We start from the raw sequence: 288,358 nt of genomic DNA, 5'->3' as shown, positions 1-288,358 counted from the left end.
TGGGCTCTTCAAGAAGTCTTTCTCAGGACTGATCATGTCTATTTATTTGAAGGCATTATGGTTCTGTTGTTTGTGTTGGAAGCTCTGGTTCCCATTGGCAGGTCCTCCGTGATTTCAGGAGAGAAAATATTTATAAAAACCACCCACAAGTCGGGTGTGGTGGCCCACGCTTGTAATCCCAGCATTTGGGAGGCTGAGACTGGAGGATTGTGGTTCGTGGACAGCCTCAACTACTTAGAGAGGCCCTCTGCAACTTAGTGAGACCCTGTTTTAAAATAAAGAATAAAAATAGGGCAGGGGGGCTGGGTGTGGTGGCACACCCTTGTAATCCCCACGCTTGGGAGGCAGAGACAGGAGGATTGCATAGGTTTGAAGCCAGCTGCACTGGCTTAAGAGACCCTGTTTCCAAATAAAAATATAAAAAAATAGGTCTGGGAGTGTAGACTGGAGGTAGAAGGGCTTCCAGGAAGCCCAGTACCACCAAAAAAATAAAAAAAATAAAAAATAGGGCAGGGGGTATAGCTTGGAAGTCAAATGACCCTGGATTCCATCCCTAGGCCTGCAAAAACAAAACAAAACAAAACATACACACACAAACACACACACACAAAAACAAAACAAACAAACAAAAAAAAAACCCCACACACCCAGGCATGCTGGCTCATGCCTATAATTCCAGTACTTGGGAGGCTGAGATAGGAGGATCACAGGTTGGAGGACAGTGTGCAGTAGTTTAGCCAGATTCCTTTTTAAAATAAAAATAATGTAATAGGGCTGGGGGTATAGCCTGGTGGTAGAATATAAGAGTGAGCTCCTGGAGGTCAGAGTTGTGTTTTGACCATAAAAATACAAATAAGTGGTTTCCAAGTATGTGTTAGATGCCATCTTATTGAATAAGCTTAAAGACAAAATGCTAGCTGGTTAGCGTGTGTGTGTGTGTGTGTGTGTGTGTGTGTGTGTGTGTGTGTGTTACTGGGGATTGAAACCAGGGTTATTCTGCCTCCAAGCTATACCACAAGCTCTATTTTATTTTTTATTTAGAAAGAGAACTCACTAAGTTGCAGAGGATCTCACTAAGATGCTGAGGCTGGCTGCAAACTTGCCATCCTCCTGTCTCAGCCTTCCAAGTACTGGGATTAAAAGTATGTGGCACCATGCCCAGCTCTTTTTTTTGGTACTGGGGATTGAACCCAGAGACATTCTACCTTCAACCTACAGCCCCAGCTCTCTTTTATTTTTTATTTGGAAACAGGGTCTTACTAAGTTGCTGAGGCTAATCCACCTGTCTTAGCCTTCCAAGTACTAGGATTATAGGCATGTACCACCATACCCAGCCAGCTGGTTATCTTAATGCAGCCTGCTATCACAAAACACCAGAAATTGGTAGCTTATAAACAACAGAAATTCATTTTTCACAGTTCTGGAGGTTAGAAGTCTAAGCAAGGTTCCAGCAGATTTAGTGTCTGGTGAGAGCTGAATCCTCCTGCATAACAGATGGCTTGCTGTGTCCTTGCTTGACTTAAGGGACAAGGAAATTCTCTAGAGCCTTTTCATAGGCAAACTAACCCTATTCATGAGGGATCCACCCTCAGGATCTAATAGGTTCCCAAATACCCCACCTCCAAACCTCATCATCACAAAGGTTAGGGTGAGCCCTTCCTTCCTCCCTTTCCTTCCTTCCTTCCTTCCTTCCTTCCTTCCTTCCTTCCTTCCTTCCTTCCTTCCTCCCTTCCTCCCTCCCTCCCTTTCTTCTTTTGTTTCTTCTTTTTGTGGTTCTAGGGATTGAATTTAGGGACTTTCTACCTCTGAGATACACCCCATCCCTATTTTATTTTTTATTTTGAAAAGGGTCTCCCTAAGTTGCTGAGGCTGGCCTGAAACCTGCAATCCTTTAGTCTCAGCCTCCCAAATACTGGGATTACAGTCATGCGCCACCATGCCCAGTGTAGGAGTTAGGATTCCTACTTATCAATTTTGAAGGTACATAAACAGTCTATTGTATGAATTTTCTCGTTTCTATGAAGATTAATACACAAGATAAACCATGCACTGTATGTATTTATAATAAAATCACTCTTTGTTATCTGTTGTGGAAGGAAAAGATGATGATTTAGGAAACCCTGACATACAGTGACAGAAGATTTTGGACCAATCTCTGAGACTCAGGTTCTCTATGTCTGAAGTGATAATAAATATTTTGTGTATGGTGGTGGGGATGGATCCTAGGGCCTCATACATGCTAAGCCAAGTGCTCTACCACTGAGCTACACCCCAACCTGAAGTGATAATGTTTGTTAAAAGAATCATACAGTGTTGCTGGGGGCATCTAAGGAGACATAAATGCAAAAGAACTTGATAAACTCCTGAGTGATGTTCAAATATTCAAAACTAGAAAACAGCTGGGAGTGGTGGTACATGCCTGTAATCTCAGTACTTGGGAGGCTGAGACAGGAAGCTCACAGGTTTGAGGTCAGCCTCAGCAACATATTGAGGCTTTCAGCAACTTAGGGAGACCCTACTTCCAAATAAAAAATAAAATAGGGCTGGGGGTTGTATCTTGGAGGTAGAATGCTCCGGGGTTCAATATTCTGTGCCACAAAACAAAACATAAAACTAGAAAACATTAAATGATTACACATTTAAAATGCACTCTTTTATTCCATTTATGTAAGATATATTCTTATAATAAAAAATAAACAAAAGTTAAAAAGTGGGGGAAGCAATCAATTATAGGAGTTAAGAGGTTTTAGATTAAAAATGATACCTCTGAGAGTTGGATGACATGGTGGGTTAGATTGTTACCTCCAAAAAGCTATGCACAAGAATGTGGGTTCAGCGACATGCCATCCCAGCCACTTGGAGGGGGGTTGAGAAAAGAGGATTGCTTGAGCCTAGTAGTTTAGGACCAGCCCGGATAACTTAGTGAAATCTCTATGTATCTTACCCCATCCCCCTTTCTCAGTATTAGGTATTAAATCCAGTGGCAATTTACCACTGACCTACACCTCCAGCCCTTTTTATTTATTTTTTATTGAGACAGTGTCTCACTAAGTTGCTCAGACTGTCCTGGAATTTGCGATTCTCCTGCCTCAGCCTCCTGAGTCACAGGGCTTACAGGTGAGTACTACCACACCAGGCAGGTATCTTTTTTTTTTAAGTAACAGATTAGGGCCTGGCAGATATAGCTCAGTGGTAGAGCTCATGCTTAGCCTGCACAAAGTTCTGGTTTTGATCCTCAGGATGATTTTTTTTATTTTTGGTACTGGGGATGGAACCCAGGGGTATTCTACCTTCGAGCTACACCCCCAGCCCTATTTTTTATTCTTTATTTTTTGAAACAGGGCCTCACTGAGTTGTAAAGGGCCTCACTAAGTAGCTGAGGCTAGCTTCAAACCTGCATGATCCTCCTGTCTCAGCCTCCCAAATGCTGGGATTACAAGCGTGGTGTGCCACCACACCCGGCTGATTTTTTTTTTTATATGTGTAAGTTCTAACCTCCTAGACTTGTGAATATGAGAAAAAGAGTCTTTGCAGATAAAATTATGAATCTTAAGATTAAATAATCCTAGATTAATTTGGGGGGCCCTAAAATCAATGACAAGTGACCTTATAAGAAGAGGAAATGGAGTATGCCCTTAATCCCAGATACTCAGGAGGCTGAACCTGGAGGATCTGAATTTTGAAGTGAGCCTGGGCAATCTAGTGAGACCCTGTCTGAAAGTGAAAAGTAAAACAGGATTGAGCATGTAGCTCAGGGGTAGAGTGCTACTGGGCTCAATACACAGTACTGCAATAGCAATAGTAATAATAATAATAATAATAATAATAATAATAAGAAACATAAAAGATAAATATAGGGGAAGACCATGTGGAAAACAGGGGCAGAAATTAGAGGGACATGTCTATAAGCCAGGGAATGCAGGCAGCTACCAGAAACTAGAATAGGTCAGAAAGGACTCTTCTTTAGGGCCTCAGAGGGATCAGGGCCTGCCAACACCTTGATTTCTGATTTCTAACTGCCAAACTGGGAGAAATTAGTTTCTGTTGTTTAAGCCACCAAATTGTGGTAATTTGTTACAGCACACCTTGGTAACTAGTCCCAATGCCTGACAACTATTAAGAAAGCCCAACAAACTTCATTCTGCCAGAGCAGAAGCAGCACATTGAAAAACAAGGACAGATATGGCTGGCAATATTTGATATATAGCTTTTCTGAGGGAAAAGTTGATTTTCTACCCTTTTAAGGGGTCCATCCACTTGAAACAGTGAGGCAAACCTCATAAACAGCTTTAATAAGAGTACTTGGGAATCTGAGGCAGGAGGATCATAGGTTTGAGGATTAGCCTCAAACATAGTGAGACTCTCAGCGAACTAGGGAGTCTCTGTTTCCAAACAACAATAACAAAATGGGCGGGGCGGGTGTAACTCGGAGGTGGAGCATCCCTGGGTTTAATCCCCTGCCCCACACTTTTAATAAAAACAAATTAGGAAAAGGATGAGGGGGAATGACAGCAATTAACACAGATTCAAGTTGGGTATGGTGAGATTACACCTATAATCTCAGCACTCCAGTGCCTGAGAAAGGAGGATTGCAGTTCGTGGCCAGTCTCAGCAACTCAGTGAGACCATATTTTAAAAGAAAAAAAAAAGGACTGAGGGTGTATTTCAGAGGTAGAATGTCCCTGGGTTCAATCCCCAGTAACACACACACACACACACACTCCAGTTTCAGTCACTTAAGCTGCCACATTTTGTATTAGGAAAAAGACTTTGGCATGGAATTAAGTAAGTAAGGACTACTTCAGTAAAGGGAGAATAAAAATATGTTAAAAAAAGATTAAGAATGGAAAATTAAGGGTAAAGAAAAAGTCCTAATTGATTATTATTATTTTTTTGCTATCTTTGGTTCAGACTTCATCTGTTATTTTTTACTTCATATTTAGTTATGTTTAAAGATTTAATAAGAGATTCTTATCAAGTAAAGTTGGAAAAAAATAATTGTTCAATTTGGGCGAGTCTAAGCAAAGGAAGTCCTTGGCTATTTGCACAACCTTAATGTCATACTTGGCACCTACAGCTCAACCCATTGGAGCCCAAATAGTAATATGGATTTTCCATGTCCTAAGACTGACACTTTTTTACAGCAGGATTTTTACAAGAAGTTCTGGCTCAAGACAGAAATCACCTTAACTGCTTTTTTCCTTCCTATTATGCCAAACTCTAGGCCCTCTTAATCTTCTCTGCTTACTTGGTACATTTCTTTTTACTTTCAGTACTTGGGATTGAACCCAGGGACATTTTACCTATGAGTTACACCCTTAGCCCTGTTTTAATTTTTTATCTTGAAATAGGATCTTACTATGTTGCTGAGGCTGTCCTTAAACCTGCAATCCTCCTGTCTTAGCCTCCCAAGTACTAAGATTTATAAACATGCATATCAAACCTAGCTTGCTTGTTACATTTTTATCATTGTTTTAGGGTTAATTAAAAACCCAAGATGGATGTGGTGGCTTATTTTCACTGAGCCCCTCCTCCTTTTTTTTTCTTCTTTTGTGGGTCTGGAGATGGAACCCAGGGGCATTCGACTTCCGAGCTACACCCCCTGCCATAGTTTTTATTCTTTAATTTGAAACAGGGTCTCACTGAGTTGCACAGGGCCTCACTAAGTAGCTGAGGCTGTCCTTGAACCATGATCCTCCTGTCCTCGGCCTCCTGAATGCTAGGATTACAAGTGTGCGCCACCACGCCTGGCTCCAATTCCTCCTTTTTAAAATTTTATTTTGGTACTAGGGATTGAACCCAGGAATATTCTATCTCTTAGCCATACCCTTGACTATTTGTATTTTTTATTTTAAAACAGGGTCTCACTAAGTTGCTGGGGGTCTTGCTAATTTGCAGAGACAGGTCCTAAACCTGTGATCCTCCTGTCTCAGTCTCCCAAGTACTAGGATAACAGGTATGCACAGCCACATTCAACTGAGCCCCACCTTCTAAAGATTGCACCATCTTCCAATAGTGCCATGCACTTTGGGCCAAGCCTCAACACATGAGCCTTTGAGGATATTTAAGATCCTAATCATTATAAGCACCAGCTACAAATGGATACTAGTATGTTTATAAACACCATTTGATTTGCATGATGATCCTGGGAGGATTTATTATTATCCCAATATTATATTAAGAAAACCAAGTAACCAAGTAACAGTGCGATGAGTGGAAATCACATAGACGTGTATTTGGTTCCAAAAATAGCTGTGTGATTTTAGAAGCAACTCATAGGTAAAATGGGGTAATACTCCATTTTTTTTTTTTGGGCTCTGCACAGCCTTTTCTTTCCTTTCCTTTCCTTTTTTTGTGCTGGGAATTGAACCCAAGGGCATTCTACTTCCAAGCTATACCCCAAGCCCTTTTATTTTTTGTTTTGAAACAGGGTCTCACTAGGTTGCTGAGAGTCTCTAAGTTGCGGAGGCTGGTCTTCAACCTGTGATCCTCTTGTCTTAGCCTCCTCCCAAGTACTGAGATTACAGGTGTGCACCACCATGCCCATCTTTAGCCTTTCATTTTTTCTTTTTATGTTTGAAATTGATATGTGTCTTATAATTGCTCATGTCTCATAAAGGATTTTTTGTCCTGTAAAGTTATTCTTATTTTAGTGATTTATCTTACTATTTTTTATAGTACTGGGGATGGAACCCTTCTATCTCCGGGCTACACTCCCAGACCTAATTTTTTATATTTTATTTGGAAACAGGGTCTCTTAAGCCAGCGTGGCTGGCTTCGAACCTGCACGATCCTCCTGTCTCCGCCTCTCAAGCGTGAGGATTACAAGCGTGTGCCACCATGCCCAGCTATCTTACTATTTTTAAGTGAGGAATTTCATAGTACTTATCCTCCAAGATTCTTATAAAGCTTAAAAATTACATATGATGGTGTGTGCCCACAATCCCAGCTACTCAGGAGGTTGAAGCAGGAGGATCATGGAGTTCAAGATCAGCCTCAGCAACTTAGCAAGACCCTGTCTCAAAATAAATTTTCAAAAGGTCTGGGAATGTAGCTCAGTGGTAAAACATCTCTTAGTTCAGTCACCAGTAATGAAAAAAGAAAAATAAGGTTATATATGTAAAGTGCTTGGAACAAAGTCAGAGCTCAAGAAATGGTGGTGATTATTGTTACCTTTCAGTAACTTGGCCAGAGGCTACATTACTAGTAAGTGGCAAAGCCTAGATTGGAAAAAGAGTCTGTAACTCCTGGTAAGGAGTTCCTTCTCTTCTAGTCCCAAATTCTAGCCTCCCATAGTGAGGGCAGTGATGATTGGGATATGGTTTGCGTGTGATCCCAAGGCTTCTAAAACTATGAGCCCAGATAAACCTCTTTTCTTTATAATTAACCCAGCTTGCAGTCTAGACCCCCCAGACCTTTTTTATTTTATTTTGAAACAGGATCTTGCTAAGTTGCTTAGGTTGGCCTTTAATCTGTGACCCTCCTGTCTCAGCCTCCCCAGTACTGGGATTATAGGTATATGCCACGGTTTTTGGCATCTGGGTTTTATTTTGTGCTTTTTCTTTTCTCCCTGAAGGATTTGACAGGTCACCACTGTACTAGGGATTGATGTTGATGCTCCCCTACCCATTAAAAGTGACTCTGAACTGGTAAGGAGAATGGTGCCAAGAATTTTAACCCACATTTACACATAGTAGATAGTTATTGTTGTTGTTGTTTGCCTTCCCAATACCCATTCTTTCATTCAGTGAACTCCGTTCTTCCTCAGTCTTTATGATTTGTTGGAGTAGGACTCATTCTAGTGGTGGTTGAGAAACCCAAGACCCAACAGTCAGCACGTCATCCCTTCGGCCACTATATTTGGTTCAGAGATGAGCAAATAACTTACTTTTGCTTAATCTAGTTTGAGTTTTAACTTTCTACCTTTTCAATTGAAAGAGTCTATCTTCAGTAGCATAATGGGAAATCAAGATCAGTTGGTGATTGGGAACACCTCTAATAGCCACAGGCCAACATTGGAAAGTAAACCCTTAATGAGGCGTTGATGAGAGTAGTTTGTCAGAGTCCCCTGACACCATCAAGGAACAGGCGTGCTCTGATGCACCAGCCCAGGTATAAAATCAGCCAAGCAGATATTTTCATTAGCTGTGAGCTTATCATGGTTCCGAAAATCAATAACCTTTATTTAAACCGTACAATTCCCTCTTCTTGAATCCAGTGTTCATCAACCAATCATTTGGACTTAATTTAGCCTTTCTTTGCTGGGAAGGGAGTACAGAGAAAAGGGAAAACCCGTGCTCTGGGAGGCATTTAGTCTGGTAAGTGTAAATGAATAAACTTATGGTTTGGTTTGTAAGTCAGCCTCCTGCAAATGCAATTCTCATGAGTCAGTCTCACTACAACTCAACCTTGGACAATTTAAAACACTTGAATTTTGATACCTACTTGCAAAATTGAAAATCAAACTCCAAACAGAAATGACTAATGACAAGTAAAACGTGCCTTAAAGATTCCTTAAGCTGGGTGTGATGACACACGCCTATAATCCCAGTACCTGGGAGGTGGAGACAGAAAGATTGCAGGTTCATGGGCAGCCTCAGCAATTTAGTGAGCCTCTCAGCAACAAAGTCAGACCCTGTTTCAAAATAAGATATAAAAATGGCTAGAGGAGTAGCTCAGAGGTAAAAATGACCCAGGGTCCAATTCCCCAGAAACACACACACACACACACTTTTCTTGGAGTCATTTCTAAATGAAACTTGTCTTTAATCTTAACATAGCAGAAATGTATATGATGATCAGCACTGATTTTTTTTTTCAGTGTGGCAAAGTTCTGTAATCCATGAGTTATTTATCTCAGGGTAACCACTATAGCTACAAGTGTCACCAGTAAGTCTTTTTGGGGCAAATGGAATAAAGTCTTAAATGAGGTGTTTGCTCCCTTTTTCTTGCGGGAGAAAGTTGGTGTTTGGTCTTTGTAATGTATTTCAGTCATTGAGGACCCTGATGCAACACGTGGGTGATCACTGAGGGATTTGAGTGTCGATTAACTCACTTTTCCAAGTCCTTGAACATCAAACTTTTTGATCCTTTTTTCTCTCCCTGCAGTGTTGGGGATGGAACCCAGAACCTCACACATGCTAGGCAAGGGCTTTGCTGCCAACCCACATCCCCAGCCTTCTTTTTTATTATTTATTTGGATCCCAGCTTTGGTAAGATATTGTAAGATGTTACTTTTTTTTTTGCGGGTCTGGGGGTGGAACCCAGGGGCATTCGACCTCCGAGCTACACCCCTGCCCTATTTTTTATTCTTTATTTTGAAATCGGGTCTCACTGAGTTGCAGAGGGCCTCACTAAGTAGCTGAGGTTGTCCGCGAACCGCGATCCTCCAGTCTCAGCCTCCCGAATGCTGGGATTACAAGCGTGCGCCACCACGCCCGGCTGTAAGATGTTACTTTATAAAGTGATTTGGTCTTTCAGAAAATTTACATCCATGACTACCCCAGAAAGGCATTGGATTCCAGAAAAAAGGGGTGGAAAGTTGAACATCTAATTTATTTTACAGTATGGCTTATTGCAAAATTTTTAGGAAAAAGAATGCCATTTAAAGAATATCACTCTTCATTTAGGAGATTTGATATTCTACATGAACTGGAAATAACAAATTATTAGTAGACCTGCTAGAATTTTTGCTTATTTAGTGCAACAAATGCTGAATATCTTCTATGCACATGGCATGGGTTAAGTAGATGTTCTTCCTTGCACAAGGTACACGCAAGACACTGCCAAAGGAATTTCATCATCATTTCATAAGCTAGATAAAGGTACTTACCATAAAGGTTGTAATATGTTTTAAATGTCAGAGCAGCAACTGAACAATTAGAAGAGTTGAGGCACATTTTGTTATTAATTTGTCACTCTTACATGACATTAACTTCCTTCCTCCAAATTGCTCATTTGACATTTTTCTAATCCAGGCTGTGTGAAGAGCTTTGCAATGGCCATTGTCTCATTTTTCCCCCCTTTTTTTTTTACCGTAATTTATAAAGAAAACCTATGAATAAAGCATGAAAACCTTCTTGTAAAACAAATTTCAAATGATGAAAAAAAAGTGCTCTCTGTGGTTCCTACCTGATCTTGCTCCTCTCATAGTTACACTGGCAACTGTTTAATGAATTCATACCACGTCCATTTTCTATGCATTTATGAAAAAATTGTGTGTACTTGAGATGCTGAAACAGAAGGTTTGCAGGTTTGACTCTAGCACATGGTAACTTAGTGAGGACCTGTTCCAAAAATAAATAAATAAATAAAGCCAGTCGTGGTGGTACATGCTTATACGACTGATACCTGGGCGGCTGAGACATGAGAATGGCATATTCACAGCCAGCCTCAGCTACTTAATGAGGCCCTCCACAATTTAGTGAGACCCTGTTTTAAAATAAAGAATAAAAAATGGGACTAGTAGTGTAGCTCAGAGGTAGAAAGCCCCTGGTTCTATCCCTAGTGCCCCCCACACAAAAAGTTGTGTGCATATTTCAACGTTTGGTTTTGGTGTTTATCAATTAGTCTGCATACTGCTTCACAACTTTCCTCTCTTACTTAAATGGGATTTCCTATATCATGTCGATTTATTCATCAGCCATTCAACAATTATTTATTGAACATTATTGTGGACTTCATTATTGTTTAAAGCAAATATCAACACTCCTTCCCCTGGATCTCCAGAGGAGAAGTATGCTTCCCTGCCCCAGTGATGTGGCTTTTGCTCATTGCTTAGGCCAATGGAATGTGAAGGTGTCAGATCCTAATAGGAGCTTATAGAAGCACTCCAAATTCTTCTAGTCTTCCCAGGCTACTCTGAAAGAATAGCATGCTCTCTGTCTTCCTTAGCTAGGCCCCTGGCATTAGAAGAAACATGGAGCAGACCTGACCCCAACCCACAACCTGAAGCAGAGCTGCTACAGTTGGCTTTAGGACCAGGAGCAAGAAAAGTTTGTTGTATATGACAGTGAGATTTTGTAACTTACCCTGGCCACAGAAAAGCTGACTGGTATAAATACCACCTATTTTTCTAGGCATTGTTCTAGATGCTAGGGAATGCAATAAAAAAATCTGCTCATGTGGCCGGGCGTGGTGGCGCATGCTTGTAATCCCTGTGCTTGGGAGGCTGAGACAGGAGGATCGCTACTGAGTAAGGCTCTCAGCAACTTAGTGAGACCCTGTTTCCAAATAAAATACAAAATAGGTCTGGGAGTATAGCCCAAAGGTAGAAAGCCCCTGGGTTCCACTCCCAGTACCACACACACAAAAAAAACTTAATGCCCCAGCCAGTTGTGGTTGCACACACCTATAATTATAGCTACTCGGAGGCTGAGGCAGGAGGATCACAGGTTCAAGGCCATCCAGGGCAACTTAGTGAGACACTGTCTCAAAATAAAATAAAAAAGGCCTAGAGATGTAGCCCAGTGGTACAGTACTTGCCTAACACATGCGAGGCCCTGGGTTCCAACTCTAGTACTAAAAAAATAAGAGAGGAATAATGCAGGTAAAGTATCCAGGACCTAATTCAAGATGCTCCCATGCTTTGCTTGCTGCTTCCCTTCATTATAATTTGTACCTTGATTCTTTCCGGAGTCTGTTGGTTCATCTCATCTGCCTCTGGCTTTTGGAATATGCCCCGCTTGTCTTTGTAGTCACACAGTATGTAGGAAAGTGCTTACTAAATACTGGAGCGAATACCACTTTGAGACAAAATCTTTTAGTTTGTTGTTGGAATGAAGAATTTCTATGTTGCATCCCACAACACATACGTTTACCACATAAACAAGGGAGTCCAGAATGTCTCCTCTTTAAGGAGTCTCAATAGCAACTGTAACTGGAGAGAGTTCTGATGGTATTCCGGTTGGCCTTGTTTTTCTCTGTGAGCACCAGACAGAAAACCAAACTGCAAACACAGGTGTGCGTGGGGTGTTTGGACTAAGGTAATAGCTAAGGAACTCCAAAGCAAACCGTGCACATTGGCATTCCTATAACTAAAGTTTCTTTATTCTCTTAAAAATCTTCTTAAATATAATTTTTCTTTCTTTTTTTTTTTTTTGGTACTGGAGTTTGAACCCAGGAACATTCTACCTCCAAGCTACACCTCTAGCTCTTTTTTATTTTTTTTTGTTTTGAAATAGGGTCTTGTAGCTGGGTGTGGTGGTACATGCCTATAATTCCAGTACTTGAGAGACTAAACTAGGCATATTGTAAGTTCCAGGCCAGCCTCAGCAATTTAGCTAGGCTTTTAGCAACTTAGTGATATCCTGTTACAAAATAAAATGGGGGGGAGTGTAGCTCAAGATAGAAGCTCCTGGGTTCAATTTCCAGTATCTCCCCACACACAAAGAAACAGGGTCTTGCTAGGTTGGTGAGAGTCTTGCTAAATTCCCGAGATTGGCCTTAAATCTGTGATCCTTCTGTCTCTGCTTGAATGAAGATGATTTACATATCCATCACCTCAAATATTTAAAGAGTCTTTTGATTTAATTTTATGACCATTGATGAACATTCTAAAATAATCTTAAAGGTTAGTACAGTAGCAGGAAGTGACAACCTTTAGCTGAGTGTGGTGATGCACACCTGTAATCCCAGTACTTGGGAGGCTGAGACAGGAGGATGGCAGATTTGAGGCCAGCTTCATCAACTTAGTGAGATGCTTAGCAGCTTAGTAAAACCCTGTTTAAAAAGTACAGGGGAGCTGGGCATGGTGGCGCACGCTTGTAATCTCTGCGCTTGGGAGGCAGAGACAGGAGGATCCCGCAGGTTCGAAGCCAGCCTCTCTGGTTTAAGAGACCCTGTTTCCAAATTTTAAAAAAAATAGGTCTGGGAGTGTAGCCCAGAGGTAGAAGGGCTTCTAGGAACCACAGTACCACCAAATAATAAATAAATAAATAAATAAATAAATAATAAAATAAAAAGTACAAGGGGCCAGGCGTGGTGGTACACGCTTGTAATCCCACATTTGGGAGGCTGAGACAGGAGGATCACGGTTCACAGACAGCCCCAGCTACTTAGTGGGGCCTTCTGCCACTTAGTGAGACCTTGTTTCAAAATAAAGAATAAAAAATAGGTCTGGGAGCTGGGTGTGGTGGCGCTCACTTGTAATCCCAGCATTTGGGAGGCTGAGACAGTAGGATCGTGGTTTGAGGACAGCCTCAGCTACTTAGGCTCTTTGCAACTCAGTGAGACCCTGTTTCAAAATAAAGAATAAAAATATAGGGCTCGGGATATAGCTCAAAGGTAGAATGCCCCTGGTTTCCATTCCCAGTACTGCAAAAAGAAAAAAAAAAGTACAGAGGGCTGGGGGTGTAGCTCAGAGGTAGAATGCCCCTGGGTTTAATCTCCAGGACCAAAAAAAGTAACTAACTTAGTACAGTACTTTAGCATATGTTCAAGACATGTTTCTTTTCTCTTAGGTGCTATGAGCAGAAGGTTCTCAACCATTAGCCCTTTAATAATCTCTATCAACTGTAGAGAGCCACCTTACTCCCATCACACCATCCTGAGGACTATCCACATATAATGATTGTTTGAAGCAAGGGGGATATAGAATGTCCCCCAGAAAAGTTCACGTGTTGTTAATACAGGAATGTTCACATGTGAAATAAATGAACCAGTGCTTTGACCTCATCATTGGATAAATCCTTTGATGGATTAGTAATTTGAGTTGGTTCACTGAGTGGTGACTATAGGCAGGTAGGGTGTGTCTGGAAAAGGTTGGTTGCTGGGAGTATGGCTTTAGGGATTATATTTGTCCCTAGTCCCTTCTCTATATCTGCTTTGCTTTCTGGCTGCCCTGAGTAACTTTTCTCCTTTATGCTTGACCACCATAATGTGTTTGCCTTGAAGACAGCCAACCATGGACTGAACCCTGAAAATGTAAGTCAAAATAAACTTTTCTTCCTCTATGTTATTCTTGTTGGGTATTTCAGTTACAGTGATGAAAAGCTGGCTAACACAGCTATGAAGGACTACCTAACTTGAGACTCCTTTGAAGTGAAATCTAATTCTAGAATTCCTTGTAGAGTAGGCAAAAGCTTTCTCTGCATCTGCATCACAGCTCACCTCCCTCTGCCCACTCCTGCTTCATTTTTGTTTCTTTCACAGTTATTGATCCCAAGGACTCTCCTTAATAAACATCCTACACATTAATTCAGTCTCAGAGTCTTCTTCCTGGAGAAATCAGCCATGTGGGCCATTAATGCCATTTAAAAAATTTGGTGCTAGGTGTGGTGGCACACGCCTGTAATCCCAGTACTTGGAAGGCTGAGACAGGAGGATCATAGGTTCAAGGTCATCCCCAGCAACTTACAGCGAGGCCCTCAATAATTTAGTGAGACCCTGTTTCAAAAAATAAAATAAAATAAGGGAGTTTATGTCAGAAGTAGAATGCCCTTGAGTTCAATACCACAAAAAGATGGTGAATCTCCATAGAGTTTTCAAAATATCCCATACCAAATGCTTTGGCACTACTCTATTACTGTGTGTTCTTCATGCCAGATTGGGAACTCCTTCAGGACTCAGCCTTCAAACCTGAGATTCAACTCATGTTTGATAATGAATGACTGGATGAAAGGATGATAACATTCATTAAAAGCACCAATATGTAAGTATGTCCTTCTATTGGCTAAAATGTTACAAAATAGATCTATTATAATATCATGTGTTTGTTGAGACATTTAAACTTGTAATATATAAGTCTCTCTCTCTTTCTTTCTTTTTTTTTGGTGGTAGTGGGGTTCCTGGAAATCCTACCTCTGTGCTACACTCCCAGACCTATTTATATATATATTTTTATTTGGAAACAGGGTCTCTTAAGCCAGCAAGGCCGGCTTTGAAACTGCGGGATCCTCCTGTCTCCGCCTCCCAAGCGTGGGGATTACAAGCGTGCGCCACCACGCTTTATATAGGTCTCTTGAGTTCTAGGAATCTTCTTTATTTGGCTGGGAAGCTGTTTTGTCAAATGAACAATGTTTGTGCCACTTGGTCTGAGCTGCTATTTCCCAACAGGTAGGTTGGGACACTCCGGTGGGTCATGAAGATATTCTGAATGTGTCAAAACCTTTGGTTTCCTCATTTTCTGTTATCAATTTCTGAGTGGTAGAGGGGATTAGTGGTAACTGTGGTAGAGAGAAAGGTGGGACCACACAAGCAAGTGGAAGTGTGGGTAACTACAGAGCTGGATGGGCAAAAGGCTAGTTTGGATGGAGTGGAGGGCGGGAGGCTGCACACCCCCCCCCCAAGGCTTGTCTCTGTATCCTGTTTGTGCTAGGCTGGTGAGCATAGAGATTGCAAATAACTGAAAATGATGTTGCAACAGAAGCCTTATAATGTGGGATCAACTGCCATTGCCAAGTCAGGATGAACGGAGGGTGGAAAATGAAGCTAAGTATAAGCTGAAGATGTGGGCCATTCAGAGAGGCATTTACTAGATAAAAGGGAAAATTGGTTCTGATTAAGTGGGAGTTTTCCCCTACCCACCAAGCAAGCAATGTGGATACCAGCTGAGTTCTTTTTAATTCCATTTATAACAAGGGCTTAAACTCTTTGCTATTGCCTGCAACTATCCAATGGGCAGGATGTCATTGCTTCCATTTGGGATCTGTCTCATTTTCACTGAGATAACTTGGATTCCAGGAACAAGAGAGTGATTGATAAATATCTTGTGATGAATTGAAACTCCCCTTTCCCCCTCCCCGGGCAACCCCAACTTTCTTATTGCTGACAAGCCACACCTGACAAATCTTGAAATAATGGTTAACTGGACCACACCTGAACAAAATCACCTGCTTTGGCAGCTGTGCAAACCCCTCAGCCCCTCAACCCAACAAGAATAACATAGAGGAAGAAAAGTTTATTTTGACTTACATTTTCAGGGTTCAGTCCATGGTTGGCTGTCTTCAAGGCAAACACATTATGGTGGTCAAGCATAAAGGAGAAAAGTTACTCAGGGCAGCCAGAAAGCAAAGCAGATATAGAGAAGGGACTAGGGACAAATATAATCCCTAAAGCCATACTCCCAGCAACCAACCTTTTCCAGACACACCCTACCTGCCTATAGTCACCACTCAGTGAACCAACTCAAATTACTAATCCATCAAAGGATTTATCCAATGATGAGGTCAAAGCACTGGTTCATTTATTTCACATGTGAACATTCCTGTATTAACAACACGTGAACTTTTCTGGGGGACATTCTATATCCCCCTTGCTTTCTATGAAACCTCAGAGTTATTGTCAGTACCTTCCAGACAGCACTGAGATGCTTGATCTCACTTTGCCTTCCCAATATGGCCATATTGATTAAAGTTCCTTTCTTGCTCTTTATGATTACTTTTTCCATTTTTTGTTTGGGGCAAGTAGCTGGACCTGATTTGTTGGGACCTCTCAGGACTCTGGTAACATATTCAATGTGTTTAATGCAATCTACCCAGAGATAGTGATAGATCCCATGGGTCGAGAGCTCAGTCCCCAAAGTCTGCTCTCCACTTCAGATACTGGTTACAAGTCTGAGCTTCCCAAAATTCTGATCTACTGGTGCTATGGTCAGACTTAGGATATACCCTAAATGCTGGGAGTGGTGGCACACGCTTGTAATCCCAGCATTCAGGAGGCTGAGACAAGGGATCGTGGTTCGCAGACAGCCTCAGCTACTTAGTGAGGTCCTCTGCAACTCAGTGAGACCCTGTTTCAAATAAAGAATAAAAAATAGGGCTGGTAGTGTAGCTTAGAGGTAGAATGTCCCTGGGTTCCATCCCCAGTACCACCAAAAAAAAAAAAAGGATATCCCCTGAAGAGTTCATTTATTAATGCTCAAGGTTAATACAGTTAAGTCATGAAAGTTGAAATCTCATCAGTGGTAACCTAGGCCGGTGGAATGTGGCTGGAGAAGGAGGGCCCCTGGGGATGGGTCCTTAGGGACTGTGCTTCTGTCTTTGAATCCCTTTGCTTCCTTGCTCTCTCTTGCTTCTTGCTTCTAGCCTCCCTGATGTGAGAGCAGAGCTTCACTCTTTCTCTGTCTTTCTCTCTCTCTGCTTCTGGCTGCCATGCCCTGAGTTCAAGACCCTGGGTTCACATGGACTTAACCTGGAATCTCCACGAAACTGTGAGAAAATTAATCTTTCTGCCTGTAAGTTGTGTAGTCAGGTCTTTTGGATTATAACAGAATGTTGACTGAAACAACTGGCTATAAATTGGAGTTCCTATGATTTCTTCCTTGGGTTTGAATAATTTACTAGAGTGGCTCACAGGACTCAGGAAAACACATTTATTGGTTCATTATAAAGGATATAACAGAAGGCTATAGATGAAGAGATGCATAGTGTAAGGGATGAGAGGAGTCCTAAGCACAGGAGCTTGCATTCTCTTGGAGCTGAGGTGTGCAATCCTTCAGCCAAGTGGATGTGTTTTTGTTTACTTTCCTGGAAGGCTTCCCAGAAGCTTTCTTCACCCAGTCCCTTTGGAATGTTTTCTAGAATCTTCATTATATATACATGTTTGATTAAATCATTGGAAATTCACCTTTGGTCCCCACCATTCCCTGAAGTTTGGGAATGAGGCTTAAAGTTTCAACTCTCTAATCCTGACGTGGTCATTTTGGTGACCAACCCTATCCTGAGGCTCCCCAGCAGTATCTAGTCACTGGCCAACATTAGCATAAAAAAGACACTTTTAGCTAGATGTGGTTGCACAAGCCTGGAATCCTGGCACTTGAGAGGCTGATAGGAAGATTGTAGGTTGGAGACCAGTCTCAGCAACTTAGTGAGATTCTGTTTCCAAATAAGAAATAAAATAGTGCTGGGGGTGTAGGTCAGGGGAAGAAGGCCTCTGGATTCAATCCCCAGTGCCAGAATAGACACTTTCACCTTGCAGATTCCAAGGATTTTAGGAGTTGCATGCCATAAAACAAGAAGACCAAATATCTACAAATATCTATTTCACAATATCATAATATGTTTGTAAAAAGAAGACTCATTAATTGGAACTCTTGTGGTTGTAAAAGATAGATGCATACCTTTACTACCTTTGGCAAAAAGGGTGATTTAATGACTCAAGTAGAAAACTACAAAGGCAGATGTACAACTGATTTCTAGGAGAACAGGGACAGACACTAGTCCTACACTAGAATGGAGAATGCAAGCTTTTCTGTGTCACTTGTCCTTTGTCACACAGGCTTTTGTACAAGACTGAACCACAGATAACAGCAGGTGCTACTCTCATCTTCCCAGATTCCATTTACCTGATTCATAAAACAAATACTTTTGGGGTACTTATTATAGGCCAGGCACTGTTCCAGATGTTGGGAATACAGGGGGAGCAAAACAAGAAAAACCATTTGTATTCTAGGGGAGGGAATTCAGACAGTGAACAAAAGTAAAGAGGAACCTTTCACACTCGGAGGAGAAGTGACAAGTGCTGTAAAAATCAGGCAGAGTAGGAGGACAGGAGTGCTGGGGGTGGGGGTTGCAATTTAGATAGAGGAGTCAGGGAAGACTTTACTAGAAAAGATGACATTTGAGCATAGGCTGGAAGGAAGGGGTAAAGCCTGCAGTTTATGATTCCAGGGGTAAGACTTGCCAATAACTAAGGGAAGAGCATCAAAAGGTAAGGGAACTACAGAAAAAATGACATGCAATAGGCATGTTCGAGTCTAATGGTTTAGATTTAGAATGTCCCCACCCTCAGCCTTCATAAAAACAAGGTAGCAGTGTTGGAAGCAAGACTTGGTTGCTAAGTAGGGGTCCCTGGGGGTGTGGCCTTGGGGGTTATATAAGTTCCTGCTCTGTTTCCAACTTCCATGATGTGAGAGTGAAGTCTGAAGCTGTCCCTTTTTCTGCTTCCCACTACCATGCTCTGAGCTCGGCAGACACAAGCTGGCATGAAATCTCCAAAAACTGTGAGCAAATAAATCTTTTCTTTAAGTTGTGTGGCCAGGTTTTTAAAATCACAGCAGGGAGAATGTCCACTGGGACAGAGGGGGACACAGGGGACACACACAGAGGTCTGACACTGCTTAAGAGTGAGAAGGCAAGCAGGAGTTGAGACCAGAGAGCTGAGGGAATGCAGGGAGACCTCTGGGGTCCTGGTAGAGACTTGGACTATGAAATGGGCAACAACAAGAAAGTTTTGTGTGGAGAAATAATACTTGATTTTTTAAAGTATGCTTTTATTGATGAGGTATAACCATACATCTTATTGAGGTTTAGTGTGGTGGAAATATACATGCACATAACACCCAGTGTGTTTCCTTCCTGATCCCACCTTGCTCCCTCCACCTCCTCTTTCATACTACTGCAAATGGTATCAATAGCTTCACCTATGTACACAGGATTGTTTGAACTGTTTCCTTCATCAAGTCTCCCCTTTCCACTCCCCACTCCATTTCCAAATCCCCTTCCACTATTCTACTGGTCTCTCTCCTCATTTGTCTGGTCTCATTTATCTCCCAGTTTTTCTTAATTTCCACATAAGAGATAAAACATATAACCCTTGACTAGCTAATCTCACTTAGCATAATATTCTCTAGTTCTGTCTGTTTTCCTGCAAATGACATAGTTTCATGCTTCTTTATGGCTGAATAGAATTCCATTGTGTAGCCAAGTGTGGTGGCGCATGCTTGTAATCCCAGCATTTGGGAGGCTGAGACAGGAGGCTTATGGTTCGAGGACAGCCTCAGCTACTTAGTGAGGCCCTTTGCAACTCAGTGAGACCCTGTTTCAAAATAAAGAATAAAAATAGGACTGGGGGTGTAGCTCAGAGGTAGAATGCTCCTGGGTTCCACCCCCAGTACCCCCCCACACACAAAAGAATTCATTGTGTATATATACCATACCATAGTTTTATAATGCATTCACTTTTCGATGCACAGTGAGGCTGGTTCCATAATTTGGCTATTGTGACTTATGCTGCTATAAACATGGATATACGTATGCATCAATACAATGAATGTTATGGTTGTAAATGAGGTGTCCCTTTTTCTTTATTCAACTAAAGTTTGTTGAACAGAAAAATTAAAACTAATATGCAGCCTGGTGCAGCTTTAACAAGTCTTTATAACAAAATCAGTAGAAAATAGAAAGAGAAAAGAAGAAAAAGCAGCATGCTGGCATACACACTGGAGAGATGGAAAATGGAACTCTGACCCTCTCCTCCATTTCTAGCCTTTAAATAAATTTTATATTGGTATCTTCTTATCATTCTGACCAAGGCAATGGACTAGTAACTTATTTCTTAGGCAGGTGGTGCCTCTTTGTCTCTGGACAGTGCACTTACTAAGTGTAGAGACCAATAATCCACCTTGTTTCTACCTCTATGGTATGGGGCTGTATTGGTTGCTCATCCACTATGGGTGCTTTAAAGTAGCACATGGAGTTTACCTTTCCTATACCCAGGCCAGGTCACAAAGGAGAGGAGGTAAACAGAGGCACTGATGGCCTCTGTGTATTCTTAGGGCTAAAGGCTTCAATTGTCTTTAAGGCTTTGACTATAGGTTAATCATTAGAATGAAGGGCAAAGAGAGAGAGGAACTGCATTGTAACAGCTGCCACCCCTCCCTGCCTGAGTGCCTGCACAGCACCCAGGCTCTGACAGCTTTTTACATTTTGGAATTTAATACCAAAGCAATTTTTCAGTACCAGCACAATTCTACCTTCAGTTCTTTTGGAAAGATACTCAAGAGTGGCAGAGCTGAGTCATATGTTGGTTCCATTCCCAGTCATCTGAAGAAACTTCAAACTGATCTCTACAGAGGATGTACTAGTTTGCAATCTCACCAACAGTGTATAAGAGTCCTTATTTCCCCACATCCTCACCAGTATTTATTATTGTTTGTATTCTTTTTTTTTCAGTACCAGGGATGGAACCTAGGGGCATTCTACCTCCAAGTCATACCCCCAGCCCTATTATTTTAGTCCTTTTAAAATTTTTTTGAAACAGGGTCTCATTGAGTTGTGAAGGGCCTAGCTAAGTGGCTGAGGCTATCCGTGGACCAAGATCCTCTGGTCTCCACTTCCTGAATGCTGGGATTACAAGGGTGTGCCACCAGGCTGGCTTGTTTGTAGTCTTTTTTTTTTGTTTTTTCTTTTTTTATTGGTGCACTGTATTCATACATCATAGTAGGATACATACTTTTGTAGACATACAAGCACACTTTTCCCAGTCAGCCCCCACCCGATCCCCACCCCATTCTCTCCCTATCCCTCCCTCCCATGCTTGGCTTAGTAGTTGACATCTAGTATTATGGCAATTTATCTAAAATTAAAAATGATAATCTCACATAACAGTTTCATTTGTCTGATACCAAGCTTTTGATGACTTAAAGATAACATTTCAATATTTCTTTTTACCTTCTTTCTTACCAGAGAATATTTTTTTCTATTTTTTTAGGTGAAACTATCATATATTTATATATTTATTTTTCAGAAAAAAACTCCATCCTACTATGGAATATGGACTCTAGATACCCAAAACGATCTTGAAAAAGAACAAAGCTAGAAGATATATATTTTCTGATTTCAAACCATATAAAGCTACAATAATTGAAACAGTATACTACTGTTCTAAAGGCAGATATATAAACCATTGGAGTTAAATAAAAGCCTAGAGCTAAATTCTTCCCTATATTGTCAAGTTATTTTTGACAAGGTTTCCACGAACATTTGGTGGTGGAAATAATAATCTTTTAACTAAATATTGTTAAAAAATAATAATTACATGGAAAAGAATAAAATTGGACCCTTACCTAATCCCATATACAAATATTAACTCAAAATAAATAATAGACCTAAATATAAATCTTTTTTTTTTTTTTTTTTTTTAAATTTTATTTTATTGGTGCACTGTATTCATACATCATAGTGGGATACAAACTTTTGTAGACATACATGCACACATCGCCCAGTCAGCCCCCACCCGATCCCCACCCCATTCTCTCCCCATCCCTCCTTCCCATGCTTGGCTTAGTGGTTGACATCTAGTATTATAGCAATTTATCCAAAATTAAAAATGGTAATCTCACATAACAGTTTCATTTGTCTGATACCAAGCGTTTGATGACTTAAAGATAGCATTTCAATATTTCTTTTTGCTTTCTTTCTTACTAGAGCATATTTTTTTCTGTTTTTTTTAGGTGAAACTATCATATATTTATATATTTATTTTTCAGAAAAAAAAATCTATCCTAATATGGAATATGAATTCTAGATACCCAAAACGATCTTGAAAAAGAACAAAGCTAGCAGATATATATTTTCTGATTTCAAACCATATAAAGCTACAATAATTGAAACAGTGTAGTACTGTTCTAAAGGCAGATATATAGACCATTGGAGTTAAATACAAGCCTAGAGCTAAATTCTTCCCTATATTGTCAAGTTATTTTTGACAAGGTTTCCACGAACATTTGGTGGTGGAAATAATAATCTTTTAACTAAATATTGTTGAAAAATAATAATTACATGGAAAAGAATAAAATTGGACCTTTACCTAATCCCATATACAAGTATTAACTCAAAATAGATAAAAGACCTAAATATAAATCTTAAGACTATAAACTTTTAGGAGAAAATCTGGGTCATAAAACCTCACAACATTGAAATTGGCAGTGATTTCTTGGATATGATTTCAATGGCACAGGCAACAGAAGAATATACAAACTCCCTAAAAAATAAAAGAAAATATTGTATATCCAAAGACAATGTAAACAGAGTTAAAAGTTACTAATAGAATTGGATAAAATATTTCCAAATGCTATATCTGAAGGTATATTAATATTCCAACTAGAAATCCTAAAAATTAACAACAATAAAGGCAAACAATACAACTTAGAGATAGGTAAAAGACTAACATAAATAATGAATCTCCACAGATAACCAATCTTAGTTGTCTGTTGGATGGAAACTCTTGTTTCTCTGGTTCTGGTGAGTGTTACCTATTTCTTCTTTGTAGTTAATCTCTTTGAGTATTTTCTCTAGCGCTGGTTTTGAAGACATAAATTCCTTCAGTTTCTGTTTGTCATGGAAGCTTCTTATTTCTCCATCTAATTTGATAGAAAGTTTTGCTGGATAGGAAATTTTTGGCTGGAAGTTGTTTTCTTTCAGAGTTTGGAATATGTTACTCCAAGCCCTTCTGGCTCTCATGACTTGGTTTGGGAAGTCTGGAGTGATTCTAATTGGTTTGCCTCTGAATGTCAGTTGGCCCTTTGTTTTTGTTGCCTTTAAGATTCTCTGCTTGGCTTCCACATTGGTCATTTTGACAATTATGTGGCGTGGGGATCCTCTTCTCCGATCCTGTCTAAAGGGAGTTCTATAAGTTTCCTGGATCTGTGTATCAACCTGTTGCTCTATATTTGGAAAATTTTCTGCTATTACTTCCTTGAAGAGATTGTTGATCCCTTTGGTATCACTTTCTTTTCCCTCCTCTATTCCAATTATTCTTAGGTTAGCTCTCTTAAGATGGGCCCATATTTCTTCAATGTCAGATTCCTGCTGTTGGATATTTTTTTCTAGATTAGAAACTATGCATTCATTTTTGGATTGCTCATCTTCTAAGAGCGAGATTCTGTTCCCCATGTGGTCTAATCGGTTGTTTGTGCTTTGAATTGAGGCCTTTACTTCATTAATTGCATCCTTTATCTCTTTTTGGCTCTCTCTGAGTTCTTTTCGAAGCACCTCTATTATTTCTACAGTTATTTTCCTGATTTGATCTTCTAGAAATCTCTGATTTTCTGTTTTATCAGGTTCTGATGTTGTGGGGTTGTGCACATTCATTACTCCAGTGTTATTCCTCTTTCCCATGATTTCGGAGGTTTGTGCCTTCTCTGGGTTCTTCCCTTGGGTCACTATGGCTTCACTTAAGGTGCTCTGGATCTCGAGTCTGTATTATCTCAGACCCCACTACTTCTTTACTGGGTTGTATCACAGAGTCTCCGACCCAGAGAGTCGATAGAGGCTGCTTTAAACTATGGGGGGTGCCAGGTTGCACGTTCTCCTATGGTGTGATATCTCTGCCACCGCCACTCCCTCACTGGGTCAAGTCCCAGGAGGCCCAATACTGCGATTTCTCCTCTGTGGCCCGCAATTTGACTCACTGTTCTTGAGTACGCAGATGTAGCTGTACTGGACTCGGTGAATTCACTGCTGCTGCCGCCGCCGGTGGCAATATGGCGCCTCTGCCACGCCCTCGGCCATGAGGCTGGCGTGTTTTTTCTTTTCTGGTTTTGATTTCCACTCTGAATCCCTGCAGCGTGTGCTGAGCTCAGCCACTGGGAGCTTTAAATGCTGTCTGCGCCGAAAGATCCCGCCTGGCTGTTCCGCAGCGGCTCTCCTGGCTTGCTGTAGCCGTCCGTTGAGTTCGCCGCTGCCGCCGGCAGTATGGTGCTGCTGCCGCGTCCTCGGGCGCGTGTCCTAAATATAAATCTTAAGACTATAAACTTTTAGGAGAAAATCTGGGTCATAAAACCTCACAACACTGAAATTGGCAGTGATTTCTTGGTTATGATTTCAATGGCACAGGCAACAGAGGAGTATACAGACTCCCTAAAAAAATTGTATATCCAAAGACAATGTAAACAGAGTTAACAGTTACTAATAGAATGGGATAAAATATTTCCAATTGCTATATCTGAAGGTATATTAATATTCCAACTAGAAATCCTAAAAATTAACAACAATAAAGGCAAACAATACCATTTAGAGATAGGTAAAAGACTAACATAAATAATGAATCTCCACAGATAACCAATCTTAATTGTCTGTTCGATGGAAACTCTTGTTTCTCTGGTTCTGATGTGTGTTACCTATTTCTTCTTTGTAGTTAATCTCTTTGAGTATTTTCTTTAGTGCTGGTTTTGAAGACATAAATTCCTTCAGTTTCTGTTTGTCATGGAAACTTCTTATTTCTCCATCTAATTTGATAGAAAGTTTTGCTGGGTAGGAAATTTTTGGCTGGAAGTTGTTTTCTTTCAGAGTTTGGAATATGTTACTCCAAGCCCTTCTGGCTCTCATGACTTGGTTTGGGAAGTCTGGAGTGATTCTAATTGGTTTACCTCTGAATGTCACTTGGCCCTTTGTTTTTGTTGCCTTTAAGATTCTCTGCTTGGCTTCCACATTGGTCATTTTGACAATTATGTGGCGTGGGGATCCTCTTCTCCGATCCTGTCTAAAGGGAGTTCTATAAGTTTCCTGGATCTGTGTATCAACCTCTTGCTCTATGTTTGGAAAATTTTCTGCTATTACTTCCTTGAAGAGATTGTTGATCCCTTTGATTTCACTTTCTTTTCCCTCCTCTCTTTCAATTATTCTTAGGTTAGCTCTCTTAAAATGGGCCCATATTTCTTCAATGTCAGATTCCTGCTGTCGGATATTTTTTTCTAGATTAGAAACTATGCGTTCATTTTTGGAATGATCATCTTCTAAGAGCGAGATTCTGTTCTCCATGTGTTCTAATCGGTTGTTTGTGCTTTGAATTGAGGCCTTTACTTCCATTAATTGCATCCTTTATCTCTTTTTGGCTCTCTCTGAGTTCTTTTCAAAGCACCTCTATTATTTCTACAGTTATTTTCCTGATTTGATCTTCTAGAAATCTCTGATTTTTTGTTTTATCGGGTTCTGATGTTGTGGGGTTGTGGGCATTCATTGCTCCAGTATTATTCCTCTTTCCCATGATTTCCGATGTTTGTGCCTTCTCTGGGTTCTTCCCTTGGGTCACTATGACTTCACTTAAGGTGCTCTGGATCTCGAGTCAGTAGTATCTCGGACCCCACTACTCCTTTACTGGGTTGTATCACAGAGTCTCCGACCCAGAGAGTCGATAGAGGCTGCTTTAGACTGTGGGGGGTGCCAGGTTGCACGTTCTCCTATGGTGTGATATCTCTGCCACCGCCCCTCCCCCACTGGGTCAAGTCCCAGGGAGTACAGTACTGGGATTTCTCCTCTGTGGCCCGCAATTTGACTCACTGTTCTTGAGTACGCAGATGTAGCTGTACTGGCCTCGCTGAATTCGGTGCTGCCGCCGCTGGTGGCAATATAGCGCCGCTGCTACACCCTCGGCTATGGGGCTGGCGTTTTTCTTCTTGATTTTGATTTCTACTCTGAATCTCTGCAGCATGTGCTGAGCTCGGCCACTGGGAGCTTTAGATGCTCTCTGCGCGGAGAAATCCCCCCTAGCTGTTCCGCAGTGGCTCACCTCGGCTTGCTGTAGCCGTCCGTGAATTCGCCGCTGCCGCCGGCAGTATGGCGCTGCTGTCGCGTCTGCCGCGTCCTCGGGCGCAAGGCCGGTGTATCTCCTCTGTGGCTCTGTTCTCAGTCCGCTTTCTCTCTGGAGCCTGGTGATTTTTTGTTTCACTGGTGATGGTGTTTTCTGGCTATGAATGGCGCTGATTTTGTGGTAATGGAGATTTGTTGTTAGCGGGGCTCTTAAGCCCCGCTTTTCTCGGTCGCCATCTTCCCGGAAGTCCTCTCAGACCCCCAGCCGCTGCCTCACTAAGGCCTGACGCAGAGGGCAGGCCCTCGGATCTGGCAGCCTCGTCCTCAGTATCTCCGCAATTGTTAACTTGGCTGAGGCTGGCAGGCCAGAGCTCTGGAGTTTTTTTTGTTTGTAGTCTTGATGTTTGCCATTCTAACTGAAGTTAAATGGAATTTCTGAGCCGGGTGTGGTGGCACATGCTTGTAATCCCAGCATTGGGGGAGGCTGAGATAGGAGGATTGAAGGCTCAAGGCCAGCCTCAGCTACTACTTAGTGAGGCTCTCTGCAACTTAGTGAGACTCTGTTTCAAAATAAAGAATAAAAAATAGGGAAGGGGGTATATCTCGGAGGTTGAACACCCCTGGGCTCCATCCCTAGACCTGCAAAAAAAAATGTAATCTCTGTAGTTTTGATTTGCATTTACTTGATTGCTAATGATGATGAACATATTTTAATATATTTATTGGCCATTCATATTTAACATTTGATTTGTGTTTGCCTCTAGTTTCTGTGCTGAGAATAAACTGTAGGGAGGTGAGGCTGCAAGAAGTGAGACCAGTTAAGGACCTACTATAATAATCCATATTTGATATAATGATAAATTGGACTGGGGTGGGCCATAGGATTGCTCTCTGAGACAAACTCTCTTACTAAGTTTCAACTAGAAGGGATGGCATGGTTTAGGTCTGAAATGTTTTCTAAAAGCTCAGGTATTGAAGGCTCAGTCCCCAATGTAGCAATTACAGAGATGGGAATTTGGGAAAGTTATTGGGTCATTATGGGTCTGACATCATCAGTGGATTAATCCATTTGCTGGATTCATAAGTTGAATGCACTACTGGGAGGAGGTGTAGTCAGGTGAGGTATGGATGGAGGAAGTAGGTCACTGAGGGTATGCTCTTGGAACTGTATCTTTTCCCTGACGACTTCTTCTTCTTCTTCTTCTTCTTCTTCTTCTTCTTCTTCTTCTTCTTCTTCTTCTTCTTCTTCTTCTTCTTCTTCTTCTTCTTCTCTCTCTTCACAAAACTGAACAGCTTTCTTCTACCAGGCCCTTCTACTATGATGTTTCTGCAAGGAGCCAACCAATCATGAACTGAACCTCTGAAACCATGAACCAAAATAAATTTTTCCTCCTCTAAATAATTCTTTCCTCCTCCTCCAAGTTGTCAGTGTCAGGAATTTTGGTCACACAGCGGAGTAGAGTCTCTGAGGTAATATTGGTCATAAGTCTAACTTGTTGCCATACTGGGAGCACTTGGGTCCAGTGGTAGAGGGGACAAGCAGTTTACCATTAATGAGGGGAGCTGTTTCTAGAAGAAGGGAGGAGCGAGTGGCAGGTCATAATCACTGTCTATTTTGGGTGTTGTTTACTTGAGACTGTCTTATAATTCCAGAAGTGTTCTCCTGCCACTGCCTCTGTTTGGATAGATCTGGAAAAAGTCTTTCACGTATAACTCACATGATAGATTCCACTGCATCCACAGACTAGTCTGCTAAAGCCTGAGATACGGCTTTTGTGAAGAAATGAGCTGAGAATGGATTTTGTCCTGACACAATGTCTTATACAGTCTTTCTTACAAGAGTGTTCTTTGCTGAAGTATAGCTTATTCCATTTATTTCCCATCACAATAAATGACTTGAATGGTTCCATATACATTCAGCCAGTTTTTCCCCCCAAAATGGTTCCATATACATTCAGCCAGTTTTTCCCCCAAAAAACTACCTATTTAGAATGCTGTGCCGGTTCATTGGAAAGAGAATGTATGACGGACATGGCAATATTTGTGTCATCTTAGCTTTGAAGTGACTATTGAAATGGCTGGATAGATAAAGACTTAGGAGCTTTAAAAGTAAATAGACTCTTCCAACATTGCTGTTACAATCACAATGAAAGAGTCTAAGTTCAGAAATTGTCTCTCTTTCTCTCTTCTGGCAATCTTTTATGGTAAATCACTCCACAGTGAATGGTCCCTCAACAGTAGACTCTTCAATCTCCTTTTGTTGTCGTAAAGTATACTATGATAATATCTGCACTTTTTCATCCTCCCCCACAATAAAACATAACTTTTTGGCATTAAGGATTAAATTCAGGAGTGTTCTACCTCTGAACTACACCCCCAAGCCTATTTTATTTTTCATTTTGAGATAAGGTCTTGCTAAGTTGTTGAGGGTCTCAAAAAGTTGCTGAGGCCAGGCTTGAACCTGAGATCCTTCTGTCTCAGCTTCCAGGTACTGGGGACTTCTGAAAATTTTTTAAAACATTTTTTAAAGCAGCTTCACAAGACGAGTTTTACTTTTTGCAAAAAAAGGGATCCTACCACTAGTAAGTCAGGTATGCAGGAACAACATTGAAGAAACTTGCTGAGTATTTTATTTCCAGTGTGAGGGGTTTCTGTGCTGTGCTTCCATTGGTGGGAACACAGCCTCACAATTGTTATCCATTTGGCTGAAGGGGATGCCAGAGGAAGGGATGGCACTCACAATTTCCAGGAAATGCTATCTTTACAAAAGTACAAGCATACATAAAGTTACACAGTGGCAGGTTTACAATGTGGAGCCCAAGTCAAACTATTCCATTGGCAGTAAATATCTAATTATTTCTCATAATTTCCCTGTCTATTATACATTTTTATTATTTAAACTTTATTAACATATGGTGACTTTTGCTCTAGAAGGTATTTGACAAGAAATTATTTTGGTAATCTATGGGGGATTGTTTGGTTAGAACTGTATCTGTTTAACTATTTCCTGTATGGCATCTAGGGTGTGGATATCAACTCTTGGTTGATTATTATGTATATATTGTCCATCTAATGACCCACTAGAGGGTGCCTCACTTGGGGTTTAAAATGCCTGCTTGAAAGGAATTGCCAGTTGTACTAGAGTGCAAATTTCACTCTCACTGGCAGGTAGGGTCTCGAGTAACAGCCCTCCACAGTGCCACCAAATGTTTGCTCAGGCAGCTGCTAAAGCAGACTGATTGTCTAGCTCCTCAAAGGCCCAGCATTTACTGCAGCCAGTAACATTGCCCAAAAACATTGATAGTCTCTCCCACCTTGAGAGGCATGAAGTATAGTAAGTATTTGAGACTGGAGGCTGCACAGTTTTGAGGGATCTTGCTTTGGACCCTGAGTCACTAGGAACAGGAGAGATAGAGTCTTTTTTTTTTATTGGTGCACTGTATTCATACATCATAGTGGGATACAAACTTTTGTAGACATACATGTACACATCGCCCAGTCAGCCCCCACCTGATCCCCACCCCATTCCCTCCCCATACCTCCTTCCCATGCTTGGCTTAGTGGTTGACATCTAGTATTATAGCAATTTATCCAAATTTTTTTCTTTCTTTTTTTTTATTGGTGCACTGTATTCATACATCATAGTGGGATACAAACTTTTGTAGACATACATGCACACATCGCCCAGTCAGCCCCCACCCGATCCCCACCCCATTCTCTCCCCATCCCTCCTTCCCATGCTTGGCTTAGTGGTTGACATCTAGTATTATAGCAATTTATCCAAAATTAAAAATGGTAATCTCACATAACAGTTTCATTTGTCTGATACCAAGCGTTTGATGATTTAAAGATAGCATTTCAATATTTCTTTTTGCTTTCTTTCTTACTAGAGCATATTTTTTTCTGTTTTTTTTAGGTGAAACTATCATATATTTATATATTTATTTTTCAGAAAAAAAAATCTATCCTAATATGGAATATGAATTCTAGATACCCAAAACGATCTTGAAAAAGAACAAAGCTAGCAGATATATATTTTCTGATTTCAAACCATATAAAGCTACAATAATTGAAACAGTGTAGTACTGTTCTAAAGGCAGATATATAGACCATTGGAGTTAAATACAAGCCTAGAGCTAAATTCTTCCCTATATTGTCAAGTTATTTTTGACAAGGTTTCCACGAACATTTGGTGGTGGAAATAATAATCTTTTAACTAAATATTGTTGAAAAATAATAATTACATGGAAAAGAATAAAATTGGACCTTTACCTAATCCCATATACAAGTATTAACTCAAAATAGATAAAAGACCTAAATATAAATCTTAAGACTATAAACTTTTAGGAGAAAATCTGGGTCATAAAACCTCACAACATTGAAATTGGCAGTGATTTCTTGGATATGATTTCAATGGCACAGGCAACAGAAGAATATACAAACTCCCTAAAAAATAAAAGAAAATATTGTATATCCAAAGACAATGTAAACAGAGTTAAAAGTTACTAATAGAATTGGATAAAATATTTCCAAATGCTATATCTGAAGGTATATTAATATTCCAACTAGAAATCCTAAAAATTAACAACAATAAAGGCAAACAATACAACTTAGAGATAGGTAAAAGACTAACATAAATAATGAATCTCCACAGATAACCAATCTTAGTTGTCTGTTGGATGGAAACTCTTGTTTCTCTGGTTCTGGTGAGTGTTACCTATTTCTTCTTTGTAGTTAATCTCTTTGAGTATTTTCTCTAGCGCTGGTTTTGAAGACATAAATTCCTTCAGTTTCTGTTTGTCATGGAAGCTTCTTATTTCTCCATCTAATTTGATAGAAAGTTTTGCTGGATAGGAAATTTTTGGCTGGAAGTTGTTTTCTTTCAGAGTTTGGAATATGTTACTCCAAGCCCTTCTGGCTCTCATGACTTGGTTTGGGAAGTCTGGAGTGATTCTAATTGGTTTGCCTCTGAATGTCAGTTGGCCCTTTGTTTTTGTTGCCTTTAAGATTCTCTGCTTGGCTTCCACATTGGTCATTTTGACAATTATGTGGCGTGGGGATCCTCTTCTCCGATCCTGTCTAAAGGGAGTTCTATAAGTTTCCTGGATCTGTGTATCAACCTGTTGCTCTATATTTGGAAAATTTTCTGCTATTACTTCCTTGAAGAGATTGTTGATCCCTTTGGTATCACTTTCTTTTCCCTCCTCTATTCCAATTATTCTTAGGTTAGCTCTCTTAAGATGGGCCCATATTTCTTCAATGTCAGATTCCTGCTGTTGGATATTTTTTTCTAGATTAGAAACTATGCATTCATTTTTGGATTGCTCATCTTCTAAGAGCGAGATTCTGTTCCCCATGTGGTCTAATCGGTTGTTTGTGCTTTGAATTGAGGCCTTTACTTCATTAATTGCATCCTTTATCTCTTTTTGGCTCTCTCTGAGTTCTTTTCGAAGCACCTCTATTATTTCTACAGTTATTTTCCTGATTTGATCTTCTAGAAATCTCTGATTTTCTGTTTTATCAGGTTCTGATGTTGTGGGGTTGTGCACATTCATTACTCCAGTGTTATTCCTCTTTCCCATGATTTCGGAGGTTTGTGCCTTCTCTGGGTTCTTCCCTTGGGTCACTATGGCTTCACTTAAGGTGCTCTGGATCTCGAGTCTGTATTATCTCAGACCCCACTACTTCTTTACTGGGTTGTATCACAGAGTCTCCGACCCAGAGAGTCGATAGAGGCTGCTTTAAACTATGGGGGGTGCCAGGTTGCACGTTCTCCTATGGTGTGATATCTCTGCCACCGCCACTCCCTCACTGGGTCAAGTCCCAGGAGGCCCAATACTGCGATTTCTCCTCTGTGGCCCGCAATTTGACTCACTGTTCTTGAGTACGCAGATGTAGCTGTACTGGACTCGGTGAATTCACTGCTGCTGCCGCCGCCGGTGGCAATATGGCGCCTCTGCCACGCCCTCGGCCATGAGGCTGGCGTGTTTTTTCTTTTCTGGTTTTGATTTCCACTCTGAATCCCTGCAGCGTGTGCTGAGCTCAGCCACTGGGAGCTTTAAATGCTGTCTGCGCCGAAAGATCCCGCCTGGCTGTTCCGCAGCGGCTCTCCTGGCTTGCTGTAGCCGTCCGTTGAGTTCGCCGCTGCCGCCGGCAGTATGGTGCTGCTGCCGCGTCCTCGGGCGCGTGTCCTAAATATAAATCTTAAGACTATAAACTTTTAGGAGAAAATCTGGGTCATAAAACCTCACAACACTGAAATTGGCAGTGATTTCTTGGTTATGATTTCAATGGCACAGGCAACAGAGGAGTATACAGACTCCCTAAAAAAATTGTATATCCAAAGACAATGTAAACAGAGTTAACAGTTACTAATAGAATGGGATAAAATATTTCCAATTGCTATATCTGAAGGTATATTAATATTCCAACTAGAAATCCTAAAAATTAACAACAATAAAGGCAAACAATACCATTTAGAGATAGGTAAAAGACTAACATAAATAATGAATCTCCACAGATAACCAATCTTAATTGTCTGTTCGATGGAAACTCTTGTTTCTCTGGTTCTGATGTGTGTTACCTATTTCTTCTTTGTAGTTAATCTCTTTGAGTATTTTCTTTAGTGCTGGTTTTGAAGACATAAATTCCTTCAGTTTCTGTTTGTCATGGAAACTTCTTATTTCTCCATCTAATTTGATAGAAAGTTTTGCTGGGTAGGAAATTTTTGGCTGGAAGTTGTTTTCTTTCAGAGTTTGGAATATGTTACTCCAAGCCCTTCTGGCTCTCATGACTTGGTTTGGGAAGTCTGGAGTGATTCTAATTGGTTTACCTCTGAATGTCACTTGGCCCTTTGTTTTTGTTGCCTTTAAGATTCTCTGCTTGGCTTCCACATTGGTCATTTTGACAATTATGTGGCGTGGGGATCCTCTTCTCCGATCCTGTCTAAAGGGAGTTCTATAAGTTTCCTGGATCTGTGTATCAACCTCTTGCTCTATGTTTGGAAAATTTTCTGCTATTACTTCCTTGAAGAGATTGTTGATCCCTTTGATTTCACTTTCTTTTCCCTCCTCTCTTTCAATTATTCTTAGGTTAGCTCTCTTAAAATGGGCCCATATTTCTTCAATGTCAGATTCCTGCTGTCGGATATTTTTTTCTAGATTAGAAACTATGCGTTCATTTTTGGAATGATCATCTTCTAAGAGCGAGATTCTGTTCTCCATGTGTTCTAATCGGTTGTTTGTGCTTTGAATTGAGGCCTTTACTTCCATTAATTGCATCCTTTATCTCTTTTTGGCTCTCTCTGAGTTCTTTTCAAAGCACCTCTATTATTTCTACAGTTATTTTCCTGATTTGATCTTCTAGAAATCTCTGATTTTTTGTTTTATCGGGTTCTGATGTTGTGGGGTTGTGGGCATTCATTGCTCCAGTATTATTCCTCTTTCCCATGATTTCCGATGTTTGTGCCTTCTCTGGGTTCTTCCCTTGGGTCACTATGACTTCACTTAAGGTGCTCTGGATCTCGAGTCAGTAGTATCTCGGACCCCACTACTCCTTTACTGGGTTGTATCACAGAGTCTCCGACCCAGAGAGTCGATAGAGGCTGCTTTAGACTGTGGGGGGTGCCAGGTTGCACGTTCTCCTATGGTGTGATATCTCTGCCACCGCCCCTCCCCCACTGGGTCAAGTCCCAGGGAGTACAGTACTGGGATTTCTCCTCTGTGGCCCGCAATTTGACTCACTGTTCTTGAGTACGCAGATGTAGCTGTACTGGCCTCGCTGAATTCGGTGCTGCCGCCGCTGGTGGCAATATAGCGCCGCTGCTACACCCTCGGCTATGGGGCTGGCGTTTTTCTTCTTGATTTTGATTTCTACTCTGAATCTCTGCAGCATGTGCTGAGCTCGGCCACTGGGAGCTTTAGATGCTCTCTGCGCGGAGAAATCCCCCCTAGCTGTTCCGCAGTGGCTCACCTCGGCTTGCTGTAGCCGTCCGTGAATTCGCCGCTGCCGCCGGCAGTATGGCGCTGCTGTCGCGTCTGCCGCGTCCTCGGGCGCAAGGCCGGTGTATCTCCTCTGTGGCTCTGTTCTCAGTCCGCTTTCTCTCTGGAGCCTGGTGATTTTTTGTTTCACTGGTGATGGTGTTTTCTGGCTATGAATGGCGCTGATTTTGTGGTAATGGAGATTTGTTGTTAGCGGGGCTCTTAAGCCCCGCTTTTCTCGGTCGCCATCTTCCCGGAAGTCCTCTCAGACCCCCAGCCGCTGCCTCACTAAGGCCTGACGCAGAGGGCAGGCCCTCGGATCTGGCAGCCTCGTCCTCAGTATCTCCGCAATTGTTAACTTGGCTGAGGCTGGCAGGCCAGAGCTCTGGAGTTTTTTTTGTTTGTAGTCTTGATGTTTGCCATTCTAACTGAAGTTAAATGGAATTTCTGAGCCGGGTGTGGTGGCACATGCTTGTAATCCCAGCATTGGGGGAGGCTGAGATAGGAGGATTGAAGGCTCAAGGCCAGCCTCAGCTACTACTTAGTGAGGCTCTCTGCAACTTAGTGAGACTCTGTTTCAAAATAAAGAATAAAAAATAGGGAAGGGGGTATATCTCGGAGGTTGAACACCCCTGGGCTCCATCCCTAGACCTGCAAAAAAAAATGTAATCTCTGTAGTTTTGATTTGCATTTACTTGATTGCTAATGATGATGAACATATTTTAATATATTTATTGGCCATTCATATTTAACATTTGATTTGTGTTTGCCTCTAGTTTCTGTGCTGAGAATAAACTGTAGGGAGGTGAGGCTGCAAGAAGTGAGACCAGTTAAGGACCTACTATAATAATCCATATTTGATATAATGATAAATTGGACTGGGGTGGGCCATAGGATTGCTCTCTGAGACAAACTCTCTTACTAAGTTTCAACTAGAAGGGATGGCATGGTTTAGGTCTGAAATGTTTTCTAAAAGCTCAGGTATTGAAGGCTCAGTCCCCAATGTAGCAATTACAGAGATGGGAATTTGGGAAAGTTATTGGGTCATTATGGGTCTGACATCATCAGTGGATTAATCCATTTGCTGGATTCATAAGTTGAATGCACTACTGGGAGGAGGTGTAGTCAGGTGAGGTATGGATGGAGGAAGTAGGTCACTGAGGGTATGCTCTTGGAACTGTATCTTTTCCCTGACGACTTCTTCTTCTTCTTCTTCTTCTTCTTCTTCTTCTTCTTCTTCTTCTTCTTCTTCTTCTTCTTCTTCTTCTTCTTCTTCTTCTTCTTCTTCTCTCTCTTCACAAAACTGAACAGCTTTCTTCTACCAGGCCCTTCTACTATGATGTTTCTGCAAGGAGCCAACCAATCATGAACTGAACCTCTGAAACCATGAACCAAAATAAATTTTTCCTCCTCTAAATAATTCTTTCCTCCTCCTCCAAGTTGTCAGTGTCAGGAATTTTGGTCACACAGCGGAGTAGAGTCTCTGAGGTAATATTGGTCATAAGTCTAACTTGTTGCCATACTGGGAGCACTTGGGTCCAGTGGTAGAGGGGACAAGCAGTTTACCATTAATGAGGGGAGCTGTTTCTAGAAGAAGGGAGGAGCGAGTGGCAGGTCATAATCACTGTCTATTTTGGGTGTTGTTTACTTGAGACTGTCTTATAATTCCAGAAGTGTTCTCCTGCCACTGCCTCTGTTTGGATAGATCTGGAAAAAGTCTTTCACGTATAACTCACATGATAGATTCCACTGCATCCACAGACTAGTCTGCTAAAGCCTGAGATACGGCTTTTGTGAAGAAATGAGCTGAGAATGGATTTTGTCCTGACACAATGTCTTATACAGTCTTTCTTACAAGAGTGTTCTTTGCTGAAGTATAGCTTATTCCATTTATTTCCCATCACAATAAATGACTTGAATGGTTCCATATACATTCAGCCAGTTTTTCCCCCCAAAATGGTTCCATATACATTCAGCCAGTTTTTCCCCCAAAAAACTACCTATTTAGAATGCTGTGCCGGTTCATTGGAAAGAGAATGTATGACGGACATGGCAATATTTGTGTCATCTTAGCTTTGAAGTGACTATTGAAATGGCTGGATAGATAAAGACTTAGGAGCTTTAAAAGTAAATAGACTCTTCCAACATTGCTGTTACAATCACAATGAAAGAGTCTAAGTTCAGAAATTGTCTCTCTTTCTCTCTTCTGGCAATCTTTTATGGTAAATCACTCCACAGTGAATGGTCCCTCAACAGTAGACTCTTCAATCTCCTTTTGTTGTCGTAAAGTATACTATGATAATATCTGCACTTTTTCATCCTCCCCCACAATAAAACATAACTTTTTGGCATTAAGGATTAAATTCAGGAGTGTTCTACCTCTGAACTACACCCCCAAGCCTATTTTATTTTTCATTTTGAGATAAGGTCTTGCTAAGTTGTTGAGGGTCTCAAAAAGTTGCTGAGGCCAGGCTTGAACCTGAGATCCTTCTGTCTCAGCTCCCAGGTACTGGGGACTTCTGAAAATTTTTTAAAACATTTTTTAAAGCAGCTTCACAAGACGAGTTTTACTTTTTGCAAAAAAAGGGATCCTACCACTAGTAAGTCAGGTATGCAGGAACAACATTGAAGAAACTTGCTGAGTATTTTATTTCCAGTGTGAGGGGTTTCTGTGCTGTGCTTCCATTGGTGGGAACACAGCCTCACAATTGTTATCCATTTGGCTGAAGGGGATGCCAGAGGAAGGGATGGCACTCACAATTTCCAGGAAATGCTATCTTTACAAAAGTACAAGCATACATAAAGTTACACAGTGGCAGGTTTACAATGTGGAGCCCAAGTCAAACTATTCCATTGGCAGTAAATATCTAATTATTTCTCATAATTTCCCTGTCTATTATACATTTTTATTATTTAAACTTTATTAACATATGGTGACTTTTGCTCTAGAAGGTATTTGACAAGAAATTATTTTGGTAATCTATGGGGGATTGTTTGGTTAGAACTGTATCTGTTTAACTATTTCCTGTATGGCATCTAGGGTGTGGATATCAACTCTTGGTTGATTATTATGTATATATTGTCCATCTAATGACCCACTAGAGGGTGCCTCACTTGGGGTTTAAAATGCCTGCTTGAAAGGAATTGCCAGTTGTACTAGAGTGCAAATTTCACTCTCACTGGCAGGTAGGGTCTCGAGTAACAGCCCTCCACAGTGCCACCAAATGTTTGCTCAGGCAGCTGCTAAAGCAGACTGATTGTCTAGCTCCTCAAAGGCCCAGCATTTACTGCAGCCAGTAACATTGCCCAAAAACATTGATAGTCTCTCCCACCTTGAGAGGCATGAAGTATAGTAAGTATTTGAGACTGGAGGCTGCACAGTTTTGAGGGATCTTGCTTTGGACCCTGAGTCACTAGGAACAGGAGAGATAGAGTCTTTTTTTTTTATTGGTGCACTGTATTCATACATCATAGTGGGATACAAACTTTTGTAGACATACATGTACACATCGCCCAGTCAGCCCCCACCTGATCCCCACCCCATTCCCTCCCCATACCTCCTTCCCATGCTTGGCTTAGTGGTTGACATCTAGTATTATAGCAATTTATCCAAATTTTTTTCTTTCTTTTTTTTTATTGGTGCACTGTATTCATACATCATAGTGGGATACAAACTTTTGTAGACATACATGCACACATCGCCCAGTCAGCCCCCACCCGATCCCCACCCCATTCTCTCCCCATCCCTCCTTCCCATGCTTGGCTTAGTGGTTGACATCTAGTATTATAGCAATTTATCCAAAATTAAAAATGATAATCTCACATAACAGTTTCATTTGTCTGATACCAAGCTTTTGATGACTTAAAGATAACATTTCAATATTTCTTTTTGCTTTCTTTCTTACCAGAGAATATTTTTTTCTATTTTTTAGGTGAAACTATCATATATTTATATATTTATTTTTCAGAAAAAAAATCTATCCTACTATGGAATATGGACTCTAGATACCCAAAACGATCTTGAAAAAGAACAAAGCTAGAAGATATATATTTTCTGATTTCAAACCATATAAAGCTACAATAATTGAAACAGTATAGTACTGTTCTAAAGGCAGATATATAAACCATTGGAGTTAAATAAAAGCCTAGAGCTAAATTCTTCCCTATATTGTCAAGTTATTTTTCACAAGGTTTCCACGAACATTTGGTGGTGGAAATAATAATCTTTTAACTAAATATTGTTGAAAAATAATAATTACATGGAAAAGAATAAAATTGGACCTTTACCTAATCCCATATACAAGTATTAACTCAAAATAGATAAAAGACCTAAATATAAATCTTAAGACTATAAACTTTTAGGAGAAAATCTGGGTCATAAAACCTCACAACACTGAAATTGGCAGTGATTTCTTGGATATGATTTCAATGGCACAGGCAACGGAAGAGTATACAAACTCCCTAAAAAATAAAAAGAATATATTGTATATCCAAAGACAATGTAAACAGAGTTAAAAGTTACTAATAGAATGGGATAAAATATTTCCAAATGCTATATCTGAAGGTATATTAATATTCCAACGAGAAATCCTAAAAATTAACAACAATAAAGGCAAACAATACCATTTAGAGATAGGTAAAAGACTAACATAAATAATGAATCTCCACAGATAACCAGTCTTAGTTGTCTGTTGGATGGAAACTCTTGCTTCTCTGGTTCTGGTGTGTGTTACCTATTTCTTCTTTGTAGTTAATCTCTTTGAGTATTTTCTCTAGTGCTGGTTTCGAAGACATAAATTCCTTCAGTTTCTGTTTGTCATGGAAGCTTCTTATTTCTCCATCTAATTTGATAGAAAGTTTTGCTGGGTAGGAAATTTTTGGCTGGAAGTTGTTTTCTTTCAGAGTTTGGAATATGTTACTCCAAGCCCTTCTGGCTCTCATGACTTGGTTTGGGAAGTCTGGAGTAATTCTAATTGGTTTGCCTATGAATGTCACTTGGTCCTTTGTTTTTGTTGCCTTTAAGATTCTCTGCTTGGCTTCCACAGTGGTCATTTTGACAATTATGTGGCATGGGGATCCTCTTCTCCGATCCTGTCTAAAGGGAGTTCTATAAGTTTCCTGGACCTGTGTATCAACCTCTTGCTCTATGTTTGGAAAATTTTCTGCTATTACTTCCTTGAAGAGATTGTTGATCCCTTTGGTTTCACTTTCTTTTCCCTCCTCTATTCCAATTATTCTTAGCTTAGCTCTCTTAAAATGGGCCCATATTTCTTCAATGTCAGATTCCTGCTGTCGGATATTCTTTTCTAGATTAGAAACTATGAGTTCATTTTTGGAATGATCATCTTCTAAGGGTGAGATTCTGTTCTCCATGTGGTCTAATCAGTTGTTTGTGCTTTGAATTGAGGCCTTTACTTCATTAATTGCATCCTTTATCTCTTTTTGTCTCTCTCTGAATTCTTTTTGAAGCACCTCTATTATTTCTACAGTTATTTTCCTGATTTGATCTTCTAGAAATCTCTGATTTTCTGTTTTATCAGGTTCTGATGTTGTGGGGTTGTGGACATTCATTGCTCCAGTGTTATTCCTCTTTCCCATGATTTCGGAAGTTTGTGCCTTCTCTGGGTTCTTCGCTTGGGTCACTATGACTTCACTTAAGGTGCTCTGGATCTCGAGTCTGTGGTATCTCAGACCCCACTACTCCTTTACTGGGTTGTATCACAGAGTCTCCAACCCAGGGAGTCGATAGAGGCTGCTTTAGACTGTGGGGGGGTGCCAGGTTGCACGTTCTCCTATGGTGTGATATCTCTGCCACCGCCACTCCCCCACTGGGTCAAGTCCCAGGGAGTACAGTACTGGGATTTCTCCTCTGTGGCCCACAATTTGACTCACTGTTCTTGAGTACGCAGATGTAGCTGTACTGGACTTGGTGAATTCGCTGCTGCTGCCGCCGGTGGCAATATGGCGCCGCTGTTACGCCTTCGGCCGTGAGGCTGGCGTATTTCTTTTTGGTTTTGATTTCCACTCTGAGTCCCTGCAGCGTGTGCTGAGCTCAGCCACTGGGAGCTTTAGATGCTCCCTGCGCCGAAAATTCCCGCCTGGCTGTTCCGCAGTGGCTCACCTCAGCTTGCTGTAGCTGTCCGGTGAATTCGCCACTGCCGCCGGCAGTAAAGCGCTGCTGCCGCATCCTCAGGCATGAGACCGGTGTATCTCCTCTGTGGCTCTGAGCTCTGTTCTCAGCCCGCTTTCTCTCTGGAGCCTGGTGATTTTTTTGTTTCTCTTGTGATGGTGTTTTCTGGCTATGAAAGGCGGTGATTTTGTGGTAATGGAGATTAGTTGGTAGTGGGGCTCTTAAGCCCCACTTTTCTCGATCGCCATCTTCTTGGAAGTTGAGATAGAGTCTTAACAAGACTTAATGCCCCTTGATAATTGTATTGAAAGAGGGCTATCATACATCTTATGCCCATTGGATCTGAGGTCCATCTGAGTGGATATTTTTTGGTCCATCTGCGTGAATATTTTTTTTTCTTTTAACAATTTTTTATTGAACATAAATAGTATACATTTAAACTATATTTGGTGCCCTCTCCCCCACCCCCATTTTCCCTTTCCTCCTCCCACCAATGGTTGTCCAGCTTAACCATGTCTTATTCATAATTTTAAACATGTTCAGGTATAGAGCCTCATTAATCAGGATCAGCCTTCCTCCTCTCCTATCTTTCCATTCAAACTTAGCTAGTATTTCCCCTCTAATATCTGGAGTCCCACTGGTATCCTTTGTGTTTCCTAGTTTGGGCATATTAGAGGAAACATATGTATCTTCTCCTTCTGTGCTTGGCTGATCTCACTTAACATAATGTTCTCCAGGGCTTTCCTTCTTCTTGCAAATGATATAATTTTGTTCTTCTTTATGGCTGAATAGAATTCCATTGTGTGTATTTCCCACAGTTTTGCTATCCATTCATCTGTTGCGTGGATATTTTTTAAATTTAAAAAATATTTTTTAGTTGAGTATGGTGGCACATGCCTGTGATCCCAGTACTTGGGAGACCTAGACAGGAGGATAACAGGTTCAAGACCAGCCTCAGAAAATCATAGAGACCCTGTTTCAAAATAAAATAGGCCTGGGGATGTAGCTCAGAGGTAGAATGTCCCTAGGTTCAATCCCCAGTACCAAAAATAATATTTAGATGATACATGAAAGCAAAACTTGTGTATATTAATGGGGCACTGTGTGATATTTTGATACATGTACACATTGTGTAATGTTGGAATCAGATTAAGCACATCTAGCTCTTCAAACATCTCTCATTTCTTCACAGTGAAAACATTCAATATCTTTTCTTGTATTTTTGAGACAAACAATAGATTAGTATTATCTATAGGCATGTTACTCTACATACCAGAGCTTGCTCCTATCCAGCTATAACTTAGAATCCATTGACCAACCACTTGCCATCCCTCTCTCCCCCCAGCTCTCCCCAGTCTCTAGTAGCCACCATTCTATTCTCAACTTCTAGGAGATAAACATTTTTAGGTCCCACATGTGCATGAGATCATGCAGTACTTGTGTCCCTGTGCACGGCTTATTTCACTTAATATAATAATCTCTAGTTCCAGCCATGTTGTTGCAAATGACAGGATTTCATTGATTTTATGGCTGAATGGTATTCCATAATGCTTATATACCTCATTTTCTTTATCCATTCTTCAGTTGATAGGCACTTAGGTTGATTCCCTATCTTGGCAACTGTGACTAGTACAGCAATAAAGGGACTGCAGATATATTTTGACATACTGGTTTTATTTCTTTTGGGCATATACCTGTAAGATTTTATTTCTTTTGGGCATACCCCTATAAGTGTTTTCTAGATCATATGGTAGTTCCATATTTTGTGTGTGTGATGCTGGGAATTGAACCCAAGTGCATTCTACCTATGAGCTCTACCCCCAGCCCTATTTTATTTTGAAACAGGGTCTCACTAGGTTGCTGAGGGACTCATCTAAGTTGCTGAGGCTAGTCTCAAACTTGTGACCCTTCCGTCTCAGTCTTCTAAGCACTGGGATTACAGGCATGCACCAACATGCCTGGCCCTATTTTTAATTTTTTTGAGGTACTTATACACTATTTTCCATATGGCTTTACTAATTTGCATTTGTACCAACAGTGTGCAAGGATTCCCTTTTCTCCCAATCTTGCCAACCATTTATTAGAACTTGTATTCTATTTACCACTCTTGGTTGAGATTGAATTTAATATTATCTTGTATCCTGGAAAAAGAAGATGCCTATTTCTCTCTTCTTTTTTTTACTAGCTTACCTGTGGCCTTTCTAGAATGAGATGCTTAGGCATTTTCTGTATAGTATACTCTCTGAGTACTATGAGGCACACCCAGATGGAATAATTTTTCTCAGATAGAAACATTTCTTGGTAAGACTTGTGACCCTTCTGTGTGATTCATTGCTGATTCTATAGTCTGTGCCTTTTTTTTTTTTTGGTACTGGGAACTGAACCCACGGATATTCTACCTCTGAACCATACTCTAGCTCAGCTTTTACCCTATAAATTTTTAATCAGTTTGTCAAATCCCACAGACACACAAAATCTATTAATAATTGTTTAGCTGGGTATGGTGGCACAAGCCTTGTAATCCCAGTATTTGGGAAGCTGAGACAAGAGAATGGCAGGTTTGAGGCCAGCCTCAGCAATTTAATAAGACATTGCTTCAAAATGAAATAGGATTGGGGGTATAGTTCAGGAGTAGAATGCTCCTGTGTTCAATCCCCAGTAAAAACACAGACACACACAGGCACACAGACACATAGACACAGACACAGACACACACACACACACACACACACAAATTGTTTTTTAGTTTTCTATGAAAATATCTTTATCTTATTTTATTGTGATGCTGAGGATGGAACTTAGGTTTTTATACATGCTAGGCAAGCAGCCTACCACTGAATTGTACCTCCAGTCCATGTCTTTATTTTATAAGTGGTCACTATTTTACTGAAATTCAAAATTAAGAGATATTTAGTTGAATTTACTAAACACTATGGCAGGTTGAATGATGTGACATATCCAAAAACTATGTTTACGTCTGAATCCCTAGGACTTACTAATATGATCCTATTTGAAAACAGGGTCTTTGTAGATATAATTAAGTTAAAGATCTTTTGTTATATTTGGTTTGACTTGGTGGTGCTGGGGATGGAACCCAGGGCAATTCACATGCTAGGCAAAAGTTTCTGCCACTGAGCCTCACTCCAGCCTAAATTAAGTACCTCAAAATGAGCGTATCCTGGATTATCCATGTGGGCCCTAAATCCATTGTCCATTGTCATTATAAGAGATACAAGGCCGGGCGTGGTGGCACACACTTGTAATTCCCCGCGCTTGGGAGGCGGAGACAGGAGGATCGCGCAGGTTCGAAGCCAGCCGCGCTGGCGTAAGAGACCCTGTTTCAAAAATATAAAATAGGTCTGGGAGTGTAGCCTGGAGGTAGAAGGGCTTCCAGGAACCCCAGTACCACCAAGAGAGAGAGAGAGAGAGAGAGAGAGAGAGAGAGAGAGAGAGAGAGAGAGAGAGAGAGAGATATGCAAAAGGAGAAACACAGAGCCAGGCACAATGAAGCATGCCTGTAATCCCAGCTACTTGAGAGGCTGAGGCAGAAGGGTAAAAAGACTAGCCAAGGCAATTTAGGGATACTTGACCTATAATTAAATAAATAAATAAATAAATATGGCATGATGACACATGCCTGTAGTCCAAGTACTTGGAAGACTGAGATAAGAGGATCACAGGTTCAAGGCTAGTCTCAGCAACTGAGTGAGACCTTGACTCAAAAATTAAAAAAAAAATTTAAGAGGGCTGGGAGTATAGCTCAGAGATAGAATTCAATGCCAGGTTCAATGCCCGGCACCAAACAACCAATAAATAAATAAATAAAATATAAATAAAGAGAACTAGGAATGTAGCTCAATGGTAATATACCCTTGAGTTCAAATCTCAATGCTATAAAAACAAACAACAAATAAAATAGAGGTGAGATACAAAGAAAAATTGTCCATGGAAGTGGAAATTTGAGTGATGTGTCCACAAGCCAAGGGCCACAAGAAGCTGCAGAAGGCAAATAATTAATTCTCTCCTAGAGCCTGCAAAGGAACTGTAACTGCTGACACTTTGATTTCAAACTTTTCTGGTCTTCAGAACTATGAGAGAATAACTGTCTGTTCTTTTTTTAATTAATTTTGGTCCTGGGGATCAAACCCAGTAGCATTCTATCTCCAAGCTACAGCTCTAGCCCTTTCAATTATTTATTTATTTTTTAACACATAAAAGTATTTTAATATTTTTCATAGAGCTCCATGTCTTAAATATGTATCTTTCAGTTGCCAGCCAATGAAATACGACCTGTCCAAATTTTGAGTACACTTTCCACATATAACCATTTAGTTTCATTTCATTTTTTATTTTGAAACATAGGCTCACTAATTTGCTGAGGCTAGCCTTGAACCAGTGATCTTCCTGTTACACCTTCCCAAGTACTGATATTATAGGCATAGGCCAGTGATCCTGGCTAGATTTCTATTGTTTTAAGTCATCCAGTTTGTAAACAACTACCACAGCCATATGAAACTATGACAGGGCTCATTTTTCTCTAAGGTCTTCTATATTGTTAGATTCCCTAGGAAGCAGTGTGCCAGGGGCATATTATCACCAACATAAACATAAATAATCATGAATGTCTTCACTGAATTGAAGCTAGGGACTAAGCTATTGAATTTTTAAATAATGACAGCTTCCCCCTTTTCCAACCATTATAACCTAGAAACGTTACAAATTATTTTTCTCACTTTATGTCACCAGACAAGATTTCTAGTGTGATGTTGAAAAGAGGTGCTAATAGTCCTTATTTTGTTCTTGATTTGATTTTAAAAGTAATATACTCATTTTTCAGATTTAGGTATTAGTCTAGTCTTCTTTGGTAAATGACTTTTATTGGGTTATCTTTTATTCCTAGATTGTTGGGCAATTTTATTCCAAATAGGCATTGAATTGCATTGAATATCTTTACTGCACTTGTTAAGATGATTTTTTTCCTGTCTTTGTCAGTGAATAAAAATAATGTATTCTCTAAGATTTAACTTTGCCTTGCTTGAATAAGAACAGCTTAGTTGTGATGTGTATCTGTTCTGTTTATTGCTAGATTATGTTTTCATACATTTTGTTTAGGGTTTCTATATCTGAGTTTGTGAGTGAAGTCATCCTGTAGCATTCCATTTTGTTATGGTTTGGATTTAAAATGTTCCTGTAAGGAGGTAAAAGACCTCTACAAATAAAGTTGTAAAACATTGAAAAAAGAAATCAAAGAAAACCTTAGGAAATATAAAGATCTTTCATGCTCTTAGATAGGCAGAATAAATATAATCAAAATGACCATTCTTCCAAAAGTGATCTACAGATTCAATGCAATACACACTAAGTTACTAACATCATTCCTCACAGACATAAAAAAAATCAGTCCTTAAATTCATTTGGAACAACAACAACAACAACAACAACAACAACAACAAACAGAATAGCTAAAGGAGTTCTCAGCAACAAAAACCATGCAGGAGGTTCTATACTATAAAGCCATAGTTATAAAAACAGCATGGTACTGGCACAAAAACAGACATATAAACCAATGGAGCAGAATAGAAGTCTCAAAAACAAATTCACATACTTACAGCCATTTGATTTTTTACAAAGGGGCCAAAAACACACACTGAAAAAAAGATAACCTCAACAAATGGTGTTGGAAAAACTGGTTAACCATATGCAGAAAAATGGAAATAAACCCCACTTTCTCACCCTGCACAAGAGTCAATTCAAGAAGGATCAGACTTGGAAATCAGACCACAGATATCGAAGCTCCTTGAAAAAGGCATAGGTCCAACACTTCAAAACACAGGCACAGGTAAAAACTTTCTCAACAAGACCCCAAAGGCATAAAAGATTAAAAGAAGGATCAATACGTGGGATTGCATTAGACTGAAGAGCTTCTGTGCAGTGAAGGAAACTATCAAGAATGTCAACAGAGAGCTGACAGAATGGGAGAAAATTTTTGTCAATTTCTCCTCCAATAGAGGACTAATGCCTAGAATGTACAGAGAAATAAATAGACACTTCAAAAAAGAAGAAATTCAAATGGCCAATAAATGTATGAAAAAATGTTCAATATCATTAGCAATCATAGAGATGCAAATCAAAACTACCCTGAGATTTCACCTAACCCCAGTTAGAATGGCAATCATTAAAAACACAAACAGCAACAAATGCTGGAAAGGATGAGGAGAAGTGGGAACTCTAATACATTGTGGTGGGATTGCAAATTAGTGCAACCTCTTTGGAAAACAGTATGGAGGATCCTCAGAAGAATGGGCACAAGCCTACCATATGATCTAGCAATACCACTGCTGGGTATCTACCCAAAAGAATGAAAACCAAACTACCAAACCAATGCATGCATATATATGTTTATAGCTGCACAATTCATCTTGTATCCCATTAAGATGTATGAACACAATGCACCAATAAAAAATTTTAAAAAAGAATGCTGACTGCAACATATTCTTGCACTTTTTTTCCTCTGCAGTGCTGGGGATGGAACCTAAGGCCTGGAGCATGCTGTACCACTGAGTTAAATCCTCAACCTCATTTTTGCATTATTTTTGTGGTACTGGGGATGGAACACAGGGGCATTCTACCTCCAAGCTGTACTCCCAACCCTATTTTTTATTCTTTATTTTGAAACAGGGTCTCACTGAGTTGCAAAGGACCTCACTAAGTAGCTCAGCCTGGATGCAAACTCGGATCCTCCTGTCTCAGCCTTCCAAATGTTGGGATTACAAGGGTGCAACCACCACGCCTAACTTCATTTAGCATTCTTAATGCTATAATGCAAAACAACTGACCACTACAATTTAAGGAAGGAAAATTTATTTGCTCAGTCTGGTTTCAGGGGTCGAGTCTATGTCAGGCCTGTTTACATCTGGGAAGTTCTTGCATATGGTCCAAAGTCTTCATTCTGCATGGTCTCCTCTTCCAGGGCCATGTCCTCTGAGACTCACTTGCCTTGAAGCAGGCCTGCTGCATTGAAGAGCCCCTGGCACTGGCTAGACTGCTTGTCCTCACTAGTCTGTCCTCATCGCCTGGCTCCAGCTCTGAGTCAAAGCCAAAGGCAGGGGTGCTATATTCAGGAACTCCATAATTAAGTTTCAACATAGAGTCCTGGTGCTCCCTGGAATCTGCAGGACCCTCTCTAGCCTCCTCAAACTTTCTGGGGGCAACAGGATATGTGGTCAGTGTATTTGTGCCACAGCTCAGGTTGAACTTCTAGCATTTATTTATCTATTTATTATTTATTTAGTGGTACTAGGGATTAAGCCACACCAGCTTTCTTTCTTTCTTTCTTTCTTTCTTTCTTTCTTTCTTTCTTTCTTTCTTTCTTTCTTTACTTTGCAGTACTGAGGATGGAACTCAGGAGCATTCTATTCTATCTCTGAGCTGCACCCCCAGCCCTATTTCTTATTCTTTATTTTGAAACAGGGTCTCACTGAGTTGCAAAGGGCCTCACAAAGTAGCTGAGGCTGTCCTTGAACCACTATCCTCCTGTCTTAGCCTCCCGAACTCTGGGATTACAAGCATGCACCAACACGCCTGGCTCCTACTTTATTTTTTATTTGGAAACAGGGTCTCACTAAGTGGCAGAATACCACTAAATTCCTGAGGCTAGCTGAGAACCTAAGCTTCCCAAGTACTGAGATTACAAGTGTGTGCCACCACACCCAATTTAGCATGTATTTTATTTTATCTGAGGTACTAGGGATTGAATCCAGCAGTGTTCTACCTCTGAGCTATGCCTTCAGCCCTATTTTATTTTATTTTATTTTTTGCAGTACTAGGGATGAAACCCAGGGGAATTCTACTTCTGAGCCACTCCCCCAACCCTATTTTTTATTCTTTATTTTGAAACTGGGTCTCACTGAGTTGCAAAGGACCTCACTTCACTAAGTAGCTGAGGCTATCCGAGAACCTTGATCCTCCGGTCTCAGCCTCCCGAATGCTGGGATTACAAGCATGTGATACCATGCCCGGCTATGTTTTATTTTGAAACAAGGTCTTGTTAAGTTGTCATGCTGGCCTTGAACCTGCAGTCCTCCTGCCTCACCCTCCTAAGTACTGGCATTACAGATATGTGCCATGTGCTTGGCTAAGCTTCTTGCATTTATTGATGTATGATGCAGGAGCCCAGCTATTCTTCTCATCTATCTGTACATACATACCACCTTATGCCTGAGATCCTGTCCATGGCTTCTGTCTTCTGCCCACTCTGAAAGCAGATCCTGTTAGAAATGGTTAACTGGAATTCAGAAATAGTATAGTAATCTCCCTCAATGGAAGGGGGGGGGGCTTGGTGGCTTCAGCAATTGGATCCCTGGGTTAGATTCTCTTGTGGTAGATGTCTTTTCTTTCAGTTTGGGGAGCTGATCTTTTTTTGCATGTAGGGTGCTGGGGATTGATCTGAATTTGTGAGGTGACCAGCTTTGGCTTATGTCAGGCAAACTTGATATAGTTCTCTTGATCATACTTGTTGACTGTCCCATTCAGGGTCCACCATTGATCCAGACATCTCCCAGACACTTTCTCAGTCTTAGAGTTATTGCTATCTCAGTCTACCTGAGAACCATTCTAGGCCTCCAGGAGAGTGGCAAGGACCCAGGCCTGCTCCTCAGAGGTGCTAACAAAAGTGCCAGTGACTTTTGTTTTTCTCCATGACATCTACCACCTCCCCAGTCTAGAGGCTCAGCTCTGAGTTCTCTTGCTTCTGTAGTTGGACACAACATGTACTGTACCCAGATCATGGGCTCAGCATTGCTGCCAGCACCTGATTTCCTCTTGGAACTGCCACAGCCACCCTCCTTCCCAAAGGACGCAACAACAGATAGACATGGTTAGGGGCTTGCATTGGTCAGCTTTGCTTTAAAGTGACAGGTGCCTGAGAAAAACAATTTAGAGGAGGAAAGATTTAGTTTCCTCCATAGTTTCAGAGAATCCAGTCCAAGATCACCTGGCTCCATTACTCTGAGTTTGAAGTGAGGTAGCATTATGGCAGATGGGTGTAGCAGAGGAAAGCTGCTCAGCTCACAGCAGCGGGTGGCACCAATTGATATGGCTATATTATTTTTTGTCTCTGGCCTGTTAATAGGGTGGTGATTTACATCCATTGATTTTTCAAAAACAGATCCAGCCTTGCATCTCTGGAATATAAATGCCCTTTGTTCATGAGATTTACTTTTTTTGCAGGTTGCTTAATTCTATTTGCTAATATTTTGTTAAGTATTTTTGTGCCTGGAAGTCATAAGAGTTATTAGTCTTCAGTTTTCCTTTGTGGTGGTTTTGGATTTTTTTCTTATAATACTGGCCTCATACAATTACTCAGGAAATGTTCTCTCCTCTCTTTTGTAAAATATTTGATCAATTTGGTATTCTTTTTTAGATGTTTAGCAGAATTGTCCTGGAATTTATGTTTGATAGAATTCATGTGGGCCTGAGGATTACTTTCTTGGGAAGTTTTAAAGTTACACACTTAATTTCTGTAATAGTTTTCCAAATTATCTATTACATATTGGGTTAGTTATAGTAATTTGTGTTTTAAGGAATTGGTCCATTTCATCTAATTTATTGAATTTATGTGTATAAAGTCATTCATGGTATTCTCTTATGATGTTTTTAATGCCTGCAGAGTCTGTGGTCAAATGCTGTTTCATTTTCACTATTAGTAATTTGTGCTTTCTCTTTTTTGTTCTTTGTAAGTTTTGTTAGGGACTTGACAATTTCATTACTCTTTTCAAAGAACCAGCTCCCTGCTTTTTTATTTTTTTCTATTGTTTTGTTTTCAGTTTCACTAATTTCTGCCTTTATTTCTATTGTGTCTTCTGTGTCTATGGGGTTTATTTTTCTCTTCTTTATGTAGGTTTTATTTGTTTTGTTTTAGGGGTGATGGAAATAGAACCCAGGGACTTCTGCATACTAGGCAAGTGTTCTACCATTGAGCCACATATGTAATTCTTACATAGTATTTAAAGGAGACTCTCCAATTTATCCTCCTCCTCCACCTTGAGAATTGAACCCAACGGGTTCTCTACCACTGAACTGCATCCCCAGAAATTTTTTAAAATTTTATTTTGAACCAGGAGTGGTGGCGCACACTTGTAATCCCAGAATTTGGGAGGCTGAGACAGGAGGAGGATCTGGGTTCATGGCCAGCCTCAACTACTTAGAGAGGCCATTTACAACTCAGTGAGACTCTGTTTCAAAGTAAAGAATAAAAAATAGGGCTGGGAGTATAGCTCAGAGGTAGAATGCCCCTGGGTTCCATCCCTAGTACCACACAAACAAATTATTTTGAAACAGGGTTTTGCTAAATTGCCCAAATGGTCTCAAACTTGTGATCCTTTTGTTTCAGCCTCCTGAGCAACCAGAGCAGTAAGGATTGTAGGCATGTGCCACTATATTGGGCCCTTACCTCTTTTTTATTTATAATGTAATTTTTTTTCTTATTAGAACTAGTTTAGTTTTGCTCTCGCTCATTGCACTGAAGATTTAACCTAGGGGTATTCTACCTCAGAGTTACATCCACTCCCAGCCCTTTTTGTTTTTTGGTTTGGAAACAGGGTCTCACTAGGTTGATGAAAACCTCACTATGTTGTGGGGAGCCATTAAGGTCTTCCCCTTATCTTTACTAAAAGAACACTTCTGACCATCCTTCCGCTCAGAGTCAACAAGGTTTGGGGTCATGGAGGTTTCAAAGTAATTAAGAATTTCTCAGAACTAATGATGCTATTGTTCTGTCTGAGCTAAGATTAGGTTTGTGTTGTTTGTGTTGCACCAGGGTATTGTTTGACCTGCTTGGACCTTTGACTTGTTTTTCTCATCCGGGGTAACCTGAAGCTAAAAACTATAAATACCACAAGAGAATAACCCTGATGATCAGCCAGTAGAGATATCGACCCTGGAGTGGACTGGCGATCCTTCCATGTTAGAAATAAATATTATTTGAATTAAATTCTTAGAGTTATATTCTTTCATCCTCACTCCTTTCTTCGGAACCTGTACTTTTGCTGGCTGGCTCTGGCACTATGATGTTGAAGCTGGCTTCAAACCTGTGATTCTCCTCTCTCAGTCTTCAAGTACTGGGATTACGAGTATGTGCCAGCATGCTCAGCTCAGCATCTCACAATGATATGTTATATTTTTATTTTAATCTAATTAAGTATATTTTAAAATTTTTTTAAGACTTTCTTTGACCAGTATATTGTTTAGATGTATGCTGAGGCAGAAGGATTTCAAGTTTGAGCCCAGCTTGGGCAATTTAGTGGGGCTTTGTCTCAAAATAAAAGAAAAGAAAAATTGTTTGGGGGTGTAGATCAGTTATAGAGCACCCCTGGGTTCAATACTCAGTATACTATGTAAAAAAAAAAGAAATATGTCCTTTTATTTTTAGGTGCTTGGATATTTTCCTTTTGTCTTTGTCTTATTGTTTTCTGGTTTGATTATTTTGTGGTCAGAGAATACACACTCTATGATTTCAGTTCTTTTAAATTTGCAGAAGTTTGTTTTATGGCCCAGGACATGAACTATCTTGTTCTATGTCCCATGAACACTTTAAAGGAAAGTGTATGCTGCTATTATTGGGTGTAATGTCCTATAAATGTTGATTAGATTGATGATTGGTTGATGGCATGTGTATTCTTATAAATCCTTGGTAATTGTCTCCCTAGAAGTTTTATCAACTCTTTATGAAAGAGCATTAAAGTCTCCAACTATAATAGTGGATTTTTCTATTTTTTATTTCAGATGTCTTAGCTTTTGCTTCATGTGTTTTGTAGCTCTGTTGGTTTGTGCATAGATATTTAGGATTATTCTGTCTCTCTGATAGATTTATCTTTGATCATTATGTAAAATTCCTCTCTGCCTACAGTAATTTTCTTTGCTCTGCAGACTGCTTTATCTGATATTAATACAGCAAATTCTGCATTTCTTTTAATTAATGTTTGCATGGTATATATTTTTCATTCTTTTACTTACAATCTACGTGTTGTATTTAAAATGAATTTTATAGTTGGCTCATGTTTTAATCTATTTTTATTCCAATGAGTATAATCAGACCATTTACATTTAATGTAAGCAATGATGGTAAGACTTAAGTTTTCCATGTTAATTTTCCCTACTTGTTTCCAGAGGTATTTTTGTGTACTTTACCTGTATTTCTGTGAGTTACTTGTACATATTTTGGAATTCTTTTATCCATGATATTTTTGAAAATTCTTTAATGACTTCATAAAATTTGTAAATAATCACCTTCATTATAACAAATTCATATAATACATGAAGTAATAACTGAAAATAACTTATTCTTCTGAGGGGGTACAAAATGAAATAAGGCTTTTTTAAACTACAATATCTGCAAGATTAAAAAGAATAAGAATAACAAGGTGGTGGTAGCTGCAGAAAATCCAATTTTTATTGGTGTTGGGGCTCAGAAAACAATACCCCAAAGACTGAAGCTTTGACATGCCAAGAGACCTTAGAAGTTGCCTCAGACTGAAGATTCCTCTACTTTTGTCTTCCTTCACCTCTCACAGGAGAGGCTGCCTCCAGATTTTCTTACCTATATTAAGACCAGAACCTCTCTCCCTAGAAGGGAACACAATTGCCTACCATCCTGAAAAATCTTATTATCTATGGCAGAAAAGAAGACCGTAGAATGAAACAACACCTGGATGTACTTTATTACAACATAATATCTGTCCCTTGAGCTCATTCAAATTCTAAAAAGAATTTTCCTACAAGCTAATTTCTGCTCCCAGGTGCATTCATTCCCCTAATAATTATTTACAATGTCTCAAAATTATCTACAGTGCCCAGTCTCACCCTTCCCTATAGAAAGTTCATAAGCTTATGAATCTTGTTGGGCTAGTGGGCAATTATGTGATTCCCTCTATGCTTGTACTAAATGAGTATGTCTCTTCTCCTATTTAATGTGTATATTGTCAAACTGAAGCCATCTAATGGGTTAACTTGTCCTTTTCAAATTGCCCTTTGCAAACATGCTTTTGTTTACTTTAGCCTGCATTCTAAAAAAGCTATACCTAAATGATGAAGATAATAGCTGCTAGAGTTAGCTATCCCGGGAGAAAGAAACAAGAAATATTGGTCATGAGACCTCCTAATCAGTAATCTTTCTTTAGATTTACATAACCGAGTACATCTGGTGACCTTTAGATAACATCAAAATGTACATCAAAGAAATGGACCACTGCTGGATTAATGATTACTCTTGTGTAATGATTACTCTAGCCACCCCTCCATGGCTAAAAATACATTTCTGTAAATGTCCTAAGTAAACACTGTGCTTACAGGTTTTAGCTAAGATAGTCTTTAGGATATTAGCCCTTGTGTTAGTCACCTTTATGTTGCTGTGGCCAAAATACCTCACATAAACAACCAAAAAGAGGAAAGCTTATTTTGGCTCATGGTTTCAGTCCATGGTCAGCCAGCTCCATTGTTCTGTGCTTGAGGTAGGGGAGAAAATTGTGGCAGAAACAAGCTGCTCAGCTCATGGCATTGGGAAAGAAAGAGAAAGAGGGGCTGAGGACAAGATAAACCCCTTAAAGACACACCCCATTGGCTCACTTCCTCCAACTAGATCCTTCCTCCCAATAATTCTTTCAGATTATTAATCCATCAAATGGATTAATTCATTGATGAAGGGAAAACCCTCATGAGCCAATCATATCCTAAATGCTCCACTTCTGGAGATTGCTGCTTTGCGGACCAAGTGTTTAAGTACATGAGCCTTTTGGGTCATTCCAGATCCAAACCATAATGTCCCCCATCTTCCAATAAGCTATCATGGCATAATAAAGTTATTTCTAAACCAGGTGTGGTTGTTTTGGTCTGGCATAATGGTGTATGTATGTAATCTCAGTACTTGGGAGCCTGAGATAGGAGGTTTGCAGGTTTGTAGCCAACCTCAGCAACTTAGCAAGGACCTCCATAATTTAGTGAGACCTTGTTTCAAAATAAGAAATGAAATAGGGCAGGAGGTATAGCTCAGAGGTAGAATGCCCCTGGGTTCAGTCCCTAGCACCATGTTTCAATATTACAAGTTCTGAGTCTTTTGAATTTCCATTTTAGTTCTTAGATCACCTTGCTAATTTCTATAAAGTGTCTGGTTGGAATTTTGATGGCCATGACACTGAATTTGTAAAACACTTTGGAGAGTATAATGATCTTAGCAATATTAAATCTTCTGATCCATGAGCACAGATTATCATTCTATTTATTTAGGTCTTCTTTAATAATTTCTTTCACTGATGTTTTGTAGTTTTCAGTGTGCAAGTCTTGTACTTCTTTTGTTAAATTTATTCCTGAGTATTTTACTCTTTCTGATGTAATTGTGTAAGATGCTATCTTAAATCATAAAGATGAGGACCATATCCTAGGAATGGGAAACCAGATTTGGGAAGGAGGCAAAGCACCCTACAGAAACAAGTACCCAAATTTCTCTATGCTATGTTACCCACTTTCATAAATAACAGAAAAATAAACTTCTCTCTCCTACAGATGTGTGCTGTCTTGAGTTATCTGTCACTCACAGAGGAGCTAATCTTAATCAATCTAAGCTGTGGTGACATTTATTCATTTATCCAGCAAAGGACTCAGAATAGCCAAAGAAATATTTAGAAAGAAGATAGTTAAAGGATATAAGCTTCCTGTGCACATGTGTGTGTCTCTCCGTCTCTGTGTGTGCGTGTGTGCGTGTGCATGTGCACGCATTATTGGGCACTGAACCTAGAGTCTCATGCATGTTAGCAGTTACTAGACTGATTAGAGATTTATTTACATATTCCTCCCTTTCACCCTATTCATATTCTTTTTTTCCCCTGATACTGGGGATTGAACCCAGGGGCATTTTGCTTCAGAGCTATGCCCTCAGTCCTTTTTTATTTTTTATTTTGAAATGGGGTATTGCTAAGTTGATGAGGGGATTGTTAAATTGCTAAGGCTGGCCTCAAACCTGTGTTCTACCTGTCTTAGCCTTCCAGGTACTGCTGTGCACCATCATGCCTGGCTACCCTATACATATTCTTTAGAAAAATTATTGTGGGGCTGGGAGTGTAGCTCAATGGTAGAGCCCTTGCCCAGCATGCACAAGGCCCTAGGTTCTATTTTGAGCACCACAACAAAATTCTTATAAACAATACTGTGACCTCCACCTACATTGTTTAAAGCATTTCAAATCATGGGCTGTGTCCAAGTCGTCATAGAAACATTTTTGCCATTGACTCTTAAAGCAAAACACCCTCTGCCTATGAATACATTCCTCTTGGGCAATTTATTATGTCCTCCACATTTGTGTCAACATAATCCACACCTGGCAAAGACTGATTCAGAATAAAGGAATGCACCTTGGTGCCTATTTAGTCAGGTTTTCTGTCACTGTGACCACAAAACCTGTGAAACACAACTTAGAGTAAGAAGGGTTTATTTTAGGGCTCAAGATTTCAGAGGTCAGTCCATGCTTGGCTGACTCATGGCAGCGACAACTCGGTGGCAGGGCTTTAGGGCATGGTAGAGGAAGAATAGCAGCCCTCAGCTCATGCCTACCAGAAAGCAGGGAGAGGAAGTGGCCAGGAACACATATAGTCCTCAAGGCCATCCCCCCAGGAATCCATCCCCTCCAGTTTGTCCTGCTTCTAAACTTGGCTGCATTGTCTAATACATGAGCTTCTTTGGGGGACATTTAATATCCAAACTGTAACAATGCCCAAGAGAAAAATTACAATCTCTATGCAAATGTGTTTAAAGAATTCCAGCCTAGAGAATGATTATACTGAAAGGAGGAAAATTAGAAATAAATTAAGACATTTGTAAATTCTGCAACAAATACCATTTTGTGAATGGGAAGTTTGACACTAGACATTCTAATTAGGCAAGCCTGGTTATTTTCTATGATGAATCTTGGGACTTAAAATGAGAGAGGATATAATGAAAACTTGTAATAACATGGTTAAGTTATGCAGTGGATGTCACTCATCCTGTATCTATGTTAATATGGGAAAGATTCCACTTTATGCAGGGAGGAATACACATATTCCCTCTGGAGCATTTAGAGCAAAGTCCATATGCTTCACTGGGGAAGTTTCTCCTTCCTTCCTTCCTTCCTTCCTTCCTTCCTTCCTTCCTTCCTCCTTTTATTTGAAAAAAAAATCTGATTTTTTGGTGTGGTACTGGGGATGGAATCCAGGGGCATTTTAACTCTGAGATATACCCCCAGCTCTATTTTTTTTATTCTTTATTTTTGAAGCAGAGTCTTCAGTGAGTTGCAAACGGCCTTCCTAAGTAGCTAAGGCTGTCTGCGAACCCAGGTCCTCCTGTATCAGCCTCCCAAACGCTGGGATTACAAGCATGCGCCACCATGCCCAGCTTCCTCCCTTCCTTTTTTTGTGCTACTGGGAACCATAGTTCCCTACATTTTGTGAACCACAACCCCATCCTTAACTTTATATTTTATTTTGAAACAGGGTCTCACTAATTCCTCTTGTCTCAGCCTCCCAAGTACTGAGATTCCAAGTATGTACATGGCTAGCTTCTATTTCTGAACTGGTTTTTGACCCTCAATAAACAATGCAGGGTTCATTTTATATGTATCTGACCTTTCTTTTTTAAAATTTAATTTTCTTAGCCAGGAGCAGTTGCACACACCTGTAATTTTAGTACTTGAGAGGCTGATTTAGGATGATAGATTTTAGGCCAGTGAGCAGTAACTCAGAGAGACCCTTTCAAAATAAAAAATAAAATGGGTTAGGGGTTTAGCTCAAAGGTAGACTGTCCCTGAGTTCAATTCCACACACACACACACACTCACACACACACACAACCAGGTACCTTGCACCACTATTTATTATAGTATTTATAGCAGTCTCTAACTTACTGATCATCATACAGCTCCTTCTTCAAAATTGCTGAAACCATAAAAAGCATCAGAATGTACTCATACCACACCACAAATATTAATTTTTATTCCTGTGCAGTTAGAATTTCAAACGATTTTTGATGACAGTTGCTATCTGAAATAATTAATCTATCCATTCTTTACACATAGCTACTTGTAAGAAACCTGTTCTTTAAATAGACAAGTTATCAATAGGTGCGACCTCGAAATGCCTGGAGAGCTCATCGCAGGATGCCTCCCTCTTTGGATCTGTGATCTTTCAGATGCCACTCTCCTCATCCAGAAACACATTGTTCACTTGCAAAAAGCCCTTGGGCTTAACCTGACATTTACTATGTATAGCGCATGCATTTCATGTTTATTTCTCATGTATTTCCTCTGGTGAAACGCTAATATGCAATCTACAACATCCAAATAAATGATTTGACATATTTTATACAACACATGTTCAAGTAATTAATTTTCTCATGGAAATGTCATACCATTTAACTCATAGTTATGAGCCAAATATTTGTGCAGTAGTTTGTAATGAATATATGCATAATCACAGATTGCCCTATTTTCTTGGTACTGAAATGTAATTTAAAGGGACAGAATCAGGGTGCAGTAGACTTCACATTATTTAATGCTGGATGCATAGTAGGCTGTCAATAAATGCTTATAGAATAATTGACCAGTATAGCCAAATCTTATGAATTCAAGTTCTTTTTTTTTTCTGTGTGTGGTACTAGGGATTGAACCTAGGGGCATTCTACCCCCAGCTCTACTTTAATGTTTATTTTGAACAGGACATTCTACTTTTGAGCTATAATCCCAGCCCTTTTTATTTTTTTTAATTTTGAAATAAGATTTCACTAAGCTGATGAGAGTCTTGCTAAATTGCTGAGACTGGCATCAAACCTGCTATCCTCCTGTCTCAGTCTCCCATATGTTGGGATTACAGGGGTGAGCCACCAGGCCTGGCTTCTCAGTTAGTCTAATTAACTGTGTGTGGTATATTTTGAGACTTCTTGGTTTCTAAGCAATACAACAAAAATTATTTTGTATAAATGAGAGAAAAAGATGATATAAAAGCCTATTTATATGAATCAAGTGGAGAACACCTGTATCAGTCAGGTTATTTCCAGCAGCAGGTAACAGACATTAGGTTCAAACTGGCTGAGAAATAAGAAAATCCATTATCACACCGGAGGTGATGTGAGCTCCAGGCATTGTGTATGCAAATGGTATCTACTCCAGCACCACCATTCTTCACAGAGGAATAGAGCCAATCAATCATGGAAAAGTATTCCTATATCTAGACAAAAATTAGGACTCACTGTTTCCTAAAGATCAGTGAATTAAGAGAATTAGGAGCGGATGGGAGAATGTAGTCAATTTGTTCCAACTTTTTTATTATTTTTAAAATTCATTTTCCCAGTTGGGTGTGATGGTGCACACTTATAATCTCAGTACTTGGAAGACTGAGACAGGAGGATAACAGGTTCGCTGCCAGCCTCAGCAACTTGTGAGGCCCTCTGCAACTTAGTGAGACCATGTTTCAAAAACAAAGAATAAAACAGGGCCAGGGGTATATTTTGGAGGTAGATGCTCCTGGGCTCCATCCCAGCACCACCCACACACACACACACACACACACACACACACACACACACACACACACACACATTCACTTTTCCTTTGATTGGCATCTGTTAAAACCCTCATTAAACCATTATGAAGGCTTAGGTATGGCTGCCCTGGGTTCCATCCTCAGTGCTTCTCTCCCCCCCCCCTCCGCGACAGAGAGAGAGAGAGAGAGAGAGAGAGAGAGAGAGAGAGAACGAACACTACCTTTTACCTGCTACCTAGTCTATTTCATTTTTGTGTGTGTGGTATTGGGGATGGAACCCAGAGGAATTGTACCTCTGAGCTATACCCCTAGCTCTATTTTTTAGTATTTTTAGTTTTTGAAACAGGGTTTCACTTAGATGTGAAGGGCCTTGCTAAGTAGCTAAGGCTGTCCGTGAACCGCAATCCTCCTCTGGTTTCCGCCTCCTGAATGCTGGCATGCACCACCACACCTGGCCTTCTATTTCGATTTCAAGAATGATCTCTATCTTCTTCATATCATGTTTACAATTTTTGTACTAGGAAATGAACCCAGGGGTGTTCTATCTTTTAACAACTCCTCCAGCACTTTATAATTTCTGTTTGGAAACAGGGTCTTGCTAATTTGCAAAAGCTGGCCTTGAACTTGTGATCCTCCTGTTTCAGCCTCCCAAGTACTGGGATTATTGGTATGTGCCACTGCGCCCCGCTATATAATCTCCTTAAAAAATCTAAATATCACCAAAACAAAACCTTTATAATTTCCTGCAGGTTTTGCACTTTCTTCAGCTAAATTTGATCTGGAGGGATAAAATTTCTGTCATCCCCATCAATGCTTACTGAAAATAACAGGGGTTAACCAGTTGCATCTCAGAGAGTTCTCATCTCTTCCACAGTTATTTTAAATTTTCTTTAATTACCTGGATGAACTACTTGGATAAGAAATCCTTTTGCCCACAGCTTGGATATCATGTTGACGACATCTGCTTTAAAAGGCAAAGTGGTGGGTCTGCCACTAAAGGACTCTGGCCACTTGGACAGAGGGAAAGAAAACCAAAGAAAAGGTTGACTGAACCAGACAGAAGGACTTTGGAAAAACAATCAGGCTCAATGGATCTGCTCCCTCTCTGTACAACCCAACATGAGTTTCTGGGAGGTCATAATATACACATAGGTACAACACATAGTTTTTCAAAAGCATTAGTACCTTTTCAAAATCTTGCTTTCCATAAACTTAAATACCAAACAATAAGGGAAAGTGTAAAATCTCTCATATGGACAGAAAGGAAATGCTATTGTCTTTTTAAATTTATTTTTCAATTCCTTTGTCTTCTTTCATACATGTGCTGTCTAAAATTTTCTATGAAAAATTTGGCCATTCTTGGGTTCAAATTTGTTTTCTACCTTTTCCACATTTAAGGATCACTCCACATTATTAGTCTTTTGAAAAATATTTTATCTTTTTATTTATTTAATTTTTTTGTTCATTAAAATTTTATTAAAAATGATTTTGATACACATTAATTGTACATATGAATGGGGTTCAGTGTGATATTCCCAGACATGAATATGGTATATACTGGTCAAATTCAACCACCCTTTTTCACCCCCACCACAGCACCCACCCCAATTGCTAATAATCACCATTGTACTGAAAAATATTATGAGATAGCCATGTCATAAGCCATGCTATGTAAGTACCCCAATTAATATAACTATCTTCCTCTTTTCATTCTTTCAAAGTGCAGATATGATTTACCGGCTGTGAAGTGCACAGATTGAAGCCAAATAATTCGATGGCTTTTGATAAATGCAAACACACTATCATCAAGATGAAGGTATTTCCATCACCCTATAATGTACACTCAAGCCTACTTCCATTCAGTCCTCCGTCTCCCTGCAACCACTGTTCAGATTTCTATCACTGCAGCTTTGTTTTGCCCATGCCTGAGCTTCATAGAAGTGTAGTAATAGAATATATTCACTTTTATATCTGGCTCCTTTTTTACTCAGCACTTATTTTGAGACTCACCCATGATGCTGTGTTTATCACAAGTTCATGCTTTTTCATCAATGGTAATATTCCATCAAAACGATGTATAGCAACTTGTCTATTTGCCAGTTGATAGACATTTCAGTTATTTCCAATTTGGGTCTATACAAAACATTTTTTTCTTCACATTTTAGAGGGGTTGAGACATGGTAAAAATGAATGATGGGTTAGTGGTTTCCTCCCTCCCTCCCTCCCTCCCTCTACTAGGGCTCTGCCACTGAGCCTTGGCACCTATATTCTCTTTTCCTTTTTTTTTTAATTGTGTGTTTGCTTGTTGTTGGGGATGGAACCTAGGGCTTTGCACATGCCAGGCACACATTCTACCACTGAGTCATAACCTCAGCCTCTGTGTCTTTGTGTGTGTGTGTAGCACTGGGAATTGATCCTGGGACATTCTAACTCTGAGCTACACTACAGCCTAGTTTTATTTTTTTATTTGGAAATAGCATCTTGCTAAGTTGCTGAGAGGCTCACTAAGTTGCCGAGGTTAGCTTTATACCTGCTATCTTCCTGTCTCAGCCTCCTGAGTACTAGGATTACAGACATACACCACCAAAACCCAGTTTCTGTTTCTATTCTTAAAAAGGAAAATAAAGAGGACTGAGGTGGCAGCTCAGTGACAGAGTGCTTGTCTAACATATGTGAGGCCCTGGGTTTGATTTCCAGCACCATAAAAAGAGAAGATACAAAAAAACAGTTGAAAGACTGGTAGTGGAGAGGAAGTAGGAGGAAAACAATACCAAGGAGGCTCTTGAGTAAGACTATCCAAGGGGCAAATTAATTCAGAAAGAAGAAAGAAAAGGGGGAAGTATTAAAATTGGACAAGGATAAGAAGAAGCAATAAACAAGCAAGCAGGAAGCAAACAGAAACGAAAAAGGAAAAGCCTAGAGAAATTAGAAGAAGTAAAAATTTAGAACCATGTAACTTCTGTTTTTAATCATGTTCTTCAAGGACTCTTGGAGTGAAGACAAACAAACTTTTGAGTCTCTTCCATGTGAACTCCAGCCCCTTGCATATTACTAATGCTTTAATGTTTCCCATTAACGTTCGGATGGGCAACATTCTCTCCTGCCCCTGCCAGAGCAGAAGACTTGTTCAAAGTGGCTTTGATCAGACAGTCTGGAAGGGAAGCCAGGAGGCTTTTTAATTTTAAAAATAAGTGCCGCTTTGTCTCCCATGCTTCCTTAATTGAGGCAGAGGCTGAATCTAGGACATGGCTTGGTGGGAGATTGGCTAAGACACAGTCACGAGGAGCCCAGCTTCAGAGCTAGAGCGGGATGGTATGCATTGGAAAGGCAGAATGGCAACACGCCTGTGTGTGTGTGTGTGTGTGTGTGTGTGTGTGTGTGTGTGTGTGTGTGTGCAGTTACATGGAAATCTTCTCAAGTGTCAGGACAGTCAAATTAAGATGTCTGGGTAGGTTAGAAGAGAGATAAATAACTGAAGCCACATTCGCTGTATTTGATTCTGTGGATATACATTTTGTTTTGTTTTTGCTACTAGGGACTGAAACCAGGGGTGTTTTACCTCTGAGCTACACCCCAGACTTTTAAAATTTTTATTTGAAACAGAGTCTCACTAAGTTGTACAGGCTGGTCTCAAACTTGAGATCCTCGTGTGTCAGCCTCCCAGGTACTGGGATTACAGGCATGTGCCACCACAACAAGTCTTGTATTTACCGTGATGTTGCCACTTGTGTGTGTGTGTGTGTGTGTGTGTGTGTGTGTGTGTGTGTGTTACTAGGGATGGAAACCAAGGATATTCTACCTCTGAGCTACATGTGTTCTCAGCTTGATTTTTATTATTTTATTTTGAAACAGGGCCTCACTAAGTTGCTAAGGCTGGCCACAAATCTGCAATCCTTCTGTCTCAGTCTCCCAAATACTGGAATTACTAGCATGTGTCACCATGCCCAGCCTATCTTGCCACTATTTTAACAAAAATATTTTCTTCAGAAGCGAGAAAAGAAACACAAAAATAATGATAAGGAGTTGGAGCAAAGAAAGATGAAGAAATATGTAGGGTAGATAGGAAGACATCAGTCATGGAGTTTTATAGTATTTTATCCACTCCTCATTCCTGACAATAGATGGCAATTGAGTATGATGGTTAAAATTGTGCACGGAGCTCAGTGAAGTGGCAATTGCCTATAACCGCAGTACTTGGGAGGCTGAGGCAGGAGGACCACAGGTCCGAAGTCAGCCTCAGCAACTTTGTGAGATCCTGTTCCAAAATAAAAAATAAAATCAGGCTGGGGGTGTGGCTCAGAGATAGAGTGTCCCTGGCTTTAATCTCCAGCACCACACATGCACACACAAAAAGTGTATAAGGAGAGAGGAGAATGGGGTATGGCTGCAATCTATAGCTATTAAGAGGTGTTAACATGGAGGAAGATTTATTTGGCCTATAAATCTGAAGAGACAAGTTCTAGATATGGCTCTATCCTCAGAATCATAAAAACTACAGGAACATAACCATGATAAAAATAGTGAGACATTCAATTAAGAAAATACTTATTGGTAAAGAATAATAAATCAGGTACAGTGGTGCACATATATAATCCCAGCTACTCGGGAGGCTGAGGCAGGAGGATTTGCAGACTCAAGGCCAGTCTGTGGAACTTAGCGAGAAGACCCGATTTCAAAATAAAAAACAAAAAGGAATAGGGGTGTATCTTAATGGCAGAGTGCCCAGTAAAGAAAAACAGGGATAATAAATTGATGTGAGATGTATTGGAATATAAAATAAAATTTTATACACACACACACACACACACACACACACACACACTTGGAGGAGTAAAAGTGCTATGCAAAATTCAAGCATCATTATTATTCATCCCTTAAGGGAGATGGTGGTAACTTTTCCATTAAAATATACTAGGGCAGTAATAGGGGTAACTTGATCCTTCACTGGCTGGGGATCTCAAAAGACAAGCCCTAATTCATTTGGGGACCAGATGAGATTATGGTGCATGCCCGGGTCTCCTGGGGCCATGACTTATTCTGCCTTGCTTCCCCAAATTTCTAGATTACTACTTTGATTCGATGGGCTTTGCTGCTCCCCTGATGTAAATGGTCGCTTCATTTGAAAAATCCCAAGTGATGTGTACAGCTGAGAGCCATCTGTTTGGTTTTAGGTGATGGGTTAGGTCACACATTAACTCTTCAAGAAACCTGGTGAATTTTCATCTATTAAATGTTATAGCATATGCCTTGCAGCAACCAGGCTGCAATGGGGGGCATTTCTGCTTCATATATTTGGGAGAAGTTGGAACTGTGTATGTGAATGTCAAAGAGGATTCTCTTTGGGAAACCCTCTTCATATAGGGTTTATAATGGAAAACCATTTTCATATAGAAAGTAGGATTTTCTGTTCCAATTTTCAACCTGAAGGAGAGTCGAGAGACTTTGCAGTAATTATTTCATCCCATTTTTAGTTGATCCTATGTTCAGGCTCTTTACACCTGTTATTTTGTGTTTTTTTCTTTTTTGGTTTTGGGTATGGTGGATTCAACTCAGATATTCTGCTGCTGACCTACATCCTCAGCCATCACTATTATCATTACTACTACTACTACTACTACTACTACTACTACTACAGATTGAACTCAGGGCATTTTACCTCTGGGCTATGCTTCCAGACCTATCTTATACTTTATTTGGAAACAGGGTCTCACTAAGTTGCCGAGAGCCTCACTCAGTAGCTGAGGCTGGCTTCGAACCTGCGCGATCCTCCTGTCTCCGCCTCCCAAGCGCGGGGATTACAAGCGTGCGCCACCACGCTGGGCTTATATTTTTGGTTTTGAAACAGGATCTTGCTAGTTTGTTGAGTCTCATTACGTTGCTGAGGCTGGCCTTGAACTTGTGATTCTCCTGTACTGGGATTATAGGCATGTGCCACCACAACTGTGTCCCTTTCATTAATTTGAAAAAGGATCTTGCCAAATTGCCAAGGCTGGCATCCAATTTAGAATTCTCCTCCCTCAGCCTTCCAGGATTATAGGCAAGGAAGATGGTGCACCTGCTTCTGTCCCTCATTGGTTGAAGGCTGCTGAGTTGGTAAGTGGGGGCACTAGTTCCCTGGCATGACAAAGCTGGTATGGTTGCATAACACTCTGCAAGGCTTTCCTAGGTCTCTTAGCAATTAACACAGTGCCATTAAAATCTTAACTATGCCAGGCGTGGGGGTGGATGCCTGTAACCCCAGTACTTGGGAGGCTAAGATAGGAGGATTGCAGGTTTGAGGCCAGTCTCAGAAATTGAGCAAGCCCCTCTGCAACTTAATGAGACCCTGTTTCAAAATTTAAAACAATAAAATAGGGCTAGGGGTAGCATGTGCGAGGCCCTGGGTTTAATCTTCAGCAACTAAAAATAAAATCTTATCTTCAGCACTATGATCTAAATTCTAGTTTCAAGTTTTTTTCTTAGTCTTTCTAGCTTTGAGCGCATGAGTAATTCAGAGGCTACAGGCATAGAAGAAGCCCATGGGGGATTTGATATCCCAAATCATGCTGAATATTTTATTGAGAGGGTGAAACTTTAAAATAAAATTTTGAAAGTAGTTCTCCTTTACATAGAAGCTCAAACTTACAGGCTGATCAGATATTACTCTTAGTTTGGCCAATTCTTCTATTTTGGAAACAGAAAATTTGCCCTAAAAGGAACCAAAGAATTAACAGGGCCCATTGACAGGATGAGAGGGCCTGTCAGCAACTGTCAGAGCTGCTTTTCTTTTTGCCAGAGCTGATGATTGAACAAAGGAGCAAGCATTCTACCATTGAGTGACACCCCTCGGCCCTATTTATTTTATTTTGAGGCACGATCTCACTAAGTTGCCCGTGCTGGCCTTGAACTTCTGATCCTCCTGCCTCAGCCTCCTGAATAGCTAGGATTACAGCAGTGCACCACTGTGCTTTGCTCAGAGCCACCTCTGGAACACATACATGAGGATGCTTCCAGAGAAAACAGATTGTTCCTACATTTTTTGGACTGTTTGGGAAAAAAATCTAAGGGTTCTAGTATTTGAGTATGCCAATCTAAATGTACCATTTGGGGGGGCTGGTAATGTAGCTCAGTGGTAGAGTGTTTGCCTAGCATGGACAAGGCCCTGGCTTCCATCCCTAGCCCTGAAAAGAAAAACAAAAGAAATAAATGTACTATTTCCTATGGGTCACAGTGTATAGGTCATCAAAATGAGAAGTTTAGACACACCACTCTATTGGTCAGCTTTTTCATCACTGTGAATAAAATACCTGAGAAGAACAACTCAGAGGAAGAAAGGTTTATTTGGATCATGGTTTTAAGGTTCAGTCCATTATCAGATGGCTCCAAGGCAGAAGCATCATGGTGGCAGAGGAAGTCTGCTTAGGTTACGTGGGAAGCAGGGGAAGAGAGAGAAAATGACTAGGAACAGATATAGGCTCCAAGGCCACAGCCTTGCTTATCTATCTCTTCTAGTCATACCCAACTTGACTTCTGTTACCATATAGCAAGTCCACTCAAATTATTAATATGTCAATGGATTTAAAGACTGATGAGGTTAGAAACATGATTCTATTAGTTCACCTCTGAGTATTTTGGCATTGTTCACACATGAGCTTTTCTGATGGTCATTCCATATCCAAACTAGAACATCCACTAAGAGAACTTATTTTCTTGCTAATAACAATCCAAATTTTTAATCAAATAGGGCAAGGATCTTGGGGTGTAGCTCAGTAGTAGAGTGCTTGCCTAGAATGTGTGAGGCTTTGAGTTCAATCCCCAGAGCCACAATAAAAAATTAAAAATTAAAAATATAGATCATACAAATTGAAACAAACTTCTCTGAGACTTAATTGTAAACGGCATCTTGATGATTTCTTAAATTATTCTGGGACATTTGAAAAAAGTATTAAGTAATTTACTCATGGAACAAAGTCAACTTTTGGTCTGAAAACTGCACGAGATTTACAAAAGCAGGAAGGAGTTGAGGCCCTAGGATTTTTTTGTGTGTGATGCCTGGGATTGAATTTAGGGGCATTCTACCTCCAAGATATACCCTAAGCTCAAATTTTTATTTTTTTATTTTGAAACAGGGTCTCACTAAGTTGCGGAGGGCCTCACTAAGTAGCTGAGGCTGGCTGCAAACCCAGATCCTCCTGTCTTAGTCTCCCACCTAGGATATTTTTTAAGTATGAAAAATGATGTTTCTTTTTATACCATGTATATCTTATATTTACAATGTTATATAACAAGGACCATACTTTATGCATTGTCCCATAGTATGTTATATTTACTGAACAATATGTGGTAGATCTTTCTGTATCCATTATGACATTTTAATGGCTGCATAATATTCACATCAGATGTGTTTATGTAATCTCTCCTTTTGAAAGCCATTGAGGTTGTGTTATTTTCCCTCTGTGCTAAGTAATCTGCCGTAATTGAGGAACTACTATGTACCAGACACTGCTATAAGATTATATATATATAACTGATTTTGACCTTAAAATAAGACTTAGGGAGTAAATACTTTAATTACTTCATTATTGATAGGAAAACTCTTGCCTAGGAGTGTCCAGGTAGTAAGTAGCCACACCATCTAGATTGGTTACCAAACTCAATAGCATTTCCAAATTTTCCTCCTGTGTTTACCTCTACCATTTGCCTAGAAAACCCAGTTTTAGCTTCCCCCAGATTTTGCAGGTAAGAGAAGCCAATGAGACAGGAGCAGAAGCCTGCTGGGAGTTTCTTCCTATTTCTTGTAACCCAGGCTAAACCATTCCTACCTTATATATTCTAGTAGCAGAGCAAAAACTTGGGTTAAACCATCTGAGTCTAGAGCCCATGTTTTAATTTCAGCACTACTATCTATGTTGGTATGTGTAGATAAGCTGGGTCAAACATCTCTGTGCACCTATATCATTTCCCTTTCTGTTTTATATTTTAAATTTTATTTAAAAAATAAATTGTAGCTGAGCATAATCCCCACACTTGGGAGGCGGAGACAGGAAGATCATGCAGGTTCAAAGCCAGTCTCTCTGGCTTAAGAGACCCTGTTTCCAAATAAAATATAAAATAGATCTAGGAGTGTAGTCCAGAGATAGAAGGGTTCCATCCCCAGTACCACCAAAAATAAATAAATAAAATAAATTGTATTGTAGCCATACATCTAAATTGATTCAAGATGGTAGAGGGATACATGCACACATCACCCAATTAGCCCTTACCCAATTCCCATCCCATTCCCTCCCCCTTTCTCCTCATATTTGGCTTACTGATTGACTTTGATATGTTTGTGAACGTACATCACGTACCTTAGGGTATTTCCCTCTTCCCCATTGCATCCCCCTCAGTTAGGTCACCTAATTTGCTCATCTATAATTTTTTCTTCTTCATCTGGAGTTCCTCCTATGACCCATTTTCTCCCTAGCTTCCATGTATTAGGGAGAGCATCCAATTTCTTACTTTTTGTGACTGACTAATCTCACTTAGCATAATATTCTCCAGTTTCATCCATTTTCCTGTAAATGATGTAATTTTGTTCTTTATAGCTAAGTAAAATTCCATTGTGTACATATCCAATAATTTCATAATCCATTCATATGTTGATGGACATCTTGGCTGATTCCATAGTTTGGCTGTGGTAAATTGTGTGGCTATGAACAAAAATATGCATGCATTAGTTTGGCTTTCATTCCATTGGGTAGATACCCAGAAGTGGTACTGCTGGATCATATGGTAGGGACTAATAATCTAGAATATACAGAGAACTCAAGAAACTCAGCACTAAGAAAATGAATAATGCAATCAAAAAACGGGCAACTGAACTAAATTGACACTTCACAAAAGAAGAAATTCAAATGGCCAATAAATGTATGAAAAAATGTTCAACATCATTAGAAATCAGAGATATAAAAATCAAAATTACCCTGAGATTTCACCTAACTCCAACTAGAATGGCCATCATTAAAAACCCAACAACAAATGCTGGCGAGGACGTGGAGAAATGGGAATTCTTAATACTTTGTTGGTGGGATTGCAAATTAGTGCAACCACTCTGCTGTTTTATTAAGGAGGAGAAGTTTTCAGGCTTATATGCCAGACTCTTTCTTGTGTCTAAAATCCAATATTACAGGGAGCTGGAAGTGTGGTTCAGTAGTATGGAGCTTGCCTAGCATGCAGGAGGCCCTGTGTTCCATCCCTAGCACCTCAAACTAAAACATCCAATAGTACAGATAGATGAAGAAGGGAGGAGACTCAGCAGCCACACACATGAGAATGAGTGAAGTCACAGTATAGTTGACATTCCTTGGGCTAACTGTAGAATGCCAAAAATAATAAGGTGTATTTAGGAAATTTTTATGTCTCCATAGAAGTGGGGTGTTCAGTTCTGAGAACACAAATAAGAACACACATATACTGATGTATATGAAATAACATTTACACAAAATAATACTGTCCTAGCAGAGGCCCTCTGAGAAGCAGACACCAAGCCAACATTAAATGGAAAGACTTTTCTCAAGGGAAATTACTAGAGGACAAATGGGGAGGGCAGAGAGAGCCTAAAAGCTGTGACATCAGTGTGACCTTCAGAGAACAAAGAGGGTTGGTGGCAGCATCCTCTAAGGTCATGCTTGTGTGGAAGGTTCACCAAGGCTTCAGGTGATCCTAAACACCAAAGTCAGCTGTCAGAGAAATCCTATTTCTGAAAGGAACCAGTTTGCCTCAAAACTGCACCAACTTCAGTCACTGGCTGGGAGGAGCCAAGGAGGTATTAGCACCTGTGTGATTCCCTGGATAGATTTTGCCATTCTAGGGGTGGAAACCAGGGCCTCCTGCAACCTAGGTAAGTACTGTACCACTGAGCAATACCCTCAACCCAAGGATGGATTTTGAAACCTAGTAGCTTGGGCTCTTGATCCATTATGCTCCCAGAGGCTGGATGTCAGAGGGGCACATTCTTTGTCTTATCTGTTATAAGTACATATGCATAATTACATTTGTATGAAGTTCTAAAACAGGCAAAGATTTTCTATGGCTGAAGCAAAGCAGAGCAGTGGTTTCTTCTGGGAGTGGGACTGGGGCTGTCAGGCAGCTAGATGTAAATGAGCACGTCAGGGCACAGTTGGGATGGATCTGACAGGGAAGTTGGACCAGACCTCATGAAAGGAAAAATGAAAAGTCCCTGCCCAACTTCAAGTTAGAGAAACACAGCAATGCCAGGACTTAAAGGCATGTGTGCCCACCCCCAAACTCGCCCAAAGTAGCCTCTGGCAAGTACTATGTCATTATGATACCCTTTACATTGCTGTATTAGGGCTCACTTTCCCTTTGGTTTTGCTTGGGCCTCACTGGGAAGGGCCTCACCGGGAAAGTTTCCAACATGGAGAATTTGGCACACGCTCATTAAGCTATGGCTCAAAAGTGGACAAGTGGCTACCAAAAATGCAAATACATGATGAGGGGGGTGTCCAGGTGGAATGTAAGACTTACCACGTACAAGTCTCTATGCTGTTTACCACTTCCAGAAATGAGCTGCTCCAGACACCTCTCTGAAATGAAACTCTTCCCTTACCACAACTTTCTCTTAAACTGTTCACTCACTTAGCTAAATAAATCTCTTATGCTTCTCCTATCCATTCCCCATCTGAAATCTTTCTTAAGGAGAGAAGGAATAGAGAAAAATCACCACTGAACAATAGGGTAGGGACCAATTGGGGAAGAGAATAAAGAGGGTAGGGATTAACTGGGGAAGGGTATAAAGAAACTTTCCAGGATTGGGGCTGTAGCTCAATGGTGCAGCTCTTGCCTAGTATGTACCAAACTTGCTTTTTTTGCAGTACAAGAGATGGCACCCAGGGCCTTACACAAGATAGACAAACTCTCTACCACTAAGCTACATCCCCAGCTCTTCTTTAATTTTGTATTTGTATAGTATGTTGGGGGGTATTGAGGATTGAACCCAGGGGCATTCTTCCTTTGACTTACACCTCCAGCTCTTTTTATATATTTTTGTTTTGAAACAGAGTCTTACTAGGCTGCTGAGTGTCTCCTTATGTAGCTGAGGCTGTCCTCCAACTTCAATCCTCCTTTCTCAGCCTCCCAAGTACTGGGATTATAGACATGCACCACCATGCCCAGCTTTATATTGTATTTTGAAACAGGGTCTCACTAAATTGCCCAGGGTGATCTTGAACTTACAATTCTCTTGCTTTAGCCTCCTGAGTCACTAGTATTATAGGCATACTTGCCCCCCTTTTTTTATAACTTGATAGCAATTACACAGCAATAAGTATTGATTAAAACACAATGAATAGACTCCAAAGTTTGGTACATTCCATAATATGTAAATTTTATATCAAAGTAAAAACCTATAAATAGGCATTAAACTCCAGTGCAAGTTGAAGTTCTTGGGGAGAATCCTCTGATATACTTTGAAATAATAAAACAATAAGTTGGAACGTCCCATCCATTAGGACAGTTACTTACTATCTTAACAAAAAGAAAACCAGAACACAAAATAACAGGTAGTGGTGAGGATGTGGAGTAATCAGAACTCTTGAACACTGTTGGTTGGAGTATAAAATGATACAGTCACTATGGAAAATAGTACGATGTTTCCTCAAAAATTAAAAGTATAATTACTGTAATATATATCAATCCCAGGTCTGGACATAGATCTAGAGTCAATTCTATCTCCTCAATTAATTGGTAGGGTTTCTGTCTCTTGCCTGTCCCCAGATGATACAATTGTCCTATTTTAAATTGCAATACAAATTATAAACATCTATACATGATGCATTCCATTCCTCTAGTTAATTATCCTTCTCTCACAAGAATGTAGGCTTCATTAGGGCAAGGATTTTGCTCACTGCTGTTTCATCAGGACCTAGATTAATGCCTGATATATTGTTGAAATGCAATACGTCTTATTGAATGTATCCATAATGGGTATGAAAAATAAGGTTTGCGTGATTCACAGTTATAACAAAGGGAATAAATCACCCTTTTCCTTCCCAGTGCACTGAGAATGGGGTTCAAGGTAAATGAATCTTTCCAACTGCTCATAAAAGCTCTGACCACTTCCTTATGTAATCAAGAGAGCAGCCACAAAGATGAGCCACCGAGGACTCATCGGCGGGTTGGGGTACACCTATTTCTTTGTCCCTCTCACCATCTGGGAGCAAAGTATGAATGGTGAAGGAAGCTGAAGTTTAAGGAAAGCACTAATGCTATTGTGGGAGAAAGAGGCTTGCAAATCAAATCAGGGCAATTAAAAGTAAGGAGGAAAAAATAGATTCAGTGTGTTGCATTTAAAACTAATGTGGTGGTGGTGATATGAGTGTGTGTGTGTGTGTGTGTGTGAGAGAGAGAGAGAGAGAGAGAGAGAGAGAGAGAGAGAGAGAGAGAGAGAATGAGAATATCATCACTTCACCAACTCCCTGTTAGATAATCAGTGCCTAGGGATGGCCACACTTAGTCAGAGCAGGGCTCGTAGTTACTTTTTTTTTTTTTTTCGGTAATGGGGATGGAACCCAGGGGCATTATACACTGAGCTCTGCCCCCAGCCCTATTTTTTATTCTTTATTTTGAAACAGGGTCTCACTAAGTTGTAGAGGGTTTCACTAAGTAGCTGAGGCTGGCCGCCAACCACAATCCTCTTGTCTCAGCCCCGCCTCTCAAATACTAGAAACACAGCATGCGCCACCAAGCTCAGCTCTGCAGTTACTTTGGAGTATTTCATCCATGAGGAAGGAGCATCCTAGAAAACCAATCCTTTCTAAACATATGCCACATGAATATGACCCTTGGAAGTAAGGGGGCTAATGTATTGGGGTTAGACACAACTTAGTATAATTTTAATATAGATTCCCATTCTAAAAGGAAAGGACAATCAATTACATCATTTCTACATTCATCTAAATGCCTTAACTATGATGAGGGCTTTCTTTAAGGAGTGTCAGCCAAACATGGTGGTACATACCTATAATCCTAGTACTTGGGTGGCTGAGATAGGAGAATCCAGGTTTGTGGCCAGCCTCAGAAACTTAGGGAGACCCTGTTTCAAAATAAAAAAGGGATGGGCATGTGGCTCAGAGGTAGAATGTCTCTGGGTTCAATTCCCAGTACCAAAATAAAATAAGAAATAAAATGGGCACTTCTTGAAGAATATAGGAACTGTAAACTTTAAAGGAACATTTTTCTTTCAAGGGGATTGTGGCCAGCTTCACTCATTCCAGTGGGGAGTGAGTTAGCTCAGAGCATTAATTTACTAATTAGAAGAGCCAAAGCAATGGTTCTCATGAGAGGAGGGCATGGAACAAACTACACACATCACTTCTCCCCCTCTCCCTATGCCCCAAGATCTGATGGGAATGAGCATGTCAGAGTGGCCCAAAGGGAATGGGCACCAGTGGTTTTGACAAGTTTCCCAAGTAACATAGAAAGTCAGCTCTCTCTCACTCAATAGATAATAACTGAGCAAAAGAAATATCCAGCGTTAATTATGAAAACTTAAAATATATGATTTTTATTTTACTTGCAGGACTCTATTATAGAAATACTGGGATAATCTTTCAGAGACAAATGAACAACAATAATAATTATAGAACCTTGTAATTTCAATGATAATAATAATGATAATAACAACTTTTAAGTCCATCAGTAGAAGATTTAACCAATGTATGGTTTAGCTATGCTGTGAAATTCTGTGACTTGTTTAGAAGGATGAGGCCAGTCATGTAATAATATTGAATGATCTCCAAGGTATACAGTTGGCTGGAAAAAGCAAGTTGTAAAACAATATGTATAATTTGATATATTTGTAAAACAAAAATTCAAATTATGTATCTGTAAGTTTAATTATTGTTATGCTTAGTTATAGAATGTCCTCTGAAGAGCTCATGTATTAATGTTCAGAGTTGATGTAATTAACTCAGGAGGGTTATAATCTTATTAGTAGACAAATCCACTGAAATAGATTCACTGGGTGGTAACCTAGGCAGGTAGGATGTGGCTGGAGAAGGTGGGTCCCTGGAGATTTCCTTAGAAACTGTGCTTACAGGGCATGGTGGCGCACGTTTGTAATCCCAGCATTCGGGAGGCTGAGAAAGGAGGATCGCGGTTCACGAACAGCCTCAGCTACTTAGTGAGGCCCTTCGCAACTTAGTGGGACCCTGTTTAAAAATAAAGGTTAAAAAATAGTGCAGGGGTGTAGCTCGGAGGTCGAATGCCCCTGGGTTCCATCCCTAGACCCGCAAAAAAAAAAAAAAAGAAAAGAAAAGAAACTCTGCTTTTGTCTTTGAATCCTTTACCTGTTTGTTCCCTGGCTTTCTGCCTCCGTGATGTGAGAGCTATGCCCATGCTCTCCCTTTCTCTGCTTCCTGCTGGCATGTCCTGAGCTCCATAGACCTGGCCTGACATGGACCGAACCCTGAAACCTCCAAGAGTTGTGAGAAAATAAATCTTCCTCTTAGTTATGTGTGGTCAGACTTATTGAATCACAACAGTGACGATGCTATCTGAAGCAATTATATAAAAAAATTCCGGAAAGCAATATACAAATTCCTAATATTGGTTACTTACAAAGATGGGAATAGAATGGGATGAACCTTTCAGTATCTATTTATTAATTTATTTTTGGTACTAGAGGCTAGATATGGGGGCATCCTACCTCTGAGCTACAGTGCCAGCCCTATTTCATTTATTTATTTATTTATTTATTTGTTTGTTTATTTATTTATTTATTTTCTCCTGCTACTGGGGGTGGAACTCAGGGGCTTTTCTACCTCTGGGCTATACTCCCCAACCTATTTTATACTTTATTTGAAAACAGGGTTTCACTAAGTTGCTGAAAGCCTCACTCAGTAGCTGAGGCTGGTTTCGAACCTGTGCGATCCTCCTGTCTCAGCCTCCCAAGTGCGGGGATTACAAGCGTGCGCCACCATGCCTGGCTTCATTTTTTATTTTGTAATAGTGTTTTGCTCAGTCACTGAGGGTCTAGCTAAGTTGCAGAGACTAATTTTGAACCTGTGATTCTCCTGTCTCAGTTTCCCAAAGTACTTGAATTACAGGTGCATGCCACCATACCTGGCTTCAATTTTTAAAGTGAACTTTGGCATTAAATTTTTTTTACCACTGCCAGGCGTGGTGGCACACACTTGTAATCCCTGCACTTGGGAGGCGAAGACAGGAGGATCGCGCAGGTTCGAAGCCAGCCACGCTGGCTTAAGAGACCCTGTTTCCAAAATAAAAATACAAAATAGGTCTGGGAGTGTAGCCCAGAGAAGGGTTTCCAGGAACCCCAGTACCACCAAAATAAATAAATAAATAAAACCTTTTTACCACTAATATTTATTCGTGAATATTTTTGCCCAGTGGAAAAAATGATTATAAAGAAAATAAATTCTCAAAAAAGTTTTCCTTGCCTCATAAAGTCCTTAGTATCTTCTTTATCAAAGCCTCTTCAGTTGTGTTAAAAGACAAAATTGTGCCAAGTGTGGTAGGGCATGTCTTTAATCCCAGTAATTGGGAGGCTGCAACTGGAGGATCACAGGTTCGAGGACAGCTTCAGCAAGTAGCGAGACTCTCATCAACCTAGTAAGACCCCTGTTTAAAAATAAAAATAAAATAGGGCTGTGGGTGTAGCTTGGAGGTAGAATCCCCTTGGGTTCAATCCTCAGTACCAAGAATGAAAAAAAATGGGCTGGGAATATATCTCTGTAGTATAGTATGTGCTTAGCATATGCAAGGCCCTGTGTTAGATCCCTAGCACCACCAAAATAAATTTTTTTAGTTCATCAGACTCTAGCTGTTCCATTTTATTTTAATATCAAATGACAGTAGAGCCAGACTTTGAACCAACATTCTTCAAGAATTTCTTTTTTTTATTGGTGCACTATAGTCTCGCATCACAATGTGGATCATGTTGTCAAGACATATGTTTTCTCTAATATGCTCTAGCTAAGGAGTATTTGGATACCAGAGGGACTACAGATAATGGAGAAAAAAACCTCAGCAAATCCAGGAAGGAAGGGAAGGAAAAAGGCTGAGTTTCACTAATGGAAAGGCTACATGCCACTATGTGTATACATGTGAATATAACATTCTTAACCTGGACACTCAGTATCAGGAGAGAGGGAAGTGGGAAAGAGAGGGAGAGAGAGGGCACCAAGTACTGTGTGAAAGGAAAATCTTAATTGTCTTTTATTTGTGACTCTAGAATTTGCCAATAGTCCTGACAAAAATGGTTTAGAATGACCCACCCTGTAATGTCACATTTATAGCCAGAGAGAAGGAAGTGATATATAGATGAAACAAATAATATATAAAGACTACTGGATTTGTGATAGCGAGGTGTTTGCCTTATTTGAATGTGCTTTGGACAGATGGCCTTCTGTGATTGGCTAAAGCTCAGCTGCTGTGATTGGCTAAGACTCCACTGTTACATGGGCAAATTCCTAAGGAAGGTGTTCGGTTTGTGCATGTATTAAGTTAGGTTGAAACTCCTTTTGTAAAGACTCTCAAAAGAGATTTTCTGCTGGGCATGGTGACACACGCTTGTAATCCCAGAGCTTGGGAGACTAAGACAGGAGGATCACACAGGTTTGAAGCCAGCCTCAGCTACTTAGTGAGGCTCTCAGCAACTTAGCGAGACCCTGTTTCCAAATAAAATATAAAATAGGTCTGGGAGTATAGCCCAGAGGTAGAAAAGCCCCTGGGTTCTACCCCCAGTACCACCAAATAAATAAATAAATAAATAAATAAATAAATAAATAAATAAAGGGATAGGGTTGAAGGTTGGAGTTAGAATGCTTCTGGTTTGAATCCCTAATACCACAAAACCTAAAAAAAAAGCTTATTGGTTAATATGTTTATTTTTAGTTACTGTTTTGTAAGGGTTAAAGCAGAGGGGACTTCTTTATTAGGCTGACTCAGGTACGACTCCTATATTTGGGGGCTTGACCAAGAAACCAGTCTGTTTTGAAATCAGTTTCCTTATAGTTTTACTTTGTGATATTTTGCATGAGTGACTCCATTTCAATTCAGCGCAGTCTACTGGCACCTAGTTCAGGGCTAAGCCCACAGCAGTAGGTTCCTATAATTTTGTCTTCACTTTTACTAGTTCCTCTCATTCACACCTATACCCCATCCACATTCCTGCCATGAATATCATTTGCCCTGTGAGTAAGGAGAAGCAAACAAAAGTGAAATATGTTCTATAGGGAGAGGATAAAGGAAGACATCATAAAGCTCTTACCTGGTAACAGGTCACTCTTGACTAGCCAATATGGTCTACCAGAGGAGCCTGAGAGGAAGCATTTTACAAGCTGATCATGGTGGTCTCTCTTTTGAATACAGCTTAAAACGTAGACTTGAATTGGGAATAAGTGATTCTACCCTTAGGTTAGGCCCTCATAAATCTCCATCTTTACAATTGAACTCAATGTCTTCTATTCTTACTCCCTTCAGTCTGTCCCTGGAGATTTTTTTCTAACACAAACCCCATCACATCTCTTTCTTGTTTAAGTTCTTTAAATATTAAACACTGCTTACATGATAACATAAAAACTCACAAGCATGATTTCAAAGTTCCTTCATGATCTGCACTCTGACAATCACTTTTGTATGTCTGTCTGTGGTCCTGGAGATTAAGCCCAAAAGCATTCTACCTTCAAATTATACACACAACTCTCTTTAACATTTTTTGTTTCTGAACAGGATTTCGCTAAGTTGCTGAGGAAGATCTTACTAAATTGCTGAGGCTGGCTGTGAACCTGCGATCCTCCTGTCTTAGCCTTCCAAGTACTGGGATTACAAGCGTATGCCACCACATCTGGCTTGGAGATGTAGTGGCACATGCTTTATTTATTTGTATGCCCAATACCTATTAGGCGGATGATAGACATCAAATACATGTTTAGTCTATGAATAAGAAAAAATAAATACAAAATAAACTGAAAAAAATTGGGGGGGCTAAGGGTGTGAAGACATATGCAGGAGGGTCATTATTTAAAATAATCTTTGGACGCCCGGCATAGTGGCTCACGCTGGCAATCCCCATGCTTGGGAGGCAGAGACAGGAGGATCACGCAGGTTCGAAGCCAGCTGCGCTGCTTTAAGAGACCCTGTTTCCAAATAAAAATATAAAATAGGTCTGGGAGTGTAGCCCAGAGGTAGAAGGGTTTCCAGGAACCCTAGTACCATCAATCATCATCATCATCATCATCATCATCATCATCATCATCATCATTGTCTTGGTCAGTGTTCTCACTGCTAAAAGACCTGACCACACAACTTGGAAGAAGGAAGGTTTATTTGCTCACGGTTTCTTGGAGATTCCGGGCTCAGTTGATGTGAGGCCAGGGTCTGCAGCTCAGGGCATGGAGGCAGGAAGTGGAGAGAGAGAGAGAGAGCATATAATGTCTGTTCTTCAGAGTACACAAGCCAGTAGAGAGAGCAAGGGGAGGAGAGAACCTGATATAATGCCCAAGGCCACACACTCTCCAGGAACCCCTCCTTAGCAACCAAGCCCCACCTCCAACATTGTTGCCCTGTTTCAGTGAGGCCTACAGGAACATTTATAAATCCAAACCATTTGAATGTCCAAGGATTAAATCTTTGGAAGGTAATTGAGCCGCAAGATATGGGCACTGGATGACAGAAGAATTCTCAAAAAGTAAGTCTTAAGTTGAGTAAAATGTGATTATCATCAATCTCAACTATTTCCTTGCCTTGGAAACTGACTTTGCTTTATATAGTCCTGTGTGTCCCTGATACATCAACTACCCAGCAAAAAAGAAAGGGAAAAATCAGATCCATAAGCAAACTCAGCACTAAAAATATAGCTGCTGTTCCACACTACAGATGAGGTGTAGACTTTAAAGAAAATGTGACTGAAGTGAAGAGGAAATGCTGCTCCGAGGTGTACATTTTGTTCCTTCACTGACTACCTGTATAGAGAAAACTGGTGTTAAGAGCAACTGAAGCAAATTATAATGGCTTGGGAAGTACTTTAAAATTGAACATTGATAGTAGGCCACAACACTTCCTTGGAATTACTCATCTGGATAAGGGCTTCAGAATGTATTAGTCATAAAGGAAAGATTCCAGAAAGACTCCTGCAACTCACAATGTTTAGGTTTATTCAGTTATGATGACTGTTTTCAAGTGCACACACACATGTGTGCATGCACACGTGTTGAAGTACATGCGTGCATGCACACATGCACATACACACACATGCACACAGCTACCTCAAAGCCCAAATATGTGTTAATTTATTCTACTAATAGGTGTTGCTTTAGCTCTTAAGAGGGCAGAATAATGACACAAAGCATGAGGAGAGTGTGACAGTTCAGACATAGACTGTCCCCTGAAAGAGCTCATGTGTTGGCAATGCAAAGATGGTCAGGGGTGAAATAATTGAATCAGGTGGGGTTTAATAAATCCGTTGATGGATTCATAATTTGAATGCATTTACTGGGCAGTAATGTACATGGGTGGGTGTGGCTGGAGCAGGCAAGTCACTGGGGCGTGGCCTTGAAGAGGAGCATCCCTTTGTGCATCCTGCTACCTCCTCTATTTATGCCTCAGATGGAGCTAGGCCTACCAACTGAAACTGTAAACTCCAGTGCATCTTTTTTCCTCTGAGTTTTGTGTTTAGGATATTTATATATATATATATATATTTATTTATTTATTTATTTACCTACTTATATTTATTTTTGCAATACTGGGGATGGAACTCAGGGGCATTCTACCTCTGAGCTGCAAATTTTTATTCTTTATTTGGAAAGTTTACTGAGTTGTAAAAGTCCTCACTAAATAGTAGCTGAGGCTGTCCTTGAACCGTGATCCTCCTGTCTCAGCCTCCCAAGTCCTGGGATTACAAGTGTGCGCCACCACGCCCAGCTGTGTGTCAGATATTTAGATCACAATGACGAAAATGCTGACAGAAACGGAAAAAACAACCACGGGAAAAATACTACTCTCATTGCAGAGAAGAGTTAATGTAGAATGTCTTACTGCTTTTTGCTAGAAAGGCTGGCTACAAGGTTGGCTCTTGGCTGGTGTCTGGGAGAATCCTCACTTCTATTTCCTTCCTTCCTTCTTCACTTCTTTCCCTTTACCCTTTCCCTTTTTCCTTTTTTTCCTCTCCTTTTTGGTGCTGGGGATGGAATCCAGGGCCTTGCATGTACTAAGCACCTGCTGAACTGCTGATCAACTCCCCTGCCAGTCTCTCAGCATTTCTTGAGCGAATAGGTGTGGCTTCTTATGCCTAAACTGTTTATGCAAACAGTGTGAATTATGCTGAACACCCGCTTTCCTGCTGGGGAGTCTGAAATTTGGGTGTGTGTCAGGCAGGGGGTGCCTATATGACCAGCCCCTAGTAAAAGTCTCTAATGAGCTTCCCTGGTAGAGGACATCTCATACTTGTCACACCTCATTGCTGGGGGATTTCAGTGTATCCTTTGTGATTCCACTGGGTCAAGACTCTTGGAAGCCTGAGCCTGGTCTCTCCTGGACTTCACTGCACATGTCTTTTCCTTTGCTGATTTAGTTTTGTGTTCTTTCACTGTAATAAATCATAGTCATGAGTACAACTGCATGGTAGGTCCAATGAATTATCTTAGCAAATCATGGAACCCAGGGGTTATCTGGGGGATTCTTACCAGATTGGGATGTTTTTAAGACTTTAAAATTATTCTTACTTAATGTTTTCAGACACTCTTTCAACATATATTTCTCTTAATGTGCTGCAAATGTATAGTCAAGGCAGAGCCTGTATTTTGTTTTGAAAAAGTCTCTGGTAGAGCCTACCATGTACAAAGTCCTGGATTCAATCCCCAGCACCAAAGAAAAAGGCCCAGAATACCTCATTGTTACATATGTAGTTCTATAAAAACAGTTATTCACAGTTGAAAATTTCCCTCAAATAAACCAGCCTAATCGGTAAAAATGTCAAGTATCTAAATATTGTCACTAATTTAGTGAAAAAGTCTCTCTTGAACTTTGAGGCTCAGGACTATGTCTAACCTTCTACAATTACAGATCATAACTCAGTGTGTGATAAAAAGTAGCTATTCAGAAATAGTTGTTTACAAGCCAGGCGTGGTGGCGCACGCTTGTAATCCCAGCATTTGGGAGGCAGAAACCAGAGGATCACAGTTCACAGACAGCCTCAGCTACTTAGTGAAGCCCTCTGCAACTCAGTGACACCCTGTTTCAAAATAAAGAATACAAAATTGGGCAGGGGATATAGCTCAGAGGTCAAATGCTTCTGGGTTTCATCCCCAGACCTGCAAAAAAAAAAATGGTTGTTTACTACAGGGGAAGAAAAATATTTCCTCAGCCCTCTTAGGGTCCCTGCCTATGCCTGAAAATTAAACTGACAAATATAGATTAACAGGAGAAAATCATATACATTTCTTTAATATACAGTTTACATGATACGGGAAATGAGGACCTGAAGAAATGGTGAAATCTGAGAGAGCTGGGTTTTGTTGTGTTTGTTCATGTGTTTTGTTTTGGTACTGAGGGTTGAACCCAGGAGCATTCTGCCTCTGAGCTGTACCCCCAGCCCTATTTCATCTTTTATTTTGAAACAAGATCTTGCTAAATTGTTGAGGTTGGCCTTGAACCTGCAATTCTCCTGTCTCTGCCCCCCAAGTATTGGGATTTCAGGTGTGTGCCACTGTACCGGGGTTGAGAGTTTTTATATTAGGTTGGATGAAGTGTGGAAACTGATGGAAAAACATGACAAAAGGGTATGAACTAAGAGTAGTAAGGTTGGGGACTCTTGGAAAGGCCATTCATTCAGATTCCTTTTGGGAGATAAAGATGCTTTTATCCTCTGGTCTAGGGAGGGCACTTTGTACCTGAGGGCCTTAAGACCTGCTGCAGAAGAAGCTTGCTCCTTCCTCAATCTTCTGTTCTTCAAATTCCTTCAGCTTACTCATTGTGCCAAAGTGCCATATTATTGGTTAATGTGTTCTGAACTGTTATCACACAATGTTAAATGAATAATTAGGTATATAAATCAATATGAATTATTATATATGCCTGATGTATATACATACATACACACATTATTGGTATTGAACCCAGGACCTCACACATGCAAGATAAGAACTCTGCCACTGAGCCACTGACTTATATCCCCAACATATCTTTTTTTTAAAAAACTGTGGGACCCTCTCCCCACATTTTAAAAAGTTTTTGGATAGGGTCTTGCTAAGTTGCTCGTGCTGGCCTCAAACTTGTGTTCCCTCTACTTCAACCTCCTGAGCATCTGGGAGAGTAGATCTGGCACCACTGTATCCAGCGACTAGGGATCTATTTAATTCATAGGTTAAACATAATTATGTTTGGAAGGCTTAATTGTGATATTCTGTGATATAACATGAATTTTGACTTTTTCACCATATTACTCTTGATTATTCACCATCCTTATCATCATGGAGAGTTTTTGTTATTATTTTTCATATTTTAGATATTATTACTACTATAAAAATTACAAGTCCTGATATTTTGGAAGTTGAAAGTTGGAAATCACTATCCTCACTCTCACTGTGAAGCAGACATGATATATTTCATCTTTCTCGAAGCTGACTGAGCGTGATCATAGAGAAAGTGGCAAAGGGCTAACAGTTGGACAACTTTAAAACAAACCAAATAACAAGAAGGCAACATCAGCCGGCATTCTGATCTCAGCAATGACACCTGCTTACTAACTACACTGGTCTTTTCTTCTTTAGCAACCTGCAGGGTCTGCAGCTCTTGCCTTCCTGTTTTTGTTTGTACTTTTGGTGGTGCTAAGAATGAACTGAGAGTCACATACATTCTAAGCATAAGCTCTACTGAGCTACACCCTGAGCCATCCTGTTTCTTGAGACTGTCTTCCCTTGCTTTCTTTTCTTTTCTTTTTTTTTTTTTTTCTTTTGTGGTACTGGGGATGGAACACAGGGACATTCGACCTCTGAGCTACACCCTCAGCCCTATTATTTTTATTCTTTATTTTGAAACAGGGTCTCACTGAGTTGCAAAGGGCCTCACTAATTAGCTGAGGATGTCCGCGAACCACAGTCCTCCTGTCTCAGCCTCTCAAATGCTGGGGTTACAAGCATGCGCCACCACGCCCGGCTTCCCTTGCTTTCCAAGACGCTGCACTGTTAGCTACCTCCCAGTTCTTCTGCACCTTCTCTATATTTTCACCCGACTTTCCTTCTACCTTTCACCCCTTACATGTGTTCATTCACTTTTATGCTATACATGGCCCTCTCTTCTTTCTATTCCTTCCCAGTTGATCGTTAACCATCACCAAGCATTTACTATTTCACTAAATTCTCAAATTATTATTATCCCCATTTTAAAGATGGGGATCTGAGGCACAAAGACATTCAGTAAGCAGTCCAAGATCACATAGCTCAGAGATCAGGGGCTGAGCTGGGCATGGTGATGCCCATCTGCAATTCCAGTTTTTGAGTGGTTGAGACAGGAGGATTGCAGGTTTGAGAGCCTCAGAAACTTAACAAGACTGTTTTAAAATAAAAAATAAAATTGGTCTGGGGGGTATAGCTTAGACGAAGAACGTCTCTGGTTCAACACCTAGTATGACAAAAGGGGAGGGGGCTGGGATAGATATTCAGACAGCCTGGATGTGGAGTCCAGACTCTTTACTGCTCTATCACTCTTTCTAGAAAGCATCTATAAAACTGGACCCTTTGATTCAGAATCTGGAAACAGTTGCAGTAGAGTACTGAGTCTGAAAGAATCGAGAATCGTCTGGTTCCTCATGAATTACTCAAAGAGATCTGTTATGGTCTGAATTTGGAATGTCTCCTAAAGGCTTATGTTTTTAAAGGCTTGATCCCCAATGCAGCAATGTCCAGGGATGAAATTTTGGGGAAGTGGTGAGTTCATGAGACTCTGATTTCATCAGTGGATTTATCTATTGATGGTTGAATGGACTACTGGGAGTCCTTGGAAAATTGGGAGGTGGGGCCTACTTGATGGAGTTGGTCACTGAGGGTATGGCCTGGAAGGTATAGCTTGTCCCTAGCCCATTCTTCAATCTCTCTTTCTGCTTCCAGGCAACCATGAGGTAAGCAGCTTTGCTTGGCCACATGCTTACCACACACTGGAATCAATGGAACTAAGTAACCACAAACAGAAACTTCTGCAACTGTGAGCTAAAATCAATCTTTCCTCTCTAAGATGGTTTTCTTGGGTATTATGTCACAGAGATGGACAGCTAACACAAGATCTTAAAATCAATTCACTCAAAACAGAAACCACTTACTCTGAGTTTGTGAGACCAGGCAACTGAACGAAATCACAGTAACACTGATCTCAGATGTGTGTCCCTCATGACTTGCCTGTCTCTGCTATCTTTGTGTTACTATTGGTGTTGTCATCAAAGAAATATGAGTTATCTTTGGGCTTTTCTCATTCATTTTCCAAATACAATCTGTTTTCTAGGTCTGAAAATCCCTTTTCAAAGACCAAAAAGTTTGTTTTTGGTCTTTCACATTCACTCCAAATATTCCTTGTTATTCATCTATTGTGATTATCTCCCAACCTGTCCACCTGGCTTATCTTCTTCTACCACCTATCCGTTAGATTTCTACTGGCTAATAAATAATATCCTCACTTGTTAGCCTTGCTTATAAGCATTTCTTCAGTCTGGTGCCAAATCACATTCTCAGTGTTATCCCCTACCAGCCCAACTGTTCTGTTAATTCTTGAATAACTTTGAGGATTTTTGCTCATATCTTTCTTTTTTTGTGTGGTACTAGGTATTGAGCCCAGGGACATTCTACATCTGAGCTATATCTCCAGCCTTTTGTTTTGTTTTTGTTTTGAAATAGGGTCTCACTATGAGGACAGCTGAGGCTGTCTTTGAACTTGCTATCCTTCGGTCTTGGCCTCTCAAGTACTGGGATTATAGGTGTGCACCACCATTACTGGCTATATTTTCCCTTTTGTTGGGAAATTTTCTTCCCGCTATTTCCACCTTTTGGAAATCCACTTGTCCTTATTGGACATCTACTTATCCATTCACCAATCCCCACTGAAACCATTCATCAATTCATTCTTTTTTTATTCATCAAATATTTAATGTCAGACACTGCTCATTTATCCAAGAAGTAGTCTAGCCTTCCAGATACCCATAGGGACGACAGTTAATACAGAGTACAACAACAATACACATGTGTACATGATAATAAGAGAGGGGACAGATCATGTAACTCTTGATGGGGACAGAGGGTGAGGGATAATGACAGAGGCTTGAGTGCTCTGACTGTATCAGTCCAAGGTGACTTCTCAACTCTTCATTTATCCTTGGTGTGACATAAACCTCACAACCACTGTGCAATGCATAGTGCTAGGCATTGTCATCTTTTGTGAAAAATATTTAAGGGATGAATGAATACATTTCTACTAGACTCTTAAGTCTCAGGAAAATAGAGGCTCTCTGACTTTCTATACTGTTAGGTGCTTACTCAGTAATCCTTCAATTAGGTGCATCTGTTGAATTCCATTGATTATAATCAACCTTTGCAGATGGGCACATCTAAATGCAGAAGAAAGTTTATTTCAGGATTTAAGAAATCCTTGCATCACTTTAAAGGAGCTTATTAAATTCTAAAAAGACCCAATTTAAAAGCCTTTTTATTGAACCGGAGTGAAAGTAATGAAAACCAATTTTGCAGAGTTAAAAAAAAAACAGTGAGACTCTTAATAATAATTGTTTTTGAACTCCCCATTGCTTAACTCAATACATTTTGTTTCTGAGTGAAAACTTTCCTGTCCTCTTGGGACTCGCTAACCAATCCCAAAGTTGCACAATAATTGAAATTGCTAACTGATCTGCCAAATGCAGATCATTTGTCTGGAAGTTTGAATCACTTTTAAATGCTCACTAATATTGCTTGTGGTGCAGAAATGTTCACGAATGGTTCAGAAAATTCCTGCCAACTTACTTCAGTTTTGTTCTTGAGTTAAAGTATTATTAAATTTCATGTTTTATTAGCTATAGCATGTCTAGTCTAATTCCGTTCTTATGAAATTATTTCAGAATGTGTGGGTTGTTATATTCTTGTAAGCTTTGATTGGATCTGTTGACACTGGCCGGTTCCACATGGTAGAACTCTGGGGGATTTGTAGCTTGCTTCTTTGAACTGTGATGTCTTTCTTGATTAAAAAATTGAGTATTTCTCACTTTTATAAAATCAATATTGTTATTTGATTTTAAAAGTTCACAGTGTGCTTCAGACAACATATCCCTATTGACCTTTTACTACATGCTAAGATGCAACAATGAATAACATGGGGTCTCCTCCCTTCAGGAATTTTTAGCTCAGTTGGAAAGAACAATATATACATGAACAAAACATGAATGCTGGCAGTATTCACAGGGAACTTTGGGAACAGACTAAGCATCCTCCTGGAATAGAGAGCCCTGGAATGACAAGGACAACAAATAGTAGCTGGCCAGGAGGCTAGGGGCAGGAAAGCAGTGGATACTGCAAAGGCCTAGAGACAAGAAACTGGTTTGTGTCGCTCACTGCAATCCTCACTGGGATTTCTGGTGAATAACATTCTGGGTACAGTTGATATGGAAAGACACTTGAGAGATGTCCAAAGGTCAGCTCAAGACGGTCATCCTTAGGGCTGAACATGTAGCCCAGGGGTAGAGTACTTACCTAACCTATTGGAGGCCCCAGGATGGATTCCAAACATCTTCAAGAGAAAATAGAAAGTCTTCCTTGCTATGCCAAGCTTCTCTCTTGCTGCTCTAAACCACTAATGCCATACTAGGGAGCTTAGTAGGAAGTGAGGCACCATGGAAGAAAGGGTTGTATACAGACGCCATGGTAACTGTTATTCACTGGGCAGGTACTTTTAAGGTCAGTCTCCTGTACTTATGGGAGGGGTGGAGGAGCTTTTACCCCTTTAAATGACTCAATGTAACTTCAAAGTTAAGCTTTTTGTTTGTTTTAGAAAAGGGCCTTCAGAGAAAATGATAAGGAACCAGCCCAAATTGAGGAGTCACTCTGACTCATTGTCTTTAGGTGACCCAGAGTAAACTTTTCTCATTATAATACTAAATTCTCTATCCAGAGACTTTCACATCCTCATTATTTTGAATATGTGATCTATGTTCTCAAACTGAGCATGTTCAAAAATGTGGTTACCCCTACATGTGATGACAAGCCTTTCCTATATGAATATGTATAAGCTTCCCCAGGAAAAGATCTTTACTTTCTTTGTTTGGGGATAACACTGCTCTGGAATTGTGTTCAGTGCTCTCCTTACTTGCTACCAGTGATAAAGCTCTCTCCACTCTTATTTCCCTGTCGTGTTTATTGGCTTTGCACTCACCAAGGAGTGAAAACATTGCACTTGATTACAGGACTAGGTCAGTTTGCAATTGAGGTAAATTACACAGATGGCACTCAGGGTATGGATGCGAGGCTGGGTGGAAGCTGAGGCCAGTTAGGAGGTTTTGCAATGAGCTATAGAAAAGATGAGAATGGATTCAAACAAAGTAGTGAAAACAGGATAGAGAAATTGGTGGGGTTTTGAAATATACAGGTTGAACATCCTTACTCTGAAAATCTGAAATCCTCCCAAATCTGAATTTTTTTAAATTTTTTATTGGTGCACTGTATTCATAGATCATAGTGGGATACAAAAAAACTTTTGTAGACATACATGCACACATCGCCAGTCAGCCCTCACCCGATCCCCACCCCGTTCCCTCCCTATCCCTCCTTCCCATGCTTGGCTTAGTGGTTGACATCTAGTATTATAGCAATTTATCCAAAATTAACGAAGATAATCTCACATAACAGTTTCACCAAATCTGAAAATTTTTGAGGACCAACAGGACATATAGAAAATTCCATACCTGACTCCTGTGAATGGTTTTAGTTGAAACATAGGCACACTACAAGTTCTGTATAAAATTGTCTTTAGGCCCTGTACATAATGAATATGTGAAACACAAATTAATTTATTTTGATTTGGTCTAATCCACAAGATATCTCACTATGTATATGTAAATATTCCAAAATCTGAAAAACATCCAAAATCGGAAACACTTCAGATCCCAAGCATTTTGGGTAAGAGATATTCAACCTGCATTTAGGGAGTGGAACTACCAGGACTTGGTGTTTGGTTGCTTTTGATGGACACCTAGGTTGGTTTTCATAATATGGCTACAGTGAATTGTGCTGCTATAAACACAGATATTCATGTACTACTATAGTATTCTGATTTTAATAGTTTTGGAAAAATAGCAAGGAGTGGTATAGCTGAATCATATGGCAGTTCCATTCCTGGTCTTTTGAGGAATCTTCAAACTCATCTCCAAAGTGGTTGTACTAATTTACGTCCCATCAACAGTATATAAGAGTTTCTTTCTTTCTTCCCTTCTTTCTTTCTTCCTTTCTTTCTTTCTTTCTTTCTTTCTTTCTCTTTCTTTCTTCTTCTTTGCAGTACTGGGGATTAAGCCAAGGGACATTCAACCTCTGAGCTACACCCTTAGTCCTATTTTTTATTCTTTATTTGGAAACAGGGTCTCACTAAGTCGTTGAGGCTGACCACAAACCTATGATCCTCCTGTCTCAGCCTCCCAAGTACTGGGATTACAAGTGTGTGCCACCACGCCTGGCAAGAGTTCCTATTGGTTTATAATCTGCCATTTTATTGCGAGTATAGTCCATGGAGAAGCCCAGCCTTTCTTGGACCCAGGTCTTTCTCTTGACCTTGAAGGCTATAGACATCAGGAATCTCCTAGTTAGTGAGGTTGAGAGACAATCTAACCTAGGGTAGGATGGCCACCCATATCTCTGCCTGCTCACTACTCTGCTGAATCATCCACAGTTTGCGGCCTTGAGAGTTTCCTTACTTCCTTTGAACTCAGCTGTATACTTAAGGATGGCTGCAGTGCTGGGGATTAAACCCAGGGCCTCAGACATGCTAGGCAAGTTCTCTACCACTGAGCTACAGAGCTACAAGCACTTTTTTATATTTCTTTTTGAGGTGAGGTTTTACTAAGTTGCCCAGTCTGGCCTCTTATTGTTTTGTTTTTAATTAGGGAGGCGTGTGTTTGGCAGTGGGAGAAATTAAAGCACACCTACTGCTTGAAGCTGACAGAAATGGGAAAAGAGATCTTGTTGTGTGCATTTAAATACATCACATGTATACCGCAGTTTTTCTTAGCTCACATCTGTCTTACTGTGTTACTTTATTACCTTGCATTGGATTCCTTTTCATTAAGTCCTTCTAAAGCAGAAAATACTCCTTAGGGATTTTCCCAGTCCTTGTCATAGTATTCATTCAGCTGTTTTCAGGTTCTAATTTTCCAATGTTTTATTATTTAGGATTTTAGCATCTGTGCTCAGAAGTTGGAGTAACCAATAGTTTTTATTTCTTATTCTCTTCTCCCTTTCCTTTCTTCTTCCCTTTATCTTTTTCTTCATTGCTTTCTTTTTTGTTGTGCTGGGGATGGAACACAGGGCCTCATACATGCTAAGCAAGTGCTGTACTAGTGAACTACATACACTCTAGAGCCCCTTCTGTCTTTCTTAGTGCTCTTTTGTCTGTCTATATAAGGGTTATGCTACTTAGCATCGCAAAGAGTGGTAACAAAACAAAATAAAAACATCATGTTGTGGGGGACTGTTTCACTTATCAATTTGGGATGATTTTAAAGACACGCAGCTAAAGAAGTAAAGTAAGGCATACTTAATGTGTTGTCCTTTGTTTAATTTAAAATTTTCAACCACATGGATGTATATAATACATTCAAATAAATTTAAAAATAAAAATCATGTTGTACACCATCAATGTATACAATTTTTGCTAATGAAAAAGAGAAAGAGCCGGGTGTGGTGGCGCACGCTTGTAATCCCCGCGCTTGGGAGGCGGAGACAGGGGGATCATGCTGGCTCGGAGCCGGCCTCGCTGGCTTAAGAGATCCTGTTTCCAAATTTTAAAAAATATATAAAATGGGTCTGGGAGTGTAGGCCAGAGGTAGAAGGGCTTCCAGGAACCCCAGTACCACCAAAAAAAAAAAAAGAGAGAAAGACGTTAAATCCCATTGAATTGCACACTTTAAATGAGTGACTTTTATAGTATATTAATTACATATTTTAGTAAGGCTGTTAACAAAAATTGACCTTTTTTGTTGTTGTTACTCAGGATTGAATCCAGGGGCATTCTACATCTGAGCTATACTCACAGCCCTATTTTATTCTTTTTATTTTGAAACAAGGACTAAGTAAGTTGCGGAGGGCCTTACTAAGTAGTTGAGGCTGGCTTTGAATCTGCAATCCTCCTATCTCAGCCTCCAAGTACTGGGATTACAGGCATGCGCTATCATGCCCAGTCTGTTTTTCATTTGATTTACAGTTCTATACGTTTTTTTGAGACTCTGTTGCTCAGGCTGGCCTTGGACTCCTGGGCTCACGTGATGCTCTCACCTCAGCCTCCTGAGAAGCTGTATCTGTAGGCATGTGCCACAGTGCCTGGCCAGTTCAGTCAATTTTAATACATGTAGATTTGTAGCTACCTCTTCCATAATCAGCATGTAGAACAATTGGCATGCCTCAAGGGTTTGGGGGCACATATGTCTTTTATTTCTGCAGGGTAAATACCCAGGAGCAAAATATATGTCATATGATAAATACATGTTTAACTTTGTTTACAGATAGTGGCTTATTGCTACATGTATTTAAGTTTTCATTGTTTGTTTTTGTGGCTGAAATTCATTTTTTGGATCTGACTTGTTTTTCCTTTAATTCAAGTCAACCGTTCTGAAAATTCTGTATGCATTACAGCTTTGAAGGTTGCTTTCTCTGTGTTCTAATTTCTCTTTCTGGAACTCTATTACGTATATGTTAGATTTTTTCATGCTTTTCTATATGCCTCTTTATTTTTTGTTCATATTTTCCAGCTCTTGATCTCTTTGTGTTGCAAAGTGGGAAATTTGAGACATGTCTTTCAAGTTACCAACTCTCTCTTCAAATGTATCTAATTCACTACATTTTAGCAGTTGTATTTGTCATTTTTGAGTCATAGTTCAACTGTTCCTTATTTTTTGGTGATATAGTGTTCTTTTCTCTAATTACTATCTCTTTATTTTAAAAACACACACACTATATGTGTGTATATGTGTGTGTCTTTCTATGTGTGTGTTACTGGAGATTGGACCTAGAGGCATTCTACCTCTGAGCTCTATTCCCAGCACTATTTTTTATTTATTTTTTTATTGATTGATTGATTTTGTGGTGCTGGGGATGAAACCCAGAGGCTTTTCTACCTCCAGGCTATCCTCCCAGACCCGTTTTATATTTTATTTGGAAACAGGGTCTCACTAAGTTGCTGAGAGCCTCACTCAGTAGCTGAGGCTGGCTTCGAACCTGCGCGATCCTCCTGTCTCAGCCTCCCAAGCGCGGGGATTACAAGTATGTGCCACCATGCCCAGCTCCAGCTCTCTTTTATTTTTTATTTGAAGACAGGGTCTTGCCAAGTTGCTGAGGCTGACCTTGAACCTGTAATTCTCCTGACTTAGCCTTCCAAGAGTTACTGAGATTATAGACGTGTGACACCACTCCTGGCTACCTTAAAAATATTTTTAACATTTATTTGGCAGTCTATTTCTTTCTTTTCTTTTTCTTTTCTTTCTTTCTTTTTTTTTTGGTGGTATTGGGGTTCCTGGAAGCCCTTCTACCTCCGGGCTACACTCCCAGACCTATTTTTTATATTTTCATTTGGAAACAGGGTCTCTTAAGCCAGAGAGGCTGGCTCCGAACCAGCACGATCCTCCTGTCTCCACCTCCCAAGCGCGGGGATTACAAGCGTGCGCCACCACGCCCGGCTTGGCAGTCTATTTCTGATTTGGTTCTCATATTTGCTCTCTTTCCTTGCTTTCTCACTGCTATGGTTCTTTCACTGGAGAAAGGAAAGAAGGAAGGAAGGAAGGAAGGAATTTAAGCAGTATCTCACTAAATTGCTGAGGGCTTCACTAGGTCACACAAGTTTAGACTTCCTTGAACACTATATTGAACATGTGGAACTAGATGTCACCTAAATTGTTAGATGAACAATTTAGAACAGAGAAAGTGAAAGATTGCCAAATTTTTCCTAGAACATGATTATTAAACAATTTCACATATATTTTATTTAACATTAAAATGTGATGCTTATTTTACTTAATATTGTCTATAACCAATATTAACATCTTGGTGCATATACCTATGAGTAACAATTTGTGCATATTTTATGTAATATTTTGCATAATAACTATTAACATTTTGGTACATATTTTATTTAATACCATACACAAAGCTTTTCAAGATTATTTAACCATATGTGCTATTGACATATTTTCATGATAGTGATAAAAATCTATCATTTTTTAAAATTGGTTTTATTAAACATTGATTGAACACAAAAGAATATTCATGAAGTCTGTGTAAGGGCATGGTGGTGCACGCTTGTAATCCCCGCGCTTGGGAGGCTGAGACAGGAGGATCACACAGGTTTGAAGCCAGCCTCAGCTACTGAGTGAGGCTCTCAGCAACTTAGTGAGACCCTGTTTCCAAATAAAATAGAAAATCAGTCTGGGAGTATAGCCCAGAAGTAGAAAAGCTCCTGGGTTCCACCCACAGTACCACAAAAATTTTTAAAAAATAAAAAGAATTTTCATGCAGTGGATACCCATTTTCATCACACCTGTTTAAGAAAGAGAACATTAGGCCGGATATGGTATCACATTGCTGCAATCCCAGTGACTCAGGATATTTGAGACAGGAAGATTGCAAATTCAAGCCCAGCCTGGGCAACTTAGCAAGACTCAAAATAAAAAAAATAAAAGAAAGGGTTAGGGATGTAAGTCAGTGTTAGAGCACCTCTGGGTTGAATCCCCAGGCAGAGGAGGGGGAAGAAATAAAGAAAGAAATAGAACATCATTACCTTCAAATTTTTATTTCTTTCCCTCTCAACTATAACCTTTATCATTTATTTTTGTCATCTTCTTGCTTTTCTTTAGATTTTGCATATATGCTTGTATAACTGAACAATATGTTGTTTGCTTTTGTGTGTTTTTGAAATTTATATAAATGTATCATTTTATATTTCTTTCCCCCTCTCTATTTCCCTTTTGATATGTGTCACTGGTATGATGTCAAAGAGAATTGATATCTTCATGTTTTAGAATCTACTAACCCATGAATATAATGTATATCTCTGTTTATATCTTTAATGCCTTTCAGTATAGTTTATCACTTCCTTGCAAAATGTCTTGCCCATCCTTTCCTAGATTTATTCCTAGATACAAATTATTTTTTATGTTATGCTAAATAGTCTTTTTAAAAGTTAGTTTTCTAGTTGTTTACTGTTGCCAGAGATAAATGTTATTGATTTTTGACTATACAGAACTCTTTATTTCAAGTCTAGAAAAAGAAAAACAACACATTTATTTATTTTTAAAATAAATAACAGCCATAGTAAAATTCTATAAGTTTGGTTGGAAAAGATAAAAACAAACTTCAGGATAGTGTTATTTGGAGAGGCAGAGGGAACAGAATCAAGGAGAGGCATAAAGAGGGCATTAGTAATATGCATAATGTTTTATTTCTTTTGGAAGAAAATATGGCAGCATATTAAGATTTGTTAAGACTGCACAGCAGGTGGATGAGCGATTGTTTTATTATTCTTTGTGTTTTTTGAAATTGGTTGTAATTTTTAAAATAAAATACCCAATGTTAACTATGTGCTCATGATAAATCAGTTTTATGATAGATGGCCTCAGAACCCATTAATTCTAAACTGGATATTGCAAAGTGAGGGCTGTGTACAGAATGCAAAATCTAGATGTAATTGCATTTTGTTCCCTGTGATTTATTATTTATATATTTATTTTGGCACTGAGGATTTGTAATGGCTTGGATTTAGAATGTACCCTAGCCCTCCTGGAAACAAGATAACAATGTTGGAAGCCAGGCTTGATCGCTGAAGAGAGGTCCCTGGTGGTGTGGCCTTGAGGACTATATATCCTTCCTCCTCCTCATGCTCACTCTGTCTGCTTCAGACCTCTACAATGTGAGAGCAGAACTCTGTTCTCTCTCTCTCTCTCTCTCTCTCTCTGCTTCCTGTTGCCATTCCTTGAGCTGCAGACTTGGGCCTCACTGAACCCAGAATCTCCAAAAAACTGAGCAAATAAATCTTTCTTCCTCTAATTTGTGTGGTCATAATTTTGCATTATAGTAGTGCGAATGTTGACGGAGACAGGATTGAACTTAGAGGCATTCTGTCTCCAAGCCAACCCCATTATCCCTATTTTTTTTTTATTTTGAAACAGGATCTTGTTAAGTTTTTGAGGAATTGGATAAGTTGCTGAGGCTATCCTTGAACCTGCGATCCTCCTGTCTCAGACTCTTAAATGCTGGGATTACAGGTGTGTACCACCACAGCCAGCCTGATCTGTTTTTAGTTGATTATTTTTTTAGAGAAAAGCAGTGTTAGATTTTTCAAATGTTTTTTCTGTGTGTATTGAGATGAACATTTTTTTGTCATTTATTCTATCAATATGGTATCAGTAAGGTATATTATATCACTTGCTTTTCAAATGCTAAGCAAACTTTATATTCTTGGAATAAATGCCACTTGGTCTCTGTATATCTTTTCTATGTGTTGATAGATTTTGCTAGTATTTCATTGAGGATTTCTGCTGTTTTTTATTGATAAGAGATGTTGGTCTGGAGTTTTGTTTTCTTGTAATGCCTTTGGTTTTAGTGCCTTCTATGTTTAGGAAGGTTTGTGAAATAGAGGGACTAATTCTTAAGTATTTGAAAATCAGATATAACCCAAGAGAACACAAAATAATGAAGACTGGCAGCTCTCTGAGAAGAATGGGGCAGTGATATTTCTGAGACCTAAGGACAAGGGAGAATTGACAGGCAAGGTTTCACCAAAGCAGAAAAAGAAATTTGCACAGAAATACTGTCAAAGGCTCTCCCTCCTGCTGCCCAGGGCTCTTGTATCTTGTGGAAAAGCTCTAGATTGCAGGATGACCTCATTCCTCAAAAGAAATTCTCCAACTGCGCAAATATTTTCTTGCTCCTAGGCTAGTTTGAGCCTGCTCAGAAGCAGTAGTTTTGTGGGCCTCCCCTGCACTTTCTTCATCCATGGGTGTGTAGCGCAGGCTCTGAACATCAATAACAATGCTTGCCAGCGCAAGTCTTGACATGCCCCAAGGTGTCTTCAGTTATTTCTGGGGGTGTCTTGCAACTCTCAGAACTAGTTGACTTTAAATTTATTTTCAAAAAGAGCTATATACCATTTCAGATATTCCTTTGTGGTAGATGCATTAGCAGAGGCACGAATGGGAAGATTTGTGTCATGGAAGGAGAAAAGGCAAGAAGCTACAAGTTCCAATTTACAAAAGACTGAGTATCTTGGGTCTCAGGTGTTTGGAATTGTATCTCTTATCTAGAGGAGTGCTTACTTTGCACATGCAAGGCCATGGATATGGTCCCCAGCATGGGGTAGAGATTGTTACTCTCTCTATTTTTTCCCCCCATACTGGGGATGGAACCCAGGGGCATTGTACCTCCAAGCTACACCCCTAGCCCTATTTTTGACTCTTTTTAGTTTTGAAACAGGGTCTCACTGAGTTGCAAAGGGCTTCAATAAGTAGCTGAGTCTGGCCACAAACTGCAATCTTCCGGTCTCTGCCTCCTGAATGCTGGGATTACAAGCGTGCACCCACTATGCCCAGTGGTTGTTACTCTATTCTAATTGCTGATTATTATTTTATGGAAAAGGTCCTGTCACATTAGAATAGGTGCTTGATAAATATTGGTTAAATAAAAAGCACTGTGCATATGGCAGAGAAGAGAGCAGGTAGGGAGTATCCAACAAGGTACAAAAGTGTTAATATGAATATGTCCCAAAGAAGTGTCAGGTGCAAACACACAGATGGCTGTGTGTTGCAGCCTTAATATCTAGATTTTTTTCAGACAGTCCTAATTTAAGATGTTTTCTTCCATTAATCATTTCAGAAAATTATTCTCATTAGAACTTTTTTCATTTGAAAAATGTCCTCATCGTGGAAAGCAAAGACACTGTATGTGTAGAGTGTGGCTGTCATTAAGTGGTGGTCAGTGCATATGAGCGATGGCATATTAAGGAAAACACTACTCCTGGAATCCAAAGGTGACAGTCCTAGCTCTATGATTGCTCCCAAGGTCGGATCGCCAAAAACATTTATGTATGTATGTATGTATGTATGTATGTATGTATTCATTTATTTATTGGGTAATGGGGATTGAACTCAAGGATGCTCTACCATTGAGCTACACTCCTAGTCCTTTTTATTTTATTTTTAAATAGGATCTCACTAAGTTGCCCAGGCTGGCCTCAAACTTGTGATCCTCCTGCTTTACTCTCCTGAGTAGCTGGGGTTATAGATATGTACCACTGTGCCCAGTAATCATAAACATTTATAAACACATAAGGAAATAATAATACACCCTGAAAGAAAGTTAGTCAACACAAGAAAGAAGACAAGTGATTCTCAATGAATTTAAGACATTAGACTAGCTGTCTAAGAGCTGGGAGTGGTGGCGAATGCCTATGGTCCCAGTACTTGGGAGGCTAAGACAGGAGGATTGCAGGTTGAAGACAAGTCTCAGCAAATTAAGGGAGACCTCCAGCAATTTATCTGTTTTAAAATAAAAAAGGGTTAGGGTATAAATCAAGGGTATAATACCCCTGGGTACAATCACTAGTACAAAAAATAAGTTGGTTAAGCATCAATAGTTGGCTCTCCATATCTGTGGATTCAATCAAATGTGGATTAAAAATATTTACCGGGCATGGTGGTACATGCTTGTAATCCCTGAGCTTGGGAGGCTGAGACAGGAGTATCACATGTTCACCACCAGCCTCAGCTACTTAATGAGGCCCTCTGCAACTTAGTGAGACCCTGTTTCAAAATAAAGAATAAAATAGGGCTAGGGATGTATCTCAGAAGTAGAATGCCCCAGGGTTCAATCCCTAGTGTTGTAAAATAGAAATTTTAATTAACATATAATAATTGTACATACTTATGGTGTACATTGTGACATTTCAATATATTTACAAAATGTGTAATTATTATATCAGGTTAATTGGCACATCCATTACCTAAGACATTATTTCTTTCTTTTGGGAACATTCAGAATTCTCTGTACTAGGGTTTTTTTGGTGTGTGTATGTGTATGTGTGTGTGTATGTATGTGTGTGTGTGTGTGTGTGTGTGTATGTGTGTATGGCATTAAGAATTGAAGCTAGGGGGACAATAGAACTGAACTACATCCACACCTATTTTTATTTTTTTTTAATTTTGAGATAGGCTCTTGCTAAGTTGCTGAGGCTGGTCTCAAACATGTGATCCTCCTGCATCAGCCTCCCAAGCTGGGATGACAGGTGTAAACCAGTTTACTACCTTTTTTGAAATATATAATTAATTGTTGTCAAACATACTTATCCTACTTAATCTATTATTAAGCATTATAACAGAAGCCAGACATCATACATAGTGCACTCCTATAATTCCAGTATGTAGAAGACTAAGACAGGAGATACATAGGTTCAAGAACACCTCGGCAACTTAGTGAGCCCCTTCACAAGTTAGTGAGATCTTGTTTCAAAACAAAAAATTAAACAAAGGATTGGGGTGTAGCTCAAAATTAGAATGTCCCTAGGTTCAATCCCCAGCACCAATATAAAAATAAATAAATTTCTTGATTCGGTTATTTGTTTTGCTAGTATAGAGTCTTTTGAGCTCTTTGTATATTCTGGAAAAAACAAGTTATATTTAAAAGAAAGATCATATGGAGGGGAAAGATCATAAAGATTTAAAAACAAACAAGTTTTCTAGAAACATGCGTATTGAAATTAAAATTTCAATGTATCAACTATATTCACTTTAAATATTATATTAACATTATAATATTATTTGGTAATGAGGATGTAGAAGGAAATAGGCAGATAGGGAAGAGGCCTCGGTAGAAAAAACTTAATTTCCTGAGGGTCGAGGAATATCAGCTCTTCCAAGGTTCAAAGATAAGAACGACCAAAGCTTCACAAAACCATCTGTTTACTAATCAGCAAACCCAGGAGACATCACTGGAGCAAGTCTGACACTCCTACTGAAAGGAGACCCTTCAAAGGACATGCAAATACCCTATGCAAATTTTGAGAGCTGCTTCCCAGAATTCCAAACTCCAAGCACTGGAGGACATGAAGACATATATAAATCCCTAGAGCAGTCACCAAGACAGTTACCCACTCTGGGAACCCCTCCCCGTCGGGGAGCTTCTCTCTCTCGCAGGTCACGTTAGCTTTGAGAGAAGGTCGAGTACAATTGAAGACACGTGGCCCAGGATACACTTGGGCAGTGACCTGAAGGCCTCCACTGGACATCAAGGCTGACTAGGGCCCCTAGGGGTGACCTGCACTTCCTTTCTGGCAGATTGTGTGGACTCTCAGAGAAAGCAGCTTGCAACTGAAGGCATTTGGCTTGGGCTCAAGTATTGTCCTGAAGGCAGCTGCTGGACTTCAGAGTTCCAACAGCCACTTTAGGGGTGTTTGGCCACTTTTCCCTATTCCCTGTTGCTTCCAATAAACCTTTTACTCCTCTTCCTACAGTCTGCAGGTGAACCCAGTAAGGAAAGGCTGGGTTTCTTCTCAAGAAACCCCCTGTTTCAGTAAGATTGAGGATATCCATGCCCTGTCTCTTAAAAAAAAGTTTTAAGTACAAAGGTAAACACTAGGACAAAAGTACAAGTCTTCCTAAATACCCAAATAAATTGATAAATTATAATAGTAAGGAAAACATCAGAAAGAAGAAACAGTAAATATATATAATGCATGATGGCTACAACTTAAATATCAGTCTTTTTAATAAATGTGAATGAGTTTAACTCACCTACTAAAAGAAAAATATCTTCAGTGTGGTTCAGAAGGCAAGTGGTATATAGAAAATACATCTAATCAAAGTAATTCCAACTGGCTAAAAACAAAGGCATGGGCAAAGATATACCAGGCATATGTAAATAAGTGGGAGGCTGAGAATGTAGCTCAGCTGTATAGCACTTGCTTAGCATGTTCAATTCCAACCCAAGCACTGCAAACTAAGTAACTAAATAAATATGGCAGTAGATATTTGAAAAAATAAGTAGGGAGGGTGATCCTGATTTCAGGCAAAGTAGAATTTATTTATTTTTATTTTTTTAATTGGTGCACTGTATTCATACATCATAGTGGGATACAAACTTTTGTAGACATACATGCACACATCGCCCAGTCAGCCCCCACCCGATCCCCACCCCATTCTCTCCCCATCCCTCCTTCCCATGCTTGGCTTAGTGGTTGACATCTAGTATTATAGCAATTTATCCAAAATTAAAAATGATAATCTCACATAACAGTTTCATTTGTCTGATACCAAGCTTTTGATGACTTAAAGATAACATTTTAATATTTCTTTTTGCTTTCTTTCTTACCAGAGAATATTTTTTTTCTATTTTTTTAGGTGAAACTATCATATATTTATATATTTATTTTTCAGAAAAAAAATCTATCCTAATATGGAATATGGATTCTAGATACCCAAAACGATCTTGAAAAAGAACAAAGCTAGAAGATATATATTTTCTGATTTCAAACCATATAAAGCTACAATAATTGAAACAGTGTAGTACTGTTCTAAAGGCAGATATATAAACCATTGGAGTTAAATACAAGCCTAGAGCTAAATTCTTCCCTATATTGTCAAGTTATTTTTGACAAGGTTTCCACGAACATTTGGTGGTGGAAATAATAATCTTTTAACTAAATATTGTTGAAAAATAATAATTACATGGAAAAGAATAAAATTGGACCCTTACCTAATCCCATATACAAATATTAACTCAAAATAGATAAAAGACCTAAATATAAATCTTAAGACTATAAACTTTTAGAAGAAAATCTGGGCCATAAAACCTCACAACACTGAAATTGGCAGTGATTTCTTGGATATGATTTCAATGGCACAGGCAACAGAAGGGTATACAAACTCCCTAAAAAATAAAAAAAAATTGTATACCCAAAGACAATGTAAACAGAGTTAAAAGTTACTAATTAGAATGGGATAAAATATTTCCAAATGCTATATCTGAAGGTATATTAATATTCCAACTAGACATTCTAAAAATTAACAACAATAAAGGCAAACAATACAATTTAGAGATAGGTAAAAGACTAACATAAATAATGAATCTCCACAGATAACCAATCTTAGTTGTCTGTTGGATGGAAAATCTTGTTTCTCTGGTTCTGGTGTGTGTTACCTATTTCTTCTTTGTAGTTAATCTCTTTGAGTATTTTCTCTAGCGCTGGTTTTGAAGACATAAATTCCTTCAGTTTCTGTTTGTCATGGAAGCTTCTTATTTTTTCATCTAATTTGATAGAAAGTTTTGCTGGGCAGGAAATTTTTGGCTGGAAGTTGTTTTCTTTCAAAATTGGGAATATGTTACTCCAAGCCCTTCTGGCTCTCATGACTTGGTTTGGGAAGTCTGGAGTGATTCTAATTGGTTTGCCTCTGAATGCCACTTGGCCCTTTGTTTTTGTTGCCTTTAAGATTCTCTGCTTGGCTTCCACATTGGTCATTTTGACAATTATGTGGCGTGGGGATCCTCTTCTCCGATCCTGTCTAAAGGGAGTTCTATAAGTTTCCTGGATCTGTGTATCGACCTCTTGCTCTATGTTTGGAAAATTTTCTGCTATTACTTCCTTGAAGAGATTGTTGATCCCTTTGGTTTCACTTTCTTTTCCCTCCTCTATTCCAATTATTCTTAGGTTAGCTCTTTTAAAATGGGCCCATATTTCTTCAATGTCAGATTCCTGCTGTCGGATATTTTTTCCTAGATTAGAAACTATGCGTTCATTTTTGGAATGATCATCTTCTAAGAGCGAGATTCTGTTCTCCATGCGGTCTAATCGGTTGTTTGTGCATTGAATTGTGGCCTTTACTTCATTAATTGCATCCTTTATCTCTTTTTGGCTCTCTCTGAGTTCTTTTTGAAGCACCTCTATTATTTCTACAGTTATTTTCCTGATTTGATCTTCTAGAAATCTCTGATTTTCTGTTTTATCGGGTTCTGATGTTGTGGGGTTGTGGGCATTCATTGCTCCAGTGCTATTCCTCTTTCCCATGATTTCGGAAGTTTGTGCCTTCTCTGAGTTCTTCCCTTGGGTCACTATGACTTCGCTTAAGGTGCTCTGGATCTCGAGTCTGTGGTATCTCAGACCCCACTACTCCTTTTTTGGGTTGTATCACAGAGTCTCCGACCCAGGGAGTCGATAGAGGCTGCTTTAGGCTATGGGGGTGCCAGGTTGCACGTTCTCCTATGGTGTGATATCTCTGCCACTGCCACTCCCCCACTGGGTCAAGTCCCAGGGAGTACAGTACTGGGATTTCTCCTCTGTGGCCCGCAATTTGACTCACTGTTCTTGAGTATGCAGATGTAGCTGTACTGGACTCGGTGAATTCGCTGCTGTTGCCCCCAGTGGCAATATGGCGCCGTGGTTGCGCTCTCGGCCGTGAGGCTGGCGTATTTTTTCTTCTCTGGTTTTGAGCTCCGCTCTGAGTCCCTGCAGCGTGTGCTGAGCCCAGCCACTGGGAGCTTTAGATGCTCCGTGCACCGAAAGATCCCGCCTGGCTGTTCCGCAGCGGCTCACCTCGGCTTGCTGTGGCTGTCCGGTGAATTTGCCGCTGCTGCCGGCAGTATGGCGGTGCTGCCGCGTCCTCGGGCGTGAGGCCGGTTTATCTCCTCTCTGGCTCTGAGCTCTGTTCTCAGTCCGCTTTCTCTCTGGAGCCTGGTGATTTTTTTGTTTCTCTGGTGATGGTGTTTTCTGGCTATGAAAGGCGCTGATTTTGTGGTAATGGAGATTGGTTGTTAGCAGGGCTCTTAAGTCCCGCTTTTCTCGGTCGCCATCTTCCTGGAAGTCCAAAGTAGAATTTAGATCACCAAATTGCTAACTGTAACAGAAAAGGATATCCTAATGTTAAAAGTCAATTTCATTGTATGGGCATAAAAATTATGAAAATCTGTGTACCACATATCTGTTTTGTGGTGCTAGGGATGAGATCCAAGACCTGATGGATGCTAGGCAAGCACTGTACCACTGAAGTATACCCCCACTCACTCCAACTGTCTTTAAAGATCAGAAAGTAAGATGGACATGGTGGCATATGCCTGTAATCCCAGTAATGGGTAGACTGAGACAATAGAATTGCAAGACTGAGACCAGCCTCAACAATTTAGCCAGAACCTGATTCAAAACAACAACAACAAAGGGCTGGGGGTAGAATGCCCTTGGGTTCAATCCGCAGAGAATAACAACAATGCAGAAACTACAGTTGCAAGGAGATAAAAAATACAGCTAGTAGGAGACTGAGTGCAGAGCAGATCAGGTACCAAAATATAGGTAAGGGTATAGAAAAAAATAAACAACATAATGAATAAAATATATGTTATTGATCTACACTGAACTTTAAAACCTAAAAAAGAATACATCTTCCTTCTCGGCTGCACATGGAATAGTTATAAAAATTGATCAAATATTAGATCACAAAGAAAGCTTAATGTCTGCAACTTACTCTACAATGGGAACAACTATATATATGGGGGAAATGATAAAACAAATGTGGTAAAGGATAAAACAACTGAGGAATCTGATAAAGGATGAGAGTCATTTGTACTGTTCTTTAAATTTTCTATTAGCTCAAAATTATTCCAATTTAGAAAGTAACCAAAAAAGAATATTTAAAAGTGCATATGAGAATATTTAGGATGATACCTTTGCTCTTTTGAAGGTAGTATGAATACACAAACCATAATGGAAACAAAGCTGGGTGTGGTGGCATATGCCTGTAATCCCAGTACTTGTGAGGCTGATATAAGAGGATCACGGGTTTGAGGCCTACCTCAGCAACTTTATGAGACCCTGTTTTCAAAATAAAAAATAAAATAGGGCTGGAGATGTTGTAGCTTAGAGGTTGAATACCCCTGAGTTCAATCCTCAGTAAAATGAAAATTTTATGTACAATAAAGAACTCTATAGCTGGGCATGGTGCTGCATGCTTGTAATCCCACGATTTGGGAGGGGAGGATCATAGGTTCAAAGCCAGACTTGGCAATGTAGCAAGACTCTCAGAAACCTAGTGACACCTTGTTTCCAAATAAGAATAAAATGAGCTGGGGTGTAGCTTGGAAGTAGAATGCTTCCCGGTTATATTCCCTAGTAGAAAACAAATAACAAAATAAATCCTCTATAATTAAAGATAAACTATGGACAATACTTACTCTACCTAAAATTTATATAAAATATATAAGTCTGGTGTAGTAACGCACAATTGTAAACCTTGCAAGGCTGAGACAGGAGGATTGCAGGTTAGAGGCCACTCTCAGCAATTCAGTGAAACCCTGTTTCAAAATAAAAAATAAAATAGGACTGGAAATGGTGTGGCTCAGAGATAGAATATCCTGAGTTCAATCTCTAGTATTTCTCCCCCCCAAAAAAGGATGATATATTTGGGTAGAGTAAAATGACACATTTATATACAATAAAGAACTCAGTAAGTAGAATTAAAAGACAAACCATAGGCAAGAAAATATTTGCTATGCCTAAAATTAATATCAATAATATTCAATAATATATGCATAGATTTTCAAGAATATATATATATATATATATATATATATATATACTGGAAGAATATATACATATATGTGTGTATACATATATATATGTGTGTGTATACACACACACACACACACACACACATACACACACACACATGAAGAAGGTGACGGAGCTCTCATTTCCCAGAGATGGCAAAATCTTGTCTCTGTCACAGTAAACCAAGTTCTGAAAGACTAAACAGGGTTATCCAGACAAAAGCAGAATGAAGAATGTTCTAGAAGCCAGTGTTATTTGCAAAATCTCCAAGGGGAGAAACAGCAAAGTCTGTACACTGCCAGAGATTTCCCAGAGTCAAAGAGGCGAGGGCGTTGGTAGGTGTCCCCTAGACACCTTGGCTCTTCAAACCAAGTGAAGGAGTCTTATGGCCTAAAGGTTGCTTGGAAAGCTCTATTTGTGAAGTAGAAGTGTAACTGTTAGTTGCCTTATGAATTACAAAATGGGCGACTCTGGAGGCAAGATCAATCAGATTTCTTTTTCTTTACAAGAAAGAATAGCGGGCAAGAAATAATGCGGCCTCAACAGAAACAGAGGAGGGAGGGCATGAGAGTTAGCAGCCATGTCTAGCCAGTAGGACTCAGGGAACTGTAGGTCGGGGGGAGAGGAATTGAAGAGGTTCCTCCTGGCCAGGGCATCTTGGGTGTATGATGGAATGACAGGGGTTTTGTTTTGTGCCATCCTAACCCTCTCTTGGCCACTGCTGATCGGACCTTACAAACATTCAGTTCAAATAGAAAACTATAAAGAGGCAGGCCCAAAGGAGTCCACTGGAGTGAGTTTTCTTATGGGATGTGTGTATTTTTTGCTTTATCTCGGATGTCTTTTCCTTGCAAAGTAAACACCGATGCTAAAGCGACAAAGAAAAACATCCACTTGCGTGTCAGCTCAGGGGTTTCTGAGGGTCATACTACTTTCTGTACATTTTTGTGCATTCCGACTAATTCTAATAACCCAATGGCAAAAAAAAGTGACAATAATTGAAGGAGCTGAAATACACGAAAAGCTTTGAGCTCTGTTTTTCAAAAGGGCTTAAACTAGAAAACCGCGGAGGCAGGGAATGGTATGGTCGTGGGTCTTTGTCAGCCATAAGGCCCAGATCACTCAGACCCTGCCGTTAGTGAGGGTGGGCGGGGGAGGGAGGGCGCGCGGAATCCGCCCCGCCCCCGAGGCCCAGGCCACGCCCCCGGCTCGCTCTAACTCCGCCTCCCTCCGTGACGCTGCCTCCGGTCTCCTGGTAACAAGGTAGAGGTGGGAGTCAAACAACGCGGCGGCAGGAGCAGCTGCCTGTCTGCCTCTTCCATTGGACCCTAGACTGGGACGCTGAAAGCCATGGCCCTGCCAGTGCTGCCGGGCAACAGTTTTAACCGCAATGTGAGTAGCCAGGCATTCCCAGGGCAGAGGTCCCAACCAGAGCCTGGGGTTCAGGTCACCTCCCCCGGACTCTCTGGGGAGGCCTCCTGACGCTGCTTATTGGATCGGTTAGGTGCAACAGAAATCAAACTTTAGGAGCTCCTTTCCCCTCTCTGTCCAACTGTATCCGATACTCTTCCTACTTAAATGCCTTCTAGTAGAGGACCCTCAAAGTGGCAGAACCCTCAAAGGGGGCAGGTGAGAGTGCTGATAAAGATAACAATAGGTGTTTAATGTGGGCAGGCCCTGTGCTTTAATCTTATTACACACTACTGGATGCTCCTGCCTTTTAAATTATATGCCATTTTCGTTCTCGTTTTACAGTTGAGAAAACAGAGTCACACAGTTACAGTCTCAGTGGTGAAGATGATTTTCTTTTAGGCAAATTATCTCCCCAGCCCAGGGGCCCAATCGTTAGCCTCAGTATTCTGTGTGAAAGAGATAAATGTAGTTCGGTTATTAAATTCAAGAAATCTGAGCCGGGCGTGGTGGCGCACACTTGTCATCCCAGCTTTGGGAGGCTGAGACAGGAGGATAGTGGTTTGAGGACAGCCTCAGCTACTTAGTGAGGCCCTTTGCAGCTCAGTGAGACCCTGTTTCAAAATAAAGAATAAAAATAGGGCTGGGGGTGTGGCTTGGAGGTAGAATGTCCCTGGGTTCCATCCCCAGTACTGCAAAAGTAAATAAATAAATAAATAAATAAATAAATAAATAAATAAATAAATTCAAGAAATCCGGTACAATCAAGAGGACTAGGTGACAGGTAGGGATTCCTTCAACATATAAAGTTTAATAACAAACTTTACGAAAGAGGGGAAGATGAAGTTACAAAAGGATACAACACACAAAACTCATGACTATTGGCAATAAATAGTACCTTTGGCAATAAATAACTTTTGGCAATAAATACTACCTTATTTAAACAACAGCAGGAAGATGATTCAGGCTTATGTTTGCATGGAGTTACTGCTCTTGTGTTTACCAGTTGTGTCTGTGGGAGAAGGTAAGTAATACATTGATGGGAGGGAATTAGATGGAGCCTCTCAAGGTGAGTTGTGTAAAACCTCTGATAAGTTTAGGAAGCAGGCAGCAGATCAAACTATTTTACTTACCCTGGTGTGGTGGCCATTCCTATAATCCTATTACTTGAGAGGCTGAAACAGGAGGATCGCAAGTTGGAGGCCAACCTTAGCAACATAGCGAGGCCCTCAGCAACTTAGTGAGAACCTGCTTCAAAAAAAAAAAAAAAGGCTGGGGGTGTGGCTCAGAGGTAGAATATCCCTGGGTTTAATCCGTAGTATCAAAAAAAATTTTGACTTTATGAATTGTGAACATTGTCTGTATCTAAGCTATTGGCCCTAAAGCACCAGTTTCATTTCTAGCTTTGTGCTACTAGATTCATATTCTGACTGCACACACATGGGTTGGTTAGTCTAACCTTGAATGCTGGATTGTGCTTTTCTTGGCTCAAAGTTTGAGGCTAGCCTCCCAAATATGCATTATCTCTTGGTTAGATTGAGCCAGACACACAAAGAAAAAAAGCTCCCAAGAGGAATAGCACGAGAGAAGATTCCAGAAGTAAAGAAGCATGATGTGTAAAAGTAATTTTAATAAAAAATGAAAGCAGAGCCTACAGATTTTGGCCCAGCAACACTTCTGATTTATTATTATTATTATTATTATTGTTATTATTATTATTATTATTATTATTACTACTACTACAGAAGTATGGCAGTTTTCCCATGCAATGGTTAAGGGTGAAGAGGAAAAACAGTGGTTGGATGAGATATTTTAAAATCTGTAACATTGTATTAAGTGTACTTTTTTTTTAAAACGTTTTTTATCATGAAGAACAACACTGTAGGAGTCAGGGAAAAATTACAAAATGAACAAGAAACAATATTACCAGCACTCCAAAACCAGCCCACCTTGACTAGGATTGCTAGATTTAGCAAGTAAAAATACATGTCCTGAATATTACAGGGAACCTGTACTATAGTAATATTACATGGAACCTGTAGTATAGTAATCCTAAAGGATTATTTGTTGTGTATCTGAAATTCCAATTTAACTGAAAATCTTGTATTTTATGTGGCAATTCTCGCTCTGACCCTTTCTGTTTATTTTTTCCCTACTCTCCAAATGTAACCACTGTCTGGCTTCTATCTTTATATTTATATTTTGCTTTTTTTCATAGAAAGGTCTGCTGTTTATTCATTAGTGATAGGCTTTTTAGTCCAACATTATGTTAGTGAGGATTGATTACAAATCTGGGGCTGGCCATAGAGGTAGTTTATAAATTTATTATCTCTTTGTTTTTTTTTTTTTTTTGTGTGTGTGTGTTGGACATAGAACCCGAGAGGCTTTCTACTTCTTAGCTATACTCCCAGTCCTTTTTATTTTAATTTTTTTTTGAAACAGGGTCTCACTAGGTTTCTGAGAGTCCATGTTGCTGAGGTTTTCCTCAAATTTGAGATTCTCCTGTCCTAGCCTCCCAAGTGCTAGGACTACACGTGTACTCTACCATACTTGGCTTTGTACATTTTCATTATTCTGTAGCATTCCAATGTATGAATAGGATGATGTGACATATATATATGATATATATATCATATACATGTAGATTTTACATGTACATATGTATATATATACACACACACACAAGCACACACCATGTTTACTCTTACTAGATAACTGGCTTATTATTATTATTATTATTATTATTATTATTATTATTTTTAGTGGTACTGGGTTCCTGGAAGCCCTTCTACCTCTGGGCTACACTCCCAGACCTATTTTTACATTTTTATTTGGAAACAGGGTCTCCTAAGGCAGCGCGCGCGGCTGGCTTTGAACCTGCGCGATCCTCCTGTCTCTGCCTCCCAAGCGCGGGGATTACAAGCGTGTGCCACCACATCCGGCTAACTGGCTTATTTTAAGTTTGTACAAATAGCTGTGACTCTTCTTGTTCATGTCTTTTCGTATGATTGCTCAATGATAGGTATTCATATGTTCAGCTTTAGCAGACTGTCAAGTGATTGTCCTAATTCAAATTCCTACTAGCATTTTATTTATTTATAAATTTATTTATTATTTTACTTTTTTTGGGGGGGGGAACTGGGGATTGAACCCAGAGCGCCACACCTGCAAAGCAGATGCTTTGCCACTGAGCTACCTCCCGCCCCCTTATTATTTTACTTTCTAAACTTGATATTGTCAGTCTTTTAGCTATCTTGGTCAGTTAGTGCAGTGCAACTCTTTGTAGTTTTTGTGGGCACGTCCCTGACTCCTAATGAAGTTGAGCACTTTTTATATACTTATCTGTTTTTCTACTACTGAGCTACTACAGCCCCAGCTCATTAGTGGTGTTTCTAACAATTTTTTAGGTTACTTCTTTTGCATTTCATCTCCTATTTTATTTTGTTTCCTATTTATATTTTTTGTGGTACTGGGGATTGAACCCAGGGGCATTCTATCTCTGAGATATACCCCCAGTACTATTTTCTTTTACTCTGAAACAGGGTCTCACTAAATTGCTGAGGGCTTCACTAAATTGCTAAAGCTAGCCTCAAACCTACTATTGTCCTGTTTTAGCCTCCCAAATGCTGGGATTACAGGTGTGCATCACCATACCTAGCACCAAAAATAAAAATAAAAATAAAAATAAAAAAAATAAAAGAGCCGGGCGTGGTAACGCTTGTGGTGCTGGGGATGGAACCCAGGGCCTTGGACATGCTAGACAAGTGCTCTAAGACTGAGCCACATCTCCAGCCTCTATTATCTAATTTATAATGAAGCAAATGCTCCCTTAAGAATGAAACATTATTTGAATTCACAACAATAAAATAAAATTGGAATTTAATGAATTATGATCAACATTCAAAAACATAGAAAGAAGCCGGGCATGGTGGCGCAGGTTTGTAATCCCAGCATTTGGGAGGCTGAGACTGGAGGATTGCGGTTCAAGGACAGCCTCAGCTACTACTTAGTGAGGCCCTTTGCAACTCAGTGAGACCCTGTTTCAAAATAAAGAATAAAAAATAGGGCAGGGGGTATATTCAAAATAAAGAATAAAAAATAGGGCAGGAGGTCGAATGCCCCTGGGTTCCATCCCCAGACCCGAAAAAAAAAAATTGAATAGAATAGAATAAAATAAAAATCAAAGGGTATTGTGCTTGGGAAGAGTAAGTATTGTTTCACGACCTTCTGCTTCCTTCCTGTATGTGCGTGTGCACTTTTGCATGTGGGTGTATGTGAACTGGGCTGCACTAAAATATAGCTGTTTTTGTGGTTGCAGTGTTTGAAAAAAGCTCCTCAGAGCCACCTCCACCAATTCTTGCCTCAGTGTTTTAAATTCAGATCTTCAGCTTTTTCCCATCTCCGTTGCAGTACCGGGGATTAAACTCAGGGCCTCACACCTGTGAGGCAAGCACCCAACCACCGGGCTATACCCCCAGCCCTTTTTACTTTCTATTTCAAGATGGGTCTCTTTGTTGCTCAGGCCAGCTTCAAACTTGCAATCCTCCTGTCTCGGCCTTCTGTGTAACTGGGATTAAAATCATACTCTACTGCTCAGATCTTCACTTCCTTTCAAGGCCAGATCTAGTCTCTACACTTTAAGAATTGCCGACAAAGCCTAAGCAGTTTTTCTCCATCTTTTTTTTTTTTTAAATAAAAAAGGGTTTTGAAATAAAGTTCACATAACCAAATAAACCATTAACCACATAAAAGTATGCAACTCAACGATGCTTAGTACATTCACTGTGTTGTGTAACTAAAACTTTTAACTAGGGCCAGGACATTTTCATCACTTTAAATCTCAATCCTTTTGCTCCCGGAGAAACCTTTCAAATGATTTTCAGGTTTCAGGGAACACCTACATAGAAATTATACCTACGAGGCTGGGGGATGCAGCTCAGTGGTAGAGTGTTTACCTAGCATTTGTGAGGTCCTGGGTTTCATCCTCAGGCACACGTATTGTGTGTGTGTGTGTGTGTGTGTGTGTGTGTGTGTGTGTATCTCAAATATGTATATGTGTGTTTGTATATGTATATATTTATAGCTCATGGTACATTAGTATGATCAGTTCTAATTCCTGTTGTTAATAGTAATTGTGCTGACTGCCTTGGCACATACCTATAATTCCAGTACTTGGGAAACTGAGACAGAAGGATTACAGGTTGGAGGCTAGCACATGGTAACTTAGTGAGATCCTGTTTAAAAAAAAAAAAAGGCTGAGGATAGAATGCCCCTGGATTCAGTCCCCATTACCACACACACACATTAGTCATTGTCTTTTTTGAGTAAAGAACTATAGTTTTCTGTGGATTTTTTTATTTCATATGACTTATTCACCTGCTCTTTCTCATCCCCACAGAATTCATCAACTCTAAAGCAAGTAGGAGTGTAGTAGAGGCAACTTCAGATTGTGTTTTCTTACTGTAACATTTTCTACTTTATTTTTTTCCTTTTTACCTTACCCAGCTAGACTTAAAAGTCCTGTCATAGTTTGTGTTACAGGATTGCTGGTGAGAAATGATATGTGGTATATGGGTTGAGAAAGAGCAATTTTCTCTCCTACTTATTTTGTGGTCCAAGGGATTGAACCCAGGGGAAGTTTACTCCTGAGCTACACCACAGCCCTATTTTACTTTTTAGTTTAAAACAGGGTCTCAATAAGTTGCTGAGAGCCTTAGTGAGTTGCTGAGGTTGTCCTTAAAGCTGCAATCCTCGTGCCTCAGCCTCCCAAGTACTGGGATCACGGGCATGCATCACCACACCTGGCTTCCTCCTCTACTTAGAACAATTACTTCTGCCAGATTTGTTGAAAAACAAACAGGTCATTAAACTCAATTTACCCATTTGTGATGGTCAATCTGGATTGTCAACTGGACCAAGAGACATCTAGGATTAAGAGATTTCGGGTGTGTTGATGAGATGATTGGTATGTTGGCCAGCTGATTGAGGGGGAGGCCCTGCCCTGAACATCATTGTCCAATAGGCTGGGGCCCGGGGTGGAACAAAGGATCAGAGGAGGAGGAAGCTGGTGAAGATAAGCTTCCTGGGTGGAGTTGCATCTGCTCTCACCTGGGATATTGGCCTTCAGTTCCTTTGCTCTTCCAACTGGACTCTCCCAGTGATTCTCCGGGGACTTTCCTAGCCTTTCTGTCTAGGAAGATCTAGGGAGCTCCTGTTCTGAGAGGAGCCTCCAGCTCTCTGCGTGCGAACAGCCACTTGGGGATGGACCACCTTGGAGTATAAGCCAAATGATAAGTTCTCTTTTATAATATACACATTTTGTGAATTCTGTTACTCTAGAGAACCTCAAGTAGAATTCCTAGCTTTCCTTTTCATAGACAAAAATCGAATCTGCACAATATGTTTCTGGTAAATATTCTAAGATTATTATTTCTGTTTTAGTCTGAGGTGGGGTTTACTTTTTCAAAAAGTAGATTCAGTTCATGTAATTTAAATAAAGCTTGCAAATTCGTTTAGTTAAGCTGTTTACAACATGAAAATACATAGGCCAGGTGTGGTGTGCGTAGCTATAATTCCAGCCACTTAGGAGGCTGAGGCAGTAGAATTGCAAGTTCAAGGACAGGCTGGGCTACTTGGACTCTGTCTCAAAATAAAAAATATAAAGATTTAGGAATGTAGCTTAGTGGTAGAGTGCCCCTGGGTTTAATCCCCAGTACCGCAAAAAGAAAGTTGTGTTGGCATTGTTAAATAGTAAAGCTATTAAAAACATATGACAAAACAATGCCAATAAAAATACCTCAACAGTTTTATACAGGACTTAAACATTAAGGTTTTAACTTAGATATGATCAGGCTCGTACATAAACAGGAACAAAATTCTAATATTGACTTCTTTATAGACAATATAATATGCCTAAGAGTGTTATTTAAAAAATCTAAAAGAGCCGGGCATGATGGCACCTTCCTGTAATCCACCAGTACTTAAGAGGTTGAAACAGGAGGATTGCAGGTTTGACACCAGCCTTAGCAATTTAGTGAGGCTGTCAGCAACCTAGACCCGTTTCCAAATAAAAATGAATAAAAAGGGCTGGAGGTATAGCTCAGAGGTAAAATGCCTTTGGGTTCAATCCTAAGCACCACACACATACACACACACACACACACAAAAAAAAAAAAACCCCAGAAGAATAAAAATTTACTTTTCAATATGAAACTTATGCTTGTATTTTACCACATAAATACTCAATTCTGGATCAGACTTGAGATAAGTATACATCAATTTTATTTTCAGTTGAACAAGGAAAGCTTTGATTACACATGTAAATTAAAAACTGTAGCAAAATGGTCATTACTTTCCTATGAATGGCAGGATACTTGACTTCCACATAAAATCAGAACTAGCTTTATGGTAGATGTATGCTTAACTTTATAAGAAATTCTCCAGCTGTCTTCTACTTCATATTCTCACTAGCAGTGAGTGAGGGTTCCTATTCTGAATTGTGAGCAATTGGTATTATCATTTTTTTATTTTAGCCATTTTAATAGATGTGTCTCCTCCTCCTCGTTATGGTGAAATATGATTTAAAGAAGTTTATTAAAAAGATAGAAATACAGAAGACAGGTAAAGCCCCATCCAGAAAATGGCACAGGGGGGCAATTCCAGTGAATTTACCAAAAGACCCAGCATGCTGAGTGTTCTTATCCCCAGCCAAGTCTGCAGCAGGTCCTCTGATATGTAGATATGTTGCCCTATCTCTAGCTCAGCGGGATTTGCCCCCTTTGAGGCGGGGGTGGGGGGGTGGGGGGTGGACAGCTCTGTCTTGGCATAGACCCCACACCTTTTGTTACACTCCCAAGATGTGTTAAGTTGCTTCTTGGGGATCTGGGATTTCCTCCCATCCTTGAGGCAGTTTGTCTTTCTTTAGAAATGTAAAGAACCCTTTTCTCTGGCTCCTGGCTTTCTTTGCTACCAAAGATATATTTTCAAAATTGGAAATCTCTCCCAATACTGGTACGTTAATACATTTCGAAACCTCTTCCCAATACTAGTACACTTCTCCTTCTCTCTCTCTCTCTCTACCTTTCTCTCTTTTTCTCTGCCTCTCCCTGAGGATTGAACCCAGAAACATTGTACCTCAGAACTACACCTCCAGCCCTTTTTGTTTATTTTGAAACAACATCTCACTAAGTTGTTGAGGTTGGCCTCAAACCTACCATCCTCCTGTCTCAGTTTCAGAAATACTAGGATTACAGGAGTGCACCACCAAACCTGGCTGTGTATCTCATATTGATTTGAATTTTGTTTCTCCAATGGCTATAATATTCAACATGTTTTCATGGATTTCTCTGCCACTTGATAAAATATTGTTTATGTCTTTTACTTGTTTTTAATTGGGCTGTTTCCTTACTGTTCTGTTTTGAAAGTTTTAAAAAATATATTTTGTATATGAGTCCATTGTTGGATATGTGGGCTGCAAATATTTCTTCCCAAATCGGTGGGTCAAATTCCCATTTTCTTAAAGCAATACTAGAAAATGTGTATGCATTTTTAAAGATAAAATACAGCATGAGTTCAAATGGTTGTTTCCAATGCAAATTAAGGATTATAGGATTTTTATTTAACATCTTTGATTTTATATTTATCTCTTATTTACATTGAAAATGTTGATTCGCAAGGATTTTAGCATAATTACTTACTTGCTTTAATGCCACAAATATATCTGTATAATAGTTTTTGACTAATGACATAATTATTATTAGCAATTTGAGTTTTTAGGAGAGTTTAAGATTTCTTTGTAGCTTTTCTGTTTTTAGGGTATATTTTACTAGGAATGAACCGTCAAATTATTTATTTCTTTTAACTGATTGTTGGGGGTATAGTTAAGTCATCAATCCCATACCCATTAGCTTCATTCACTTTGTTGTGCTTTTGATTCTTAATGAAGATTTTTTTATTCAAAGTCAAATTTACAAAGTAAGATACTTCAGAGATATTTAGCTTTTTATCCCTGTCCTTGCAACCTGTTTCTCTTCCTCTATAAGTAACTTTTAAAAACCATTTAGCTTTGGGTTATCCTTCTTCTCTGTTATTTGTTTGTTTATTTACAGTACTGGGGATGGAACCCAGGGACATTGTATCTCTGAGCTACACCCCCAGCCCTATTTTTGTTAGTCTTTTTAGTTTTTTTCTTTTAATTTTTTTATTGGTGCACTATATTCATACAACATATTGGGGTAAAAAACTTGTGTGTGCAAACATGTACCCATCGCTTATTTAACCACTACCCAATTCCCACCCCATTCCCTCCCCGTCCCTCCCTCCCTTGCTTGGCTTAGTGATTGACTTCGATATGTTTAAGTACATTGTGTGTTTTAGAGATTTTCCTCTTCCCCCCTCCTTTCTCCTCCTTTAGGTTGTCTTGTTTGTCTTTTTAGTTTTGAAACAGGGACTCACTGAGTTGTGGAGGGCCTTGCTAAGTAGCTGAGGCTGTCCATGAACTGCGATCCTATGGTCTGTGTCTCCCGAATGCTGAATGCTGGGATTACAAGTATGTGCCACCATGCCTGGCTCTTTGTTTTTTATTTTATTTTATTTATTTATTTATTTATTTATTTATTTATTTATTTATTTATTTATGCAGGTCTGGTGATGGAACCCAGGGGCATTCGACCTCTGAGCTACAACCCCTGCCCTATTTTTTATTCTTTATTTTGAAACAGGGTCTCACTAAGTTGCGGAGGGCCTCACTAAGTAGCTGAGGCTGCCCGGGGAACAGCGATCCTCCTGTCTCAGCCTCCGGAATGCTGGGATTACAAGTGTGCACTACCACACCCGGCTCTCTTTCTGTTTTTTAAGTAGCAAATTCTTAGATATGTTTATGTGCTTGACCTTTGTGAACATGAACAAAATGGTATTTTACATCTTCCCTTTTCATTCTTTTTTTTTTTTTGTGGTACTGAGGGTGGAACCCAGGGTCTTTCTACCTCTGGGCTATACTCCCAGACCTACTTTATATTTTATTTGGAAACAGAGTCTCACTAAGTTGCCGAGAGCCTCATTTAGTAGCTGAGGTCGGATGGCTTTGAACCTGTGCGATCCTCCTGTCTCAGCCTCCCAAGTGCTGGGATTACAAGCGTGTGTGCGCTACCACGCCCGGCCACTTCCTTTATTGTTTTAATAGTATATCGTGTAGATCACTTCATAGAAACATATAGGGCTGTTTTCCTCATTCCTCTTCACAGCTACAGGGCTACTTACCATTGTGTGGACTTAAAATAGTTTATTCAATCCATCCCTTTTTGATGTAGAGTTAATATTTCTGGTCTTTTTCTGTTACAAATAGTGCTGCAATAAATTGCCAAAGTTATGCTTCAAAAGACTTCATCAAGAAAGTGAAAAGGGAGTCAGCCCATTGTGTGGGAGAAAATATTTGCAAAGCATGTATCTTATCAGGGACATAGATTGGGAGAATGCTCAGAACTCAACAGTAAAAACATGATAATCTAATTTTAAAAAATGGAGCTTGATGTGGTGGCTCAGACCAGCAATCCCAGCAATTTGGGAGGCTGAGGCAGGAGGATTATGAATTTGGGGCCAGTCTAGGCAACTTACTGAGATCCTGTCTCAAGATAAAAAGTAAAGATGGCTGGGGGTGTAACTCAGTGGTAGAGTAACCCTGTGTTCAATCCCTAGTACCAGGAAAAAAGGGACAAAGGGTCTGAATAGACAGTCTCCAAGGAAATTCTATAAGAGACCAGTAAGTACATAAAGATGCTCAGTATCTTTATTCATTATAGACATTCTATTCATTATAGAATTCAAACCACAGTGACATATCATTTTATACTCATCGGATGACTGTATCCAAAAAGCAGATAATAAGTGTTGGCAAAGATGTAGAAAAATTAGAACCCTGCTGCATTAATGGTAGGAATGTAAAATGCTGCTGCTTTTGAAAACAGCCTGGCAGTTCCTGAAATGGTTAAGCATAGGGTATGACACAGCACTTCTTGATATATATACCTCAGAGAAAACAAATGCTTATACAAAAATGTATAGTTCACATTCATAGTTAAATGTTTCTCATGCTAGGGATTGAACTCAGGTCCTTGTGCATGCTAACAATGCAGCCTACCACTGAGCTATACTGAAAACCCAGAATTCTTCATAATAGCCTCCAAATGGAAACAACCCAAATGTCTGTCAACTGATGAATGGATAAACAAAATGTGGTCTATTCATAAAAGAGAATGTTATTCAGCCATTTAAAAAATGAAGTATGGATACATGTTACAGAATGGTTGAACCTCAAAAATATCATGTTAAAAACAATATGAAATAGACCACATACTGTATGATCCCATTTGTATGAAATGTACAGACTAGGCAAATCTATAGGGAAAGAAAGTAGATTGGTGGTTGGTTGTCTAGGACTGTGTGGGGGAAGGGAAGAAATGAGGAATGACTGCTAATGAGTATGGGATTTCTTTTCAATGAAAATGTTTTAAGATTATGGTGATGATTGCATTACTCTGTACTAAACTCTATAAATTGTACATTTTTAATGGGTAAATTTATTCAGTTCCAATCATCACAACTCATAAACATGTTCAGGATAAGCAAGAAGGAGAGGGAGAAAAAATAGCCTTTCTTATATAGGAAAATACAATGTTTCCCAGTAACCTCTCCAAATAGGTTCCTTTCTTCCATTCACTGTGTGCAACGATTGAGTAAGATGGCTATCCTTTGCTACAAAGGATTCTGGGAAGTTGTCTTGATTTGTCACTCTGTTTTTGGAGGTATGAAAGGGAATATGGCCTGCTTTATTGGCTCTTGTGAGCCACAGACTCAATACTTGTGAGTCTAGATGCTCTTTCTGACTTTAGTATTTCTTTTTAAATTTTTGTGTGTTAAAATTGCAAATAGCATGAATATTATTGTAAAAACTTCAACAATATTGTTTTTTCTAAATTTTCTTTTACATAATGGAAAACAAGCCTAATACTCCACTAAACCCTGCATGTTCACGGTTGGTCCTTTGACTATATTTTGTACTTTTTCACTCAATTGTTAGTTTATTTGGCCCCTTCCCTGACAGCATCCTTATGCTGCTTCCTCCTCCCACCTAGACCCTTTGTCTTCCCTCAAAACTTGTTTCTATTCCCCCCGCCCCCATCATTAAAACACTACCCTGATAATCAGCAAAAACCATCTGTTGATCCATTTTCCATTATTTTAATTGGATATCCAAGACTGGGTCATTGATAAAGAAAAGGAAATAAATTAGAGCCGTAGACAGTGGTGGTGCATGCGTATAATACCAGTACTTGAGAGGCTGAGACAGGAGGATCACAGGTTTGTGGCCAGCCTCAGCAAATTAGGGAGGCCCTATTTCAAAATAAAAAATAAAATAGGGCCGGGTGTGGAACTTAGAGGTAGAATGCCTCTAGAGTCAATCTTCTGTACTATAATATAAATAAATAAATATAGACAAATTGATTTTTAATGGTTCTGGAGTCGGGGAAGTCTGAGAGCATGCTTCTGGTAACCTGCCCAGCATCTGACAAGCATTACATTGGCAGAGCGAGACAACAAGTGGGCTAGGTCTTCCTCTTCTTATAAGGCCACTAATGTTGTCATGGGGCACCACCCTCATGACCTCATCTAATCCTAATTGCCTCCCAAAGCCCCACCTCCAAATACCAGCAACTCATGATTTTGGAGATTAAATTTCCAACACATAAACTTTTCAGTGACACATTCAAATCATAACATCCTATCTCCAGCTGCATAACTCCGTATTGTCTATACCGTTTATTTACTGCCTTATTTCCTGTGTTGTGTTTTGCGTTCTTTGCACAAGATTATGGCAGTCCTCAGCTGAATGAGCAACTGTGATTGATTGATCTGAGGGTCGCTGTCGATGTGCTCAGTGCCCTCCTTATGCAGGGCAGACCCTGAATAGGGAATTATCCATCTTCCCTCTCTTCCTGTGGCCATGGTGGTTGAATGCTAGATGGGGACAAATGCAGCTTTGGAGTAGCATGTCTGGAATTAGTGCTTCACTGCTGTCTTATCCTGCTGCTATGGAACAAAACAGGTCTTATTTTAGCAACAGTGAATATAAAGAAGAAAGATAGTCATTTGCTCTTGTGGTTTAAGCAAGATATACGGCTCTCAGGATGCTTGGCTCATACCAGGAAGCCAGGGCAGCATAAAATCCCTGTGAAAGTTGTGATTCAATGTTTCTCTGTGGCCTGTTGTGCCATGCTGAGGGTCATTTCTCTTTTCCTTGTTGACATCCTATTTGGCTTATTCTGGAGGCAGCAGATTTTTCTATATACATTCTTCAGTCAGGACTCTTTAGGAGGTCAGGCTTTCAACCATAGAATTCCAGAAATGTTAATAGCACAAATGCAAAGGAATTTTATTAGCTATTTTTCTGGAGTTTATTTTGGTCTACAGTGACTGAAAAGACATAGCCAAATTCTTAAAGGAAGGATGCTTTTCCAAAGCAAAGGGACACAAGAGGTGGGCCTTTTTGCTTCCTCTTTACCCGGGCCGTAGGATGCTCGACCTGGCAGCTTCACCGTGACACAGTGACCCACCTGACCAGTTGGAGGCCAACTTCTTTGCGCTTCTAATGATATGTTTGGTATGCTAAAGGAGAACATGGTAGAAAAACTTATATTTTAGGGGGAGGTCAGGAAATCACATGGTATAAACTTAGTTTAGACTACCCTTCTCTGTTTACTCTTCAGTAACTGAAATGGGTTGCTCCACCAGATGGAAAAAAAATGATTGTTTAACCATTTATTCATGTATTTATTTTTCTGATAGTGGGGATTGAACCCAGAGGCATTCTACCTCCAAGTTATAATCCCCTTTTTAATTTTTTTTTTTTGGTGGTACTGGGGTTCCTGGAAGCCCTTCTACCTCCGGGCTACACTCCCAGATCTATTTTTACATTTTATATTTGGAAACAGTCTCCTAAGCCAGCGCGCGTGGCTGGCTTCGAACCTGCGTGAACCTCCTATCTCTGCCTCCCAAGCACGGGGATTACAAGCGTGCGCCACCACGCCCAGCTCCCCCCTTTTAATTTTTAAAAAATTAAAACAGGGTCTCTCTATGTTGCTAAGGGTTTCACTAAGGTGCTGAGGCTAGCTTTAAATCTGCGATCCTCCTGTCTCAGTTTTCCAAGTTCTGGTAGTGGCATGCAGTGCCACACCCAGTGTTATTCTACTATTTACAAAAATATTTCTATATTATTTGTTTTATAATTTAGTCATTTATAACTCAGCTACACTTATGTTCACATCTAATACTTTATTAAAAAAAAACTTTGTGGCCCCTTTTCCAATGACTAAGGAAAGTATACCTTTTCCTCTTTTGTTAATTGCAATATTTGTTGAGCTAATTGCAAATTCACATAATAAATAATACAGAGAGCCTTTGTATACTTTACTAAGTTCCTCCAACAATAACATCTTGCAGAATTATAGTGTTATGTCAAAACCAGCATTTGGCATTAATAAAATCTACCAATCTTATTCATGTTTTCCCAGTTTTATTAATACTTGTGTATGTGCTCACATGTATGCGCCCATGCATTTCTTTTGTGTGCGTGTGTGGTGCTGGGGATTGAACCTAGGGGTGTTTTACCTGTGAGCTACACCCCTGTGGGGAGCCATTAAGGTTTTCCCCTAAAAGAATACTTCTGACTGTCCCTTGCCCAGAGCCAATAAGGTTTGGGGTCATGGAAAGTTCAAGGTCTGAGAGAAGCTCAGGTGGAATTGATTGACTTGACCGTTACGCGTACAGGTGGTGACAGCAGGAGAGTTGATTGACTTGACCGTTACGCACACAGGTGGTGATGGCACGAGGGATTGATTGACCTGGAGCTGTATAAATAGGACGAGAGTGATAAACCTGGGATCAGTCAGTAGAGATATCAACCCGGGAGTGTACTGCGATCCTTCCATGATAGAATTAAATATTCTTTGAATAAAATTCTTTTTTTTTTTTTTGCGGATCTGGGGATGGAACTGAGGGGCATTCTACCTCGGAGCTACACCCCCTGCCCTATTTTTTATTCTTTATTTTGAAACTGGGTCTCACTGAGTTGCAGAACCTCACTAAGTAGCTGAGGCTGTCTGCGAACCGCGATCCTCCGGGTCTCAGCCTCCCGAATGCTGGGATTACAAGCGTGCGCCACCATGCTCGGCTTGAATAAAATTCTTGGAATTGAATTCTTTTCATCCTCACTCCTCTCTTCAGAACCCGTACTTTTGCCGGCTGGCTCTGGCACACCCACAGCCCCATTTTATTTTTTATTTTGAAATAGGGTCTTACTAAGTTGCTGAGGGCCTTCTAAGTTGCTGAGGCTGGCATGGTGACAGAAAAATCTGATCAAAACACCCACTTTGTTTTTCCCTGTCAAGGTTCTTCTTTGTCCTCCTTAAGTTTTCCAATGTATAAAGATAATTACCCTTTAGACCAAATGAAAATCTTATTCTGTTAAAATAATTAAGGGCTGGAGGTGTAGTTTGGTAGTAGAGTGCTTGCCTAGCATGTACATGGCCCTAGGTTTGATTCCTAGAACTCTGAAAAGAAAGCTAAGAAAAAGGACAGGTTTTAGAAGTTGCATTGTAATAGTTTGTACAAACAAGTAGTGGATTATCTGGCCAGTAGAAGCTTAAGCAAGCTTAAGCAAGCAGAAATCTTTTTTTTTTTTTTTTTTTTTTACCACGTAGTATGTCTAGATGTAGTTGGCTGCTGGTATATTCTCCGAGGCTCAACATCATCTCAGCATTTCTGCAATTGACTTTACCTTTCTGCACATAATCCTATCATGGCTGCTGAAGCTCCAGGCATCATAAATACCTCTCAAGGCAGGAAGTGAATGGGTGGCAGCATCACTCACATCTGTCCCTTGGCTCAAGAGAGCAAACTACTTTTCTTTCTTTTTTATTTCAGTACTGGGGATGGAAACCAGGGGCATTCTACTTCCGAGATACACCTCCGGTCCTTATTTTTTAGTTTTTATATATTTTTTGAAACAGGGTCTCACTGAGTTTTGAAGGGCCTCGCTAAGTAGTAGAGGCTGTCCATGAACCATGTAATCCTGAATGCTGGGAGTACAAGTGTGTGCCACCATGCCCGGCAAGAGCAAACTACTTTTCTAGAATTGTAAAACTGAATTTTTTTTTCTTGAGGTTTTAAGTGGAGACTGACAAGTAAAAAAAATTTGGGAATGCATGTACTAACCCACTGTAGCAAGTGAGTGAGGCTTTTTTTTTTTTAACTGGCTTTAGGGGAAGGCTTTAGAATTTGCTTTATTGATTGATGCCTTACGTTGACCTATTGACAGAAAATCAGAGTTCTGAGGAAGTTGCTGCACGTTTTTCTAAATCTTATTTAAATTTTATTTTCTACTTTACTAATTGAAATACATTGTTAAATGTATAAAATTAGTCTTACTGCTTCATGGAGCTGATGGCTAAGAATCAGAAGCATAACACTTTTCCAAGGTCATTTGAGAGAGAAGAAAATTCACTTAAAATTTTTGAGGTTTTCTCTGAAATGCTTCTTTATTCATATGTTCGAGCTTATTTTTAGAATGATTTAACTTTATTAATAAGTTATGATAGTGTTCACGCTCCTATGGCCATGAGCTCTAACATTCCTCTTTACCCGAGGCGGTGTTCTTGTTATTTTCTCTTGGCATCCACCATCCACAGTATCTGCTGAGTGACGACTTCTCTATAAAAACACAGAAAAGAAGACAAGATAAAATGAATTTCTAAAATAAATACGACATGAAGAGAGAAAAAACTCACACTTTTCATAGAACAGAAAGTAGTTCAAGAACCAGATCAGGCAGGCATATCTAAGAATGATAGTTTTAGATAATTCTATATCAAATTTTCTATTAGCCTAAAAAAGTAATTTAAAAGAAAAGTAATAAAAATAATAATTAAATAATAAATAATTAAAAATTAAAAATAATAAAAAGTAATTTAAAAGAAAAGTAATTAGAAAAATACATGCTGATAATGCTTATTCACCTTCTGATTTGGGTAGTGTTGGGGATTAAACCCAGAGCCTCACACATGCCAGTCAAGTGCTCTACCATGAACCACCCCCACCTCCTGAAATACTAGGTATTAACTGGCTTTCTTCAGGCCTCACATTTCCAGTAACTGCTGGTTGCTGTCGATGGATTTCTCTAGCACTCTCTTCTAATATCTGCCCTGCTTTTAAAGGGATTGAGTCTAGATCAAATTACCTGACCTATTTCTTCCCTTCCAGGCCAGGGGAGTCATTTTTGCTATTATGCTTGTCAAAAGCAAAAATAACACTTTCAACTCTGATAACTTAAACAAGGGATACCTATTACTTCTCTCCAAGAAGGCTCAGAGAATGTAAGGCCTAATGTGTAAGAGCTCAGGCATTGAGTTGCATCCTGCATTCACCACTAGATGAATGAACCTGGGCAAATTACTTAAACTCTCGGTGCTTCAAAATCTTCATCTATAAAATGTGTATAATGATGGAGCATATAAAAGATTTTTCTCTGAGAATTAGAGTTCAGTGCTTCTAAAGTGCATAGAACAGAGCTCCTATTCTTAGCTATTATGATTGCAGAAATGATGTTTGAATCTGCAAAGATAGGCTTCTAGTTCATGGTGCTCCTAGTGAGCTGTCAGGTGGATGCCAAACTCTGTGCTCTTCCTATTTTTTTTTTCATGTGATTGTCAAACATCTGGGCTTTGGAGCACAGCCTAGAAAGAAACAAGAGATTCTGATGCACTGGGGCTCTGAAAGACAGATTAAAAATGGATCAACAGTTTCTGACACTAATAACTATAGCCTGCTTGTTCATTTGAGTTCATGGTTTCTGTAGGGTCTCTGACAATGTACTGATTATTCATCAATCCAAGCATGTGATAAAATTGATATTCCACCCGGCATGGTGGCGCATGCTTGTAATCCCTGCACTTGGGAGGCGGAGACAGGAGGATCACGCAGGTTCGAAGCCAGAGCTGGCTTAAGAGACCCTGTTTCCAAATTTTAAAAAAGTATAAAAATGGGTCTGGGAGTGTAGCCCAGAGGTAGAAGGGTTTCCAGGAACCCCAGTACCATAAAAAAAATGGTATTCCAATTTTTATCAACTAGGAAGGATTAGTGGTATTATTTTTAAAAAATTACGTGTGTGTGTGTGTGTGTGTGTGTGTGTGTGTGTGTGTGTGTGTGTATGTGTTGGGTGGTATCAGGGATTGAACCCAAGGGCTATCTCGGAGTTACATCTCCAGTCTATTTTATTTTGAAACAGAGTCTCACTAAGTTACTGAGGATCCAAGTTGCTCAGACTGGTCCCAAACCTGCAATCCTCCTATCTCAGTCTTCTTAGTACTGGGATTACAGGTGTGCATGACCAGGCCCCGCCCAGTTATTAATTTGATGTGATGCAGTGAGTCAGATTTAGCTGATGCCTTTCCAAAATAGTGTCATAAATGGGATGGGAATCAGGGAGTTGAGATACTAAAGATCACTGATCTGGGGATAGTATGTTTTTGGATATATTATTTGCTGCAACATTTGTTTAATTTTTTTGGACTGAGACTGAGCACCAGTTCAGTCATGAGATTAAAAGGCAGGTTGCCATTCACTGTTAAGAGGTTATAGTGGAACAACCAATCTCTATTACCACAAAATCAGTGCCTTTCATAGTCAGAAAACACCATCAGCAGAGAAACAAAAAATGTAATTACAAGGGACAGAGAAAAAGAGGTCTGGAAAAACAAGACACCAGAAAGAAATCAGACTGCAGTGCTGCAGCCGGAGCCACGGCACGAAGCGGCAGGCGCCATTTTCCCTTGCAGCACCAGGCTCCAGAGAGGAGGGGAACTCAGAACGGAGCTCAGAACCAGAGAGGAGATAAACCGGCCTCACACCCGAGGACACGGCAGGAACGGGGTGGGGATCGGGTAGGGGCTAACTGGGTGATGTGTGCATGTATGTCTACAAAAGTATTTTCTTTATACCATTATGATGTATGAATACAGTGCACCAATAAAAAATAATAAATAAATAAATAAAAGAGGTTATAGTGTCAAACCTCAAGCTTATGGGTTTGTATGTGTATTTCATACCAAACATCCACAAGTAGTTCATTTCTAAGGTATACAATTCTGAATTCTAATAGTACAAAATTGGATTTTTGTGCTATGCTAATTAGAATAAAATAGGAATTGGCATTACTGGACTTTTTTTAAGTATGTTTTGTTGTTTTCAGTTTGAATGTGTGAATTCACAATATAAAATCTACATGTTTTGGAAATATTTCAGTAATAATTGCTTTTATCTAAGGTGATCCCCCCCCCATTCTTAGTACTGGCATTTGAACCCAGGGGCATCTACCTCTGAACTACATCCCCATCCCTATTTTATTTTTATTTTGAAGCAGGATTTTTTTGATTAAAAAAAAGTTCATTTAGCCAGGCGTGGTGGTGCACGCTTGTAATCCCAGCATTCGGAGGCTGAGACCTGGAGGATCGCGGTTCGTGGACAGCCTCAGCTACTTAGTGAGGCCCTCTGCAACTCAGTGAGACCCGGTTTCAAAATAATAAAAAATAGGGCAGGGGTTGTAGCTCGGAGGTCAAATGCCCCTGGGTTCCATCCCCAGAACCGCCAAAAAAAAAAAAAAAGTTCATTTACCAGTTTTGACAGTCTAGAAAAAAAGAAAGCCTATCTATAATACTTAATGGCACAGATATCATGTTTTAAGTAGAAAACACAAGAATAAAAAAGTAATCATCACTGAAAATAATTTGTTTAGAGTCTTGCTACATTGCCAAAACTCTTGCTATGTTGCTGTGATCCTCCTTTCTCAGCCTCCCAAATACTGGGATTACAGGTGTGCATCACCATGCCCCGTCTAAAACTATTCTTTGTGTGTGTGTTGTACTGGGGATTAAACCTAGGAGTGTTCTAACTCTGAGCTACACTCCCAGCCCAAATTTATTTTTTTATTTGGAAACAGAACCTTACTAAATTGAAGAGGGCCTCACTAAGTAGCTGAGGCTGGCCACAAACCTGTGTTCCTCCTATCTCAGCCTCCCAAGGACTGGGATTATAAGTGTGTGCCACTATGCGTGGCAAAACTATTATTTTTAAGGATTGGGTCTGACTGATTTATTTAGTAAGAGAACTAGAAATATCTCATAAGCATGTCGCTACTACTATTTGTGTAAAGAATTTGCTCATCACTTTAGCATGGACTTTATTGAACTGCATTTTGAATTTTAGAGATTTGGGGTTTTCCTCAACTTTTGGCTGATTTTAATGTTTAAATTCAAAAAGTTCTGTTATACATCATATGACATACAAAAGTGTACTAGTAAGAGTTCATAGGAGGGGTGTGTGTGTGTGTGTGTGTGTGTGTGTGTGTGTGTGGTTGAAGTAGGTCGCCTGTCCTCAAAGCAACAGGCATAGTTTCTTTACCCTTGCTTCTTCTAACCCCTTACCTTTTCCTTGCTGCTGTGGGGGTGACCAGGATAGGAAAGGCTAGCTTTGTTGAGGGTTCTCCAAGCTAAATCCACTGTTTTATCCTCTAGAAATAGCAGAAATGAGCCTCATCCCTCATGAGATGTAACTTAAGTATGTGATTTTTGCCACTTAAGGCTGTCTCTGAATAGATTTCCATATTAACTTTTGAAGCTATTTCATACTACTGTAGGAGATCCTCTGAATCTGAGTCTGGTCCTTTTCTTACATGCCCCAGCAGCATTTTCTTTTATTTTTCCAGACAAATCTAGTACATACTTCAAGGCTGATTTTAAGAGTCAAATTCTGCATGAATTTTGTTATGGTTTGGATTTGAAATGTCCCCCCAAAGACTCATATGTTAAAAGCATGTCCCCAATGCAGACGTGTTCTAAGGCAGGGTATGGCTGGTGGTGGGTCCCTAGGGGCATGGCCTTGGGGACTGTATTGGTCCCTCGCTCCCTCCCCTTTCTCTCTCCTCCCATTGCTATATAATGATGTGATAGTTGCATCCCTTCACCATGCTTCCTGTTGCATGGTGCCAGCAACTGTGGACAAAAGCCTCCCAAACTGTGAGCACCATAACCCTTTCTTCCTCTAAGTTGGCCTTGTCAGGTATTTTGGTCACAGCAATGGGAAAAGCTGAAGGCAAATTTGTCTTTGGCTTCTACCACTCCACACTTGTAATCCTTTTTGAAGTGCTGTAACTGTAATCTATATGCATAAGTTTTGCTCTTTGCTATAATTGGTTGCCAAAAATAAATCTTAAATGCAGAAAGTAAAGTTCACGAATTATTGACTGTATCCCTATTAGGCATTGTATTAGATACTGAATGAGAAGACATTGTGTGGCTCTGTATTCACAAAACTAATAGGAACAGTGTTAAAAGTGACTGTTGACCAAGGAATGAAAATCAGATAAGTTGTGCACGGTCATGAAACAAATATTAATATGACCAATAATGTCATCAAAGTGGAGATAAATCTATAAAGTTAATCAAATGTAGAAAATTAAATTCTAAGTCATATAAAATTTTCACTTTATATTATTGATGAAAATATTATTTAAAATCTATTTGTAGAAGAGACAATATTAGCACTCAGGCTAGTTATTTAGGGAATAAACTTGGTCCTTTTTACTGGAGCTCTAACTCTGTTCTTACAGCCAATACCAAGACTTTACCCTTGAGAGAATAATAAATGCTAACAGGCAGTTATAATTTTAGTTATTCTCTCATTGAATCCTAACCACTATCTCGTGAAACAGGTGTTATTATTCTTACTTTAGAGATGACAAAAATTAGAGGCCTCTAGAGATATAGAGTGACTGCTCCAGGATCACATGGTCCATAAGTGGCAAAGCTGGAATGTTAACACTAGGCCTCCAATTTTCCTGTTCTTTTTGTGGCCAAGTTTATGCTTCCACTCCCTGGGTTTTCTATTTCCCAGAATTCTAAATGTTTACATTAGATTTAAATAGATCTAAGCCAGGCAACACAGGCAAGGAAAGATCAGGTGGCTAAAATTATTTGAAAATAAACTGCAGTTTATATTCTATTCATTCAGTAGATATTCATTGAGTGCCTAGAGCGTGCCAGGCCATGAAGTACTTATTCTCAGGAAATAAAAGTCTAGTGTCCAATATAAACACATAAATAGAGAACTAAATATAAAATGCAAAGCATAATGATAGCCACATAGGAATTATGGACATACTGCTGAAGGCTCATTTCTTGAATGGATTAAGAAGAACCCTTATGAGTGTTTTTGTTTCTGTCTGCACCACTGTTACTCTTTCAAGGGCCTCATCTGTTATTTATCTTAAAATATTCATTATGTTCTGTGTCCTAGGTATTGTATACCTAGTAATACAGATAGGAGATAGTAGGCAAGTATAGAAATGATTAAAGGCAGGGTGACCTTCAGGGATTTATTAGAAGATCTATGTAGGGACAGAATGTTCTACCTCTAGCAGCCCAGGAAGACTTCAAGAGGAGATGACATTCAGACAATCTTTTTATTTATTTCTTAACATTTTTCTGAGCTTGGGTTATTTTAAGCAATTTATAAATACTAGAAACTTGAGTTTTGATTTGCAATACCTTACCCAGACTATTCAAAAAGCCATATGGTTCATAAGATATTTCTGTCCCTCTGACTCTGCCAAAAACTTTCTGATCAAGGTCATGATCATCTCCCTATTGCCAAGTCAGGGGTCAACTCTGAAGTCTCATCTTCATTTGACTTATTGGTAGCCTTTGACCCAGTTAAGCATGCCTTCTTCTATCACATGCTTTCTTAACAGTTTCTGTGACATGAGGCTCTCCTGTTTTATTCCAGTCTCACTAGCTACTCCTTTTTCACCCCCTTTGCTAATTCTATACACCTCCCTGATTTCTTAACACCGGGGGATTTTACTGTTAAGTCTTGGCTGCCTTTCCACACTATAATCATTCAATCTAGTACTATAACCCTAAATACTAACCATCAGGTGATATATGTCAAGGTTTTATATCTAGTCTTGACCTTTTTACTGAGCTTCAGACTCATATATCCACCCACTAGTCAACATTTCTATTTGCTTGTCTCAGTGGTATCTCAATCTCAGCATGTGCAAAATAGAATTCTGACCTCTCATCTGGCTTCTCTTCCACTGTATCATATCGCAGTGTATAAGACTCCATCTTTTGAGTTGCTCAGAGCAGTATATTTGGAACTATTGACAACCCATCTCTTTTCCTGTACTCTACATCCGATCTATCAGTAATCCTTCTGGTTCTACCTTCAAAGCAAATGCAGGATTTGATCACTTTCACTATTTCTACATCCCATTACTCCAACTTGGGCCACCATCATTTCATGCCTGGACTATTGCAGTATACACTATTCTTTGTACTGTGTTCATATTGATCCTGTTTGTCTGTCTGTCTGTCTCTGTCTCTGTGTGTGTGTGTGTGTGTGTGTGTGTGTGTGTGTGTGTGTGTATGTTGGGGAGGAGAGTACTAAAGATTGAGCCCAGGGCAATCTACCTGTGAACTACACTCCCACCTCTATTTTATTTTTATTTTGAGACAAGGTCTCACTAAGTTGTGAGGGTCTTGCTAAGTTGCTGAGGCTGGCCTTAGACCTGTGATCTTCCTGTCTCAGCCTCGAAAGTACTGGGATTATAGTCATGCACTACCATGGCCAGGTCAGAGTGATGCTTTATATTCTCTGCTCAAAACAAAATCCAGTTTCCTTTAATCCTCTACAGCTCTGGCCCATTTACTCTTTTCACCCATGTCTTAAATTATAGATACCTAGACTTGTCTAAAGCTAGAATAGTATGTTGTCCTGCAAGATAAGGCCAAACAGGTAGCATGACAGTCCAGTGTGAAGGAGAAAATGAAGGGAGAAAGGACTCTCATGGAGTGCAGACTTCTGTTTCATGAAATATGAAGGTGGAGGATGGGAAGGGAGAGAAGACAGCAATGGAAGCAGGACTCAGGGAGGAAGGAGGCTTTTCATCTCTAGGAAGTCAAAGACTTGAGTCTCTACATATGTCTAGGGAAAGAAGCTCATGGGAGAGAGGGGTTAAGGGTCTTAATCACAGGAAAGAGATACAGCAAACCAGTACTGCGAGCAGTCAGGAGGTCAGGTGAGTATGGAGATCGTAAATTGACTGCAGTCATTTTTGATGGCCTAGCCATATGATTTTCCACCATTTCTCCTCATCTTTTAGCCAGAGACTTCTCAGCATCTTCAGTCCACCCACTTTGGCCCTTTGGCCATGATTGCCGGTCTGGAAGTCCCTGAACGTTCTCTTTTGCTCCTGGGCTCCTGAACACTGTTGAGGGACCTGGCACAGGTTCTGAGGGTCACATTGTTTTCTAGATGGTTATTTTTCTCCCCATCCCAATTTGTACCCTTTTCCTAGATGCTTAAATTTATCTACTGTGGAATTTGTTCCCGGGACCATGGGTTGCCAAATTTTGGTAGCATACATACCACATTTAGACTTTTAAAAGCCTTTCTTTTTTACCACCCAAGAGATCCATTATATATATATTTGATATATATCTGTAAATTGAATCATTTTTAAAAATCCTAAAATGTATTCAGCTTTCTTTTTTTCAGTACTAGGGATTGAACCCAGGGATGTACTACCTCTGAGCTATGCCCCAGCCCTTTTTAGTATTTCTTGTCTTGAAACAGGGTCTTGCTAAGTAGCTGAGGCTGGCCTTGAACCTGTGATCTTCCTGTCTCAGCCTCACAAGTACTGGAATTACAGGTATGGGCCATCATACTTGGCTCCCAAAATGTACGTCAAAGAGAAACTTTATTTTATTTATTTATTTAATTTTACAGTACTGGGGATGGTACCTGGGGGCATTCTACCTTCGAGCTATACCCCCAGCCCTATTTCTTTTGTGGTACTGGGGTTCCTGGAAACCCTTCTACCTCCAGGCTATACTCCCAGACCTATTTTATATTTTTATTTGGGAATAGGGTCTCTTAAGCCAGTGAGGCTGGCTTCGAACCTGGGCGATCCTCCTGTCTCTGCCTCCCAAGCACAGGGATTACAAGCATGCGCCACGATGCCCGGCTGCAGCCCTATTTTTTATTCTTTATTTTGAAACAGGGTCTCACTGAGTTACAGAGGGCCTCACTAAGTAGCTGAGTCTATCCACGAACTGCAATCCTCCTGTCTCAGCCTCCTGAATGCTGGGATTACAAGCGTGCGCCACCACACCCAACTACAGAGAAACTTCATATCTCTACCATGGTAACCATATCCTTTGATCTAAGTGGAAGATCATGGTAAGAAAAAAGACTGAAACCAAAACAGTGTCTTTAGATTTGATGTCTAGAAAAAGCTGTGAGTGTAAAGCTTGCTTTCTTTTTTATAGATGAGCTTTTGGGAGATCAAAAATTAAGTCAACTTACTGTTGTCAAAACAGACTTAGTGTTGCCTTAATCAAAAGGGAGAGGACAGAGAAGAATGAACTTTGAAGTCCTTGTGTTATCACTTGGGGTAGCATACTAGACATAGGGGCCCATATATTTCTGTGAAGCAGGGATTTGTTTAGTGCTAGAGATGAAATCAGGGGCTTGCACATGCTATATTAGGTAAGTATGCTATCACTTAGCCACGCCCCCAGCATTGTTTGCAGGGATTTTGAACTCTAGTGTGTATGCTATGATTCAGTCATCTTCCTTAAGATCCTCAGGTTAATATGTGGCAGTCACCTCTTTACAAGTCTTTTGCCTTTAGACTATCCCTCTTTGAATCTCACTCTCCCTTCCCCCACTACACTCTTAGATATGGTATCTTCAGATGTGCTGCCTCATCCTCTCCCTGTGCTTTTTGGGAAACTTTAATGGCTTCTTGTTGCCTGTTTGATGCAGGCCACAATTTCTAACTTGGCAATCATGTGATGTATCACTCAAGTTTTATGGGCTTCCTGCATCTGCAGCAATGTTTAGATAGTAAGGGGATATGTGAAAAGGAAGAAGTACATATAATAATCTGAATTTAAAAAAAAATTGTCACCTAAGCCAGGTGCCAGTGGTTCATGCACTTAATCCCAATTACTTGGGAGGCTGAGGCAGGAGGATTGCTTGAGTTTAGGAGTTTGGGAACAGCTTAGGCAACATAGCAAGACCCTGTCTCAAAAAAAGAAATGAACATGATGTATGTATATGACAGAAGGCTGTGGTCAGCAAGGGCCTCATGATTCTGCCTATCCCTGGGCTTGGTCATTATATAGCTCATTCATGGTGTATGAATCTCATGCTAGCCATTTAAAAAATGTGATAAAATACACACAATATTTACATTTTTAACCACTTAAAGTATACAGTTTAATGACATTTAGTTTACTAGCAGTGCTGGACAATTATCACCACTGTTTTAGGAAAATTTTCATTACTTCAACCCAGTAAGCAGGATTTACCTGTTTTGGATAGTTCATGTAAGTGAAGTCAGACAATATGCCACCTTTTAGATCTGGCTGTTTTCACTTAGCCTAATGTTTTTAAGGTTTATCCATATTATGACATGGTTCAGTTCCGGGGTTCAAGTAGCTGAGTGAGGCCCTCAGCCAATGAGAAGGGCTTTTTGGATGTCATGATGGAAACTGGGATCCATGAAGGAGACTTAATAATTTGTGAAGAAATCTCTTTCAGGGACAGGAGTTGGACTGTGACTGACTAATCTCTATTTCCTAGAAATAGGACCTGGCTTAGTAAATATTCTGGCGGCACAATAAAAGAGACCATTAAGGTTCTTAAATGTGAGGCTTTCCATAATACAGATCTTATCATCTAGTCTGCTCTTATCTTCCTTCCAAACTTGAACTTGTCCTTTTTGAACTTGCCCATTTATAGCTCCTCACGTGAGGTGCTGTAGTTCATCTGACATGCAGCCTCACAACCCAGAAGAGAACACCCTTGCCTCTCCTCTCCTGTTCTCACAGTATCTAGTTATCCACATCACCTCAACAATACCATCTCAGCCTCTACCTTCAAAAAGAAACTCATTAGCCAGGCATCTTGGTGCATTCCTGCGATCTTAGTGGCTCAGGAGGCTGAGGCAGGAGGATCACAAGTTCAAGGCCAGCCTCAGCAACTTAACAAGACCCTCAGCAGCTTAGTGAGACCCCTTTACAAAATTAAAACTAAAAAGTGCTACGGTGCAGCTCAGTGGTACAGTGCCCCTAGGTTCAATCCCCACGACACCCCACCACACATACAAAGAAGAAGAAACCTACAATCTAGCTGGTGAAACAAGATTTTAATAGAAAAAAAAACGAGAAAATATAGCTACCATTTTGAACCACTTAATATAAGCTGGACCTTTTACATATATATATGTGTGTGTGTGTGTGTGTGTGTGTGTGTGTGTGTGTGTAATTCATATATATAATCTTATATGTATAATATATCGACTTATCTGCTTATATCTACTATAATGTGTGAGTGTAATTAGGTACTATTGTGTAACCTTGATTGTGATAGTCTTTCTTTCTGCCTAGTTTCCTCATTGGCAAAATGGTAGTGATAATGCTGATCAAATCATTTTGTGAAATGAGTTTATGTATATGTATGCAATATATAATACCTTTAGTAAAATGTCTAGCTCATATTAAGTGGTAGCTGTACTGTTTTCTATCTTGAAATCTTGCTTTATCTGCAAGATTATGGGTTTCTTCTTGAAGAAAGGGGATAAGTCTTATGCTTATTTTAACTATTATATCTGGCACAAAGCTAGTAGTATATATTAAATGCTTAAGAAACATTTGTTGCTTTGAGGCAAGTATGTGATTACTCAAAATTACTTGCTTTAGAACAGGGAGCATTGTTATAAAATTCTATATTATTACACAATTTGTTTTGACAAACCCAAATTTGCTTTGCTCTCTAGTGATTTGGGACTGACTGCTGGGAACCTGATTGTGTGTGTTGGGTGGTGGAGAGATGGTGAAGATATTGGCTGTTGATTTAGGCTACAGCTCACCATCCTAATCACTGCTTCTTCCTTTCCTCCCTGCCTTAGAGCTGGGCTCTTGCTCCCCTGGACAGAGTTTCTCAGGTCTGTCTCTATTCATCCATGCTGCTTTCACTACAAAAGGAAGTGAGATCTTTTACACTCTCTTGTCCAACTGCCTTGCTAAGGCATCATATGTTACAAGAAGCTCTTGCCCTGGCTATGTACAATCCCAGCAAACTGTTAAGGCAGCAAGTTTAGGATAGTGGTTATTTATTCTTGGCTAGAGAGGCAGGAGTGTGAACTCAGAGGGGGGCTTCAGTTGTACTGAAAAGTTTCTTTTATATGTAGGATTGTGTGGCATATAGATATTCATTCTATGATACCATATATGATTCTATTACATATCATATTATGGATACTATATAATCTTGAATTTGCTGCTTACCATTTCTGTGCATGTATTATACATAAGTAATATATTCTGAGTATGTTTAAAAATATACATGTAGAATTATCAAATTTGATGGGCCCTTCTACTATCTATCCTTTTAAAGCTTGATGGTTTATGAGACTTGTTTTTATCGACACTTGCAATTTTAGAACTCTGTTTTAGCATTCCATATTATATGAAAATACAATTGGGATATCTTTCCTTCTACCTGCAGGTGTTCAGATTGTCCGCTGGTTTGTCACTCTTGTAAATACTGCTGTAACAGATAATCATCTATGTTCCTTGTGCTCAGGGACAAGAGACTTCTAAGAGTGGACTTGCTAGGCCATGAGACCTAGCAAACCTTCCACTTTGCTAGGAATTGCCATCCCTTTGAGTGGTTGTCCTATGTGACTCCCCCACCCACAGTGCATGAGAGGTGATGTTAGCCCATGTCCTCACCAACCCTTGGTGGCCTCTCCTCCCTGTCCACATCACCAGAAAATGTGGAAAGCAAGGTTTTGCAATTAGAAAAATCTCAGCTCTAAGAAATTTCCTGTTACATTTGTTTTAATGAGGACAAGATTTTGTTTTCTGTTTTGATGAAAATAATGTTTAGATTTCTGTTAAAAAACAGTTACATTTTTACCCAAAAGTAGAATTTTTCTTTCTTTCCTTCTGTTTGCATTATTGGCAAATACGTAGGAAAGACCAAATTAGCAAGCTAATGCTCTAAATGCTCACTTGTGGTAATTGTTATTCTGAAATGTTTTAAATAGCATGGCACATTAGGTTTATTCTTATTACTTTTCAAAGTTTTGAATTTGTTAAAATGAATTGAATTTAAAATGTGACACAACTTTATGGATACGGATTGATTATAATTAGGTGCCACTCCAAATGCATTTTGTGATGGGAAAAATAAATGATGGGGAAATGTGTTTACACATTACAAAACAAGAAGTGTCAAATAGTAACTTTAGCCATTTTATGTTGTCTCTTGTGCTCAAAGGCGGGAAAGGAGAAGTACCATAAATCTCAACATTGGGGCTTTTGCAACAATGTAAGGATGCTGGTGAGTGAAGAGAAACCTGGAATAGGTGGAGAACTGCTCATCGGACAAAAGATAAAGCCTAAATATAGTGTGTTTCCTAAAGGAGAAGGAACTGATGCACCATCGTGGGTAGCTTTTGATAAACAGGTAAGTCACATGACATTGGGAGAAATTTGATATTAACATTTTACATGTCAATTTGAGAAAATAAGAGTCTTTAGTATAAGTGTTAAGGCTAGTTTTTTTTTTGTTTTGTTTTTGCTCTGATAATGCTTACTATTGCTTTTATTTTTAGAGTTTATCCCCCTTGAGATTTTTTTTTTTTTTTGTGTGTGTGTGGTACCGGGGATGGAACCAGGGGCTTTCTACCTCTGAGCTACTCTCCTAGATCTATTTTTGTATCTTATTTGGAAACAGGGTCTCACTAAGTTGCTGAGAGCTTCACTAAGTAGCTGAAGCAGGCTTTGAACCTGTGCGATTCTCCTATCTCAGCCCCCCCCACCCAGTACTGGGATTACAAGTGTGTGCCACCATGCCCGACTGAGAAATTTTTAATTGATATATAAAATTATATATAGTTGGGCCTTTGTATCTGCAGGTTCCACATCTGTGGATGCAATTAACCTGTGATTGAAAATATTGGAGAAAAAAACTATTGAATATGTGCAGAGACTTTTTTCAAATCATTCTGTAAACACTACAGTATAACAATGATTTACATAGCATTTGCATTGTATTTGATATTATGAATAATGGAGAGATAATTTAAAGTATATGGGAGAATATATGAAGGTTCTATGGAGACACTGTGCCATTTTATATGAAGGACTGGAGTATCCTTGGATTTTGGTATCCATGGAGATCCTAGAACAAATCTCCCATTGATAACTGAGGGATGACAATATACTTAAGGAGTATAACATGTTGTTTTGAAATATGTATACATAGTGAATTGGAAAAATCAAGCTATGTAGCATCTACATTACTTAACATATTTATTTTTATGTGGATCACACTGAATTGGCATACATTTAGACAGTGCTTGGTGGCCTAGCCCTTAACCCCCGCTTCCTCTTTCCCCCTTTCAACAATGAGTGGCCAGGTTGACCATGCTACATTCGTACTTTTACACATATTCAACACGTTTTGTGGTGAGAGTACTTAAAATCTATTTTCTTAGCAATTTGTAAGTATATAGTATATTGTCATTATTACAGTCATCATGCTTTACAATGGATCTCTTGAACTTTTTCTTCCTGTCTAACTGAAATTTGAATTATTTGACCAAGGGTATTTCTTGGCTAGCCCTAGCAAAAGGACAAGTTATAAGAACAAAAACACTCTAAACAAAAAATATTATTTATTTACTGTTTTAGACCAGGTGCATTGTTTGCAGGATCTCAAATATAATCTTTCCTGGCTAATAGTTATCACTTTCTTTCATCTCCTTCTCTAGACAGGATAATGTGACCTTCTGTAGACACTAAGATTCTGGTTAGATTGTCACTTTTGCTTAGTGAGTGTCTCAGTCAACATTCTCACTTGTATAATCCAAAATGCTGACCACACAACTTAGAGGAAGATTTATTTATTTATTTGCTCATGATTTGTGTGTGTGGTACTAGGGATGAAACCCATAAGCATTATACCTCTGTGATACACCCCTAACCCCATTTCATTATTTTTATTTTGAAACAGGGTCTCATAAGTTGTGGAGAGCCTCACTAAATTGCTGAGGCTGGCAGTGAAACTGCGATCTTCCTGTCTCAGCCTTCCAAATACCAGGATTACAAGCATGTGCCAGCACACCTGGCTTTCTCACAGTTTTCTTAGGAGCTTTCAGATTTAGTCCATGTGAGGTCAGGGTTTGGAGCTTTAGGGCATACAATGGGAAGGAGAGGAGAGGAGAGAGCGGAGAGAGGAGAGGGAAGGAGGGAGAGGGAGGGAGGGAGGGAGAGAGAGAAAAAGAACACTTCACTCTCATATCGTGGAGTCTGGGAGTAGAGAGCAAACAGGGGGAAGAGGAAGAATTTAAAATCCCCAAGGCCACACTCAAAGGGGTCCCCTCCTTAGCAACCAAACCCCATTTCCAACACTGCTACCTTGTTTATATGAGAGCTAGGAAAACATTCTAAATCCAAAGCATTATACTCTATCCCTGGCCTCCTAGACATTATAGCCACCTCACAATGCAAGATGCATTTAATTAATCTCTAAGAGTTTTATAATCTTAACAATTTTAGCATCACTCAAAGGTAGGTCCAAAGTTCAAAGTCTTCTCTGACACTCAAGGTGAACTCTTGGCTATGAGCTCCTGCAAAACAAAAAACAAAAAACAAAAGAAGTTCTATAAATTCAATGTACAGTGGCACAATCTAAACATTTCCATTCCAAAAGGGAAGAATAGGGCTATAAAGGAAGAAATGGGACCAAAACAATATTTAAATCCAACAGATAAAGCATTTAATCCTGAAATATCATTTCTATCATCTAGGACACATGGTGGTGAGATTTGATCTCCAAGGGGCCTCAGCGGCCCTGCCCCTGTTGCCTGGTTGATTACAATGGGCAGAATACTAGCTTTTTCAGCCTGGTTCCATGGCTCATAGTTTGCAGCCTTTCCTCATGGTTCCACATTTCTGGTATTTATAAATTGCAGGTTTGTTTTTCTTGGAACCTTGGCTTCACCATGACATCTTTACAGATTGCCTGGTGAGCCTGCTTTTAGTGATTCCAGCCCTGCACATGTTACCTGGCTTCCCAGGCCTTCCTTTGAAGTCTGGGGAGAAGCATCCATGACCCCTTTTTCCAGCATTACATGAGTGCCCAAATTGACTTCCAGCAAGAAAAGTAGTAATGCTTTCTTCAATCAGAACAGCCGTGTCTGCCTCCATCATGACCTTGACTGAGCCAGTCCCCATCATGGGCAGTACTGAGCCCACCTCCATCAAGGCCACAGGGAGGGAATCTTGCGTGCCTTTATTCAAAATGGCTGCCCTTATTTCCATGGTTATAAACTGTCTTGACCTCATTCCTTTCTTTTTATGCAAATTTTCAACTGCCCTGACTGTATTTCTTTCATTGTCTTTAATAAAATTAGATGACCTACCTTAAGCCATCTTACTTTTTTCACAGCACCATCTCTCTGAGCCCCATCTTTACTTGTGCCTTTCTGGGCAAACTGAAAAGCTATAAAGTCTCTCTGCTTTGATTTTTTTCTCTCAAAGTTTGGTGTACAATTCTCTAAACTCAAACATCAATATTCATAATGTATTTTGGATACTTTGCTGTTTTGAGATTTCCTCTGCCAGTTTAATAAGCCTGTTGTCTTTAAATTTGGCCTCACACAAAGTTCCCGGACACGGGCAAAATGTCAATAAATTCTTTGCCAGAATGTAATGTGTGCCCTTTACCCCATTTTCCTATGAATTCCTCTTTGCCCTCCATAATCTTCTGAGCATAGTCTCTACCATCTACCAGTCTAGCTACATTCTGGCCTTTCCAGCTTCCTTTTACAAAGCAGTTCCAAAGACTCATAAAACACATTCTCAGACTTAGATATAGCAGTGACCTCACTTGTCTGATACCAATTTCTGTCTTGATCAACATTCTCACTGATATAATAAAAAATGACTGGCCACAACTTAGAGGAAGGAAGATTTATTTGCTCTTTTTTTTTTTTTGAGATTCCTGGTTCAGTCAATGTGAGGCCAGTGTCTGAAGCTCAGGGCATGCCAGTGGGAGGTAGAGAGAGGGTAAAGCTCTGCTCTCACATCATGGAAACTGGAAGCGGAGAGCAATCAGGGGAGGTAGAAATGGTATATCTCTGTCATGTGTGATAGGTTACATCAATTAGAGCACACATTTTTTGAAGCTCAGTTCTGATGCTTATAGAAATCTGACATACCATGGAAGACTCCTTTTCTGGGAAAACTACTTTAAACAGGGGCAAATATTACTCTTTTGTTGGGTCGTTTCCAGTACCTGGCTCAGTGTTGGATGCAGAGCTCAAAAACAGTTTCTGAGCTGACTGACTTGGGCTGATTGTGCATAGTATGCATAGTTTTCTGTTATTCTTCATATTATAGGATATTTAATTTGCAAGGGCCAGAGAAAATATTCAGTTTTTATTGCTTGTGTCATAAAGAGGATATTGTCAATGTTTTTAAACTAATCCACTGCTGAATAAATAATGTAGGCCATTCTCTTGTATTTGAAGTTGAAAATCATTATATTTCATGTATTTCTCAGTATTTAATATGTGCCTTTCCAGACTATTTTCAGCCCTTTAATTACTTATAAAATTATGTAGAATATTTCATGAAGTCAGAATAATTTTAGCCTCAGACTACTTGAGAAAATGAAGAGCTTGCTCATTTCAGATCTAACCAAATGCAACATAATTCTTTTGGTTATTTTGTTGGTCAACTCCAATTAAATATTCATTGAGCTTTAAATGAGACCCTAAGACTATGAAATATTTACATGTACTGATGAGATTGTGAACTATATACAGACTAGATCCCAGTTAATACCGAGAGCAAATTATAAAGTGCTTTCTCCATTAGTGGTTCAACAATACAAGTAAATACCTGTTAATATTTTTTCTTAAAAATGAGACACTTGCAACTTGTTGCCAGTTTCTCCAGTAGCTCTTAATTCTAGCAATACATCTTGGGTTATACTCTCAAACACAAAGTAAAAACAAGGGCAATTTTTTGAAGATTGTATTAAAATTAATATTTATAGTAGATTCTTGTGGTGCCCACCCAGCTCCATGTTAGAGGTGTTGCTTCTACCTCTCAGTCATCACAAATACTTTGACAAGCAGCTCAAACCTGTAGCCTTCTCTAGAGACATGCTCTTGGATGACTGGAATTGCAGATCACAGAGACACCTGGGAATTTACACTGGCCTCTCTCCCCCACAAGCAAGCAGTCAATGACTGAACGACTCAAGGGTACAAAGCCCAACTTCCTTGCCTCAGGATAGAGCAATTCTGCGCTGTGATTGTGTGCTTCATACCCCCCTGGTGCATCAGACCGAGTCTTAACATGATGTGAGAATGCACCCTTCGTTGGCTCAGTCCCTTTTCTGTGCTGCTTCCCGCTCTCTCTCCCTTATAGGTTTCTCCCCAGAGTGTGCCATCAATAAACTGCATACACCTATATTCCTGCTTTAGGCTCCACTTCTGTGGAACCTGACCTAGGATAACATTTCCAGTTTTTACCTATAATTGTAAAAGTGACCATCAGAATGTCATATCCAAGCAGACCAATTACATCTCCTGCAGAGAAAATGGTATTTGCAATTACCAAAAAGAGCCTTTGTTACTTTGCAGGGCATCCATGGTAAACACTTCTGGCTATTTATCCTTCATTCATTTACCTTTCATTTTTACAGATAGAACCTCACTTTTATTAAGGCTGGAAATGTGCCTATTTAAAAGTGTTCATCTCCCCAGGCTTCTTATAGCTAGGACTGGCCATGGGACTCAATTCTGACCAGTGATGTATTTATTACTGTTTATCAAGTATGCTTCTAGGATAGTGATTGCTTTTCAAATAAAAAGGTTAGACTCAGCTAGTACTATTTTCCTGCCCCTTATCCTCCTTTTATTTTCTCTTCTAGAACTGGGACAGAATTGTTTGGGTCTGGCAGCCATCTTGTGAATATAGCAGAGAAAAATGGAACATAGGTCCTTATTGGCATCATATAGCTACCATTTCAGGCCAGGGCTGCCTTTCTCTGGATTTGTTATACTCGAAAAATCAACCCCATTTTTCAAGGTTCTCAATATAGAGAGGCATTTGGAATTGCATGGAGGTGTTCTGGGTTGATACAATGTTAGCATTTAAGGAGTGCCCCAAAATTTAGCAATCAAGCAAATATTTTTGGTGTAATACCTTGAGAAATAAAAATTAATGCCAAAAATTCATATCAAACAAAATATTAACATTTTCAATAAAAATAAGATTAATAACTATGCTATGTGAGCCATACTGGAATCTGAGACAAAAGGAAAGATCAGTTATATAGATTCTATTTTATTTAACATTTTAATATTTTGGTATTTCATTCATCATGCTTTTCTTGCATTAAGTTTGGTATTTTAATCAGCATCACTCTGAGGCCAGCCCTTACCGGGAGGTGCTGCTGTCATTGAGTACCTTGTAGGGGCCAGATGTGTATCACATATCTTGCAATGTGAGGAAGGTAACCCCACACAGGGAATAACCACTCTATGTATAATGCCAATAATGCTCCTACTGAGAAACACAGTCCTACTTGCTTTGTTAGAACCCTTGGCATGGGGTGGTGGGGGAGATTCATATAACAAAGCTAAAATCATTTTGCCTGATACTGAACCAAATTCTGAAAATACTAGTAATTCATTTAAATAAAAGAAGGCCGTGGTAGACTAAGACATGGACAAAACAACTCCATTATCAGGTTGGAACATGGAGCACAAACATTGTCCAAGCCACAAAATGTATCATACCAATTATTTCTAGTCAACATACCAGTACCTCCATGAGGAAGAAGCGGAGATAGATGATTGTCCTCACTGTATAAATGAGGAATCATATGTTCACAAGGAGAAGTGGAGCAGGGGCCAAGGTCTGAGGTTGGTATCGAAGGCACTTGTTCTGGTCATGGTTTGCCGTTGACTGACTGTGGTTGTGGCTTAGTCACATTATTTCTCTGAGCCTCAGTTTCCTTGACTTGATGTAACACAGATCTTGGTTAGCCGATCTCTAATACCATTTTGCCATTTTGTTAAATTTATTCTAGAACTGAGTCCAGAGTCTGGATCTCTTGGCCTGTGTCTCTTTCTAGTTACACCAGGCACCCACTATTTTATTAACAATTGAAATTTGGCATTTATCTATTTATGATGTGCTGTAGTTGCTATCATATGTGATCCTATGGTTAGCTGCTTTTATAAGAAGTTGCAATATTTAGAAGTGCACAAATGACTGAATGTTTTTATATGACTTATTTGGATGTTAAGTACCATTTATATAAACTCTACAATTATGCTATCATTCCTTTTCATTTGCCAATGGCTGCTAGTTAGTATAATTTGTTTGCTGTTTCACAAATGATTCTATTATGGTGAGTGCCAGGATAAAGGTTGATCTAATGGGAGTATGCATGCATTTAAAATATTATTTCAGTTTTTCCATCTATTGTAAACATAATAATTATAATCAAAACTACTGGCCACAGAATTATAATTTTAAAAACTTTGCATTAATTGACATTGAGTTTTAGTAAGCTAATTATGTAGTACTGTATGAATCTTTATGTTTTAAATAGTATAAATATGATTTGGTCTCTTGGGTCACCTTGATTTTTTTTTTTTAGTTTAACAAGTTGGTTTATTATATATACACACGCATATATATATATGTATATATATGACTATATATATTAGCATTGAGGGAAAGTACACATCCTGATCAACCATGGATGTCTACAGAAGTAGATGTTAGAAAAGACTTAGGATTTGGGCTTGTGTTAGGTAATCTGGAGGAAGACTTAAGGAAGTAGGCTTTGTTCTGGATTGGGTGCTATCAGGAAGCAGGGATACTTCAATGATTGGATATCTTTATAAAAAATATCATTTATAAATAGAGAAGATAATAGTGAGGTTATCATTGGAATTGGGAGAAAAGCAGCCCTTACTTCTATGAGAAAGGAGAGGGATAATATATTTGGTGCGTTGTAGCTCCAACAGCATTCATTTTCTTTCTGTGCTCATATGTGATTTGGGAGGGGGTTTGGTTTTGTCTATCCATTACAGACATAGAGTGACCTTGTCTTACATTGGTGATCTCTGAAATTGTTCTTGTTCAACAATAGCTATGGGTGCCAGACCACTAGAAACAGCAAGGTTAGCTGACAATGCCAGGCTGGGTCCTGGGTATCAGGAGCTGTTTTTCTCTTTCTTACTCAATAAGAGCCAAACTTTTTCATTTTTCTGTCAGAGCATTTAGAGGTGATCACGTATATTAAAATTTCACAAGACTAACAAAGGATGATATTTAAAGGCATATTCTTATCTGGGCATGGTGGGGCACTCTTGTAATTTCAGCATTCAGGAGGCTGAGACCAGAGGATCATAGTTTGCAGATAGCCTCAGCTACTTAGTGAGGCCCCCTGCAACTTAGTGAGACCCTGTTTCATACTAAATAGTAAAAAATAGGGCAGGGGGTGTAGCTCAGAGGTTGAATGCCCCTGGGTTCCAAAAAAACAAAAACAAAAAGATAAATGCATATTTTTGAAGTTTTACCTATAGTCAGGAATTTTATAAAATATAATCAGAGTATACAAAAATAAAATAGCTTTAAACTTATATTTTTGTGTTACTGGGGATTGAACCCAGAGGCAGTCTACCTCCAGGCTTTTCCCCCATCATATTTTATTTTGAAATGATCTCACTAAGTTTCTCAGAGCCTTGCTATATTGCTGAGGCTGGCCTTAAACCTGAAATCCTTCTGTCTCAGCCTCCCAAGTACTGGGATTACAGTTATATCCCACCACCTCTTCATCCAGCTTAAAATTTTTTTTAAAGTAGAAAATGTGTCAGATATTATAGCTTCTTTAACCCATACTCCAACTTTCAATTGGAAACTTTTCCATATGTTTATATAACTTTCAGATTATCTGACTCTTGTTTAAACCATTTAGTAAATGAAACCAATATGTTTTATTATTATCATATTTTAAATACAATGTATTGTCAGTTTAGTCCCATGTTTTATTTTTTGTGGTACTGGAGATGGAACCCAGGGCAGTTCTACCTCTAAGCCACACACCAACCCTATTTTATTTTTTAGTTTGAAACAGGGTCTCACTAGATCGCTGAGAGTCTCACTAGGTTGTTGAGGCTATCCTCCAACCTGTAATCGTTCTGCTGTCTTGAGATAATCCCATGTTTTATATCACAAAAATTTTCCAAGTCTTTAGCTATTTAGTTTTAGAGAAGAAATAAAAAGGCTTGCCTGAAATCAAGCATGTCATGCCACAAATTATTATTTTTTGTGGTATTGGGGATGGAACCCAGGGGCATTGTACCTCCAAGCTACACCCCCAACCATATTTCTTATTCTTTATTTTTGAAACAGGGTCTGAGTTGCGAAGGGACTTGCTAAGTAGCTGAGGCTGTCTGAGAACCATGATCCTCTGGTCTCAGCCTCCTAAATGCTGGGATTACAAGCGTGCCACCCCCACACCCAGCCTCCTGCCCCCAATTCTCAACTATGCATTCTGCATTTATCACTGAGAGTAAAATACAAAAGTATAGTCTTTAAATTTATGTTAAAGTAATGAAGTTTTCATTATACGATGTGAGCTCCTTTAATCTTCTTTTAAAATTCAAAAGGCATTTAATTAAAAAAATCCCCAAATCTGGAATGAATGTTTTTGGAATAAAAAGAATGAGATCAGAAATGAGTCTTTTACTAAGAAGGGCAAGTTTATCCTTCCCCCCCCTTTCTGAAGCTTAGAATTTAGCTATTAGATGAAATTTTAAGGCCCTCACTTGTAGGCCTAAACTTTTAAAAATTTCAGCAGTCCTATGGCTTATTCTTATTAGTCCACACTTAAAATAGTCTTTTTGAGCTTAAACTTTAGTAGATACCAGTGCACTTCTGCTTTAATGGCTGTAATTTAAGAAGATTTTACAATATCAAAGTGCTGTCAAGGATGTGGAACAACTAGAACCTTCAAACATTCTTATTAGGAATGTACAATGGTATCATCATATGGCAGATTCTTAAGTAGTTAAACATATACTTACAACATGGCCCACTAATTCCCCTCCTACCTTAGAGAAATTAAAAAACATGTTCACACAAAAAGTTATATGTGAATTTTTATAGCAACATTATTAATATTAGCTCAAACCAGGGAACAATCCAAATGTCCATTCATGGATAATGGATAAACAAAATGTGGCATAGCTACACAATGGAAACTATTCAGCAATGAAAAGAAAACTGTTGATGTGTGTTAAAACATGGCTGAACCTCAAAAACATTAGTGAAATTAAGGAAAGAAATTAAATGAAAGAAACCAGACACAGAAGACTCCATATTGTATGATTTCCATTTCTATGAAATCCTTAAAAGGGCAAATATATAAGGAAAAGCAGATTGGTAGATGCCTGGGACTGGCAGTGGGAGAGAGAATTTATTTTTGTACTGAGAAATCAACCATGGGGTGCTCTACATTTGAGTACACCCCCAGTCCTTTTTATTTTTTTTGTTTTGAAACGGCGTCTTACTAAATTTCTCAGGCTGGACTCAAATTTTGTTCCTGCCTCAGCTTCCCATGTAGCTCTGATTACAGGTGTGTGCCACTGTGGTTGGCTAGGCTAGGGAGCTTTTAAAGGGCAACAGAAATGTTCTAAACTAGATTGTGATCATTATACAACTCTATTAATTTACAGAAAGTCATTGAACTGTATATATCAAAGGGGTAAATTTTATAGTATGTTAATTATAGCATAATATACTAGTTTGTAGTATTTTACCACAGCTAAATACTACAGACTGGGTGGCTTGAACAAGAAATTTATTTTCTTGTTGGGCATGGTGGTGCATGTCTATAATCCCAGTACTTGGGAGGCTGAGACAGAAGGATCACAAGTTTGAGATTAGCATGCTGTGACTTAGCAAGGCCTTGTTTCAAAATAATAAATAAAAAATAGTGCTTGGGGCGGGGACTCAGTGTTAGAATGGCCCTGGCTTCAACACTGAGTACCACAAATAAATAACATAAATTTATTTTCTCATAGTTCGGGAGATTGGAAGTCTAAGATCAAGGTGCCTTACTGGCAGGGTTGGTTTCTTCCGAAGCCTCTCTTCTTGGCTGGCAGATGACTATCCTCTTGTTGTCTCTTCACATTGTCATTCTCTATGCATGATTATTTTTCTTTTATTTTAAACATAAATCATTGCTACTTCTAACATTTTAGCTCATAAATTAGGGTCTAATACTCACTATTTGATTTTTTTTTTGCACAAGGGATGGAACCTAGAGGCATTCTAAGTCCAAGCTACACATCCAACCCGATTTTATTCCTTATTTTGAAACAGGGTCTCACTAGGTTGCTGAGAGCCTGCTATTCTCCTGTCTCAGACTCCTAAGTACTGGGATTACAAGCATGCACCACCACACCTGGCCTCACTATTAGACTTTTTTTTTTGTGGTACTAGGGGTGGAACCCAGGGGCTTTCTACCTCTGGGCTACACTCCCAGACCTATTTTATATTTTATTTGGAAACAGGGTCTCACTAAGTTGCTGAGAGCCTCACTAAGTAGCTGAGGTTAGTTGGCTTTGAACCTGTGCGATCCTCCTGTCTCAGCCTCCCAAGCGCAGGGATTACAAGCGTGCACCACCATGCCTGGCTTCACTATTTGAATTTTAAAGTTAAATTTTAGGCGAATTCATATTTTGTTCTAAATTCTTGATCGTAGAAGTCATGGTTATTTATATACTCTCCCCTTCTTACTTCAACCCAGCTGCATTTTTTTCTTTGAAATATTGTAAGAGATTATTTACCCTCCTTGGTTTTGTATTTGGAGGGTTCTGCCCTAGATAAGCTCACCTCTTTGTAATATTGATGGGTTGGTGAAAATATAGATACTAATTATAAAATCTAAATATTTTCTTTTAAAAAAAATTGGAAGTGATTTTAGATTCACAAGAAGTCACAAAAATAGTACAGAGAGTTCTTACGCACACTTTCTTCACCTTTCCCTGACAATAACATCTTATATAACTATAGTACATTATCAAAACCAGGAAATCAATATCAGGATAATATTAGTGAAGCTGCAAACTCTGTTTGAATTTTATGAGTTTTTACATGTGTTCATTTTCCCCTTATATTATAGTTGTCTGGAATTTTGCCACTTATATAGGTTCCTGTAACAACCACTGCAATCAGGATATAGAATAACTGTATTCCTTTAGGACTTTACTATTCAGTTCTTCATTTTCATCAGTGTCTTTGAGATAAACTTTATTTTAATTTTTAATTTTAATTTTTTTTGTGGTACTGGGGGTGGAACCCAGAGGCTTTCTAATTCCAGGCTATATTCCCAGCCCCATTTTATATTTTATTTTTGAAACAGGGTCTCATTAAGTTGCTGAAAGCCTCACTAAGTAGCTGAGGCTGGCTTCGAACCTGCGCGATCCTCCTGTCTCAGCCTCCCAAGCGCGGGGATTACAAGCGTGCGCCACCACGCCCGGCTATTTTAATTTTTTAAAAATAAACTTTATTAAAGTATAAGACATGTGTGGTGGCACATGCCTCTGATCCCAGTAGTTGGAAAGCTGAGAAAAGAGGATCACAGGTTTGAGATCAGCCTTAGCAAATTAATGAGACCTTTTAAAAATAAAAATAAAATAGGGGTGGGGCTATGCCACAGAGGTAGAATATCCCTGGTTTGATCTCCAATAGCACAAAATAAATAAAATATAAATGACATACAATAAAATGCACTCATTTTAGCACAAATTACAACAAATATATACATCTCTGACTACCACTCAGGAAACCATATATAGCATCTCTATTAACGCAGAAAACTCTTTTGTGTACTCTTCATTCAGTCCTCCACCATTGTTGTGATGTCTCTAACTAAAGCTTAATTTTGCCTGTTCTTGCATTTCATATAAATGTGACCTTGTCTTGTGTCTTCTTGTCTGGTTTACTGTTTAGAATTCAAGATTTGAGGCACAACTTTATTAATATGTACATAAACCGAGTACAGTGAATTTATATAATAGTGTACCATGGACAGTTTCTGAGTATTTGTACAGTTGTTTTTAGAACTCTAGATTAATATTACTTTAAAATGTTTTTTTTTCAAATAAATCACTCTTCTAATCAGAGGTTTTAAAGATATCAATATGTCAAAATTTCCTATATCCTTCTACTTATTTTAATTCTTTTTTGAAACTGTCAGTGATTTCTTGGATATGATTCCAAATGCACAAGCACCAAAAGAATAAACAAACTTCATAAAATAGAAAAATATTGTATTGTTTGCTTTTATTGTTGCTAATTTTTAGGATTTATATTTGGAATATTAATATACCTTCAGATATAGCATTTGGAAATATTTTAACCCATCCTATCAGTAACTTTTAATTCTACTTATTTTAATTCTGTTCCTCTGTTTAAATACCTATTCTGACTAGGATAGTTGGAACTGTCCTGTGCTATTTGGGGCAGTAATAGTTCTTATGATAAAAAGAATTCTCCAGGGACACATGTCACTTTTGTAAACATTTTATCAAAAGTCAAGGTAATTAGGGAGCAAAATTGTTTATTTTAGGACAGTAGGAATGGGGAAATGGCTGGCAGGGGGATGATGTCCATGTTATTCAAAGGTAAGCAGAAATGCTTATCTGCTTGAGAAGCTGAGACAGGAGGATCATGGGGTCGAGGCCAGCCTCAGCAACTTAGTGAGGCCCTCATAAACTTAGCGAGATTACATTTCAACATAAAAGAATAAAATAGGGCTAGGGGTGTAGCTCAGAGGTAGAATGCCCCTGTATCCCCCCCCCACAAAATGCCTACTTGTTTGTTCCATTTCTTTTATTCCATCGCTCTCAATCTCCTTGTCTCTTCTCCCTCTACTCCTTGAACTTTTTTCCTGTTTATTTTTCTCTTTTATTGGCCTTTTGAGTCTCTTCATCCTCATTCTGTTTAAATTCATCACTTCTTTCTGTCTTCCACTATGAGCACCTATTTTTACTTTTTTCCATTCCCTATCCTGTCTTCTTGCTTTTAGCTTTATGGTTGCTGACTCATCATCAATTTGATTACCAAGGGTGTGCATATATGAATGTGTCACTTTGAATCTCACTGATTATATAATTAAAGTGCAACAATAAAAGTATAAAATTTAAGTCTTTTCCTTCCCCTTTACCATTATGGTTGGAACTGTAATGTCTATGCCTCCCTAAATGGAGCAGTAATTGAAATGAACTCTGTGTAAAGTCGCTTGGGTATCCTTTGAGAAAATATGGTATTCCTGGAATAGCCTCTTAATGGGAATCTAATTGTAGCAGAAAGAATGACTTTTCATTCAATAAGACTGGTATTTAGAACCTAGATTTACCATGGATTACCTGTTTCATTTTGACCATGTTTTAAGCCTCTGGTAGTCTCAGTTCCCTCATTTGTTAAGTGGGAATAATAAAACCCACCTTAGACTTACCAGGAGTATCAAATGGACCATGCATGGCAAGGACCCAGTCATAGCAGAGCCATGAAGAATTAATGAATTCTAAGCCTTTTCCTCAGGCTTGTCTTAATTCCTTATATGGGGCAGGGAGGGCAGTGTACCTAGGGGAACTGAAGCATACGCTGGGAATATCCCAGGTATCACTTGTGCAGCAGGCTTCTTGCAATTTCCTGTCATACATTCTAGCATATTCCAGAATAACTTTGGAGGTGCTGCCACTGAGACCAATGTGTTCTAAAAGGCAGCTATTAAGCTATCAATGTGTACTTGTTAAGGTTTAGAATTGGAATGTGTCCCCAAAGGCTCATGTGTTGGAAGACATATCCCTGGTGTTTGTGAGGGCATGGCTGAAGATGCTGGGTCCTTGTGAAATGGGGGTGTCTCCTCTTTTAGGATTCTTGTCCAGTGGATTTCAATGGATGAAGTCCAAGGACTATCAAAGGCTATACAAATATTAAAGTTTATTTTAAGTCAGAGACAGAAAACTAAGCATTTCCCCCCACAAGGAGGACAGTCCTAGAAAGATAGTAACCACTGAAGTTCTTGAGAAGTAGACTTTTAAATCTTACTGAGGTTTCCCATCTGTTCTTTTATGATTGGTCAGAATTGAGATTTGGGGAACCAGTGACTTTTGCACAATTTTGATCCTTTATTGGAATTATCTTGTGGGCTGGTGGGCAGTGAACTCCTGGCAGCCACTGGTCTCTCACCTCCCTGCTCCCATTGCCCCAGCTGTTTCTGGGTCCTCTACCCTGCTTCAATTAGGGACAGGGCTTTGGGGACTATACATGTCTCTAGACCCCTCTGTTTGCTCTGTGCTTCTGGCTACCATGACGTGAGAGCAACAGTGCTGGTTAACCATGGACATTTAAAATGAGCCCCTATAGCTGGGCGTGGTGGCGCACGCTTGTAATCCCCACGCTTGGGAGGCAGAGACAGGAGGATCGCGCAGGTTCGAAGCCAGCCAGGAGCGCTGGCTTAGGAGACCCTGTTTCCAAATAAAAATGTAAAAATAGGTCTGGGAGTGTAGCCCGGAGGTAGAAGGGCTTCTAGGAACCCCAGTACCACCAAATAAATAAATAAAAATAAATAAAATGAGCCCCTATAAACCTTCCTTTAAGTTTTGCTTATCAGGTATCTTGATCACAGCAGCAAAACTAAAACTAAAACAGTACTATTAATGTTTGTACTAGAGTAGTTTTTAAAGTCTTCTAAAAGCCAGGCATGGTGGCATGTCTGTAATCTTAGTACTTGGCTAAAACAGGCTGATTGCAGGTTTAAGATCAGCCTCAGGCCAGGTGTGGTGGCACATGCTTATAATCCCAGCATTTGGGAGGCTGAGACAGGAGGATCGTGGTTCATGGACAGCCTCAGCTACTTAGTGAGGTCCTTTGCAACTCAGTGAGAGCCTGTTTCAAAATAAAGAATAAAACTAGGGCTGAGGGGGTAGCTCGAAGGTAGAATGCCTCTGGGTTCCATCCTTAATACTGAAAAAAAAATCAGCCTTAGCAACTTAATGAGACCCTGTTTCAAAAAAAAATTAAAAAGGGTGGGGTTATTATAGCATAGAGGTAGAATGCCCCTGGGTTTAATGCCCAGTGCCAAATAAATAACTTCTATTACTTAACTAAGGGATTTTGTTATCATTCTTTCCATTTTAACAATTCACTTAATGTTATTTTAGGAGGAAAGCTGATACATAATTGTCTATTAAATTATTATTTTACTTTTCCATTAGTTTGTATTAATAGAAGCCAGTAAAAGACTAAAAATTGAGTTTACATTCCTATATTCAGAACTTGTATTCAGATTTTATACCATGATTATCTAGGTTCAATAAACTTCCTATATGTACTTTTATGTTTAATTAAAATTCTATTTCCTTTGCAATCGGTTCTTTCCTTCTTAAAGTATGGCTTAAAATATGTCTGTCTTGTGGGTATTTTATTCCATCTCTGGTTCTACTTGTTGATTTGTTTACCTAGAATTTCAGGGCACTTATATTGGCATTTATGAGATATTTTCAATTCTGGTCTTTTTGGTCTTTGCAGTCAGCTTTATTAATTGAAGTTTTGGTTCTTACTGATATATTACAAGGCTATTGCTAACATGTGTTTCTAGGTTTTTCCTTTTGCCACACCTTTTCTGAACAAATATTTGCCTTTTCTTGCTTCGCTTTTCTCCCCTTCTCTATCCCCTAAGGATTCTTTCAACTTTTACAGTCAGATTATTAGGCTTAGGAGATGTAGGAAATGAAGAAAGGGGAAAAGAGAGAGGAGACAAATCACAGTCAGGGTGATAAAATGAGACGTGTGAGGACTGAAAGAGGAAAGGCCTTTGGGGGAAAGTGTAATTGTGCAGCATAAATTGGATCACATTTAGATCCCCCCCCCCCAGAATTCTAAAGGTGAGACAGCCTTTTCAATTTCTACTAGTTACTGGGCCTTTTCATTGAATATACTATGATACTAAGACTGAACCACAGAGGATTATTATTGAGTTACATCTAAGTATTAAAAGTAAATTAGGTATGTGTATGTTTAAACAAATAAGAGAACCACCATTATCCCCTCCCTGTTACTAATCAGTTGACCTAAATCCTCTCCCCTCCTGAAAATTTCATGACCTTTCCAAGGTCATTGCTGCTATCTTAGTTCATCATCTTTCACTTACAAGTGGACTCTTTAATGCCATCACTGCCTTCAGTCTGGTCTTCCCACCCTTTTGGTGCTGAACATTTTAACTCCAAGCCATACCCTCAGCCCTTTTTATTTTGAAATAGTTACACTATGTTTCAGAAGGTCTTGATAGTTGCTAAGGCTGGCCTCAGACACTGGATCCTCCTGTCTTAGCCTCCCAAGTACTGGGATTACAGGCATATGCCACCACGCCCAGCCAATTCCCTTTCCTTCTTCCCACACATTCCCTTTCCCTCTTCCCACACTGCTAGTTAACTTTCTAAAATATTTAGAATCCTTAGACCCTTCGCATGGCCTAGGGACCACCGACCTTTTGATTCTTCCACTTTTCTAGTCTCTTCTCCTCTGCTACCCATCCCACTCAGCCCTTAGCTGCACAGAATGATTCAAAGTACACCATACACCAAACACTCCCATGGTCCCATAACTTCGCACATGCTGTTCCCTCTGAAAATAACCTTCCCCACTCATGCATTTCTTCGCTATTTCTGACACTGCAGACCCATTTCAGATGTCATTTGCACTGCGATGCCTTTTTCTTGAGGATTCCAGATGGTTTGACATCCCCCCTTTTGGAGCACTTTCATGAATCCCTATTACCCTTCTGTGTCCTCTACTGAGAAATAGTGAATAGAGATTTTATGGTAGTTTAGGGAATGTGGGTAAGTTTATGGCCTCTGAACTTAGGCAGCTTGATTTCTAATACCAGCTGTCCCAGTCCCTTACCATGAGACACTGGATAAATTACTTAACCTCCAAAATTTGATTTCTAGAAAACAAAGATCACAGCATTACCAACATTATAGGAGGAATAATGAGATAGTATAAAAGCACTTAACACACAGCCTGATCCAATTTAAGTACTTAATCAGTGCTATTTTTATTTAGCTTTGAATTCCTGGAGTCTAGCACAGTGTCTGACACATAGCAGGCATTCCACAATATATAATGAGTGGATTTTAAATATCATTTTTAGTCAGGTGTGGTGTAATCCCAGGGTTTGGGAGGCTGAGATAGGATTGAGGGTTCGAGGTCATCATGCAGCAACTTAATGAGACCCTGTTTCAAAATAAAAAGTAAAATGTTAGGGGTTTAGCTCAGAGGTAGAATGCTCCTGGGTTTTATCCGCAATAACACAGAACATTTTTTTTTATAAAAGTAGTTTTTCTTAAAGGCTTTTAGCTTTATCTCTATTGCATTTTAATTAATGGAGGCATCATACCCTGCTATGCTTCTTGCATATAGTCTTATCCCTTTTAGATGACTGTTCAATCCTTCTAACTAGAGACTGTTACTGAGTCTTGTATCCACCACTCAGAGCTTTTAACTTAGTAGGTATTCTGTAATTTTTTTGTTTGTATTGTTTTAGTAAGAGTTTTTGAGCATCAAATATCCATTTGTGACTTCTGTTTATGCATTTGTGGGCAGTGAATGACGTACTTCAGGACCTATAGAATAATGTACTGGAGGGTCCAGTTATTGGCTAGTTACTAGAAGGATAAATTCTTTAAGTTGGAGAACATAAAGGGCACTGTATTGAAGCATTTTTCTTCTTTTGGGTGGAACCCAGCCTTTTAAAAGTCACAATATTTCAGCTGGGTGTGGTGGCACACACTCGTAATCCCCGCGCTTGGGAGGCTGAGACAGGAGGATTGCACAGGTTCGAAGCCAGCCTCAGCTACTTAGTGAGGCTCTCGGCAACTTAGTGAGACCCTGTTTCCAAATAAAATATAAAATGGGTCTGGAAGTATAGCCCGGAGGTAGAAAGCCTCTGGGTTCCACCTCCAGTACCATCGATAAATAAATAAATAAATAAGTCATAATATTTCAAAATGATGACAGTGGGTTTGCCTTGGTTATCCTATCAGTCCCTTTGGGTGTGTGTTATGTGTGTGTGTTTTTCTGTCTGTGTATTATAAGGAAAAATGCTATAAAAGAAAGGAATAGTTATGTATACATATAAATAAAATCTATCTTTCTGTATGGTAGGATCTGGTTTTCTATCTTCCATATTGAATATGTTAGTTTTTGGAACTCTATGATTAGCAGTGTGATTTCTCTTGGATAGGGTCAACCTCTTCTTTTAGTCCTAGGAAGTCTGATTTTAAACAGTGGGTCTCAACATCTTAGTAATATCAAATGTTTCTTATTGCCTTGCTGAATAGACTCCATAAGGATATAACGACTCTATTTTAGATATGGTTCTGACAGTATTTTAAGCTTCCAGCTTTGCATCCTACACTGATTTATATATTATTCAGTATTTTTATACATTCATCTTCTCTCCAAAGCTGTTATATATACATAATTTTCTTAATGCTTTAAATAGTGCTGCAGTATCCTGTGGTTAGCAAGTATGGATTTTCTAATTTTTGTTGAAAGGCTAACCAGTGAACAAAGATTATAAGTGATTTGCACCAGCTATATCTATATAGTTAGTGATAACACTCTAAGAATATTCTAGCATTTTAGCCACTTTTCTCTCCCTTTATATGCATCCTAAAATCCTATCTTAAGAGGCACACAAGCCAAAAATAATCTCATGAATGCTTATGCTGCCCATACAGGTGTATTTCAACATAAATCATAGATTTAGTCATGAAAATTTGAACATAAATCATAGATTTGTGTTTTTATAATACAAATATCAATTGGAAATCATCGTTCTATAGTCTTTTTGTCACTCATTTATTTAACATACCTTTACTGACCATCTTTTAGTTCAACAAGCTTAACGAGATTCAGGTTTGTATAATTTAAGATATGTCTATTTAAACACAGTCTCCATAGGAACATAAATTTATCAAAAAATGAAGTTGAGAGGAGCATTGGTATTTAGATGTACTCCCACCTCCACAATCTCAACCGAAATGGCTGAAAAAAGTAATACATGAAGAAACTATATTAATTCTGGGCCAGAGAGGGGTTTCATTTTCATGTTGCAAGCTTTGAAGAATTCCCACGTGACACAGTGTAGATGGGGTTGCACTGAAGGAATATACCAAAACTAACTTGCAATTTCACTTCCCAAGAAAGCGAAAAGAATTGAACTGGAGGTTAGGACAACCTGCTGGGGCTTTTTACCTTGTTTACTTTCGCAACTGTTGATAGCCTGAGTCCTACTAGGCCAGGCATGGTGGCACACACCTGTAATCACAGTACTTGGGAGACTGAAACAGGAGGATCAAGGTTTGAAGCCAGTCTCAGCAATTTAATGAGGTCCTGTTTCCAAACAAAAATAATCAATTAAAAAAGGGCTGCCAGGTGTGGTGGTGCATGCTTATAATTCCAGCATCTGGGAAGCTGAGTCTGGAGGATTGTGGTTCGCAGCCATCCTCAGCTACTTAGGCCCTTTGCAACTCAGTGAGACCCTGTTTCAAAATAAAGAATAAAAAATATGGCTAGGGATGTAGCTAGGAGGTAGAATGCCCCTGCCTTCCATCCCCAGTACCCCTCCATATTCTCTCCCTCTCCTTCCCTCCTTTCTTTCTCTCCCTCCCTCCCTCTCTTTCCTTCCCTCCTCTCTCCTACTAGTAGCCCCAGGAAGTCTCACTGAGGTCAAGCATTGGTGCTTTCCTGACCCAGTAGGCAATGGCACACAAAGGACTGGACACTGTTCTCAAAGCAGAGTTCAGGCAAATTTATGAAATGTTTATATGGAAAGAAAGGTGTTTTGCCCGATGGGAGCTATATACATGGCCCCAGCTCCCTTCCTACTTCTTTTAACATGCTATTATAAATTTATATCAACTATTAAAGAAGAATCTAAGAACATTAGGATAAATGGTAAAAGGAGTTAAAGAGAACCCACTCACCCTAGTTAAGGAAAGTTAGCCTAGATAGACTGTTCTTTGTCCCAAAATGAACAAAGAACCCCAACATAAGGATTTTGAATAGACTCTGCCACATAGAGAACATAGTATTAAAGAGGCAAAGGAAGAAAAAATACTTATGTTAAAAGTGTGTTTTCTCTAGGAAATGAATATGTTCGATAACAATGTGCTTTGTATTTCTGTTGAATAAAAGGAAGTATGTAATACAAAGTGAGTAGTGAAAGCAAACCCTGTAAAGTGAGAGCTGGGAGAAAAAAAAACAGAATAAGAGATTATATTTTAAATATTGCTGAATGAGACTAAGGCAAAAAGGCAAAGAGCTTACTGAAGAAGGACGAAATGTGAGGGAACTAAAAATGCATGTGGAGAAAATATTAAAGCTTAGAAGAATAGGATGAGTGAGAAGAAAGGCAAATGAGAAAAGCTTCCGAGATGCATAAGGAAACATCATATGCAAGAGTCACAAGATAATGAAAGGTTGAGCAGAGCATAGAGTGCGTTCAGACAATTGTCCCTATAGTAACAGGCTATACTTAAGAACAGAAGAATTGATTAAGCATACTATAAAGAAACAATAAGAACAAAACCAACTCTCTTTATTACAGAAAGATGCAGATTTAGGTGGCTATGGTGACACACGCGTGTAATTCTAGCTATTAAGGAGGCTGAGGCAGGAGATAGAAAGTTGGAAACCAGCCTGAAAACTTAAGGAAATACCTGTATAAAAAAAAAAAAAGCCGGGCGTGGTGGCCCACGCTTGTAATCCCCGCGCTTGGGAGGTGGAGACAGGAGGATCGCGCAGGTTCGAAGCCAGTCGAGCTGGCTTAAGCGACCCTGTTTCCAAAAATAAAATAGGTCTGGGAGTGTAGCCCGGGGGTATAAGGGCTTCCAGGAACCCCAGAACCACCAAAAAAAAAAAAAAGAAAAAAAAAAAAGAAAGGGCTACTGATGTAGATCAGTGGAGAACACTGCTGGGTTTAACCCTAGTACTGAAAAAAAAAGCAAAAACAAAATTATGTAAATCTGTAGGTTGAGTACTTATTTTACTAGAGAAATAAAAACAACAAAATCATACCAATAATTAGACTTACCCTGGCAAATTTTACATTAATTTCAAGGGTAAATCAAATTATCTCATCCTGATAGGAAAAGTACATCCACCAAAGTGGAAGCTGCAATATTAAATACCAGAAGACAGTGTAGACTGTGCAGCATTATGTATAACTCTTAGTGGGAAATGTTTGTGACCGAGAAGTTCTAGATTCAGCCAATCTGTTATTCGTTAATGAAAGCTGCAGAAAGATTACCTGAGTTACATAATTTATCATAAAGACACCATACATGTTTTTCCTGAGAAAGCTCGTTGAAGGTCTACCCCAGCCACTTAAGAAATAAAGCACATGAAATAATCTAATCATGTCTCAGTCATGAAATAAAAAAGATAGTGGAGCCAGATGTGGATTACAAATTTGTAATCCCAATTCTTGGGAGGCTGAGACTGGAGGATTGTAGGTTCAAGGATAGCCTCAGCAATTTAGTGAGGCTCTCAGCAACCTAGTGAGATGCTGTTTCCAAATAAGAAATAAAGTTTGTTTGGGAATGTAGTTCTGAGGTAGAATGCCTCTGGGTTCAATCCGTAGTAGCACACACACAAAAAGAAGGATTAGTAGTGAGTAGAATGACATAAATAAGTAATTATGTAATATAAATAAAGCTCAAGACAATATAAACATTTTAAGTATTTATTTAAAGATGAAAGCTTAACAATAATAAAATGGATCTCCAATGCAAGATAGGGGTAGAAAAAAAACACATGTTACTCTATTCAGGTGAATTTAGTCGATATTAATTTCTAGAATTAATTGACATTTTAAAAATTTAAAATGACAATGAATACAATTAAAGCATAACTCAACCAGGAGGAAAAGAACCAAGCTTGTCTGTATATCATCTTCTATGATCCGTGAATGTTCTTTAACTCTGCTTAATAAACATGCACAATTCATATTTTAACCACATTTTTACAAAAGACAGTAAATGAGAACATTTACATTTTATATTGCTTTGTGGTAAGACATTTTAGTATATTATTCTTTAGTTAATATGAGTATATATTACTTTTAGGATCAGAAAACCATATGACTTATTTAAAAGAATATGCAATTTAAGCTGAGCATGGTGGTACATGCTTGTAATTTTAGTACTTGGGAGGCTGAGACAGGGGGATTGCAGGTTTGAGAACAGCTTGAGCAACACAGCAAGACTGTCAACAATCAAGCAAGACCCTGTTTCAAAATAAAGAATAAAAATGGCTGGGGGGTACTCTCAGAGGTAGAATGCCCCTGGGTTCAACCTTCAGTACCACAAAAAAGAAAATAAAATATGCAATTTAATATAGCTATATGATCACAATTATGTAAAGGAAAGATACTACCATCTGTGGGCTCTAGGTAATAGAAATGTCACTTCTTTATATTTTATTTTTGTAGTGCATGTATATTCGTTTTTATTGAAAGAAAAAGAAACTTTATCAAAACTAAAATTCCTCCTGGATGCAGTGGTGTACACTTGTATTCCTAGCTGTTCAGGAGGTTTGGGTAGGAGGATTCTAAGTTTGAGGCCAGCCTTCCAAACTTAGACTCTCTCAAAATAAAATAAAAAGGACATGGAATATGTCTCACTGGTAGAGTGCCTCTGGGTTCAATTCCCAGTACCATGCAAAAAGAAAAATCCTATGTATACAGCAGAGTTATAATTACAGATATGATTATGGTATTGTGTGGTTTGTTCTTTTTCTCCAATTAAAAATAAACTAAGTACTTAAGACATTAGAAAAAGGACAATAAATGAGCATCAGAGACCAGAAATAAAAAAATTAATAAACTAAGAAGCCCAATTTTATAGATCAGTAAACAGAATAGATCTGAATAAGCAGTATAAGCCTTGAATGTTTAAAACACAGAGTAGAATTTGCAAACCTCTAGCTTGTTTGCTCAGGAAAACAAAAGTACAGAAAATAATGTATTTAAATCACAAATTCAGAAGTAAAATATACAGTTTATGTTAATTATGAAGTGAAGTGCATACTGTAGTAAATATCAATTAGTAAAATTGACTCAAGGAATACAATACTGGAATTGGCCAGTAACTATGGAAATATTAGAGCAAATTGCCAAAGAGCTACTCCAAATGTTAAAGTGATTGTCTCTAAGTGGTAGAATTATAGGCTATTTTTCCTTCCCTCTTTGTTCTCTTTAGGAGTCTCAAAATTCTACAATAAGCAGGTGTGAAATTTGAAGTTAGATATGAATAAAAAAACAAATATCAAAACCAAAATTTCTCTGTCTCTGAAAACAAAGTTTGCTCCTTTTGAGCTTTAATGCAGAAATAGCTGCCTTTCTTTTTTTAGTGGTAATGGGGATTGAACACAGAGGCATTCTACCTCTGAGCTATACCCCCAGCCCTATTTTATGTATTATTATTGTTGTTGTTTATTTTTTAAATAGGGTCTCATGAAGTTGTGGAGGGCCTCATTAAGTTGCTGAGGCTAGCTGCAAATCTGCGATGTTCCTGTATCAGCCTCCCAAGTATTGGTATTAAAGGCATGAGACATCACATCCAGTTGAAATAGATGCCTTTCTTAAAGAGAAAAAAAAATGTTTACTGCTGGGGATTGAACCCAGGGCCTCTCCTATGCTAAGAATGCACGCAGGCATGCATTCTAACATTGAGCTACATTCTTAGCTCTGCCTTTCTAAAACTTAAGTGAAGCAAAATACTGATGTACCCTGAAAGGACTGCCAAGATTCAGGGAGCCTGTTAAAGAGTCTGAGAGGTCCTGTGACTCTGCACTAATGGCCTAGGGACTATTGATGGCAAATTAAATTTCTAGATCACCGTCCACCTTCATGGTGCTGATACCTCCAGAACAGAAGAATAGACACACTAAGTGCTATACAGATAGATGCTAAATAATATTTTTGAGGTTTAATGGAATATCACTTAAGCAGAAAACTATTTACGAAGTGTCTCAAATCCCACACATTTAGATTACAAGATTTGTTTATTAGTAACATGAATAGGCGAAGTGGTCTTTACCCCATTCACAGAATAAGTAAGTGAAGATTGAGTTTTGATTTAGACCACTTAGGACTACATTATTCACTCCCATTCCTAAAGAACTAGCATTAAATTTTGCTGTGGCACTCTCCTCCGTGTTAGAAACATCACAAAGTATGGTACATTACAACTGCCATAAGAAGAGAGAAAAACAGGCTAGAAAAGTACTTTTCCCATATAAAAAGATCATATTTTAGAAAGAAAAAGTACCTTAATTATAATGTGTGTAGATCCTGTTTATCTTGTTAAGTGTGTGTGTGTGTGTGTGTGTGTGTAGTGCTGGAGATTAAAACCCCAGGGGCTTGTGCATGCTAGGTGAGGACTATACGACTAAGCTACCCAGCCTTAAATGCAGTTGTTCATTCACACTTATCTTTGAAATGCCCACTTGGGAGGCAGTTAAATGGCATTTTGTTCTCTTAGACAGAGGAAAAGGTAAATGAAACAGCATACTGGAATGTGAGTAGAGAGATAAACAGAATGTGTTAAGCACAGGTAGCTAGGAGTGTGCGACTAAGATGGCATTTCCTAAGCTGGTGTTCACAAGGAACTGGAGCTTGTTGAGTTGTACCTCATATTAATCTATCAGTAACTGAGAAACATATTCTTGGATACTCATGGTGCATACTACTATATCAAAGGACATGTGAAATCCTAAAAAGAAAAGCTTGTATAACTGTACAAATCAGTATTTTCCAAAAATATGTGTCCAAGCAAACCCTGTTTTCTACAATTCTTTAAAACAAGCTCAGGGCCTCTATGGGTTGAGGAACACACTTTGAACAAAGCCTATTTAAAGTGTACGTTAGATAGAAAAAAAGCTTCTTAGCTCAAAGTACTGGCTTAGTGTTTCAAGGCTTTTTCTTAAAAATATAATCAAATCACACCTTTCACATAGTGTTAACTTCTTTTGTTCTTCTAAAGGAAAATGAAACAATACAGCTATTTTATATACTTAAACTTTCTTCTCAAAAGACTGGATTCTCAACAAAGGAAACCCATAAGATTAAGACAGTCTGAGCCAACAGGTTTTTCTTCCTCCTAGACTAGTGGTCAGGGAGGGCTTCTCTGTAGAAGTGACTTTTGAATTGAGAATCAGATGAGGAACTAGCTTATATTTCTGGATTCAGATAAATGAGTGCAAAGGAAACTACAGAAGTCTGGAATATTCTGAGTCTATTTTCATCGATTCAATTTTCAAGGGTAAAAGAGATTTTCCATTTTTAAAATTGCATGCATGCCTCATCCAATAGTGGGATTCCTGGATTTAGGTGTGTGCTTTGGCTTTCAAAGTTAAATTTCATAGCTCAAATATTTTCCTTAAAATGTGAATTCATTTTAATTTCTCTGGTAGCATTGCTATTTACCAAGTGGGTGGCTGAATCCCTTCTGTTTCTTTAATGTTGATGCTTTTGAAGCTCTTCTGAAGAACCATATTTCTAAGTGTATACATTTGGGCTTTGTTAAGAATCAGAGCAATTTAAATGAATAGCTACTATTATTTTACTGCTTATGTGAAAAGCATTAAAATTACCTAAGTGTTGGGAATTTCGATTCAAGATGCATCTCCTTAGTGGTTAAGCCTCAACTGTATTAGCTGGGCATGGTGGCCCATAATTCTGGTACCTGGGAAGCTGAGATGAGGACTGCATGTTTGAGGACAGTCTCAATAAATAGTGAGACTCTCATCAACTTAAGATCCTGTTTGAGAACAAAAATCAAATGGGGCTTGGGATGTAGCTCAGAGGTAGAATACTCCCAGGATCAATCCCTAGTACTATAAAAAATGACTCAATGTTATTTGGCTCTCATCGTTCTAATTGCCTCCACAAACTTTTTGGCATGTAATGACTATTAACAATCTAGATTTTATCTAAATAATACCATTTTAGAAGAAATGCTAGTTTAGTTTATCTTTAAAAATAAATGCAAAAATGTCAAGGTAACCAGTCACTTAAAAACAAACTAAACAGAGTATAGAATTCTTATAACAACATACATTTTAGAAATAAATGAAACACCTAAATCACTTTTAAAATTCAACATTACTTTTTTAAAAGATAAGCCAAGAGGTTGACTATTCACCCACTGCTTTAAAACACAGGCTGCAGAGAACTCTTTCCTTTGCTGGCTACTATCATTTTGTCTTGAAGGAAAAACTTTACCATCAGGGGCAGTTCCTCTTAAACCCTCCTCCCATCCCAATGAACCGTGACCTATCAGCCAGAAGCAAAAGTCTTATGAAGGGTTACTGTCTTATTTTCTGTTCCAATGGACTCTCCAAAAACATCCTTAACTTGGGACACAGTCAGAGTTCAAATCCAGCCGGGTGTGGTGGCGCACGCTTGTAATCCCTGCGCTTTGGAGGCGGAGACAGGAGGATCGTGCAGGTTCGAAGCCAGCCGCGCTGGTGTTAAAAGACCCTGTTTCAAAAATATCAAATAGGTCTGGGAGTGTAGCCCGGAGGTAGAAGGGCTTCCAGGAACCCCAGTACCACCAAAAAAAAAAAAAAAAAAAAAAAAAAAGAAAGAAAAAAGAAAAAAAAAGAAAAAAAAAAAGAAAGAGTTCAAATCCAGTCTATGTTTTCTCAGGCTGCTTGTCTTCCTCTTTTAGAAGACTCCTGATTGTGCCATTTCTACTTAAAGACTGTAGATGCGAGTGGTATTCTCACGCAAGGTGGCTAAGATGTGGGAAACTGGCTCTTCTTTGATTCTGGCAATCTCTCGCACTGTATGCAGGGCCATCCCTGGGTGGGAGAACTGGCAGATGCTTTTGGAAACCCTGCGAGGGAGGAAGTAGGGAGCATCGGTTTCGACGAGAATTCTTTCCAGTGGGATCTTTTTCAGAGCTTCTCGGGCTTCACAGGCAGAAGAGTAAGTCAGGACAGCGGTGAAGCCTACTGACATGTTGGGAAAATACTTCAGCATGGGCTCAATGACTGAGTAATGGCCAGTGAAGCAATGCCTATGAATTTTGTAGTCGGGGGGCACAAACTTTTTCATGATGCTCAGCAGATCTTCATCAGCCTCTCGGCAGTGGATCACCAAGGGCATCTTGAGAGACACTGCCAGCTGTAGTTGTCTTTCAAATATCTTGAACTGCTCTGAGACGGGTGTGGTGCACTTGTAAGAGTAATCCAAGCCCATTTCTCCAAATGCTATAGCCTTGGGGTGCCGTAAGGCATGCAAGAGAGTTCTTTCTTGATGCTCATTGTAGTAACGTGCAAAGTGAGGGTGACAGCCAAAGGCCCCCCAAACCAAATCTTCTCTCAATATCTCCTTCCACATATCATCTCTTAGGGTACGAGGATCACAGAAATCAGAGATGCAGCCCTGAAACTCCAGAGGGAAGGAATTGCTATACATTTTTCTGAACATGGTGAATGACCCTTTGAAAGCCAATTTGGAAAAGAGCATGTCCAAGTGACAGTGGGTATCAATGAAACCCTCCTTTGGGCTTGGCTGCCAGAGGGTCTTTGGCTGGGAGCCAGATGCATATGCTTTACAAGAACGTGACAGATTATCTTCGTAGTAGGCTTTCCCCCATCTGCCTGCTTGGGCATTTCTGGAGAGGTAAAATGAATGAGAATTCTGGGATCTTTCTTCTTCTGTCACTTGCATGCTTTGGGGCATTTTTTGGGTGCCCTTTGCATGGTAGGAATAATCATGACCCCCAAAGCTATGGTTGCCCCTCCCAGCCTGGAATGTGGTAGTGGTACTGCTCATGTCCATGGATGGAAAAGCAGAACATTTGATATCGCTTGTCCAACTGCTGGTGTAGTCATTCCAAGGACTGTAGTACAAATTAAGCCTGTGCATGCCGTAATCATTCTGGAAGGATGAAAGCTCTGAAGCTACTGGTTGACTCAGTGAGAATGGCTCTTCCTGGGAGAATCTGACTATTGAGACTTCATCGACATCTGACCAGTCGCTCCCTGAAAAGGAGGCGTGCTCGGCTGCCACCTTACCGGCTTTAGGATTTTGCATTACTGAGTTGAAGTTATCAACAAATTCTAAAGGAGGAGGGCTATTTCCACAAGTGGCTGCCCTTCCATCAGCAAGTGGCTTCTGACTGGGTTTCTTGCGAGGATTTGCAGTTACTTTCCTCTCGCTGAAACTGCTCATCTTTGGAGCTGACTCTTTCTTTTTGGGGGGTTCAAAGAAGGTAACCTTCCGGGATGGTTTTCCTGCAGCATTAGTAGGCTCTACTATGCCTGGTTTTGTATTAATAGCAACTTCCTCCTTTTCCTTGGGCATCCATCTTTCCTGGATCCTGGGGATAGGCTTTCGGTACATCACCGAAGAGATTCTGTCTTGAATTCTACCCCTCCCTTTCTGGAACCTGTTTGATTCCTTAGTTTTATTTTGATCTTCAACTCCAGCCTCAGATTCAGAGTTCACGGCATTACGGGAACTATGTTTGGAATTAAGGCTGTGGGTATCTTTCAGAGAAGCCATTTTTTCTCCAAACAGGCTAGCGGAAGGCAAAGCAGATCGCGCTAACCAAAGAACCCCCGCACACACTGAATCAAGCAGTCTTTTGAGGTATTTCTACCCACACCTGAGCAGCCTGGGGGTTCTTGGCTGTAGGAACCCCAGGAAAACCTCCACGAACAGTCTAAGTCCGAGGCAAGGGTGGGTGTTCTGTGGCCGTAGGAACACAAGAAAATCTCCACAAACAGTCCCAAGTCCGAGGTGGGAGGGTTCTGTGGCTGTGAGCCCCAGAAAAACCTCAATGCTCAGTCCAAGTCTCGGGGGGGGGGGGGTTCTGGTGGTGCGAGCCCCGGGAAAAGTCCAGAAACAGTCTATCAAGTCCTCTTTCTGGCCTTTGAGGCCCTTGGAGCCCCGGAGGGTCCCTCCGCCGCCCACCACCGAGTTCCCTGGGGCAGGTGCGTCTGCTACGGTATCCTACCTAAGCGCCGATCTTGCGGTACTGAAGAGCGTCAGCTTTCCGCCGGTTTTCAAAAGTTCGTCACCCTTTGCGTCCCAGAGCAGTCGCAGTTCTTTCACTGTTGATTTCGAAGCACTTTGGAGAAGTCAAAGCGATCGGGAAGTCACGGAAGGCGCGGGACCCGACTTTGCGTCCGATCCCGCCGCTCGCTTCCGAGACTGCGGAATACGTTCGATTTTTCAGCCAGGATATCCTGTTTGGTGAAAGTACTTCCGGGGCACCCAAAAGGTTACCACTTGGTCAAGCCGACAAAAAACTTTCCGATGTGGCTACAGGTCACTTTCAGGACCACAGATAGGGTGCTCCTGGTTCGAGGGACGCCCGAGGACAAGCCGGACCCAGTTTAGAGGCAAATTGGGCAGCGGCCCAGCCCCCACCCCCTGACCTTTGGCCTGAGGTCGGCCTCAGGGGCGGGCCCTCTTCGCGCCACTTCCGGTATTTCTGGCGCCACCATCCTTGTCGCCGGTCTAATCCCTTCGCCACGTGGGCCGCCGCCATTGCTGTCACCATTTTGTACGTTTTTTCCCTTTTATTCCACTGTGTCCAAAAAGCATAGTTGTGGTTTTTGAAGCCTGTTTTATGCATGCATTTAAAGCCATAATTGTTGGTATACAACCAATTTTAGCCCTGTGTTATTTTCACTGAACGGTACTGTGCATTTTAAGTATTTCTCGTATTGCCGCAGAGTTCGCAAAAGCATCTTATTGATGCCTTCTTAAAGGTACAGGGACTCAATACCTAGAGGTGCCATAATTCGTGAAACCTTTCCGTTTTTGTGGACTTCAGGCTTCATTCTAGTTTTCTTTCTGTTAGAATAAAAAAGTAATTGCCGCAAAGAACATCTTTGCACGTTTAAGTTTTACCAGTTTGGTTTCTTTGGGCTACATGCCCAGAAATGGAGTTCCTGAGAGGAAATGTAAGAATTTATAAATGGTTTCTCATAGCACCACATTGCCCCAGAACAGCAGTAATTTAAAATTCCCCTCAAAGATAGATGAAGCGTTGCGAGACTCTAGCCCCCGTTACCTCTCGAGCCCAGGAGCTGGAGGTCAGCATGAGCAATATAGCGGGCACTTCATCTCAAAAACAAACAAGCAGAACCAAAAAAAAAAAAAAGCCAGGATAGTGGCACAGACCTCTAATACTAGTACTTGAGAGGCTAAGACAGGAGGATCGCAGATTTGAGTTATTTAGCAAGTTAGCGAGACACTCGGCAACCTAGTGAGACCTGTTTCAAAACCAAAATTATTATTATTATTTTTTGGGTGGTATGGTGGTACTGGGGTTCCTGGAAACCCTTCTGACTCGGGCTATACTCCCAGACCTATTTTTTATACTTTTTCATATGGAAACAGGGTCTCTTAAGCCAGCGTGGCTGGCTTCGAACCTGCGCGATCCTCCTGTCTCCGCCTCCCAAGCGTGGTGATTACAAGCATGCGCCACCACCCCCCGGCCAAACCAAAAATTTAAAAAGCTGGTGATATAGCTTGGGGGTAGAAAAGAAAGCCATCGGTGATATAGTCCACTTACTAGGCAAAACACACAAACCTAATGTTTCAGTACAATTTTAATTTGTACTTATATAATAATTTTAGAATTAACTTTTTTTTTAGTTGATCCACTTGTGAATATTGTTTATGCTCTTTTCTCTTCTAGAGCCTTTAAAATTTAATTTAAAAAGCTTTATAAGGGCCGAGCATGGTGGCATATGCCTATAATTACAGTACTTGGGAGGCTGAGACAGGAGAATTGCAGGTTCCAGGCTAGCCTCAGCAACTTAGCAAGACCTTGTTTCAAAGTAAAAAAATAGCCAGGCGAGGTGGTACACGCTTGTAATCCCAGCATTCGGGAGGCTGAGACCTGAGGATCGCGGTTCACAGACAGCCTCAGCTACTTAGGCCCTCCCCAACTCAGTGAGACCCGGTTTCAAAATAAAGAATAAAAAATAAGGCAGAGGGTGTAGCTCAGAGGTAGGATGCACCTGGGTTCCATCCCCAGACCGTCAAAAAAAAAAAAAAAGTAAAAAAAGAAAAATAGGACTGGGCATGTAGCTCAAAGATTAAATGTCCCTTGGTTCAATCCTCAGTACCAAAAAAATTAAGTTTTATAAATTAGCTGGTACAGTGACGTATGCGTGTAATTCCAGTGTCCCACGGAGGCTAAGTTGGGAAGCTGGTAAGTTCAAGATCAGCCTGGGAAACTTGGCAAGACCTTATCGCAAAGTGAAAAGGGCTGGAAATGTGTGGCAGAATATCCTCTGGATTCAGTTTTCAGTACGAAAAAAAAATGATATATTTATAAAACTTTTGTTTCCTACTTTTCTTGTTAGTATTTTTTAATGGTTCTGGGGATAGAACCCAGAGACATTCTACCTCTGAGCTCCACCCCAGTCCTAGTTTATTTTTTATTTTAAAATAGAGTCTCACTGAGCCGGGCGTGGTGGCTCACACTTGTAGTCCTAGCATTCAGGAGGCTGAGACTGGAGGATTGCAGTTCGAGGACAGCCTCAGCTACTTAGTGAGATGCTCTGCAACTCAGTGAGAACCGGTTTCAAAATAAAGAATAAAAAAATTGGGCAGGGGATGTAGCTTGGAGGTCGAATGCCCCTGGGTTCCATCCCCAGACCCACACAAAAAAATTTAAAATAGAGTCTTACTACACTGCTGAAACTGGCCTCAAACCTGTCATTCTCCTGTCTCAGCCTCTCAGATACTGAAATTAACATAACCATCATGCCAGCACATTAGCATGTTTTTATTTATATTTTAGTGTGTTGAAGTTATAGTTTGTTTTTATGATCAAAATTTCATTTTCTTCTTTTATGATTTTTCTCTTTCTCCTAAACCAGAGATAGAGACCACCCCCCTCTTCCATTTGGGGCTTTCACCACTATTCTTTAGGGAGGAATTGATTCCTTATATTAAAGTTTATAACCCATCTGGTAATTGTTTTGAGTTATAATTTAGGTGAGGAATACAGACATGCTTTTCCAAGTGAATACTTTTTGCTTACGGATCCGTGACTACTCTTTCGTTACATGTTAAATTCTTCTATTTAATAGTCTATTTACAGACCGTCTATTGTTTTCTACCTATTACCATGTCTCTTATTACTCTTGTATTGCACCATTTTAGTAATTGAAGCATTATATTATGGTATAAAATCTGGGAGAATCAGATTTATGTCATTGCCTTTAGGTTTTGTAATTACCATTAATAGGCTGTCTGGATTTTATCAGATGGACTTTGAATTATTTCAAGTCCCTTCAAAATAACAATGAAATATCAACTTGAAATACATTTGGTCTGTTTATTGAGGATACACTTCATTTATTTTTAGTTGGGTTCCTTTTTATCTTCTCGTAAATATTTGGAGTTTGATCTGCGTCACAGAATGTTGAAGGAGAAAACTACTTTTCAGTGTTTTGTAATTTGTATTCTATTGTGAACACACACACCCCCATTATGTTTTTAACTGGTTGTTGCTAGTACCTAAGAATTTTTATTGAGTAGTGGTGACACTAAATCTTTTTACTTATTCTTATTTTTCAGCATTTGCCTATGCCATTATTTTATCTTGCCCTAATGATGATTTTCGTCTCCTACTTGCTAATATTTTTACTGTAACTTTTGACATTGTCCAGCTTCTGAGAGCAATATTAAATAATGATGCTGGTAGAAGCATTTCTGTTCTGTTCTTGATTATGGTACACACACAGTTTAATTAAATATAATGTTGGATGTTTAGACTGTTGTTTTAAAGCAGATGCTTTGTAATCGTGTTAAGAAATTACCCTTGCATTTTAAAATGTATGTGATAGGAAATGGTATGAGATCATGATACTTACTCTTATTTCCTACTTTGGAAATATCTTTGAATCTATGAGGAAAATGCTGATTTTTTTTTTGGAGGTGGCTTATAACTGTTACAGACTACTAATTTTCTTTGCTTGTATTTTAGTTAGGCTTTTTCTTTCTTTTTTTTTTTTTGGTGGTACTGGGGGTGGAACCCAGAGGCTTTCTACCTCCGGGCTATACTCCCAGACCTATTTTCTATTTTATTTGGAAACAGAGTCTCACTGAGTTGCTGAGAGCCTCACTAAGTAGCTGAGGCTGGCTTCGAACCGGTGCTATCCTCCTGTCTCAGCCTCCCAAGCGCGGGGATTAAAAGCATGTGCTACCACGTCCAGCTAGTTAGGTTCCTTCTTCTGTAAATCTTAAGTGACGAAATGGTTCTGTAGCAGTTGTTCTCAGCCTTGACTTACACATGATAATCAGTGGGGAGCTTTAAAAAATCACTGAGGCCTAAGCCTGCCCCGAGAGATTCTAAGTTCATTGCATGTGTTTGGCGGGTGGTGATGGTGTATGTGGTGTAGCCCAAGCATCACGATCTTCAAAAGCTCTATATGTGAGTCTAATCTGTGGCCCACGTGAGAAGAAAATGATTGGTGTATGGTTTGCTAGTTTTTTTTTTTAATGGTATGTCTATCAGGTGTTGGAATTCACCTTTGCAATTTTCCATCTTTTTTGGTATCCTAGGGTAATTATATAATGTGATATTCTAGTAAATTATCAAGCATTTGTCGGTGCAGTTCTTTGGCAGATTTTCATATCTTACTTTGTTATTAGCATATTCATTGTGTTTTTGATAAGTTACTATAAAATAACTTATTTAATGGTGAATTGAAAATTCCTTTTCACTCAGGCAAGGTGGCACTTGCCAGTAATCTCAGTACTTGGGAGACTGAGACAGGAGGATCTCAGGTGGGAAACCAGCCTCAGCAACTCAGTGAGACTTGCATCAATTTAATGAGACCTTGCTTCCAAATCAAAGATAAAATGGAGTTGGGAGTGTAGCTCAGCGTAGAATGCCCCTTGGTTCAATCGTCAGTACCCCAAAACAAATATATAAAATTTATTTGTACATGCTTATATAATTTATTATATGATAACCTGTTATATAATTTGTTACATGTCTGTCATGAACTGTCTCTGATTTGACTTATCCTTTCTTGATTAGCTTTGCTAGAACCTTATCTATTTTATTTACTTAAAAACCTTTCAGATTTACTTGCTGTCATTTTTCTTCTTTCAAATTAATCTTTTTCTGCCTTTATCCTTCATTTCTGTTGTTTTTTATAACAGTTTTTTTGCTCTTTCAAAAGTTTTCTTTTGAATTGTCGCTCACTTTGTCAACTCTGGCTATACTTCAAAATTACTTGGGAAAAATGAGTGAGAAAAAGCAGTATCTTTTCTTCCTCCATGGCAAGGTTCATGGCTGAGACCTTTGTAATGAAAAAAAAAAACAGACTAACAAGAGAAAAACATAAAATTTACTTTAAAAAGTTTATATGACATAGGAGCCTTCAAAAAGACCCAAGGAAATGGGAAAACTATTTTTATGGACAGGGAGGCACCGGTCACATGAGGGTCTTCAGGAAAGGAGGGAGGGAAAAGGTCAGAGTAATCTTCCTAGATTGTGTGGCCTACTTCAGGTGAGAAGTTCAGGAAACTTCCTATTTGGGCTGATTTTTCAAATGCCAAAGTGCTGTATTCTGAGGTAGTATGTCCTGAATCCCATCAGTAGCTTTTAAAATATACAAATACCTGCCTTTCCTCAAAAATTCTGATTTAATGTATTTAGTTTGGGGTCTGGTCTTTTTTTTTTTTTGGTGGTGGTACTGGGGTTCCTGGAAGCCCTTCTACCTCCGGGCTACACTCCTAGACCTATTTTTTTTACATTTTTATTTGGAAACAGGGTCTCCTACGCCAGCGTGCCCGGCTGGCTTCGAACCTGCGCGATCCTCCTGTCTCTGCCTCCCAAGCGCGGGGATTACGAGCGTGCGCCACCACGCCTGGCGGGTCTGGGCTTTTTAAAAAATAATTTCTAATGTGTAGCAAAGGCTATGAGACATCATTATCAATTTATCATCTCTATAAAACTCAAAATTCTTTTGTATAATAGCATAGGTTGATCAATTTATTGCCGGATTACAGGTTTGCTTATATCCTAAAGGTTTATATGGCTTTAAGTTTTATTAGATTTTATACTTACCTTTTTTTTTGCAGTACTAGGGATAGAACCCAGGGACATTCTACCTCTGAGCTACACCCGCAGACCTATTTTTATTCTTTATTTTGAAACAGGGTCTCACTGAGTTGCAAAGGACCTCACTAAGTAGCTGAGGCTGTCCTAGAACCAAGATCCTCCTATCTCAGCCTCCCAAATGCTGGAATTACAAGCGTGCACCACCATACCTGGCTTATACTTGCCTTTTTTTATTTTAAATTTATCTTCATCGCAGTAATTATCAGAAATGACAGTTTTTGTTTGTGATTAAACTAAATTATACATTTCTAATTATATTTGTAATCAGTTACTATAACATTGTTTTCATTTTAATTTTCTTATAATCTTTGTGAGTTAATGTATGTTAAATTCTGTCAAACCACCGTTGTCATATACAAAGATACCATCTTCTATATGTAATATAGAATTTATTATCATTTCTTTTCTTGATTCTAAGACTATCGTGAGGAAAATTAATGATTTTACAGCTCCTGTTTTTCAGGAAAAATAAACATTGCATTAAATGTAAATTTTTGTTGCCTACTAATCTTTGAGAATATGTTAATATTTACTATTACAAACATTTTCTAAAGGTGTTTCATAATTTAAGTCTAAGCCTTTTTCACAGAATAGAGCCTTAACATTTTATTTATGTGATTTTTGCAGTGCTGGCATTGAACCCAGGGCTTTGTGCATGCTAAGCAAGCACTCTACCAGTGAGCTATGACCCCAGCTCTTGCTTTTTTCTCTTCTCTTCTCTTTTGTTCTCTCTTTTGTTTTCTCTTCTCTTTCCCCTCCCTCCCTTCCTGCTTCCCTTTCTTTCCTAGGCTGATCTTGAACTCCTGGACTCAAGCAGTCCTGCCTCAGCCCCACACGTAGCTTACAGGCATGTGCCTTTGTGCTCTGCTTTCTGAACATTTCAAACTTAGAGCTGTGATGTTGACCTCTTTCTAAAATGTCAAGCCTTATTGAACATTACTGGTATTTCTTAATCTTCTTTCTTCTTTTAGAAATTCAGCTGTGAGTTTTTGACAGTTAAGATATTTGATTTCTGAGTCATAGTCTTTATGACTCATGCATTGGTCACAACAACCTCCCCATCTTTAAAAATCGTTAAGAATGGCCGGGCATGGTGGTGCACGCTTGTAATCCCCGCGCTGGAGACAGGAGGATTGCGCAGGTTTGAAGCCAGCCTTGCTGGCTTAGGAGACCCTGTTTCCAAATAAAAATATAAAAAAATAGGTCCGGGAGTATAGCCCAGAGGTAGAAGGGTTTCCAGGAACCCCAGTACCCCCCCCACAACACACACACAGAAAAAATTGTAAGACTTATTCTGAGGATTTAGGTTCTTGCTTTAGGTTTAGGATTGTATCACCTTGCTTACAACAGAAAAGCTTCCAGTTATTTTCTTTTAGCACTGCACCAGACAATATAATTTTGATAACATTTTAAGTGAAAATTAGGAATTGAAATTAACGTTAAAACCCAGCTGTTTGGGATATGGATTGTGAAGCAGATAAGTGATTTGATGTGAAAATTGAATTAACATTTTTCAAAGCTACATCTGTACATACCTTAAGTAATAATTACTCCACCATCAATATTCACTCTTGATGGCTTTCAATCTCCTTTGGCTTTAAGTGTAAGAAGATCCTGAATTGAGTAATATAAACATTTAAAATTCTTTTATAATAAGGGAATCATGTACCTGTTATTTAAAGCTGATTTATTTCATATTTTATATTCTCAAATGCCTTGGGATTGTCAAGTTGTGACACAGGGAATGAGGCAAGCAAGCCAAGTAAAAAGCAAGAGGGTGCCTTTATTCTGCCTTCCTAGGTCAAGTTCTCTGGTCCAAAGGTGGGGCCAGTGAAGTGCACACCTAGGGTCTGCAAGGTTGAAACTTTTTTTTTTTTTGGTGGTACTGGGGTTCCTGGAAGCCCTTCTACCTCCAGGCTACACACCCAGACCTATTTCTATATTTTTATTTGGAAACAGGGTCTCTAAAACCAGAGACGCTGGCTTCGAACCTGCGCGATCCTCCTGTCTCTGCCTCCCAAGCGCGGAGATTTACAAGCGTGCGCCGCCACGCCCGGCAAGGTTGAAACTTTTTATGGGGCTGTTTTTTGAGAACGGGGAGAGCAAGGAGTTGGGGGCTTTCTGAGCAGATAGGTTGTTGTTTCTTAAGCAGTGGTCTGTATCGAAGTTCTGGGAACTTGGTGACACCTGTATCGGGAAGCAGGTGACGCATGTGTTTGTGGTTGTCTGCATCAGCCAGGGCAGTTAGGCCACCGTTGTTTTACTGCAGTTACATGCATCAGCCAACTGGAACTTTCGGGGGTGGGGGCTGCCAACGGTCTGACTTAACAGGGATCAGGCAGGTAATTTATCTAATAAATGCTGTAGGGCCTGAGGGGAATTGAAGATTACACATCTTACCTAATTATATTTTGGTTCCAAGAAAAGTGCAGCCAATTCCATCCTTTAGGACCTTATCTCTTCTCTGCTTGACTTAAATAAGACCTTTTATCATAATTATGTTTCTGTAAATTTTTATTTCTAGCAGTTTTTATTTTAGGTTCTTTTTCTGGTCTCTAATACATCAAGTTCCATTGCAATTAGGTCATGTATCTTTGTGAGATCACTTTGAATCTTTTCGGTGTCTCTCTCCTCACATTCTGCTTTGCCACATTTCACAATTTCCACTCCCTTTTTCTTTTTTATCTTTTCATCTTCACCATTCTTTGATTTGCTCTGTAGTTTTCATGTTGGAGTTTGGCAGCTCTGTATTCTCATGGGACCAATGTTTCTCTCTTCTAGACATATTGAAGTCCAGTCTAAAACAATCTTTTTTTCTCTTTGTTTTCATTTGGCATATTTTCTTATCTATTAATGCATCATTTGATTGGTAAATCTTTTCATGATTACATAAATACATGACAGTTGTCAACTGACCCATGCTGCTTTAGTCATTCACAAATGTATGCCATAAGTGGTCAACGCATAGGAGTGGGTAAGATCTAAGAAGATTCTCTTCACATTTTCTTGCCTGATTAGAAATAAAAAAGTATCATATTGAATACTAACTATGTTCTGAACTCATTGAAGCTTCAAGTCTCTTTTTAAGTGTTCCAACCTCTTCTCATTTCTTTTTATTGAGATATAATTTACCTAGGTGCTGATGTAATTTACAAAATGCCCAAACAACTTGGTGTTTGACCTTGTTTTTGTAATTATGGTAAAAATCACATAACATAAAATTAACCATTGGCCATTTTAAAGTGTGTAATTCATTGACATTTAGTCCATTCACAATGTTCCCAAATATCTGCATCACTCCAGAGCAGAATCCCTTTTACTCATCCGGTAGCATCTTACCTGAAATGCTCACTCAGTACAAATGTAACACCCTTCTAGCATCGGGGTTTTGCTCAACTATTTGGAGCCAGGCCAGATGAGTTTCCCAGAAAAGCCTCTGAACATAGGAATATTTTAGAATGAAGTCAGAGGTGCCATTTCAAAGGTTATAGCTCTTATTCTCACCAAATTCTTAGAACCTATTCCTGTAAGGACAATATTGGAAACTGATATATACATTTTAACACAATAATTTCACTAATAAGACTTATTTCTAACATCATTTATGACCATTAACCCAGATCCTTGTGTTGATCAAGCATTCGTTAGCTTCTTCTAAAGCGTGTGGGGTGTGTGTGTGTGTGTTTTCGGTACTGGGATGGAACCCAGGGACATTCTACTTCGGAGCTATACCCCCAGATCTATGTTTTTATTTTTTATTTGGAAACAGGGTCTCACTAAGTTTTGAAGGGCCTCACTAAGTAATTGAGGCTGGCCTCGAACCTGCGATCCTCCCGTCTCAGCCTTACAAGTGTGTGCCACCACACTCAGCTTTAAAGTGTGGGCATTTGACAGAAAATTTCTAAACACTCCTGGAATGTATATTTTTAATGAGGATAACTGACCACCCTGATGGTAGATTGACATGCTAGTGTTCTTGGGGAATAACCCGGGAGTTACCTTATATGCACAATTAATTTTTCTAACTTCAGTTATAAAAATGATCAAAAGTAAGATGTAAAGAGATTATTTGAATGTAGCTCTCAGGGAATCTGTGCCTTAGGTCAGGTTTGAAATGGTTTGTGAATATACTGTTCCTACAATTGTCCTCAATTACCATGTCTCCTCAGTGTGTGAGCAGGTCCCCCTATTGGGAGTAATTCTAAAGGTTAAAGATACATATTCATACCACCTGGCATTTAAACATAAAAGACTATTTCAACTGGAATTTATGAAGAGGCAGACAGTCATCAGCTTCAACATGGGAGAAAAGGACTGTGTTTTACTTGCCGCGGAGGCACAGTTTTCCAAAGTGATTACGGAATTTTCAAGAATATTTTGACTGTCTCTGATTTTTCTCATAAACACTTTAGGCTCACCTGTACTCCATGTAGTGTAGGATGGATCTGGGTCTAGCCCTAAACTAGGTCCTTTAAGGTTTCTGGAAAGCGTAAATCTCCATGCTTTGGAAGAATTTAAGATCTGCCTATTCAAATTGCTGCAAGGCAGAGTCAAGATAATTTGATTCTAGAACCCACAGTAGCTTTCTGTTATTATTTTGTGTGTGTGTTTATGTGGTACTGGAGATTGAACCCAGGGATGTTCTACTTCTGAGCTACACCACCAGCCCTATTTTCATTTTGAAACAGGATCTCACTAAGTGGTGGAGGGCCTTACTAAGTTGTTGAGACTGGCCGTGAACCTGCGATCCTCCTGTCTCAGGCTCCCAAATTGCAAGCATGTATTGCCATTCCTAGCTGCTTTGTGTTACTCTTAATGGGAAAATGACAAAACTTAGTTGGGTGTGGTTTCGCATGCTTGTAATCCCAGTGCTTAGGAGGCCGAGACAGGAGGATCACAGGTTCGAGGCCAACCTCAGCTACTTAAGCCCTCCACAATTTAGTGAGACACTATTTCAAAAATAAACATTTAAAAATAGGGCTATGGGTGTTGCCCAGAGGTAGAATGCCCCTAGATTCTATCCCCAGTACTGCAAAAAAGTTAAAAAACTTATATTCATCGTGTGACTATGAATATTTTGTCTCTTTAATACAAATATTTAGAATCCCATTGTGAATTTTCAAAGACAGTTTATAGTTCAGTTCAGTTTATGGTAGAGTTGAATGTTGGATTTATTACTTAGATATCATTTCTTTGTTCTAACAAGATAGTGATGAAAGTGTAAAATAATCTTTACGTATTCTAACCTAGATTGTATCCATTCTCATAGCTGATATGTAGAATGTCTTCCTGGAAAAATCCCCTCAACTTTATTCTTTACATTAACAGAGTATACAGGAGATAGCTTTATTGATTTTGTTTGCTGACTTTTTCATGGTTTCTAATTGTGATTCCAACAGGTGTTATCTTTCAATGCATATGTAGAAGATGAAGTTTCTGATAAAAGACAAGAAAACTATAGAATACGGTACTATAAGATCTACTTTTACCTTGAAGATGATACAATTCAAGTCAATGAACCGGAGGTGAAAAACAGCGGACTGCCTCAAGGTATCTATACCAGCATTTTTATTTTTTCATTCCAACTTCTGCCTTTATCAGTGGTCTTTTTGGGCTTTTAAGAAGGCTCCATGCTAATATTTAGGTATCTGGCTTGTTGGCAGTGGTGAATATAAACATGGTATTAGTATGTAGTGATAGTGACTTATCAGCCGTCTATTCCTCACACCCCATTTCTCTTCACTGTGGCGTACCATATCCTTTCAGGTGTTGCTCTAGCATAAGCAAACTTGCCTGTGTCTTTGACTTTGTCCTAATACTCTTTATTTTCCTTGCCATGGCTGTATCCCTTTCTGCTCTCTCAGGGGAGAAGAGATGCTGTTCTTTGCTGCCACTTCCAGATTGGTATTCTTTCTTAAACTTAGTGCTATTTGTTCCAATCACCTTCTCTTCCTCAAAACTGTTGGCTAATACAATTTATGGTAGTTCTAATAATGCAGCTTTAGAGTCGTTTTTCCAGTGGCCACATCACAAAATTAATTCTCATCTGCAGCTGAAGTACAGATAAGGAAATTATCTTCTCTCACTTCAGTCTCCACTTGTTTTCCTTTCCCTATTTTCTCATATTTAACTATTAACCTTGCTCTTCATTCACCTAGCAAAATATATTCTGAACTTGTCAGTATCTTTGTTTCATGGGCCAAATCAAAATGAATAAATAACATGATAGATTAACATAATTTAAAATGCACAGCAAGTATTGAGGATGTATCTCAGTGGTCAAGTACTCGCCTAGCATATGCAGGTTCCTTAGTTCAATTCCCAGCACTGCAGTAACAACATCGCACAGCACAAGAAGCAGGGGGAGAGACAGAATAGGTTTACACACTTTGGACCATGTTCAGGTAGGTAGGAATAACTACATTCTCTGAGTCTTGGAATAGGCAACAATTCATTCTCTCTGTGTCTGTCTGTCTGTCTGTCTCTCTCTCTCTCTCTCTCTCCCCCCTCTCTCTCTTGTTTCTCTCCCATTTCTCTCTCCCCCCTTTACCATCCTTGTCTGTGAATAATGTGGTTTAGAGACCAGAATTAAGGGTCATGCAAGGAAAACCACAAACAGAAGGGACTCTGAGCCAGGGTACACCAAAGCACTATTGGAGAGAGGCAGGGATGAGTGTGCTTGGCCACGGCTTTTGCTTGCTAGTAAGCCTACTAAATGGCCATGGTCTTTGCTCCTGTTTCTTGAACAGAGGGTCTGTGGGACCAAAATGCGTGTCACCAGTGAATGAGTGGCCGAATTAAGGCCTCATGAATATTTGAGTACTCATGAATATTTATCATTTCTTGTATATTTAGTGTGCTGTGAATATTCAGAGTCCAGGTGCCTCATATATATTTAATAGCTACTGAAAATTAGTTATTTCTTGGTCCTTCCATCCATTCTTATATTTAACACACATATCCTGTTTACCTACCTTCTTATCATTTAACACACCTTAATCCTTTCTGCCTCTGTCGAAAAAGTTTTTGCTTACTATTTATTTAGACCTGATGCCTTCATCGTGATACACTACAGTGAGTTTAAGGGGGAGAAACAGGAATTTAGGAGGAATTTATTTTTGTGTCTTAAGAAAAAGTTTGTCATTCAGCCTCAGTGTGCAAAGGGCTTCCTCAATGCTTATGAGACTGAGATTTTCCTAACAGTGAGGCTTCATTGTGTCTGGTGTTTGGGATGATGAATTTGGAGCCATTAAGCATTTCCAACAAGTGTTTGTTGAACACCTACTCTGTGTCAGGCACTGTGCTGAGCTTGGGGAAACTGGGTATGAGGATAAGACCATAGAGTTTGTAGAGCAGCAGGTTGGAGACGAAATGGAGTACAATGACTAATTCAGGAGTTTTGTTTTGGCTAGACATACTGAGTATCTAAACCAGTACAGTGATGGTAGAAGAAGAAAGCAGGGAAAGGATTTGAGAGCTGTTTGGTTGGCAGAGTTGATAGGTCTTGACTGGTGATTAAATACAGAAAGTGACAAAATTGGCACTGCTATTGTCAGCTTTTACTGAAAAGGACTGGGGGGGGGGGTTGCTTTATTTATTTATTTATTTATTTATTTTGCATTTCTGGGGATGGAATCCAGGGCTTTGTACATGCTATGTAAGTACTCTTTTAGAGAGCTACAGCTACATCCCCATTTAAACTTCCACATTGTCTCAGAGGTCTCTGCTCAATGAGATGGTGATACCTTTGTAAAGCCCAGAAGCGCAGAGCAAGGAGCAAAACTGGAGTCTGTTTCTATGATGTGTATTTTTTGGGGTGGGGGGAAAACGGGGCCTTCAAGGAGTGTTGGCGCATCCTCCTTCAGAGTATGCTGATGCCCACCCACCAGGCAGATGGAATTCTGGGATGTGTTTTCAGAAAAAAAGTTAAAACTAGAAAACTGAATTGGGAATCGGGGATGCCCAAATTGTGGCCAGAACAAGTTTGTTCTACTGTATTAAGATCCACAGTTGAGGCGGTGCAAGGGAGTTTGATTTAGTGTTGCTGCTAGATTTTGTAAGGTAGGGAGAAGGTGAGGGTCGATATAAGGAGGCAATGCGAGTGCTGGTTTTTATGTTCCAACTCATACACTATCCACTTAATGACTTACTAGGAAATCTTTTAGGAATTACAGAAATGCCTTAGTTTAAGGTTAAGAGTATGATATTTATTTATTTATTTATTTATTTATTTATTTAATTTTGTGTGTGTGTGTGTGTGTGTGTTACTGGGGTTCCTGGAAACCCTTCTCCCTCCGGGCTACACTCCCAGTCCTATTTTTATATTTTTATTTGGAAACAGGGTCTCTTAAGCCAGCACGGCTGGCTTCGAACCTGCGCGATCCTCCTGTCTTCACCTCCCAAGTGCGGGGATTACAAGTGTGCGCCACCACGCCCGGCTATTTTTATTTTTTTTAAAGATATAAGCAGATTTAGGCTCTTTGAGGTATTTTTTGGGGGGGATACTTTATTTAATTCTATTTTAAAAATGTGAAACAGGGTCAGGGTCTTGCTAAGTTTCTGGGGCTGGTCTCGAACTTGTGATCCTCTTGTCACTGCCTCCCAAGTACTGGGATTATAGGCCTGTGTCACCATACCTGGCTGAGGTAATATTTAACGCATATAAAGTAGATTTTTTGTTTTGTTTTGTGCTACTAGGGTTTGAACCCATTCTTCCTCCAAGCTATACCTCTAGCCCTATTTTATTTTTAGTTTTTGAAACAGGGTCTTGCTAGGTTGCTGAAAGTCTTGTTACATTACTGAGGCTGTCCACAAACTTGTTATCCTCTTGTCTCAACTTCCCAGGTACTGGGATTATAGGCATGCATCACCATGCATGGCTGTAAAGCAGATTTATTTATTTATTTATTTATTTATTTATTTATTTATTTATTTATTTTTGCGGTACTGGGGATGGAACCCAGGGACATTATACCTCCGAGCGACACCCCTAGCCCTATTTTTTATTCTTTATTTGGGGACAGGGTCTCAATAAGTTGCTGAGAGCCTCACCAAGTAGCTGAGGCTGGCTTCGAACTTGTGAAATCCTCCTCTCTCAGCCTCCCAAATGTTGGGATTACAAGCATGAGCCACCACTGCTTGTAAAGCAGTTTTTAAAGACTGGCAAGCCAGGCGTGGTGGCGCACACTTGTAATCCCTGCGCTTGGCAGGCGGAGACAGGAGGATCGCGCAGGTTCAAATCCAGCCGTGCTGGCTTAAGAGACCCTGTTTCCAAAAATAAAATAGGTCTGGGAGTGTAGCCCGAAGGTAAAAGGGCTTTCAGGAACCCCAGTACCACCACCAAAAAAAAAAAAAAAAAAAGACTGGCAAGAATATATTAGAAACATTTTAAATAGTTAAGAACAGAAAAAGAAAATGTACAACTTTTTAATTCTGTTAGCATCTGTTTTTCCTTAAGTATATTTGGTTAGGTGAATGACAGTATTGCTTTAACAAAAATATTTTCTTACAGGTGTTCATTTAAACATTGCTCTGTTATTCCTTAACCAAACTTTGCTTCTTTTCTGATTACTTTCCTTACATTGATGTCACATTTGTCCACATGATGGACTGGAGATAAGAAGACATCTCAATCCTGCATTAGCAAATGGATTGTTTTTATTACCATTAACTTTTAAGTGAAAGCTCATATTCCTGTAGCTCACTGGCCACTGGCCAGTGCATCTTGGTTTTATTAAACTATCCAAGAAGAAATATGAAACACAACCTCTTGGAGGATTTTGGAAAAGATCTTAAGACTTTTCAGTTCTGTCAGCCTCTTGATAGCGGATCTCACAAAGGTAGATTTCAAAGTCAAGCTGAAAATAGTCATCATGCAGCACTTGAAAATCATTGTGCTATAAGGAGAAGGATTGTTACTCGTAAAGATTCTGGAAATGAACCCTGAGTACAAGACTATTTTAAAGTATTTTTGGAATTAGAATTTCTGGCTGGCTTACTGTGGTTAGAACATTTTCCTGTATGAAGACAAAGCTTGGGGTTGTGGACAGAATACACAGCAACCACACCGTGCAGCGACATTGAGTTTGTCAGCAGAGTGGAGAAACCTGGAGGGGTGTAGCAAATCCTGTCTAAAGCAAACATGGATTACCGCTCTGTCATCAAGCTTTATTTAGAGAGAAACAAGTCTCTCTTGAAATATGTAATATGATTATTCTCGTTAAGGAAAGTCTGTTTGGACAGAGGATAGTTTGAAAAATTATTTAAACACCTTCAGGCTTTCCTAAATTAAGTGATTGGTAAAAAGAAAACATGTGATGACTCAGTGTTTCAGATTTTGGTAGAATGGGTAGTGTTTCTTTCACTTGTGTCTTCTTTGGGAGGTACTGGGGACTGAACCCAGGAACATTCTGCCTTTGAGCTATACCCCTAGCCCTGTTTTTAAAAGTTCTTTATTTTGAAACAGGGTCTCATTAATTTGCAGAGGGCCTCACTAAGTAGCTGAGTTTGGCCTCGAACCTGTGATCCTCCTATCTCGGCCTCCCAAGTACGGGGATTCCAGGCATGCGCCACCATACCTGGCTCATTTGTGTCTTGAGTGTTCTGTGTCTGCCTTCCAAGCGCCTGTGGGTCCTGGGAAGTGGCTGGGGGTCAAGTTTAGATACTGTTCCCTGGCAGGGTTCCTGTCACTTCATAGGGGTTTCATACTTTACCAGTGAACTGGGAAGCCAGATGCACTTGATTTTTGTAGACCTGACCATTCAGAAATTGGTGAAATTGGATGAATTATATCCTCACCCCAATTTTAATTGTCTCTACCATCATATGATTCTTTTAAGGTGATGGGAGTTTAGAATAAGCCAGAAACAAAAGAGACATCCATTAGCATGGTGCCAAAATAGGCATTCAGTTACATGTAGCTGCTACTTATAACAACATATTTTTAATATTCACGGGTTCTTGTTGGCAAAGAAATTTGTGTGTGTTATGAATCAAGTAAGTCACTGTTGCAATTCAAAGCTTGCTTTCATTTCTTGCCAGGACATCACTCTCTTTTGGGTTAGATATGTTGTTTTTATAGAATGTGTTGCTTTTCTGCTGGAATATAGTTAAAACAGTTTTACATCAGGCCCAAAAAGTCAAAGGTAAACTCAATAGTTTTACCCTTAATTGTCTAACAATAATTATCAGTCAAATACTACCATCTCCAAAGTAATCTATGCTGAGAAAAAGATAATGATTAGAAACACACCATGATTTCTTTCTTTCTTTCTTTCTTTCTTTTTTTTTTTGGTGGTACTGAGGTTCCTGGAAACCCTTTTTCCTCCGGGTAACACTCCCAGACCTATTTTTTTATACTTTTATTTGGAAACAGGGTCTCTGAAGCCAGAGAGGCTGGCTTCGAACCTGCGCAATCCTCTTATCTCCGCCTCCCAAGCACGGGGATTACAAGCGTGCACCACCACGCCCGGCTACATACCATGATTTCTTTTTTTTTTTTTGTGGTATTGGGGTTCCTGGAAACCCTTCTACCTCCAGGCTACACTCCCAGACCTATTTTTACATTTTTATTTGGAAACAGGGTCTCCTAAGCCAGCCGGCTGGCTTCGAACGTGCGCGATCCTCCTGTCTCTGCCTCCCAAGCGCGGGGATTACAAGCGTGCGCCACCACGCCCGGCTGGAATCTTAACTTTTAGAAGGTGAATTCCAAAAAAAACTAAATTATTGGTACAAGCCAAATATAAGGCAAGTCCCAACTGAATGACATGAAAATACTTTGAATATTAATGAATATATGGATACTTTGATCTAAACCACAGGGAAATGTTAGAAAGTTAGGACTTGCAGAGTAGAGTCAGATGGCAGGCCTTTGACACAGGAAGAGAGATGTGAAACATGAAGATGAGGACAAGCTAGGAAATAAGCACTTGATGCCTGGATGTGTGTCCCAATTGTCTTTATGGGGCCATTATAAAGATGAACATCTGTAAACTTAAAGGGCAAATATTGTGCTTTAGTTGTTTCCCATTATGTAGCATTATTTTTTATTTATCTACCTTTATGACCTCAGCTGCTCTTTAATGTGTGCCAGAGACATGGCATTCTGCCCATTTCTTTGATATTCCAGAATAAACTCCCACTTGTGAAGTTTCTGCCATTTATCATAGATGACTATAAACACACAAATCCCAGTAAACAGAAATTTTTCTCCCCAAAGGACACAGTTGAGAGATCCCAGGAATATGTATCAAAAGCTCTTATGTGAAACTACACATTTCAAATGGCCCATATTGGATTTTTTTTCTCCCAGTTATATGCCTTTAATTTTTTCTTTTCTTTTTCTTTTTCTTTTTCTTGTTGGTACTGGGGTTCCTGGAAGCCCTTCTACCTCTGGGCTACACTCCCAGACACCTATTTTTATATTTTTATTGGAAACAGGGTCTCTTAAGACAGTGCGGCTGGCTTCAAACCTGCGCAATCCCCCTGTCTCCACCTCCCAAGTGCGGGGATTACAAGCGTGTGCCACCATGCCCAGCTAATTTTTTTCTTTAAAAAAATTTTTTATTGGTGCATTATAATCATACATCTTAATGGGGTACAAGATGGTGGAGGCATACATGCACACATCACCCAATTAGTGGATTTCTGATTAACACAAGATTGTGATGTTGGATTTCTAATGTGCCTTAATTGGTGCATTATAGCCTCATATTATAATGTAAATCATGTCAACGGCATACATGCACACAGCACTTGGTGCCCCAGCACCCCGACATATCACCCCATCCCAATACAGAGTACTGAGATTGACAGTGGTATATTCACATATATACACATAGTTGATGGTAGTATTTCCAGGAATGAACCTCTGTCTTCCTCCTTCCCTTCCCTTAAACTCCCTCCCTGGCTCCAATGAGGTTTCTCCTCCATTATCTGGAGTCCCTCCTATATCCCAATTATTCCCTAGCTTGTGAATTTTAGAGAAAACATATGAGTGATGTTGGGTTTCTGGTTAACAGAATTTTCTTGTTTAGTGTTAGACCTGCTTTTCTTTCATGGATGGTCAGAACTCTTTTTTTATTCCTTTGGAACTGGAGTTTAAATACAGGGCATTCTACCTCTAAGCTAGACCCCCAGCCCTTTTTATTTATTTTTTTGAAAGAGAGTCTTGCTGGGTTGTTGAAGGTCTTGCTAAGTTGCTGAGGTTGGCCTCCAACCTGCAAACCTCTTGTCTCAATCTCCCAAGTACAGGGGTGACAAGGTCTATACCACCATGCCCAGCCAAGACTCTTGTGTTACCACAAAGAATCTCCCTGTCTTCTTCTGATATGCATTAAGTGAATGGAGTTTGGGGGACTGAGATATAAAGGTTGACAGGAGGGACAGGTAATGCTGTGGTGCTGGTGCTATGGAAGGGTTGCTCTGGACAAGTGGCCTTCTCTGGAAATTTGCTCTAAGAACAGAGGTATAGGGCATTCCTTTGAAAGAATAGCTTTGTCATCAATCTCTTTTTTTGTTGTGGCTGGCAGCTCTTCTGTCCATTTTTACCCTGTTTTTCCTATGGCTCTCCCTTCTTTCCTTCACGTAAATAATTTGTGGCTTCAGTACAGTAAGATACAGTTTGGTGAAAACTATAGAAATGAATGATATTTAATTAGGGTCTGAAATCCTGAGTTCAGAATCTCTTTCTGCCCTTTGTGTGGGGACATAATGTTGAACATGGCACTTAAAGCCCTGCAAGCAGTCTCATCTTTGGTTTTTCTCATTCATAAACTGAATATTCATATGTCATGTATTAGCTGTATCATGAGATTAGTGAGGATTAAATGAGAAAATGTAAATGAAAGTTTATCCTATGGCTATGATGATGATTGTAATAATTATTATTTAAATACCCAGTGGGTGGGCCAATTCTTCATACCTAGAAAAATATAGGATTCCTATTCAGAGTGTTACTGAACAAAACCAGCATTAACTTGTTTACTTGAATTTTTATAATGAAATAAAAATGCAATGGATGGAATTTTTGAAGGAGCTTCTGACTGTTAAGCATATCTTATATATTTTAAAAACTCCTGCATCTGCTGCCTTTCAATTCTCGGTGCTCTCTTCAAATTTAAACTGGTTACTTTAAGATGTATATAATGGTTCCTGAAAATACCTGAAATGCCCATCCTTTAACAGTTGTTTAAGTATGCAATTTGTTCTAAATGTCTAATCTTGAATGATTAAATAATTTTCATACTGTTTTCAGTGACATGAATTAAAGGCTAATTGAAGTATAATTTTGCAGTAAAATTATATCATCTTTTATGTAGTACATTTAAAAATATTCTAGGCCAGTTCTAATTTTACAGTTTTATTATTTTAATTTAATGTACCAAGTAATTAAAAATTGCTACAAAAAAAGAAGATGAAATGATTTTAGTTAATTTCCCCTCAACAGAGTGAAAAGATGATAAGTGGAGTAATGGAATAGAGCCCAACACAGTTCCTGGCACATAAAGATAATAATTAAATGTTCTTTAATGAATACAGAGTGAATAATTTCTAAGTTTTTCTAGACTTTGGAAAAGGCACCATTTTTAGTACCATATAAAATACAAAGAAGATATGTTGACATCTTTATATTAAAATACTTCCATACAGAGGTTACACAAGCCAAGTGTTATTGAATCATTACATTCTCAGATTGCTTTGATTCCCTTTTCTCTTTGCTCTTGGGCTTGGTTCTCAGGCCTAAGTCATTTATAATTGTTGAGAGTCAATTCTTCATGGTTATCTCACATTTCTGGACAAGTGGCTAACAGAAGCATTGATTTTCTTGGTTCTGGACTGTTTTATTCAAGGACATTTATATGTACAAACAGCTTTGGAAGATATAGTCTGTCCCTCTAGAACAAAGTACAGGTTTGCTTCTAGCCTCAAAAGAGAAAAGTAAAGGGTGTGGTAGTGCATGCTTATAATCCCAGCATTTGAGAGGCAGAGACCAGCGGATTACGGTTCACAAGACAGCCTCAGCTACTTAGCAAGGCCCTTCACAACTCAGTGAGACCCTGCTTCAGAAATTAAAAGATCAAATGTAGGGCTGGGGATGTAGATTGGAGGTACAATGCCCCTGGGTTCCATCCCCAGTGAGAGAGGGGGGGGGGAGGAGGAGGAGGAGGAGGAGGAGGAGGAGGAGGAGGAGGAGGAGAAAAAGGAGCCTTGAGGAGGAGGAGGAGGAGGAGAAGGAGAAGGAGGAGGAAGAGGAGGAAGAGAAGGAGAAGAGAGGAGAGGAAAGGACAGGAAAGGAGAGGAAGAGGAGGAGAGGAGAGGAGAGGAAGGGGGAGAGGGAGGGAGGGAGGGAGGGAGGGAGGGAGGGAGAGAGAGAGAGAGAGAGAGAGAGAGAGAGAGAGAGAGAGAGAGAGAGAGAGAGAGATGAATGAATCTCCATCCAGAACAAAGGGTAAACATGCTCACTGTTCAGTCTAAGGCTGCTAATTGCTCACTGTAGAAGATTTGTGTTCCCTAAACTCTGGGTTCCTTTCCTGCTGTGTAATCCACTGCATGTGCATCTCTGGTTCTTTCTATGTCCTCTAGTGTACATTAGGACTTAGGAAGCTGGTGTAAAAAATGCAGATAGTCTGTTGCCACCATTACTGCTCTTCAGTAATAAACTGCCCTTTGTCTTTAACCAGAAGCACATAAGCATCAGAAAGTTAGAAGGAAAAGATGGAAAGAGATAGAGAACCTTTTTACCAGAACACTGGCTGAAACTATGAAGCCTCTAGTGACTCTGAGTTAATGTGGGGACATTTGGGTCAAGGTGAACAGAAGCTGTAGAGAGAAAAGGAAGAATAGGTTGGTAGCGGAAAAAAGATTCCATGAAGCTTCAAGCAGCCTAAACTCATCATGCTTATTGAAGCAGTAAATCACAGTGTTGGCACCAACTGTAATAAAGCTTTTTAGCCTCCCCCCCCCATTTTTGAACTAACAGTATGCCTTTTAAGAGCACCTCGCTTTGGGGCCTAGTGCCTTCTTTAGTTACTTATATTGTGTGCTAGTGGCTAAAAATGAGGCTATTTGTTCTATGAAAAGACAATAGCAGCAGTTGCATTTTGGGTCACTCAGCTAATGTACCCCTTCTTCGTTCCCCACATGCACACCAGTCTTTATAGTGTATTAAAATACTTCCTTGCCGGGCATGGTGACACACGCTTGTAATCCCCGCGCTTGGGAGGCGAAGACAGGAGGATTGCACAGGTTTGAAGCCATCTGTGCTGGCTTAAGACACTCTGTTTCCAAATAAAAATATAAAATATGTCTGCGAGTGTAACCCGGAGGTAGAAGGTTTCCAGGAACCCCAATACCACCCAGAAGTCTCATCTTCTTCTGTTGTTAGAAAAGCATTCATGGTTGTTGGTTTTTTTTTTTTTTTTTTTTTTTTTGGTGGTGGTACTGGGGTTCCTGGAAGCCCGTCTATCTCCGGGCTACACTCCCAGACCAGACCTATTTTATTTTTGGAAACAGGGTCTCCTAAGCCAGCGCACGCGGCTGGCTTCGAACCTGCGCGATCCTCCTGTCTCTGCCTCCCAAGCGCGGGGATTACAAGCATGCGCCACCACGCCCGGCTTCATGGTTGTTAATACAATATATAGTAACTTGTTAGCTGCATGATTAAGTAGTTGTATTTTACTTCATGCCACAGGGACTTTTATCCGGCGTCATCGGATTCCTCTTCCACCTCCTGATGATGATCAGTTTTATACTGTGTATCATTTCAACATCAATATTGACATCATCTTCTATGGCCGAACATTCAAGATTTATGAATGTGATGCATTCACGAAAAATTTTTTGAAGAAAATAGGAGTGAAATTAAATCCTCCCGGACAGTGTCCAGAAGATCCTTACATGAAAATGAGGAAGGAGGTAAGAAGTTGATGTATCCATGCGTTCTTGTCTTAAAAATAAGTATCCTCTTGTAGGTTCTATGAAGTAGGTTGCAGCTGTGAAAGAGCTTCTGGGGCCATAATTACTCAAGTTGTCCCATTCTCCCTTAGGTTGGAGGGAAGGCTGAGTTTTGGCTCCAGAACAGGAATGATCTCATAACTACTCCTTCCCCCATACCCAGTTCTTCCTGTAGAGGTTCCCAGCCAGTAGGAACATTCAGTAAGCTGCGTAGATGGGACAGTTTCTAGGAGCCCATGATTGGTTTTGTGGTCACTGACAGTGTAAGTTGGGCCCACACTTTCTTGGCTTGCCTTTTCCAGTTTTAGTTGCCTAAGTCTGGCTTGACACTCTTTTATTTCTATATTACTGATTTAGTGAGCCAAGCCTTGGGCATATCTCTTTTCTTCTTCTCAGGACTCCCAGTATTTTATGGTGGCATTGGATGCTAAGATGTTCTTAAATAATGAAGAGGGCCATGAATCTGATGTTTCCCTATTATGAAAGGATACTTCTTTTCAAAGTCTGATCCCACTTACTATGGAGAATAAAGACTCAGTATTTTTGTTGCTGTTATTTTTGTGCAGTTTTAAAAAAGGATCCTTTGACCCCAAATTTTGTTTCCTAGAAGAATCTGAATACCTAAAAGGGAAAGTGTTGTGTGGAAGGTCACTATCTAGGCAATATTCTTTCTGGGTCTGGAATGTAAATCTCTTGACTCTTACCTTGATTTTTATTATTTTTTTAACTTTTTTTTAAATTGGTGCACTGTATTCATACATCATAATGGGATAAAAAAAAAACTTTTGTAGACATACATGCACACATCGCCCAATTAGCCCCTACCCGATTCCCACCCCGTTCCCTCCCCATCCCTCCTTCCCATGCTTGGCTTAGTGGTTGACATCTAGTATTATAGCAATTTATCCAAAATTAACAATGATAATCTCACAGAACAGTTTCATTTGTCTGATACCAAGCTTTTGATGACTTAAAGATAACATTTCAATATTTCTTTTTACTTTCTTTCTTACCAGAGAATATTTTTTTAGGTGAAACTGTCATACATTTATTTACTTATTTTTCAGAAAAAAATCTATCCTAATATGGAATATGGACTCTAGATACCCAAAATGATCTCAAAAAAGAACAAAGAAGATGTATATTTTCTGATTTAAAACCATATAAAGCTACAATAATTGAAACAGTGTAGTACTGTTCTAAAGGCAGATATATAAACCATTGGAGTTAAATAAAAGCCTAGAGATAAATTCTTCCATATATTGTCAAGTTATTTTAGACAAGGTTTCCACAAACATTTGGTGGAGGAAATAATAATCTTTTGACTAAATATTGTTGAAAAATAATAATTACATGAAAAAGAATAAAATTAGACCCTTACCTAACACCATATACAAATATTAACTCAAAATAGATAAAAGACCTAAATATAAATCTTAAGACTATAAACTTTTAGAAGAAAATCTGGGTCATTAAACCTCACAATATTGAAATTGGTAGTTATTTCTTGGATATGATTTCAATGGCACAGGAAACAGAAGGTTACCCTAAAAATTCCCTAAAAATTAAAATTCCCTAAAAATTAAAAATATATTGTATATCTAAATTAAAAATATATTGTATATCCAAAGACAATGTAAACAGAGTTAAAAGTTACTGATAGAATGGGATAAAATATTTCCAAATGCTATATCTGAAGGTATATTAATATTCCAATTAGAAATCCTAAAAATTAGCAACAACAAAAGCAAACAGTACAATTTAGAGATAGGTAAAAGACTAACATAAATAATGAATCTCCAAAGATAACCAATCTTAGTTGTCTGTTGGATGAAAAATCTTTTTTCTCTGGTTCTGGTGTGTGTTACCTACTTCTTCTTTGTAGTTAATCTCTTTGAGTATTTTCTCTAGCGCTGGTTTTGAAGACATAAATTCCTTCAGTTTCTGTTTGTCATGGAAGCTTCTTATTTCTCCATCTAATTTGATAGAAAGTTTTGCTGGGTAGGAAATTTTTGGCTGGAAGTTGTTTTCTTTTAGAGTTTGGAATATGTTACTCCAAGCCCTTCTGGCTCTCATGACTTGGTTTGGGAAGTCTGGAGTGATTCTAATTGGTTTGCCTCTGAATGTCACTTGGCCCTTTGTTTTTGTTGCCTTTAAGATTCTCTGCTTGGCTTCCACATTGGTCATTTTGACAATTATGTGGCGTGGGGATCCTCTTCTCCGATCCTCTCTAAAGGGGGTGCTATAAGTTTCCTGGACCTGTGTATCGACCTCTTGCTCTATGTTTGGAAAATTTTCTGCTATTACTTCCTTGAAGAGATTGCTGATCCCTTTGGTATCACCTTCTTTTCCCTCCTCTATTCCAATTATTCTTAGGTTAGCTCTCTTAAAATGGGCCCATATTTCTTCAATGTCAGATTCCTGCCGTTGGATATTTTTTTCTAAATTAGAAACTATGCGTTCATTTTTGGAGTGATCATCTTCTAAGAGCAAAATTCTATTCTCCATGTGGTCTAATCAGTTGTTTGTAATTTGAATTGAGGCCTTTACTTCATTAATTACATCCTTTATCTCTTTTTGGCTCTCTCTGAATTCTTTTCAAAACAGCTCTTTCTACAGTTATTTTCCTGATTTGATCTTCTAGAAATCTCTGAATTTCTGTTTTATCGGGTTCTGATGTTGTGGTGTTGTGGGCATTCATTGCTCCATTGTTATTCCTCTCTCCCATGATTTCAGAAGTTTGTGCCTTCTCTGGGTTCTTCCCTTGGGTCACTAAGACTTCACTTAAGGTGCTCTGGATCTCAGTCCCCACTACTCCTTTACTGGGTTGTATCGCAGAGTCTCAGACCCTGGGAGTCAATCGAGGCTTCTTTAGACCACGGGGGGTGCCAGGTTGGGCGTTCTCCTATGGTGTGATATCTCTGCCACCACCACTCCCCCACTGGGTCAAGTCCCTGGGAGTCAGTACTGGGATTTCTCCTCTGTGGCCCGCAATTTGACCCACTGTTGTTGAGTGCGCAGATGGAGCTGTAGTGGACTCGGTGAATTCGCTGCTGTTGCCGCCGGTGGCAATATGGTGCCGCTGCCACGCCCTTGGCCATGAGGCTGGCATATTTCTTCTCTGGTTTTGAGCTCTGCTCTGAGTCCCTGCAGGGTGTGCTGAGTCCAGCCACTGGGATCTTTAGATGCTCCCTGTGCTGAAAAAGCTACCGAATCCCGCCTGGCTGTTCCACAGTGGCTCACCTCGGCTCGCTGTCCGCCCCTCCTCTCTGGAGCCTGGTGGGCTGTTGAGTGCATTGGTCTGGTGCCATTCGGTGAATTCGCCACTGCTGCCGGCAGTAAGGCGCTGCTGCTGTGTCCTCGGCCGTGAGGCTGGCGTGTCTTCTCTCTGGCTCTGAGCTCCGTTCTGAGTCCCCTCCTCTCTGGGGCCTGGTGCTGCAAGGAAAGATGGCGCCCGCCGCTCCGCGCCGTGGCTCCGGCCATAGCACTGCGATCTGGTTTCTTTCTGGTGTCTTGTTTTTCCAGCCCTCTTTTTCTCTGTCCCTTGTAATTACATTTTTTGTTTCTCTCCTGATGGTGTTTTCTGACTATGAAAGGCGCTGTTTTTGTAGTAATAGAGATTGGTTGTTAGCAGGGCTCGTAAGCCCCGCTTTTCTCCGTCGCCATCTTCCCGGAAGTCTGATTTTTATTACTGACACTTATTTTCCTTTTGTTTTTTATTAACATATGACAATACTTCCAAAATATGCAGACATTAAGTATACTGTTCAATGAATCTCAACAAATGCATATACCCTTATACCTATACTTAAATCAAGATGTTGAACATTTCCCTTTTCCCCAGAAAGTCTTCATATGTGCTTTTCTAATTGGTTCCTCTCCCCACACAGGGACAATTACTTTGCTCATTTCTATTCCCATAGATTGCTTTCATCTGGTTTTTATTGTTTTAAAAGCTTATAATCCATTTCCTTGCAGAAAGATAACATAAATTTAGAATAAAATTTTTTTTTATTCTACTTTGATCTCTTATTAAAAGCTCTATTTAGGATCATTCATCTCTACCTGCCTACTTGCCCCAATTGAATTGTCCTTTAACATTGTAGGCATACAACCCTACTGAGAAATATATACGTAGTATTGATCCTGGAATATTCAACGTAAAATGCCTACATATTGGTATACAAAGAAAATTTTTTTGACTTGGGTTAATTTTAATATTTCCAAATGCCCTAGACAAAAGGGTTGAAATAAGTACAGACTCTTTAGAAGCACCAGAGAGAATCTGAAGGAAATGGATCCATATTAATTACCACCCCTTGCAAATGGGTGTGTTCATTCACTATGAGTTGGCATTACATGATTGTGATTGTGAAGGATGATATATTATTTGAAATTGCAAAAAGCATTGTGGAATTTCATAGGTTTATAAAGAAAAAAGAAGTTTTGTGCCAGGAATTGAGAATAAATACCAAGAACAGCCAAGAAATGTTTTAAGTAATTTCCTTTCAGATCAGAGAATCACTTTAGCATTTATTCCCTGAGGGAGAAAACTCTTCAATAAATAAAGAAACCTTTGGAAAATTAGGAGTTTAATAAGAGGCTTTTATATTGACTTTTATGCATTTAGTTCTTTAGTGTTTGCTGCCTTGAAATGTAAAATTAAACAATTTAACTTAAATTGAATAGGATCCCAATGGCATATAATAAATACTGTATTTCTTAGAGATTTTAGAATGCCAAAGAAACATTTTTAAATCTACAAAAATGGGGTACCATAATTTGGCTTAAATATTAAGGATAAGGCTAAAGAAATTCAGGAAAGCCATTATGTCTCCCCTCCCCCCTTGTCTTGGGGTAAGACTATACTAAGACTGCCCTGAATAGATAGAAGAGATTTAAGAATTTACAAAAAGTTTGTATGATCCAATTTGGGACAGCACTCCCCTTGCCAATTAGTACTTCTTCATATAACAAACTTATTTGGGTACATCAGATGGAATAGCTGCAGTTTTGCTCCAAGACAGGGCTGAGAACATGCAAATGGAGGGAAGAGCTGCCCAAGAAGACTATAGTTACCCTCTTTCTGGGGTAGAGGACAGCTGAGATAGGAGTTGATGTGGGCTGGAAGTTTTCCATTTGCTCTGCTCTCATTCCCATTGGCTTTTTTTTTTTTACTTTTTTTTACTGGTGCACTGTATTCATACATCATAATGGGATAAAAAAAAAAACTTTTGTAGACATACATGCACACATCGCCCAATTGGCCCCTACCTGATTCCCACCCCATTCCCTCCTCATCCCTCCTTCCCATGCTTGGCTTAGTGGTTGACATCTAGTATTATAGCAATTTATCCAAAATTAACAATGATAATCTCACAGAACAGTTTCATTTGTCTGATACCAAGCTTTTGATGACTTAAAGATAACATTTCAGTATTTCTTTTTGCTTTGTATCCTTGATATCTAAAGCCTTTTTGAGCAAAATGAAACTGAATATTTCTTCCTTTTTACCTTCACAAAAGTCAGGATGAGTAAGAAGCATAAACATATAAATGTCCAGTGAAAAGATGAATTTTGAGATATAATTAACATAGAGCCAAATGTTCAGTCTTAAAGTATACAGGATAATGATTGATGAAAATGTATTTCTTTGAGTAAACAACATAAACATCAAAATGTAGACTATTTTGAATTGGTGGTGTAACTTAGTGCCTAGCATGTGCTGAGGCCATGGATTGCATCCCCAGCACTGCAAATTTTTAAGAAAAGATGGATGTAGAATATTTGTTACTACAGAAAGTTCTGTTGTCCCCCTTTCTGATCAAGACTCCTATCCAGAGGCAAGTACTATACTGATTTCTGTCACCATAGATTAGTTTTGTCTATTCTGAAACAAAAGTTTAAGTCTTTGAGAAAAGTCAGTTTTCAAAAATACTGCAGAAGTATAGTTAATATATTACAATAATGTTTAGTAAGATATGAAAAGCTTCATAATACTTGCTTAACTATATTCTTAAGGCTAAAACTGGTTATAAGCCGGGTGTGGTGGCGCACACTTGTAATCCCCACGCTTGGGAGGCTGAGACAGGAGGATCATACAGGTTCAAAGCCAGCCTTAGCTACTTAGTGAGGCTCTCAGCAACTTAGTGAGACCCTGTTTCCAAATAAAAGTATAAAATAGGTCTGGGAGTATAGCCTGGAGGTAGAAAAGCCCCTGGGTTCCACCTCCAGTACCACAAAATAAATAAATAAATAAATAAATAAATCTGGTTATAGATGCATATTTATGTATGTCATAGTTGAAATCTTTAAAAAGATCACAGGCTAGTCTTAAGAAAATTTATATCAATGTATTGCTTGCATCCCAGATGTGTTTATGCAAAACCTGCAACTATTTCTAACTGACGTTTTCTCCACTTGCAGAAACTGGAATTTGTACAGCCCTTTCGTCCCTATGAATCCTTTGACACTCTGAAACAGTTCCTCCAATATGATGGCAAGGTGTTGCGTTTCTTCTGCCTATGGGATGACTCAGATTCCTTGTTTGGGGACCGTAGAGATCTCATCCTGCATTACTTCTTGTCTGATGATACTATTGAAATCAAAGAAGTATTGCCACACAACTCAGGCCGCGATGCTATGTCGTTGTTCCTTCGGAGGAGTAAACTACCCAAGGTGAGCAGTGATAGCAGAATCACTTTCTGAGTTTGTTTATGAGCCAAGAGATGGAAGTGATTGTTTGGAATGTTGTGTGTTATGACACTGTGATGACAGCTACCATATACTAGTGCAAATATTTAGAAAATTTTCATTTTGTACCCTCAATTAATATACATCTATGAAAGTCATACAGAGAATCTGGCAAATTAGTTGGAATACTCTGTACTAGCACAAGTAAACAACAAAAGTCAAATGTAAAAGAAAGTACCTATTCAACATTGAGTTCATTCTAATGAAAGCAAGGGGCCCATTGTAAAAGAATTGCTCATGCTCTCAGATGAGGCACTGGTATATGGACCCTGCAGCCTACTGAGGAAAGCCTATAGTGTTGGGCTGTGTTGTGAATATGCATACACGTGTATCTGCACATGCTTGTACATGTGCACATAAACACACACACAAGTATATACATAGAAGTGACTCTTCTGAGTGTAGGGACTAGTTACCAACTAGCCATGGTCTGGTAGCAGGAAAACCTTTTGCAATTTACTTAAAATTGAAAAGAGTTGTCAGACAGATTTATGCAAATAGTCATTTGAAAGCTAATGTAACTTGGGTGCAGCAAGAATGGCAGAGACAGATCTGATTGGAATTATGGATCAGCCTCTTTATAGCTATGTGACTTTGGACAAGTTACTTAACCTCTCTGAGCATCTCTAAAAAGCAGTTAATAATGCTTCCTCTTGAGATAATCATAAGGATTGAATGAGATAAATAGTACAAAAATATTTAAGGACCAGTTAACACGTATAGGGACAGATAAAAACCATAAATGTGAGCTGGGCATGGTGGCTCACATCCATAATCCCAGTACTTGAAAGGCTGAGATAGGAGGATCACATGTTTGAGGCCAGCCTTGGCAATTTAATGAAACCCTGTTTCAAAATAAAAAATAAAAAGAGCTGAAGTGGGGATGTAGCTCATAGGTAGAATGCCCCTGGGTTCAATCTCCACTATCAAACAAACTAACAAACCACATAAAGGTATATTTTTTCACAGCTGTAAATTATATTTATAATTTGTTTTTTATTTCTAATTTGGATGAAGTATATTTACTTAATTCTTAGTAATCTTGAAAAGGTTCTGTAACATCCATTTCTTTTTCTCTTTTTTGTGAATGAGGATTGAACTCAGGAGGATTCTACCCTGTGGTAGGTACTGGTGAGGTTTGGCTCAGGGACAGGTAATAAACTGAATAGTTCTCACTGGAGAACTGAAGGGATGGCTACTTGTAGGGTGGGAGGTGTTGGGAGAATGATAGGGCTTTCTCTGGGCTATGAAGGATATGTGGAGTATAGGCCAGCCCACAGGGGTTATGGCAGCTGAGGGACAGGTGGAGGGACTGTGTGTCTTTCTGTGGATGGTAGAGAAGAACCATATAATGCACATTTCCCACATGTGTTTCTTCACTGCACCATCTCTGTGTTTTGAGGTCATCTATCTTGTTTTGATTTTGTCTTTCAGTATGGACCACCTGGAATCTATCAACCAGGCCAGATAACAGATCAAACAGTTCTCAATGTGTATGGTAGCATGTCAGAGAAGCAAGTGGATGGCTTCCTTTTGGATAAATTTAAGGCAAGGACCCTCATGCTTTATTACTGTTTTCATTGTGACTACCCTGGAACCTGAACAGTGGGGCCATTATTCTTCCCATATAAGATTGTGAAATGAAATCAATAAATATATACTAGCATCTAGCAGTAATAAGCCTAAGTACATATACTAATATATGTACTGCGTTGCTATTTGCAGGTGCTGCAGTGTTAAAATAATGCTTTAGAATATTCACAGACTGGTTACTTTTTATTTGATTTTAAAAGTTTAGTTTTTTAAAATTTCTTCTTTTCTTTGAGAAGGGGTACCTAGTTCTTTAGAAGGTCCATAATGCCAGTGCTATGTTCTTCTGTTTTTATTAGCTAGGAAAACTGAAGCAAGAGTTTTATAAAGACAGTGACCTGTCTGTAGGATCCGCCATCAATGTGTGGGGAAGGAAAGTGCTCCTCTGCGACTGTGATGAGTTTACAAAGTCTTATTATAAGAGTAAATATGGAATTGGTAAGTGAGACTTATGCCAAGTAGAAAGTATTTTAAAACTTTGACCCTTCCCTAGTTAGGATTTGATCTTTGAGTTTTAAATACTAATCTCATAATTGCTCCCATTCATTGTGTACTTGCTATATTTGAAGCCATTGTTGTCTCATATGTTCCTAACAATAATCCTCTATGGGTAGGCTCTTATCCCCATTTTAGAAATGAAGAAAACAAGGCTTGAAGGGGCATATTTGTCCAAGGTCATGCAGCACGCAGAGTGAGCCAAGATTTAGTCTTCTCTGCCTGATGCCAGGGGCTTCTGTTTTCCTATATAGTCCTCTGCCTCACTAGGATATGGAATAAATGTTTAGATTGGACACTTGAAGTAGAAATCTCTTCACTTAGTTCTTGCTTGCTACAATAGAAATACTTGAGTCCTGTAGAGAATTCTCTTGTGCCGATTTGCTCCTTCCTAGTGAAGCTCAGCCAGGTTTCCAGCTTCTCTCTTTATAGCTAGCAATTCCATTTCAGTTAAGGTAGTTCAGAATGAAAACTAGTGATTTACTAAGCACCTACTACTTGTGGGCCACTGCAATGGACTCAAGAGATACAGTTGTACAAGAAGCTTCTAGGCTTGAAGGGAAACTAGGACCTGCAGTAGAATACTACAGTGTTATGAGAGTCCTAGAATCAGGCAGAGGAGGTGATGTGAGCCCTCAAGCCTAAATCTTCATTTGTTAAACTCACAATTTTGGTCTTCTGAGGACCTGCCAGCCAGCCCTGTCTGCCCCTTTCTTAGGCTTTCTACCTAGTCTCCAGATACCTGTTGCTGTTAGGAATTGGTAAGAGTTGACGATCTCCCAGATTGGGGTTTAAAGCTGGGTGGTGGTAGTTAGTCCTATACAAGTATTCCCTCAGTATCTTCAGGGTTTGGTCCCTCGTGAAATTTGAGGATGCTTAAGTCCCTTACATGAAATGGCTATCATGTTTTCTTAGAATGTACATACATCTTCCCATATACTTTATTTTAAAAATAATTTTTGAGACCAGGTCTTTCTTCCCAGGCTTCCCTAGGTACCTGGGATTAAAGGTGCATGCCACAATACCTGGCTACTTTAAATCACCTTTAGATTACTTATAATACCTAATACAATGTAATAAATGCTATGCAAATTTAAAAAGCTTGTTCATATTCAATACAGACACAGTCTTGTTCCTGGATATTTTCAGTCCATGATGGTTGAATTTAGGAATGTAGAATCCACAGATTTGGAGAGATGATTGTACTCTCTGAACCTTGGACCATTCATACATATACACTTTCCTGAGGAGTGAGATAGAAGCCAGAAGCAACTATAACTTCTTAAAAGACCAGATGCTTCATTAGACTCTGAGACAGGAGGATTACAGGTTGGAGGCCAGCTTCAGCAGTTTGTCAAGACCCTTAGCAGCTTAACAAGGTGTTTCAAAATAAAAAGTAAAAGATCATCGGGGGTATAGCGAGCATGGAGGTAGAATGTCCCTGGGTTCAATCCCCAGTGCCCCCCTCAAAAAAAAAAAGACTAGTTGCTTTGTCTTGAGAATGAGATTAGGCCCACTTTATATGTCATGGTGTCCCCATTGTGTAGCATTCCTGGCCTCCTGGGAATCTTTATATTGTAAGAGAAGGGATACAAAGCACAAAGGGGTTAGAATAAAAAAGACTCTCGGTTTCACTCTTAGGTTCATTAAGGGAATTTGTTCCGTTGCATCTGCATGTGACATTAGTCAAAATATGTGGGCCAAATTGGTGGGCTGTTTTATTTTCTAAAATTGGTTTTTAGTGGACGCAGTTGAGCATACTAGCTGAGGATACTGTGGACAAGAGGCAGCCAGGAATGTGCAGCTGGCATCTGCTGTAGAGAAGCTGCTAGTGGCCCTTAGATCACTGGGAAGAAGAATTTGGCCTTTAATAAATCTAGATTTCTGTTTAGAATCAGTAAGTCTTTGATGCAGAACTAAAATTTAGTAATGGATCACTGAAAACCATAACGTGCAGAGGAAGATTACCTTCATATGAAGAATGGGTGAAAGATTAAAGACCACCTTAATATAAAAGGATATGGTAAAGATTCCAAAACATCATAGAATTCCTTAAACATAGGGCCTAACATTTGGTTGTTTATCAGCTTGGTTTTGAGAATATTAAGTTTGTATGTGGGAAAGTGAATGTCATACTGGAGAGACTTGATTACATTGCTCCTGTCTTAGCAGTCTTAGCAGCTTCTATAGTGAATTTCCTTCCTAAAGCTGTATGAATATCCTGGTGTGCTCCAAATTAAGCTGGCCTGGGGAAATGTATCCGCTTTGAATACCCTGTAGTCCATTTCACTTGAGTCTTAGTGCTCATTTATTTTATGTCTACCTCTTTTTTTCACTCTGTAGACTTAGTGTTTTATGTTAAAAAAGTAGTCTGTGCCTTTAAAGCTAATGTAACACAAGCATTATGTATTTAAACAGAAAATTATGCAAATGTAAAATTATGATACATTTCATAGTCACACTGACTTTTTATATTTCTCATAACATATGTTAAAATATCCCGTTTAACAGACACTATTATTATACAACAGTTTTTGAGTTAACAGTGTACTTAATGTAATTAATGACTAGAAATTGTGTCTATAATGGACTGAGGGAGAGTGAGTGGATCAATATTCTCCTAATCTTTACATTTGCTTTTTCTGATGTTTTGGTAAGGTTAAATTAATATACTCAATGTTACTTATATATGGTTATTTTTGACATTTAAAATATTTGTATCAGCAAACTTTATTTTTCTTCATGAGTGGCTGTGACATATTGGTAAAAATATTTGTAAGGATGAAAAAACTCAGTCACATGCTTTAACAGTTGACATAAACATTAAACAAATTAAATGAAGACTTTATTCAGTATTATTGTAATGATGATAGGGTATAGGGGATTAAATTTGTTTATAATTAATCTGGGCCTTGGCATTTGTAGGATTGACCAAATTTTATATTGTATATTTTGGTATCCTTGAAGCCCAAATCAGGACAGAGTGCCATCAATAATTGTGGTCCCATTTCCTCCCTTGTCAGTTATTGTCATCAGTAGAACACTGGGGTGTCTCCATTGTACAGCACACAGTATATAGCTGACAAGTGCTAACAACACAGCTAGGTACTGCTATAGCAGGAAGCCAGTGGAGATTTCTAAGACATTCTTCAACCTGGATGCTTTAGAACCTTCTCCTACCTAGTGGCATCCCAAGTTATTTTTGGTAATAGAAAATGACACACAAAGAGAAGTTAGCCATTAGTCCCAAGAAGGTGCATGGATAAACTTTCTGCTTATGTGAACAGAAGGCTTGGTAGATTTGGAGAGAGATGTGAATCCCAGTCTGACTCTTAAAATGATTTTTTGATTTAAGGATTCCAAAGAGAATGTTGTTCCATAGATTTCTTGCACATCATAATCTATTATAACCCCTCCATTAGGCAGGTTGGACTTCCTGGTCAAGGAGGATTGATTACCAGGCTGGGCAAGTTAGTGAGATCCTGACTTAAAATTAAGAAAAGACATGGGGATGTAGCTCAGTGGTAGAGTGCTCGCCTAGCATGTGTGAGGCCCTGGGCTTGATCCCCAGCACTGCAGGGAGAGAAAAAAAAGAAAAAGAATGCCAAATTATTAAGACAACATTTGGCCAGTGCACTGGGCTGGAGCCTCTGCAAAGGAAGAAGCTTAAAGATTAAACTTCATTAGCTTCAGGTAAATGCATCTCTGCTTGTATTCAATACCTAGGTGAAATTATTTCAGTGAAACATTTATTTTAGGTTCAAGTAATTGGTGAGTGACACAACATTAGAGCTATTAAAGTCTTAGGAACCTCTAATCCTCAACCATCTTTGCTTTATAGGGGAGGTTAAAAAAAGCCAGATTGTTAGGTCCATCCATGCCATCTGGTGAGATGAGATCATAATCCAGTTCTATCCCAACTTCTTCAACTTAAGATGATGTTCAACCATATCAAATAGGGAGTGAAGCAGGCAAAATAGGACCAGGTTTGTCTAAGTAGTCCAAGAAGTTTGTCTCTTTTTTTTACCTCCCCAATAAAGCAAAGATGGTTGAGGATTAGAGGTTCCTAAGACTTTAATAGCTCTAATGTTGTGTCAGTCACCAATTACTTGAACCTAAAATAAATGTTTCACTGAAATAATTTCACCTAGGTATTGAATACAAGCAGAGATGAATTTATCTGAAGCTAATGAAGTTTAATCTTTAAGCTTCTTCCTTCGCAGAGGCTCCAGCCCAGTGCACTGGCCAAATGTTGTCTTAATAATTTGGCATTCTTTTTCTTTTTTTTCTCTCTCCCTGCAGTGCTGGGGATCAAACCCAGGGCCTCACACATGCTAGGCGAGTACTCTACCACTGAGCTACATCCCCATGTCTTTTCTTAATTTTAAGTCAGGATCTCACTAACTTGCCCAGCCTGGCAATCCTCTTTGCCCCAGCCTCTTGAGTAGCTGGGACTACTGACTTGCGTTACCATACCCAGCTGGCATTTTTTTTTTATCTTAAGAGCTTCCAAATTATATAGCTGTAGGCCTCCCAGAGCCTGGGATCTATGGATTATTAGAATATAAGAGATAAACTTTGAGATAATTGAAGACTTTTCTCCATAGTGCTTCCAACTGAGATGGTGAGTAGAAAATCACCATGAAGGAACATTAAGACCCCGTTTTATGCATCATCTCTCTGAAATTTGTTGGATTATAGTCAATCATGGGAAAGCATTCAATCCATATATTTTACAAGTAATTTAGAATTAGAGGAATCAGAACATTTCAAAGACAGGTATTTCTCAGGATCTAGAAGAGCACCAGTTACAGAAGACATTTGTGAAGATGCTTTGTAGAAAGTATATAATTTTTCACTTATTCAACAAAAATATTTTTGAATACCGGAAACATGCAGGCTACTAGAATGATGACAAACTCAGGACAGCTAACTTGTCATTCAGGTGTGAGCCCACAGCTTTGTGAATGTAAGTGAATTACCCAGAGAAATATGGTTTGAAATTCTTGAGCCAGGGTTTCCAAAAAGATGTATGTGGTGTTGTAAATGTCAGAGGTGATGGAGTGGAACAATTCTCGGTTTTTATACACTAGATGGCACTGTGGGTGCAGAGGAAAGCTCTAAATTGGTTCTTTTGTTACTTAAATTGGTTGCAAAATTATGTAGTTGAGAAAACAACAGTGTGTTATAAAAACCTGTAGTGGAAGAGAAGATGTAGAATACATTCTTAATTACTCTGTGATTCAGTACATGTCCTCTTGATTAGACTGCTCAGATTAGCATGTATAGTTGTATGTATATGTTCTCTTTTGTAGGAAACTGCTCATGCCCCACTTTTCTAATAATCACACAAAGCTTTTGTGCCTTGAGATGAGGGTACCAAAGTGATGTGTTTGACATAATAGTGAGCAGTGATAGAGTCTACTATAATTCTATCTAATTCTAAGATTTCAACTTTCTTCTTTATTACCAAGATTCTTTTTAACCACTAGAAACATAGCAACAGGGAAGGCTCACAAGTGTCTTCCACACTGGTGGGCTGGCTGCCCCCTTTTCATTGAGCCAGAGTGGAAGTATTTGATGGCATTCTCTTTGTCAACATGTCTGCTATGTAGTTTCTGTTAGGAAGGAACAATACTATTTGGGGGATTTGCTTGGGGGAATTTCACACAATGCCTCCTAGGAAATCTAAGGAAAGGTGAAAGCTGAAAATGTTTTCAAATCATAGTTAGAAATGGCTTTAAGCCATAAAATCCACCGTAATTTTTAGAGTTAGGTTATGTTGGACAACAAATTAGTGCACATTATTTTCTTATGGTGGTATATGTTTAAATTTGTACTTTTCAATCTATTAGAACTTTGACAATGGGAAAGGAAGTCTTTGTTTATGCAGAACTCTTTTCAAACACCCATGACATCCATCAAGCTTGAAGAAGAAGTAAAGAGTGGCTTGTGGTTTGGTTTGGTTTGGTTTTAGGAAAGATTCTCATTCTTTCTCTCTCTCTCTCTCTCTCTCTCTCTCTCTCTCTCTCTCTCTCTGTGTGTGTGTGTGTGTGTGTGTGTGTGTGTGTGTGTTTTACTGGGGATGGAGCCCAGGGCATTCTACCTGTGAGCTACAAACCAGCCCTATTCTTTATTCTTTATTTTGAAACAGGGTCTCACTGAGTTGCAAAGGGCCTCACTCGGTAGCTGAGGCTGTACATGAACTGTGATCCTCCTGTCTCAACTTCCCAAATGCTGGGATTAAAAGTGTGCACCACCACACCTGGCTAGATCGTGTCATCTTCTTTGCAACTTGTGTGGGACAAACACAGTGACTTGGGTAGATCAGGACAATTTGTTATTTATTCTTGAAAACACAGTTACTTCTCAGAGATTACAAATGAGAAGAAATGCCTCTCAAATGAGTACCTAAGAGCTTCGAAGCTATTACAGAAATGTGCCCAGGTCTCTCTCTACCACTTCTTCCTCATAGATGGTGTGTGAATGAATAAAATCAATAGTATTTACCCTAAAGTAGGCAATTGGATTTTTTTTTTTTTTGGTGGTACTGGGGTTCCTGGAAGCCCTTCTACCTCTGGGCTACACTCCCAGACCTATTTTAACATTTTTATTTGGAAACAGGGTCTCCTAAGCCAGCGCGCGCGGCTGGCTTCGAACCTGCGTGATCCTCCTGTCTCTGCCTCCCAAGCACGGGGATTACAAGCGTGCGCCACCACGCCCGGCGGCAATTGATATATATTTTTAAAGGTTTTTTTTTTCTACATTATTTAGTACAACTTCACTCTTTTCTTGGGCAGTAACAGGAATAATCTGGAGCAGTGATTCATGAGAAGAATGAAGTTTTATTTTTGTGTTTGTTTTTGAACTTAGTAAAGTGTTCTAGAGTTGAGTTGAAGGCAAAGGAAGGTGCTGAAAAAGTGGGTTTAGGAAAAGGAGCTGATGGACAGGGAAGGAGAAAGGTGAAATAGTCAAAAGTCAGTCCTATTTGGAAAAGAATTTTATTAGAGAGTGTTGATTGAAGATAGGAGAGGGCTAAATTACAGGTTAAAATATGGAATGGGCCGCATAAAGTTTCAAGTTTAAATTTTCATATCATTGGAAAAATCAGAAAAAGAACAAAAAAATTCAGAAATGGGGATGTGATGACAAAAGATAAATGTTTACTTATTTGACACAGATTATTTTTTTCCTTTTGAACTAATGGCAGTTACTAAGTGCATTTTGTGGTTTTTGTAAACATGATTAAAACTTACTCTTACAGGATTTTGCCATGTTTTGTTTGAAAGAGTTTAAAATAGTCTATAAAGATCTCCATGTTCATCTTGAAATCATAACAAACCTTTCAAAACAGCCATAATCAAAGCAAAAGAAAATATTGATGTTTTTTGCCTTTGTTTTGTTATAGAGAAATTTACTTCCATTTCATGCAAGGCTCCTTCTCCTCCAAAGATAGAAAGGAAATTTCCACCTTACACTGGCTTTGGGTCTGAAGAGGATTCTCTTCGTTCCTGCATAGGCCTCATTCCCACACCTCACCGGAAGAACTTCAAGAAGTTCATGGAAGAAGACAGGTGCTTGGGGAAGAATGATTTTAGTCCTATCTTTTCAAATGTGTTCTGGATTTATTACATAGTCCTTATGATGAAACAGGTGTCATGAAACTTATCTGATTTTATATTTAGGGAAATGTTGTATCTTTTTAGTGAAATTGATCAACATGCCAGTGTTGCTAGGTTCTTACTTGAACACTTATTTTAACGTGTCATGTGGAGGATTCATATTATCCTCAATCTATGTTGCCTTTTCCTATGTACCAATCTGTCTGCCTGCCTGCCTGTCTGTCTCTCTCTTTCCTAAATATAATGTCTACAAAATGATACAGAGGGTGGGTCAGCAAACTTAAGGGTCAGATAGTAAATAATTTTACTTTGTGAGTCATATGATCTCTGTCACAACCATTCAGATGTGATGTGAAAGTAGCCATAGATAGAATGTAAACGTATGTGTGACTGTGTTCCAACAAAGCCATTTTTATGGATACTAAAATTTAAGTTTCATATAATTTTACATATCACAAACTATTCTTCTTTTGATTTTCTCAACTCTTTAAGAATTTGAAAGCTATTCTTAGCTCAAAGACCATGTAAATATAGGTGGCCATCTGGGTCTAGGCAGTGAACTGTGGTTTGCCAACCCCTGCTATAGAGATTTTAATGATCTCTAAGTGTTATACAAAATGTTATTTTGGCCATTAATGTCATTGTTTTGACTTGAAAGGGTTGGTTAAGTTTGGTAACATTTGATTGCCCATGTGGCTAAATATAATTTCAGAGATGGATTTTCAAAGGTATTCTTAACACACAAGAGATGGAATCTACCTGAGTCATGCATATAGAATGTAGGCACTGCCCATGGCTCTTTTTTGCTTTTGGAGGGAGTATAGCTTAGAGAAAGAAGTCAGGGAAAAAGTGATGGGAAAATACTGTAGATGCTTAAATAGAATGCAGACTAAAAATTGCAGTTTTGTGTGAAGACAGTAATGGGTTGGGAGATCCTGCAGAGAAAAACGATAAAGGGAACATGTACTAAGACTAGAAGAAGGAGAAGATAAAGACAGCATCCTGAATTTGGTCAATTTGAGTGGAGTCATATGTTGCTAAATTTTTTTTTATGGTACTGGAAATTGAACCCAGGGGTGTTCTACCTCCAAGCTATACCCTCCACTCTTTTTATTTTTTGTTTTGAAACAGGCTATTGGTACATTATCAGAGTCTCACAAAGTCTTGAGCTTGCTATCTTCCTGTGTCAGCTTCCCAACTAAGTACTAGGATTATAGGTATGCCCTACCACACCCACTTTTTGTCAAACCTTTAAATGAAAGAAAACAATAGTTGTGCTATATCTATAAAAATGGTTGAAATCTCTTATTGGGAATTTCACATAATGTTGGAAAGTCTGTCTTTGCTATGACATGATGTCCTTTATTTTTCAAGAAATAATCTTTTATTTTTAAATACTTTAAATTTTAAACTTAATGCTACTCAAAGTGTGGTCCTCATACTTGTTATAGATGCTAATTCATGTGTGTGTGTGTGTGTGTGTGTGTGTGTGTGTGTGTGTGTGTGTGTTGCTAGGGATTGAATCCAGGGACTTTTATTTATGAGCTACCCCCAGTTCTATTTAATCTAATTATTGGAAACCGTCTCATAAGTTGCTTAGAGCCTTGCTAAGTTGCTGATGCTGACTTCAAACCCATGATCCTCCTGTTTTAGCATCCCAAATATTGTTATTACATGCATGCACCACCATATCTGGCTTAGAAAAGCTAATTCTTTTGTCTCTCTCCAGACCAACTGAGACATAGAATTCTGGGGAGGGGGCAGCACAGTGTTTTCACAACCCTGTCTTCCTGCCAGAGGATTGGGAGGCACATAAGTTTTTGAGAACCACTGATTTTCATCACACAAGGGACACTGACTTACTCTTCATTCTTTATTATTGATAATAGTGTTTATAGTGAGGTACCAGCAAAGGATTTTAGTGGACAGTTTTCCCTGACTGCTGTTTTTAAGGACAGCCACCCAAAGGAGATGGGCAAGAAAAATGTCCCTATTGTAAAAAGAGATGGAAGTTTTCTTATAAGTAAACAAGGTGAAATATTATCTAGGGTGTTACTTCTGGAACCCAGGGGAAAGTAGTTCTTTGAGGGTAGTTGACTTAGTATCTTTTTTTGTCTATACTGTGTAAACTTGCCCACAGAACCTTGACTGCAGATGGTATTGTTTGTTCATGCCATGCTATAGTGGCTAGAGGATGGTGTTAGAGGCACACCTGACTCTAATTTCATTTCTTTCTGTCCACTGTTCGTTCTGTGCCAGGAATACATTTCCATCAAGCTCCTCCCACACAGTGACCTTGTTTCCATAGTAACTGGCACATTCTGCTAGAGAGTCATATATGTATTTGAATGGCCCAAGATTTCAAAACTATAAGAACCTAAGGAAGATGATCTCACAAAGCATACAGAGAATAGTTTCTTAATACAAATAAACTATCAATTGGTACATAAACTTACATAAGATATATGTTTATTTTATATATTGCTATTAGAACAAGTTTATTGGGTGCTATTGTTAGGAGGTCAATGATTTCTACTATGAGAATAAACTTTCAAATTAGAGCCTTTGAGATTCTTGATGGATATGAACATCTTTATTGTCCAAGTGAAACATCACTCTGGTAGCATGCTGGGCTTGTTGTCTAGTCTGACTTGGGAGAATCAGAATAATATCTTTCTCACTGCTTTGTTTGCTCTGTGCCAACAATATTCTGCTGATTATAACTCTAATAATATTGCTACTATTTAATAATGCCACTAAGCAATTAGCAGTTACTGTGTAAACTACTATTATAATACTTGGTCTCCTTTAATCCTGAAGACAGCACTGGAAAGTATATAATATTATTGTACTCATTACTCACATGAGGAAACCAAGGCTTTGAAACTTGTTCAAGCTCACATAGCTAGTTTTTTGTTACTAGAATTTGAATCTAGGGAAATCTGACTTCTGGAGTACAGTCTTATCACAAAACCTATACTTATCACAGGGCTTGGGGATTATTAGTTTACCAGACTTGGGAGCTCATAAATATTTTTCCTAATAATAAAAGGAGTAGATAAATAAGAGAATGCAATAAGTAGAATAAATATTCACTGATCCAGTTCTTAATAGTAGATAAAAGGGACAAATGCCTTCCCACCAGGAAGATTATTGTCCCGTACTTATTCATGACCATATATATTCATTCATTCATATTCACTCTCTCTGTCTCACACACACACATAAACATATATGTATATTCCCATATTCATATTCATTTATGGCCAGATAGCAATAGCATCCCAAAATTCATGGTGTAATCTTAATCTCTGATGTTTCAGATATTGTACCCATCAGCCACTTTTCCCTCTTAAAATACATTTCCTATCACTAAAAAGGCTTTATATGAGGCTGAGATGGGAAGATCACAGTTTTTGAACAGCCTCAACCACTTGGGCCCTTTGCAACTAAGTGAGACCCTGTTTCAAAATAAAGAATTAAAAATAGGGCTGGGGGTCTAGCTCAGGGGTAGGATGCCCCTGAGTTCCATCCCCAGTACCACAAAAAAGGCTTTATATGTCTTCTAACCATAAGACTATAGCTCTAGCTATTTTTGAGGTTTTTAGTTGATATATGGGTCTGGGTGAGCCATTTCTTTTCTTTTTTTCTTCTTTTTGTTGGGGGGAGGCACTGGTAATTGGACCCTGGGGTGTCCTATCTCTGAGCTATACCCCCAGCCCTATTTTTTAAGATTTTGAAACAAGTGCTTGCTAGGTTGCTAAGAGTCTCACTAAACTGTTGACCCTCTCCTCAAATCTTTGATCTTCTTGTCTCAGCCTCCCAGGTACTGGGATTGCATGTATGAGGCACCCTATTCAGCTCCATTCATTTTCTTAGTAAACAAATATTTATTGAGCACCTGAAGTGAGGCAAACACCTCAGGTCTTTGAGATACATAGGTGGAAAAAAAGGGTCACAAAGCCTTACCCTCTTAGAACTTTCATCTTAGCTGCAAGAATTATTCAGATAGATAAATATAATATTCAAGGATATTTTGTAGCATATATAAGGTGTTAAGTGCTGTGGAAAAAATGAAGAGGTATTAAGTTGTTATGAAAAGGATAAAGGGGAACTGAGAGTACAGGACCAATGAGTGACCCCAGTTACAATTTTAAATAGTGTGTTCTGATGGACCTTACTGAATGGAAGAAATGTGCTCCAGGCAGAAGGAACAGTCAGTGAGCAAGGTTCTGACTAAGCAAGAAGCCTTCTTGGGATGTGCAGGAATCATTTAGGAGGACAAGAAGGATAGAGTAGATAATTAAAGAGCAGAGCACACAGAGAGATAACAGGGGATCAAAGAAGCCCTCTTAGACTACATTATAAGAACTCTTTTTATTTTGATAAGGAGGGACAACTGAGATATTTGAGCAGAGAAGTAACTTGATCTGGATTGTGTGTTAAAAGAATCCCTTCAAGACAGTGTTGAAAGTAGAGTACAGAAGGCAGTGGTGGAATTGAGAGTAGTTACAAAGCTACCGTAAGTAGTCCACAAGAAAAGTTATAGTGGCTCAAATCAGGGTGAGTGCGGTGGAACTGATGAAATTAAATAGTGGAATCTTAAAATAATTTGAGGGTAGAGCCAATGGGATTTCCTAGTGGATGAGATATGAGGTGTGAAAGAAGTGAGGAGATAAATGACATCATGACATCTCTCAAGGTTTTGGCCTAAGCAACTGGAAGGGTGGGATTGCCAGCTTCTGAGATGGAAGAGACTGTGTATAACACTGTTAGTAGGTTTGGGGAAGACTAGAAGCTCAATTTTAGAATAATTCAAGTTTGAGATGTCTATTAGATATCAAGTAGAGATATTGATAGGCAGTTGGATGTGAATGGACTATAGGAAAGAGATCTGAGCTAGTGGTATAAATTTGGAATCATCAGTATGTACATAGTATTTCAAGCATGATGCTAAACTGTAGTAAAGCTAAAAAAGGAGCAGATACGTTGGTAGGAAGGAGAAAACTCAAGAGAACATGTTCTTGGAAGCTCAGTGAAGCAAGAATATCGTGGAAGGAGTGGTCATTTATGCCAGTAGCTGCTAATTAAACAAGTTAGATGTTCACCAAAAACGAAGCATTGGAATTGGCATTGTGGAGATCTTTGTTGGCCTCTATAAAAACAGTTTAGGTAGAACAACCTAATGGAGGTAGATTTAAGAGAAAAACAGAAGCTGGGTGTGCTGGCACATACTTGTAATCCCAGCATTTGGGAGGCTGAAATGAGAGGATCACTGTTTATGGCCAACTTCAGCTACTTAGTGAGGCCCTTTGCAACTCAGTGAGACCCTGTTTCAAAATAAAGAAGAGAAAATAGGGCTGGGTTGTACCTCAGAGGTAGAATGCCCCTGGGTTCCATCTCCAGTATGGATAAAAAAGAGAAAAAAATGGGAGATGAATTTGAGGCAGTGATTATAGATAACTGTGGACTATATGTAGAACAAGTTAAGACATACCTCCTGGATCTAGGGATTTGTCATTTGTTTCAGGAAATTGGGAATAAGCACATTTTTGTGGTACTGGAGATTGAACCCAGAGGAATTCTATTACTGAACCATACCCCAAGTCCTTTTTTATTTTTGAAAAATTTTGAAACAATCTTGCCTAAGTTGCTGAGGTTAACCTTGAACCTGTGATTCTCTTAGCATCTCAAGTACTGGGGATACAGGTGGGTGCCACCACACCTGACTAGACATAAGAACATTTTTTTTGGTGCTGGGGATGGAATTCAGGGCCTTTCTACCCCTGGGCTATACTCCTATACCTGTTTTATAATTTATTTGGAAACAGGGTTTCACTAAGTTTCTGAGAACCTCACTAAGTAGCTGAGGCTGGCTTTGAACCTGTGCAGTTTTCCTGTCTCAGCCTCCCAAGTTCTGGGATTATAAGTGTGTGCCACTATGCCCTGCTAGAATAAGCACATTTTTAAAACAACCAGCTAAGGGTACAAGTCTATACAATACCAAATTGGGTGCTACTTATGGTTGGTATAGGAAGTATGAATAGGTGTTCAGTTAGGAGGGAACTCAACTAACTATTATTGAGTCTTCATCTCTGGGGGTAGGTATATGGATCTTGCATATTTAGCAAGATCCCCAGGTGACTTTATATACCATAAATTTTGTGAACCACTAGTCTAAAGATTTCATCAAATGGATTATATTCCCAATTGATAAGATCTCCAGAACACTAGAAAATGAAAAAAGGCCATCTTGAAAAGTCCACATTTAGTCGGGCGTGGTGGTGCACGCTTGTAATTCCCTCACTTGGGAGGTGGAGACAGGAGGATCGCGCAGGTTCGAAGCCAGCCATGCTGGCTTAAGAGACCCTGTTTCCAAATTTTAAAAAAAAGTATAATATAGGTCTGGGAGTGTAGCCTGGAAGTAGAAGGGTTTCCAGGAACCCCAGTACCACCAAAAAAAAGTCCACATTTAACATATACACTTGTAAATTTATATAAGTTCTAAGAAGTTCAATTTACAATAATATTCATTTGCACTAAGATTAGACCTTATCAGTTATTATAAGGACACTTCAGACATCTGAAGAGTTATAGGTCTTTCATGAAAACGGGCTTCCAAATCTATTTGTTACTTTAAAAGCCAATTATGTATCAGAGGAGATGACTAACAGTATGACTGGCCTCAGCACTATATGAAGTCCATCTGAAGCCTGAGAATTAGGCACTAAGAAAAGAGAGGTATGATGTACTGGCTGTTTTGCCTGGAGCTAGCCCTACAAACGGCTAAGCTCTGTCTCATAGGATGCCTTGAGCTGGGAATCTTGGCTTGATGCTTTCTCAGCTCAAGTTCTTGGACAATTCAAGAAAGGGATGAAAAAAGCACTTTCTGCCTCTGCAAATAAAAAGGTTTTGTTTTCTTATCACTGTGAACACAAAGAAATGAATTTCAGCATAGGCGAATATGCAAGTGAGGACCACTCTGCTTTGAGTTGTGGCAGGGAAGTGATGAAGGACATGATCTTATTGTGTGCTTATTTGGGTAATGACTTTGATTATCAAATACCTCTCCAAGGTTTACTGTTTGTTACACATTCACTTTTCACTAGCAGAGATTTGTAGACATGCTTCTACTGAGAAACCATAAATTAATTAATTTATTTCTTTGGCAACTAAGTAGTCACCTTTGGGAACTTTCAATACTACATTTTTATTCTATCTTCAGCCCATTATATTCATGCATAGGGTTTTAGTTAAATTTCTAATCTCTATGGATATAACTTTCTATAAACTTTTATTGAGTACAGTACTTATAATATAAAAAATGTTATATTAGTCAGTGGTTAATAAGATAGTGCTTTTCCTTGGAAAGGAGACTTATAATGGCTACTTACAATAACAGGTAATAAGTGTTATATAAAAAGAGTCATGTCTACAGTATTTGTTACAGCATTTGAAATAGAAAAGTTAATTTTCCTCCAAAGAGAATTGCATGTGATGCTAGGGAGATGGAGAAATGACTCAGAGAGGGGTGGGATGCGGGTTACAAGGCAGAAAAGCCATGAGCATGAGACGGTGGGTTCTGAAACAAGGAGATGGCCCCAGGCTTAGGGAGAGCACACCCTCTGGATTGGCTCAGGCCATGGGCCAGGTACCATCGTATGACATGATTATTGTGATTGTTAACCAGCCTCATGATTAAAGAACAACTGATGAATGCAAATGGTTTGAGCAGTGTTATTGATGACATTTGTGTTGGATCCTTTTCCCAGTGTGTACCTAGGACATATAATGAATAAGAGATATTTTAGCATACTGAGAATATACTCTGTATTTAGATTCAGACCTTAAGAGGATGGTGAACCCTTACTTTGGAAAATTTAAGTTCCTATATTAAAACTATAGCCTACAGTTTGCAGGCTTTATAAATATACATTTAAGTGTGTAAGATTACTTATGCAATGCTTTTTCACTTCTATTTCCATTTAGCTATGGCAACATAAGTAATATACTCCGTTACTTTGCAAAACTCATCACGGACAAATGTTCTGATGTGGACAGGATGTTTATTATTTCATATTTTCTCAGTGATGATACACTTTCAGTGTTTGAACCTATAGAAAGGAATTCAGGTAAGAGACTTCTCTCTCACCATTTCCATGGTGTGAATACCCCAATCATGACCATTTTCAAGAAGCTAAAAGTTTAAAAACTGTTTAAAAACTGGCTTGATTTCAACCCCTTTATCCAAAGGGGTTGAAATCAGAGAAGTATAGTAACACATGCATACCCATGTTCATAGCAGCACAATTAGTAATAGCCAAAATATGGAACCAACCTAGGTCTCCATCAACAGATGAATGGATTGCAAAATTATGGGAAATGCACACAATGGAATTCTACTCAGTTATAAAAAAGAAGAAAAGCACGTCATTCACAAAAAGATGGAAAGATCTGGAGAACATTATGTTAAGTGAGATCAGCCAAGCACAGAAAGAGAAGAGACATATGTTTTCTCTAATATGCCCAAACTAGGGAGTATTAGGAATACCAGAGGGACTCCAGATAATGGAGAGGAAACATCAGCAAAGCTAGAATGGAAGGATAGGAGAGGAAGAAGACTGAGGTTGATTAATGGAGGAGCTACATCCAAATATGTGTAAAAGTATGAATACAGCATGGTTAACCTGGACACTCATTGTTGGGGTGAAGGGGAAGCAGAGGGGGGAGAGGACACCAACCACAGTCTGAATGTATGCCATTTTAATATGTTCCACATGAAGATTTAAAAAATTTTAAAAAGAAAAAGAACTGGCTTGAAAAATCTTTGACAATCCAACAGTCACCTCCTGCGAGCTAGTATGAGCCTCATAGCACACCAATGAGTAAAGAAAAATTTGTAAAACTAAGTCAGACTACATGGCGATTTGAATAGTAGAAAACCTTGAAATATGAAATTGAATAGGAATGACTAAAAGTCATACTCTGAATAGTCAGAAAGTCAACTGTATACACCTAGAGTGGGGAAGATGTGGCCAAGCAAATTGCAACATATGTAAAACAGATCATTGGCCGCAACTCCCAGTTTATAATGATACCAGCCATCACCCAGTACCTACTGTTGCCCCCAGAAAGAGCTTTAAGAGATGAAGTTTTGTGATAGGCTGGCTAGGTCCTCCAAGAAACAAGTGCTGAGATGAACTAAATCTGCAAGAGGTTTATTAGGTGAAATGTTAGGGAAAATGTGAAGGGAGCCAGAGGAGGCCAGTAGAGTGATCAGATTGCTGTGCAGAAGGGGAAAAAAGGAGGTCTTAGACTATAGTGGGATTCTAAGGAGGTTTTTACAAAGCTGAATTAAAGTTGCTAGTTGGAGGAGCCCTCCTTTTTTCAGGAATGGGCCAGTCTTAGTGTGCCTGCCTTGTCCAGTCAAATCATTAGCAGCATTATGTGGGAAGCATGCCCATGGAACACCCCTGAGGATGGATTTCAGAACACAGAAGCTAGGACCTTCCATCAGTCATGTTCCCAACAGTAGGTCATCTGAGAGGTACATTTTCCTTGCCCCTCATAAATTTTATTTCCATTTTATCAATAAGAATTCGCAAAAGTTCAGAGAGGCTAAATAACTCTTAAAGATCACCCAGCAGGCAAGTGATAGAAGCAGGATGGAATTCAGTTCTGTTTGGCTGCAAAGCCTGGGTCTTTCCACAACCTCTGTTGTCTGAATGTGATGGTAGGAGTGTGATGAAGCTCACTGCAAAAGCCCATTTGGTCTCAAGAACTGTAGTCATGTCACAAGGTTTTGGAGTCTCCAATTAAACTCTGCTTGTTTTCTACGAGGCCAAAAAAAAATTACAGTGCTCAGAAGCAAAAAGGTTAAATGGTGAGAATTCTGGGAAGTAAGACATGAGCATTACAAAAATAAGCAAACATACTTTATACTTTACATGTGAAAAAAAAGCTAAGGGGACTCTCATAGTTAATCTTCAGTTAAGTAATTTCTTTTACAGAGATGGGGCATCTTACCTTTAATCTGCATTTCTTTTTTTTTATTGGTGCACTGTATTCATACATCATAATGGGATACAAACTTTTGTAGACATACATGCACACATCGCCCAGTCAGCCCCCACCCGATCCCCACCCCATTCCCTCCCCATCCCTCCTTCCCATGCTTGGCTTAGTGGTTGACATCTAGGATTATAGCAATTTATCCAAAATTAAAAATGATAATCTCACATAACCGTTTCATTTGTCTGATACCAAGCTTTTGATGACTTAAAGATAACATTTCAATATTTCTTTTTGCTTTCTTTCTTACCAGAGAATATTTTTTTTCTATTTTTTAGGTGAAACTATCATATATTTATATATTTATTTTTCAGAAAAAAAATCTATCCTAATATGGAATATGCATTTCAGGTTAAATGTGAGACAGAAGCCGGGCGTGGTGGCGCGCGCTTGTAATCCCCACGCTTGGGAGGCCGGGACAGGAGGATCACACAGGTTCAAAGCCAGACTCAGCTACTTAGTGAGGCTCTCAGCAACTTAGTGAGACCCTGTTTCCAAATAAAGTATAAAATAGGTCTGGGAGTATAGCCCGGAGGTAGAAAGGCTCTGGGTTCCACCCCAGTACCACCAAAATTAAAAATTAAAAAAAATGTGAGACAGATAGGTGGAAGTAAACATAAATGAGGAGTTTTATAACTGGTTATGTTGAAATGTGCTCTAAAGATAAGTAACCTCCTGACGTCCACACTCCCAGTATGTGGCAGGGCACATATAGCAGGTCTTTGCTAAGTGTTTATTTGATTAGAAAGGGAGAAAGAGAGAAGGAAAAAGCTAGAATACTATACAACTGTTTTCTTTACCATGCTCACCTAAAAAGTCTTATTTCTTCACCCATTAGCTTATCCTTCTCTTAAGTCTGAGAATAATAGGCAATATGAGTTCACAGATGAGTTGTATGATCTGTATTTGAGGATGAAGTAACTCCAAAAGCAAGGTATATGGTTCTTTTAAGAATAAAAGCTACCCACGAACTTTTCTCTCATTCTATAGGGATTACTGGTGGGATGTTCTTGAAAAGAATTCGAGTTAAGAGGCCTGGACAGGAAATCTTTAAAAGTGAACTATCGGAATACATCAAGTCTGAGGAGCTGTATGTTGGAGCCAAAATAAACGTGAATGGCTACCTGTTTCTTTTGCTCAATGCTGATGAGTACACCTTAAACTACATGGAGAAGAATATAGACAGGGTGAATTTGCTTTGCATAATTCTTGACTAGTCTCTCCTCCTTCTGCAATGTGTGTTTTTCTTTCTTTAGGGCCTTTTCTTCTTCATCTTGCCACTGGTTTTACATTGTGCATTCACACATGTGGGCATGAATAATGGATCTGTGCGACTTGGCCACAGGTCCCATCACAGAGGCCAGGTCCTTGTCTCCTCTGTTTACACGCTTCGCTTTCCACTGCCCAGCCTCACGGATTCCAGGCACAGGCAGGAGGCAAGCCCAGGGCTGAATCAAGTTTCCTGGTTTTTTTTGCTGAAGCTAACAATGTTTTCACAAAGAAATTCAACGACTATAGGAAGGGAAGAGAATCTGGTGCCGCACACTGTGCCATCCCAGTTAATTGGCACAGGCCAATAGAGAAGGCCAAGACCGGAACAAACAGAGATCCCAAAGGAACTCAGTAGTTGCTGGGGTTGCAACTTTCCATGACAGTGGCTACCTGAAGCCTAAATAAGAATTTAAGGAGAAGATGGTGACAGCCCAAAGACATTTGTTTATTTGAAGTAATATGGAAGGATTGGTATTGTTCCTAAAAGTGCTGTTACGGCAGTGCTGTTCAGTAAAAATAATCATTAAAGTCTTATTTTTTGTGGTACTAAGGATTGAACTCAGGGGCATTCTACCTCCAAACTACACCCCCAGTCCTATTATATTTTTATTTTGAAAAAGAGTCTCCCTCAGTTGCTTAGGATGTTGCTAAGTTGCTGAGACTGGCCTTGAATCTATGATTCTCCTCAAAAGTACTAGGATTACAAGTGTACACTACTCTTCCCAGCTAAAATATTGATTTTATATGTGGACTCATTCATTGTGCAAACATGTATATTTAGGAATCATTGCCTAATAGGAACACATGCATAAATGTTCCCAGTGTACTCATTAGAGACATTGCATGTGAAATCTGCATGAATCTGGAAGGTGTGACAGCTTGAGGCTGTTGGCTAATAATGTTCTTCAGCAGGGTCTCTCTTGACAGGATCATAACCCCATTGGAGGTCAAGGATTATATGTATAGAGTAAAACATATGTAGGCCCCAGGTCGCAGGCATGCTAGAAAAGCCCTATACCACTGAGCTACATCTCCCTCTAAAACATATATTTTTAAGGAATAAAGAGTTTTTCCTCCTTTCAAAATGATAAAAGCAGGATAGGGTATTATCTAGTATCAGCATCTCAAGTGAAAATTGCATTATTTTAAAACTTAAAAAGGACATTATAAGGAAAGAAATATTAATATACTCTTTAATATCATTCTGAGGATCTTTTCAAAAGAGCTAATGGAAATAGATGAAAGGAAATGCAAAAAGTGGAGAGGGACTGGGGACCCGCAGTAGGTACCAGACCACCTGGATATTTTTTTGGTGGAAGAGAGGGAGCTTTATACTAAATTACCATCAATGTTTTTATTCTAAAAATTTAGCTGCTCAATTTTTATCTCTTAGCTATAATTATTTATAACCCTGTGCTTTGTTGGGTTAAATAAGAAATATTCTTACAGAGTCAAAAGGCTAATCACAGGGTAGGAGACAGATCAACAGGCTGTCCAGAGAACAAATGTACAGAGATTATACTGCTTGTGTGGATCTTTGACACCCAACTTTACTCTGATCTGTGCATCACCTAGTGGCCAGCAGTTTCAGGGTACTCAGTCTAAATATCTGGAGAAAATGAGGGTCAACTTTATCTAATTTTGAATCCCCATTCTCTCTACTGCAGTTTGCCAAAATATTGGGCCAGTGTATAAGAGTCGTAGGGAAGAGGCTAAGGTGGAAGCAGAGATATTTTTCTCTTGATGGCCTTTGCTAATGTCACTTGTTTTATTATTTATTTTTTTTGTGGGTCTGGGGATGGAACCCAGAGGCATTTGACCTCCAAGCTACACCCCCTGCCCAATTTTTTATTCTCTATTTTGAAACAGGGTCTCACTGAGTTGCAGAGGGCCTCACTAAGTAGCTGAGGCTGTCCGCGAACCGCGATCCTCTGGTCTCAGCCTCCCAAATGCTGGGATTACAAGCGTGCGCCACCACGCCCAGCTCATGTCACTTGTTTTAAAGCTTTAACTCAGGAGCTAACAAGGCTACTCACATATTCCCATTGTTGGTCTCTCTGGAAAGACATGTCCAGATATATTTGAGTTCATCACATGCAGTCTCTTTGCTGGCCATCAGAAATAGTGTGCTCCTGCAATCTCTGGCATATTTAAATGTCTTTCTTTTCATTTCTTTCTTCTAGTTTCCATATAGCAGCATTGAACTCGCCCTTCAGAAGCTGAAAGAAGCAGAATCGAAATCAAGAGAGATCAAACAGGTATTTGCAGCTGCTGACTCTGATCACACGAAGATGGTGGATTATAATACATTCAGGTAAATCATATTCTGCTAACAATAACAGTTATCTGTTTTCCCCTTGAGATTGTCCAAAGGACAGAACAAGTTTTTTCTAATGCTTTCTAATCAATTGACTACATGCACTTTGTTAAGAATTGGCATTTATTTACATTTGTATTAGTTTGTGGTCATGTTTGGTCCATTAATAGTCTATTAAGTTAGCCAGATGTGGTGGCACATGCCTATAATCTAGTATTTGGGCGTCTAAGATAGGAGGATTGCAGGTTCAAGACCAGCCTCAGCAAGTTAGCAAGACTCTCAGCAACTATAGAGATCCTGTTTCAAAATAAAATATAAAAGGGGCTGGGAATGTGTAGCTTGGAGATAGAATGCCTCTGGATTCAATCCCCAGTACCATACACAAAACAAATTCTAGTAAGTTTTATGCATTTACATAAAAGTTTATCTGTGGGAAAGAGAGACAAAAGTAAGTTTTATACACTTACATATAAGTTTGTACGTGAGAAAAGAGACATTTGGTCACATTGTCTTGTGAATCATGGTGTTGAATGATCAGGGGAATGCCACAAATGATGTAACTGAATGATGAAAGCAGAAAAATGCAGCTGAGAGTCCCTTCCAAAACCTGGGAGACAAAGAGGGACAGCTCCCTAGGAATATGTTTTAAGTTGGGAAAGAGTGAAACTTTACTGATTATCAAAGAAAATGTGATATGTATTGCATGTGTGTCTGTGTATCCTGAAAGACAAAAATATGGAAATTGAGGGAAAATATATGCCAATAGTTAGAGGTACCATAAGGAATTACAAACAATAAAGATTTCCTCCAAGGTAAAGCTGAATTCTGGGTCTGTCCAGTGCCTGACCTAGGCAAATTTCCAACCAGCAAAAACACAGGGAAATTCAAATGCTGAGTCTGGTACAATTGTGAGACTTCTTAGCTCGAAAACAAAGTGAATGGAGCGTTCAGGAGAATGTAAATTAAATCATGGATGGAGGACAAAGGGGACATTCTCTTTAGGCTGAGAATTCTGGGTCTTGAAAACAATAGTGGCTGAAAGCTATATAGTAAACCGGGCTTGATGCAGTCAAGATGTGGAGTGAGAAATGAGGAAGCGAGCCCAGGCAAGGGTAGCAGGGAGGTCTTTCCAACTCTGTCTACAGTTGCCCGTTGCATCACTACCTGGTGGCCTGAAGCCCACCATGAGGCCCACAGTGTCCCAGGAGTTCATTTGTTGTTTTAATAAAGCTCTTTTTTGTCTCCAAATGTTCTTTTGAGAGAAGCAGTCAGAGGACATTTTTTATTGTTTAGAATTCCCAACCTTCTGGGATCAATAAGAATTTATAGTTCTTTGTTATTATTCATAGTCACATACACATGTTCGTGGTGTTTTGGAAAATAAATGGAGGCCGAGTAAAGAGCAGAGATAATTACTCGGGCCATGGACTAATGGAAAGCAGTAGAGGAGAAAACAAGTTTCCATCAGAAATGAGGGAGCAGTTTTATTTTATTATTTAGTGTCCTTTTACAGAAGTGTCCATTCCCAGTAGTCTCACAAAGTCTATTGGAACTACTTTAGTGAGTTCATGGGGCTTTTTGGGAAGCACTTCGGCCAGGCGGGATATCCAAGGAGGAGAAATTGCTCTGCAGATGGAAGCCCGACTAATTGTGGGTAGGAAAAAGGACCTCAAGGCACTGCATGCTCAGAAAGAAAAAGCTCTCCATCCCAAAAATTCGTTAAGAGGAAAATCAGCTCAGATTTTACCTGTCCTCCCCGCAAAAATCCTTCAGTGTCCTGCTATTGTCCTTACAATAAGATCCAAACACTTGACTGCAGCCAGCAGGGCCTTGAGTGATACGATTATTTATATTTCTAGTGTCATCACTTCTTTTTCTCCAGCCATGTCCTTTGGCCTCTCCAGTGACCTTTTAGTTTCTCAAGCACATCAAGCTCTTTCCTGCCTCCAAGTCTATGCACACAGTTTCCTCTGCCTGCAAGACCCTTACTACCATTCATCCCATGTTAAATTCTAGGACTAATCCCCAGAGTGGCTTTCTTTCTCTGACTATCCTATCTAAAGTGGATCACTCACTGTTAATTGTAGTCTCTTGTCATAGTTTTTATAGCACTTAGCACAACTTGTGGTTTTTACTTCAGTATTGTTTACTTGGGGGGAGCGTGTATATGTGTGTACTTGTGTATATTTTTTTTCTGTTAGAACATGACCTTGATGAGGACAGGGACCTTGATGGTCTCATTCACTGCAATATCCTCAGCACCTAATTATGGGACCAGTACATAGTTACTGAATGAAAGAGCCACTACAGTTATTTTGGGGATTATGGTTTGGAGGTGTTCACATGGTTTCTGTATTAGTCTGTTTTCCATTGCTATAATGTAATACCTGAAGCTGTATGTTGTATAAAAACAGATTTATTTAGCTCATAGTTTTGGAGACTCAGTAGAGTGCTACCAGCATTGTTCGTCTCTGTTGAGGACCTTCTGGCAGGTGGCATCGTAGTGGGAGCACATGTAGGAAAGATCACATGGCAATATAGGAAGTGGAGATGGACCAATCTCTTTCTTTTACAACATTTCTCAGGTGAGAACTAGCCAGTGTTCCATGAGAACTATATTAATCCCTTCCCAGGGTAGTTCTCCAGTGCTCAGATCACCTGCCATTAGTCCCTATCTCTTAAAGGTCATACCACCTCTCGTATCACCATACTAAGGACCAGGCTTCCAGCACATCATCCCTTGGGGAGGACAAATCACATCCAAACTGTAGATGTCTCTAAGTGAGAATATAGCCCAGGAGTCAAGATATTTGGATAACATAGCAATCTTGGTGTAAGGCACTGAACCCTCTGAGTTTGGGCCTCCCATTTTGTGCTTGACCCATAACTGTGGGTCCTATATTGTCTTTAGATTTCTGTATTGCTTCTCAAACCCTTGCCTGGGCAAAGACATAGAAATTACATATCCAATCACTTTCACATTACACCCTAATTTAATTCTTTCCTCTTTGCTTTCACTAGCTAATATTTTTCTTTCTTTTATTTAAGTGTTGTATGTATGTGTGTGTATCTTGTCTCCCCTTACCAGGAGGTAAGGTCTTTGGGAGCAAAACCCTTCTCTTTCTTGTTATCTGATTTAATCTTATCACATTACCTAGCTATTAAATAGTAGGGTGGTAATACATATGACTGAGTGGATACATTTTATCTAGACCTCACTACTTTGGCTCTGACCTATAGGTTGATGGCTCCATATTAGTTCCTCAAGCTCAGATCTTTCTCCTGAATTCTAGATCTGAAAATACACATATCTTTGTGATCTCTCCCCCTTGGATGTCCCTTAAGCATCCCAAAATAACTTTACTTAAGTTCACCTAATTTTATTCTGCTAGAAAATTGCAGCTGGGAATCACATATGTTAAAGGTCACCATATGTGTTCCAAGTACCCAAGGCAGGGGTCTGCTTGTTTCTCCCCTTTCTTCTCCTCTTTCTCTCTCTCTGTCCTATTCACCCTTGGGAGCTGGACTTCCTACCTACCTCTGGAAGCCTTCACTATTCATCATCCTCAGCTTCCTTATTGCATTTCAGTGTTGTGTCACTGTTCTCTTAGACTCTGGAGAACTATGTAACTGATCTTTTTTTTTTTTTTTTTTGGTACTGGAGATTGAACCCAGGGGTGTGCTAACTTCAAGCTACACAGCCTTTCGTGTGTGTGTGTGTGTGTGTGTTGCTGGGGATTGAACCTAAGGGCATTCTACCTCTGAGCTATACAACCAGCCCTTATTTATTTATTTATTTATTTATTTATTTATTTTTGTTTTGAAACAGGGTCTCACTAGATTGCTGAGAGTCTTGCTACTTGCTGCAGCTAGCCTTGAACCTCCTCTTGCTTCAACTTCCCAAGTACTGGGATTACAGGCATACACCACTGCACCTGGTTTGATCTTTTTTTCTTAACTCTCATCCTGCAAAATTTTGCCATCATGGCCTTCCTAAAATCTGATCAGGTCATTCCTGTGCTCTAAATCCTGTATGAATTCCCCATTGTCTACAGGAAAAATCCAGGCCACTCTATGTATCACATGGGTTTGGTCCTGATCTGTCACTTGCTTACCTCTTTCCCCTTAATATCTTACTAGAAGAATACATTTGTAGAAGCCATCATTTATTGAGCACTTACTATGAGCCAAGCAGTATGCTAAATGAATTATAGCTTCTGTCCACTGGGAGCCCCAGGGTGAGTTATTACTCGTTTATTTCCTTGCGTCCATGATCCTGCCAGTACAATAGATGTTTGTTGAATAATTTAATGAATAAATCTATTTCTCAAGGAACATTCAGACTAAAACTTGTAGCAAACAAATAAATAATTGATTACCTTTTACCAGGGAAGTACCATCTGTCTCTGGATTACTGGAGTTAGGGAAAGCAAGGCCTGATCCTCACCAGTCAAATAACCTGGGAACCCACTTTCACCTCTATGCACTTCACTCTTCCATTCATATATTGATTTCTGTGGTCCTTTATATGCTCTGACATTCTGAAACTCCTAAAATACAGGTGTATAATACACTTATAAAATGTTCAATTTTCAAATTTGGGCATTGAAGTGATAGAGAATAGTAAAGGTAAGCCAGCATCTGGGCTTCACCTCTGTTTACCTGAGCCTCTGTCCAGTGTAGATACCTGGCCCTCTCAACATACTCCTGGCACCTCAGAACCCAGACCCGTTGTTTTATCAAAGTCCCTGTCATTCCCCTTCTTCTCTGAAAAACTTTGAGGGCAGTAGCTAATAAACTACCTTTGCATAATATGCCAGGGTTGATCATGGATTAATGTGTAGGCTTCCCAGAAATGTTTGCCTCAGCAGTAGACCTCATGGAATACAGGGATGGTCAGGAAGCGGTAGAGAATATTTCTCCTTTTTCCTTTGTGCTGGGAACATTTTTTGTTTTTCCTGGTGAGGGTCACCAGTTCCATCCTTAGCTGATTTCTCTGGACTGATTTCTCTGCAACCCTTTCTTTACTTTCTGTCACATTTACTTGTGAGAGCTACCAATTGTTATCTGAGAGGGTGCACAGGGCCTTTCTCAGAGTGAAGGCAGATTTCAGCGGGGAGTAGGGCAGGGTCTAGGCTTGGCAGGGCTAATATTTCATACAGTTGGGAACATGGGCAGGGTGGGGCTCCCCAGAGCAGGCTCTGTACTCTAAACTACAGGCAGCCCCAGCAGCAAGAGCCTAATGTCAGAGAAGACATGGTTTATCTTTCCCTCTGGCAACCTTTCTGAGCCTTGATCTATCCATCAGAGATAACATCTGGCCCTGTATAGCTTGTGTATATTTTGGTCCCCTGTGTGCTCATCTCTTCTACCCTCTTGGGAGAGGATCTTAGAAGGTAGGTGCCATGGGCAGTTTACCCTTGTGTCTTTCCAAGATCCCTCCAAAAACCCAGTATATCAGGCCTCAATGAATATAGTGAATTGTCATGCAGTTCTTGCTTAACCTTCCGTTATTAATTATGGGTCAGTGATTCCCATGTGAACATCCATGTGATAAATTCCTTCTAAGATTCAGAGCCTCTAGAAAATATTCTTGCTTATAAAACTAAAATTCTTTCTGAGGGAGGTAGTATGCTATAAATAGATCAGATCACTGGATTTGGAGTTGGCAAACTCCAAAATCTCAGCCCTCTCATTTTACCAGCTTGTTGGCCTGGGGTAAATTGCTGAATAATTTTTTTATCCATAAAGTAGAGATAATAATACCTACTACATAGAGCTGTTGTGAGGAATAGTAAATTTGAAACTGTTTGTAAAGCTCTTATTATAGCACACTGACCAATGCATGGTAGGTACTTAAAAAAAGGTAAAACACTTTATACCAGTAGTTGAAACTTGGCATTGCCAACAATAGTTGTAGGAATTTACATGCTGTTTTCTACTGAAAACAGCTATACTTTTACCCACAATGGAGTAATTTAAAACGTTTGTTAATAAATGAAGTTGGAAGAGAAACTCCTAACTTGGAGACCATTAAGATGGAAAATAATTAACATCATTATCTGTGGATCCAAGGTGTAAAATGTTTGTATAATCTACTCTATTACTATACTTCAAGGAAGCAGATTATAATTTTTTGGTGTTTATGTAGTACTGGTGATTGAACCCAAGAGCATTCTACCTCTGAGTATACTCCCAGTTCTGTTTTATTTTATTATAAATTTTTATTTTGAAACAGGGTCTTAGTAGGTTAATGAGAGCCTCACTACTTGCTGAGGCTATCCTTGAACCTGCGGTCCTTCTGTTTCAGCCTCTTAAGTACTGATATTACAAGCATGCACCACCATGCCCGGCTTATAAATTTAATATTCAAAACATGGTAATGAGCTCACCCTGATTTATTTAGGACAGTTATCTCTCCCTTTATATGGTTTTACTCTATCTTTATTTGAAATACTCTGTGATTGCTACTGGTGTTTTTATTTTAAGCCATCTAACATCTTGTAGGGAAGCCACTGTTCAGTGAATCTATAGGAACAAAAGTAAAAACAAAGATAAATTCTAAAAGCACTCAAACATAATACCTTATCATAAATTAAATACATACTTTATTAGTTTTAATAGCATGTCTGTTAGATGGGGACCCAGCATATATTTTTGAAAACAGTATTTCGAACCTTTCTAAAAGCATTAATATAAATAATGTAATGTGGTAGAAAGAATGCTGGTTTGGGAATAAAAAGGATGAAGATCTTTGATTTGTTTCTGTTCCTGACTGTTGGTTGTGGTGGTTTGTATTGGTGAAGGCTTATTTTAAAAAACAAAATCTTCTCTGGGTAGCTACACAGAAACGGAATTTATTAAAAGGATCCTGGCTGGTTCATAATATCTTTGGAAGGGATAGAGAAATAAGTTTGAGACTGAATTTTAGAAACTATGGCCAGAACTAGATTGTAGAGCTTTCCTGATGAGAAAATGACCTCTGTTACCACTATTACTGTCACCCGTGAGTTGTTGCTATACTTGCATAGCTGCTAAGAACTCGATTTTACCACAGCCATCACTGCTACCTTGGCATCATTGGCTACCTTGAGGCCTTTGCCACCTACAAGAGCTAGACACCTCTAACACCAGATGTATCACACTGAGTTGATTTTGTCCTGTCACTTCATTTTGAGTCAATATCTTCTGAAAGTTGTCCTGATTAGTAGATCCTGGCTCATCTGCATGTTTCTAACTGCAAAGAAGGCTGGGAAATTGAACTCTGACTTACATGTTGGGATAATAGGGAATTTAATATGGGAATTTCCCCAATATAGAAAGGCTATTTAAAAGGTACCCTTTGTATGAAGTTTCAGTTAGGATGAATAAGTTATAGAGATTTATTTGTATAGCATGGTACATATAGTTAGTAATAATGTATTATGTTCCTGAAAATTACTGAGTAGTTCTTGAATGTTCTGACCACATGCATATACACCACACACACACACACACACACACACACACACACGCACGCACACACACATGCACACACACACACACACATGCACATGCACACATGCAATTATATGAGGTAATGTATCTGTTAATTTGACTGATTTAATCATCTCACAGTGCATGCATATACAATATTGTTGTTGTTGTTATTGTCGGTTTTGTATTGGAGATTGAAACTAGAGACAGTCTATCTTTGAGCTATTATTCAGCCTTATTTTATTTATTTTTTTTAAACAGGGTCCCACTAAGTTGCTGAGGCTGGCTGTGAACCTGTGATCCTCCTTTCTCAGCTTCCCAAGTACTAGGATTACAAGCATGAGCTACCATGCCCACTTATATTTAATTATACTTTAATAATTAAAGTGGAGGATAAATAAATAAATGATACCTGTCTCATTTTAAGGGTAGCAAATCCAAACCCACAGGAGCCAAACAGGGATCACAAATGCATGTTGTCATTCGATACTAAATTCCCTGTTTGTAAGCAAAACAAGCAAAATACCTACCTAGTTTTAGTAACTGAAAATACTGCTTTTGCAATGTCTTACAAGACTTTGAGTTTAAATTGCCTTAAATGAAGTTCTTGGATTAGATGTAAGTTCAACGATTGAAAACTGGAAATTTTAGTTGTTGTTTGCTCATTTGTTTTTGCTTTTTAAAGGTAATAATGTATTATGTCCTTGAAAATCTTGAACATTAGGAGTTCAGATATACAAATCTATGTATCTGGTACCTCTTGGAAAATAGAAACTGGGTCAACATTTCCCCATGACAGTAATCAGTTTGGGGTAAGTGGTAACTGCCCTCCTTACATAGAGCCCTTTCTCTGAATTTCTGTCCAATTTCCACAATCCTTACTATTTTATACAAAGGCTTAGATTAGATCTTTATGACACTATTTCAGCCATCGAATTCCATTATTTTGTTACTCTAGGTATTACGGAAATAGTCATTTAGGAATCTCTGTATAAATAGCCCAAATAGAACTAAAGACTGGTTTTAAAAACTAGAAACCAAAAATAATTGCATACCTGGAAAATCCACAAAAATAAATTTAAAAATAGAACTATTAAGAGGGAAACTTTCTAAAGCACATGATGTACTTAAACAAATCAAAGTCAGTCACTAAGCCAAGCATGGGAAGGAGGGATGGGGAGGTAATGGGGTGGGGATTGGGTAAGGGCTAATCATTTGGTGATGTGTACATGTATGTCTCCACAAGTCTTTTATCCCATTAATATGTATGACTACAATATACTAATAAAATATTTAAAAAAAGAATGTTTGGGAGCCATGTGTGGTGGCACATGGTTATAATCCCAGCATTCAGGAGGCAGAGCCCAGAGTATTGTGGTTTGTGGACAGCCTCAGCTACTTAGTGAGGCCCTTTGCAACTCAGGGAAACCCTGTTTCAAAAGTAAAAAAGACTAAAAAATAGGGCCGGGGTGTAGCTCAGAGGTACAGTGCCTCTGGGTTTCATCCTTAGAAGAATGAGAAAGTAGCTAAGTAATTTTTTAAAAAGCTATATGCAAAGCAATAACCAGTTAGGAAACATTCTAAAAATGGAGATACTATTTACTGTAGCAACAAAATTAGGACATATCTAAGAGTAAATCAGAGAAAAGATGTGTAAGACTGAAATGAATATAGTTTTATAGCTTTATGATATCTCTGGATGGGAGGACAGTGTCATAAAAATTCTAATCTGTGCTAATTAATGTGTACATTTGAAATAATTCTAACCAGAATTACAAAGTAGGCTTTTATTGTTCGATTTGGTTTTGTTTTTGAGAATTAGAAGAATGAGATTGGCCCAGTGATTATGAAGGACCATTTTTGTGGACTTTAGTATAGAATATGGAGAACATTTTAAATTAGTAGAGGAAGAATGAGTTAATAATACAGGTTTTAGTGACAATTGATTAAAAAGGTTTCACACATTTTTATTTTATGATGGGGCACATTTTCCAATAGCTAGAAGGGAAAGATTAAGCAGATTGGCTACAGGAAAATTTTATATTTTTCTGTATCACAAGGTACCATAATCTTTATTTTTATTTTATTTTATTGATTTTATTGCTGCATTGTAGTCATACATCTTAATGAGATACAAGATGGTAGAAGCATACATGCACACATCACTCATTTAGCCCTTTCCCAATTCCCACCCCATTCCCTACCCCTTCCCTCTTCATGTTTGACTTACTGATTGGCTTTGATATGTTTGTGAATGTACATCTTTATAAGTGAGGAAAGTCGGAAGAAATAACGAGAGCATGATACTTATATATATCTTAAAATGAAAATATTTTAAATATATATTTTTATTTTTTGCGATACTGGGTATGGAACCCAGGGGCATTCTACCTCTGAGCTACACCCCCAACTCTATTTTTATTCTTCATTTTGAGACAGGGTCTCACTAAGTTGTGGAGGGCCTCACTAAGTAGCTGAGGCTGTCCACAAACTGCGATCCTCTGTTCTCAATCTCCTAAATGCTGGGATTACAAGCATGTACCACCAAGCCCAGCTAAATATATATTTTTAGAATTAAAAGAGATACCACAATAAACCTAAAAGATAAGGGACAGACTAAGAAAAATATTCACAATCAGTATTAAGAACCCCAGAGGATTAGTGTCAAAGACTTATAAGGAAATCCTATAAAATCAACAGAAAAAAAATGGGCCAAAGACAGGAATAGACAATTCACTGAATAAAAGTAGTCTTTAAACCTATGAGAAGATGCCCAATAATGATGCAAGCTGAAACAACAATGAACTGTTATTTCTACCTATTTTAGTGGCACCACTTAAAAATAATAATATAGTTGACCTCAGTTGAGTGTGCTGGAGTAATAGGAACTCTCATTTTCTGTTATTATAAGAGTTTAAATTATTTTAGCATAACTGGGCATGGTAATGCACACCTGTAGTCCCTGTATTTGGGAGGCTGAAACAGGAGGATCACAGATTCTAAGCCAGCCTCAGGAACTTAGCAAGTCTGTCAGGAACCTAAAAAAACCTGTTTCAAGATAAAAAATAAAATAGGGCTGGAGATATATCTTAGAGGTAGAAGGACCCTGAGTTTAATCCCCACTACTACATATACAGAAAAACTAATTCAGCATTTTGGAGAAAAATTGGCAGTATCTAATATTTAGATCCTTTTACATAGTACTTGCACTTTTACAAGTTTTTTAAAAATTTGAAATATTTTTACATATGTTGAGAGGTACATGTATGCAGGCATGCATACATAGATATAGTATTTATTGTAGCATACTTTGTAATAGCAAAAATAGCAAATGGAAAAACTAAATGCCCAACAATAGGGAATAGTTGGATACAGTCTATTGCATTAGTATTTTTTAGCCATTAGAAAAAATTAAGTAGAACAAGTATGCATACCTGAAGAAATGTTTATTGTATTTGTCAGAATTGGCTAATTACTGCTGTAGTAACAAAAACTCCAAAGGTTTAGAGAATTAAGTCAACAAAAATTTTATTTCTCTGCCTACTCTATATAATCATTGTGACTGTCAAAAGAATTTAATTCATAGTAGCTGTAGGGACTGAAAGTGAGAGAATAACCACAAACTAACCACTTCAGTGTTATCAACCACTTTTCCAGAGAGAAAAGAGAACTTTAGAGGGTTAAACACAACAAATTCTCACCTGGGAAGAAATACATATTATTTACACTCTCAACTCATTGGCTAGTACTAGTCACAGGGTTTCACACATGTCTTTAGAAAAAAGGGGAGAACAGATTTTGGTAAACAGCACTGATGGATGCCATATATATATATATATATATATATATATATATATATATATATAGTTTTCTAGAGAGAACAAAATTCAGAACTAAGTATAATTTGGTGCTATTTATGCCTAGAATTTAAAGGTTGTATATATATCTATATTTATTAAATATTTCAAGGAATACACATGATTTGAAGAAATTTGTAGCAGGCTGCACACAAAGTTAATAGATTGTGTCTCATTCTTTATTTGAAAATGAGCAGTTACAAAAAATAAATAAAATTTAAATTAAATAAAACCCAAACAAATGAAATTCAAAAGCCTGGGCAATGAGCCTTTGAACTTTTCTTCAAAAAGAAAATTTTTATTTTTTTCTTCAATTTCCAGAAAGAGCTAATGGCAAATTCTGGCAGAATGTTCTGGGAAGAAGTCAAGAGGCTCAGAATCATAATAGAGCAGGGAATGAGTTGTTGTTATTGCTGTTCTCTGATTACTAGGGAGAGTCAAGTAATCTTACTGCACTTACTTGAGATTCTTGTATTATGAGCCAGAGTATTTTATATTAATGTAATTATGATATTCTAAGATGTTAAAATATGAGGTAGTTTTATAATTTTCAAATTTTTACCAGATTTAACCCCCAAATCTTACCCATTCATTGTTACTCAACATTTTATGAATATTTTAAATATCCAGAAAATTTGAAGAGATCAGTGAATACCCATGTATCTATCATTGTTCCATTTACTTCTTAGTTTATTTGCTATTTCACATATCTCTCCATGTATATATCCTTCCATTCATCCATTAAACCATCTTAATTTTGATGCATTTTAAAGAAAATCATGAATAACAGTTATTTCTCCTCTAAAAGTTTCATCATGCTTACCATTTACTTATAGTTTTTCCATTGATGTAAAGTTTATGTTCAATAAAATGTATAAACATTGTGTTCATTTGCTGAGTTTTAACAAATGCAAATACCTCTACAACCATCTCTCTACTAAGACATAAAACATTACCATTACCCTGGAAAAGTCCATCATGCCCTATCCCAGTAAGTCCTTACCCATTTTTGCCACTGAAGAAGTAGCCACTATTTTGATTTTTTTTCTCTATAGATGTTTTATGGATTCTTTAATTCAGTATCATTTTGAGATTCATTCATATTGTTAAGGGTATCAGTAGTTCCTTTTCTTTTGTGTTACTGAGTAACATTTCATTGTATGAATATACTAATATTTGCAGATTTCTTCTGCTGATAAATATCTGGGTTGTTTTTAATTTGGAACTAATGTGAATGAACCTGCTCTGAACATCCTTGTATGATTTTTGTGTATGTGTGAACACATGTTTTTCTCTTAGATATATACGAGGAATGGACTTTTTGTAGCATAGAATAGGTATATATTTCATTTAAAATATATCTAGACCTTTTACCAACATGGTTGTACCAGTATACATTTACAAGCCCCAAATTCTCAATATTTTCTTTTATGGTTATTGCCTTGGGTAATCTGTTTAAGAAGCCTTTGGCTACCTCAAAGTCACCCAGATATTTTACTCTAAAACCTTTATGATTCTAGCTTTAAAGTACATGATTCATCTCAAATTGTTCTGTGTGTGGTGTGTAGTGGATATTTAAGTTTATCTTATGTTCTTAAAATGCTGATTTTCTGGGGGTGGTGGTGCACACTTATAATCTCAGCATTTGGGAGGGTGAGACAGGAATATTGCAGTTGAGGGCAACCTCAGCTACTTATTAAGGCCCTTTGCAACTCAGTGAGATTCTGTTTCAAAATAGAGAATAAAAAATAGGGCAGATGGTGTTGCTCAGAGGTAGAATGCCCCTTGGTTTCATCTCCAGCACCGCCAAAAAAATTTGCTGATTTGAAATTCTTATGAGTCAAAATATTTTATTTTTTTACTTTTTAATTTTTTTTTTGCTGTACTGGAGATGGAACCCAGAGACATTCCACCTCCAAGCTACACCCCTAACCCTAATTTTTTCTTCATTTTGAAACAGGGTCTCACTGAATTGCAAAGAGCCTTACTAAGTAGCTGAGGCTGTCTACAAACCTTGATCCTCCTGTCTCAGCCTCCCAAATGCTGGGATTAGAAGTGTGCACCACCATGCCTGGCTCCAAAATATTTTATATTAAAAAAATCTAATTTTCAAATTCTTATTAAATTAGCGACACTGATTTACCCATTCTTTTCCTTCTTATTCTGTTGTATAGTTCAGACTTTTAAAATTACAGATTTCCTGAAAAGCTAGCCTTTTATATTCTTCCATCATAATATTTTTAATAATTTTCTTATGTAATACATTCTCATTTCTTGAAAATTGAAGTATCTTTACTAAATATCCCAGTTAACTGAAGAATACTAGATACCAATGATATTGTTAAAGGAAACTATTATACATATATTGTGGGTCTTATTTTCCAAATATAGCTACAGTAGTATATCTCATCCAAAACACTAATGTATAATGTTAATTTGACACTCCTTCCACTGAAAGGTGAGACTAATGTCATCTCTTTTTGAATCTTGAGTGAGTTTGTCATTCACATGTGACCAATAGAATGTGACAGTAGTAAAGCTATGTGACTTCTATAGCCAGATAGAACAAATGTAGATTATGTATTATTTGCTGTGACTGTTGCTTTTGGAGCCCTGAGATACCATATAAGAAGCCCTAACACCTTTAGGCTACCATGCTATGAAGAAACCCCCAGGCTACATGGAGAAAGCATACATAAGTAGTAATTCAATTGACATTCTCAGCTGAGATCTGAGTTAATGGCCCTTGTTATGCAGAATTCATATCCCTCATTTCAGAATCTTCCAGACATCCTTCTTTGCACTGAATTTCTGACCCACAGAATCCATTAACATATCAAGATGGTTGTTTTAAACTTCTTTTTAGGGTAATTTGTTAAATAGCAGTATTGACTGGAGTAGTATGTATCAATGCATTCCAGAGAATTGAAATACTGAAAGTGTGTAGCCCTCTAATTATTTATGTTTTGATTGATTGGGGGATAATTTGATATCTTTCAGTGCCTCAAAGTTATGGCTTCCCAGTTCTTTAATTACAGAGGTGAGGAGATCCTGTGCTATACCTTGGAAGTTGCTCTTGTGAAAAGATCCCCCCTTGTCATACATCTACTTAAAATGCAGAATATGCAAAAAAATTTTAGTAGTTGTACCTGTAAGGCAACTCTCTCCCTTTCACCTAAATTGAGCCAGGGAAGGTGGGGGATTTGTAAGTTTACATGAATTTTTCATCACAATCATAGAACTATATGCCAATGAGTGGATCTTACTGTATGATAATTTAAAAATAGTTAAAATTTCAAAAAATCAAGTGGGGTCTTGGAAAAGAAGGTGTTATCTTTTTTAATTTTTATTGGTGCATTTGGAGTCATACATCTTTTTTTTAATTTTTTATTGGTGCACTGTATTCATACATCATAGTGGGATACAAACTTTTGTAGACATACATGCACACATCGCCCAGTCAGCCCCCACCCGATCCCCACCCCATTCTCGCCCCAACCCTTCCTCCCATGCTTGGCTTAGTGGTTGACTTCTAGTATTATAGCAATTTATCCAAACTTAAAAATGATAATCTCACATAACAGTTTCATTTGTCTGATACCAAGCTTTTGATGACTTAAAGATAACATTTCAATATTTCTTTTTTCTTTCTTACCAGAGAATATTTTTTTTCTATTTTTTTTGGTGAAACTATCATATATTTATATATTTATTTTTCAGAAAAAAATCTATCCTAATATGGAATATGGACTCTAGATACCCACAACAATCTTGAAAAAGAACAAAGCTAGAAGATATATATATTTTCTGATTTCAAACCATATAAAGCTACAATAATTGAAACAGTATAGTACTGTTCTAAAGGCAGATATATAAACCATTGGAGTTAAATAAAAGCCTAGAGCTAAACTCTTCCCTATATTGTCAAGTTATTTTTGACAAGGTTTCCACGAACATTTGGTGGTGGAAATAATAATCTTTTAACTAAATATTGTTGAAAAATAATAATTACATGGAAAAAAATAAAATTGGACCCTTACCTAATCCCATATACAAATATTAACTCAAAATAGATAAAAGACCTAAATATAAATCTTAAGACTATAAACTTTTAGGAGAAAATCTGGGTCATAAAACCTCACAACATTGAATTTGACAGTGATTTCTTGGATATGATTTCAATGGCACAGGCAACAGAAGAGTATACAAACTCCCTAAAAAATAAAAAGAATATATTGTATATCCAAAGACAATGTAAACAGAGTTAAAAGTTACTAATAGAATGGGATAAAATATTTCCAAATGCTATATCTGAAGGTATATTAATATTCCAACTAGAAATCCTAAAAATTAACAATAAAGGCAAACAATACAATTTAGAGATAGGTAAAAGACTAACATAAATAATGAATCTCCACAGATAACCAATCTTAGTTGTCTGTTGGATGGAAAATCTTATTTCTCTGGTTCTGGTGTGTGTTACCTATTTCTTCTTTGTAGTTAATCTCTTTGAGTATTTTCTCTAGCGCTGGTTTTGAAGACATAAATTCCTTCAGTTTCTGTTTGTCATGGAAGCTTCTTATTGCCCCATCTAATTGTTAGAAAGTTTTTCTGGGTAGGAAATTTTGAATTGGAAGTTGTTTTCTTTCAGAGTTTGGAATATGTTATTCCAAGCCCTTCTGGCTCTCATGACTTGGTTTGGGAAGTCTGGAGTGATTCTCATCAGTTTGCCTCTGAATGTCACTTGGTCCTTTGTTTTTGTTGCCTTTAAGATTCTCTGCTTGGCTTCCACATTGGTCATTTTGACAATTATGTGGCGTGGGGATCCTCTTCTCCGATCCTGTCTAAAGGGAGTTCTATAAGTTTCCTGGACCTGTGTATCAACCTCTTGCTCTATGTTTGGAAAATTTTCTGCTATTACTTCCTTGAAGAGATTGTTGATCCCTTTGGTTTCACTTTCTTTTCCCTCCTCTATTCCAATTATTCTTAGGTTAGCTCTCTTAAAATGGGCCCATATTTCTTCAATATCAGATTCCTGGTGTAGGATATTTTTTTCTAGATTAGAAACTATGCGTTCATTTTTGGAATGATCATCTTCTAAGAGCGAGATTCTGTTCTCCATGTGTTCTAATCGGTTGTTTGTGCTTTGAATTGAGGCCTTTACTTCATTAATTGCATCCTTTATCTCTTTTTGGCTCTCTCTGAGTTCTTTTCGAAGCACGTTTATTATTTCTACAGTTATTTTCCTGATTTGATCTTCTAGAAATCTCTGAATTTCTGTTTTATCAGGTTCTGATGTTGTGGGGTTGTGGGCATTCATTGCTCTAGTATTATTCCTCTTTCCCTTGATTTCGGAAGTTTGTACCTTCTCTGGGTTCTTCCCTTGGGTCACTATGACTTCACTTAAGGTGTTCTGGATCTCGAGTCAGTAGTATCTCAGTCCCCACTACTCCTTTACTGGGTTGTATAACAGAGTCTCCGATCCAGAGAGTCGATAGAGGCTGCTTTAAACTGTGGGGGATGCCAGGTTGCACGTTCTCCTATGGTGTGATATCACTGCCACTGCCACTCCCCCACTGGGTCAAGTCCCAGGGAGTACAGTACTGGGATTTCTCCTCTGTGGCCCGCAATTTGACTCACTGTTCTTGAGTACACAGATGTGGCTGTACTGGCCTTGCTGAATTCGCTGCTGCTGCTGCCGGTGGCAATATGGCGCCGCTGCTACGCCCTCGGCTATGGGGCTGGCGTTTTTCTTCTTGATTTTGATTTCTACTCTGAATCCCTGCAGCGTGTGCTGAGCTCAGCCACTGGGAGCTTTAGATGTTCCTTCGCCGAGAAATCCCGCCTGGCTGTTCCGCAGCAGCTCACCTCGGCTTGCTGTAGCCGTCCGGTGAAATCACCTCTGCCGCTGGCAGTATGGCGCTGCTGCCGCGTCCTCGGGCGTGAGGCCGGTTATCTCCTCTGTGGTTCTGAGCTCTGTTCTCAGTCCGCTTTCTCTCTGGAGCCTGGTGATTGTTTTGTTTCTCTGGTGATGGTGTTTTCTGGCTATGAAAGGCACTGATTTTGTGGTAATGGAGATTGGTTGTTAGCGGGGCTCTTAAGCCCCGCTTTTCTCGGTCGTCACCTTCCCAGAAGTCTGGAAACCGGAGTCATACATCTTAATGGAGTACAAGATGGTGGAGGCATACATGAGAAGGTGTTATCTTTTAGTTAAAATTTTCTACTGTCTATTCTTAGGCAGTACCACCTGTTTTCATTTATAAAATAGCACCATGATGAATCATGATGACATATAGCAGAGTTCTAAGTTTTCTTCTTCAAATTTTCCCTGACTTTTCCCAGATACTGTGTGTGTTTGTGTGTTTGTGTGTGTGTGTGTGTGTGTGTGTGTGTATGTGCGCGCGCGCGCGTGCGTTACTGGGAATTGAACTGAGAAGCATTTTACTTCTGAGCTAGAACCCCAGCACTTTTTATTTTTTAGTCTGAGACAGGATCTCACTAAGTTTCAGTGGTTGGCCTCAAACCTGTCATCTTCCTGTTTTAGCCTCCAAAGTACTGGAATTACTGGTGGATGCCACCACACCTGGCTTGACTTCCTAGGCTTTTAATCTCTCATGTCAATTTTATGACCACTTTTTCTAGCTTTGTGAAAAGGTTGATTGAATTATGACTGGAATTATGTTTTTTAATTTTATTCATTTTAATTGGGGGGAGAATTTCTGTCACTATGAAGTAGAGACTTGTCTATAAATATAGAATATCCTGTTTTATTCATAGTTTTGTTGCTGATGGAAATAGTGTCTCTTTAATTAAAAATTACCATTTTTTAGTTGGTTGTTAGTGTGTCTGAATGCTATTGATTTTTTAATATTTTAAATTTTTTCTTTTGAGTTATCAGATCCTGTATTTATCATAGATTTTATTTTGGATTGTATTATATAAACTGTAAATAATGGCAGATTTTCATCTTCCTTTCTGTTCCTTATGATGTTTTTTCTGTTTTTCTTATGATATAGGTTAGCAACTGTAATGCAACATTATAAATAACAATTTCAAGTATTCTTATTTTTTCCTAGATTTAAATGGAATATTTAAAATATTTTGCCATTATATACTTAACATGTCATAGATTCAGATTTTATTTAGGATTTTCATATCTTTGTTTTGTGAAATGAGATAGGCCTGAATGTTTTCTTTTTGGTCTTAGTACTATGTTAGTCCAATATATAGCCTTTTAAAATGAGTTTCAGAACGTCCATTTTGTGTTTTTCTTAGAGCATTTTGTAAAACAGTAGTATTGTCAGTACTTTGAAGGTTTGTATAAGTTTCCTGTCAAACATATGGCCCTTCCTTTTTTCACTGGACAGATTAATGACTCATTTTATCTGAGAGTATTGTATCTTATTTCAACTTTCAATTTCTTCTTGGGTTAATTTTGAAAATTATTTAGTTTTTAGAAACTTTCATTTAATCTAATTTAAAGTTTTTATCACCTTTTTAGCCCCATTGCTCTTGATTTGTGCCATTTCTTTTTAAAATTAATTTTATTAGAGTTGTTTATTTTACTATGTTTTTTAGAACCAGACTTCAACTTGTTAATCCTCTTTTTTAATCTTTGCTTTCTATTTCATTAATTCCTACTTTTGTTGTCATTATATCTTTCTTTATACTTCCTCTGTGTTTATTTTTAATTTCTCAAGTTAGATGTTAACTAATTTGTCAGTATTTGCTAAGAAATGCACATTAGCCTTTAATTTATGTTCTAATTATTATTTTAGTTTTAGTATCTTTAATGTTTATTATCCTCCATATAAATATTTTCTAGTATTATTATAATTTATTTAAGCCAACCTAGCATCTAAAATTTGTTTTTGAATTTTTAAATATGCATGAGGATAGATAGCTTCCTTTTAGTTTTTTATTTCTGTCCTTATTACTCTTAGAAAATGTGATTTGCACGATACTGATTCTTTGATATTTATTGAGACTTGCTTTATAACTTTGGGAATACATTCTTATTTCCTGAAATGCATTATTATTCTCTTACTTTTGAAGTTTAAATGAATACATAATTCTAGATTTATAGTTATTTTCCTTTGACCTTTTGAAAATGTTTTTCTATTCTCTTCTGCCCTCTATTGTGAATATTGGTAAGTCTCTTGTTAATAGAATTGTTTCTTTGTAGTCTTATGCCTTTTTCCTTTGGTTGCTTTTCCTGTTTTTGGCTTTCTGTAGTTTCATTACAATATATCTTGGGGACTATTTGTAATTTTTGAATTTGAGAATTATTCTGAGCTGTATATCTCTTCAAGTAGCTTCTCTTATTCATTTTCTGTTTTTCCTTCTAGAACTTATGTTTTCTCATTGTCTTGTAAATTATTTCTCATTCATTCCTTTTATTTACTTTTCATTCTGTGCTTCATTCTTGGAATTTTCCTTAAGTCTTTCATGTATATCATCGATTATTTTCCAACTCCTTAAATACTAATTAGTTGATATCTTACATATGTAATTTTATATAACTATGTATTATATAATTATGTATGTTTCTGTTCTTTTCCATGGCATCAGGCACTTTTCTTATGCTTTCTCTGTGTTTTAACTCTTTAATAATTTAAAATATCTTAATGTCATAGTCCATTACTAATTTTTGTTGTTCCAAATTCAAGACACTAATTAATCTTTCATCTGCTGATTCTCACCCATGGAGGATTTTGGGTTGGCCTTTCAGAGTAGTTTTTTAAAAATAATCTTTTATTTTGACCTAATCATAGATTATAGAAAGGTTTCCAAAATAATAGTGTTCCCATATACCCTTGCCCTAGCATGTCCTAATGTTAACATCTTACCATAGCATAATTATCAAAACAAGGAAATTAACTTTGAACACTATTGTAAACTAAAAACCTTACTTTTGAAGTTCACTAATATTTTTCACTAAATTTCGTTCTCTGTTCCAGGATCCTATCCTGGAGTCTATACTGTGTTTAGTTGTTTCTTCTTCTACAGTCTGTAGCAGTTCATCAGCCTTTCTTTGATTTTTATAATCTTGATGCTTTGTAAAATGTCTCTCAATCTATTTTCTGAGGTTTTTTCGTGGTTAGACTCATGGTTATTCATTTTAGGCAAGTATACCACAGAAATGATGTTTTGTCCTCATGTACCATATCAAAGAGTTCATGATGCCAGTATGTCTTACTATTGGTGATGTTGACCTTGATCACTTGATTAAGGTACTGTCTGCCAGGTTTCTTCCTTAATAATTACTATCTTTCCTTTTGTAAATAACTCAAGAGAGATTCTTTGAGACTATCCAAATCCTGCTTTTTCTCAAACTTTCATCCACTAATTTTGGCATCTAAAAGTAGAAATTTCAGAGTAGTTTTATGTTTGCCTTTCTAGGCTAGTTTATAAACTGGCCAAATTTAACTTATTGCCTTAGAGCTTTATATAGTATATGGGTAACAAAAGTTGCACTCCAAATTTTTACGTAAAATATTGGCTTTTAAAACAATACGTTTATTGGTGCATTACAGTCTCACATCATAATGTAGCTCATAAAGACAGTGATGTATACAGACAGCACTTGGTGGGATTTCCCTCCCCTTCCCCTGGCTTTGCGTTTTATCAGATAATTTTTATACCTAGAGACAAAGCCAAGAAAAAGCCTCATTGTCATCTCTCTTGGCTAGTGAGTAGAGTTTACTAATCCTTTCAATTCAGTTGTAGCCTTTTACAGTTCTAGCTTTCAGCACAAATTTCATGTGTAGAAGTTTCAAGTTGCTCCTGTCCATGGACATAGGGCTTAACTTATGTGCTGAGTGAATATTTAAATCTTACCTGTTAAAATGGTTTACTCAGCCATAACAAAATACAGTTGCAGTATTTTCAGGGAAATGGATGGATCTTGAGGACATTATGGTAAGTGAGATTAGTCAGTAGCAAAAAGTAAGGAATCGGTGCTTTCCCTAATATGTGAAAGCTAGGATGAATGGGGTTATAGGAGGAACTCCAGGTGAAAAAAGAGATCCTATAGAGGAGCAAATAAGGCAGCCTAACTGGGGATGGGAGCGGGGAGAAGGAAACTCTTTAAAGCGCATGATGTACTAATTCATATCGAAGTCAACCACTAAACCAAGCATGGGAGGGAGGGATGGGAGGGAGGGAGGTGGGGATTGGGTGGGGGCTGGCTGGGTGATGTGTGCATTTATGCCTACACAAGTTTTTTACCCCATTATGATGTATAAATACAATGCACCAATAAAAATTTAATAAAAAATAAAGTGGTTAATCTCCCCTTCCTCCAGCTACTACTTATTAGTGTGTACACCTTCCTTTCTGGAAGTAAGTTCATTTTTTGCCTTGGTTCCCGGGGACATTTCTCTCTTTTTCTGCAACCTCAGCCAGGAGTTTGAGCTTTAATTGCTGCCTACCATTTTGCCACACACAATCTCTCTACCATGCTGTAAGACTCTCTAAAATTACATTGGGGAAAATAATGACTAGACACATTATTATTAGGGAATGTCACATTGGTATTAACACTTATGCTGAAGTGACTTTGGCTGTGATCATATAGGCCTAGTTAAAATCAGCCCCACTAATTTAAAAATCTTAATCACTCTCAGGCTTTTCTCTTTCTATTTTCGAAGCAGATCCATTCTTATAACCTTGAGTTTTATGGGATGCTAAGAAAAAATTCTTGACATTTTAGAATAAATAAGCCATATAATATTGTGCCAGAACAGATAGAGTATTTCTTATATTTCTAAAGAGTGGAAAAAGGAACTCTTTTTTCTGAGGTTTAATATGTATTTATATATATATATATATATATATATATTTATATTGTGTTTCTTTTATTTCTTTTTCCATGATTATATTCTTGAGGGAATGGGTAAATCATTAACAGAGAAACTACCTTTTCATTCAAAATACACAGTGCTAATGGTCTGTTTTCTAAATGAAGTTTTTATGAATAAAGCAAGGCAGCTATGTGGTCATATAGATGTTAACAAATGACCCGGTTAGTGCCACCCATGCATTCTTCTTTAATTAGATACCAAATTTTGTTTTAAAATTGGAACAGTAAGTAAATGCTAATTTTTAGTTCCTCAGGGGAGAATTATGATGCATAAATTAGGGTACAAAATAAGGGGATACTTCAGGGTAGGAGGCTAATGATATTTGGGCCACCATAGGGTAGGCCCTGTCTGTTGGCTTTGTATTCAAGTAAATTTTGCAACCAAGGCACTAGGTATAGAAAGTGTGCCTCATAGTACAACACTGAACCATATAAGTTTACTATTCATTCATTCAATATATATTGGGCATCTCCTCTTTAGCAAGTCCCATGGTGAGCGAAAAAGGTTCAGAGATGAGTGGGCTGTCTTTGGGAGAGCTAGCCTCATCTTTGATCTTGCACTGCTAGTTCTGGGATACCCAGTATGAAGTTACTCTCTTCCCATATCATTTTGGAGAGGCTTTTCCTTTGCTGTCCAGTTTTCTCCTGCCTGCCCTGCAGATATGATCCAGATTACATTTTTTTTCTCTTAAGATGTTCTGGACCACCCCAGCTCACAATAATCTTTGACTCTTTGAATTTATAGCATTTATGTTTAGTATCTCTCAGCATATCTTCTTATCCCCACATACATGTTAGTTGAGGAATGAATGAATGAATGGCCAAAGGCAGTGTTCTTTGTTTAGATTCAATTTTCTCTCAGTAGTTAGAATCAAGCTGGGCATGGTGGTACATACCTATAATCCCAGTATTTGGGAGGCTGAGATAGGAGGATCTCAGGTTTGAAGCCAGTCTCAGCAATTTAGGAAACCCTGTTTCAAAATAAAAAATAAAATAGGGTTATAAGGTTAAAGGTATACCTCAGAGGCAGAAAGCTCCTAGGCTTGATTCTCAGTAACACATATGCACATGCATGTGTGCATGCGCGCGCACGCACACACACACATACACATGGATCAGATTAATAGAGCATTCCTAGATTTATTTTGTCCTTTTTTGAAGGGCAATTTATTTTACCACTTAATAATTATAATAATAGCTAATACTTAGCTAGGCATGGTGGCACATGCCTATAATCTCAATACTTAGCAGGCTGAGACAGGAGGATCATAGGTTTGAAACTAGCCTCAGCAACTCAATAAGACTCTCAACAACCTAGTGAGACCCTGTTTAAAAAATATAAAGGGCTAGGGGTATAGCTTGGATATAGAATGCCTATTTAGTTTCTAACAGGAAATGCCACTGCATATTAGCTTATTTACTTTATACAACAGTCTTACATAATGGGCATGGTTATACCCCTTTTTGCAGGCGAGAAAACTAAAGAACAGAGAGATTAAGGAAACTACCCAGGATTACATATTGAGTTGTACACCTGGAATCTACATCAGATAGTCTAGTGATTTCATCATATATTAAGTTTTAGATTCAAACTAGCTAGGGTTGACAATTCATTAACCTTCTATAACATTCAGATTCTTAATCTGTGAAATGAGTATAATTCAGGAGGCTACTGGTGGCATTAAATGAATTAACATATGCTTAAATACTAAGCCAAGAAATGTTCACGAATATTGTTTCATTCACTTTCATTTCATACTGGCTACTTGGAAGTGACACTTTGGGCCTAGACATCATGTCTCTGTACCTGGATGGCTCAGCAGCTTTCTCTACCAATCTTGACACTTTTGCTATTCTTGAACTTGTCTTATTCTTTTTCTGGAATGTAGACAGTTGGAGATTTAAAAAAACTTTCTAGGTATATACTCTTTTTTATTATTTATTTGTATTTTGCCTTGTTTCAGAAATATAAGTATGTTGCAAAGGTGCAGACTATTATACAAAATAAATATGTATCGATGATAAAAGTAGGAAGAAGATGGTAGATCCAGAAGTGGGGCTGAAACAGTATATTTGCAGACTCTAAAGTCATGGACATGTACTAGTAGTCATCCATAGGCCTGGCTTCTGATTCCTAGGAGTCAGAGAAAAAAAGGAAACCATGGTCACCTGTAGGATTCCAGTTGCTAAGGAGAAGGAATCCTATTAACGTAAGAAAGATATTCTCCTTTGGATGCTCATAAAGAGGACCCTCTGATAGGCAAATGGTGGTCTCAGTAGCTTGTGCCCCATATACCCAGTGATGAGCTCTGGCTGGCTGTTTCTAACTATATTCTTTAGAAGAAAATATTGGTTTCCCACAAGAATACTGTTCTTAGAAATTCTGCTAGGGACATCATGTGCAATGGCCTGGTTGCCAAAACTTCTGAAATCCAGCTTTACCTGGGGGTGTGAATGTGCATTTTACTGACCTCTGGATAAAAGAGAAGAATACAAGGGTAGGACTTGGGTGAGTGGCTTAATCATCAGTCACTACAACTTCAGTGTTTAATAAATGGTCCCCAAAATCTCAGTATCATGCAAAATAAGCATTTACTTAGTCCATAGTCCAAGGGTTGGCTGGGGGTCATTTGATCTGGCTGAGCCCAGCTGGGGCAGCTCTGTTTGACATGTCAGTCTGTTATATAGTACAACCTTGTTACTGTGTGTAAGAACCAGCTGCAAGATACCATGAGACCAAGGAAAGAAGCAGAGAGATGCAGCAATTTACTGGAGTCTTATTTACATCTAAGAGTGTCTTAGGTGGCAGCAAGACAGGTAGATCCCTGCAGTGTAGGTCAGAAGGAGGGGCTTATATAATGCTAAAGACAAAAGTGACTTCATTCAAGCTGGAATGTACCTGGTTTATCTCAAGGAAATATCAAGGATGTCAAGCATACTCAGCACCACAGTCTGGGTAGTAAAGCTCCACATACCACTTTAATGGTTTCATCTATTTATAGCATGCTGGGAAACTATGTAGAGAAAAACAGCCAGGGTAACTCAGGGACAGTCATGGCAGTTATGACTCAAAATGGCTACGATCAGATCAAGCTGAATCCGTATATTGTCATTCTTCTCCAAAGAGCAGTATGGTAACCTGGGCATGTCATTCTTATGGTGATGGCAAAAGTATAGTCAAGGAACCTGGAAGACATCTTGAAGCCTAGGCTCAGAACTGGTATGATTGACTGCTGCATTCTTCTGTCTTGAAAAGACTTGAAAACAAGTCTTGTGTTTCACCCTGTTGTGAAGGAGCAGGAAAGAAATGGTGCTTCTTTAGAAGTAAGAAAAACTTCTGGGCGTGGTGGTGCATGCTTGTAATCCCAGCATTTGGGAGGCTGAGACAGGATGATCGTGGCTCGAAGCCAGCCTCAGCTACTTAGTGAGGCCCTCTGCAACTTAGTGAAACACTATTTCCAAATAAAGAATAAAAAATAGGGCTGGGGGTGTAGCTGGGAGGTAGAATGCCTCTGGATTCCATCCCCAGTACTGCAAACAAAACAAAACAAAACAAAACAGAATAACAGAGTCACAGAGAAAAGGGCATAGGCATAGGGGGAGGATGAAGTATTGAGGGGATTGATGCAGTTCCATCAGGGGAGGAGAGAATTGACTGTGGGCAAAACTCACCATCTGCTGAGGCATGGAACCCTGCTGCCACCAAGAAGGTTTAATTCACCCCTACAGCAGGGTTGGACATGAAATGACTATGATTGTGGCTAGTTGCTCTTGCAACAGGTAAGCTCTGTGCAAATTGGACTCTGTGAGTGGCAAATCTGTGGCCTAGGAGAGACTGTGCATTAGCATCTGCCAAAGCTGCTCACTCTTATTTTCCCTTTAATTTTTATAAGTAGAAATATAAAACACTTAATAGATGAGCATACTTACTTTATTTTTTGATTTAGAGCTATATATGCTTTACAGAGGAAGCTATCAGCATATGGATTTCTTCTGTTACTTTTAAAACTGCTATATTTAGGGCTGACGCTCTGTGGTTACACACTAGGATTCATTACATAGACTTTAGGTACACAGTGTTTAAAACAAGGAGCCAGGAACAAGTTCTCATTATATTATGTGGACTGAAAATGATTTCTTACTAACGTTGCAAAGTTTAAAAAGTTCCAGCCACTGTCAAAATTTGGTTGGGTGGTTTGCCTAGGCTATGGCTGTGTCTTCTGATTCACGTAAGTGATTTAGTCCTTGGCCTAGTGCTGCCGACTCCCAAACTCAGAATTCTTCAGAGCAGACCCAAAACAAATCCAAACATATGCCACGATGAAAATTTCAAAAATAATTTTACTGCATATTCTGGTGAGGAAGTAAATCATTTTATTCACCAATGGACTTCTTCCTTTTCTGATTTGAATCTTGGTATAGGAGATCTAATTGCCACAATGACAAGTCTTCAATGAAGAATAAGCCTAAGTGTCTACTAAGTGGTTCAGTGAAGGGCTGCTGCCAGGGGTTGTGTTGATTGTGAACTGTAACTCTGAGGTTGAGCCTCTTTTGGAATTCCCCCATCAGTGGATAGGGTATACTTTTACTCTGATACTTATCCTCTTCCTTCCTTCCCAACCCTCCAACTCAAACATGATTCTTTGGTCTCCAAATCAAAAGTTTGTCTTCTGATCTTCCTCTCTTCTTTCCCAAACAAATATGCTCTATTTTCACATTGACTGAGCACATTTATTTATATGTGGTTAAATTCTTTCTTTCACCATGTGCATGTGTGCTTGTGCACACTCACGTTCCCCATCTGTGACAGAGCCTGTGGGATTTGCGAACCACAGCCACCCACCAACACCCCACTGCTCTCAGAACCCCATTGTAAAGTTGAATAAACAGTGAAAAACTAAACATGGATTCTCATACAGATTCTGAAAGTGATTTATTGGATGAAAAAAATTTTATCTATTCTTAGAAACTAGTTATGTTATAGTTATATATGAGAGAATAGGAAGTAGTAAGCTAAAGAACTGTCTAAAAACACAAAAGAACAAAATAAAGAGAAGAAATGGTGATAGGGAACTAAACAAATGGAACTAATGCAATAGTCCAAGGTCATTTAGAAAAACTCATTTCCCCCCTTTCTTTTTGGCGATGGTGTGGTGGGGGGTTGAATGTGCTAAGCACATGTGCTACTATTGTGCTATACTTCCAGCCCCTAAAAAATACTTTTCTAAACTTAAAAAATATATATATCCAGGAATTGAGAGCTTACTATTCCAAACAAAACATATGAAAAGAAATTATAAAATATACCTTGTTAAAATTTAAAGGAACATGTAAAAGATTCCCATAAACATCAAAGCAAAACTGACACAAAACTAAGCTTAAAAACACCACCAGCAGCAACAAAACCAGTGACCTAAAAACCAAAAAGCTATGACTGCAGGTAATGCAAGGAGGCACTGGATTAAATCTTCAGTGCTTTGAGGGTAAACAAATGGGACAAGTTGTTTTTTGTGCATGGGTCAATAGAAATGTTTATTAAATCTTCAAGAAAACTCAAAATAGTTTCTTTAGCAAATTCCTCAAAGTAACACATCACTTTAAAAATTAATCCAGAACACTGAAAAAAATCAAAATTAAGAACTAAATGGGAACATCTTATCTTTAAAAACTGGTGCAGCATTGAACATTAAAACAGGTTCCAAACATGCACATATACTTATATTTTTTTGTAAATTTAAAGATGAACATTATTTCAAAGAAGTGAATAATACTGTTGAAAAATTTGAAAGGCAGATGACATGGCTTATGCCACAGATAAAATAATCAAAACTTACAAAGAGACCATAAGGAAACAAAGGGTTTAATTCCTCATACTCCATCTGTGAAAAAAAATTGTATTTGATCCTTATCTTTGATGGTTAGGTAGACTTAGATTTAAAATATTGAAATCAATTTCAAGTTAATCCACGATAGAATGCCAAATGGATTTACAGAATCTAATAGCAAATCTAGTCCTTATTGTAAAAGGCAAGTAGCAATAGACTATAATTGCAACAGTTCATGAAAAACCAAAACACAAAACAAGATAAGGGGAAGGGCAATTTGAGACATTCTATTTTCTAAAGGTTGGCATCTGTTCCCCTCTCTTACATTTAATTTCTCGAGCTCCCGTGTACTATATTACAGATTGAGAATCCCTTACTTGAAATGCTTTGGGCATATTTCAGATTTTGGAGTTTTTCTGATTTGGTGATATTTGTAGTTATCAGTTGAGTCTTGTATTTCAGAGCACTTCAGATTTGGGGTTTTCTGACAAGAGGTGCTCAACCTGAATCAGAAACTCTTGGGTAATTACTAGTATATTCTTTCAAAGAGTTTCTTTCCTTCTCCCTTATTTGTTCAGGAACTCTAGGGACTCTTAGTCTGTCCCAGGACAATCAGACAACTGCCAAATACCACCACTGTGGTTCCTTGCTGCCCTAAGACTGCTATGGGATATAGGTTCTGCCAGGCTGTGATGACTTTGCAGGGAAGATGGTTAAGGGCTAGGTTTTGATGGTGCTTTAAGTTGGAAGAGATGTGGATATACCTATATGCTGAAAGGAAAGGACCAATAGAAACCAAAAAAATCAAGGGTTGGACAATTGATGGATTACTGAGTAGAGAAGAATAAAGAAGCAGTTAAGGATGGAGAAGAGACTCAGGACTTTCCCATTCCCTACAATGATGTTTCAGACTTTCTCACTCTTAAGCACTTAACCTCATCATATTTCTCCCTCTCATAGCAGAAAAAAATCTCATATCTAGATAGACACTGTAAAGATCCTCAGATACAGACCTTCCTGAGATACATGCATCTACATCTACAACATGGAATTCCTTTTTTAACTCAGCAGCAAAGTGTCCCTCTTCTGTCCAAAACTCACTCAACAAAAGACCTGGGCCTGGGCCCTTTCCTAGGCCAAACACATTCAACCCTAGTTGATGCTCTGGGCTCTTACTCTTGTTCTGTTCTCTCCCGTAGCCCTCAATGGCAGGATTACCTTCCCAGTGCTTCCTGAATGCTCTATCTGATATCTGTTCAGATTGCTCTCTTGCTCAACACTGTTATGGTTTGGATATAGAATATTCTCCAGAAAAGTTTACTAGGTTGCAATGGAGGAGCTGGGTTACTGGTGTGTGTCTGTCTGTCTCCCACATACCCACCATGAGCTCAGGGCAGCTTTTTTTTTCCATCACCATGTCCTAAAGCCCTGATGACAAGCTGTTTCTGCTAAGAACTGAGTGATCATGGTCTGCGGTCTGAAATCATGAGCTCTAAAATAAGCCTTTATTCCTCTAGGTTGTGCTTGTCAGGTATTTAGATCACATCAACAGAAAAGCTGACAAAAATAATGACTAATGATAAAACCCAGGTGCATTCTACCTCCAAGCTACACCCTCAGCCCTATTTTTTATTTTGAAACAGGGCCTCACTAAGTAGCTGAGGTTGTCTGTGAACTGAAATCCTCCTTCTCAGCCTCCCAAATGCTGGAATCACAAGTGTGTGCCACCACACCCAGCTTGGAGAGATTTTTTTTTTCATCACCAAAAGAAAATCTGGTATCCTGGCATGGCCCATAAGTATACCTTTCATGATTGGTTTCCACCTGCCAGTTTTATGATTTATTTCTTGCTTTGTTTCCACTGTCCTGGTCATCCTAAGAACCTCAGACATCTCAGTTCAAATCTTGGCTCCACTACTCACTTGCTCTATGCCCTTAGGCAGCTTCCTGAATTTTTCTGGGATTAGTTCCTCATCAGTACATGGCACAAATCAAGTTCCCAAGCCAGGCATGGTGGCACATGCTTATAATTTCACTACTTGGGAAGCTGAACCAGAAGGAATGCAAGTTTAAAGATAGCCTCAGCAAGTAGTGAGACACTGTTTAAAAATTATAATAGAGCTGGGGGTATAGCTTGGAGATAGACTGCCCCTGGATTTAATCCCCAGTACAAAAAAAAATCAAAGTTCCCACTGAAAGGATTATTGTAAGGAATAAATGATTTCATGCATGTGAATTAGTTAGGTCAATGTCTACCTTACATTGAGCATTCAATAATGATGTCTCCTAGTAATACTTTGTGTACCCCCTCCCAACATGTAGCATCTTGTTCTCTTTCAGTCTTTAAGGATATGTATTTTTCTCCTGTTCCTCCCAACCTCCTTGCCATCACTCCTTCTACTTCTATGATTGGTAAATTGCCAGTCATCTTCAATGTCTTCTCTGCCACCATCTCTGCTGTGAATCCTTCCTGGATTTCTCCTTAAATATATACATGTGCTAGACTGAATAATGGTATTTTCTCTGAGCTTCTATACATATCTTTCTTGCAGCCCTTTTCCTGTTTTGTTGACTTGGCTTTCTTTCTGGTCTGTCTTTAACTCAAGGATGCAACTGTTGAGGGTTGAAGGTCAAATTATTATATTCTTCTCTTATTCTCCATCAGATGACATGGAGTTTAATAAGCAGTCAATGTGAATGAGTGAATGAATGGATACATAGGTAAAGGATATGTGCAAGTGTAACATGTTAGAAGAAATAATTTTGAACAAATAAGTTAAAGATATTCAAGCTTATTAGTTATTAAATCATTATCAATTAAATGAGACATTATTGTTACCTGTGAAATTAGGAAAGGCCGTTAAAATGGATAATATCCATTGTTGTGGCCTTTCTCATTGCTAATGGGAGGGTCAAGGCAACTTAGCACCATGTATCAAGATCCTTTGCAATATCCTTTTCTTTGGCCCCACTAATTGTACTTTTAGAACATGATCTAAATGAAATAATTGTAAATACAGACAAATGTTTATGTATATAGATGTTCATTTTGATGTTACATATAAAATTTTGAAAAAATCATCAACTATTCAATAACAGAAATATGGTTTAGCATTTTGGCTTCAGAAGAACTTGTGATAACATGCAAATGTAAAGAAAGAAGATTATAAAATATGTCCACAGCTATTTATAAAATCATGCCAAAAATCTCTATATAGAAAACAGACCTCAAAGATGGGCAATAGGATGTTTATTTGGTTATGTGTATTTTTCTTTAAAAATTTTTTTTTGTGGTACTAGGGGTTAAACCCAGAGGAATTCTACCATTGAGCTACATACTTAACCTTTATTATTTTTTATTTCGAAAAAGGGTCTCACTAAGTTATCACATGCTAGCTTCGAGCCTGCAATCCTCCTCTCTCAGCATTCCTAGTACTTGGATTACAGGCATGGACCACCACACCTGGCTATATGTTTTTCTTTTTTTTGTTGTTGTTTTTTTGGTACTGGGGGTGGAACCCAGGGGCTTTTCTACCTCCAGGCTATACTCCCAGACCTGTTTTTAGATTTTATTTGGAAACAGTCTCACTGAGTTGCTGAGAGCCTCACTCTATAGCTGAGGCTGGCTTCGAACCCATGCGATCCTCTTGTCTCAGCCTCCCAAGCGCGGGGATTACAAGCGTGCGCCACCCGGATTTTTTTTTCTGGGGGGGGGGCGGGGAATAATCAGGAGGCCTTATATAGAGTTTGTTTCGGTTTGGTTTTTGGAGCTAAAAATTGAATCCAGAGCCTCAGCATGTTAAGCACATATTGTACTACTGAGCTATACCAACTAGGTCCTCTTTTCCTTTTTTTTTATCTTGTTTTTAAATATCCAAATTCTCTAATTGGAAATGTATTTTATAATAGAGGAACACCAATAATAGTGTAACACCAATAAATTTTTTTCTTTTCTTTTTTTTTTTTTTTTTTTTTTTTTGGTGGTACTAGGGATGGGACCCAGGGGCTTTCTACCCCCTGGGCTCCACTCCCAGACCTATTTTATACTTTATTTGGAAACAGGATCTCACTAAGTTGCCGGAAGCCTCACTAAGTAGTTGAGGCTGGCTTCGTATCTGTGTGATCCTCCTGTCTCAGCCTCCCAAGTGCAGGGATTACAAGCGTGCGCCACCATGCCCGGCAATTTCATATTTTAAAATGTGTGAATGTATGTTTAAAAAGAATGAAAAATATGATTGCTGTATTATTAATAATCATTTAATACGAATAAATCTTGAATTACTAAGTTGATTATCAGCACCTAGAAGGCACAGATACCATCTTGTATTCAACCCATTTTTTGATCAGTAAGTATCCCTGGGTTTTTATGTGGTCACACTCCATGTAAGGACTCCTTATTATTCTTTAAAAAACTCATCATGGACTTGTAGGTCTCTAAAACACTTGGACACCACGTAAAAGCAGTTAAACACAAAAAGCCAAATAAGTGGGGTTTTCTTAGAGACAAATTACCCTTGAATATAGGATAGGTATTAATGAAAAGGTATATGGAAGAACTTTGCTTGAAAATAGAATGGATATTTATTTGCTCCTTCCTGCCCGCATTGCATTATCCAGACTTCCATTTGCTTCACCAAAAATGTTGATACAATTTAAAAAACAAAACAAATCCACTGTCATTTTAGCTCATTTAAGCGCATATTGCACCAAATTGTAGAAAAGTATAGATGAATGTTTTAATGGATGTCTCAAATTATACCTCTATGAAGAATAGACTTAATATTATCCAGCAATTGCTTTCAAGTGCATGAGAATATCTTTTTGTTTGGCTACACTTAAACAGCTTCAATGTCAAGTGCACCAAGACATACTGAATTTCAAACTAAATAAATTAAAATTACCATGTACATTCCACTGCATGTCAAAACAGGAAAATCCATAGTATTTGATGTGAAATGAAGATGAGAACAGTAATGAAAAAAACAAGAAGCTGCATACATTTATTTGGAATAAGAAAGTAGGGTCAATGATTTTCAATGCAGATGTACTTCTCTTTTTGAAAATATATAAAAAATCAATTTACAAAGCAAATGAATCTGACAGTAATTACTTATACTGTCACAAAATTCTTTAGTATCAAAAGGATTTATTTCAGGGTTCAGTGTGCTTATTTGTCATTATGAACTTGATAGAAATTACAGGAATTTACAGCAAAGATGTTGGGTTTCATTGACAAGTAAAAAATGACCAAAACTAAGATAACATGTCTTTATATGTAACAAAGAATGAAAGAGGGCATCCAATTTGATTTCTAAAAATTGAGTATACATAGTGCTTTTAAGATCTAACACTGTATAAAGAAATGCTCACCTGGAGCTTGTTACTGTACTGCTTCAGACTTATTCCTGAAAGTGACTATTGAAAATAAGCAGATCATTTTCCTCTTACATTCTGCAGATAAATTCGAAGATTTCAGAGTCATTAGAAACATTTTATACTCCTTTAAGAGAGACTTACTTAAAAGAAGTCACTATTCCAGTTTAATGCAACTTGAAATTATCTCCATTGTGAGATGATGAGAATAATAAAAACACTGTCATTTATTGAGTATTTGTAGTTCCAGGCACTATGCTAAATGCTTTTCATATATTGCTAACTTTCTTTTTCATTTTTCTTCTGTTCAGCAAACTATTTGATATACATGACTCTTATGTACCAAGGACTATTTAAGGCATTACAGATTCAGCAGTGAACAAAATGGACAAATAGCCCTGCCCTCTCTGGAACATACATTCTGTTGGGAGTAGGAGTAAGATGAAGACCATATGTAAAATAAGTACAGAAAGTCTAGACCAGTTTAAAATATAATGAATGCCACTGAGGAAAAGAAGACAGGGAAGAGGTTAGAGCTGTTAAGGGAGGGGTCAAACTTTTAACAAGGGTGGTAAGGGAAGTCTGACGTCTGAGCAGATGAGAAGATGCCATATAGGAGGTTAAAGGGCCATACTGTGTAGCTTTCTAGGTGTGAAGAGCATTCCATCCAGCTGTAAAAAAACATCTAGTGGCTTGAAGTCAGAACATGCTGGATTTGTTTGAGGAAGAGCAAGGAGTACAGTGAAGAAGGTACAGAAGGGAAGATGGATGAGTTTTGAGAGACAGCAGAGGAGGGGCCTTTTCAGTTCTACTTTGAGAGAAATGGTAAGCCCTCAGAGGGTTTTAAACAGGGTATTGACATGACTAATGTTTTCACAGGGTCATCATGGCTCCTATGGCAAAATAAAATTCTGGTGCACAAGTAGTCTTGTCCCACTTCACCAATAAGGAACTAAGGCTCAGGGAAGTTAAGTAATTTACTGTAGTTCCCACTTACTTACAGTTCCCAGTGGGACTGGGATTTTTATCTGGATCTCTGTAGTTTGAAAGTTCACACTTTTCCCACTAAACTACATCACCTCCCAATAGAAAATGGGTTTTTGGTCTTGGCTGGAATAGTTGATTTTCTTAGTCTACAGTGATCTCCTTTTCCATCGTCCTCTGGATTTCCTTGGTCTCTCTGTCAAGGCCACTATGCTGCCTAACTCCAGAGCAAACCACTTATACCATAAGTCTATAAATGCACTCTCTAAAGATGGACCATGCATAGCCCAGGAGGCCATGTGTAGTGGCTTTGTTCTCTACTGATGTTGAAGAGTTTTGTAAGTGGCTTTGAACTCTATAGTTAAAGCTAGAAAACTCTGCGGGACCAAACATTTATATTGGCCCCAATTTGATGTATCTTCCCATCTCTTCCTTCTCTGATACATATTCTACCAGCTGTCTTTATCACCCTCTACTGCCTGGCAATGCGCTAGTTTGACAGTGTGTCTTACTGGGATGTAAGTGACAGTAAGGCAGGGTTTCCGCTTAGGCCTAAAAATGTAAGAGAAAGCCTGAGGAAATGTAGGATATGAACAGGTTTGTGTAACTTCTGATTAGAGGAAGCAAAACACATTTTATTTGATGAATATCAAATTGAAAGAAATGAGAAAGGGTGCTACCTGATTGTCATCAAAACTGCTGCTTAGTTTAATTTAGGCACAATCAGACTTTCTTGATAGCCTTAGGGCCTACGCTTTAGGCTCTTGGGGCCTTGTTTAATGCCAGAACTATTTTTTCAGTTTATTTGAAAGACATTGTATAGACTTTAATGGCTCAATATGTAATAAAATATCCTGAGATTCTGAGCTTTAAAAGGAAGTTTCGATTCGCCATTACTTGACTTGATCACTTTAATGGAATTACGATTTGCAAAGCTGTTTAACATTTTATGTTTCAGAATCCTGCATAGTTACTGCGATACCCTAGAGCAATTTGGCTTTTTTCACTCTTAGGACTTTAGTTATAAAAACAGAGAGAATAATGGCAGCATCCCTTGTAAAATTAGCTAAATAACACTTATAATACAGTATTATATTGTATAAACTATTAGTGCCAGGAATGTAGTACAATGTTGGGTAAAGACAAAGGTAAAGTGCCATTTAAATCCTTAAGATTTGTTAATATGAATCAGTGAGTAAAGATCAATAAAATTAATGCTGCTTTTTAAAAATACATTAGCTGGGTGTGGTGGCACACACTTGTAATCCCAATGCTTGTGAAGCTGAGACAGGAGGATTGTATACATTCAAAGCCAGTCTCAGCTACTTAGGCTCTCAGCAACTTAGTGAGACCCTGTTTCCAAATAAAATATAAAATAGGTCTGGGGGTAGCCTGGGGGGTAGAAAGCCCTGGGTCCCATCCCTAGTACCACCAAAATAAATAAATAAATAAAATAAAAATACATTTTATTCCCTTTGGGCAAGAAGTGCTGAGATCAGATGTCGGTATCATATCTTATTTCAGATCATGGTATCAAATCTTTCAGGTCACTCTGAAGGTTTAGATCCAAAAGGGCTGTGATAGATGTAAATTGAACATTTTTTTGGGAGTGATTGCTGCTAAGCCAAAATGACATGTGCAGAAATTAGTTTGGTGGTTCCCCAGTAGGTTAAACATAGAATTGCTACACAACATAGGTATCTACTCCTAGGTATATATATACTCAAAAGCATTAAAAACAATGTTCAAACAAAATCTTTTACACAGATATTCATAGAAGTACTATGTATAATACCCAAATGGTGAAAACAACTCAGATATCCATCAGTGTACAAACGGGTAAGCAAGATGTGCTATTCATACAGTGAAATATTATTCAGCCATAAAAATAATGAAATACTTATGCATGCTACAATATGGATGAACCTTGAAAATATTGTGTTAAGTGAGAGCAGTCACAAAAAACTACATATGATTCCACTTATGTGAAATATTCAGAATTGCCAAATACATAGAGATAAAAAGATTAGTGATTGCCAGGTAGGGAGAGGGATGGAGAGAAGGAAATAAGACTAACAGCTTATTGGGTATGAGTTTTCTTTGAGGTGATAAGAATGTCTAGAGCTAGATAAAGATGGTTACACAATATTGCTAATGTCCTAAATGTTACCAATGGTAAATTTTATGCTTTGTGTACTTTATCACAACAAAGAGTGTACTACTTTTGAAAAGATTCCTAATTCTTTGTGAAGCCCATTAAAGTTTGATAAGGTGGAGTGAGTCTTAAAAGAAAACAAAAAATGGCACATGCAGGGCAAAGTAATAGTAGTTTTTTGAAGTTGTCAAGGTAAGGCTTGGATGTCCTGGTTGAGGTTTGTGGTGCACGGACTTGCCTTGTGTGGGCGCAACAGCTTCTGGTGCCCTACAGATAGTTTTAAGTATAGAACAGCTTATTTGAAGCTCTCATGTAAAGCCATGTAATGCTGTAGAATACTGAGCTATTTTAAAACCTAAACATACAGAAATCCTGGACAGATAAATTTTTACAGCAGTGAAACCAGGATCATTTCAGTTTATCCAATGAAAATGAAAATAAGCTTTTATGATCTAGTGGTGCTATAATAAATTTAGTCAAAGGTGTGTGGAAAGTTTCTAGTTATTGCTGTGCATATTTTTTCCTCATTTTTAGGAGCATGCCTCTTGCTCCTCTTCATACCATGTTCTACTCTCAAAAGGACAAAGCTTTCAAATGGTTTTTATTTCTGATAAAGTAATATTTAATGTTGTAAAAACTCAGAAAAAGTGAAAATATCTTTTTAAAAAAGACAAAGACATCTCAGCAACTGGAGATAACATTGATATTTTGGCACACATTCTTGTAGCATTTTTTTTCTTCTCAATTTTCTTTGTAAGTACTGAGGATTGAAGCCAGGACCCCACATATGCTAGGCAAGGGCTCCACCACTAAGCTACATCCTCAGCCCATTTTCTTTCCTTTTTTCTCTCTCTGACTATATATTCACCCATATCCTTAGTTTAGTGGGATCACACTACATTTATCAACATAGCCTAGACAGTTTTCATACCAATAAATATCAATCAACATACTATTAACTGTGGGATAGTGTTTTGTTTTATGCATAGCCAGGACTGATTATTCTATGACTAGTGTTGTAAATGAGCCAGGGGCTTTCCTTGCAGTGTCTTTACTGTGGTCAGTTAGCACTTTGTGAGAGATGACCTGTGACTCAGAGCTTCTGAAATTATTTTCTCATACTTTTTTTTTGTGCTGACTAGTTATAGTTCTCAAAGCAGAGGTAATGAAATGTCTGAGTACATTTTCTATTGGTATAACAAAAGATCCGAGACAGAATGACTTAAATAGAAGTATATTTGGCTCTTGATTCTGAAGTCTAGGAAGTCCAAGAGCATGACGCTGGCATCTGTTTGGCACCTGGTGAGGGTTTTCTTGCTTCCTTGTGACATAGTGGAAGGCATCACATGCCAAGACAGAGCAAGCGGTTCTCAGGTCTCTTTTCCTCTTATTATAAAGCCACAAATGCCATCATGGGCATGCCACTCTCATGACCTCATCTATTCCTAATTATCTCCTGAAGGCCCCTCCTCCAAATACCATTAATATGAATTTGGGGGGCATGAGCTTTAAAGCCAGACTCTATAGGTTTGTGGTTTGGCTTTCACAACATTGGGTCAATTACTTAACATTTTTGTTCCTCCATGTTCTCATCTAGAAAATTGGGAATAATAAAAGTGCCTACTTTCTAGCAGCACATGAGCTGCCATATAAGTCCTTAGTAAATGGCAGAAATTATTGCTATTACTCATTTCATGTAATAGGCTCTACTTGTTTGTGGCTTTGCGAGATCATCCATATACTTGGATAGCCCAGATAAGAATATAGACTCTGAAAAGTTCAGATGTCTGAAAAGACACTTGTCTTTTATAGTTTTTGCACAGAGTGAGTTTCTTGCCAGTATTACCAATTGATGGTCTGACCTGACTTGCCAAAAGTGTGGGCTCCCCTTGGTTGATTTTTTTTATCTCATTTACAGGGAAATGGATGGAACTGGAGAACATTATGCTAAGTGAGATTAGTCAGTCACAAAATAAGAAATCAGATGTTCTCCCTAATATGTGGAAGCTAGGGAGAAAATGGGTCATAGGAAGAACTCTAGACAAATAAGGAGAATCCATAGATGAGCAAATAAGGAGACCTAACTGAGGGGAATGGGAGGGGGGAAGAGGGAAATTCTTTAATGTACATGGTGTACATTCACAAACATATCAAAGTCAATTACTAAGCCAAAAATGAGAAGGAGGGAAGGGGGAGAGAATGGGGAGGGAATTGGAGAAGGGCTAAATGAGTGATGTGTGCATGTATGACTCTACCATCTTGTACTTCATTAAGATATATGACTACAACGCACCAATAAAGAAAATTAAAAAGTACCAAACAAAAACAGAAAAACTTGGAAACCTGATAAGTAGATATAGATAAAATTTAGTTTCTTTAGCCAGGACAGTATCATGGACTCTCCTAGATTCTGTCTAAGAAAATTCCTGACTAGGAGAACCTAGAATCTTAAATGATAGTGATGATGACCACAGTTGTCTAAAATAAGTAAAATTGATTAAAGACCAGTATATAATAGAAAAGTCAATTAAATATTATTTTCCCTCCTTTATTTTAGATTCTTGGGAACCCAGTTACTTCTAAGAAATAAATTTTCTTTTAGAAGCTTATTCGTGTATCACTATAACATTTTACATTTTAATAACTTTGATGTAACTTTTCCTAATGTATGTTGTATGGTATATAGCTTTTCTACAAGATATATTGAAAACAGTATGGCCAATATGTTATGCTTTGGGTCTTTATTGTTAATGTGTTGCTGTTGGTGGTGGTGTTTTAGCTCTGCCAAATCTCAATTTGCCTTCTAAAGACTCAAACAGTTCTTACATAGCTCTTAAAGCATTTCTCATCTATTTCTCTCATAGCCAGGATATGCCAGACTTTACTTTTTGCTGCAGAAATGTGCATGATTACTTTCTCCATCCCTAAAACACCTTTCTCTTTTTTGCATTAAATTTTTTAAAATTTGTTTATTTATTTATTGAAAGTAAATGTTATACATTTAATCTGTGTTTGGTGCCCACCCCCTCTTGTTTCTCTTCCCCCCTCCCGATACTTAATACTCAGGTTAACCTTGCTATATTCGTACATTTACATCTATTTGGAATTAGCCCCTCATCAATCAAATTCAGCCTCCTTCCTCTCTTAGTTTTCCATTCAATCTTTGCTGAGATTTCCCTTCCATTATCTGGAGTCCCTCTGGTATCCCCAATGCTCACTCGTTTGGGCATATTAGAGCAAACATATGTCCCTTCTCTTTCTGTGTTTGGCTGATCTTACTTAACATAATGCTTTCCAGCACTTTCCATCTTTTTACGAATGACATGATTTTGTTCTTCTTTATAGCTGAATAGAATTCCATTGTGTGTATTTTCCATAACTTTGCAAACCATTCATCTGTTGATGGGGGCCTAGGTTGTTTCCAAATTTTGGCTATTACAAATTGTGCTGCTATGAACATAGGTATGCATATGTTGCTGTAGTTCTCTGTTTTCAACCCCTTTGGAAAAATACCCAGGAGTGGTAAAGCTGGATCGTATGGTGGATCTATTCCCAGTTTTCTAAGGAATCTCCACACAGATCTCCATAGTGGCTGAACTAGTTTGTACTCCCACCAACAATGTAAAAGAGTTCCTCTTTTCCCACATCCTCGCCAGCATTTGTTGTTGCCTAAAACACCTTTCTAATTTATCAATTTACAAACTTTGTACCCTGGTACACCAAAATCTCAAGTCAGATACTATTTTGTGTAAGAAAGATTAATAAACAGTGAATAAAATAATATACTTAGTAATAAGTATTTTGACCGTTCAAGGAGTTTATTTCCTGGTTACAGGCTATTATCTGGTAGAAGTTTGACTCTGAGAAAAATGTCATTTTATTTACAAACATTTTATTTACAAATGACTTCCATTCTATCATTGGTACCTTCCTTTTGTTCCTAAATTAAGTACAGGAATTAAGTTAAATAACAATAATCACTTGACTTCACAGTTGTTTAAAGTTTTGTACAATGGATTTTGGATTTTTAAATACTTGTAAGTATTGGGGCATTGCAATTATACATAATAGTGAAGTTCAAAGTGATACATACATACACACAGATTGTGGTATTTTTCCATTCAGATCCTACCTGCTACCCACCCCTCCCATAAATATTGGAATGGCAGTGATACCTTCATATATGGACATTGAATTATTTTAACTGTATTCTTTATCAGTTCTAATAGAGAAGTCAAATATTCTTATATACCATTTGTGGGTGTTTTTTCATCTCATTTTCAGAGACATATTGATGAGCATAACTGTTGGGAAGCTCATAGACCAGGAGATTATAACTATTGCACGTCACTACCGTGTATCTGAGGATAAGAGTATAGATGTGAATTTCTTAATTGCACAAGCCCATGAAAAGCTCAAGAAAAACATGTTTGAGAATTTCGACAAAATAATTTCTAACTGTGTATATGAAGATCGAAAAAAGTAAGCTTTGTTTTGTTGATTTTAACAACTAATTTAAGTTTATGTGAACCTGAGTAATGAAGAAATTTATATTTTATCCAAAGGTCAAAAACAAAATTGACATGTCTCACCACTGTCCACTGTTTAGCAAAGCCACCTTAAATATTAAGGGATAAGGGAAGCCCTGTGTCTTTAAAGAAATAGGCTGTCTTGCATTTTCATTTGTTTATAGAAACTTTTAACTGAAACATAGTAAGTCAAGATATGGAGGGTTTAATTCTGAAATGTCTTACATTATTTTAGTATTAACTGGGGATTGAAAATGTGACTTTTACAATGCACAGGATAGGGGAATCTATGAGTAAACTTTCTATAAAAATTGTTTGAAATTTTCTTCTTACAAGTAATGAAGTTTAGCACAATTTCTAATAAATTGATATGTGTTGAGTTTTATTAAATCATTGTAATACAAATCTGACAACACCATCTCACTGTATTTTGGTATTCATTTTAACTCGTAGTCTAATACAGTGAGAGAAATGTAAATGTATTGATTTTCTCTGGAATTAGAAAAGTTTTAGTTCTCAGTCTAGCTTCTAAACTTTGTACTGCACACCACTGCCATCTTTCTTCCCTGCAGCCCCTTTGCTCAGCCCCAGATATTAAGTCTGATCCCAAATGGCCAACTGCATTCTAAGAATCTTTGAAGCTTCCATAGTCTATCTTGAAAATGAACCTAATTTTTCCTAATCCAAATTGCATCCTTGTCAAGTTACATCAGGGTGGTATTTTTCCTTTGGATCTTTAAGCTTCCTTTAGGCTCCTGGAGGATATGTAAACTGAGCATTGTCTAACCCTGACCCTGCCTTCCACTTTGATGGTGTCCCTCTCCAGGTTGAGAAGTGTGACCTTCCTTTGCTAAAGGAACACTTCTTGAAAGTACTGGGGGCATGTTCAATCTGATAGCCTGAATTCTAGTAGATTCAATAAACTTAGGTTTTAAACATCAACATTTTCATTGCAAAGAAAAGAGCTCACGTTCTTTCCTGTTCTAATTTTGCATGGTGCCTGGGAGAAAATTGGCTGGAGAACATGAATAGGCATTTCTGGGCCTCCCAACATGCTGGGGAAAATGACTAGTGGGCCTCCTCTAGAGAAAATGACTTGGATCTAACAAAACTGAAGTAAATGCTAAGGCCCAAAATGGATTTGGGTCCAAGGAAAAGACCAGAAAAATGCCCTTAAGTCATATCATACTTGTGTTGGAAGCTCTAGATGCCTGTCAAATTAGGGGATGTTTTCAAATATCAAAACCATTTTTGACTAGTGGTCAAGAATGCAGATCGATTACTTAGAGCAACACTCGTGGCTACAGCCTTAATAAGATGTACTATCACTGACAAAGAATCTGAATCTTGAAGGAAAGGCTTTCGTAAGGACAGGATCTGGTGACCTCTAAAATGGAAAATGTCAGTGAAATGCAATATGATTATTTTCCTTACTGTGAATTCCAGTACCCGTTTTTATACTTCCACATGCACATTTTTTAGGTCATATCACGTTTGTATTTGTTATAGAATGTAATTTTGTTAAAGGGATACAAGATATATAAATTTTCATTTGCTTTGTTTTAATATAGAAAACATGTATTACCCAGAAAAGACATCAAAAGACTCTGCAAGTGCTCTAGGATACCTTTAAGTGACGATCTTCTAGGAGACATACTATCCAGGTAAGCAAGAGATCCCCCTGATGGGGGTTGTCCTGCATATTTTTATTTCGGGGACTATTCTTGCTTTTACATCTTGAATTATCCTCTATTTACTTTTGACCATTTTGATTATATCATTGATTATCTACTTCCATTCAAGTATTATAAAAGGAAAAGTCATGATTTTGAGTGTTAGAAAGCCCATTATAATTTTTATAATTTTAACATTACATATACATAGGTTCCTGAGACAAAATGACATGTACAACTCGATTGATTATGAGGACATTAGATGTAAAATTCAGGATAGGTTTTTCAAAGTAGTAGTTCTGATGGGTACAGATATGCAGTAAGAAGACAGGGATTTTATTTTATTTTTATTTATTTATTTTTATTGGTGCACTATAGTCTCGCATCATAATGTGGATCATGTTGACATTGGCATATATTCACATGGTACTTGGTGCCACCCCTGCTTCCCCATTTCCCTCCCTCCAAATACAGTGAAGGCAGGAAGGAAGGGGAGGGGAGGAAGAAGGGTGCGGTTCATTAATGGAAAAGCTACATGTGACTATGTGTATGCATGTAAATATAACATTGTTAACCTGGACACTCGGTATCAGGAAGATAGGGATTTTATTTTAGCATGGGCTTTATCCTGCTAGGATGCTAGATATAAAAAAACTACTTTTTCCTGTCAAACCTGCCTTTTGATTTTCTGGCACCACCCTCCCAGTCACCCTGATTCTGGTCATCTTTTATGTTTCCTATGACTTCACTCCAGCTCCTCCTTTGACTTACATATCTTGATAATTTATACCTTTTTGGCTTTGTACTAGGCATTGTAATTATTTCATTTTATTTATGATTATATTTCATTTACTCTGTGAGACCATCCTAGTATGGTCAGAACCATTATTCTCCCTATCTTATATATGAGGATGTTGAAGTTTAGAGAGAGAGGGTATTTTGCTCAAAGTACCATAGTCTAGAAGAAGAACCATAATTGGACCCCTGAACCTTTCAAATGCACATCTTTCAACCTATAAAAATTTCAAATTACTGTATACAAATAGTATATTAAGATGTCCTGACAGTTCTTCTTTCCACCACCTTTGCTACTTCCTCCTTTTTATTCTGTCATTACTCCTGTTCTGACCCATGTTTCTGGGACCTTAATGTTGGTCTGTGTTTTACCAGTGTCCAAATTTTAAAATCATTCTTTATAGACAGCAACTTAGTACTTTCTAAGATTAAAATGTCATTGTGCTACTCTTCTATTCACAAACCTTCTAAGTGTCTCTTTGCCTTCTGAAGAAAAACCAAACTCCTCATCTTTAAACTATTTCCCCCCCTTCTCCACTATGGCACTTGGGGTTTTCAGTTACAGTGTTTTTCTCAATCAGGGGCTTGAGTGGAAAGTCTTTGTGTGAGGCAAAAAGAGAAACCAAAGGAAAAAATAAAAACAAATTCCCATGGTGGAAAACTAGGCTGCAACTATCAATATGAGAATTCAGAGGAGGGCAAAGCCAGTAGGGGTGTGTGTGTGTGTGTGTGTGTGTGTGTGTGTGTGTGTGTGTGTGCACGTGTGCGCACGCGCATATGCTGAATTACCCTGTGGTAATTTTCTGAACTATCAGATCTGTTTGTTGTTGTTGTTGTTTGTTTGTTTTTATTAGTAGCAGTGTGAAGGATAAGTCATCCTGGTATAAAAAACCTGAAATGAAGCAGGCAGGCTTAGGAGTCAGGATTCTCCATAGTTACCACATTTTCAAAGCTCCTCTTTCTGTTGTTCCCCATATCCATCAAAATGGGCAATCTAGCATTTCATACATATACCTCCCACCTTCCCATTTATTTTTTCCTTTTCTATATTTCTTTAGCAGGAATTAGCTTCCAATTTTCTTTACCTTCTGAAAGCCAGATCTTCCTTCATGACCCATTTCAAATGGCACCACATCCATGAAGCCCTCTCACATTTGCTTGGCTGATGCTTGGAGTGATTTATCTCCTAAGGATTCTCACAACACTACTTATGTTTCTCTTTTGAGTTGTGACTTGAACTTTAATCCATTCCAATGCAAATATCTGCTTTTAACCTATTTGCCACATGTAAACAACCAGAGAGTCGTCACATCTTGAATATCCACCTCCCACCTTATCTCATATACTCTTTGAATCTACTTATTAGCTATGTGATTTTATGTAAGAGTTTTGACCTGCCTGGGTCTCAGCTTCTTTACCTCTAAGAAAACTATTTTGAATTGGATCTGGAATTTCCTCCAAAAGCTCATGTGTTGAAGACTTGGTTCCTAGTGCAATGACATGCAGAGGTATGGCTTTGAGGGAGTGATTAGATCATGAGGGCTGTGACCTCATCAGTGGATTCATCCCTTTGATAGATTAACAATTTGAATGGACTTCATGGAGGAGGTGGAGACTGTAGGTAGGTGGGGCCTGGTTGGAGTAGGTCACTGAGGCTTGCTCTTGGGGACTATATCCTGTCCCTAGCCCCTTTCTTCCTCTCCGTCCCTATCTCTTCTCTCTGTTTCCTGGCTGCCATGAGCTGAGCAGTTTTCCTCTACCATATCCATCCACTATGACCTCCTTCACCTCAGGCTCAGAGCAATGGAACCTGCCAACCATGGCTGAAGCTTTGGAAACCAGGAACTAAAATAAGCTTTTCTCCTTTGTTTGTCAGGAATTTTGGTCAGAGTAATAAAATGATGACTAATAAAACAAGATAAATCCTACTGGTTCTGAGGATCGACTGAGATAACATATAAAGTAGCTAGTACAGCATCTGCTGCTCCATATTGACTAGAGACAGGGACCATAGACCACATGGTCTGACTTAGAAATGAACTACATTCTTCTTTATGGAAGAGTCCTTGTTTTTCAACAGTTGGATCTGAATGCCTTTTACACATTAAGCTGTCTTCTAGTCAGGAAGCTCCGAATGTTTATTAGATTATCTCCTGATAGGCTTGAGGATGAGTTGTCCTAGAGAGTCCAGTAATGTGGGAGCCGGGCCTGTGGAGGACCTAAAGGCTTCCTAGCCAGTGCTGAGGCCACCAAGTCATTATCCTCACATTCTCTCAGCAGACTGTTTTGTCTTTGCCTTTATGATTTGATATTAAATGCAAAAAGACTATTCCGCAACTCACTTCAAAGTTGTCTCAGTCTCCGAACACTATCTGTCTCCAAGCCCAGCTTAGCTTTGAGGAGGTCATCCCTCTCTGCCACTGAGCAGACCATGTTCATTCTAACTTGCCTCTAATTTTGCAGTGACCCTTCTGCACACTCAGGGGAAACTTCAGACTAATCAGATTAGAAAATGTCTCATTCCCATTCCCCTCTCCCTCCAATATGCCCTGCCATGATTTGGGTCACATGCTTGGTGTTTTGCATCATCTCCGCAGATTCCTTTCAAAAGCTGTCCTAATTCCTAATGGGCCCATCAGCCTGCAGCTTACATTTATATTCTGCATTCTTATTGTTCCCCACAGACTCCACAGGACTTTACAGAGTCTTGACCAGAGTCTTTCTACACAGCCCTCCTCATGGCATGCTAAGCCAGAGCCCCCTCTGATGTCAGCAGTCTCCCATGGGAGGCAGGCATGGAGTTTGTTGGTTTTATTCAGTGCACACTCTGCCCAGGGGTGGACTTTACCTGCTTTGGGATGGAGCTGGGGCCTGCTGTTGAACAGCCCTCTTTCCCTGTTGTGTAAATTCAGATTATGAGATGAAAAATAGTATAGCTAAAGAATTGGGCACTTTCCTTTATGCGTTGATTGTTACTCTAGGTTTTATTCTAATCCTGGGCTTTGGTAATAAAATTTCTATTCCCACTGTTTTTAGAATTCAGCTAGGTCTTTTCCTTCTTAGCACAATCCAAGCTGCAATCTGTACTTTAAAGTCTTTTTCACCTTCAGTTACTCTAGCCCCCATCAAGTTGTGTCATGGGAGCTGGTATGAGGTCATCTTTCTCACCACACAAATTAATTTCCCTAATGCATAGAACATCAGACTTAAATATTCTATGTAGTAAGTGACTATTACTCATTCATAATAGGAGTGGCACTTGGTATTGACATAGTGCTAAAGGCCTAAGAAAAGTTTGTAAATTCTTGAGCATATTAAAAGGTATATTTTAATCGATGGTGGGTGTTGTTCTTTATTTCATAAGTGTAAACATAGAAATGCAAGGAGGACTTTCACTGAAAGCACATGCACAAGGCCAAAGCAAGTCTCAAATGGCATTAGGACAACTCCCTAAGATATCTTAAACCTTTTTTTCTATCTCGGTTCTTAGGGAAAAAGACTATGTCTCATTAATTTCTGCAATCTCAGAGACTTGTACACTGTGTAGGGAGGAGAAAACCTGGGATTGGGATTCATCCAATCTGAATGAAGTCCAGGCATGCTGCTTCCTGGCTACATGGTCCTTGTACATTTACTCAACTCTGCTTGAGCCTTCATTTGAATGTGAATGTTCGTCAGTACTAATAGGCAAGAAATTCTGATTCTCAAACCATAGGAGATAAAATTCTGAGGCCATTCCATTTTGTGTTCCATGTACAACTGGGCACAAAAAAGTGCCATTCTCCTCTAATTGTGGCCTTCTGAATCTAAGCTTGGAATAACTAGAAATTCAAGTGCAGTTCTTCCCCAGCAGCTCTGCCCCAAGCTAGTCTTTTATAGCTGGCTTTGGGTTCCATGGAATGCCTTAGAACTGGCCTCCCAAGAGAGCTGGTGCCTCATCCAGAAAGATCTGTTAAAATGGAAAAAGTTAACAGGGCTTTAAAATCATCTCATTATGTTCTGCCCAGCCCTGCCCCTACCTCCCTCCCGGAGGCATGGTTTGGGCTTATGTGATTTTACCCAACAATACCTGGCAGTGAGGCCAAAGGGTAAGCATTGAGCCACATGGCTGCTGTGGTTATAGAATGTTTGGTGTACTGATGAAGTTTACAGAGAGAAGCATTAGCCTTCTTTCCTTCCCTCCTTCTCTACCTTTTTCTCCCTTTCACTTCCCTTCTTTTTCTCATGTCACACATGTACACCTACCCACCCACCCACCCACCCAGATGCTCTCTGCCTTTTCAAATATGTGATTTGTAGATGAAAAATAACTTTTTAAAATAGTTCAAAACCATGTGGAGCCACAGAGCACTGATTTTCTGTATAGTCGGTACATGGCAGCTATAATCCACCTTGCCAAAGATCTCTATACTGGAATCAGAATTGGAATTTAGAGGCCTGGCTATTTAGACATGACCAGTTATGCACTGGCAACTTGAACAACACCTTCTTGCCAACCTTAAGTTTTTGTGACTCACCAAAACACTGACCCAGGGCTGTACTTTTTCTCAAGCATCTGGCCTTGAAGACCTTTACCAGGTGTTTCAGATGCACCTCTGGTTTTGCTGGTAATAACCTAAAACCAAGTGCAACTAAGTGAATAAAAAATGGATCTTCACTGTTCTCGTGTTCGTTCTCTCTCTCTCTCTCTCTCTCTCTCTCTCTCTCCCTCCCTCCCTCCCTCCCTCCCTCCCTCCCTCCCCCCCTCCCTCCCTCCCTTCCTCCCTCCCTCTCCCTCCCCTCCCCTCTCCCATAAGTGATGAGGTAGTCTTTTGAACACAGGGAAAGTAGGTTCCTCTTTAGCCAAATGCAGCCACTACTAAGCCTTTTACCTCTGCAGAGGGTGGAAGTTAAACAGCTCGGCATTATTCCCTGTGGCAAGCAGATGGATGGCTTCTGCAGTTTCCAAGCCATTTATCATTTTTGGAAGGGGGAGCTTGAACATCAGTCAAATGTCCCATTAGACTCACTTCTAAGAACTCCCACCTAGCAAGGCTTTGGGAAGCATGCTTGCAGGCAATTATTATTTAGAGAGGAACAGAGAAATTGTATTCCCTCCCCCGTCTTCCACAAACATGTCTCTTAGTTTGTGTAGTGAAGGAAATGGTGGATTGCTGAATTATCAAAGGGAAAGAAGAATTTATGGAGGCTTTAGGAAAACACTTTAGCACAGGGAGCTGGGACTTGAAAGTAAGGAGGCTGACTTTTTAACAAGCATAGAAACACTTAAAAGCCAGAATTAGCCTTGCCCTTTAGGGCAGTCACCCTGGAAGGCTCTGCACTGATTCCAACAATGTTGCCATAGAAAGTTCTTCTTTGGAATTGCCTTCAAAGTCTTTTAAAATGAATTTCTTCCAGAGTGGCAAATCTCTGTCCGTTGACTGTGGATCAGAGTTTTAGCAAGAGCCAAATGTTCTCTGGAGAGGAGTAAAGTAGGGAAATCAGGTGGGGAATCTTGATCATATTTTTGATCGAAAGACCAGCATGACCACAAAATAAGTAGATATACTTTCTGTACAAAGTCATGGGATTTTTCAAACTATTTTGAAAGGATATCTGCATTTTAGCAAATTTTATGTTTAGTCATAAGGCAAAAGAAGGCCCCTGTGAGGGGTGACAGGTGTGATAACCTTCAAGGGTAACTATAGCACTGACCAGCCTATTTGCCCTCAATTCCCTGATATTCAAACCTTTCCTTATCTGCCCCTTCTTAAATCTATCTTGTTTTTAAAATTGGAGATCTCCTACATATCCTAGCTATTTTACAACTTCCTATAACAAGTGTTGGGCATACCATAGAATATATAATAATAAAGTATGGCATGAAAAATCTCAACACATCAGTGGCCCAGGGAAGAAGCTACATGCACAATGGAAAACTGAGTGTACAGGCTCCCAATAGCACTCCCAGTAGCACTCATTTCCTTCCATGACTGGCATTTCCATGTTTACTATCTAGAAGAGTATGTTTCAGGGTCTCTCACCTGCTTTTAACACTTCTCAAATTTTTATTTGTGTCAGAATGATGCATGCTCTTATTAAAAATAGTTTAGTCATTCTAAAAAGTATATTCCAACAACAGCAATCTCTGGCCATGTCTGCAACCCACTTTTAGCCCTTATAGCTACAGCAGACATTTAAATATCGAATGCATACTGACTTCTTGATTTATCACTAGTAGATTGTATCTATTAATTTTCTGTTATGATGATTGAGAATTTGGCATAATCTTAATTCTCATCACTATTAGTTCTTTCTGTGTGATTGATCCATAATAGCTTACTGCAACTCTATCCATTTCCCAGTAACAAAGAATTCTTCTAAGAAGCATCAGCTGTTTATATCAATTTTAATTGAAAGATTCTTTGTTTTTTTCTCTCCTGTGCACCTTGAGTGTATTCCCACATACATTGAGATCCTTTAAGACAAAACTGAAAAGAAAATCTTGGAGTATTTTATCATATTAGGTATTTTTTCCTTGAAGCCTGGCTCCAGGATTTGGCAAATAAGAAATCCTTCATTTCTTCTAAAAAATTTATGCATAATTTCTAAGTTGTATATACAGCTTTAGATCCTTATCAAGTATAATTCAATTGAGAAACGTCCTTTCCAAATGTCCCTCTAAATGGGTTAATGGTTAGTGTTGAGTCTGACATATTATTAGCCAGTGGGGAAAGGGGGATGAAGGTTAGGAGATAATGGGTAAACATGGTCAAATATCAGAGTTAGTGGTAACAAAGTCTAATAGGACTTCATGTGGTGACTTCCAGAAGTTTTCCCCTGAATTCGATTGCCATCATCCAGGACAAATACAAATTTAGGCATAAGGATGTAGATAAGAGACTTCAGAAGGACCCTCCTAAGGGAGTGACATTTATATTGAGACTCTGCAGACAAACCAACCAGAAAGTACAAATGCCTTGTATTTCTGGAGCAATCTTGGCATGATATAGAACCCAGAAGAAAGCCAATAGACTCAGATCATTGTGTCAGGGAGTTTTCAGGTGAGGACATGTGATCGATTGTAGAGGTCAGCAGGAGTCAAATCAACCTGTGTCTTTTAAGCCCTTAGAAGGAGTTGTGCTTGTGTTCTGAGTGTACTGGGAAGCCACTGTTAAGTGAGTGAGTTGGATCTGTGTTTCAAAAAGATCACTCTGGTGGAGGACGGTCTGATATGGCATAGACAGAAGTAGCAAGGCCAAGATGGGAAACTACTGCTATAATCCAGATGAGAGATAACAGTGGTGTGAGATTCAAGAATAGTGAAAAAGATCAAGAGAAGTCCATAGATTTGTAATATGCCATGGTAGTATAACCCATAGGACTTCTTAATGGATTGTATGTGAGGAGTGAAGTCTGAGATGACCCTAGATCTGTTTGATAGTCCATTGACTGGTTCCCAAATTCCTGAAATAAAAGCACTAATGAACTCCAGGACTGCAAAGGGCCTTATGTAACTCATGTTGTGAGAATTCACTGACAATTAAATTCTGTCCTATAAGAACAGAGACAATTATTTCTTGGTGATCTCATACAGTCTCCCAATTTTCCAGTTCTGTGCCTCTAAATATAATCTGTCTAGCTAATGACTCCCACACTTAACTCTTCAAATGAACCTCTTCTGTGAACTTTAGGCTCATAGCCCCAATTGTTCACTTCCTATAAAAATGTAATATTTCCAAAATTGAACTTGGGGTCTTGCCTCTCAACCTACATGCTTTCTCATCTCAGTAAGGCGAGTAGTCCCATCTTTCTAGTTGCTCAAGCCAAAGCCTTCAAGTCATCTTAAAACCTTCATCTTTCTCTCCCTTAAACACTATATACAGTCCTCCAAAAATCCTGAATTCCAAATACATTCAGAAATGCCACTTCCCACAGCCTTCATTTACACCACCATTATTCCTCATTTGGAGCAGGAGACTGCTCACTGCCCTTACCATGTCTGCCTTGCCCCCTTACACTCTGTTCTCAGTATATCAGCATAATCTTCAGAAAACATGTTAGGTCCAACATTAGTTTGTTCAGTCTGCTATAAGGGAATACCATAAAGTGAGTAGCTTATAAACACCATAAAAATTATTTTTTACAGTCCTGGACGTTAGAAGCCCAAGATCAAAGTTGCCAGTACATTAATTGGGGGGAAAGGAGATAATACTTCAGAATATTACAAGTCCTGTACGTTTTCTGTACAGAATAGTCCAGTGGCTCTTTTCTTTTCCCAAGAAAAAAGTCAAAGGCTTCAAATAATCTTCTCTTAACTTTTCTCATAACCAGAGTATTAAGAAATGCTCTTTTCAAGGACTCCTGCTAAAGGAAGGCTTCTTAAAAGACATCTTTAATTGAGTTTTAATTTTTCACCCAGAACATACATAAAAGAAATAATGGGCCTGCATTTAGACTACAAATATTTCTATAAACAGAGCCTGTCCTTTAAAGGAGTTTAAATAATGAGTGAGCCAAAATTCAAAGGGCAAACAGTGGTAGAGGGTGGCACGTTGGAGTTATATCCCAGAATACTTGGCAAAAAAATGTGCACAAAAGAATTACAGAACTCCTTTTCCCTTATTCTGGTCACTGTTTATCCCACTTTTTTATTCTACTTTTCATTCATTTATAAATATGAGCTATTGTTAATACTTTCTGAAGAAAAATCTCTTGACTGATTATGTAATTTTAAGGGCAGGAGCCTGGAGCAGGTTGCTTGGAACAACATTTTAGTGACCACCTTTGTCATTTCTTTAAACAAAAAAGGTGTTATAATGTTAGTCTTAAAAATTGACAGTGTGTGCCTTATATGGGGACACATTCCAATAATTCCAGTACTTGGGAGGCTGAGACAAAAGGATCACAGGTTCACAGCAGGCTTCAGCAACTTAGTGAGGCCCTCTGCAACTTAGTGAGATCCTGTTTCCAAATAAAACATAAAATATGGCTGGGGGTGTAGCTTGGAGGTAGAATGCCCCTGGGTTAAATCCCCAGAACAATAACAACAAAATGACAGAACGTGGTCAACTATAGAATGAAATGAGCCAGGTGTGGTGGGAACGCTTGTAATCCCAGCGCTTGGGAGGCTGAGACAGGAGGATCACACAGGTTCGAAGCCAGCCTCAGATACTGAGTGAGGCTCTCAGCAACTTAGTGAGACCCTGTTTCCAAATAAAGTATAAAATAGGTTTGGGAGTGTAGCCCAGAGGCAGAAAAGCCCCTGGGTTCCACCCCCAGTACCGCACATACAACACACACACACACACACACACACACACACAAAAGAATGAAATGGCACTGGTATATTAAACTAAGAAATATTCAGGCACTTTTAGGTGATAATAACAATTAAATTGAAATTTTTATATCTTAAAGGCCAGACTTTATTATGATTAAAGATGAATTTAAATCAGTGCCCATAGTTAAGAAATAGTGGAGCCAGGCGTGGTGGTGCACACCTTTTAATTCCAACATTCAGGAGGCTGAGACTGGAGGATCATGGTTTGCAGACAGCCTCAGCTACTTAGTGAAGCCCTCCACAACTTAATGAGACCCTGTTTCAAAAATAAAGAATAAAAATTAGGGCAGGGGGTGTAGCTCAGAGGTCAAATGCCTCTGGGCTCCATCCCCAGACCTGCAAAAAAATAGTGATAAAAATTCATTTCTTTTGATCTTTACATTTATGTATCAGGTAATTTTTTCAAAATGGAAATGGTCATTTTTCTAATAATAAAATTAAAACATTTCTGATGCAAGAAAGTTTAAAGAAAAATTCAAAATCATAATTTCTCTTTCCAGAGATAGCTGTTCACATTATATAAGTATATTATTACCATTTCCTGTCTTTTTAAATAAATGTAAACCTGAAATAGAATCATAATTGTATATACTATTTTATATAACCTCCTTTTCATTCAACATTATACCAAGAACGTATTTCCATGACAGCCAATATGGATCTAAATAACTCTTCCTAATGGCTACATAATAACTGATAAAAATGCTTTTTATGTTTGCTAAAAATGTCCTAGAAGACAAAGCTAATCTAGCCTTGTCTTAAGGATATAAAAAGGTATGTAATTTAAGAAATAAAAGGACATTTTATTTTACTGACATATATCAGCCATTAAACTAAAAACCTTCAAATATTCTTAACAAAATATAGTGATGGTCTTAGTTACTAAAAAAGTAAATCTATATCTGTAACAACTACAACAAATATTCCTCCTCCTTTTCTTCCTCCTCCTCCTCCTAACCCTTTCCCTCCTTCTCTCCTTCTCCTCCTCCTCTTCCTCCTCCTCCTCCTTCATTGCAACAGATATTTCTCGAATACTTACTAAGTGCTAAGACTACTTTGGCAAATTAGGTAAGATCCTTGCTCTTGAACTTATATTCGAGAATCAGAAATAGATAATAAATGGATAAGAAATAAGAAAAACATTAGATATTGAAGCATATGTGTTAATGTGTTTTCATGGTAAAATTTAAACTGGCATTTTGGTCCTAAATTCAGCAGATTGAATCAAATCATGTATTTGCAGGTTTGAAGACAGTGAAGGACAAATACATTATGACTCATTTTTCCATGCTTTGAACTGGAGAATAAATCCAATGCCTGAATTGCAAGCCCCACCGTACCTTAAAGAGGTAAAAACTAATATCTATTTTGAAAACCAGCTGTGGCACCTCTCTTGTATTTTTAGCATCATGTATCTTTAAATTATTTTTCAATGTAAAATATCAGCATCAATAGTTTTGGAAAGAGGGCTTATGTGTTTTGGGGTATTTGTGTTAAAGGCTAATTCACTTTCCATGCTGAGCAAACATCTGCTCTGTAAGAGGATGACTTTTCTTATGCAACTGAATTTTTTTAAACCTCAGTCGCATCCAATTATATAGAAAATAGGATAATAGGTTACAGTTATAAATAGATATAAACACTGTTATCAAGGGATTCTGGTAACATCATCATAAGCCACAAGAGCACATCTCAAATGGTGCCTATGTCATGAATCCCCAGCATATTTGTGGCTGTATACACAGGTTTACCATGGGTAAGTATGGTGATGCACATTTCACAGTGGAGCCAAATCTAAAATAAAAATTCAGTAGAAAATGAAAAGTAAGTGCTTGGTTAGGGAAAATAAAGTTCATGTCATCAGATGGTGCTCTCAACATTGTGGAATTATCTGAATTCTCTAAGATGATTTTGGACCAATTGTCTTTAAGGAGTGGGTGGGTGGGTGGGTGGCAGTTTGTTTGTATTTTAACATGCTCCAGAAATTGATTTTCTTGGGAAAGTCCCTTGATAAAGCAAATGTCATGTGGTTGACACTCCCAGAGAGGAGGCATTTATTTCTCTGGGTCTCTGCTGACCAGCTCATTCTGGCCCAAACTGGTCTAGTGCCCTTGGGAGTTCTCTCAGACATGCAACTACTCTGGAGTATCAAGGACAACCTTAGAACTTTCAGATGGTTGAAGGGTAGTGGTAGCCTTTGGAATCTAAACACAGCTGGGAAGCCAGACACAGTGGCACACCTGTAATTCCACTATTTGGGAGGCTAAGACAAGAGTATTACAGGTTCAAGGTTAGCCTGGGCAACTTATCAAGACCCTGTCTCAAAATAAACAATAAAACGAGCTAGGAGTGTAGCTCAGTGGTATTATGTCCCTGGATTCAATCCCCAGTACCACACAAAAGTTATATACAAACACACAGAACTGGGGTTGAATTCTGCCTCTATCAACTCAGTGATTTTGGATCATTTATATTATTTACCTTGTTCATTTATAGATTGAGTCCTCAGACAAATCAGGATTAAGTGTCACAGGTTCTCTGCTCTGTGCTGGGGTCCAGAGACAGAGTTCATCATTGTTAACCACGGGGATACCAGTGCTGATGAGGAATCATTATACATGATTTTGTGGTTGAAATGGCTCCCTGTTATTATAATCCCTGGGGACTGGTATATTCCCTGTAGCTGAAACAGCCTACATGGGATGAGGAAGAAGCTACTTCCAAAAGCATGTGTGTGTTCGCACATGTGGGTATGCACATGCCTTCTTGCACATTTGCAAAATACTGAGAATAGAACCCCCAGCCTTGTACTTGCTAGACAAGGGCTCTACCACTGAGCTACATACCCAGCCTACAAATCTGCTTCTAAATCAGGCTGCTGGGGGTCAGGAAATTTTCTCAGGGAGGTGATGCTTGATATTTTAATTGGTAGTAACAGTAAAAAGGTAGGGAAGTGACATAGTATGGACAAGGCAGACACAACAGAGCTATCTAGGACCTGGAATGGTATAGTGCTTAAAGAGAACCAGGGAAAATTGGTGTGGCTGGAGTGAAGATACATGGGAGGTGTGAAGGTAAAGACTGGAATGGCTTGCAAGGGCGAGTGCGGTTTGAATATTGTCCTGAAAAATCTGGAGACTGCTGACAAATATTTATTTTTAATTTTAATTTTTATGTTATTATAGTGTTATAATTTGGTACATGTATACAGTGTGTAGTAATCAGTCAGGGAAGTTAGGATTTATATCGTATTTGAAATATTATTGATTTTTTTGGTGCTAGGTATTGAACCTAAAGTTCCACACATATACTTAGGCAAACACTCTACCACTGAGCTGCATTCCCAGTCTCATTAAAAAATTTTTATGAGTAACACATACCACTGAAAAATTTTAAGAAAGAAACAACATGATCAAGTATACAGTTTTGGGGGAGCTTGCTCTGGCAGGGTAGTAGATGAACTGGAAAAAAGAAACAGATGGATCCTCTAGGAGGCTCTTGCTCTCCCATCATCACCATAGTAACCGTAAACCCAGCATTCACTGTGTGCCAACCATTGGTTTAAGATATCATGAGCTTTTACCTCATTTTATCCTCATAAGAATCCTGTGAAGCAGGTACTTTTATTATTCCTGTTGCCATTTTACATATGAGCAGGTTAAAGAAACAGCAAGAATGTGGTAGAGACAATTTTAATTTAGGTCAGTTCTTTTGCAAATAAGGAAGAAAAACATTGGGTGGTGGTGTAGTTTAGTGGTAGAACATATACTTACCATATATGAGGTCCTCAGTCTGATCCCCAACACTAAAAAGAAAAAAGAAAAACATCTTTTGAATATAATTATTATTGAAGATACTGGATTGTTAACCCAAGTCAAAATCAAACATACCATCACAAAACAAACCCATACTATTATTTTTCCTGGTTACCTTTTAATTCTTATCCATGTGAATCTTTAATTTATATATATATATATATATATATATATATATATATATATATATAGAAAAATTATAAATGAGATAGGTATTCTACCTTTTCATTCAGTGTTTTAGTATTCCGTGTTTGCTCTCATCCATTTGTCTCATTTGGACTGCCTTTAGCATTCTACTCTGTTCTGAGTTTGTCCAGGTCAGTCCTGGGCCTTGAGCAGCAGCATTGCGCCCCCTAGTCCTAAGGCCTCCAGCTCAGTTGGCCAATGAGATACACCAGTAGAAAACTGGAAGGTAGGAGGAGAGAGAAACCATTTCCCCTTCTGTCAGTTACATCTTCCTCCTACCAAGGTTCACAGTGCCTGTCTAAAAGTTCTATCCTTATAACTGCCCACTTCAGGTTTTGGTAACCAGCCTTATGTACTCCTTCAGACCCAGATAGTTGTAATGGTTCTCTGTTATTACAATCTCTGGGGACTGCTGTATCCCCTGTTGGCTTTCCTAAACATGTCTCACAACTTTGTAAACACAGTCAGCCCTTTGTACAAATTCTGTATCCATGGATCTAACCAAATGTGGATAGAGTAAATTCAAGAAAAATACATCTGTGCTGAACATGTAAAGGCTTTTTTTCTTATCATTATTCCCTAGACAGTATAGTACAACAACCATTTATATATCATTTACATTATATCAGGTATTATAAATAATCTAGAGATGGTTTTAAGTATGTGGGAGGATGTGTTATAGGTTCTATTCAAATACAATGCTATTTTATGTAAGGCACATGAGTACCAATGGATCTATATGAGGTCATGTAATCAATCCCCCTCAAATACCAAGGGACAACTCTTTGAATTTTCCTCAACTTATACTGAGACCATGAATTATATATGCACTTATTTTTTGCTGGTTGTCAGCTCCCTTTGTTGTTCTTTTCCTTGCATTCTACTTTTCTCCTCTTCCATCCCACCCAATCTACCACCCAATTCACCTTTGTGAGATTTCATCATTTGTTGCACAAATATATAATCATACCACATCTACTTATCTGCAGTGTTCTTTTCCTACTTAATCATAGGAAATTAGTTTAATATGTATAGACCTAAGCCATTATTTAGTAGGTATAGTATAGCTATACAATAGTTTATTCAACTATTTTTCCATTCATAGACATTCAGGTATTTTCTACATTTTTACTTCTGAAAATATGGTATCTTATTACTTTAATATTTATCCTCCTGATGACTATTGATTTTAAATGAAATGTAATCACCTTTTTATACTTAATCCATGGTAATAAATCCATTATTTTATAATAACCCAGCATGTATGTATGAAACAAAAGTTTCATGACAATGGTATTTTAACTACATATGGTACAATATATGTAGTTAGATTTATTTTCTTTTCTCTATTCCTTTCTTTATTCCTTTCTTTACCTCCTCCCTCCTCAACCTCTTTCTTTCTTGTGAATATTGTTCCTGACCCAATAAATTGATTTCCTGACCCACAAAAGGATCACCATCCATGCTGGAAGAGGAGTTACTACATGGAAAGGCCAAAGTTTTATACACCCTGTAGTAACACCTCCCCAGTTAATCACTTAGCAACTCTGCCAACTGAGATAGTTACTGATCCCTGGACCTCAAGTACTCTAGAGATCATAGGGACTTGAGTTCAAATTCTTGGTTCCATTATCAATTATCTGGGTAACTTTAGTTCTTCAGCCTTTCAAGTTTCTTGGTCTCAAAACATGGAGACAAGAATAATTCTTCGTTAAGGTTGCTGTGAGGACTGAGTCAATATACATGAGCCACTTATTATAATACCTGGATCATCATAAGGATTTAGATATTATATCATTGTTTATAAATCAGAGATACTTTACCTTCTTCAAGTCAAGAGGCTGTGCACTGAACATTCACTTCCAAGACTAAGATGGGTGATTCTCTTCTTAATGGCATTAGAACAGTTATAAATTGAGCATATTACATCAGAAAGAACCTGGATTTTAAGGGTGGGGTCATCCCTCTCTATGGGCCCATGGTGAGTCAGTAGGGCTGTAATTTACCTCTCACTCCATTACATGACTATCTATGGTCTCCGCATGTTGCCCTGGTGCTATCAAAGCCTGGAGACCTCATTTCCACTCTCTTGTCCTTGCTCACAGATGGTAGCTGTAACTCTGGAAAAATAGATCCTACTGCTTAAAGCCTGTCTGGTTAATCTCAGAACTCACTTTTTTTTGATAACACTAAAAATTGGTTCTTATATAAACTATAACTTGCACTGTGTGACTAGTATCTTATGACGTTTCTGAGAAAAGTTGGGCATGGCTTCATTTTGTGAGTGCTATAACTGCAGAAATATTAGCAGTTAGCTCTGAAGCGCTCTTTCACAACAGGATAATGTATGGTGTTGACAGTGGGAAGTAGGGGGATGATGGGTCATCTTTTGACACCCTACTTGTTGAGTATTTCCTTTTAGTCTTTAGAGCACAGAATACCTATAACATTCTATTGCTCCAGCAACCTTGCCAGATTAAGTATCATTTCCAATTTGTATATAGGAAGCTAAAACCCAGAGTCATTTCAAAAGGTAAGGCATATATAATTTGGGACTAGTGCCAACATTTTACTTTTTTAGTGCCAACATTTTAAATAAGCAGTTATTTCTAATATTTTTGGTTGAGTTTAACAGTTGAAATAAAAGGTTATTGTTCTCATTATATTTTAAAATAACTAGTAAAAATTAAAAATAACTTGTGAACATGTACCAGTTATCTAACACAAAGCAATAACCTAGTAGGAAATTCTGCTTCTGGAATCTAATATGATCTAAAGCATTGAATGGCATTTATTTGAATTATACACATAAGCTTATCACTAAAGCTAAAAAAAAATTCACATCTCCTTGAAAACTTTCCCTGTAATGAAATTCTGAGGAAAGTTTCCTGATTAGTTACCCTCACACATAAATGACAACTGTGTTGAAGCTTTGTTCAGGGCAAAGGGTTGTGATAGTGAAATACTCTTACTGTGGTAATGAGACATCAATATATAGAAATATTAGCAAATATCCTATTTTTATGTATGGACTTTTCCTTGTATTATCAGAATGCTCTTAATTATCATGAAAAGTATTTACAAAGTCCCCCTTCCCATAATGAATTTCAGTTTGATTTGCTAAAATTTTGTTGCTTTTATTATTTTATATTTAACTTGATTATTTCTAAGGCCATGTCATCTTTACCAGAAGGAAATCCAAGAAAACCATAATTTTATTTCATATATGCTACTGGAATCTTTAAAAATTCATAGATATTTCCCACAGAAACATTCTTTTCCAAGCAAATAGAAGGGAGTAACATGGTGAAATCACTAATATGACTCTATCAGCCTTGCATTTGGGAGGAATAAAAATAACCTTGTTTCAGTGAAGCATGGAATTTAATTGGCTCCCAATCTTTTTCCTGCATGCATCTGGTGGCCAGTACTACAGTAGAAAATTTTAAACTAGAAGAAGACATAATCCAATTAAATTTCCTTTTAAAAATGTCAAAGCAAATAAATCTAGAGCCTATTAGCTCACACACAGCTTTTCTATTCTCACTGGGCAGCTGCTGTTTACTGGGTTTTCATCCAGTGCCATCTTTGCTTCCCATTTCAGGGGTGTATGATTTTTTTTTTACAGATCAGCAGCTACAGTTTTTCACCATTGATGAACAAGTAATTTACTGCCAACTTTTGACATCTTAAGTGGCTCTAGTGACAGCCAGCTTGGAATATGTCATAGGGTCTTCTTGGAGACAATGATTCCCAGCCATTTTAAAATCATGACTTTGTTATCATCAAATGTCACTCTGCATTTCATAGTTCTTCCCTCTTACAGAAAATGCTCTGTGGCATATATTACTTAATGCTAAGATTATATTAAATTTTGTTCTGAGATTTGGGCACTGTCTCTTGAACTATCTGGAAGTCACATTGGAGACTCGAGATTTATCCAGTTTGCTGAGAAATTGCTTTGTTCCAAGCTGTGCTGTGGCTTTCATAAATGTTTTCTTTTTTTAATAAATGAAAAATTGCTTAGTGTCTTCATCTGATTTTCTCTAGAAGCAGACTTGGAGACAAGGACTTGAGCACAAATAGTTCTTTTGGGGGGAATAGGAGTAAAAGGAATACTAGGAAGTCATTAGAGTGAGAAAGGGAAGGAAGGGTGCTACTAAAGGGCACATTATCAAACTAGTTAGAAATGTATATGAATAGAGCTCAGTGCTGCTGGGAAACTCTGAGATCAGGGGCCAATGTATTTTTCAGAGTTTTACCCCATTCAAAGTGCAAGGGAGTTGCAGTATTCAGCTGTCAACTCCCTTAGTCATTGTTTGAGGGCCTTTCTCGAAGTAGAGGAAAGGTAATAATTCCCTAGCACTTACTGCTCGCCACAAGGACAGCCAGAGAGGGCCTTGTGACCAAAGACAAGCTGGAGGGCAAAGAAACACTAGTGTGTGCCAAAGCAGAAAGGGTGAGGGGCAGGAAAAGGCATTTGCAGAGCCCATGCCACATCAATGAGTGATATCCCAAAGCTGTACTGCCAAGGAACTGTTTTGCAGAGATGCAAGCAGGCTCTTCTTCATCTGGAATTGGAATGGGAGAGATCAGCTTTTGTGGATGAACTCTCTTGTTAAAGAATTACCATGTAGTTATTCCCACTTAAAACCTACATGCCTGGGATGGGGATATAGCTCAGTGACAGAGCGCTTGCCTAGCATGCCCAAGGGCTAAGTTCAATCTCCAGTGCTAAAAATAAAATACCCCTACATGCACTGCTGGGGAAACCATGTGATTTGGAGTTTTCATTGCATTTTATAGTATAGGATTCAGTATTTTAACTCACTACCCAGATTTTTATAAATATTCTATAAAATTTAGAACACTTGGAAATTCATTAGAAAAAACAATTAATGATAGCTTGGGGATTTCATTTTTCTTTCTTTTTTAAATTTTGGAACTGAGGATTGAACCCAGGGGCATTCTACCTCCAAGATGCATACCCAATCCTTTTTTTATTTTTGAAACAGGTCTCACTAAGTTGTTAAGGCTGGCCTCAAACCTGCAATGTTCCTGTTTCAGCCTCCCAAGTACTAGAATTATGTGATCCACCACTCCTGGCTCAGGAATTTCTTTTTCTTTTTGTCTGTCTGTCTGACTTTGTCTTTGTCTCTCTCTTCTGTCATACTGGGGATTAAACCCAGCTACATCTCTAGCCATTTTTTATATTTTATTTTGAGATAATGTTTCACTAAGTTGCCCAGGCTGGCCTCAAGCATACAATGCTCCTGGCTCAGCCTCCCTAGTATTATAGGCATGTGGCATCGCTCCTGGCATCATGGGGATTGTAACCAAAAACCTCTTCATTTAACAAAGGGACCAGCTATTTGGTAGATTCAGTTGTATGCAAAATTATGAAGAGAATGCTTTTCTCTCTACTTTATTGATGTGTCCCCACTCCATTGCCTGAGCCTCTGAAAACCTCCCTGCTCCCTACCCTCCTTTGTATCTCAAATTTGATTCCTTATACCATTTTCAGGCTCTACCTGAAAACATCTTCATAAAATTGGGGTTCAATAGTGGATAGATCCTGGGTTCCTCAGGCACTGTGGTTTTTACCAACTATTTGGGACAGAAAAAGGTCACTCCCACCTGGAACTTAGAGGATAGTGACAAAGGGAAAAACAAAGAGGAATGGTATTGATTCTAAAAAGAGAATGACGGGGTGTAGTAGTCAGGAAAGCTTTGTTGGAGCTGAGAGGTTTAATTTGGTCAAGATTTAAAGAAATGGACTGTTGTTATCTTTTTGTTTAAAATTATTCTTAATCTCAAATCTCCTGGGTTTTTACTTGAGTTTCATTTTGCCAAAATCTACTAATAAATTTGATTTTCATAGCCAAATTCTTGAGTTGTTATTTCAGTGTAAGTTCCTCTATTTTTTCCCCTTTTATTGTTAGCATTTAAATCATGATTCTTTGTAAAAAAAAAAAGCCACACAAGTCATTTTTTTCTTCCTAATAAGCTATGAGCAAAGATCCACTAGCACTGACCTGTTTCACAATACAATGCATTACTCAAATAAGTCCATTATAATTATAATGTGTTTTATTCTTCTTATATTAAACACTTTAATTTAAAAACCTACCAGAGAATAGGGGTTTTTTGAATGCATATTTTTATGCCATTCTTCTGCAATGAGATTAAAATTTGAAATACCACATAAGAAAAGGGTTGCTTCCAAGTTTTTTTTTTTTTTTTTTTTGCAGTACTGGGGATGGAACCTAGGGGCATTCTACCTCTGAGCTACACACCCAGCCCTATTTTTTAGTCTTTATTTTGAAACAGGGTCTCACTGAGTTGCAAAGAGCCTCACTAAGTAGCTGAGGCTGTCTGTGAACTGCAATCCTCTGGTTTCAGCCTCCTGAATGTTGGGATTACAAGTGTGCACCACCACGCCCAGCAAGCTTCAAGTTTTATAATGAATTTTTTTCATGGTACTGGACATTGAACCTAGGGGCAGTCTACCCCTGAGTTACACCCACAGCCCTGTTTTCTGATCTTCATTTTGAAATGCGGTCTTTCTAAGTTGTGATAGGCCTCACTAGGTAGCTGAGGTTGTCCTCAAACCTGTGATCCTCATGTCTCAGCCTCCCATGTACTGGGATTACAAGTGTGTACCACTACACCTAGCTTATAGTGAACTTTTTGAGAATGTGTTGAATAGTGTAGTTAAGTAACTATTGATTTCAGCCTTCATTGATTAAAATATATTGCTTAATATGTTCAAAATGTTTCACTACCTTTTGGTGTGAGGAAAGCACTGTGGTATATGAATTATACGAAATACTCTTTAGAAAGGAGTTGGCTTAAACATGTTTATTTTCTTGCCCATGGGCCAACCTTGGCTGGATACAGGTGGCCTTAAATTCAGGTTGCAAATGGGCCTGGTTTCTTCTATCTCTGTTATTCTAGAACCAGCAGTGTCCAGGGCCTTATCCTTCTCATGCTGGTGGCAAAGGCACAAAAGGACAACACATTTGAGCCCCTCTTCATGACACATCTGCTTACAGTGCACAGCCACTCATGTGGTCGAGCCCATATCTAAGGGACAGGAAAGTAATGCTCCTCGTCCTTCATGACAGGGCCTTTGGGCATATGATAAAGAGTGTGAGTATGTAATTCTACAAGGGGAATGAACAAAGAATCAAGAATAATAAGCAAACTTGGGAGGCTGAGATAGGAGGATCACATTTGAGGCTAACCTCAGCAACTTAGGGAGAACCTAAGCAACCTATTAAGACCTTGTTTCACAATAGGAAATAAGAACTTGGGTTATAGCTTAGAGGTAGAATATCACTGGGTTCAATTCAAAGTACCAAAAACAACCTCAAAAAACCTAGGGCTAGGAGTATAGCTTGATGATAGACCACTTACTTAGCATGCATAAAGGCCTGGATTCCATCTCCAGCAATAAATAAATAAATAAATAAATAAATAAATAAATAAATAAATAAATCACAAGAAACATGGAGTTGCTGCCTTATGATCCTGAAATAAATAGTAAAAAAAAGTTTTGCTTTGAAAATAAAAAAGCGTAAAGACAAGAAACAATTTGATGACAAATTTTCAAAACTGCACTTTGAAATGTGGCTCTAATGATATTCCTCTTTGTCTTTTTCTAGAAATGTGAAGATGTTTGGCTTGGGATGCCGTCACCTATTCCTGTGAAATACATTAGATACTTAGCCTTGTTGAAGGATGTGTATGGCTTAGAGGAGGAGTGACCATGACAGTTTGGGTCAACTCCCTTTGATGTACTGCTTTAATTTTGCCAAGTTTATTTTAGTAGATATAATTTCATTAAAAAAGAAACAAGGCTTATATTGAATAGAAATCCATAAATCACAATTTTTGTCACTTTGGTTTTTGGAACATCATATTATATTGCCATTGTACCAGAACTAATAAAGATGCCATTTAAAGAAATGTTGGATGTTTTTATTTTATGTATGATTTATGAATACCAAAGAATCTTATGATAATTTTTCATCTAACATAATTGATTCATTACAATATCAAAACAAAATGATTTTTGACAGCTATTCATGACAATATAAAAATCAAACTATCAGAGTAATAAGTTGTGATTCTAAGTAAACATTTTGGAAATATTTTTGACATATGTTTATTATGTATATAATTAAGTCTTAAAGCAACTCACCTCATCAAAATAGTCCTTAAAATTTTCTAGAGTGAATGTATTTATTTTCTGAAATTAGCAAAATTATAGGAAGAAAACGAACCTTCTCCCTGAGAGTATACACACACACACACACACACACACACACACACACACACACACCACATTTAGTAGAGAAATTGAAACATACACAGTATTTGTATTTTTTATGCCCCTTTTGTATCTAAAGTCAGCTTGCTATTTTAGGAATATGCATGTGTATATAATTACAGTATAACAAAAATATAGTTTGTCTAAAATATTTAGCAATGTGAATGCTGAAGATTTGAAGATTTGTCTTGGTTCATTTTACATACACATCACCAGCCCCCCTGCCCAGGTGTTTAAATATTCTAAAACTACAATTTCCCCCTGAATTGCTCTGGTTCTATTTTTATTCTTCAGCAGAACTCTTGAGATATAGTGTACATTTGATCAAGACTCATAGCCAAGGACCTCTGGGAATTCTGTATCAGAGGTCTTCTCCAATCTACCTCGGTACTCAGTGTTAGATGCCAAGTATTTTAAATTCCTTTGGCAAGTCTTCTCAGAGATAGCAGAAACCTGTCAGAAAGGGATTGTGCTGCTCACCTTTTAGGGCCTATTCAGAGGAGGGGAAGGGGAACAGATGACATCTCAGGGTTTCTCCGGTCTTTTTATTCTTTCACTCCACATTTCCAACACGTCTCACCTAGAAGTGACCTGGATTCTTGACACTCAGCTGTACTAATTTGCTAAACCACAATGGCTCTTTAATTTAAAAAAAATTGAATCAATAAATTACTTTTCTACATAAACAGGGTAATTCCACATGTGCTGTTGTTAGACCCCATATGGCTTTCCGGTAAATCAGTATACTCAGGTACTAGAGCCATCTACCCTAATTTTGACTATTTGATTTTTGTGCCAGGTTTTTAAATATTTTAAAATACAACTCACAGTATCAGCCATTTTGTCACTTTAAGAGCTCTCATTCTCCAGGGAGCAAGCTTTTAGAACGTTGACACTATCCTGGAACTTTTCAAGCTGACACATCCGTCACTTACCTATTCAACTCTTCACTTGGTTGTCTTTCCCTCAAGAGTTTAAATATATAGATAATTTAGCCCTTGTACTGGCTTTTGAAGTAGTTTATTTAAAAAACAGGAGGAAAAAAGGGAAGAATACCAAAAGTAACACTGTCCATTCTCTTGCCTAGAAGTGTATTACTGCCCTGCTTGTTCCTTGCTCAAGCCCAAAAAACAATGAAGTGGCCATTACAGGAATCATGCCGATAAACATGATACATTGCAGCCATACAGACACTTTAAATAATTATTCTTTTTATAACTAAGCTATATACTGAAGGAGATTTATAATTTAGAGATAATATCCCCATTAGTAACGTTTATGACCCAATAAACAGCTCCCACTAGTTAATAAATGCCAAAGCCATAAAAACAAAGACTATTAATGTAATAGAATTTCTGTACCTCCCTCTTTTGCTGGTGGTCTGAAAATACTGAAGAGAAATGCTATCTTAGGAAAAACATTTATTCTTGTTATGTAAATATCAATGAATTGTCTTACACTCCATCTGGAAGTCTCCCAGTCCCCCTGGGTCCCAGGTGGTCCTGAAATGCTGATGTGTTCTGCTTGAATTTCAAACAGTAGATTATTCTGTTTTTTAGCAGGAAGATACCATGTCATTCAAATTTTTAGGGGAGGTGGGAAGAAGGGCTGGGTTCTCTGCCACTACCCTTTGAAAAAGAAAGATCCTAACTATTGTAATTGTCCCAAGGTAATAGTTTTGAAAGAAATTTCACCACCTTTGCATAGGCATATTTTTAGCTACTAACATTTTTGCATTTTGATAGAAAAACAAGTGCTGCCAGTGGCTATATGGATGAGTTGAAGGTTAGAACAGGCAAACCTTTTTTCCTAAGAACTAATTGTTGATTAGCATCCTTGGAACCCTGGGAATGATAAAGTCATTTGAAAGCCCAAATCAAATCAGGTCTTTTCACACAAAACTGATTAAAAGCTGCTGAAGTTCACATTAAGTGGATTGCTGAGTCACTGTCATGAAGTTATCAGAAGATGACTAATTTGCAGCATTAATTTGCCTCTTTATTTCCTTTTTTTACCCAGTACTTAACCATTTAAAAAGCAATGTGGATAAGCCTATTGGTTGGCTTAATATTTATGAAAGTGGTTAACATTTTAGACATAGAAGGGAGAGATAGCAGTATAACTTTCAAGCATTAATAATAGTTTAAACATTTTGCCTACTTTATTCAATTAATATCAGATAAACCATTCCTGGTGTGCTTTTTATGCTATGCTACTTGAAGTTTTATTTGGGCTTGTAGAGCTTCTAGACTTTCTGGATCACTCAGTCATGAGTTTAAGATGGTTTAAATTGCCCTTTCTTTCAAATAGCAGAGAATTATTGATGGATGAAATGAGATCTCAAATTTAAAAAAAAAGCTGCAAAACTCTTGCCTTTCCAACTTGGATTTATCTTGAGTGGGAATCACTTCCTAGCCTCTTCTGCTTATTTCTTCTTTTGCCTTTTTCTTCTCCACACATTATGATTTTGCTCATTATAAGTTCAGTAGTTGGAATCTTAATGAAATGGTAGGCTTTCCCCCCACAAAATATTTATGATATTGAATAATGCAGAATCCATTAAATAATGAATTGTCCTGCTCCAATTACATATGCAGTCTCTTTAAATATGAGACTAGATCCCTGGATTTTAAATATCCTTCAAAACTGGTCTGTAAACGACCTTTCGGATAAGCAGCTTCCAAATGATGGTAGAAATGATGCATCTCTGCCCTCACATTTGCTTGAACAAAGTCTGAATGGCTTCAAGTTGAAGGCAGGTTAAGACCTTTTCGAAAATGAGTCTTTTCAAGTTGACTGAGTGTCTTCAGAGACACAGTGCTTTTCAATTCCTAAGAGAATGTAATGTGTAAAAATGGAAAGCACACTGAGGCAAGATCAATGAGGCTATTGAGCAAATAATAAACCCAGAGCAATAATGGAGCAAACAATGTTATTATAAAGGGTAGCAAGACTCTGCAATTAGTTTTAGAGAATTTTGCAACTCACTTGCACCCACTGCCTTCTACCAGGTTATATATTGACATAAACATACATTCTTAAAGTCAGTTACATTCCCTAAAACTAATAGTTCTGAGACATGTTTGTCAATAGAATAGCCAAAATGTGCATCTTCTTTGCATCTGCTCCTGGTCCTCAGTAAAATTCCTTCTGAGGGGACTTTGGAACCCATTATATGCCTGTGTGTGTGTGACACACACAGGAACCCCGGGGTCAGCACTGCTGCTCAGAAGCAACTGGTAATGGCTAAAAAATGTGGCCAATGAAAAACTCCATGGTGGCTCTGCAAGCAGAGAATTAATGGCTCCCTGGAATCAGTAGGAGCCTTTACTTCTACTCATTAGTTAAAGCAGCCAGGCCTGATGTTATGCAAGTTAGAGAAGGAAAGGGGGACCGCCCCTCCCCATTGTCTATTTTGAACAGAATATGCACATTTAACTCAAAGTGGTGAATGGCTCAAATACATCAAACCGGCTATTCATCAATCTCCCAGCTTCCTGAGCACCGCTTTGCATCTGTGTAAAGCCAACAATAGAGGAAATTCTTGTTATGACCCCACCATAATATTAAAATCCAGAGGAGCCCATAGCTGGGTGAAAACACAAAACTGCATTTTCCTTTAGAAATCACTCCACCAAAGTCATCTTTGTATTTCCCTTTTTCCTACTTTGCCTGTATAAGAACATCTAACTGAAACAGGAACTTAATAAAAATTACTTCTGCTGGCTTTTTTCTCCCCTGCCACCACAGTTCTTCATTATTGCTGTGAGGCCACCCATGGAATACAGAATTGGAGCCAAAAAGCCATTGCAGACTTGCTGCAACTCTTCCCCAGTGACCAGAGCCAGCAGAGGGAGGAAGGAAATGGCAAGAGATGTCAAGTGCAGAGGGGAGTCCTGAGGAAATGGGGACCCCACCTTGTAGATAACTCACCTGAAAGAGTTTGAACTTCGTCCTGAGGGAATGAGAAGCGACTGAAAGATTCTAACCTCCGGCATGAAAAGATACTGCTTGTGTTTTTAAATCTCTAGTTGTTTGTGTGTATGAACTTTAAGAGCTGAGTTGGGTGGGGAAAAGGCTGATGAGATTATTGCTAGAGAAATGCTGGATGGTTTGGATTCATATAATGTTGGTGAGAATGGGAGAGATGCACGACACATTTGGGATGTTAGAGATGAGAAATATGTAGAGAAAAATTATGCTTGGATCATTTTTGACAGCCAGGTAGATGGTATTTGCTGTTCATGGTATTGAGAAATAACAGAGAAAAACAGGCAAATTTTGCCTTAGGCATGCTAAATTAGGGTGCCTATGGAACAGATAAGTGGCAATGTGGATGAGACAACCAGCTTAACAGGTTGGAGCCTGAACAGAATGACCTGGGCTGAAAATACTTTAAGTCCTCAGAGTATAGATGACAAGTATGAACGGGGATAAGGTCACCCAGGAGTAGCATGTTGTTTGAGAACCATAGTGCCTGGCGTATTACCAACTAATAATTTTAAAAAGTAGTTTCATTGACAAAAAATGAACTGCACATATTTAAAACATTCTATGAAGTTTCATGTCCTCCACATATTCCCCAGTTCTTGGGGATAGTCAATTCTTCTAATTAGCCATCTTACAGGTATATAGTAGTATTTCATTGTGGTTGTTTATTTTCTCATTATTGAGTATTGAGTTCTAGACTCAGGCTCTCTATTTCATATGTGATTTCAAATATTTTCTCCTAGACTATGATTGTCTTTCCATATTCTCTCTCCTGATACTAGGGATTGAACCCAGGGGCATTCTGCCTCTGAGCTACACCTCCAGCTCTATTTTATTTTTTAATTTGAACCAGAGTTTAAGTTGTAAAGTACCTCACTAAGTAGCTGAGGCTGGCCACAAACCTGTGATCCTCCTGTCTCAGCCTCACAAGCACTGGGATTATAGGCATGCGCCACAATGCCTGCCTCTTTTCATTTCCTTAGTTTTCCTATTTTTCTATATTTCTAGTATTTTATTCTAATAATGTCTATTATTTCAATATATTATTTTATGGATTGCCATTAGAGCCAATAAATCTTTGCCCAAACCAAGGTAACAAAGTTTTCTCCTATGTTTCCTTCTAGAGATTTCATAAATTTAGGTTTTATTTAGGTCAATAATCCATTCCAAGTGTTCATTTTTGTATATGGTCCAAGTTATGGCTCCAAGTTTTTATATAGATATCCAGTTGTTACATTACCATTTGTTGAAAAGAATATTACTTCTTTAATAAATTACCTTCATACCTTTGCTAAAAATAGTTGCCCATATATGTATGAATATTTCTGGAATTTCTATTCTATTCCATTTATTTATATGTCCATCTTTACATTAATGCCACACTATTTGCAGTTGCTTTATAATAGTTCTGAAACCAAATAGTATTCTCCAACTTTGTCCTTCTCTGTATAGTAGTTTTGGTTATCTAGATAATTTCTGTTTACATATGAATTT

The 288,358-nt window shown here is 38.8% G+C and overlaps 2 protein-coding genes across 2 annotated transcripts; one reads left to right on the top strand and one right to left on the bottom strand.

Annotated features, from left to right (window-relative positions):
• Nucleotides 1–105,067: 105,067 nt before the first annotated feature.
• On the top strand, nucleotides 105,068–282,308 carry EFHC2 (EF-hand domain containing 2; the record flags this gene model as incomplete). The annotated part of the gene is made up of 15 exons (XM_080719441.1): nucleotides 105,068–105,109; nucleotides 134,588–134,776; nucleotides 176,012–176,162; nucleotides 187,303–187,526; nucleotides 193,992–194,243; nucleotides 195,753–195,866; nucleotides 196,208–196,346; nucleotides 203,812–203,977; nucleotides 212,015–212,157; nucleotides 215,087–215,283; nucleotides 217,552–217,682; nucleotides 258,504–258,701; nucleotides 260,320–260,412; nucleotides 271,782–271,887; nucleotides 282,207–282,308. The coding sequence occupies 15 exons, from the start codon at nucleotides 105,068–105,070 to the stop codon at nucleotides 282,306–282,308; spliced, it is 2,247 nt and encodes a 748-aa protein (XP_080575567.1).
• On the bottom strand, nucleotides 161,972–163,849 carry LOC308279403 (putative deoxyribonuclease TATDN2; the record flags this gene model as incomplete). Its single annotated transcript, XM_080719522.1, has 1 exon — nucleotides 161,972–163,849. The coding sequence occupies one exon, from the start codon at nucleotides 163,847–163,849 to the stop codon at nucleotides 162,194–162,196; it is 1,656 nt and encodes a 551-aa protein (XP_080575648.1). The 3' UTR covers nucleotides 161,972–162,193.
• Nucleotides 282,309–288,358: the final 6,050 nt, after the last annotated feature.

This window comes from Muscardinus avellanarius, assembly GCF_963383645.1.
Source record: "Muscardinus avellanarius genome assembly, chromosome: X".
Lineage (NCBI taxonomy): Eukaryota > Metazoa > Chordata > Mammalia > Rodentia > Gliridae > Muscardinus > Muscardinus avellanarius.
Note: the sequence above shows the minus strand (reverse complement) of the source record. Positions and strands in the feature narration are given on the sequence as shown.